Source organism: Canis lupus, chromosome 12 (assembly GCF_003254725.2).
Source record: "Canis lupus dingo isolate Sandy chromosome 12, ASM325472v2, whole genome shotgun sequence".
NCBI lineage: Eukaryota > Metazoa > Chordata > Mammalia > Carnivora > Canidae > Canis > Canis lupus.
Window position 1 is genome coordinate 23,511,806 of NC_064254.1, and position 288,358 is coordinate 23,800,163.

A 288,358-nucleotide genomic window follows, 5' to 3' on the forward strand; every position below is an offset into this window, starting at 1 on the left:
TAACTAAATTGTGGGACTATTTTTGGTCTTTTCCCTTAAAATTATGGGCAGACATTTAATTGGAGTTTCCCTCTGTGCTCCCCATCATACCCCACACTCCTTGGGGACTACTCCCGTAGGCTCTTAATGCTTTACCCACAGAACCGCTAACCTCTTGTGCTGACATTTTAAACAATCCTCTGTGCCAGGATTATAGGATATCTGATTTACTCACTTGTAAACTCTAGATAGTGATAAGGGCAGCTTTCTGCCTGCCCTGGGCATAACAAAGCTAAAACAAAACAAAACAAAACAAAAACAGCCAACTGGCCAGATCTGTAACTGAGGAATACCAGGTCTGAGCTTCAAGCCTCTCCGTTGACAACAGAGTTATCAATCTGAAGATATAATCAAAGCTCCTAGCCAGAGCACTTTAATTAGATGAATGAATCATACAAAGATAAAATAGCCAAGACATCAAAACATAAACAGCTTCATTAACTGTGGTTTAGGTGTCCAACTTACAAAGACGTTACAATTTTTTTTTCTTCTTTGGAATAACATTTTAAGGATATAAATCTGACCATGCTTGAAAACTGAGAAAATTTTTGCATTAAATATGAATAGTGATAGTTTATATGATTACTATAAGGAGAAAAAGATTATCATAGCTTGGTTCTATGTGAGTGGATATATGTATTTTGCTGCCCTCTACTGGGGATCAAAGAGTGATTTTTCAGTTAATCTCAAATGTGTCCAAGGTACAAATAGATTAGGACATAACAATATGCCATGATAAATTACAGAAATATTTCACCTTGAGATACCAATTTTAAAAGTAGGGATACTAAAAGTAATACGGCTTATATTCCACAGGTTTTATTCTCAGAATTCTCCATGCTTTTTCTAGTCCCCCAGGCTTTGCTCATTTTCATTATCTTGACGACTTGGTTATGCTAATGCCTCCTACTCTTTCAAATATGTTTATAATCTTTGCTTTAGATAAGTTTTCCCTATCGTCACATCTGTTCTATAAGCTTGGGCTGCAAATAACAAAATACCACTTTGGCAGTATACACTTATGTGTATACTTACAAAATACACTTATGGCAGTATAAGACTGATGGGCTTAAACAACAGAAATTAGTTTTTGCACAATTCCAGAGGCTAGGCGTTCAAGATCAAGGTAGTCTACCTTCCTGACTTGTTGATAAAGCCCTGTGTGATCACAGGACCTTTCCTCCATGCATGTAGAAAGATTTCTCTCTTCCTTTTCTTTACAAGGTCATCAGTCCTATAGGATTTGTTCCCTATCTTTATGGTCTCATTTAACCTACATTACCACCCATATGCCCTGTCTCAAAATATGGTCACATGGGGGTTAGGGCTTCCACATATGACTTTGGGAGGGACACAATTTAGTCCATAGCATTTTCCCCTTTCTTAGAATGTATTGGAATCACCTGTTTACTTACCTGCACCTCATTACATATACACCTCTATGTTTATTGCAGCATTATTTACAACCATCAAATTATGGAAGTAACTCAAGCATCCACTGATAGATGAATGTATAAACAAGATGTGATGTACATATATACAATGGACTATTACCCAGCCATAAAAAAGAATGAAATCTTGTCATTTGCAACAACAATGGATAGACCTAGAGAATATTATGCTAAGTGAAGTCAGAGAAAGAAAAATACTGTATGATTTCACATATATGTGGAATCTAAAGAAACAAAATGAACAAACAGAAAGCAGAAACATACCCATAGATAGAACAAACAGATAGTTGCCATAGGGGAGATGAATGGTAAGATAGGAAAAATGGGTTAAGGGAAGTAGGAGATACAGGTTTCCAGTTACAGAATGAGTAAATCACAGGGATAAAAGGCACAGCATAAGGAATATAGTCAATGGTATTTTATTTTTAAATATTTTATTATTATTATTATTTATTCATAGAGACAGAGAGAGAGGCAGAGACACAGGCAGAGGGAGAAGCAGACACCATGCAGAGAGCCTGGGACTCGACTCAGGGTCTCCAGGATCATGCCCTAGGCTGCAGGCGGTGCTAAACGGCTGCACCACCGGGGCTACCAGTCAGTGGTATTTTAATAGCATTGTATGTGACAGATAGGAGCTACACTTGTGGTGAGCACAGTATAATATATAGATCTGCTCAAACACTATGCTGTACACCAGAAACTAATATAACACTGTGTGCCAACTACACTTCAATTAAAAAAAGCAAAAACAATAAAAAACAAGCGTTGGGCTGACTCTGCTCTGCTACTGAATGACTTCAGTCCCCTCTAGGGTCCACATCAAAGTTGTAGAATGACATGTCAGTTAAGCTAGAAATTGATCAATAGCCACTCCTGGGCCAGGAAGCAGGTGCTGCACCTATCTATGTGAGTAGCATACTACTGGAATTTCTAAGTTTTTATTTCAGATGGACATGTTTTTAAAGAATAGGGTAAATAATTTAATAAAGTATACCCATTTTATAAATGACCATGTGTTGTGGATATAGTACTCAACAGTTACTATTATGTATAAAAAAGAAACCACTGCAAACAAGCCTGTTGTACAAAACTTTATTGAACTTTGAATAACAAGCATGTAACAAAATTTAGAGCATGATTAGGATGAAATATCTCAAATATGTTCCTTACAAAAGCAGTAAGTACAGTACACAAAGACTGTTCATAATATTTTAAAGTATCTAAAGTGCTAAAAATATCAAGACATACTAGGATCTGTGGAGTTACCTTTCCTTTCAACTAGAGCATTTATTCCCATAAGCTTTGCTACAATAAAAGTTAACATAATAGGAACATACACATATAATAAGTGAAATGGAAAATGAAGGCATACAACAAACATTCCAATTACAAAGCTAATGTGAAGAATGGAGTCTTTTTAGTATTCCTGAACCTGCATTTCCTTTGAACATATTGATGGGGTACAATGAAACTTTCTTCTAACATGTTTTTAATGTTACACAATTATGACCACTCCCAATGTAATCAATACTTTCTTAGCATAATCATTAACCGAATTTGAGAATTTGCTAATGTACTTTAAGAAACACATTCATCTCATTCAGAGGTGATATTCAAAACACTGAACGACCAGCAGTCCACTGTCCCTACCCAATAAGCAGACAATGGAGTAAATGACTGGTATGACAACACTGTCTGTCCCAGCTGAGTATCAACCCTGATGTTATTTCCAACAACACCAGACACATGTTTTGGCTAATGTACAAGCATGTGCTATGAGATATGAAACATGAAATTCACAAAGACATGAAATTGAACTCAAATACTCTGCTGCATGGAGGCTGAATGTGAAATATTTCACAGTGACTGGAATTGACTGGCTAACAGGCAATGGTGGGTTTTTTTTTATATTCAACTTTGATTAAAATAAATGGACTTAGAAGAAACCCTTGAGATTTAGTTAATGCTACTAATCTAAAGGCTCTGAATTACTGCAGAGCCTTTAAAATCAGTATATGTGAACTTTTATATATTTTTCCTTAAGAAAAAAATAATAATAAAAACACCGAGGTACTTTAGTTTCTTTTCAAGGGATTACTGTTGTTATCTTCCTGAGATGCAAAAGACCATAAAAGAAAAGCACCATGCCTAGATTGCTGAATGAGGCATCAGACACTAATAGTTTGGTCCTTTTCTAAATGGATCTCTTCCAACAATTACACTAAAACATAGTGAGGGATCACAGATGCCAGGGGGTCCTGGTTGCCCTTGGATTCCGGGTTTTCCATGATCTCCATCTTTGCCTGGGAGACCTGGATCTCCTGGAGGACCTTCTTTGCTTATTCCAGGAGGGCCCTCTGGACCTAAAATGGGACATGAGCAATATATGAACAGAGGAGTTTGGTTTTTTTTTGATATAGCTGATTCTGTAAGAAACTTAAACTGAAAAAAAATTTTTTTAACATATTTGCACAAATGTGAAAAGAGGAGAGAATCTCTTGCTAATTCTATATACCTTCCACTTGGAAAAAAACTATGCAAAAATAATCCATAATTTTCATAAAGCTGGGCTAAGCTATATCAATACAGCAATCACCATGCTGATGAAGACACTGAGCTAGCATCCTAATATTTTAATTGGTATTGCCTAAATTTCCAGCATATCTTCTGCCAATATTTTTATAAATTAGCAAGTGAATAGATCAGTAAGCTAAAACTCAATTAACATCACTGTTGTGCCATATTTACAGTAAGATGACTATTTTTATTATACACATTTTTAAAGTTTCCACATTTAAATATATAGTCATTACCATGATATAATTGTGATTAATATATACACACAGGTGTTATAGCACTAATTTGTGAACCATTGACTAATTAGTCTAATTAGTTCAATTAGTATGCTCAAAGGAAGGACAGTTAACTTAGGATACTGGTCTTTTAAAGTTGATTAAACAAAATAACAAAATATTCAGGTTTTGAAATGGAGCAGAGCAGTCTGAGGAACTTTCTACTACTAATTATTCCGGTTACTACTACTCAGAAACATTTATTTAACACTTAACTACAACTGTAGATATTGTCTCAAGTATTTTACATAAAAACTGTTGAATTCTTTGATCTACCCAAAAGCTTCATGAGGTAATAACATCTAAAATAATAACAGGGAGTGCCTGAGTGGCTCAGTCAGTTGAGTGTTTCACTTCGGCTCAGGTCATGATCTCAGGGTCCTGGGAGAGAGCCAAAATGGGGCTTCCTGCTTAGTGGGAAGTCTGCTTGTCCCTTTGCCCCCCTCCCCTCATGCTTTCTCTCCCTCTCACATGCTCTTTCTCTCTCTCCCTCAAATAAAATATTTAAAATAAATAAATAATAAATAAAATAATAATAGTACACATTTATTAAAAACATGATTGTTATTTATTCACTGTTCCAAAAGCACTATGTATTAACTCATATCATTTTCTAATAATGTCATGATCCAGGTAATATCTCATCACCATTTCATAACAGAAATGCTGGCATAACCAAGTTAAATAATACAGCTAGCAGGGGGTGACTTAAGAGTCTACCATTACAGTTATTCTGCTTCCTTGAGAATCATAAGACTGAACAGTGATACACGCTAGATAAGCATGGGTCACTAAAACCATTCAATAACTAGTCTACAGAGTAGTCTTCTAAAGCATCTAAATGATAAACAAGAGAAAATCTTGAGTGATTCATGAATATGATAGAGGAAGAAAATTCTAGGAGTTAGAGCTTAATGTGTTGAATGCAACTCATTCAAAAAAGTAAACAAATGTCTTGATTTCAAATTTCTTGACATAGATTTGTGATGATTTTCTTAAAGCCAAATGTGCAGCAACATTTACAAGCATATAGCAAGTCTTACCTGGGGGACCAGGGGGACCCTGTTCTCCGGGGTACCCAAACCCTTGGCTTCCCTTTGCCCCATTTCTTCCTGGTAGGCCTACAGAGTGTCAAAGATGAGAGTAAGCTTACTTTTCCTATAAAATCACTTCCTCCTAGATTGTTTCTTTCAAAGCTGTTAATACACACATTGAAAGAAAAAATAAATCTTTTAAAAATAGCTTGCCATTTATTATTATAATTTTTGAAGCAAAGATTACCAAAATTATCAGTGATCTGGAAATATGTAACAAGATCTAATATTAAAAAGGAAAATGGTTTGGGATTATTAGCCCTTTCTGTTTATTACTTTGAACATCTAAACTGCTCACATAATAGTAAATAAAAAGGAAAGAATTATCAACTGACATTTCACATAAACATTCTAAGAGAAGTAAGTTGTGGGCTATTAGGAAGTTTGGTTGCAAAACATGATTTTTCCTGTAAGAGAAAAAATCTTTCCGATAACACAACACAAGTTACTAAAGTCAAAATAAAGGAAATAGTGTTTGGACTTTCTATTTAAAGACCTTCTTATTAAAGACTCAGGCAAAATCTCCAAGTGCATAGTCAAAATTTCTAACTTATAATTTCACAAGCTTCAAACTTTAACCTTTCTCTACTTTAGAATATTGCTTTAAGAAAATAAAACAATTGCTTTTTAACTAGTTGACAAAGTTTAAAGACTTTGGAAGACAAAAGCTTTTTTTGTCATCATAAAAACAAAGATGAGCTCTTGCCTAATTAAATCAGTTTAGAGTGTAGGTACAAAAAAACTACCCTTTCTTGTTCATTTGCTTATGTATATGAAGTTAAGTACCTTTTAATCCTCTGGCACCTGGACGTCCAGGAGCACCAACTAATCCAGGAACACCATCTCTTCCTGGTAAACCAGGAAATCCTCGAGGACCTTCTGGGCCTATGGGACCAGGTGGCCCAGGTATACCAGGGGAACCATGTTGGGACTGGCAATGATCACAACTTTGAATTCTTCCACTCTGAAGTAAGACTGGTAGCTGAGCTTAAAAACAAATAAGTCCCACCCCTTACGTTTAAATGGTGAATGGGCATTACTAACATTTCTAATCATTTTTCACAATTTACAGAGGCTTATCTGTTGACCAATAATTTCACTTCTAGGAATTTAACTCTGGAAATACTCATTGTTCTGTGTAATCATTTTATTGTAGCAATTGCTTAAAATGGGAGGGAGAGTGAAAGCACCCCCCAAAAAGAAATTGGCAAATTATAGACATCCATATTTATGAATTTAATGACCAGAATTATGTCAGAGAAGAAAATTTAATTCCATGGTGAAATAACGATAAATTGTTTTATTGAAAAGATTATAAAAGAGACATATCATTTCCATCTTCATAAACTACCCATCTAGAGAAAAAACAGATTATAAATGTCCTTTATGTTCTTATCTTAATTATATCTTTTATTATTTCTACCAAGAATCTGTATGATTTTAGTAATTTTAAAAAGTTATAAAATCTGTTTGAGACTTACCTCTTAATACATCGGTGCAAACTTGTCGAATAAACTGTTCCGAAAATTCTCTCCCCTGCATCAAATTATTAGGGGTTATAACATGTACATACTAAGTAAAAAGCAATGAAAACATAAGAACTGAGAAAGAAGCAGAATACGTACGGGCTTCCCATCTAGTCCTGGAGGTCCCTGTGGACCTGCTTCCCCAGGCTGCCCCTGGGGGCCCACAGGCCCCATTAGGCCGTCCACCCCAGACTCTCCTTTTGGTCCAGTGGCACCTCTGACACCAGGCTCCCCCTTCTCACCTCTCTAAAATCAGAATAAATCTTTAAAAGTTCTATTTAAATATTTCAGAAGGTATAATTGCATTGCAAAATTCCTTAAGGATATGAGCATATGAATATATACATGTATATATATAATGTACATTATCCAGGGAACAGCTGCGAAATGCTACTATTGATCAGAAGGGAAATTTCACATCATATTAAACTGTCATTTATTCACCCATCCACCCAACTCCACAAATATCCTCTATTTATTGAGTGTATTGTGTAGGCAATACATTTAATGTGACACAAGCCTGTTCCCAAAGAGCTTAAATTCTAGAGAGACAAATACAGAAACACGATATTCTCTGATGAAATATATGCAGGACAAAAAGGAAAAAACTTAGCTCCTAATCTAGAAGAAGAACCATTAATATTCACAGATATGTAACATTTCATAACTAATTGAATGAATCTACATATTAAGAAAATCACTAAGAAATGAACTTGAAAGGCATTTTCTGTTTGTGATGTCAATAGCTAGATTTATACAGTACTGAAAATGCAAGCAATAAGGACTGAAATAGAGCATAAGACACAAAGAAACATACCTCTCCTTTCATACCATGATGGCCTTGAATTCCCTTAGAAAATTAATAGAAAAAAAAACTATAATCAATGTGCGAGGTACAGTACTAGAAACATGGCATGCACCTTTTACCTGACATTTTATCAAACTTTAGTTTTCAATTTGAAAAGTACTGATAGAATTTTTTTTTTTAAGATTTTATTTATTTATTCATGATAGTCACACAGAGAGAGAGAGGCAGAGACATAGGCAGAGGGAGAAGCAGCCTCCATGCACTGGCAGCCCGACGTGGGATTCGATCCCAGGTCTCCAGGATCGTGCCCTGGGCCAAAGGCAGGCGCCAAACCGCTGCGCCACCCAGGGATCCCTGAAAAGTACTGACAGAATTAGTGAGAGAATTACATGTGATACTGTTTTTGCCTTTTTAAAGGAAACTAATGACAAAGCAATATGCTAACTGGATAATATAAAAATGTTCATTTACATAACTGTTTCATTCCTGAGTACTACTTATAAAAGATGAGTTAAAGCAAAAGATGCCATCAAAAGTGATTAATAGGGAAGAAAATACCTATGTGTCCTATGCCTAAACCACTCATTGCTGATAATTCAGAGGTTAGAAAAGCAGTGTGAGATATGCTCTGGAATTCTTCCCAAGTAATATAGACACTGATGAGCCCACACAGGAAACTCGCTCACTGTTACAAGCACTGAATGCATCTGGATGGCTCTATTAAATTATTTCCTACTCATCTCTCACATATTCATTCATTCATATTCAATGACAAATTACAGAGATAAGGAAGAAATTAAAATTTCAGGAAAGGCATTAAAATTTCCCATTTTTGAAATTCATTCACTCAGGCTATAAAGTTACCCAATATCAGTTGAGGGACAAGGGTAGAGCTTGCACATTCACAGATAGGATTTCATTATTCAACTTTATAATTAAAAATTGGTGTTCCACAATTCAATATAAAATTTAGTGTATAACATTTCACACAATGAATTTTGAGTTTGAATATTTAATTTGCTGCATCTCTAGGTTCCTTGAACATGTTTACCCTGATGAGACCAAAGAGAAGACAAATTAGGTCTGGCAACAGACAGAGGCAGATTCTCAAATTAAAATGAGAGCAAGGGCAGCCCAGGTGGCTCAGCGGTTTAGCACCACCTTCAGCCCAGGGAGTGATCCTGGAGACCTGGGGTCGAGTCCCACGTGGGGTTCCCAGCATGGAGCCTGCTTCTCCCTCTGCCTGTGTCTCTGCCTCTCTCTCTCTGTCTCTCATGAGTAAATAAATAAAATCTTTAAAAAGTAAAAATATAATAAAATGAAAGCAAAAAAACCCCACTAAGTTTTCATATAAAAATAGTGAGTAAAACCCTGCAAGACTATTCTTTAAATATCGAGGTTTCTGAAAAAAAAAACACAGGGGTTTTCCCTACCAGATGTAACCTTAGAACTGGAGCTCATGTAAGAGAAAAGACAGAAGAGATGAGTTCTCAGGACTAGAAATGAATTAGAGTCATCTGAGAATTCACTAGGATGATTTCATGAGCGAAAAACAAAACAGAGGCCAAGAAAGCACACACTGGCAGCACTTGGTAGGAGGACAGGTAACTAGTACTGATTATTTAAAGAGCCTGGGCCAACTATTCACTTGCTGAAAAGCAATAGTTGCTCTGACTCCCAGGTACTCCAGCAGGGCTCAGAGTTCCTGGTGGTGAGAAATGCACCATCCAACAAATTTAGGGCAGAAGCTTTCAGGGGAACTTGATTCCTGCCGAGGGATCAGACCGCTATTTTTCTTGAAAAGTGAGAGAAAAAAAAAAAAAAACATGTTAAGGAAAATGTGGAGAGAGTGTCTTCTGAAAGCCAGGGACCTAGCTAAGTTGTGAGCTCAGACTCCACAGGAAATAGCCTTCTTTTCAGACAGTTATTTTAAGAATTTTTGGTGAAAGGCCTAGATTACAGAGGTTGAATGGAAGAAGAGGTGAAGATTCTCTTTTGAGAACAGCTGTTTATACATATTGTGTGATTAATTTAGGGCAACCAAGGGGATCAGCCTGCATTGCCAATGAGGGGAATGGGGACGTAGATGGTTGTGTCATCAAGAGGATCTGAGTCAAGTGGAGGAGCACTAAAATTAAAAGACACATTTTATTGAACATAGTTGCATGCAGGCAAACTTAGTCCATTCTCCATTTCTCCTCTTAGTTATTTTTGCTCTTGTTAGTTTCTCAATTCTCAACTCTTCTGATTATTAGCACTCACCTTCCATCCTATATTGCAGACAACCTTGTGACCATATGCTTTCAGACCTCTCCCCCATGGTTTCTCAAATTTCTCCAGGTGAGGGACACAGAGACCCCTGTCTTTGAAGACATTACTCAGTTTTATCCTCCTATCTCCAGAACCAGATTAATTAGTGAATCTTTCTGTAATGTCACATTTGAAAGAGGTCTATCCCATGAGGGGACTCATATGTGCAGTTTTCCCTTCCAAGTGTGGCCCAAGTTGGATCTGAACTAAACTACTGGCAGTTCGGCAGCACACAAGCAACATGAAGTACAAATCACTTTTATGTGTCTTTTGGTGCAATTTAAATTGCACTGACTGAACTTGCAGGCCATATGGCAATCTCCCTGAAGCTCTACTTAATGAGGAGAGTTTAGTCAGGGAAGAAGCAAGACAATCTTACTATGTATCTATTCTATAACACAGTCCCTCAAGATAGCATTTTAATACATCTCTAGTGTAGTAAATTATATCTCTGAGCACACAAGCAGGAAACAAATACATTTCTCCACTACTTATAGGCTTCAACTACTCACATTGCAAGAAAGAAAATCAAGACTGAACAGTAGCTATATGGAGATACTACCACTGTATGGCAGTATCCATTGTTTCCATTTGCAAGTAACCCTCTCCCAACACCATCCAGTTATGTGATGTCATTTCATTGTCTATCAGAGAAAACAAAAATACCTGTTGCCCTGGAATTCCCTGTCTTCCATTTTCTCCCTTTTGGCCCTTTAAAATGTAATAAAAATTATTTATTAGCTTGCACACATACAATGCAATAACATATAAGACACAACTATGTATTAAACTGTAGTCAAGAAGAAAGGTCACAAAAGCAGTGATGCAAATATGTAAGATGATGTAAGAGACAGAGGTTAGTCTCTCAGAGGAAGGAAAAAGAGTCAAACCTAACATTAACAACATGAAAATAATTTAAAAATCCAATGGCTGTGGACATTTGATTAATTTCTATGACATAATTATATTCAGTGTTGACTATACACATGCAAAGACAAGAAGACATCTTTAAAATAATTTTTAAAAATTAAAAATACACTACAAGAGTGGACTACTACTCATACATTTTAAAAAATGGAATCTTGCCATTTGTGACAACATGGATGAAACTTGAGGGCATAATGCTAAGTGAAATAAGTCAGACAGAGAAAGACAAATATAGTATGATTTCACTTATATGTCAAATCTAACAAAATAAAACCACCAAACCAAACCAAATCACCCAACCTCATAGATACAGAGAACAGAATAATGATTGCCAGAAGGAAGGGGGGAGGTGAAATAGGTGAAGAGGGTGAAAAGATACAAACTTCCTGTTATAAAACAAAGCTGTCCCGGGGATGGGTGTACAGCATGGTTACTACAGTTAATACCACCAAATTGTATATTTGAAAGTTGCTAAAAGAGTAATTCTTAAGAATTCTCATCAAAAGAAAAAAAATTTCTAATTCTGTATGCCAATAGATGGTAACTCGACTACTGTGATGATGTTTCACAGTGTATCCACATTTTGAATCATTATGTTGTACATCTGCAATATAACTGACCCTTGAACAATGCAGAGGTTGAGGACACCAACCTCCCTCAAAGTTAAAAATTTGTGTATAACTTTTGACTCTCCCTAGATTTAACTACTAATAGTCCACAATTGATGAGAACCCTAACAATAGAATCCAATTAACACATATTTTGTATATGTATTATATTCTATATTCTTATAATTAAGTTAGAGAAAAGCAAATGTTAAGAAAAATCATAAAAGAAATACATTTACGATACTGTACTGTATTTATTGAAAAAAACCTGCATATAAGTGGAAATGGGGATTCAAACCCACATTGTTCAAGGGTCAACTATATACTGTTAAATGTCAGTCATACTTCAACAGAAAAAGTATGTAAAAAACATTTTAAATAAAGGTCTTTAAATCAGGACAAATAAGAAAAGAGGAAAATTAATAGAAACATAAACACATTTGTGCATGTAATAAATACATGGATATCCATTATATACAATGCAGGGTCCTAGCCCAGAAAGTACTACATCATCCTTATGTTAGACAAGATAATCAGCAATTTCTAGGAAAACAAGTACCAAGATAATATCCATCAATGATCTAGTGATTTCAATTTAAAACACTCTTGAATCATGATTTATTCATTTATTTACTTAAGTGAATTCCCAATATTTATCGAATGACACCAATTTGCTGGCCCACAGGGACACCAAAACAAAGATACTATTACCTTCAAGATGCTTACTGTGATGGGAAAGATAAGCCAATATTTCAAGAATGATAAAAAGGCATACTTAAACACGTGGGTTGGATACTCCTGGAACACAGAAGGGCCATCTGACAGAAGGGGCTTTCTACAGGGTAGGGGAAACAACTCAACCCTAAGAGGCCAAAAAGAGTTATTAGTCAAGGAGGTAGCACCCTATGGGACAGACTTTATCCTGAAATGTGTGAGGCACCACAGAAGGATTCTTGAGCAGTGGATGTGTAGCTTAGTTACACATGCTGGTCGGAGCACGGGAGGAAGGAAGGCAACTGCACTCCAGGGGTCCAGTGAGGAGGACATCTTACTTAGATGACAGCAGTCATCTAAGACCCATGACAAGAAAGGATTAGGACAGTGTGGATGGGGAGAAGGGGCTGAGTTCCAAGTAGATTTAGATGTGAAACTGCAGGTGAAGAGAGAGGAGTCTGAGTTTTAAGATAACTTTCAAGATTTCTTCCTTCAGACCATTACCTAGTGCTTCCAATTACCAAGACAAAATACAGAGTAAGAGATGTTTTATGGGGAAAGGTGACAGGTTCTGTTTTGGACATAGTCATGTGCTTGTGAGACATCCAAACTCAGTACCAACAGGGAAAATTGGAATGTGTGTCTAGAGCTCACAGACACTTCCTTAAAATTCACCTAACTCCTAATTTCAAAAGTAACTTAAAGAAATCATAGTACTTGAATATCTCCAGTTAAAGATACTGAATCAACAGTTGAATAACAATTGTTGAGAATGTGACCTTAGTAGATTCTAACTCTACTATTACTTTAATTTGTAATTTCCCTTTATGCCTCCAGAAATTCTAGAGACACCCAAATGAAACATCCTTCTAAATCACTAGATCTCCCCAGCCTGATTTAATTTTTTCATATGATTCTCCTTCCATCTGTTAGTTTGAACTAATGTATTTGTGCCATAAGCCATTTCAAATCATTTCTGGAAACATACATACTTTCTGTAAATAAAGATATTAGAAATATGGAATAAAATCTGTATCTGTTCCGTTGAATCATTTGGCTCCCAAGTTTTCTTCAACAGTGAAGTGGAGATGAATCGTAAAATGAAATCTGATGTTGACAAGTTTAGAATACAAGCAGAAAGCTGGGACTGAATGCTTAGATGCTGATGGTGAAACAGGAAGGAGCTGGAAAAGCTACATAAGAACTAAAAAAACAAAGTCCTGCTTTTATTGCCAAGCAAAAATAAAGTCAGCAACATACCTGAATGCCTTTTTCACCTTGACTTCCTTTGTCCCCCTGAAAAAAGGCAGTTTAATGTCTATCATAATCTAGGATTTTCAGCATCCTTTCAAGTAAACATATTTTTTCCACAGGAAAGAAAAATATATGGCTTCACACAAATTCTGAAAGTGCCTTACATGCAGAAGCTGATTCCAAAACAATATTTGGGAAGAGAGTAAAACCCCATTATGTCAAAATGATGCTCTAAATAAACACTGGCTTGTGCTCTTACATTTGGAAGGAAAATTTACTACAATTTCTATTTTACCAGGTATAAGACAACTTTTCTATGTTGATCACCATCTGAGGTTAAACAAACATAAGACAATTCATTTTGACAATTGTTGTTTTATGAAATCAAATGAAAATCTTCATTAGGCCAGTCATAGCCACACATTATAGGACACAATGAAGTAACACATAATGCTGAAATGGTATTTTAGAAAACATAGGCTTCAAAAATGAATTTTGGGGGGAAAATCCATATTCCAGAATAGAAACACTCCTAGGATTTTTCAGCTAGAGGAGGCATTTGAGACCAGTTAGTTCATTGTCCATGTTCTTACAAGGACATGAATAGGAATGTAATGAATCCACATATCAAGAAAGATAAACACTTGCCCTAAGATGTACTTGGGCACTGTTTCCAAATTTCTCTTCTACCTTACCATGCTTTCTAGAGAGTTTTGTGTTTATAGCAAACAAAATATAGGCAATCTTTTAAAACATAAGTTTTGAACAAGAAATTTCTCTAAACATATATTCATAGTAGGTTTACTTAATATTCACTAAGTTTCTAACATTTAATCACTGTCAGGAGGGTCATCCCTGTCTCCGCAAGTATTGCCAGCTGCTCAGTGGAACAAAAAAGTCAAGGATCATACTGGTTCTAATAACCTAGGGGCCAAGTATATAATACATGAAAAACAGAAAAAATGAAATGGAGAAAAACTAAAACAGGAAGGGATATAAAGATGAAGACATAAGTTTGTATCCTTTCCAAAATAGAAGCCAATATATTTACTTTAAGCCTGAAACATCTACATTCGCAGTGGCATTGACTTTTTGACAAATGGGCAGTCAGTGGTGACTTAAAACTCCCAAATATTATGTATACAGATATAGCTTCAGGGTTCCTTTACTTGAGGAGAAAGAGAGAGACTATGAATCTAAAGTGTTGCTCTCTTATCTCACCAAAACATTTTCTATCAGCATACATGATTTGTAGTTTAAACTCCTTGAATTAATTTTAAGTGAAATTCTATGTAGTGTAATCATTCATAAATAGGAACTTCATGGTCAAACATTAGGGCTGTAATTTTTTTTTAACATTTTTATTTATTTATGATAGTCACAGAGAGAGAGAGAGAGAGAGAGAGAGAGAGAGAGAGGCAGAGACACAGGCAGAGGGAGAAGCAGGCTCCATGCACCGGGAGCCCGACGTGGGATTCGATCCCGGGTCTCCAGGATCGCGCCCTGGGCCAAAGGCAGGCGCTAAACCGCTGCACCACCCAGGGATCCCTAGGGCTGTGATTTTTATCTTTGTAGACTTTGCCCCAGTTTTGGTAAGAGTAATATTCACATTTTGGTAAGAGCCCCTGACATGGAATACTTGTCCTATAAAATTCTTGACTCACCCGGACAGACTGCAAAACCACCTAAATTTATAGGATATTACTTACGGATATGTTTACATTTTCTGACCTATGCGCTGCATCCAAAGCCTTCATCTAAGAGACAACACCTTTGTAGAGACATGAAAGATGCCCCAGCTATGGTCATAGGGTGGATTATATCATACGTATACCAAATATAAAGGTCAGCTTATCATTAAAAGTATGATCACAAAAGGAAGACTTCTATGTTAAAAGGTGATTAAAGTTAATTATATCTCCTAAATAACACATACCTTTTTTCCTTGAATTCCAGGTAAACCCAGGTATCCTGGTTCTCCTGGGGGACCTACTGCTCCTTGTTCTCCCTAGGTAACAGAAATTACATAAAGATTGCAGACCTACTGCTTATGAAAAACCCTATTGTTTTTATCTCTACATATATCTCAAATGTATAATTGATGGTTACAATTTAGATTTATTTACTACATTTAGAGTTATTACTACAGACATAGTAAAGAATGAAAAGTTGTTTTTTTTTAATTATTTTTTTTTTAAAGATTTTATTTATTTATTCATGATAGTTACACAGAGAGAGACAGAGAGGCAGATACACAGGCAGAGGGAGAAGCAGGCTCCATGCAGGGAGCCCGACGTGGGATTCGATCCCAGGCCTCCAGGATCGTGCCCCGAGCCAAAGGCAGGCGCCAAACCGCTGCGCCACCCAGGGATCCCAAGTTGTTTTTTTTTTTAAAGACTTATTTATTCATAAGAGACACAGGGAGAGACAGAAACACAGGGAGAGGGAGAAGCAGGCTTCCTGCAGGGAGCCCAATGTGGGACTTGATCCCAGGATCACGCTGTGAACCAAAGGCAGATGCTCAACCACTGAGCCACCCAGGCGTCCCTGCCACTGTTTTTAAAACGTAATTTTATTTATTTTTATTATTTTTTTTTTTTGGAGAGAAATGGGTAGGAAATATCAGAAAGGGAGACGAACATAAGGACTCCTAACTCTGGGAAACGAACTAGGGGTGGTGGAAGGGAGGAGGGGTGGGGGGTGGGGGTGAATGGGTGACGGGCACTGAGGGGAGCACTTGACGGGATGAGCACTGGGTGTTATTCTGTATGTTGGCAAATTGAATACCAATAAAAAATAAATTTATTATTAAAAAAATAAAATAAAATAAAATAAAACGTAATTTTAATTCTTATTTTTTTTTTTTATGATAGTCTCACAGAGAGAAAGAGAGAGGCAGAGACACAGGCAGAGGGAGAAGCAGGCTCCATGCACCGGGAGCCCGACGTGGGACTCGATTCCGGGTCTCCAGGACCGTGCCCTGGGCCCAAAGGCAGGCGCTAAACCACCGCGCCACCCAGGGATCCCTAAAACGTAATTTTAAATTATAAAATAGTACTTACTGTATTGATTTACCATATTTGTTTAATAAAATGCTAATCATTAAACATTAGTTTTCACAATTTTTATTTTCATAAATATTGATGTGAACATCTTTGTAGCTAAATTGTATATATACTTCTTTTTTTAATTCATACATGTGTAATATTATTTTCTTAGAAGTAAATTCTTGAGCTGTTTCTAGTGTAGATAATGTTCCACAACTTAATTCCTCCACTCTTCATCATCTCATAGGGATTATTTCCTTTATGAAATAAAGATTTCTTAAAAGTCTTACATAAGGAAATTTTCTGAAAGTTAGAATGATGATGCATCAGTGACATTTAGGTAATATCTGTAAGATATGGGATGGATCCTGTACTGGCTTCATGGTTTTTTGGTTTGAGTTTTACCAATAGATTTACCAATAATTCTATCACATTGACAAAGCCTACTCTCTCTTTTGTAGAAACAGTTTTGCCGTCTTTACTTACTATGCCCATTCCTGAGCTGCTGAATATTACTGTAGATTGTTTAAGGCTGGAAGAGAATTGAAAATCCTATTGAAATAAACATTAACCCTTTGGTTTGGAGGAAACTGGTATAAAGCGAGGTGAGTCCCCACTCTAAAGTCCCATCAATCAGCAAACAAAGGAATAGCACCACTTGTGGGAGCCAGACACACTTTCTTTCAGTTGTAGATGAAAGTAATATTCTCTGGACCAAAGAGGAAGTTCACATTAGTATATGGCCTTTACCGTTTCTAGAAAAATGAAGCCAAAGGGTATTTTATGTCTTTATTACCCAAACCATGACAAAGTATCCAAAAGACAAATGAAACTTCACATTGGCCATTTTCTTTCACATTTGTTAATTCTGTAATAAAGATAATCCTTCATATAGTGTAACTTTTCTTAAGGGATACAAAATGGTAATCTCATCAAATAATGAAGGGGATTTATAATTCTTTGAATATATTTCCAAAAGCATCAAATGATAATTACCTTTAGTCCAGAAGCCCCAGGCATCCCTTGAAGTCCAGGTTCACCTTTATTTCCCTGTCAATGCATCAAACCATTTGAATTTTTTTAAAAAGTAGTCACAATATACCTGATATAGACACTTAAGGGAATATACTTAAAATAATTTTTACATTTTCAATTCTCTAACTGTTTGAAACATAGACTATGTTAAGCCTACTTATTTTTTTTAAGCCTACTTATTAAGAAAATTTCTTTTAGGCAAGGAATGAGTCCCCATATTTATAAAGCTTCTAAAAGCATGTTTTAAAGCTAGCAGCTCCAAGTAGTGGACAAGAGTCAAATCCTTAGTGACCAGTGCTAATTAGCTGGATCTCCATACTCCAGAAGCCAGAGCCATGTATTTTAATAACATCCTATACATTGAGAATCTTCATCTTTTCCCTGTTTCAATTTCTCAGGATGACTCACCTTTCAGTATGCAACTGACAGAATATTAGCTTCAACTGTACAGTGGCTTTTTTGAAAAAATATGAACCAGAAAACATTTGCTTTGTGCTCTTTTTCAGGATTTGAGTGTAGTCCTTTCTAACAGAAGCTCAGAAGGCAAGACCAACTTGACAAGGCAGTGAATATAAAAGTATTAAAAAAGAGGTTGGATATATATATATAGAGAGAGAACATGTCTGCTGGTTAAGAAGGAGAGACTGTCAAAGATAGTGCTGGTTTTCAAAAATACTTTGAAAGCTAAAATCTCTACCTTGTCAATGTCTGGCAAAAGCAAAAGCCAAACAGTATACTAATAAGTAAAGGTAACCAACTTCATTTTCAGCTTTTGAAAATTTTCCCAGGTTCCTCAGGTTGAGAAACATATAAACACAATATTTGACTTAATTAAATACATTAATTAAGCCATAGAACATTTCTACCTAAACAACACACAACAGCATTAATTTAGCCATAGAACATTTCTACCTAAACAAGTGATTAAGTGGAAATTCACAGAGGTGACAAGACTTGCTGCAAGTTACAGGGTTTGATTGTTAGCATATCCTAATGTCATTTAGATAATAATATTCAAAACTAGAATATAGTATGGTTTAATGGTTTTTAAAAAATAAGATATTATAAACCAAATGAGTTTTCTAAATTTCTACCACAGAGTTTCAGCCTCATCCTTGCCCCATTTAATACAGCTTTTTTTGTGCCACTCTAAAATTCATACTAATTGACACTGAAGGCATAGTCTACAAACATGTTAGTTGACAAAACAAACAGAAATAAACTAACACAGAGGTAAGTCAACTATGGTCCATACGCTAAATCCAGCCCAGTGCATGGTTTTGTAAATCAAGGTTTGCCAGAACACATAGTAAGCCATGGCTGCTTTTGCAGTACAATAGCAGAGCTGAGTAGCTGTAACAGAAGCTATAAGGCCCTGAAAGACTAAAATATTTACCATCTTGCTATTTGCGGAACACCTGAGCTAACATACTACACGAAAAATAGCTGAAGTATCTCACTGAAAAGATTACATTTAAGAGGTATAATTTTAAGACTCTGAATCTCTTTTTAACAAAATAATTGCATAAGTACAAGATGAGAGAGAAAAGACTTTATAGTAATTCATATAAAAATAAACAAACTGATCCTGGAAAGAGCCACCTGCTTTCCCAGCCTTATCAGCAGAATCTACTCAAGTGGTGGATGCCATAGAGTATTGTTCTAAAATCTTTTATTGAAATTCCAGCAGATTTAATTGTTATCCAGCTCAGTGTGTGTTAACAATGTGAAGTGGCTGATAAAAATAAGCTGATGAAATCCTAGGCTGAATTCTTAAGAATTAGAGCATCCAGAACACCCTGGGGAGTCCACTGTACCCCAGTTACTGAAGAGTATATAACTACTCTGTATCTTCTTAGAAAATGACTTTGAGAAATTATGGATAATCTTCACTTGGCAAGGTTTTTATACCAATTCTGTGCACACTACTGCTAGGACACACAATACTCCAAGGATTCATGAGGGTCCACCACTGGTGAAAGGGCAGCTACTTTCCCCTGATCATTGGGGTCCTATGATATTTTATCCTATTGTATTCTCTAAATAGTTTTAAAATTAAAAGTAGACTAGATTAGCTCATCTACTCATCTTGTTTTATATGCCAGGGTCTATTCCCCGGGACAATGTCTAGTTAAAGGTTTAATTCTTCCAAAAAGCAATTCCATCATTTCCTTTTGGAAGGCTGTCCTACATTCTACTCACTGAATAGTTGAGAATAGTCTGAGTCTAGCCAAATGTACTTGACTTGACCCTTTAATAAACCAAGGGGAAAAAAAAGCTCTCTTAGCACAGGATTCCATATACCTAGAAAATGGTCAAACCATGGTATTCAATTTCAGTTCTATTTTGAGAATAAACCTGACATCCTAAACATATTTGTCAGGTGTGCCTGACATTTTTTATAAAGATGAAAAGTAAAGATAACATACTACCCTACACACGGTCCTGAAGGAGAGAATGCCTAATAAAATGCACAAATCATTTTACAATAAAAATTCCATAAACATTCTACTAAATATAAATATCAAGAAGACAACCTAGAAACTGGTGAAAGGCTATGCTCAATCATAATTTCTAATTGTCTACATTGGTAGGGTTTGGCACCGAATTCCCTGGAACTCCATCTACATAATCCTCACCACCCTTGGGATGACAATAAGAAGAGGAGGAGGTCAAGTGGTGAGAGATTCTGGGCTCTTTCCAGCTTAAACAAGACCTGTTTTACATTAACCTGTTTTAATATGCTTAGTTTTTGTCTAAGATTTCATTTTTACAAATGACTGTTCTAGAATTAAAACCACATTTAAAATAAAATCAGTAAAATTACAAGTTTTAGTGAGTACATAAATGGTCATTTTCCACTAAGTTTTCTGTCTTATTTAGTTTTATTTTATTTACCTTAGATCCTGGTGTTCCAGGCTGACCTGGTGAGCCATCACGTCCCATTAAACCCTATATTTTTAAGTGGAAGATTTGAGAGTAATTTAGGAAACAATATTAAAAAATATTAAATCCATTTCCAAGGTGCACATTCTCATCATATTTAATCTGTTACAATATAATACAATATGGGGAAAATTTCCCCACATATATCCAAATGAAGGATAATAAAAAATCTATACAAGCTAGCATGGAGACCAGCAAAGCCCTCCTACAGCGGTTGCTCAAATAACCTATAAATAGCAAAAATTCCTGGAAAGCTAGTAAAAAAACAAATGTTTATTTTTTTTCCCTACATTCTCACTTTCTTCCTTTTGTCAAGATAGCTAATAATTAGGTTTCTTCATAGATTCATCCTGGTCAATTTTACATTCAATTTCTATTTTCATAAATAATATTTTGAGTTACCATCCAATAAATTCTCTGAATATAACAATCTCTCTTCAAGTTACAAAATGGTCATATTTTAACTAACTATATGATTCAAAATATGACAACAATGATCACTCTAGCAACAAGGAACTAATTTAATTTAGATTCTACTCAAATACCACTACATACATTAAAAATATTTGCTTTCTCTTAAACATAGCCAAGGAAATGTGATGAGCAAAAAACATGCAATTAGTATCATCAGAAAACATAATCTCAATATGATCAAATTGAAAATACCATGTCATCACTACTATGCTTTGCCATCAATTTAGGATATTACTACAACTATAAAATGTAAAATATACTGGTTCATAGCATCGTGTATAAAACATTAGATATGTTATATATACATATTCTCAAAGTTCAGTGAAGTTCTAGCCAATACCTTCACTTTCTGGAAGCTAACTTAGAGACTGGTAAATAACCAAGTTTATTATTTCGATGAACAAATGACTAGGTAGTGATGTTGAAGATAGAGAATTACATTCTAAAGGGAAGAATCTTCTTTTAAACCTCCTCAAAGTTGAATTCACATCTAACACACAGTATTTTTATTTACTCTTATATGCAAAATTCACCAAAGCAATGGACAAAATATCTGTGTTTTTAACTTACATAAAGTCATAAACTGTTAAACACAGAAGAGATCTGTTTTACTTAAACAAAAAGCTATTATAGGCAATTTAATTCATAGGTTAAAATCAACATCGCTTCTAGTAATTTTTATGCAATCCTGCACACGAACAATAGGATTTTCATAATTTCTAATATCAAATGCATATTGCCCTTTCCACTCTCAAAACTGCCAAAATTATTTATTTACTAACTTAGGATATTCCTGTTACCTCTTCTGAACATATTCTCCCTCATTAGTTTAATAAATGTGTAATTTAAAAAAAAAATGAAAAGAGAACATTTATTAAGTTTTAGAATTTTCATGGTACTTAGTCTTTTAATGAATAGATAGAATATTTGTTTTCTGGCTTATCTATATTAAGAGTTCTTGATCTTTATTTGGGGGACCAAATTTGAGAATCTGAGAATTTCTAGAAAAATGGACATAATCATTTTCATACAAAGGGATTTGTGGACTCCTAAAATGTCATTGTTACCCCCCACCCAGCCCCCAGTTTTACAAACTCCAAAAAAATAACTCCTGATACATAGTAACTGTATTTCAAACACCCTGATCACAATGACATTAACATACAGGAATCCCCGGAGCTCCTTTTTTTCCTAGTGGTCCTGGAGGCCCAATTTCTCCCTAAAATCAAATACAGATCAAATTTAAAATTGTAAATTATCAAATCATTTCTAGGAATTTCCTACCAAATCATTATGGAATGAAAGTTCAATACCAATCACCCCAATCAGTCTGCTTCCCCTTTCTCTACTGTAAAACAGAAGCTTACATAGGGTAGAAAATCAGGAACATAACACCTTAAAGATTTGGGCCTAAGGTCTGTGGAATCACGAAGTCAAATATTTTTATGAGAAAATCAGGAGGGATGATGTCATTGTCTCAAAGGAAGACCTGAAAGTTCAACAAATAGTTGGTGAGGTAAGATAACGGGAAAAAAAAGCATGTGAAAAACTATCTTTTCTGTTACAGATTAAGAAACATGATACAAATATAAATTAAGAAAATATAGGATACAGAACAATAGCATTTATACTTTAGTTTCTTGGGTTGTGGCTAACTAGATACTCTAAGGGAGTCTTCAAATCATGAACAAGAATAACAACAAAAACCTGGAAAGAACATCCTTTGTGAGAGAGTAGGAATCTTATAAGAAGTTGGAGAGGTCTTCAAAGATACCTTATTTTAATAAAATATATTCTGGGTTGAGACTATGATAATGAGGATTTGGAACTATGCAGAAATCTTGCCAGAGGTGGAGATGCAAAAGTCAAGAGGGCTGGAGGTGTCTAGAGCACATGGGAAACTGAATGGTGGGCTACACCTTGGGAAGAGGGCAGGAATCTTTAATACCTAAGACCACTCAGGACTCTTAAAGGGGGCTGATGTGATATCCATGACTAGCAGCAGGAGGCAGCTCTCCATGCCCCAGTTAAGCTAACATAGCTCACATCAATTAACATGAAGCAATGAGCTCATATTCATCAAGAAAGAAAAAGGCGGCAGCAAGCCACAAGACTGAGGGTTAACAGAAATAAAAAAACTGCAGATACTGGAATTGTTAGAAACAGAATTTAAAACAATATATTAGATCTTTACAAAATAAAGAATGGAATCATAAAAGACTATTAGGACTGTAAATGGACTATGAGGCTATCAAGAATAAAAAGATGTTATTACAAAGTTGTACTTCTGGAAATGAAAAGTATGATTGTTTTGTTTTAAATCATTGATGGTTTAAACAGCAGAGTAGACACAGTAAAGGGAGAATAAGTACAGTAGGAAATATATCCAAAAAAATTTATCAAAATACAAGAATCAAGGGTATGAAAATAAGAAGCTCTTCAGAAACATGGAGAATGAAATTAGAAGGAATAAAATTCATGTAACTGTAATTCCAAAAAGAGGGAACAAAGATTGGAAGAGATGTCATTTGGAGATCTAATGAGTGATGTCTTCCACAGAGCTAGGAAACAAACTGAATTATCCCTTGGGATGAATAAAAAGAAATGCATATCTAGATAGATTGTAATGAGTTTTAGACCATGAAAGACAAATAAAATATCCTAATGAATCCCAAAGAAAGAGATCACTTACAAAAGAACAATAATTAGAATGAGAGTAGATGTTTCATAGTTAATAATGGAAGCCTGGAGACAACAGAAGAAAATTCTCAATGTGTTAATGCAAAAATAACTGTCAAACTTGAGTCGTATACCCTACAAAATTATTCTTCAAAACCAGGAGTAAAATAAAGATACCTAGATAAAATCTGAAAGCTGGTTCCCAAATATCTGTACTAAAAGAACCGCTAAAGGTATGGTTCAGGAAGTAGTAAAATTATCCTAAAAGGATGGTCTAAGAGCACAAGATATGAAAGTAAACAAAGTAAAATAGACAGCACATGTATAAATCCAAATTATATTTATTATATATATATAATATATATATATTATCTGTATAAAACAAAAAAGTAGTTAAAAAGACAAAATAACTTCTGAAATTATATCATATTTGAACAATTAACTGCTGCCATGATGGTGGTAAGAATGTATTCTATGTGAAGACATCGCCACTTTACCCTTTTAATAAACAGATCCAGCCCCAAATCGTTCAACTTCCATTAGTGCTCACCTTTTGTCCCATTAATCCTTGGTTTCCAGGAAATCCTGGTATTCCCTAAAAAGTAATAAAGTAGAATTTTATTTTAAAAATGTATAGATTATATCATTAAAGATGAGTAAGTCCGAGTTGGATTTTTAATTTGTAAATAATGCATAATTTTAAACTTATATCATCCACTCACATACAGTAGAACACTGTTATTAATAAAAAATCCAATTTTGGAAAAGAGAACATTTATGAGAGTATTATATGAACATCTACTGATATTTAAAGTTTTAAATAAAGGTTTTCAAAAAGAAAAGCTTAAGAGAATATTAATCTTGGCTCTTCTTTTAGATCAACATAAGTGATAAAGTAAGAAAGATACTTCATTTGAACATATTTCTATATTATTTTAAATGAATAATTCAAGAAAAACCATCCAGTCATAGGAATTCAGATTCAGTAACAACAGTTTTAAAGGCCCCCACTGCCTCACAACCATAATTAAAAACTAGTAAGACTAACCAATATCCTCCAAACTGAGCCATTAAACACCCAGGAACTTAATTCCTTGTATAGAATACACCAATCTTTCTCCTAATGATTCCCTTATTGATAAAATCATGAAGAATATGCAGATCACAGTTTGAGGAGAGACAGAAGCATAGAGAACCTAGATGTAAAAGTTCTCCAACAAGATTCAGAGAAAATTAATGTTTATTGTATAAATTTAAGAATAACATTAGCACATTCATTAATGGGAAAGCCAATTCTCATGGTCAGTCATTCAATGCAGTTACCAAAATAATTTTTCACTATCTAAAGGAAACAGCAATAGTATTAATCAGTTTTTATTTTTTTTTCATTTTTCTTAGCTCCTTTCACAATGACACTTCAGTTAAAATAGGTAACATCTGAAATAAGTAACATAGAGGGTAGAAAAAGGAATTTGAAAGACAAAGAAATTGGGTCCCATCAGTATTTCTTTGAAAGCCCTCTGCATTATCCAGGCTTTCAAAAAAAAAAAAAAAAAAAAGTAAAAAAAAAAAAATTAGTACTCCTCAGTAAACCAAGGGAGATGGTAGACAGGCCATTGCCAATGAGACCAAGTTATCTTCTATTACAGAGAGAGAATCAACCATTATTTTGATTTTCACATCTTGACTTTATTAACACAATATTGGTCAATGTATTAGCCACAATTATAATGCAAGACACATGCATATAGTTCTGGTTTTAAAATCTGAACTTGATAAATAAAAAGTATAAGGAAACAAATAAAATCTGAACTTGAATCATAAATTGGAATCCATGTTGATTTTACTTGGCTCCATTCATTTTGCCAGGGCACTACACCCTTTGCAGAAAACACAAGTTGTATGTGAGCAATGACTATAAACAAAGGGCTTATAGTCTACTTGAAAACACAACCTTTTATAAACATACTAACTAGAAAATAACATAAAGCCATATAAATTTTATAGTAACATTATAAAACATAAGCATACTCTAAAACATAAAACAAAATGAAAATAACTTAGTTCTATGTAGAAAGAACATAGAATAATATTAATTATATCCTTCCAAAGCAGAAAATGCATATTTTAAATGCAATCAATTAAGATCCTATTGTTCCAAATAAAGGCTTCCATTTCAATAGACCACAGTTTGGCATGAAACCATCTGTAATCAACTCCCATTCCAATACACATATGTACAAATTCACTATAGGTTTAGATTAAGTTCTGAATTTAAATAAAACCTATCTGTAAAATCTTATCAGATACAAGACGGCCATATATTGTTCTATGCTGAAGCTGTACAGCTGTGGCCATGCAGTGTCCTTTGGCCCCAAGAATCTCTAACAGGGTCATACAATTGCCCATGATACTATCAGACCTGAGAAGCTGAATTTCTTGCTGCACACTGTCCTTTATTGCTCAGAGTTTCATCACTATTCAAGTCTCTATGCCCTCAAACAATCTATGATATTAGTACAAATCAGTTACAGATATACTGCCTCTACTCCTATTTCTGAAGCCAATTCCAGTGCCAGAAAAGCTACATCCTCACTGTGTGGGCAAATGGAGTTATGCCCAGGCACCCAAATCTCCACTTACCAGAAGCCCTTAGGAGAGCCCTCCTCCCCAACCCCAGTTCATTCCCTGGATCTGATCTGACACTCTATTACCTAAATAATACTGATACTGAGCTTGGTCTCTATTAGGACATAGCCCCAAATCTTGTTATTTCAGCATATCACAAAGTATTTGGGGGAAGATTCTAGATTTGGGAAAAAAAATCCTTTCCTATTGCCTTAACATGTTAGTAAAACATTAAAATATATTTCAGAAATATGAAGTCATATATTCTATGTCTAATTATGCCAAAAACTATTGCTTATTTTAAAAATGTCAACCACAAACACATAAAACTACATAATATAAAAAAAAGATGCAAAGCTGATTTATAAAAGTATATCTCGGCAAAACTAATATAATACCATGGGCATGCATGGAATAAAAGACTGTTGATAAAGAAATTAACCAGAACTGAAATCACAGAGAGCTATATTAATTAATAAAATTCTCCTAGATTTTATTTTCCTGGGCTCCCATTTATGAAAGTTTTCATAAACTTTGCTAATTTTACTCTAGCAGAAGTATTATTCAAAACCATTTGAAATTTACCAGTTTGTCAATCCGAAGTATTTAGTGACAATTACTTCATACGGCAAATGTTTTCCAAGCAAACTATTTTATATTTCACTTTTGGTCTGTGTGGTTTTGGATTCAGGCAACTGTGAAAATGTATAAATAAAGACAGTAACAAGCCTTTTATTGGTAAGAGTAAAGGGGTATATTTCCCTCGCTTCTGTGATTTCAGTTTGGATTTGAGAAAGAGCAGAAAGTCAACTGGAAAATCCTGCATAATATTGTGGTGAAAAAAACGTTGACATAAAAAATGTTCTATAATCTTCTCTGTAACCATTAACCATTGATGTGTAACAAAAAGTCATTAAGAATAGAAATACATAATTTAGACTAAAGGGTTTGGCCCCTATTTCCTAAAGACCACGTTGTAATGAAGGAAATGTGTCCAAAGATAAAAAATATCACTTGAAAAAAAAAATCACTTGATACTTTCTCACATCCAATGAATTCGGTTATCTCACCCCTGAAATCAGAGCAACTTTGATCCAATCTGCTTGTAAGTAATGCAATATTTTCGACATTATAAAGACAAATCTAACCCATTAATGGTATTTTTATATCAAAATTTTTAACATTTCCATACAGTGGTAGAGATATTTAATATGCAGTTATCAAAATATCAGATATCAAATATCAGAAGGTTATGTTTTCTATCATATCAGGAAGTGGTTTGTTTGTTCCTAAAGATTCATGAAGAAAAAGCACTGATATGTTGATAGCACTGTTCTTATTAGCTACAAAAATTACAACTATTATTATAATGATCATTAATAAAAAGCCCAGTGGAAGCAGTTACAAATTTAGACACTGAAGTCAGCCAGCCCATATCCAGTGGCTGATGGACTCCAGGCCTGTTATTTAAATTGTAGAATCTCAGTATCCCCATTTTACGCATGGCAAAATAATAGAATCTACCTCACAGAGCTGTTACATTATATCAATTAATTCATAAGTGCATAGCTCAGTGCTGGCACTCTAATGAACAACTTTTCATGACTGTCTTTTCACAGCTCCTCCCTGACCTTTGAAAGTTGTGAAATAGATGAAGTCAATTCTCCTCCATGTCTCAAAACGTGTTCTCTTTCTCCATTTTAAGGATATCTTGGAGGGGTGTGTGTGTGGGGGGGCAGGGTCTTTTCCACCTTGTCTTTTTCTATCTACCCTTGTTTTCAAAATTTCCCATTGTACCCAAGGGCACTCCAGCAATCCAAGGCTTCCTACTAGGCGGTGCCAAGTTAGCAGTACCCCTCATCTTTTACACCTTTGTCTCTTCATGTTTGGCAAACTTTGACTACAATGACTTTTGCTTTTTAAACATTTAAACGTATTTCATCACAATTCTTTAAGAAAAATATAACCCAAAGTTTCAAATATATTTTCAGTTGAACCCAATGTTTTTCAATCCTTTTTAAAAATTCCACACTAAACTGACAGATCATTATGAATGATGTGTAAAAGATTACTGTGGTAAGAGAACACTAAAGAGAAGTAACTCACAACCATAGCTGCCAAACCTAAAACAAACTAATATATAAGTACTTGCAATAAACCCATAATATGGAAATCACCAGCTTTACTATTCTTTTTAATACTTTAACACAGTTTTACTACTCTCTTTAATCTTTAAGAGGGAAAAAGTAATCTGAGTAACATTGGATGAATTTATTTTCTCTAGCCTACAGATCAGTATCCACATGGGCCTGGACCCAAACAAAGTACCAAAAGGTAAGTAATTTCAATAGAAAATGCTTTGGTAAATATTTCTGGACTACTCATGTTTGTACACAACATAAAATATTATGTCAGACATCATAAATTTCAGAAAGAGACCAGGAATATCATCAGAAGGAAAAGCTGTCTTGAAGCCCTTACAAATTTGCTTCATGTTACTGGCATTTCTCTTCAGCATCTAAAAGCATTTCAACATTTTTAAAGGCCAAAAGATATTCTAAACAATTTTACCATGGTAAAAGTATTATTTTTCAAGACAAAACAAAAAAAGACAAATGTTTAGCAAATTAAAATAACATACCTGAAAACCCAGAAGAGGAGAGGGGAGGACAAAGTTTAGTGACCCCGGGATGGTCTCTGCACTACCACATGATGGGAAAGTCATGGAATCACCCTGAACCCAGGAATCCAGACAATAATCTGCCCCTTTCCGTTGGCAAGTGACATCATGCTTGTGAAATATATTAGGGAGTTAAAAGGAATGTATGCATATAGTCACATGTAAAACTGAAAACCAACTCCATTTGAAAGAAGTCCTAAAATGACAACCCTAGGGCTACTCTAAAATGAGTTCTGATCCTCTGAGAACCTAAAAAATACAGACTATACTTTTTGGTGCATAGAATGTCACTGTATAACTCAAAAAAAGCTGTGATGAATTTCTCATGAAAGAGAAAAATGAAAATGAATTTTTCCAAAGACCTTTACAATCAACTGAGTTGATGAGTATAATTTATACACCATTTTCCAGAGAAATCTGAATTACTTTTTAAAAAAATTTTATCTATGATAGAAGTCACCAAAATTTTTTTTAAAACACCAAATCAAAGGTGAAACCAGTCTGATGAAGAAAGCAATGAATTTCTAACCTTAATTACACTGAAAACTAAACTGATTATTTGAAAATTATGCCTAATTTGTTATCTATGTGTCTTTTATTTATAACCTATTTTTTAAACACGTATATACTGTTATATCTAAATCATATTTATTGTGCAACTCAGCCCATTGTGAATTTTTCTGTTTATATAATGTATATCCCCCTTTTCCTATTGAAAACTGATATGATATACTAATAAGCATTCACTAAAAGAAAAAAACTTAAAACCTATGGGGAGCCTGAATGGCTCAGCTGGGTAGGCATCTCTTAATTTTGTCTCAGGTCATGATCTCAGGGTCCTGAGACTGAGCTCCACATCAGGATCCCCCACTCAGTAAGGGGTATGCTTGAGATTCTCTCACTCTGCCCCTACCCCCATTCTCACACACTTGCTCTCTAAAATAAATTTTAAAATCTTTATAAAAATACAAAAAAAAAACTAAAACAAAAAGAAGCATACTGCAACCTCACAGCTATGACCTCAAAGGGTAACACATTTGCTTAATTTTCATGCCTTGTAGGTTAATCTCACAGATAATTTTTCACACATTGTTAAAGATATCCTGTTAGATGAAGGCATCAAGTCGTCCCGTTAGGGAAGAACAATACTGTGTTTAAGAAGCAATTTCTTTGATAAGAAAAAGCACAGGTAGGGGCACGTGAGTGGCTCAGTAGTTGATCAAAATATGAAGGTAGTAGACAAAAGTTACCTACTTGAAAACAATTGATTTTAGTGACATTGATAAATGAAAATGGAATTATCATCTTAATAGCTACCTTATTATTCTTTAAGGCTATATGTGCTTTAATATCTTTCTCTGGCTAAATCAACTAACTTCAATATTGCCACGAGTGATAATAAAAGTTATATTTCCAATTAGATTCAATGTTCTTGGTGTTTTAAAATATTTTATTATTTTTTGACAAATTCGGAAGCAAATCTATCCTGGAAAACTAAAGTACATCTACAAACATTTGAACAAGTTGTTTTATGAAGATTGGTAAGTCCTCACTAACATAGGAATTTGAGCACTTAAACTTGTTTTGTTACATCTAAAATGAAATTTTTAGTTTATTGATTTTCCTAGAAATTTCTTTGAAAATGTATGTATATAGTATTTTAAAAAACAATTTTTAGATGTGATGTATTACTGTTTTTATTTTAGAAAACTTATCTTCTATTACTTCCGTTAAGGAAATGGTAAGGTTAATCTCATCAAATGCCAAATTCCTGGAATTTTTTTTAAGATTTTATTTATTGATTCATGACAGAGGGACAGAGACATAGGCAGATGGAGAAGCAGTCTTCCTGCAAGGAGCCTGATGCAGTACTTGATACCAGGTCCTCAGGATCATGCCCTGATCCAAAGGCAGATAGATGCTCAACTATTGAGCCACCCAGGCATCCCAGGAAAATGAATTTTAATAATCATCTCTGGTGATTATGGTTAAGGTACTCTGGATCAGAGTTGAAGAAATACTGCTCTTTATATAGTAAAAACAAAAATTCTTGAACATTACTTATACTGGGGTGCAAAGCTACGAAAGTCATCAAGAAGCTTTTTATTTATGATTATCTACCAATTAAATTTTCATATAATCCATTTTATGTCTCTTTGCTCTAAAACAACTATACATCATTTTCCCACCAATTTTTAACCCTTCATCAAAAGTCTTAATACTCAGGTTTTTATGATTAACTTCACTTTAATGGCATTTGAGAGTCTTGATCTACCACAGGTTTTTTTTATATAAACCTTTGTAGAGTATGTTTATTGAGTAAATTTTCTACTTCTCCTACCTACAGAGAAACTATTGTATATAAAACCACCTGGTACAATATTGTACCTTCTATGATTGCTCAGCAAATATTAGCACCTAAATCCACATCGCAATAAGAATCTGCAACAATCCTAAAGCTCTCTAATGGTTTCTCTTTTGTGATTAGTCATTCCATCTTAAAATACATTGTTCCGAAGTTCTTCATATTTCACCAAACTCCATCAATTAAGTGTACTCTTTTTATGTAGAATGCAGAAGGAAGAAAATTCTACCACAACAAATATTCATGGTTTTTATAACCAAATCATCATAAAACTCCTTTGCCCTGATTTAATTTTATTATTAGTTCATCAAATCACTTTTTATACTTCACTTGCAAGAAAGAGACTATCACTGAAAATGCCTAGTCCCTATGTCCTAATAAAACTATTAAAGGAAATTTATATTCCAATCTTATTCGATCATTTCCAGTGGATTGAATTCATCATGAACCATTAGAATTACACATGACTTCTAGAATGTATTCATAAATACTAGTCTCTCGATTCATACTCTCTTTCGTTAAAACATACTTGAGTTTTTTTCCCCCTATGACCAAGAAATGTGTATCTATGCCAAAAGATTTTCAAAGCCAGAATCTTTTAAAGAACCAAAATTAAAACAGCAAAGCAGCTATGGCTTAACTAAGCATATCTGTTTGAAACAATAGAATACTTCAGTATTCAAAATTATGAAAATCATTTTTATAAACCATCTGAAAATATTGGCAATCAATTACCTACTTATTAGGTGTTTAACTGATTATCAAAAATAAAAATGCACATTGGTATAAACAAATATTTTTGAGCACTCTTTCTCAGATATCTCCCATATGTATTTTAACAACACCCTAACATATTAAGAACATAAACAGTTTTCTGATGTTCTCAGAGGCATGAAACATTTTTCTAGTGTTCAGTGTGGTAACCACACTCAAGTATTTTTAAAATATTTCTCAAAAATATTAAAAAAAATAAGAGCTCGTTAGAATGAAATAATCTAGTTACCAAAGTGTGCTTTTCCAGATCACATAAAAAATATACTAGTTTCCACACTTGTGAAAATAGAACAAATGGAAAACGTTCTCATTTCATCTGCTAAAAAAATAGCATTTATATGGTGCATGAATCCAGTATTAAAATAAATATGCCTTGTCTTGAATAACACTGTTAATTCTGTATTTTCATGCTTTGCAAATGGAGAATGTATTTGGACTAATTCAAAAGTATCATCTGATACCTTACAACAATGATAAAAAGTACACAAAACAACCCCAGTCCCTGTATGACTAAAGAACATAATTTTAAAGTCAAAGTCTTGGAAGCTTTGAAATCTAGACTAAATATCCTGTATAGATGGTGATGTAAGTTTCCTTTCACCCATTCTCTTCAAAAGAAAGGTGCATGTAATCAATCCCCATGTCAGTGAGAATACTGAGCCTATGTAAGCAACATGAGATTTTATTTACCCACAGATTACGTTACCCATTCTGAGAACTAACCATGCATCATTTCATATGTTGAATTACATTCATCACTCTTGTCATTTCAGAGTTCAATAAAGTCCTTTTTTGAGTTATAAGGACATGAATAAATGAGAAAGACTGAAATAAATGCATTTTAATGCTTATCAATAATTTTACAATGAATATATTCAAGAGATTTCTTCAAAACAACCAGAAAAAAATGATCAGTACCATAGACACAGAGCCTCCAAATATAAAATCTGCAATGTTGTTTTATGAAGTTTTTTGATGGTGGTCTCTTTTACTCTGCCAATGAAATCATTTGTATGGAAAGAATTAAATGGATCCTTTGATAAATCTGGTGGGATTTTATTAACTTATACAGATAATGGGCCAACATTTGCCTTTTATGTTTAAACAAAAAGATATAATAGTTTCATAGTCATTACAAGGCCAAAAGTCATATTTTGGGAAATCAAAATGTTGCAGATATTGCTTACAAATTCAATCATTTCTGCAGACAAATCAGATATGTATATGATTTAATTTAGATAAAGCCTATTTCAAAATGCATTCTAAGAGTTACCCTCAACCAAGTTTTAAAACATAACCCTGGAGTTAGCAGGGAATTATTAAAATAATAAATACAAGTGAATTTCTCAAACATTCTAAGTTGTTTTATGTGAGCTGCCTTCACACTAAGAAATGCCAAGTGAAATTCTTAGGAGACATCAGGTTAAGGTTGTTTCACTCAACACATACCAAGGGTGTGCCACTCCTTGTGCCTGAAAGAAGAGTGGGGGAAAAAATGTCACAAATCTGTAGAAAAGATCTCAAAAAGTTTGCCACTCAATTGCAAATCAAAGAGGAACAATGACAGAATTTGGTTTTTTCCCCCTCTTAACCTTTCTTCTCAATGTAAGTAAAAAGTACAGTCAAGTAGGTAAATAAGGTTACTTCCCCATTACTAGTAAAATAAAGTGAATTATTCCACATGGGAAACCACCATAGTCTTTCAACATTAGCTTTCCTCAAGAATTTCATGGATATCTTTGGCATATAAGCATACAAATGACATGTCAAATAATGACGCCAGAGAGATTGATTAAACAATAGACCTACTTGTCTCTTAAGTACATGATGACTTGGACCAGTTCAGCAGCTAACATTACACCATAGACACAAGCAAAACATGTGGTTTAGCAAGAATTTGAAAGACATGAGGAAAGGAAACAAAAGCCTCTATAAGCCAATGTCCTCAAATATAGTACAGTGATCCCCACATCTTCATTCCTACAAAAATGATACCTCAAACATTTCCAGAATACAAAGGCTTAACACATCCTTATTTAAGAACATGTGCTCACCTCCATAGGTCCAGAAAATGTATCATCCTTTCTCTCATCCTCATGGAGCTTCAGGGATCTTGGCTCAAAGAATGGAATCCAGGCTCTGCCTACACTATCTTCACCATGAGCCACCTGGGGCTGGCTGATCAGGAGAGAACTAGCAACCAAGTGGCTCAGACTGAGCAAAAATGTTACGCTAAATACAGCATGTCATCAGGATTGAGCACCAGGACAAGAATAGCTATGAAGAAGAAGCAGTGGAAACACTGATACTGCAGATAATTTGGCCAGCAATAACTGGCTATGGCAAAATAGCTGGTCAACATGGTAATCTGACCTAAAAGCTCACTTGACCAAATATGCATGCTTCCAGTTTTTATCTTTCAACAAATGGTGAATTTTGGTGTGCTACTGCCCTGTCACCATCCACCTAACTGCTCAAGACAAAATCAGTTATGAGACGTTAGAAAAACATATTTCCAACAACTGAGGATTCCTTGAAGTAATCTGATTGTTCTTTATTCCTTGGCACAAAAACAAAAATATAGTCTGACAAGCTCAAGATCTTTTTTAAAAAAGAAACACTGTAAAACAGTCAAATCCACGCCTTAATTTTTTAAAAATGTGTTACAAAAACAATGGCATGCTCAGGGGAGAAAATAAAATACAGATAAGCAAAAATAGAACATAACAGACATCAGAAACCCACCTGGGGATAAAATAAAGTAACCAAAAGATGATTAAACCATATGTTTACCATGTAGATTATTCCTTTAGATATACACATCCATAAAGTATCACATTTTAAAACAATGTTTAAATATGTACACATTTTATACAGTTTATATACATAATACATTTAGTACAGACATTAAAATTGTTTCAAATTTGCATGATGATGAAGAGTACAGAGAAGACATATGGGCTAGAAGTTACTAAACAGAATGACCCAAAAATGCAGAAAAACGAGAAGTGGAAGAAGTGAGTTTTTAAATACACATGAGAGGATAACAAAATTTATGAATCAGAAAATAGTGGTGGCAGAGGAGCTTGCTTTTAGCCAAATCATCATTTAAACTTATTTACGTGCTTTAATCCCAAATGTTTTTGATCAATACAGGTGCTGCCAAGTGTTTGCTAGGTATCAGTATGTGCTCACATGCCTTTTTACGTGGGTCCATTTCACAAATGATTGTTAAAGGTTATACCGGATGAAAACCCCAGTGTACTAGTTTCCTGTGGCTTCTGTAAAAAATCACCACAAACTTGGTTGTTTAAAAAACCACCATTTTATTATCTCGCGGTTCTGGAGGCCAGAAGTCTGAGGTCTGGATCTTGATAGGGTTGCACTCCCCCATAGAGGCTCCAAGGGAGAATCCATTCCTTGTCTCTTCCAACTCGTAGCTGCTAGCACTCCTTCACTCGGGGCTGCATCGCTCCAATATTGGCCACCATGTTCTCACCACTGCCTCTGAGTAACTTCAGATCTGTTCTTAGGGCCACCCCTCCGATAACCCAGGATAATTTCCTCATTAAAATACCCTAATTTAATCACATCTGCAAAGACCCTTTATTAAAATAGGATAACATTTACAGGTTTCAGGCATTAGAGTCTGATGATCTTGAAGGGGGGGGGGGAGTATTTTTCAACCTACTAGCCCTAGTATTCACAAAATTCTCTTAAAATTTCCTTGAATCTGACCCACTATTTCTTATGAGAATTTTATTAGTCTCCATTTTTATGTGTCTATTCTTCACTAATAACCCAAAGCATAGGCCACCTATATAAATGCCTTTGTTATTAGCTAGTTACGTTCCATTTGAAAATATCTTAGGATCACCCCCAGCCTAAACGGATTCTTCTTGCTCTCTTTCCTGCTTATTGCATGGTTTTCCTGTGTCATCATTCACACGATAGGTCTTTGAAAATCAACTTCTTTCATCTTAAGTGCCACATCCAATTAATCCTCAAGTTCTGCTGGTCCCCCTTCAGTTCATTTCAAATCAGTCCTACTCACCACCACCCCCCTCCACCCCCAACTAATGCTCCTGGCCTCATTGTAACTGCAGGGGATAGAGTTCAGCTAGACGCTGCCAGGCTCTGTTCTCTACCTTGGGCTCACCTTTACCCATTCTCTATTCTGCAGTCACAGTGATCTTTGTAAAACTTTCTGAATCTGATCAACTCACTCACCTACTTGAAACCTTTGTAAAGGTCCATTATTCTCAGATTTAAATTTCAGTGGCCCAGACAGGTGAGGCCCTTTTGAATGTGGTGCTACCTACGCCCACAACCTCATCTTATATTTCTATTCCATTTCTTCCGTGTCTCCTAGGCAGCCTGAACTTGTGTCAGCTTTTTCTAAAGTATCATGATTTCTTTTAATTCTACATTTTGGAACATACTACAGGTTCCTGCCTTGCCAGGCCAAACAACCAGCCAACTCCTATTGATACTCCAGAATTTAGCTAAGAGGGCACCTTGTTTAGGAATGTATCCTTACACACTTTAAACAAGTGAACTGTGCAGTATTTGTACTATATCTCAATAATGCTATCATTAAAAAGTAAAGAAGAGGGATGCCAGGGTGGCTCAGCAGTTGAGCGTCTGCCTTAGGTTCAGGGCATGATCCCAGGTCAGGAGATCGAGTCCCACATCAGGCTCCCCACAGGGAGCCTGTTTCTCTTTCTGCCTATGTCTCTGCCTATGTGTGTGTGTGTGTGTGTGTGTCTTGAATGAATGAATGAATGAATGAATGAATGAATGAAATCTTAAAAAAAAAAAAAAAGGAAAAGAATGAATGGGGCTCAGTGATGGTCCCAAACTCATTTAGTATTATACACATATTCTACAACTTCACCAGATCCCCTGTGCCCACCTCCCTAATACTTCTACTACACGGTAATGTCCTGGCTCATGTGACTGACTGACTGAAGGCAAGACGATGACAAATTCACCTTCACATTCTCCTTGAGTAGTAGCATGTCTGGTGCAGTGCAGACACTCAGTCAAGGTTTGTTGAGTGAATGACAAGATTACATAATCCTTCAACACAGTATTACATGGTTGAAAGCAATTATAGTAAGTCCAGCAAGTGTGGGTTTAAAGTCACCTGGATTGAAGTTAGGTATATATAATTTGAGGCTTAGAAAGTAAATTACTTTTGGGACTAAATTACTATTGGATTGACCAATACTTGCCTTTAAAATTCAAAGTATAGGCACTGGAATACAATTGCACTTTAGACAATATAATCATTTCCCAGTGAAATACAGTGGTTGTCCTCAATTTGAGTTCCAGCAGTTTGTGTTCATATTTATCAATCTGCTTACAGGGATGAATCATCATCCAGCTGTTATAAGCTGTGTTTAGTTAGCTTTAAAGCATTTTTCTAAGAGCTTCTGTCCTTCTAATTTAAGCTCCATTAATTTTTTTGGCTGCCACATTATAGAACAAATAAAGTGAACATGTCCTTTTTAGTGGGGCCAACTCATTCATTATAAATGCTTATAAACAGCATCCACATGCAATGGAAGAGTATTCATTTCTTTGTGTCACTAAATACATAGACTTTCTCTTTTCCTGTTTTCAAAGCTCTTCCACAAATAGTAAAGATCAATCTTCACAGGATGTTACTTCTGACAACCAAGTTTTCACTAATGGCCGAAAGAAGAGAATAATTTGTAATTCTGTTCCTTATTGTAAAAGAATACAGATCAGAAGAACTCTATCCAGATAATGTGGGCCAATTTTAGATGCTCAATCTGTTAAATGCTTTCCTAAGAGAGTATGTCTTCTGGCAGAGGAAACCTGGCTTCCCCTCCAGCGGTTGGCAGGAAAGAGAAACAGGGAGAGAAGAGGCAAGGGTCCCATTCTTGCCTTCCTTGATCTAGTGGGATGGAGTAGGAAAGAGTCTGAAGAGTTTCTCTTGGTAACTCCCAGTTTACTACCTGACTGGTTCAAAAGAGATTATATTCTAAATACCTCCACCATCCCACTACAGTTCTTTGCCCCCCTACCTTGCTTGCCTTTTTTAGAACTCTTGTGATTTAGCTTTTGTTTCTTTATCCTTTTACTGTCTCTCTCCCCGGCGAGGGTTATAAGCCTCCATGGGCAGTCCCTGGTGTTTCTCTCTCATCAAACCCAAAGACTTACACATTCTGGGAATGCAGTGAATGTTGGAAGGGAGCAAAGACAGAAAAGGTTGAAACTGGAAGGGTCACACTGCCTGAGATGGAAATTTATGCTAGAACAAAAGCTCTAGATAGGTCAATCTCGAGTAAAGTGGGAGCAGGAAGAGTAGGAGAAAACACAAATCAGCATCTGCTTCTAGCTGTGGTAAGGAATAGGCAGCCTTAGGAGAGCTAAACAAACCCTGAAGTGGTCCTAATTCACTACTTATTCTATTTGGTTTAATTAACAGGATCGCAAAAATATTATTTTTAAAGTAAATATATGCTGCTCATGTTGCATTATGATGGTTCATGTAGACTTGCTGGTCAGTCTGCCCTTTCTAACATTGTTTCTGTGAGAGAATGAGTCACAAACTCCAAATAACTGACTCACCAAGATTTAGAACATAATCAACTCAAATTATAACCTGGTTTTCATTTCAATTGCCTCTTATTTCCCTCTTCTTTACCTTTTTAACTTCCTCGTTCTCTCACTTCTCCATCTTCCCTCCCTGTCCCTGTGTTCATGTACGTGCACGCACATGTGCTTGCATGCACACACACACCTTATATTCTCTCTGAAGAACATAAACAAACATACCCAGTCTCATATCCAGTAACCAAGTCTTATAATTCTTCCTTAATAATAAAATTTGTGAGTCAGATATACTGAGCTCACACTCCAGTCCAATTCACATCTGAGCTGAGGCCTGATTTGCCCCATCTGTCAAAATAGCCAGCTCATTAGTGTCCTGATTCCAGTCTCTTCTCCTTTCAATCTATCCTGCATATACCAGAAGTTCAAAACTGCCTCTAAAGCACTACTCGGCATCACGTTAATCGTTTTTTTTTTTTTTTCTCATATCACTTCCATGGCAAGTGAATAAAGTAATTTCTGAAAAAATTCCTGAATTCACAGTCCAGGATCTCCATCTTCCCAACTTCACTTCCTATCACTGCAGACTCAGGGCCGCATTCTAATCATTTCAATTATTTCTTAGGCATACACTTAACCATCTGAACCTGTGTATCTTCACTCATATTCCTTTTCCGTCTAGTCTTCCTTTCTTTCCCAGTCACTTTTATGATCAAATCTAGCCCCAAGTCCTTGGTAAAAATTTCTCCATCACCTCATGATACAAGATTCCCTTTCTATATTCCTTCAGTACTTAGGATACCTCCATGCATTTGTGCAATATTTTAACAATTGTTTTTCATATATTTCCTATGTAAGCCTCATAACAACATAGTGAAATGGGTATTATAAGTATGTACACTTTAGAGACCAGGAAAAGGTTTCCAGAGATGTAAATACCCCATTTGGCATTTACCATAAATTGGCTCAGGTTCGTAATTATTTCCATCATTTTTCTGCTGTCTTCCAAACTAGATTATAAACTCCGGGAAGGCACTGGCTATGTAGAGAACTTGCCTCAGTGCATTATAATACACAAAATGAGAACTCAATAAACATTTGATTGAACAATTCTAAGAGTATTTCAAGCTATGCACCCCATTTAAGAAGCTTCAGTGCTTTCTCTCCTTCCTCTTCTGTTCAGTATTTAGATTCTGAATACATACCTGAACACTCTGTGATAAGATGCAATATATCCTGGCTATTTTTAAATTTCTTAACCTAGTCATCCCCCAAACTGAAAATTCCCCTAAAAATAAGTTACTTTGATGACTAAAATGGGACTAGCTGGTATTTCAATGTTGACTAATGTTGGCCAATGTTAGCCATGAGTGGTAGGAATAAAAGGTGGAGAACTCTGTAAGTGAAGTTGAGTCATCTGGCACACTTGTTAAAAACACTTATATCCAGGATTCAGATCCAGTGCTTTCTCAATCATGTTTCCTTACTCCAATTTTTATTGAACACATGACCCCAGAGAGCATACTACAAAACAATGAACCAGTGACAAAGTAACACTGACTGTAGGCTCAGCAACTGACCATACTGTCCATATTAACCATTTGTTTGTGTGGCCATGAGTACTCGTGATTGTAATCCATACTGTATATGACTTTTCCTGCTAGTGACATTCTTCCTGCTTTGTCAACAAAAGGATTAAATAAATATCTCATCGTTTTACAATGTTCCATAAAGAACTGTTACAACATCTAAGTCTGGAAGTCACTGAACAAGAACAGGGCACCTGACAGGAGTATTTAAATAGAGGATTCCAGCACAGGAAAAGAACATCATATTTTAGAACTGAATTCAGAAGGTACTCACAGGCTCTCCCCGTGATCCATCCTGACCTGGAGCACCTGGAGGTCCTGCTTCTCCCTTTTAAAGGTTAAGAAAAGGGGGGGAGAGAGAAAGAGTTCCATTTTCAGGCATGCTTATAAAATAATAACATATAACATTAAATACTAAAGCACATTAGATATAAACATTATTTCTAGATTATTAGTAATGATGTTAAACAGTTACAGGTGGAAACTGTACTTGTGAGTACAGCATAACATACAGAATTGTTGAATCACTGCTGTACACCTGAAATCATCTATAACACTTCAATTAAAAAAATATAACATGTTATGCCAACTATACTTTAATAAAAAATAAATATTAAGTAAATAATAGAAAATAAAATTTTGAGTATCTATGAAAAATTCTAACAAGAGCACAGGATTTTTTTAGGTACAATTATAGATTTCTATTAACCAGTTAGGTTAAAGGCCTAAATAAAAGGAGATCTATATCCTGTTTATGGATAGAAAAACTCAATCATAGTCTTGTAGCTATAAAGTCTTCATAGCACAAAGATGTTAGATGTCACCAAGGTAATCAAAGTTTCAAAAGAAATCCCAAGAAGATTTTTGTTGTTATTTGGCAAAATGATTACAGGATTTAAGTAGAAAAACAAATTACCCAATAGCCAAGATGATCTAAGAGAAAGCCAGGAAGGTGAAATCAATTTGTTCCTAAACACATATGCCTCTGTGAGAGTGAAAGGTGTACACCGCCAACCCCGGGGAGAGAGAAAAGATCAGTGGAATATAAAAGGGAACCCAAAATTGCCTTCAATATATTCAGTATCTGGAAATGAGCTGTAACTGCAGCAAATGGTACTTGGACAATTAAATGTCATTAAAAAAAAAAAAAAAAACTAATAATCACACACATGCATGCATAGAGGAAATGAAGACCAAGGCATGAAAAAGAAAACTTAAAATATTTTAGAAGAAGATATACAAACCATATTTATAATCTGGGAGCAGAGAAAAATTTTTAAAATAAAATGTAATAAAACAAACCATATTTTGGTTATCTGATTACACTAAAAATATAGTGCTTATCAAAAAATACTTTAAAAGTCTAAAGCAGACTGCAGGTTAGAATAATAAACTTGCAGGTGATAACAAAGGGTTAGCAAATTAGTATCTAGAATTTAAAAGCCTTCTAATATTCATAAAAGAAATAAAATATAAAAACAGATTACATTAAATATATATGAAATTTAAAAATTCCTTCTGGATTATTGATTTTAACCCGTCCTGACATCAAGTAACTTATTATAAAATTCATAAAGTGACTATGTCAATATCAAATCTATATATGGCAGCAAATAACTGAGTTAATTCATAAAGTAACTCTGGTACTATGCACTTGGCGGCAGATAACTGAGTTAATTCATAAAGTAACTCTGGTACTATGCACTCACTCTTATGAGAGTAAGACATTACTTATCAACAAAGTAAATGTGACCAAGGTTTATATCAACTCTTTCATATTTATTTTTATTTTCCTTTTTACTTTAAAGTTGATCATTCTGTTGGAATGGAGCCAATAGATTGGATCATTCTTTTGGATCTATTAGAATTGATCATTCTAATTTGACCTTGCCTCCCAACAGTTGCATTTTATTTATTTATTTTTTAAGATTTTACTTTTTTATTTCAGAGAGAGAGAAAGACAGTGAGAGTGAGAGAGAGAGAAAGAGAGATCAGGAGCAGTGGGGAGGGGTAGAAGGAGAAACAGACCCCCTGCTGAGCAGAGAGCCAGCAAGACTCTGGGATCGTGACCTGAGCAAAAGGCAGATGTTTGACTGAGCCACCAAGGTGCCCAAAACAGTTGTATTTTATTTTATCTTATTTTTTTAATATTTTATTTATTTATTTATTCATAGAGACAGAGAGAGAGAGAGAGAGGCAGAGACACAGGCAGAGGGAGAAGTAGGCTCCATGCAGGGAACCCGACGTGGGACTCGATCCAGGGTCTCCAGGATCACACCCCGGGCTGCAGGCAGCGACAAACCGCTGCGCCACCAGGGCTGCCCCAAAATCAAAATAGGGATGCTGGGGTCCTTCAGATCAGGTCGTGATCCTGGAGTCCCAGGATCGAGTCCCAGGTCAGGCTCCCTGCACGGAGCCTGCTTCTCCCTCTGCGTCTCTGCCTCTGTGTCTCTCGTGAATAAATAAATAAAATCTTTTAAAGAATACAATAAAGCTTTCATTAAAAACTGAGTTATTTATGTTATTAAATTATTTGGAATTTTAATTTAGTATCCACCTATTTAAAATAAACACCTAAAGTGCTTATTTTTAGATGGCTATAAAAACTAGCATAGTTTTTAGTTACATGCCTTTCAATTACAATGCTCAAATTATTTAAGCATATTATTTTAAATCCACTCTTAGCATCCTCAAAGCTTTTCTCAAATTGCCAGTGTATATAAAACCATCTGACACTATACTTAATAAATATTAGCTGAATTTATTCCTAAAATATATAATATAGAGTCAACACAGGAGGGCAGGAGGGAGAAGCCTCTTAAGATACACAAATAGGCACATCCTCAGACATTTAGGCTTTTTGAAGCCTAACAGTCATTAGGAGCCATGATTTTGTTTTCTGTTCCGCGAAGTTCATTGCATCACAACAGGTAATGTTCTCTTCAATTATGCCACACTTTGTTTCATACAAGAGAAAACATTTCAGTCTACATGAGAGCAAGAAAGTAAAGCAAAAGCATTTTTCTTGTAAATACTTCAAATGCCTGAGTTGAAATAGGTCTAATGGGTGAAAGAGTCTCAGAATACATATGTACTGATGCATATGCCAACAATGTTTTCCATAGTTTCATATTCTTTTTTTTTTTTTAATTTTTATTTATTTATGATAGTCACACAGAGAGAGAGAGAGAGGCAGAGACATAGGCAGAGGGAGAAGCAGGCTCCATGCACCGGGAGCCCGACGTGGGATTCGATCCAGGGTCTCCCGGATCGCGCCCTGGGCCAAAGGCAGGCGCCAAACCGTGGCGCCACCCAGGGATCCCCATAGTTTCATATTCTAATGAATTTCCCAAAACTGTGGAAAATGAATCACAGAAGTTAGAACCAATACAACCTGCCTAACATAATCAGTATTTAGAAAAAAATTCAGCCATATTACATTATGGAATATGGATATTACATTATGGAAACACGGATTCTCCCATTTTCATGAATTCTTACATTTCATAAGCACAGTGAAATACCAATTCCAGCCAAATAGTTCATCTGTTCCAATTTTATTTACAAACACTAGCTGACAGCTGACAACAGAGGGAGTAAAGAATAACGTTTCTTTAAATTAACCAAATTGGGAAGGGAGGTGCTGCTGGCCTAATGGTTCTACAGAAAAGCTTATGAAAATACCAAAGAGAAACAAAGATATTTTTAGGATCCACTAAGCTTAAAAGCTCTAGGTCAAAAAGTCTGAAAAATTAAAGAAACAGGATATGCTGGGACCTAATAAAGCAAGGAAATACTGCAATGACTATATATATTAACAGTCAGGAGGATTCATCCAAGCCATTGGTTCTCATGTATGGCCCTCACATCAGCCAGCAGAGCTTCACTTCATGTGGGAACTTCAAAGTGCAAAATTCCAGGCTCTCCTGCAAACCTAATCAATCAGAAACTCTGGATGGTGGAGCACAGAAATTAGTTTTAACAGATGATTCTGATGATCTGAGGACCACAGCATATCTAAGTCTTTCGGCCACTTACCTTCCCATACCTCCATGTACTGTCATATGTGACTTGCTAAGCACATGTAGTTTAGCTCTTCTGTATATAAAGGGAAAAGGGCAGTTGTCAAATAGTAAAATCAAATCTGGGATTACATAACTATTTTGGCTGGTAAAAAATTCTCCTTTTACTTCTCCAATGACCCAATCTTTGTTTTTTTTTTTTTTTTTCAATTGGCATGAAGCTTTTTGAAAAGTAACTAATCCTCATCAAGGATTAGCAATAACCAAGTCCCCAAATTATTTGAGGATTTATTTTTATTGCTACTTCTTGTACATAATGATACATAGTTATATGAACAAAGTATCACTTATTCTTTATCATCTACAGCATTGATTCTTATACTAGCTGCATCAAAACTTCCTGGAGAGGGCAGCCTGAGTGGCTCAGCAGTTTGGCACTGCCTTTGGCCCAGGGCATGAATCTGGAGTCCCAGGACTGAGTCCCATGTCGGGCTCCCTGCATGGAGCCTGCTTCTCCCTTTGCCTGTGTCTCTGCGCCTCGCTCTCTCTCTCTCATGAATAAATAAAATCTTAAAAAAAAAAAACTTCCTGGAGAAATTGTGGACTCCACTCCAGAGTTTCTGATTCAACAGGTGTGGGGCAGATGCCAGGAATTAGCATTTCCAACAGGTTCCCAAAAAGTGCTGATATGGTAGCCTTTGCGACCACTGCTCTAGACCATGTCTCAAGATACTTACATAGCCCTTCTTCTCTTGCAACACCTCTCTACAATGACACTGTATAGTTTTACACCTGGCACTGAGTTTTACAACAGCCAGGCTATTCAACAGGTATCTTGTATATATAGGTGTTTTCTGACTTGCACATTCTTTAAAGGCAAGAAATATATACATGAGTTTTCTTTTATTACCTAGAATGCTTAGAATTGTGCTAAACAGAATGTAAAACTATATATAAGGGTATACGTCCCCTTCTTTAAAAACACTAAAGCATATCAAAGGAGGAGGAACGCGATGTTTATTGTTTAATGCTGAATATCAAGGGGATAAAGGAAATGGGGGAAAATACTTATACAGCATTTGCTGTTGTAAAATCATGCATACCAGTTATCACAAGATAGAGGTGAATAATCTCTACCGAGAAAGTCTCCTTTTGACTGACTGAATGATGTTTCATTGGGAGATGAAGGATGATTTCTTTGGGGCTATTTACCAAAAAATAATTAAATGCAAAATACAACTAACCTGTGAAATTCATTATTGTGACCAGAACCTAATATGATCATTTGATTGCTTTCATAACATGGAGAACCTGGTAAATGTCGATTTGTTTAGCTGGTGGAAAAAGGCATATAGCATGCCCCTAACTCTAATTTACCATTTTTGTAATTTATCCTATTATTAATTTCTTTCTTGATATAAAGGAATTGAAAAAATGTCATGCTAAAACATTATTTCTAAATCCAGTTTCTACAGCTAATGTCAAAGATGATTTATTCCACAAAAAGCAGCTATTTTTAAGAAGGAAATTTAACCAAAAACAGACGTGTAAAACTTGCATTGCATGTGTATTTCCTTTCATGCTATGGTCTCTAGTACTCACCCACAAAAAATTAAAAGAATGGAGAGTAATTTAGGTTGTGGTCATAGCAACCCTCAAAATCAGGTGGCTGACCATTAAAATATAACTTAATTTTGAGGAGTTTCCTTACTTTGTCGTTTAATACTTTATTTTGACTTTGAACTTACTACACAGTTTATTCTTAGTTCGTAAACAAATCTTTAGCATGCCAAGGGATATACAGAAAAATGTAAGACTTAGGGAACCTTTTGCCAGCTTACCAAATAAACAGACAAGAAGTTTGGGAGGAATCATACAGAGAGTGGAATCATACAAACTAGGCCTGGAATTCTAGCTCTGCCATGTAACTGACTGCATTTCTGGGTAAATTAATTCACCTGTCTTAATGTGACCTCACTGTCTAAGTGACATTAATACTCCCAACATGACGGATTTTTTTTTTTTTAAGAAAATCAACTAAGAGGCTTTGTGAAAATGCCTTGCCATCTCTCTAGGCACAGAAGGGATGATTCATAAAAGTTAACTGCTCCACTGCCACCAAATTTTGGAGTCTAGGGGCACCTGGGTGGCTGAGCCTCTGCCTTCAGCTCAGGGTGTGATCCCAGGGTCCTAGGATGGAGTCCTGAATTGGGCTCCCTGCAGGGAGCCTGCTTCTCCCTTTGCCTATGCCTTTGCCTATGTGTGTGTCTCTCTCTCTGTGTCTCTCATGAATAAATAAATAAAATCTTCAAAAACAAGTTTAGGTCTTAACAATCCTATGTCTTATGATTTGTTTTAGCCTGCATGATTTTCAAATAATATGGCATTTTTATATATCTACTGCTAGGGCTTAGCATTATTATTTTTAAAAATGAGTATCAAAATGTTACTAAACCTATCAGTGAATTTTATTATAGACTCAATCTTTTAAAAGAGAAAAATTTCAGATTTCTTTTAAAAGAAAAGACTAACTCTATGTCTGAGATAAGAGAAACAGCTAAAAATTACTGAAAAAGAAAGCAAACAATAGAAGAATGTGCAAAAGTTTAGCAAGCAAGTAAGAATAATCAAAAAGAAAAAATGCAATTCTGATACATAAAAAGTAGATTTCCAGCTAAAATTATTAGGGGAGACAAAAAAGTGATAGTTGATAATGTCAAAAGCCACAATCCAAAATTAAGATGTAACATTACAAATATCTATGCAACAGATAAAGACTACATTCATGAAACAGAAGAATAGATGAAAATGACTAGAGGACACAAATACCTCACTTTCTGTCCCAAAAAGGTAAAACAAAACAAAAATTAAGTATGCAGAATATTTAAAGAATATATTCAATAAAGAAAATTTTACAAAAGAATATTGAGTTTCACATTCTCAAAATAGAGATTTACCTTCGTATATGACAGGAAACATTTCTGACAATTGACCATTTATAATAAATCCAAGAAAAATTGTAACAAATCCAATTAAGAAGAAATGATACATAACACTGATATAGTACAGTAAAACCAGAAATTGACAACAGAATCAAAATAAAAGGATTTTAAACCTAAAATTTTTTAGACTTTTAAACAATTTCTAAGAGAAAATCAATATTATAGAATTTCTAAAAAATAATGTTAATGAAAACATTGCACATTAAAATAAAGGGAATAGGGATCCCTGGGTGGCTCAGTGGTTTAGCGCCTGCCTTTGGCCCAGGGCCTGATCCTGGAGACCCGGGATCGAGTGCCGCGTCGGGTTCCTGGCAGGAGCCTGCTTCTTCCTCTGCCTGTGTCTCTGCTCCTCTCTCTCTCTCTCTCTCTCTCTCTCTCTCTATGTCTATCATGAATGAATGAATGAATGAATGAATGAATAAATAAATAAATAAATAAATCTTTAAAAAAATAAAAAATAAAGGGACTACAGTTGAAGCAATAATCAAAAAATATGTATAATTTAAATACTAAAAGCAAAAATTAGGCAAGAAAATAAATGAATTCAATAATCAATTGTAAAATCTAGAAAAAACATGAGAAAAAAGTAGTATAGACAAAAATAAACACACCAAAAGTGGAAAATTAATGATTAAATTACAGTGTTGGATCTTTCAAAAAAAAAAAAAAACATAATAGAGAAGCCAAAATTTCATTTATAATCAAGCAAAAAACAAAAACAAAAAAAAACTAGAATGCAAAAGCATAAATATCCTAAGAAACAACAAAGGGGGATTACTGAAACCAAGAAAACTTCTTAAAAACCAGAAAGGAATTTGCATAATTCTGTACAAGTCATTTGAAAAATCTAGATGAAATGGCTAATTTCCTAAGAGAATGAAAATTTACTATTATGAGAGATAGAGTGCTTAAGCCAATCAATTTCCACATAAGAAATAAGAGAAAGTTACCAAGAAACTATTCAACATAAAGAGCATAAGGCCCAGATGACAACGGAGAAGATGACGGAAAACTCTGCAGTGCGATGAATTCAATCATAACCACCAGTAATACATGATTATTACAAAATATATAATATCAAGAGTGAAAGAACATTAAAAATTCTACATTAAGAGGACAAGAATATGGCACAAAAATAGGCAAATAGATCAATGTAACAGAACAGAAAGCCCAGAAATAAACCCATGTATATAGGGTCAATTAATCTTTGACAAGGCAGAAAAGAATATCCAATGGGAAAAAGTCTCTTCAACAAATGGTGTTGGGAAAACTGGACAGCTACTAGCAAAGAATGAAACTAGACTGCTGACTTATACCAAACACAAAGATAAATTCAAAATGTGATAACTGAAACTATAAAAATCCTAGAAAAGAGCACAGGCAGTAATTTCTCCAACATCAGCCATAAAAACTATTTTTTAGATATGCCTCCTGAGGCAAGGGAAACAAAAGTAAAATAAACTATTGGGACTACATCAAAGTAAAAGGCTTCTGCACAACGAAAAAAACAATCAACAAAACTAAAAGACAACCTCCAAAATGGGAGAATATATTTGCAAGTAATGTTTCTAACAAAGGGTTAGTATCCAAAAAATGTAAAGAATGTATACAACTCCACAACCAAAAAAACCAAGTAATCGAATTTAAAAATGGGCAGAAGACATGAACAGACATTTTCCCAGGAAGACTTACAGACAGCCAACAGATCCATGAAAAGATGCTCATCATCACTTATCATCAGGGAATGCAAATCAAAACTACAATTAGATATCTTCTCATACCTGTCAGAATGGTTAAAATATAAAACACAAGAAACAAGTGTTGGAGAGGATGTGGATAAAAAGGAATCCTTATGCACTTTTGGTGGGAGCACAAACTGGTACAGCCACGGTGGAAAACAGTATGGAGGTTCCTCAAAAGTTTAAAAATGGAACTATCCTATGATCCATAATTGCATTACTAGGTATTTACCCCAAGAATACAAAAACACTAATTAAAAGGGATACATGTACCCCTTTTTATTGTAACATTATTTACAATAGACAAATTAAGAAAGTAGCCCAAGTATCCATCAATAGATGAATGGATAAAGAAGTGATATACACCCCCTACTCACAAAAAATATTATTCAGCCATAAAAAATAATTAAATTTTGCCATTTTCAACAACATGGATGGAGCTACAAAGTACAATGCTAAGTGAAATAGACAAATACCATGTGATTTTACTCATATGTGTAATTTAACAAAGCAAATGAGCAAAGAGAAATAAAAGGGAGAGAAAAACCAAGAAAAAAGACTCTTAACTATAGAGAACTTATGGTTACCAGAGGGAAGGCCCATGAGGGGATGGATGAAATAGGTGATGAGGATTAAAGAGTACACTTTTCATGATGAACACTGAGTAAAGATAGAATTGTTGAATCACTGTACTGTACACCTGAAACTAATGTAACACTGTATGATAACTACACTGGAATTAAAAATTTGAACATAACAAAATAAATAATTTTAAAAGGACAAGAATATTGCAGTGTTATACATAAAATATGCAAACAAACTGAAAATGAAATGAAATTAACTAATTTCTTGAAAGGTACAAATTACCAAAACTTACTCAAGAAGAGAAACTTAAAAAGCCCAATATTTAGTAAAGGGATTTCATCAGTAATTAGAATCTTCTTTACACTTACAAAGCTCAAATCCAGATGATTTCATTGGGAAATTCTACCAAACAAGGAAACGATGATACCATTTCTACACAAACTCTTTCAGAAAGAAAAGCTAGTATTATCCTGATACCAAAGCCATACAAAAAAATCACAAGAAAACTACTGACCACTATCTCATGAAGACAGACATAAAAGTCCATAATAAAGTATTTCCTAATTGAATCCAGTAGTATATAATAATATAAAATAGCCAATTGGCATTTATCCCACTAATGCAAGATTAGTGTAACAAACAAAAATCAATGTTATACATATTAATGAAAAAAGGGAGAAAAATAATACAAATCAATAAATGCAGAAAAATGTTTTTGACAAAATTCAACACCTAATCATAACTAAAGAGAAAAACTCTTAAAAGACTACAAATAAAAAGGAACTTCCTCAAGCTGGTGAAGGGTTTCTACATAAAACCAACCACTAACAGTTACTGGTAAAAGACTACCTAATGAAAAAAAAAAAAAAAAGACTACCTAACATCAGAAAAAGGCAAAAATGTCCACGCTCAGTCCTTCAATACTGTATTGGAGGGCCTGTAGAGTGAAATAAAATTACTAAAATAATTTTAAGTCATATAGATTAGAAGAAGAAAACTGTTTTTATTTCTAAACAATATTATCATTTATCTATGTAAAAAAAATCTAAGGAATTTACAAAATAAGTTGCAGGAATCAATGAGTTTAGCAATATATTGTAAGATATATGATCAACATACCCAACTAATTCTATTTTCATATGCTGGCAACAAAAAATAAATAAATCTTGAAAAATCTATTCACAAGAGTATTTTAAAAATAAAATATTGGGGTGCAAATTTAAAAGATACTTAAGATCTGTACACTGAAAACTACAAAACATTGCTGAGATAAATTAAAGAAAAATTATAATTGTAATGACATACCAGTCATGGATTGGAAGACTTACTGTTACAACCATAACTCTCCTCAAATAAGTGTAAAGATATGTATATACTGTCTTCTAAGAGAGCCTTGCTGCCCCATCTTGAGTAGGAGCTGGACTTGGTAACCCAATTCCAAAAAATGAATGTGGAAGGGAAAAAGCAGTATCTTCATAGTGAAGAAACATGACAAATACTACCATAGCCAAATGATCAAAGTTAATATAATCAATGACTAATCATGTGGATAACAATACCCCCTCATATGAAATGGGCACTTAACCTTTGTGTTATCCTTCTCTCCCCACCAAAACAAAATAAAACAAAAACAAAACCTGTAATTCCAGCCTAACATGAGGAAAACATCTGAAATACCCACATTGAGTAACATTGTACAAAATACCTAACCAAAGCTCTTCAAAACTGTCAAAGTCATGAAAAACACAAAACTGAAATTATCATAGATTGGAAGAGACTAAAGAGGCATAACAAAATAATGCTTTATGGTATATCCTCAATTAGATCATGCAACAGACATTAGTGAAAAACTAATAAAATTCAAATAAACTATGGAGTTCAATTTACAGCAATGTGTTGATACTGATTTCTTGGTTTTAACAAATGTGCCATAGTAATGTAAGGTGTTAACATCAGGAGAAACTGGGTAAACTATGTACAGGAACTCTGTGTACTCTATCTGCAACTTTCCTGTAAATCTAAAATTATTTCAAACAAAAAAGTATACTTCATAGAACTCAGAAGACTTTTCTGTAAAATTTTTCAGGCTGACACTTCGGCTTATGTGGAATTTACATACACCTAGTATATTCATTACAATTTTAAAAAGAAAAACAAATTTAGATACCTACACTGTCAGATTTCAAGACTCTAAAGCTATGATAATCAAGACAGCGTGTTGTTGACAAAAGAAGTACAGATTAGTGGAGAGTCCAAAAATAGTTTCACATGCATCAATCAAATCTTATTTGGCAAAAATGCTCATGTAATTCAATGGGAAATGATAGTCTTTTTAACAAATGATCCTGAAAGAAGTGGGTCTACTAATGAAAAAAAAAAATCAATCTTGACTTTTTCCTCATGTTATACATAGAAATTAAAATCATCAAAATGAATCCTAGGCCTAAATTTAAAGGCTAAGATGATAAAATTTTAGAAAATATAATTTTCTAAGTGTTCAGAAAAATCCAATTCTTTTTCTTTTAGAAGAAAAGAGAAAATCTTGTAACTTTAGGTTAGGTAAATATTCTTAAATATGACACAAAAGGCATGAACCACAAAAAAACAAGAAATTGGACTTCATCCAGATTAAAAACTTTCCCCTATCCAAAGACACAACTAAGAAAGTGAAAAAACAATCCAAAGATGTCAAGGAAGTATTTTCAAACATATATCTGATAAAGGAGTTATATCCAAAATACATAAGGAAGTCTTACAGCTCATTAATAAGAAAATAAAACCCCAAATTTTAATAAATGGTCAAATGTTTATTGAATAGACATCTCACAAAATAAGATCAGACCAACGGGCCAACCAGCCCATAAAAAGATTGCCAGTCATAATGGAAATGTCAACTAAAACTCCACATTCAGAATGGGCTAGTCCACAGATAGAAAGTAGCCAGAATTGATGTTTCAAAAAGATCTAAAATATAGACAAATCCTTAGTTAACTAGACTAAGAAAAAAGAGAGAAGACATTAAAATTGATGCCACAGAAATAAAAAAGATCACATGGAGCTGTTATGAATAACTATATGCCAACAACAGTAAAACAACAGTAAATAAAACATTTTATATTTATTTATTTATTTATTATTAATTTTATTTATTATTTTATACCAATGTCATAATTTTTAAAAATGTCAAAGATCAGCACATTTTTTCCAACATTCACTCACAAGTACAGAAATCTTTCGGTTTTTTTATGTAAATACCTTATAACCAGGGCTACCCATTAATCCATCCTTGCCATGTCTTCCTGGTTCTCCCTAAAAAATAAATACATGAATTTTAATACATTTTTGCACTAATTTTTCTTTCTAAAGGAAGACAGTATAAGGCAATTTTTATTTAAAGTAAAATACTCAAGAACTTTTTCTATCGAACTCACAGCACGTCCAGGGAGGCCAGGAAAACCAGAATTCCCCTTTTCACCTTTTGCACCCTGTATTAAAAACACACACTTAGAAACCAAAAATTTTATGTTTAATTTTTGTTTTTATTACTCAGAGAAGCTTCATTTTTTGTTTGTTTAGCTGACTTTGTGCTTATGCATTCAACACTTCGCACAATGATTTTCTGCTCTTCAATAAAGAAAGCATGTTTGACCTTGGCCTGGCCACATGTAGCACATATGGAACCACCATAGCCCTGCTGACATGTTTTTTCATTTTAGGCAAATTCCTAAGACTTTAGGTCTCACAGCACAAATTCTTTGAAGTTGGCTTGGGCATACATATGCGGATCTTGGTGGTTTCTCAACTTTCTTTGTATAAAGGTAAACAACTCTTTTACCAAGAGTTCTGGACAGCCTAGTTTTGCTTGAGACTGTACTGTAGGTTAGCCTGGGATGGTAGCTGAACTATTCGGAATGCCTCTAGACACCATTTCCCCAGAGGAGGAACAACAGGATTCAAAAAATCCAATACAGGAAAAATGAGAGAGGAAGGCAAACCATGAGAGACTCCTGACTCTGGGAAACAAAGGGCTGCAGAAGGGAAGGTGGGTGGGGGAATGGAGTAACTGGGTGACTGGCATTAAGGAGGGCACCTGATATGATGAGCACTGGGTATTATGCTATATGTTGGCAAATTAATTTAAATTTTTAAAAAATTTTAAAAATAAAAACAAAAATTCCAACTCAAACTTAAGTTAAAAGTAAGTTAACCTCTTTATGTAATGACAGAATTCATAAACTACAGCTTGTGTTAGCTCTACAACTTCTGGCAAAGCATTATTTTACCAGGCCAGTGGACACAACAACATTAAAAATATTGGTGAATTAAAATATATATATATTAGTGAATGCAGGATTATTACAAGCATCTAAACATAGAAACCATATCTTGGCAAAATTAAAAACCAGTGAGTATTTTAAATATAATATACAGAAAATATAATATTCTTTTAATGTGAAGAAATCAGAAGCCCCTAACAGTGATTCTCCATGGACATGCTGTTAAGCAGCTACCATTTACTTCCTCCTAAGGAATCTCTCTCCATAAATTCTTTAAAAACTCAGAATGATCAATAACACAACATAGTCTTATAAAATACCATATACCAGGTATTTTTCTATTTTTTCATTATTTCCAATAAATTTCCTGAGAAAGGTGAACAAAGCTAATTGCTATAATGGTGAGCTGAGACAGGAATACAAGTTTTCTACTTCCATGACATTCCAAAGTTCATTACAGATTCTTTATGTTATAATCCATACTTTCCTTTTTGCCATAAAATCCAGTTGATCCTTTATCTCCTTTGGGGCCCATTTCACCCTAAAAAATAAAATATAAATACTGAATTTTATTTTTATTTAAGTTTTTTATTTTAATTCCAATATTTGTTATGTCTCTCTTTATGTGATTTAACCAGGGGATTTTTTTGTGTGTACTTGAAGAAAATGTGTATTCTATTATTTGTTCTATATATATCTTTTCAAATGATGTATTCTGAAGTATGCTTCAAGTAAAAAATGTTCTTGCTTAAAAAAAAAGTAACTTTAAGGGTACTCGTTTAAAATAAAGCATATCAGAGGAGAGGTGGAGGGTGGGAAAATAGGTGAAGGGGATTAAGAGTAATTAAGAGTAAACTTATGAAGAATACTGAATAATAAGGTATACAGTTGTTGGATCACTCATCACACACATGAAAGTAAGATAACACTGTATGTTTACTAACTGGAATTAAAATACTGAATTTTAGAGAAATATGAAAATGTCTCTTAAAGGATAAAGAAAAAAACATCAATTATAAACAAGGTTTAATATGCCAACATAAAATAAAATAGAAATAAAATAATTTAAGTTTTGTTTACAAAAGCCCTATTTTTGAGGCTTTCTGAAGAAAAACAAGGAAAAATAAGGATGGTTGGTACCATAACAGGGCCTGAAGTACAGGGCTTATAGTTTTTTTTTTTTCTTTCAGGGCTTATAGTTAAAAGAATTTCCATATATTAAAACTTACTCATCAATGTCTAAATACCATAAACTTTGTGACCAGAAATTTTAAAGAAAATTTGTAAAGAGCTTTATGTAAACTATGATAGTAATCCAATCATTTACTTTAATACACCTTATATTTGAGCATTTATCCGTAACACATTTGTAACATAAAATACTTTTAATTTGAAATAAAATGCAATATTGTAGAATATGAGAAGACTAGATTTTTTTCAACCTTTAATCCTGGGATTCCATGAAGCCCTGGAAAACCAGGAAGTCCACGGTCACCCTGAAAATAAAACTAAAATTAATCAAAGGAAATACATTTCAGCCTAAAAAATATCATATACACAACTTCACCCTTGTCAAAATCCACTGGAAAAAAATCTTTGAACAGTTAAACACGTATCTACATCAAAACCCTATCTCTATGAAAAATCAATCCTCATTTATCAGAGTTTCCTTTATAATTAGAAAAGGAAAGTATTTTGAGACTTAGGCGAACTTGTTCCAGTTCTGTGAAAAATGCTGTTGTTTTATATAACATATATATTTTATGGGAGTGTGAGCGGGGGGGAGGGGCTAAAGGAGGTCTGGGAGAGAGAGACAGAGACAGAGACAGAGAGAGAAAGAATCTTAAGCAGGCTCTATGATCAGCCCAATGCAGGGCTCCATCTCATGAGCCTGATCTGAGCCAAAATCAAGATTAGTTACTTAACCAGTTGAGACACCCAGGCATCCCAAATGGTGTTGGTATTCTTATAGGGATTGCACTAAATCTGTAGACTGTTTCAGGTAGTGCGGACATCTTAATTCTTCTAATCCCTGGGTATAAATATCTTTCCATTCTGTCATTTTAAATTTCTTTCATTAGTGTTTTAGTTTTCAGAATAAAGGTCTTTTACCTCCTTGGTTAAATCAAAAAACATGGAGACAAATGAAAATGAAAACACAATGATCCAAAATTTTGGAGATGCAGCAAAAACAAAAACAAAAACAAAAAACTGTTAGTAGTACATGAACACCGTGAAGTTGAAGGATACAAAATTAATACCCAGAAATGAGCAGCATTTCTATGCACTAATAATGAAACAGCAGAAAGAAAAAAAATAAGGAAAGAATCACGTTCACAACTGCATCAAAAAAGAATGAAATACCTAGGGATAAACTTAATCAAGGAAGTAAAAAAACCTATACTTTGAAAACGTAAATTCAATGTAATCCCTATTACAGCACCATCAGTATTTTTTTCAGAACTGGAACAAATAATGCTAAAATTTGTATGGAACCACAAAAGATCTCAAGTAGTCAAAGGAATCTTGAGAAAGAAGAAAAAAGCTGGAGGTATCATACTTCCAGACTTCAAGATACAAAGCTATAGTAATCGAAACTGTATGGTATTTCACAAAGATAAACACAAAGATCAATAAAATAAAATAGAAAGCCCAGAAATAAACCCATGCTTATATGCTCAATTAATCTATAACAGAAAACAAGGACATACAATGGGGAAAAGACAGTTTCTTCAATAAATGGTGCTGGAGAAACTGGACAACTATATGCAAAAAAATGAAACAAACACTTCCTAATACCACACACAAAAATAAGCTCAAGGGGATTAAAGACCTAACTGAGACCTGAAGCCAGAAAAATTCTAGAAGGGAGCACAAGCAAAAATTCTCTGACACTGGCTGTCAAAACATTTTTCTGGATATGTCTGCTAAAGCAAAGGAAACAAAAGCAAAAATAAATTCTTGGGACTGCATACAAATAAAAAGGTTTTGAACAGCAAAGGAATTATCAATAAAACAAAAAGGCAACCTACTGAAGGGGAGAAGATATTTGCAAATGATATATCCAATAAAAGGTTAATATTTTTAAAATATGAAGAACTTATACAACCCAATATTTAAAAATATGATTTTAAAATGAGTAGAGGATGTGAACATACATTTTTCCAAAGACATACTGATAGCCAACATACAATGAAAAGATGCTCAACATCACTCATCATCAGGGAAATTCAAATCAAAACCACAATGAGGTATCACCTCACGCCTGTCTAAATGGCTAAAATCAAAAAGATAAGAAATAACAAGTATTGGCAAGGATATGAAGAAAAAGGAAACTGGTACAGCCACCAGGAAAAACAGTATTGGGTTTCCTCAAAAAATTAAAAATAGAAATATCATATGTTCCAAAATTCCATTACTAGGTATTTGCACAAAGAAAATAAAAATGTTAATTTAAAAAGATATATGAACCCCTACATTTACTGCAGCATTATTTATAATAGCCAAGATAGGGAAACACCCCAAATGTCCATTCATTGATGAACAGATAAAAGAAAATGTGATATGTATACATGTATATATATGATGGAATATTATGCAGCCATAAAAAGAGTATCTTGCCATTACTATAATACAGATAGACCTAGATAGCATTATACTAACTGAAATAAGTCAGACTGAGAAAAACAAATGCCATATGATTTCATTCTTATGTGGAATCTAAAAACAAAACAAATAAACCAAAAGGAGAAGCAGACTTATAAATTACAGAGAAAAAACTGAATGCTGCCAGAAAGAAGAGGAGTGGAAGGATGATCAAAGTGGGTGAAGGGCAGTAGGAGATACAAGCTTCCAGTTATGGAATGAATAAGTCAAAGGTATAAAAGGCACAGCATAGGGAATATAATCAATGATATTGTAGTAACACTATATGGTGACAGATGGGAGCTACACTTGTGGTGACATATAACATAATGTATAGAGACACTAAGTCACTATATTGTACACCTGAAGTTAAAGTAGCATTATGTCAGCTACACTTAAGAAAAATTTTAAACTTAAATCCCTTTTATTTTTTTAAAGATTTATTTATTTATTTATTCATGAGCGACAGACAGAGAGAGGCAGAGACATAGACAGAAAAGCAGGCTCCTCCCACGAGCCTGATATGGGACTCAATTCCCCAGACCTGGGATCATGCCCTGAGCCAAAGGCAGATGCTCAACCACAGAGCCACCCAGGCATCCCACACTTAAATCTTAATTTTTAAAAAAATTATTCACATAAAGAGTGACATAGTTCTTGAAGGGATAAAATTCTCCAAAAGCAGCTTTTTTCATTTTAAGCTTCCATATCTCTATCAGCTCAAATCACCAGACCACACGGTTACACTGCTACTGCATTTTCAGTTTCCAGCATTGTCTACTGACCTCCGACTATGAAAGAGGAGGATCAACTTCTGAAACCACCTAACAACCCTCTCGCCATCTCCACCTCTAGGAAGCACAAATCCCCTTAGCTTTCTATCACAACTTTGATCATCGTTTCTGATATTAAGATTCACAACTAAGCCATAAATATGCTGATTGCTTGCCTCTTCTTGCCCTACAGTTAAAAATTGCCTGTTTTGGTACAGGGCAGGGGGCTGGCTACTTAGTTTCCTAATTAACTTATTACAGAATTGAACTGCAATCTCCAATTGTCAAAACCATTTTAAAATATACTCGTATACATTGAAACTTTGATATCCTTTGTCTTTTCTAGAGCCTTCTCACTTATTTCAGTATATATTTGTTCTCTTCTTTATATGTGTTTATTCCCTTGTTAGGGGAATATATCATCCCATAGTTTCCTGAAGAATTCATGAGAGACAAATTTCTGAAAATATCTTTATTCTATTCACTTACATAATTAATAATTCACATATAGAGATATAATAGTTTAGAATTTTTTTTTCTTTCAGAACTTTGAACACTCTGATCCATTCCCTTCTTGACTTCAGTGTCACCAGTGAGGTGTTTGAAGCCTTTTTGATTCTGATCATTTGTATATGACATATATTTTTTGGTAGTTGTAGGGTTTGTCCCTCTCGGAAAGCTTGTAGGAACTTCTGTTTGCTTATAGAGTCTTACAATGTAAAATTGTACAATAGGCATGGATATGGTCTATAATCATCCATTATGCTAAGCGCTATGGGAGACTTTTCATCTATAATGACCCCATGCTTACTCATGTGCTCTGAGACCACACATCCAAACTCCATCCACATTTCACATAATCAACTTTCCCTTGGCTACATCTAAGCATACTGTATTAGAAGGCACCTAGCAGGACAGAGACAGGAAATAGGCCTGCAGATCCTGGGAATGGAACTGGGGTGTTATATGAAAGGAATGTCAGGATCCAGGATCTGGAATGTGTTCTAAAAGGGAGTCATGTGTTACAAGAGTGCCTCTACACTGGCCCTGAAGACCCATCACTTCCTACCAAGGAACACAGCTGAAGCAGGATCTATCAGGGGTGCTCCCTCCCTAAGGGCACTAATGACAGTTTTTCAAATCTTTTCCTTAGGTCTTTTATCAGTTCTTCTAAGATTTTTTGCTGATCTTTAATTTTCCTAAGATATTCTCTAGTTCCTAATGGTCAGTTTACATGTAAATTGATGATAATCTCTCAGTGAGTACTGTCCATTGACTGAGAATTTCCATCTATGGTGTAGTTGGGACATTTAACTAAACAGCTCTATCGGTGGATTCCCCACAGAAGAATCTTTGCCAACTCCACCTTTTCTTTCCAGTATAGAGATCTTCAGTTTTGTTTCCAGATAATAAATTTATATATCCTGCCAGGGTAGAAGAAGGGAGATTCACTTAACTATACAGAGGTTAGGAAAGGAAAGCAGGATCTCCCTGTTCTTAAAGGAATATTCATGCTTCCATTTTTATCTCTACTTTCAATTCACCTCCATTTTCAGAAATACTTTGTATTATCATTTCCTAAGCTTTTGGGGTATCTGCATGCATGCATACATGTGCACACACACACACACACACACACACACACGCACAAAAGTGATTTTCTCTCACATGACTATTACTTTTTAATCTTAAGATTGAGCTTCCTTGGGTCTTTTCAGATTCCAAAAATGTAGAGCATCTTCTTTTTTCTGTGTGTCATATTAGGTTTTATTACCATAATTATTATTCCAAGGTTGTTGTTTTACGGGAGTTTAGATCTACCTGTATTATGTTTGGTTACTTTATCTATAAGTGTATCTTATATAAAAAGAATGCTAGGCTCATGGTTATAAACAAAAATCTATTCACCTTTTACTACCACAGAGAAGATTTTTATCTGGGCACACAGCTTCCTAAGTAGAGACTATATTTCCTAGGCTCTTTTGCAGTTAAGCATGGCCACTAACAAAGTTCTTGCTAGCAGAATGTGTAAAGGATATGGCCCACAACTTCCACAGAATTTATTAAAAGGGGAGTTACTGCTATGCTTCTCTTTCCCCTTTCCCATCAGATTAGAATGCAGGTCAGTGAATAATGATGTAGCCTAGTCTATGTAGAGGAGAACAACACTCTTAGGGAGACTAGACCAAGAAGAAGGAAAAACATGAGTCTTTGTAGAATATATAATCAACTGTCTACATGAGAAAAATCTTTCTCAATTACACCACTGTATTTTGGGGTTTGTTTCTGGTCTAAAGAGGAATAGTATTTTTTGGCTTGTAAAGGACGTCCTTCTTGTGAGTAATAGCTTTCCCTTGACTGTCTTAATTTTCCACTAAAGATTAAAAACAATCTGTGTATGAGAGAGAGAGAGTGAGAAAGAGAGGAAGACAGAAGATCCACTAAAAGCCCACACATTCTAGAGCTTATTAATCCTAAAATACAACAATTTAATCAAAGAATAAAAGAAAAAGCTAGGATTTAGGGGGAGACCAAGAGCACAACAAGAAAATTAGATAATATTCTGTCCCCTCCATGCAGACTCCTAATGGGAGAACCAAAACTACTTTCTGATTTTTTTTTTCCTTTTTGCTTGGGGCAGGAAGGAGTGGTAACAATTTCTACACAGAGAAAAGATTAAATTAAGAAGTCTACCTGTGCTAACTCTTCAGAAGCTGCATTGAAGTAACCTGTTGATGGCCAGACTAGACTAAGATACACTCTTGATAAAATGGAATTTAGCTGGACAATAAATACTTGATAAAAATACAGAAGAAAGAGGACAAGCCAGGATTCACTATTCAGGCTGAACAAAGTCCCAACTAAGACTTCCGCTCTCTGACTACAAGTTATAGAAGACATAATCTTCATATTTTTATTTACCAGAGGTAACAAACAAATCTCAGATGAAGTGCAGAGACTAGGAGCATTCACCCACATTGAAAAATAAAAATAAAAATCTGTACAAAGTTACCGTCAGGTGCATAAGCAAGATTTTTAAATAGAATAAAAAGCCACAGCATACATGTTAACATAAAGCAGTTAAGCAGGGCAAGGCAAGGAGAGAAACAGAGGAGAGAAATTTAGTGAGCAAATTGTTGAGGAATATTGAAACAATATCTACAAAATACAGAATACAAGAAACTGTTACCCAAACATATTACAGTAAGCCTTTGAACAATGCAGGGATTGAGGGGCTGACCCCCATACAGTTGAAAATCCACATATAACTTCTGACTCTTCAAAAACTTAACTATAGTCTAATAGTCTACTGTTAATTAGAAAACAAAATGTTGGTATCCATAAATTGACCGGTATTGGCTGTTTACAAAAGGCACCGTAAAAGAAAGAAGCTCAGAAAAGAATCAGCTGACTTGCAAGAAGTAATTAAAAGGAATAGACCAAGTCCAAAAATACTGGAATTGGAAGATACAACTTGTTTCTTATCTCTAACAGGTAAATGATGAAACTGGAGAAGACCTTTAAAAGAATTTCAATTAAAGCAGTCTCTGGAAAGAAGCAAACCAAGGATGTAACCATAAAAATTATTCTTAAATCCTCTGAATCAATGAAGATGGGTCCAATAAATCCTTTCAAGGTGGACAGAATGGCTCAAGAAAAACAACTAGTGTAAAGGATGTCTGATAAATTTAAGTCACTTATCATTGATTCTTAGTAGTTAATAAATTAATGTGGAGGGCCATGATTAAAGGACTGTAGTTTCTGCCATTGGCTGAAATCAAAAGGCAAAGATACAAAATCACAAATATGCATCTGCTGTTGAAAGATTTGTACTATCAAGGAAGCCACAAACAAGAACTAAAAGAGACTAAGTTTGAAACTTAAAAGTCACCCAACATCACCACTATTTTTAATGTTTTTCTAGTCAGTCTTGACTAGCCAATAAATTTAGACAAAATAGAAAAATAAGAGGTTAAAAAGCTAGAAGGAAGCAAATTATTTTATGTATGATCATATATCTAATATACCAATATACCTAATACCCTAAATAACTGAATATGCAATTAATTCCTACTTTAAAAAGGTAATATATGGAGCACCTGGGTGGCTCAGTGGTTGAGTGTCTACTCTTGGCTTAGGTCATGATGTCGGGGTCCTGGGATCAAGTCCTGCATCAGGCTCCCCAGAGGGAGCCTGCTTCTCCCTCTGTCTATGTCTCTGCCTCCCTGTGTTTCTCATGTATAAATAAAAACTTTTTAAAAAATAAAAATACACAAGAAGTTTTTATATATAAAAAATAAGCAATATGAAAATATATTAAAGGTTCCATTTATAATAGGAACAAAGAAGATAAAAATGCCAAGATATAGTCTTCAATAATGTTGGAGACCAATATGAAAAAAATTTCAGGGTTATTTCACTGAGTTTCAAGACTAAAATAAAAAGGTGAATAAATCATAATCTTAAAAGAGAAAACTCAGTATTGAAGTTATGTCAATGATTCTATAATTAATATATAAATTCAAAGGAATCCTGGTTAAAATAAGAATAGGAATTTCTAAGAAATTGAAGAAAAGATACTGAGCTTATCTGGAAAAATAAGCACACAAGAATAGCCAGGAAAATTTTGATTATAAAGAATAATGAGGAAGTACTAGGCCTGCCAAGATTAAATCATATTATGAAGTGACAACAATTAAGAACAATTTGGTGTTGGAGAGAATGTAGACAGATAAATGGAACAGAATGGAAAGCCAAAAGCACAGACCCATATGAAAATGGAAATTTAGCAATAGTGAGCAGTTTTCAAATAAATGGAGAAAAAAGTGATATTCCATAAATATTGTTGTGGCAACTGGCTATCCATTTAGGAAAAAAGAGGGAAAAATATGAATGTTCACCTAACTATAAATACCAAAACTACAAAGATTAAAATATAAAATAACAAAAGTCTAAAGATAATAAGTTATCATCACAATGTTGGAATGTGGAATCCTTCTATATAGAAACAAACAACAGAAAAAAGGAAAAAAATCTACATAGATATAAAAATTTTAATTTTATGTATGATTAAAATTCCAAAAGCCAAGTCAAATACACAATATAAACTGGGAAAAAATGTTTTCATACAATCTATGGAATTTCTATAAAAATCAATTTTCAGGGACACCTGTGGCTCAGAGGTTGGGCACCTGCCTTTGGCTCAGGGCATGATCCTGGAGTCCCGGGATCCAGTCCCGCATCGGGCTCCCTGTGAGGAGCCTGCTTTTTCCTCTGCCTATGTCTCTGCCTCTCTCTCTGTGTCTCTCATGAATAAATAAATCTTCAAAAAAATCAATTTTCAAAAAGACCAGCAGCCCAATACAAAGCAAAAAATATAAATATATATGATTAAAAAGCAAATGAAAGAGAATTAACAAAATGCCCAAAAATCATATGACCAGGTACTTTACCTTACTAAGAAATGCAAATCAAACCAATACCATTTTTAACTTGCACTAGTGAAAATTAGAAACTTTAATGAAACTCAGTGCTGATAAGAGTGTGAGGAAAGATATTTTTGCACAGTTGCTGGGTGAATACAAGCTTATTGAAAGTTACATAGGCAATTTGCATCACAGTTTAATTATGCATTGAACTATTTGGCCCTGTAATCAGTTCTAATTCCAGGAAATTTTCCTATGGATATACTCAGAAAAATTTACTGAGAAATACATACACACACAGTGCAAAGCATTAAGAACTACAGCATCCCTAATTTAAAGATTTCTTAAATTGGATAGGGACAGCCCATATAGTATATAGCTGTGATTAACCTGTTTACAGTTTCTATCATGAAGTCTCTGAATTTTCCACTTTCCTATACCGCTTAGAGAATTTTATTCAACTCTCTTTCTTGGCACTTAACAACTGACTTTCTTGACACTTTGTGTTATGTGCTTTATTAGATCCCAACCTCTTGGAGGAAAAACCCATTCTGATTCATTCCAATTTTTCTTTAGTAGATATGACCACCATTTATCAACATCCAGATTCTTGCCACTTGTAAGCATAAGGGAGAATCATACTTTCCTGACTCTTGGAGCTTGGTGTGGTTTTCAAAATTTGCTCTGGCTAATTAAAGATGAACAGAAGTAGAAGTAGTTTAAGAGCCACTCTGATTCTCCACACATCTGCTGCTATAAGTAATTATAATCTAGACAGTGAAACTCCTATCAGCCTAAGTCTCCATGTGAGGGAAAGAGGGACCCCTCACTGCTGCTAATAAATGTGTAGTCTGATGAGCAATAAACTTTTTTTTTAAGCCATTGGCATTTGGGATTTATTTGCTACTGCAGCATATACTACTCTATCCTCAGCTGGTTACTTACTTGTGATTAATGATAATTTGCTGAATATGCAAAATATTTTCATTTTCTAAAATACAGTAAATGCATTTGAGTCTTCCAAAATATTCCAACAGAACAAGTATTTTGAAGAGTCACACTCTTGGTTCCATCTGAGCTTACAAGAGATTAGAACCAAAGGGAATCCAAGATTTAGAGTGAGATGGTTCCATTTCCACAGGATGCCTCCAAAGCTTTCATGACTGATGAGCTTATCCATCCCATTATTTGGTCTAGAATCATAGTCTCTAAAGTAAGGTCAAGTTGGGACACCTGAGTGGATCAGTTTGTTAAGAGACTGACTCTTGGTTTCAGCTCAGGTCATGTTCTCACAGTCATGAGACTGAGCCCCAAGTTGGCCTCCCCACTAAGAAGGGAGTCTGCTTGAAATTCCCCTTCTCCCCCTCCCTTTGCCTCTGCCTGCAACTTACACATGTGCACACACACTCTCTCTCTCTCTCATTAAATCTTTTAAGAAAGAAAAGGGTCAACATTATATATGTGCACAGTAAGAGAATATGAAAACTATTAAAAACTCATTCTTTAAAAATTTCTCAGTGTATGCATGTTTTAAATGCATAAAATGTGTTGTTCAGTAGCACAGGCATATAATTCATACATAAATATGGGACTACATACCTAAAAGTCTTTTACTATAAGATTTTACAATTTAAATTCACCAAACACATCTTGATTGTTCTTTCTCCTCTCAAATAGCAACAAATGTTAAGTCTTTGAGGCTCAGGCAATAATGATTTACTGGGAATTTTTTAAATCTACTAAAACGTTTCCTCTCTTTAACACCAAGATGGGCAATCTCCTTGGGTTTGGAGATCATCGCTGAACTAGTCAGGCCTAGAAAATGCAGATTCCTGAGCTTCCATGATAAGGTTACTCCCATAGATTCTTAATGATCATAGAGAGAGTAACTGAAAGTGAAGATGAGAAACGGGGTTTAGAACCAGTGAAATATGAAGCACTCTGTAAAAATTCAATGAAAGTTTTAAGTTTCTCAGTGATGCCAAGAGAGAAAAAGAAAACAGGCCAGGAAAATGTATAACAGCCAACAAATGAGGCAGGACATGGAATAAATGATTCTTTATAATAAACTGAGATGCCGAATCCATCACTAAGCCTTAAAAGAATTTTAAAGATCAGAAAATGATTAAGACATTGTAAAAGTATTCGCAGAAGTAATAAACACTTGGGCACACATAGGTCAACACCCGATGTACAGAAGAGACACTTAACAATACCTGACTTCAGAGACTATATGTGACTATTTAGGCACATATAGTGCTGCTATGGAAAAAGAGCCTCTGAGAAAAGGGTATGGGAAAGAAGGAAAATGTGGCCACACCCCATCCATAAAAAGTAGAAAGTTCTGAAAATTTCTGGTTTTAACAATTCCGTAGTTTCTTCAGGTTCAGATGAAGCAAGACATTTCATTAGAAAATAGAATGTATATATATGTATGTATATATTTAATATTTTTATTTTATTAACTAACATATTAATATTTTTAAAGATTTATTTATTTGAGAGAGAGCATGTGTGTGCACAAGTATGTGCACAAGCCAGCATAAGGGGAGGGAGGGGCAGAGAGAGAGGATCCCAAGCAGACTCCACGCTGAGCATGAGCCTGACAAGGAGCTAGAAGCAGGGCTCTATCTCAAGACTCTGAGATCATGACCTGAGCTGAAATCAAGAGTCTGATGCTTCACTGACTGAGTCACCCAGGCACTCCTCAATATATTAATATTGATAGTCTTATCAATGATATGTATATTTACATATTCAACATATAAACTTATATTCATTTAAGTTTATATTTTATGATATTTTAATAAAGAGACTCTATTGAGGAAGGAAAAGAAGGGCATACAACTAAACCCTGGACCACTCTGACATTTAGAGAATAGAGAAGATAAGTAAATGGTGAATTCAGAGCCCAGCCAATAACATGTAACTTCATTAAGACTCCTGCCTTGTCCCCCTCAAACCCCAAGCACACCCACACCGGTGTTTGGGCCTTTCAGCTGTGGTGTTATCAAAAACTATACAGGTAGATTACCCTCCCTTTTTGAGAATGAAGAAAAAAGTAATCACTTTACTAAGTCAATTGTAACTATTTCTCCTCATGTCATTCTGGGCTTTAATTTTTTTAAACTTTTTTTTTTTATCTTCAAACACTGCAAGAAGTAAAACCACTAACATACTAAGTTTTAGCATATTCCCTAATAACCTTTTTAGCTTGGTCCTTTATTACTGTTCTCTCAACATATACACTGGAGTTCTCTAATTGTAACTCACTACATAAATCACTGTAATACCACTTAATTTTTTGACTTTGGAAGTAAAATTATGAAAGTAAGGGATTTATTTAAGCAAGGAAGCCTCATTCATCACACCTTACTCTTGTATGGATACTAAGGACAATGGGAAACTGAGGTCTGAAAGGGACAATTTAAATGTTAAATGATCTAATGAGGAAATTAAACAAAATGTATAATTTGCTCCATAATGAGACCTTAGATAATATTTAATATATTTTACTTCTTAACCCCAGAAAAACCAAGTGATGAATTTGTACGAAGTCTGGATAGGTTAAAAAAATAAATTACTGCCTCCATGTGTTCGAAATTGAATTTGCTATAAAAAAAAAGTTTCATGGGCAGCCACCTTCAGTCCAGGGCCTGATCCTGGAGACCTGGGATCAAGTCCCACGTCGGGCTCCCTGCATGGAGCCTGCTTCTCCCTCTGCCTGTGTCTCTGCCTCTCTCCCTCTCTCTGTGTCTCTCATGAATAAATAAATAAAATATTTAAAAAGAAAGTTTCATAATCAACTCAAAAACCCATAAATACATACCAGTTAATCAACAGAAACTACCCTAAGTTTTAACAAAATATATTTCTCTCAATGATTTAAATACGAGTTTCCTTAAAGTTGAAGAAATGTTTGAAGTACTTTTTCTTAAAATCCCAATAGCTTTAAAGCATATTATAAAATGAATTACCAGTTGAAGACCATTTGGTGAATAAGTGCTCCTTTTAATTCTGTAAATTCAGGGAGTGTGGGAAAGAACCCTGCAAAATCTATACACATTTTATTGCCTGATATGTAGGAACAAATGTTGAAGTCAGCAAGAAAGTGCATGTAGTTTTAATTATCTTAAGTGGAAACTCCTACAATGGGAGTTTTCAGAAGAAATCCACAAAATGGAAATGATTCTGGGAAAATATCCTAATGGGAGAACAGTGTCGTGTGGAACAATCTCTGAGAGGCCACTGTGTGATGCCTGGAAAAAATGTCCTGAACAGCCACAAGTCAAAGTCATCTCTGGGGTCTATTTTTCAACCTTCCCATTTCTGAAAATTAAGGAAATATATTCTAGAGGAAGAATTGAGGAGAAGTCTCTTATTCAATTATTACAAATCTAGATAAGGAATGTTCTAAAGACACATAGGATATGAGGAGGAAATTTAGATGGCACAGCACATGGTGATTTCAGGCTCACAGTCACTGTCAAATCAGACTTTATGCCAGACAACAGATTTCAGAAAACAAGCAACTCTGAAATTATTTCTGGACTGAAAACAGAGACCTTCACAGAAACATACATCTTATTTTATTGAGCAAAATGTATGACTTTGTAAATGCATTTCTATTTTGAAGAGAGTAAAATGTCCCCAAACAACAGGGCAGTTAAGGATGTGAGTCATCGAGTTATTGATATTCCTTTATTTTCAAATAGACACTTTACTCCAATTATTTTTAAGATGAATAAAAACCCTCCATCTCTTTTTACATCTGGTCTCTAAAACCCACGTAAAAGGGGAAAATAAATTTATTCATTTATCCATTCATAGATACATTCATTCATATATGCATACTTTTATTAAATCCCTGCCATCCCAAAATCAGGCTGATTGTGAGAAAGTTAAAGAAACAGCACTGATTCTGTAAACTAGTACGTAGGTGAGGCGTCTGACACATGGTCTCCTCAGAACAAATATCTGAACAGATATCCTCATGCTCCCAGTGAAATCCCCAGTTCACCTGGCAGAGGGCAGGCAATCTCTCTCAATGTCCCCACAGCATGAAAATATAAGACCTCTGCCATTTCCTACAAGTATAGCATGCTCCCCATTACCTCTTAAGATATATCTCCATCATTTAAAATAGCCAGAGATTTCTCCATGGCTAAAAAGACCCATTACACAGTAGACAAGAGGAGCTTATACTATTCTTCGAGAATTATATCGACTGGTGCTATTGCTCTACATCCTTTAACTCTCCCCCAGGTTATAAAGCTGCCCTGATTCAGTCATATTTTCTGCCTCTTTTCTGATCACTAAATTTCCAATTTGCTCTGGGGACTGCTTTGACCCATGTCATGCCCATGATATATGCCAGCCCATCCCATGCTACATCCCAACTGCAGCCATGATACTTGAACAAAACAATCACTACTTATTTAAGAGAGATTCTGTACCAGGAACCATACTAAATATTTTTCGTATATTATTTCACTTAATCCTCACAGTAAACTTATGAAGGAATCACACCATTGCGTCAATGAAAAAAAAATAAGACTCAAAGACATTAAGTAAAATGCCCAAGATCAAATAGTTTGAGTGGCAGAAGCATCATTAGATCTGCCAGAGATCCATCCAGAGATGGTATTTTACCAGCTACAATTTTCTGCAACCAACATGAGCAACTATGAAAACATAAAATGGATACAGGTTAGGATCAGAATTTCTCTGATGTGAATGCAGCACACATTTTAAAAAGGTAATATTTTGCAAGGATTGTAGTTAGAAAACGAGTAGAGGCTTTATCAGAAGCAAATACCAGAATGCCTCCACAGACCTTAAAATACAACCGTGCTTTTAGCTAACAAATCAACATGGGACCTGAGCAAACACAAATGGGCTTCTTGGACATGGACCAGCTACCAGAGCCAGTAGGCCTTGATGGATTCAGATCCATGGGGAGGTACTAACATAGAGAACATACTTAAAGAACAGGTACTTCAATAGGAAGCTTACCAAATCTCAGAGTTGTAAAAAAAAAAAAAAAAAAGAGAGTCAGCAGTACAAATGTACTCACTGAAGCCCTAAGGCAGAAGTCCATTAAGACTAAGCCAACAGACCACCTGCCAGATGGGTATCCATTATGGAGAGGGACACGTGAGTATGGGGCTACCTGTGGCTAACACCCATTCCATCCACATAGCTCTCTCCCCTCTAAGAAGATACCGCCCCCCCCCCCCGCCATTGCGTAACCACAGGGAGAGAACACAGCATCAGAGCAATGCCAATACCTGTTCCATCTGACAGTGATCATCCAGGGACAACCAATTTTATCTAGTGATAAAAGCACCTTCCATGAACTTTATTAGCCAATGACCACTGACAAATTTCTGAGCCCACAAATCTTGGAATTCACCAAGGTGAACACTATTGAATAAGAGGCATCATAGGTAACATCCTTGGTCTTTGAATGACTAAAGTAACTGGACACATTTTTGTTTATGTGCATTTACCTTTTCACCATCTCTCCCTGGTTCTCCTTTGTAACCTGGTAGTCCTTGAACTCCCTAAATGAAGCACAGAATAAAATTCTGTTAATTATGTTTTTTGATTCACTAGAAATGGTAATTCTACAATGTGTATTTATAAATCACATACTTGTATTCCCGGGGATCCTGGGACACCTGGTGATCCTGCAATTCCCTGATATCCCTAAAGAAAAATAAACACAAAATAATTAGCATTTCATCATACTCAAAAAGAACAGTCCTCCATTTCAAGATTCACTTTTTGAGTGTCTCACACTTAAGACTTCACTTGGTTACTGTTTAAGAAACAAAAATAACAAAGCTTCAAATGCTGAATATGGAATTAATATCCTTCAGTCTTTAGGGAAAAGGTCTTAAATATCTCTAGATTCATAAGAATATCCAGATATTTCAATTAAAAGGGAGGCTTTGGGATGCAAATACAGAGCCAATGTTCACAGCTCCTAAAAAAATGTTTCGCACAAAGAAACATATCCAATATATTCAAAAGAAAAACACCTAAGACTTGGGGATTACACAAATGTAATACATTTTTAAACAACCTGATTAATGGCCTTTTGAGTTAATCTCTGGAATAAATTAAAACTTGATAAATGCTCTTCTTCAGAGTAAGTCTGTAACAGCTTTTGTTTTGCCCATTTTAGAAAGCTGCTGATGTTAACCCCATGACCATGGCTGTGACATGACTCCCCCACCTCCCAAGGCTGAGCTGTCTGCAGAGGAGAGCGTCTCTTTCATGTCCACGGCTTCTTACACATCCTTCTAGATACTGGACCTTTGGTAAAACAGCCCAACTTCTACAGACAAGGCAAACTATTCTTCACATAGCATATGGCAGTTAAACTCCAAAACAAGCTTGCAGGCCCTGAACTTTTGTCTAGGTTTCTCTAGATCAATGTCAAGTTGACTCGGATACCTGGCACCTGAAAATGCATTTCTCCCTCTTATTTAGATTCCATCTCTCTCGCAATCTTACTGTTTGGATACAGCTTTCTGTTTTCAACAGTATTAAAACAGATCTCATTAGTGTTTCCAATTACATCTTCATTGTTAAATCCAAAAGCTTCATTTCCATGTGGCTATTTATGGCTGGTTTTTGTATTCACCACTTACTTGTCAGCACATTTTAGCTGTAATTTTAGAGATAGCATAACTCCCTGCTTTCCCACTCCCATTTTCAAATATTCCTTTTACTATTCTTTGCTAGCTCTAATAATACCAACAATAATAATGGTTGTCTCAGCAACATCACTCCTAGATTATTGTTTTTCCCCTTTTATATGCACTTGTATTTCTTATTCTATAAAATGCTCTGCTGGTCTCCAAATGATAGACTATGTAATTTCTATCACCAACCACGATCATTTCCTTCATACCCCATTCAGCTCTTAAGAGTGTATCACTCCTCCAGGATATCCCACACAAATTCTGCTACTGAGTTCCTGTTGTCCAATCCTTAAACATTTTGCTTCACAGTGGATGAGTATCATAATGAATTGCTCCACAATCCATACACAACAACCTGTTTCTGGGCAGCCAGTTTCTATGTCCTGGGATGATGTGCCTCCTTGATATGAGAAACCCAGTCCAATCCATTTCTGTATTCCATCATTGAACAGAGCATTCGGCAATTTTTTGTTAACTAAACTTTGGAGAAATTAACCTTCAAGTCATCACACCACAAAGTATGAAAAATCTCTTTCCCTAAGGAATATTGTTATGCTTGTGCTGCTACCAGTAGCAAACTGAAGCTTTTAGTAATGCCATGTGGCTCCTGTTCTTAAGACCAGTCAGAAGAAAGAGGAAAGTCAATCTACACAGTCTAAGTCTTGTATCTCTACTACTCTAATTATCCCTGAATCTCTTTCCTTCAACCACTTTGCAGTCAGATAGGTCTGGAATTAGATTTCAACTCTGTTACCACCGGCACATGCCCAAATGGAGTTAAGTTACTTATAACTGCCACCGCTTAGTATGCCTCCAGGTCCTTCAAAACCTTGTATGCACTCTCTGGATGGTCTGAAAGGATATACAAAAAGGCTACTGTAATTGGGAGAAATAGTAACAGCAATGATTTATACAGTATTTTTCATGTTCCAGACTGAGTGCTTCATATATATTAATTCACTTTACCCTCACAACCACCCTTTAACATAGGTTCTACATTATCCCTATCTGCAGATGAGGAAACCAAGACACATAACATTAAGTAACTTGCCCAAAGATAAATATATATATATATAGCTAGTAAGTTGATAAAGCCAGTGGAAATACCCTCTCTCAGAAAATGCTTTATGGTAGAGCAGATCTTATGATTCTAGAATAATTAATCAGATTCAAAAAAGCACATTTTGCCAGGCTACTTTTAAATTCGGAGTGCCCAAAGAAAAGGAATGTTCATATAATTCCTCAAAAGAAAGTTATCATGGAGATTGGCTATTTATCAAAATGGACGGACATCTACAAAGTTTACTATAATGAATTTTTTTTCACATTTTTTCAAAAGTTAAGCCAAATGTTGTATCTGCTTTACTACTTTTTTCACAAAATGAAATATTTTATAGAGCATCAAAAGCTGTTCTCCTCTTCGAAGAAGTTAATATGATCCATTTGTTAGAGGACACATTGCATTTTAATGGATTAAAGCAATGTGGAGATGCCCCAGACTGTGTTCCCAGCTCACCTCTGACTCATAATGTGACCTCAGGCAGAGTGATCAAATCACCAAATCCTGGGAGGCAATTCAATAAAGTGGAAAGACAATGAATTTTGAAATTGGAAGACCTTGGGCTGAATTTTGCTCCTCCCTCTACTTTCTACAGAATTTTAGCTAAGTAATTTTGCTTAGCTAAGCCTCAGTTTCTTACCATAAACCAGGATAACAGTGCCCACTTCACTTCTGAAAAGAAATAAATGGAGTCCTAGGTCAAAATGCCTGGCAGATGGTAGGAACTCAATGTGAGTTCGTTTTTTTTTTTTCCTTTTCAGATTCAGTGACTTCTGTACAGAACCATGGAAACACTTCTGCAAAGTGTTATTCTGTAGCCTTAATGGGCACCATTAGCACATGAAGAATGGCAGATCCAGTCATCATCATTTCGATTTAACCCTTTTTCAACATTCATATAGATCTAATGGTAAACATATGAACAAGGTCTCAGTGTATTTTACAATGGCCATGTTTGTTTTGTCTTTGGAGAACTGCTATACAGAAATAATAAACGTTTACCATATGAGAACAAGTTTGATGTGTTTTTTTTAACTTACAATGAGATGCATTCTTAAAAACTTAGTTTTATCAAGAAATTCAAAGATGATTTTAGAAGCTAGTAATTAGTAACAAAATAAATAAAAACCAAAACCACATCCAAGCTGGGGGATCCCAGGGCAAATCACCAGGAGAAATTGGATGAAATTCAGAAAAATTTTGAACTAAAAATCAGGAAAATAAAGGTTAATAGGGAGGAATATTACAGCACAGAACAACTTCCAAGAGGTACAAAAACTAAACACTAGTTGATTCATAGCAGGATACAGTTAAACAAACAAACAAAAAAATGCACTGAAACTGTTAAAATGATAAGCTTTCCATATAGCTGAGTTTTTATTTTTCTGAATACACAAGCTTTATTCTTCTGAATACACAAGCTGGTAGGAGTGTCATTTTCATATGATCTTTGACCAATACTGACATTAATTTTGCCATTTTGCAATTATTAGCAGGTCCAAATACCCACCCTACCCCCATGTGCAAGATTTCTGACAGTAAAGTCTTTTCCATGTTCACAGAAAGTCTCTTTGTAAATGAGTCACTTTTTAGGAAAAAAATATTCTCACTGCCAAATTGTAGGGTTGAAGAATACAGAATCAATTTAATTTTCTTCCATGATTCATAGTTATAATGCTCCAGGAAAGATGTATAGCACTGAAATGAAAATTAAGGAAATAAAATCATCAAATGCACAAGGGCCACAATCTCTTCTGAGCCCAATTCTAATCAGACCACAAATTATACTGCCAATCTCAATATGCAGTGCTTAAGTAGTGAGGAGGATAAAGTAATAGATTTCCTTTATGTACTCTAAACTCTAAAAATGACAATAAAAACCAGAGAAATCATTTTAGGTATCACTCTTCTTTTTGAAATGTAAGATTCTGATTCAAAGTTTATTCTATTACATAATTTTCTTCAAAGTTTTCCAAAATCCCCACAGATACCCTTCAGTACACAGCCAGGGTAACTAAGTAACCAAAATCAAATGTATATTTTTAATGTCCACTGGGGATTCTTCTTGCCATCGGCACATTATATAGCTCCATACAATTAAATCCCAAAAATATTCATAAATCTCTGTCTTTTCATGTATAGCTAATATAGAAATCAGTTTGTTTGCCACCTAATTCAACTGCTAGTCAAGTAGTTTACATGCCTGAACTGACTACTCAAATTACTTGACTAACAGATCCCATTAATATATGTAAAATTACACCTGAGCTAAGTTCCAAGAATGGGGATCCTATGGGAGGTAAAAAGTAGACAATCAGGGAAGCTTTCTGAAACAATAAGCTCCAGGGAACACTAAAGGAAGCATAGTGCAGAAGAGGAAGCCCTTCACTGTGCCATGAAGCATAACAGGATGAGCCACATCCACAGAGACAAAAAAAAAAAAAAAAAAAAAAAAATAGAGACAGCACAAGGGAAAGCATGCCGTTAAACAAGACTGGAATGGTAGACAACTGGAGACTGTGTGCACAGTTCGTGGGTCTTGTGAAGGATTTTGATCTTTATCCAAACTACTACTACATCAGAGGGCCACACAAGTGACTTGAGAAGCTCACTTGCTACACTGTGGAGATAAATTAGAAGGGGGCAAGAAGAAGCAGGAAGACCATGTGGGAGGTTCCTGCAAAGGATAGATAACGGTAGGTAGAACCCAAATCTGTTCAAGGTGTATTAAATCCAATCTGATGAGTTACAGGATGTGAGGAATCTGAGATAGTAGAACATGCCTGGGTTTCTAGTTGGCAGGTGGTGGCTAACAGATCACTGACAGAGAGGGACTCTAGAAGACAGTATTGTGTATTTGATTGCAAAATATGTAGTAGCACAAAATTTTTTAATGTATTTTTATGGACTAAGATAAACAATTTACATTTGACAATGGGAAGCTATATGCTTCTGCAGGGGGATAAACAGAATTCCTACTCAAATTAAAGCCAACTACATTTAATACAAATGAAATTTAATCTAGATCTAATTCTCCCTCCCTAAAGTAAAAGTGGACCAATATCATCTGCTTTCCTATGATAATTCACCTTGAGCCAAGCACATGAAAGAAAACCACTGCTTACCTCTGACAAGCAATCTCTACAGATAGAGCTTGGTTCTCAGACTCACAGAATTAAATTAAATTTAGGTAAATTACTTCATTCCCTGAGTAATGCTGCACTTAAAGTTATACTAAGCTTATTTCAAAAGGAGAATGTACAACTTTTTAAGGTAACCAATAGCATTTCTTACTTTTCAACTTAAATCTCTAGTCATTATGCTTTCTGTTCAATGGAAGTGACCAATACCAGCAAACCCCAATCCCTATATCTCACTGTTCTGCTATATTTTTTTCCACAGTACTTTCATAATCTATTATTATTGTCTCTCCCTAGTGGAGTGAGACCTTCAAAATGGCAGTGTTTGTCTCTTTTATTTATTGCTATATTTCCTTAACCTAGAACAGTGGCAGGAACATGATAAATACCCAATCAATACCCGGTATACAAATGTATGAAAGAATGAATAAATCAGCAAACAAACATTTAAATGTTTATGGAGTTGAACCAATCACCACTACTGAGGGCTCTAAAAACTACAGTAGAAACCACCCTACATTCACTCAGATTACAATCAAAACAAGACACAATATAAGCATAAACTTTAAAATCACACATACTAGATGTGTCACCAATTTCTTGAAGAATTGAATATACAAATAATATTACTCTATGTCTACACACTTATGATTGTATATACTACCCATAAGATATAAAAGTAAGTAATCTATTTAAGAGGCCCATGAGGAAAACAGGGAGAGATCCATACATGAGATTTACATAAAGGGAGCACTGGAGAAACATGAATTAGCTAGCTGACTGAGCTTTGTGTAGGAAAGCATTACAGAAAACTTTTAAATCACATTTTGTTAGAGAAAAGGAAGATAAACTGGCCAAGTAGAAGATGATTCATCTGAGGCAAATGGTCCATATTTTAGTCTACTGGTGAGACTCTCATGAGGGATGCGTGTGTGCATTTGTGTGTGTTTTATGGTACTGGGAGACAGACAATAAACGTTTTTGCTAAAGGAATCCAAACTGAGGTGAAGTGAGAGCTCAGGTAGAAGCTGTTTTCTCTAGACAAATGTTTCATACACTTCATCATTAAGCCATCTCTTATAATTCTCTTTTCCAAGCTAAATAACAGCCATTCTTTTGGCTTATAACCTCATGTACCCCATTTTCCAGGTCTTAATCTTCATGGCACTCAGCCCCGAATTCCCCACAGCTCTTAAACTGTTGAGTCCACAACCAGCACCATATCCAGTTCAGAGTCTGAAGGAGGAAAACATAAAAACTTGTCTCATGGGTCCTATTGCTCTACCATTAATTATTCACCTCCTGTCAAGCTGACTCTGCAAGCCTGCTAGATTTCTTCCCTTTCTTCCTATTCTCCACCATCATTCTCAACCATTTTATAACAGCATCTCTTGTTCAGGATTACACCTGAGGTTCAATCAGTTCTCCCCCACAGACCTTCTTATGAGTTCTTACTCTCTCCCCCATTTCTCTCTTCTAAATGAAATCCAAATCCTACAAATCTCTAAAGTATAGTATGCTAAACCAAATCTAACACTTCAGAAGTGGGACTGTCATCTTTCTTAATATAATTGTTATATATTTACTAACAATGCCAAAAATTGCATCAGCTTTTCAGATAGCGCCATTTACAAATGCTGGTCCCTTTTCACCAAAGTTAAATTTAAATAACATGTCCCAGACAACTATGAGCCATACGCTTTGTTGGATTGAATTTCCCTATTTTAGGATAGCCATTCTCCAAGTTCACTAAATCTTTTTGGATCTCCATGCACCCCAAGTGCCAAAATAAATTCCAACAGTGAAATCAAGAATTAAAAATTCTTAAAAATTATAATAAAGTAAATGAACAGAGTAGTGCTAAAAAAAAAAAGAACACTGGAAGAAATAACAAAACATTTAATTGTGAAAAAATTTTACATTGCTAAAAATTAAAAACAAAACTATACACCAAATAAATAACTAGAAGAAACATTTGTAACATATGTGTCAAAAGATTAATTCTCTTAATGCATAGGAAGCTCTTACTAATCATCAACCTGCAAAATACTACCACTCCTAGAGAAAACGCATAAAGGAAAAGAAAGGACACTTTACAAAAAGGGAACTCACTCTGGATGTCGGATTTCTGTATTCAACTATCACTTAAACTTTCTACTTGAACAGGGGCCCCTGACTGGCTCAGTCAGTGAAGTATGTGACCCTTGATCTTGAGGTTGTGGATTCAAGCCCCATATAGGGTGCAGAGATTACTTAAAAATAAAAAGAATCTTTTAAAAAATTCTACTTTTCATCTGACAAAAATTTAACATATATCCTAAAGCAAACTTTTGATTTCCCTTGCCCAAGTTTTTCTTTCCATCCTTTCACATCTCACTAGAGTCTCCTTTGACTTCTCTCCTACAAACTCATGTAGTATATATCATCAAATCCTGTCAGCGATAATTTCAAGATACCCCACCCCCACCCCGAAAGTCAGTAAGCTCTCTTCACCTCACTACTTACCATCCTGATATTAGCTGGCATCATTTTGCTCCTAGGTTATTATTCCAAGAGCCTCCAGACTGATCTTGGTTTTTGCCCTCACTGACCTAAACTCTATTCTAAACTCAGAAGTTAAATTTTTAATTTTTAAAAAAATAAGTTATATCACATTAATCCTTTACTCAAGACCCCTCAGTGGCTCCTGAGTTCACTCCAACTAAAAGCCAAAGTCATCACAATGGCCTAAAGAACTCTACTCAATCTCCCCTCTTTTCTCCCTCCTATCTACACAGCTTCATCTCCTACTAACATGCTCCACCCTCTCTGTTTGTGGTTTGATAAAATCATGTAACTTTGAAATTCCCCATCTGTGCTATCACTTCTGTAAGATTTAACCCTCCTAAGAAGTCTAGGCATGCTCTGGAATCTCTAGACTAGACAGGGGTACACTGAGGAGGGCAGGGACAAAGAGGAGTACTGCATCATGGACTATGGCCCATTGACCAATCTACTCTTCTCTCTATGGGTAGCAGTGTGGTATCAGTCTCCCTAGGTCAACTAAGGCCAATGATACAGAAAACCACCTCCAAAATCTGACAGGTTTAATCTAGCCTATCTTTCTCTTTTAGTAAATACAATAGCTTTCATGGAATCTTAGAAAATTAGCACTGGAGAGAATGTGGGCCTCATCTGGCACCATCTCTCATTTTCCAGACAAAGAAACTGAGACCCACAAAAGCAAAACAACTTTTAAAAGCAATGCTCTGCATGGGCAGAACAACCCCAGTTCTCTCCGACAACCAGCTAGGGTTTTGGTTCCAGTAAAGTACTTCAGTTCATAAAGAGTAATTAAATAATGACAGAAAACAGAAACAAGCACTACAAAAATATAAACTTCTACAAAATCATAAAATAGTCTATTATATGTTTTCATATATGGCCTTCATTTTAAAAAAAAATCAATGTTATAGAGTATGATGCCTTTATTAATAATACTTTTCCAAATTACCTAGTGGGATATATAAATATTTCCCCTGCTTCTCTTTCTATAATGATAGAATAGTGAAACAGTAATACGCTCAGACAGTGCTGATAGAAATCATTTAGCTGATAGACAAATGAGAAAGGAGAGGAAGAATTTGAAAATAGCTCTTTAATTTTGTTTGAAGGCATTTTCCTTATGAAAATTAGTATTTCTCCAGAGTGGAATAATTTCCTATTTAAAGCTTCAGTTGACTTGGCCTGGTTATAATGTGAAAGAGATTCAAACTGCTTATTGAAGGGGATTGCACAGAACCAAATCCAAACAAAGCAGAATTCCCTTCGAATTGTTCCATCCAAGTTTCCTTGGTCCAGATGGCTTCAATCGCCAGCCAGAGACTCCACCCACACCTTCCCACTCCCGCTGTGCACTGGCCCTGGACACATGCTAATGACCCTCAGCTGTTCTGGCTCCTAGACTCACTTTCTCTTCCTGCCTGGCCACCCAACCTCCTATCTCCTACAGAGAGAAAGAAACAGAGGGAAAGAGAGACATTTAGGAAAAGAGTCATACCTTTGGGTAAATAGGATTTGCATTAGTGAATCAGTTTCTTATTGCTGCTGTAACAAACTATCCCAAACATAATGGCTTACAACAATATATACTTATATTCTGGAGGTCAGAAATCCAACCTGCTTTTAGGGACCTAAATTCATGATGTCAGTGGGGCTGCATTCCTTCTAAAGGTTCTAGAGGAAGATGTGTTCCTTCCACTTCCACCAGCTTCTGGATGCTGATAATATGCCTTGGCTCATGGCCACCTCATCCTGATCTCTGCTTCTGTCATCACGCCTCCTCCTCTGACTTGGACACTCCTGCCTCCCTGCTGTAAGGATCCTTGTGATTATGCTGGGCCACTCAGATAAATTTCTGCCTGCATCTCAAGATTCTTGATTTAATCATATACACAAAGTTCCTAATCTAACATATTCACAGGTCTTAAGATTAGGACGTGGACATTATGATGTTTGTTCTTTCTCTCACATCAGATAGTACCCAATATCATCTAACATCTAATATCAGGTACTACAAAGCTATTCCTATGTCTATACATAAAATCACACACACAAACACATATACATGTACGGAATAGGATGAGATAACAAGTCCATTATAGCTGAAATAAGAGTCATAGAGTAATACCCATGATTACTGTATCAGGCTTATTACAACTAATTTATAGTACTTTGTTCATGGCAAAATATTTAAAAAGAAGGAAAAAAAAAAAAAGCAAACTAGAAATGATGGCCTATGAAGGGCTTGCTCACCACTCACCTCCATATACTGCCCAGGACTTTTCACCACAGAAAAAAACAAAAGCCTAATTTAGTAGTACCATCAGAGGAGCTCTATGTCCTTATGGGGTGCCAGCAGATGACATTTCAGTATATCAAGTGTATCTGCTTTGGAGTAGGACAGTCCCCTAGCTGCCAATAACAGACAAAGCAGGTCTCAGGAAAGAAGTCTTCAGGAAGAGGAGGGTACATGGTTATAAAACTCCTCCCACCCACTGTGATCAGGAGAAAACTTACACAGGGCCTGGGGTAGTGTTCAGTAGGAGGAAGGAGGTGCAGTGAGGGAATGCGACCAAGTCACAAGGCACTTTAAAGTAAGAAAAGGATGGGATGTAAGGAACCACAAGGAAAATGTTGGCATGCAACAGGAGTTAAGGATAATAGCAAAGATGTTAGATTTAGAACCTCTTTGCTTCATTCAATTCAAATAGAAGCAGTCTGATAAATTTTTCATCTTTTCTCCCACAAATCACTACCTGGCCACTTCTGTACTTATCGGCTTGGCCTACTCCACATAAAGGTTCAACTGTCCATACTGTACCAATGTCCTCCCATCTACCTAAGGATTTTCTTCCTGCAAATATCCCTTATCTCCCAAATCAGTGATTTTTTTCTCCTTCTGCCTCATTTTCATCATAAAACATGTTGTAACATATCCAATCTTTTAAAAGACCTTTTTATTCCACATCCTAAATATGCAATTGCTCCATTTATCTGATCCTCATTCTACCCTTCTGAAAAAGCTTCTATATTCAGTCATCATTTTATCTCACACTCTCTCTTGAGCCCATTTCAATTCAGCTTTTGTACCCACCCTCCCTAATCCCCATTTATCAAGAGCCTCCCTACCTCCATATAGCAAATCCAATGTTCTAGGCATAGAGCTCACTTTTCTCAACATCTTAGCAACAATGACACAATTGAGCACTCCCTTCTTGAAATGCTTTCTTCACCTGGCTTTCAGGATGCCACTCTCTCCTGGTTTTCCTCCCACTTCACCAGTCTTTCTTTCCCAATTTCCTTGGCTGCATCATTGCCCTTTTTTCCCTCTAAAGACAGCCCAAGGTTTGGTCTACTGCCCCCTTCCTCTCTCCATTTGTCTGTGGTCCACTCTCTAAATGATCTCATCCACTCTGGTGGCTTCGGAAAGATAAATCTACATTGCTAACAAGTCCCAACTGTGTATTTTCATTCTCATACACATCCCTGAACTCAAGATTCCTCTCTCCAGCATCCTAGGAAACAAGACATACTCCCCCCACTGCTGCCTGGCTCAGTGTGCTGTTCACACAAAGATCCTCCAAGTCTTCCCTGATTCACGCCTCACATCTAATTTGACACCAATTCTGACCAGCTTTACATTAAAAAAATAATCCAGAATATGACCACATATCTTCCCTTTTACCATATAGCCCTAGTCCAAGCCATGTTTATTTCTTCTTTAGAACCCTGAAATAGGGATGCCAGGTGGCTCAGTGGTTGAGCATCTGCCTTTGGCTCAGGTCGTGATCCTGGGGTCCTGGGACTGAGTACCACAATGGATTCCCCTCTGCCTGCTTCTCCCTCTAGGTCTCTCATAAATAAATAAAATCTTTAAAAAAAAAAAACCTGAAATAACCTCCCACATGATCTCCTGCTTCCACTTTTGCCCTACATAATCTACTCTCCACTTGGTATTTGTCTTTATCTTTCTAAAATATAACCCAAGTCAAGTCACTTCCTATCTCAAAATTCCCAAATGCATTGCCATGTAGAATGTACATGGAGAATGCAGTCAGGTGGGTCAGTTGAGCAGCACTGCCCCAATCACGCAGCAGCTCCTTAGCTCTCTACAGCTTTGGTCATCATCTTGCAACCTCTGCAGGCTCCCTTCTTTGACAGTCTCTCTCTAGAGAGGTTCATCTGTATATTTAACCCTTTTCCCACACAACACTGGTATAAAAGGCCGCAGCACATCACTACTTCTTCAAAAGTTGGCTGTATTTTCGAATTAAATTTGTCAGCAAACCTCTCTCAGAGACTAACAAGCTCTTGTATTGTGATGGTTGGGGTACTGATGGTTTAACATTGGGCTGTGTTTCCCTCATTCTTTAAACGTTACTGGCTCACAATACAAACCTTCCCATCCTTCACGGCAAGAGATTAATGTCTCATGATAAAGAAAATCTCTTAGAGGCACCTGGGTGATTCAGTCAGTTAAGTATCCAACTCTTGATTTCAGCTCAGATCATGATCCCAGGATTGTGAGATCAAGCCCTGCGTCTGGCTCCATGCTGGGTATGGAGCTTGCTTAAGATTCTCTCCCTCCGTCAGCACCCCTTCACTTTCCCTCTTAAAAAAGGAGTCTCTTAGAAAATACTTTTTTGGTGACAATTATTTAACATTTAAAGTCAAATTCCTAATGTTTATTTACTTTTATGAACATGTTGAGAACTGAACTACCTGAAAATATCTGCCTAGAATGCTTTAAGTGCATTTGCTTTAAGTTTTCTTAATTCAAAAATGTTCCTAAATTTCTCTTGAAACTTAGAGTATATTATTTTTTTCAGATTATAAGTATATTCTAGTGCATATATATCCTTAAGAAATATCTCTTTTGAAAAGATTTTTAACTTGAAAACTTCCACAGATGTGAAGGGAAAAGATAAAAGATTTCTGAACCTAGCTATTCATTGATACTTACTGGACAACTTTTTAAATGTAACAAAGATGCATGCAATTTTCAAGTATTGCACCTATGAAGTGACTAGAATGCTGATTCTGTTGACCAAGCCAGGCTTAACGTTCCTCTCCGCTTAACTAAACTTCAGGCAGGCTTCTTCCTGATTCTCAGCCCCTGTCTGTCTCCCTTTTCTTATTTACTCTAGATAATTTGTAATTATAAATTCTTTCTCTGACCCTTTGAGTGGCAAACCTTTTTAAAAGCTTCTTATCAGTTTTACAACTAGCATGGAATGTCTTTCTCAAGGACCTAGGAGCCATCTCTTTGAAATATAATCATCTAGAAAGTCAAGTACCCAGATCTTCCAGTCTCTGTGGGATGGCAGTACCCTAACTTTGATGATTGCCAACTAGCAAATACAGATGGCCTACTCACAGAGCAAAACATCTGCCAAAGTCAGGGTAACTCAATTTGCTCCATCCCATTTATCAACTGGCTAAAGTCCTCCAGTACTTTTCCACTAGCTCATCCCAACACTCAAGGGCTCTCCCTTTTCTTTGTTACAGTGAGTAGAGTTCAATTTCTCTCCCTATTACAGTAGTCTTAAGTAAAGTCTTCCTTGCCTATTTAACTTTGCCCAGTGCAATTTCTACTTTGACATCATAATCCCAGTACTGGAGATGACTAAGCTTTCAGTACTCACAGGCTTACCATCTTGACCAGATTGTCCAGGGTAGCCAGGGTTCCCAGGCTGTCCAGGTTCACCCTAGAAAGGAAAAGAACTTCTCAATACAAAACCAACCACACTGCAGTTGTCAGAGCCCTTTTAAGTTTCAAGCCAATTCCATTATTTGTAGCTCTTTGTATTTTTTAAAAACAAAACAAAAAACAGACATCCCAAAATAGGGTTAGAAAAATAATTGCATATTTTAAATGCCCACATTACCAAATAAAGGCTTTTTCTTACGTAAAATTTTCAATGATTTATCTCTGTGAGCATACCAGGTATAACAAGTTCTTTTCACCAATGAAAATGTCAGTACAGGATACATTTTTAGAATTCTGAAGAAACTAAAGTGTTACAGCAAATACGGTCTCAGTGATAGCCATCTTTCCTTCATAACTCTATTCTATTTAGATTTAATTCTACTTTAAATGTTAAACTACCAATATCAATGACCTATGATATAATAATTCAATTTTCAATTATCTCTTTAAAAAAAAAAAAAAAGTCCACAGGCTATACGATCTTACACATAGGACTCAAGTTTAAACCTGCATAATGGTCATTTCTTTTAGTCCAATGTGTCTCTTTGACTATATTTATAACCTTATTTTAATGTTAAAAATCTTAAATCTAAATATTTATATGAGAGAGAGGCCCAAACCAAACAACTTTGCCCAACTTCCATAGTCCTTGAACACATGTAATACCTAAGAAATGAACAAATGACCTTTGCCTCCACAAACCAAGGATATCCAAAGAACGTTATTCCATGACATGACAATGAGCCCAGGCACAATCTATGGAATTCTAGTATGTTGCCCAATGGCCAGTACTGACCATTTGGATGGTTACTACCCATGAAAAAAGCAATGAAAGCAACATTATTTGTGAGGTGAGGGTTTTGTATAATTTAATTATAAAACTACTTCACAATTAATATCATATTAATCTATTGCTGAGTCCACGAGAGCCATATGGGACATCTTGCTTAAAAACCTGAAGTCTCAGTGATCAGTATCAGTAAACTTCTGCACAGAGACCAGGCAACTTATTTCAGCTCAATAATTCATCATTTATATCAAGAAATTATTCACACAGGACCCCAAAAATTGTAAGTTAACTGAACACCAATACTAAGTGTACTTTCACAGAGCCAAATTTGCAGGTCTGAAATACTACCTCAGGCGACTGGCTAGAGAGATTAGTTCCTGAAACATAAAATGGAAAATAGAAAGAACTATGTGAACTCCATTAAGTGGCCAATGAAGGAGGGATGGGCTTTTTACTTAGGAGCTGTCCAAGAGACATAGCATGAGGAAAGGCTGAGAAGAATGGAAATGTCATTTTTAAAAGAGATGAAGAATAACTGTAAATCCAGGGAGAAAAATAATGCTGAAACATGTCATGTCTCGCTGAAGATATGGAATTTATAATCTTAACCTAAGAACTTCCACTGTTAGCCTGGCATTAAGGAGTAACATTCTGGTTCTCAAGGCAGAGTTTTTTTGAGAGGATCACTTTAATCTCTAGCCTCTCTGCCATCCTTTATCCATGTTCAAATTAGACTTGCTATCTTTCAACAAATTCTATCACTTTTTTTTCCTCCTGGCAAGAAGTTTTTCTTCCTTTTCCAATAAAGAATCAATTACTCCTTTTTTCCTGGATGCCTTTTTCTCTTGAAAAGCTAGAGCAGCTCCTATCACTGATCTTTTATTAAGTAGAGTTTTCTCAGTTTTGCCTTAATTTATCTTCATTTATCATTTGGACTGAGATTTCCTGAAAACAGGGTCTTTATATTCTCTTTTTTAGGGGATGAGGAAGGCTGACAATGCTGGGTACAAGCAGGGATTCAATAAATATTTGCCAACTGATTTATTTTAAATCAAATTTCCTGCTAGTGACCCCCTTTACTTGCAAAGTATTAATTATCAGCAAAACCTAGGATATCAAAAGGATCTGAGAGGGTTTATCCTCTATTATGATATTATGATTATGAGATGGTTTATCCTCTATTATGCTGGAATTACACCTTTGGTACAAGATACAAGGTTTGTGTTTTAACACTGCATAAAAGTAGGAAATGTTGAGCCGGCGGGATCAGGGGGGATCAGGAGGCACCAACAAAATGGTGGTGGATCCTCCACCTTGTTACCCCCACCTCAGAACTTTCCCACCACCAGCAGACCACCCAAGGACACATCATCAGGGGGAGACAGGACCTATGCTGGAAACCTGAACCACACCTTACCCAGATCCCATATAAGGGCATAAGCAGTTATCACCCCATACAGACACAACCCCTTACCCCTCCCCACTTAAAAAGCTCACAGGTACTCCCTTTGGGGCGACTTCTCTGCCCGACTTCCCACTTTCTCCCTCCCCTGCAGGCCGTAGAACCTCGCCTGAGAGTAAGGGTGCATCCCATTAAAAGCTTGCCTCCACCAATTTTTGCCTGGCCTCTCTATTTCATTTCACTACCAATCAGATTAAACCTGATAGAAAACATATTAACAACATTTTAAATAAATAAAAACTAAGTTTCCAAGACAGAAAAAATCACACACAAGATAAATCCAATGTGACTTCAAAAGGATCGTTACACTGGTGAACAGGCTCAAGAGGGAAAATAATATCTTTTGCAGGTTCTATTATTGCTGGTAGATGTTACTGGTTATTTTGACTATTGTCCTACTAATTTGCAAAAACTCAGGAAGGTTTGATGTTGTTTCCATACAATTGGGAAAATAAAGTAAGACACTAATTTTGGAGAGAAGACCAATCAAAATAAAAATTCAATGTGTATTACTGTGATAAAAGCTAATGCTCATGTCCACAATAGCCAAACTGTGGAAGGAGCCTTGGTGTCCATCGAAAGATGAATGGATAAAGAAGATGTGGTCTGTGTATACAATGGAATATTACTCAGCCATTAGAAATGACAAATACCCACCATTTGCTTCAACGTGGATGGAACTGGAGGGTATTATGCTGAGTGAAGTCATTCATTTGGAGAAGAACAAACATTATATGGTCTCATTCGTTTGGGGAATATAAAAAATAGTGAAAGGGAATAAAGGGGAAAGGAGAAAAAATGAGTGGGAAATATCAGAGAGGGCGACAAAACATGAGAGACTCCTAACTCTGGGAAACGAACAAGGGGTGGTGGAAGGGGAGGTGGGCGGGGGGATGGGGTGACTGGGTGACAGGCACTGAGAGGGGCACTTGACGGGATGAGCACTGGGTGTTATATGTTGGCAAATCAAACTCCAATAAAAAATATACAAAAAAATAAAAAATAAAAAAAAGCTAATGCTCAATCTTTATCGTTTATTGTATGCTAAGCACTGCCATAAAAGATTTACATATGCTAAATTACTTAATTCTCATAATAATCCCAGGCAGAATTTTATTATTCCCATTTTTTTATATAGGAAAAATGAGGCCCCTATATAGGAAAACTGGGGCCCAGAAGGTTAGGTCACTTGCTCAAGGTCCCACAGCAGTAGTGGAGATGGCACTTGAACTCAGCCAATTCAGTTCCAGAGTCCACGCTCCTGCACACTACAACCCTACCCACATTAAAATGCATATACTGATTAGAACCAGACCTGGGGACTGTTAGCAAATTTAACAGAGAAAACAATTTCCAAATACATTAAATGAGACATAGGCCCTATTATTGTACAACTGTGACTAAATTCCCAATCCACTTTCTGCTAATTTAGTTGAAACATTTCCATATTTTGAATTTTAAAAAACTATGTGTTCAGCCGAAAAGCAATACTTACTTATGTTGAATTGAACTCATGCCACAGGATTTTTGAGTTGTTGACAGCAGTGGAAATGTCATGGACTAAGCTGAAACATCTCTGAATATGGCCTCTCAAGTAGTGTAAATATGAATAATCAGAGTAAGAAACATTTGTGCTTGCAAGAGCAAGCTAATATCTGCAATTGCTCATCTGAAACAAATGTCTTTGGAACTCTCCAGCTAAGCCCAATTCCCAAGTGTTCAAGCCCTCTTCTCAAAACTCCTTGTGCTTCATGCTACCCTCTGCAGGAGTAACTGACCTAAAACCTATTCTTAGGTCTTGCCTAAACACAACCTCTTCCCTCCCTCAAAATTCAAACACCCACTCTCTCAGGCTAGAAGGAATCCACTTAGTCTGGGAAAATTAACATAAAAATGTGAATGCCCAGGGGCCCCTGAAATTTTCCAAAGGCTTTTGTATTTAACCAGAGGTTACTTTGATAGCCTGAATGAATCTCTAATGGTAGTATCTTGAGGGTGAAGCAAAGGACATCAACAGAGATACAGTTGCAGAGAGAGTGGCATTTCAGAGAAAAGGATTAGTAAGAAATTGTTCCTTCTGGGACGCCTGTGTGGCTCAGTGGTTAAGCATCTGCCTTCAGCTCAAGACGTGATCCTGGAGTCCCAGAATCCAGTCCCACATCAGGCTCCCTGCATGAAGCCTGCTTCTCCCTCTGCCTATGTATCTGCCTGTCTCTCATTGTACCTCTCATGAATAAATAAAATCTTTAAAAAAATAGAAATTGTTTCTTCCTAAAAAAAGAAAAATGCCTTCTTTCCACTTCTGAAATAAAAGATCTAACACCAAGGTTAGAATAAATGTGAGTAGCTTGTTTCCACAAATGTTCCTAGGATGACTAAAGTGGGGGAAGAAGCTGCCATTTGCCAGCAAAGGTCTTTTGAAAGGGGAGTTGGTAAACTGGGGATTGCCTGGATCTTGCATGTCACAACAAAGGCATCCCATATAGGTTAATTGGAAAGAGAGGTGAATCTTATTTTTTCTATGATTTCATGATTCATTAAATAAAAAAACCATTACCATTAAGCACTGTGTCAGACACTGGAAACCCAAAGGAGAACTTAATTTGTATTAACCTTCATTGTGAAGTGCGTGCATATAAAATTACTCCAACAGATTTATTAATTTGATCACTCCCTCTGTTTGACATTAGGGATACAAAATGAATTAACTATTCTTCAAGGAACTCACAATCCAGGAATTAATTTTTTTTTTCTATGCTTATTGTAGAGTTACAATGCCATGTTAAGTCTATGTATAGGATAACATCATTAACTTGACCTCGTTTTCCCATAGGGTTGTCACATCTTTTGGAAACAGAGAATTTTAAACCAATGATTTTATTTTTGAATAAGCTCTGACCCAACCATCCATAGGAATTTCTCCTGTTTCAGTCTGAGGACTTGACTCTCAGCTCCCAGATCTTTATTTCTGGCTAATAGGAAGACTAGATCTGTTCTTCCCAGGTAACTCTTTTTGATGGACATCCGCAAAACTTTCCAGAGAACGTCTAATAAAAATGGCCAATAAATCTCAGTTGGATCTATAGGAAAATTGCTTCATCTGTTTTAGTTTCAGTTCTGTTAATCTAATTAAAACCCTGTTAATTCCCCAAGCCAGAGATTCTCTAAAGGAAATAAAACTCAGAGGGTTGCTAGGGATTCTGTTTTTCACATAAAGGTCCCTGATGTGGGTAAGGAACCACCTCCAGGGGAAAGAGCACTAAAAAGATGGAAGAGTGTGTGTGTGTTCCTGTCCTCTGGCCAGATTTTCTGAAGAAAATGGAAAGCAGATCAAGAAGGCACGCCAATTTGAAGATTGGTGGAAAACTGCAATTTCACTTAAAGTGGTAGGTGGCAATAGCATGAGATTATGACTAAGAAAAGAAAATGAGGAACACATTAAACTTGGAAATACTGGGTATCAGAAGCCTTAATCAGATAAGACAAAGGGTGTGCTTAAAATCTGCTGTAGGAACATACATGAACATACAAGACACCTAACAGACCACTAATAAAGGTTCAGAAAACATCAGAGGTATCTGATGCCTCACAAAAGTGGACAGCCCTTTAGAGACCCTGGGGTGGCCTGAACTTCCTTGGGAGTCAGAAAAGCACTGGGGCCTTTGAGAGATCAGACATTATGCAAATTTGATTTCTGTATTATATCTCTCACAGATTAAATCATTTTATGTATAATATTCCAAGTTGAATAAGCTATATATATATGTGTGTGTGTGTGTGTGTGCATGTGTGTATATGTTTTAAAAAGAAGTCTGCTGGTAGATCATACCAAGTTGTTTTACAAGGTATATTCTCCTAGGAGTATCCTATCCTAAAGGTATTTCTTCTCCTTTATGTAAAAGCACCCAAAATAACATGTAATTACTTTATAAAGAACAAAGAACACCTGGATTAACTTTCCTAAATGCAATCTAAAAATAGTTTATAAGAGTAAATTGATTATAATATACTAAAGTCAAATTCTAAGCCAAATAGATTTACTGCAAATTAAATAGTGAATGTACACTTTTATTTCTTAAATTACATTTCTTTCTTGATTTTGATGCTAAGTCTGAAACAGGCCATGAGCTATCACATAAAAATGGACAGAAGAAACATGAATGAAAGGTAGGAAGAAATAAATTATCTTAGATGAGCAGTTTAAAAGCTAAAATTTTCATAGTGACTGAAACACTAAGGAAATTCCATCTAAATGAACTTTATAACTCATATTTCAAAATTCATGTTAACAAAAATTAATAATTATTGCACCTCAAGCAATAAATGATTATGTAAAATACTCTTTTTGGTTAGGACATCATACCTGCTTCCAAGTTAGACATTATTTTTATTTAAGTGATATTTTAAGGTAGTATTAAATGAATAAGATTTAGGGGCACCCCAGGTGGCTTGGTCGGTTAAGTGAATGACTTGATTTTGGCTCAGGTCATGATCTCAGGGTCATGAGATCAAGTCCTATGATGGGCTGAGTGCTCTAGCATGGAGCCTGCTTAAGATTTTCTCTCTCCCTCTCCGTTCCCCACCACTATCCTGGCTCATGCGTACTCTCTCTCTCTCTCTCTCAAATAAATCAGTCTTTTTTTAAAAAATGAACAAGATTCATGTATAGTAGACAAATCACTTAACATCTCAGTATCAGGCTGGATCTAAGTGACTCCACAATAAGTATCAATTTAAAAACAGTCATTCATATTTAATGGCATAGAAACATATTCAGACTATTTCATTATATACCAAGTAACTAGTTATAAAATGGTATGCACACCATGGTTCCAATCATATAAAAATGTATACACAAATATGTAAATGTTTATATACACACACCCACAAAATATATACATACAAATTAATCTATGCAACTGGAACATGTACACATATGAACATGACTAACGAGCATACTCCCCAAAGTAATTATTACATGATTAAGTACAATTAAAAAATATATATGCCTTTATCTTTAGAATTAGACTTCAAAAATAACATTGAAGTCAACTTTAATATTTCTACTTTATTTTTCTATCTGAAAATCATTTTGATAAATTAAGGATTTAGAACATATCTCAACAAACACGGTTTCTTCATCTGTTACAAGGTTGTAAGGAAGTATCTTTCTGGGAATCTGGCAGCAATGTTTGGGGGAAAAAACAGACAAACCAGAAAAGGAACTAATAACACTCTCTCACTTTACTGTGGGCCAGGGGTGTCAGTTCTAGGTTCAAAGGCAAGTACAGAATGGAATACACTTTAAAAAAAAATCACTAAAACTCAGCTTTTAAACTATTCTAAGGCATCATGTAGAAATTTCACAACAGGTCAATGACGACTAGGAATTTTGTGCATTTGTTTGGCTTTTGTGTGTTTTTTAAAAAAGAGCATTAGGCATTACTCACCTTGGGACCCTGCAGTCCTGGTTTTCCCGGAGGACAAACACAGGGAGCTGGAGTTGAGCCGACATCACTGGGACCATTAAGGCACTACAGAGAAATAATGGAAATAAACAACAAACACGGAAAGCCACACAAACATGCATGTGTGCACAGGTACGTGTATGTGTCTGCACATACATGTGAAACGATAAGGATATCTCACATCTACTTTCCGATTTGATTTAGCACAATCCAGTAAGACATTCTGAATCACAAAAAAAGCTATGAAAACTAAATATACTCAAACTACATAAAAATGAGTTCTGTTTGTGTAATGTACTTACCAGTTAATGGAAAGAAGCTAAACAGTCCAACAAGACAAATACTACCTTAAGGAGAATAATAGTTTCCAGGCCTACCTCGCCATTCTGAAAGAAAAACAATGAATGTGTTTTAAAAGATGCTTTAAATTTCTAAATTATCTACCTAATTTATAGATATTTCATTGCCCCGGTTCTAGATACATGAAGTATCAAAACCAGCAAGAGCTAACCATTTATGTGCAATTCTCCTAAAAAAAAAAAAAACATTGATACACATTATGACAACATTTACTGTAGGATAAAGGACATGAACAATGATGAAGAGAAGAACAAGGAAATGGAAATGCCAAAGCTGCTTGGTATAATGGCCACACAGGAGCAAAAATAACCCACGGTGAGTTTTGTACACTCTCTTGAACTTTCTGGAAATCTTTTAAAAACCAGGAAAAAAAGCCAAAACACATCTAAGAAAGTCACAAATTTCATGCATTAAATTTTCTGCATATTACTTTAGGAGACCTCCTCACTAAACAATTTGCTTCTTACTAAATACCTGATCTTATATAGGTTAATAATCCAAACAATAACAAATTAGATCATAAAATGAGAACATGGGACTAAAGATGCAAAAGTTAACAAGCTACATGCAGTCACACCTAAGAGTAAGGAAGGAGACATAAAAACACAAAAAAAAGTAATGTGAGAACTCAAACTCTACCATCTAATCCTGTTTTTAGGATGTAGGAGGGTAATGCTCACATAACATCGATGCAGAAATATCAATACATACAGCATACATTAGATGTACATTCTAATACATACAGCATATAAAATGGACTCTCAGAATGTAATAATGTATTAATACTTTTAGGAGTTTAGAGATCTGTATTTCAAGTTATAAGTATCTAAAATAAAAGTTCTAGTGTTTAAACAATTACCTCTCTAAAACACCAAGAATGAATCATCTCTAAAAGGTTCCATGGTTGATATTATTATAGAACCTTTAAATGCATTGCTCTACATCCTCAAGGTTTCAGTACATGTGGATTTGTAGGTTATTCAGTTTGATAGGAAAAAAGATGGTAGTGTGACTTTATAAACTGAAAGAACTATGGCGTGAACTCAAATGTCACTGGGAATTCACACCGCAAAAAGTTTTACGATGTTCTACCCTTTTTGCCTTACAAAAATATACCTTTCTTTTTCTGTCCAAGGGAAAAAGGATCATGATCACACACACACACACCCTGCAAGCACACATATATAATCAGACTCTAACATTTTAGCTTTTAATTTTTTCCTTCTAACATTTTAAGATTCTAACATTTTCCTTCTAACATCTCTAACATTTTAGCTTTTAATTTTATCCTTCTTTGATTAATTAATCAAAATGGCTACATAAATAGAAAGTTTCTTATATCCTAAAAATACAAGAAAATCTTCTTTAGGAAACAAGAACAAAAAGAAACCTATATATTCATAATAGTTTGAGAAAATGTGCTGGTGGACAGGAAAATGAATCATTTCCTGCTCTTTAGAATGGTGCTATGTAGGGTATTCTGTCCACATATTAAATTAAGTAAGTATAGTATTTTACACTCCAGATATTCAAACAAGAATTCTACGTTTCTCTAGAGCAGGTCCAGCCCTGCTTCATTTGAATACAAGAAACATCACACTGAGGTATGAAAACACATTTCCTTGTACTCTTCCATTCACACTTGCACACTGATAACATTATTCTTTTATTTCAATTATGAACCTCAAAATGTCTTAATCATTGTAACTTTATTTGAACTGACAATTAACAAATTAATTCTGCATATCAAATGAAGGCTCACATATTATCTTTTATTTATTGCTCCTAAAGTACTGAAGCAACACTTGAGGAAAAACAATCTATGCTACTCACAAATCCAGGAATCTCGCATGCTGTCTCTCGGTTGTTCTGTTCTGGGTCACAGTAGATTCGCAACTTCTGGACATCAAACTAGGACATAAACCCCATCAAGTTAAAATTGAGGCCCAAGGTAACTGTGTAATAAGAATGACCCAACTACATCAGCAGTCATGTAAGGTTTAAATCATAGCACTTAGCTAAATATTAGCAATACTAAATTTGAATACCTAACATACAGTTTAAAGAGGTGATGCATTCACATAAGGAAATTCATTAGGAAAACCCTAGCACCAAAAACAAACCTCTAATTTCCTTCAGGAACCCATTGGAGCCTTTTTAGCATCTCTGTATCAAGCGCTTAAAGAGCATTTCCTAGAACATTTATAAGCCTTCCCAGGCTTTCTGCATTTATCCTAAATCTCTACATTTCTGATTACAAAAAAAAATTAGTTGCTGGCATGGAGTGTTGTGTGATGAGTAGTCCAAGTACCTATTGCTATTTAAATATTTACTACATTCTGACATGTAACATTAAAATATAGAGACCATGTGTATAATTTGAACATGCAATCTTCCCTTGATAGAAAGTGGTAAAGCACACCTCTTCAAATAACAGATTGTTCAAGAAATGGCTATCTTTTTATAACATATTTCTCAATCCACAGATACTCCAGTTTTTAAAAATATCAAAAAAGTAACAGTTTTAAGAAGTAAATCCTGAAATTCATTAATCTGATTGTAACCTCACAGCTGCAGAGAAATTTTATAGCTCCCAACTCAAAGCTCTAATCACATTCTCTTTTTCAAGTTCATTATTTAATCTATGCTTCTCCTGGGTAATATGAAATTAATGTTTCATAAGAATGTAGAATTCTACCCTGAACCCAGGGGAACATTTTTCTAAGAATTCCTACAAAATCTATTAAGTCTAATTTTGCATTTTCATACACACACTCAAACACACAATTCCACTTATAAACTGACCATTTTTATTATCTTAAAGGAATCAATAATTCAGTTAACTACTTAATTAAATGTGATAAATACTATCACAAAAGACAGCAAAAGCTCACTTTATATAATGAAAAAAGCTAATCATTACTTATCCACCTGAACGGTTTCTTCTTTCCCAGAATACTTTCCAATTTGAGTTTGCCCACTGATGAAGATCCCTAAAACTGGATGTAAGGGCTTGTTTTCAATTTGTTGATCATCAATATACAGAGTTACATCTTGTTCTGTTACTAAGAGACGAATTTGATGCCAGCCTTCATCAAATAATGTCTATAGGAAGAAAGTAGGGAAGATTCATAAAATTCCTAATAATCTTTCATTTTCTTTGTTCCCATTCCTTTGCAGCCAACCATAAATCCACACTACACAGACTGGTTGTGTTATATACTAATTCACCTTGACCCAAGTTGGGTCTCAAATTCTAGCCACCAATTAATTTATGAAGTCTTACTTCGCATTATAGATCCATTATATGTAAGTTTATGTGTCAATTACTGAAGCAATTCTCAAGGTCACAAATAAGTTCTTAACCTCTGAATCTAAATGGCTTTTCCCATTCCTCATCCTATTTACTCCATTGCAACTTTAGATCCTTAACTAGTCCATCTTACTTAGTTTCTTCCTTCAACTCCATGACTCAAACCATCTTGATCATTTCTTCTTCTTCAATTGCTCATTCTCTATTTTTTTGAGGGCTCCTCTTTTTCACCTGCCTTTTTTTTTTTTGTTTTGAGATTTTTATTTATTTATTCATGAGAGACAGAGAGAGAGAGAGAGAGAGGCAGAGACACAGGCAGAGAGAGAAGCAGGCTCCACTCAGGGAGCCTGATGCAGGACTCAATCCCAGGACTCCAGGATCATGCCCTGGGCAAAAGGCAGGCGCTAAATTGCTGAGCCACTGAGGGATTCCCCTTCACCTGCCTTTTGATGAGGTCATAACTGACAGATCTATCACTGACCTTTTTCAATCTCCCTTTTGATTATGTCAACCATTCCTATAGGTCAATCATTACTTCTATGGAATAACTCTCATATCTACAACAGCCTGGACCTCTTTTCTACATATGGGATCTATAATTTTTAATACTGGCTAGTATAGTTTTACCAGGATATTTCACAGTTAGCCTGAGGGAGAGTATAGCAAAATGAACTTGAACTATCCCCAAAGCTTTCTTCCTCTCAGTTTCCCTGGGAAAATAATATCCTCACTTTCTAAATTGCAACAAGTGTCTTTACCTCTTGCCCTTCCCTCAGCTGAAATAATAACCAGATGCAAAGTTCTACCAAATGTCTCTTAAATATGACTCAAATTCACTTCACTATTCCCATTCTCATTACCATAGTTTATGCTCAAGTATATCTTGCTTTATCTGAATAATTTTAAAACATATCTCTAATTCTTCCCTAAGCCATCCTTAATACATCACTATAATTAATCTCTCTCACTACCATTCTGTCAGAGAAGATGCCACATCTTATTAATCTCTAGATTCCCAGGATCTAGCCCATTTCCAGGACAGAGATGAAAGTATTTTTTATGAAATAAAAAGGAGAAGAGAAGAGAGAGCTGCTTTGACCATGACACACCTATGATTCCAAGACTTTTTGATGGAATCCTATCATCCACTGAACAAAGTCCAAAACCCTTTGTATGATTGCCAGGTTCCCACAAATTGAATTCATACTTTGTTAGCTCTTTCTTTCATGCATCTTATACTTCAAACACAGGGGATATCACTTTCTATTTTTTAAATTAAAACCCTGTATTTTACCACACAGGAGTACTCAATACTGAACCACTGACTTACATGTCCTTAGCTTTCTTCATCAAAATTCTATATGTTCTTCAAGGTCTAGTCCAAAATGCATCTCATTATAAGACTTGCCTGCATTTTGTGTTAGAATATACTTTTCCCTTTACATTTCTCTAATATTTTGTACTTCTAGTAGATATCAGAGGTCTTCAATCTTCTATTATAAATAAGTTAGTTCCTTGAAGGTGTGAAACATGCCTTACTCATTTGTGATTTCTTATAGAACCTAGCATATTGACTTTAATAAAAATGGCAGCCAAATTTTTAAAAAATTTAATTTGCTTACAATGAAGAAATTGAACAGATGGCATAATTTCATATATAACCTTGTATACTTCCTAAATTATACAATATACTGTTAGACTATCATGAGTATCAAAACTTAGCTATTTTTATCATTGTATCTGTATTCTGAACACATCTGACTTGGAAAATACACTTTTTTTGGATTATCAATTTTATTAAATAGAGGTTATTTTGGGGAAACAAAACATTTTTCTAATAAATGTGAATTCTGCACTCATTATCTACCTGTATGTAAGGTTCTAACAAATGTCTTTATCTCAGTACTTTGTAGGGCATGGCAGTGTAAGATGGGACCAACATGAGTCTTAGATAGATGAGACTTAACTTCAGTTTCTGATGTCACCATTTAATAGCTGTATTACTTTGAGATGGAACTTAATACCCTTCAAACTTTTTTTTTGGTCTGTACAATGAGAACAGTAGCTTCTTCCTTGGGTGATTATTACAATTAAATGTTCTTGACATCCATCTAGTAGCAAGTACTCAAAAAATGTGAGTTCTCCCACTCCTTAATTCCACCTAAGAAACAATTTTCCTTCATTTGTTGCTCTTATTCAGTAAAGCAACACTAAACTATGAAGTCAGATTCTTTTCAGCCACATTAAAATTATGGCACTCTTCCTCCAACACACAAATCTGGTGGTGATTCCCCATGAATATCATCATAATCATATCCAAGCATCTTTACCTTAACTTGAGGGTCAACGAAGGTGACCACTTGTGAGCCATTAATCATGCTGGTTGTTGTAAATAGTAAAGTTTTATCCACACCATTTAAAGTAACTGCTATTTGTGGCCTTCCATCAATGGTTAAAATTCTCCATAAATCCCACATTTTCTTGACTTTAAATCTCTGAGTGGAGACAAATACATATGATGGAGGAAGACCTTCTGGGAAAACATTGCTAGAAAAAGAAGAATATGCATAAGCTTTAGGAATTCTCAGCATGTCTAGAGACATAACAACAAAAAGGTGTATCAACACATAATGTATACCTTGTGAATTCTGATAAGTCAACTTTTGATGTTACTTCATATCCTTTTATCTTTGTTGGTGAAAGCAGGATTCTTTTCTTAACCTTTTTCTTTACACCCAAGCCTAAAAGAATATCAAACCCTTTCTCATCGCGAGCTGCCACTGGAATTCGTGTTGGACAGACAGATTCTATAAATCCAGAGCAAAAAGCAGTAAACATTGATTAATCATGGATTTCTTCAATAAGAAAATGAGAAATATTAGAGAAAATAATTATAAAAAATATATATGCACACAAATGGATATAAATGCCTTTTCTGAAAAAATGTGCAGGAGTGTCTCTGGCACTTAAAGTCCCAAATGTCATTTTTCCTCCTAACAGCGGATAAAGTAAAACAGAAAGAAATATATATACTTTATATATATAAACAGACTACTTTAAGAATACTATGCTAACGTCTATAAATCACTGTTTGAATGAAGGGCAACCTAATACCTGAGAGGGGGTAGGAGAACACTGGAATGACATTGACAATTCTAATCTAATAGTTGCTATTAATTAGTCACATGACTTTGCATAACTCCTAAATTTCTTGGATCTAAGAGATGAAATCTAAGATTTCTTTCTTGAATTCCCAGCATTTGAGGGGTAAAAAAAAAATTTCTTATTCTTGATATCCTCTCCAGTTTTAGCAGTTGAAAATTCTACAGTTCAAACATCATTGGTTCTATTTACTCTGGGAAAAAACTGTAGGTCTTTTCTGTTCATGAAAGTTCTCAAAATGGCCCTATTATCTATGATTAATTATATCATATTAATCATATTTTCATATTTATAAATAAAGACTATTTCCTTAAGAAGAATTGTTAAGATTTGTATTATACAGTCATCTATATAAATTCTAAAAATATGGTATGCTTTTAACTTGCTGGGAAACTAATACCTGAAATTATGTGGAAAATTTTATATGGTTGAAATGCTATTAAGCTGTTAAATTGCAGAAATGTTGCGATATTTTCAGATTCTTCCAAGGCCCTCATATAAAATAAACATTGAGCATGACTGCTTATATTTTATAGAGCAGCTAACAAAATAAAAAAAGAACAAACTCCACTAACCTTCTTTAAGATAATCACTCTCTTATACAACATTAAGAAGGAAAAGCATCATATTTATAATTCAATAAAAAGTAATGAGATGGATTTTATTAGCCCAACATGTATAGTCATAATTTATACCACAGAATATTAGAAATAAAATAAAGGTCTGATATAATTAAAATTTTTTCTTCAGGTCTTAAATTTTGAAGTGATCCAATAAATTATGTCCTTCTTCCTCTGGTAAGCTTGTTACTAAATGATGAGGAGATACAGGAATGAGGCAAGTAGATGTTGGTTAGATATGTGATTTAGGGAATTTCATGACACTGCACACCATAAAGAATCCCCTCACACCATTCCAGCAGCAGAAAGCTGACTATTCCCTAACCCACCTTAGAAGCAGGGCCTGCCCACTAAGCTCACATATGTTCGAGAGGAAACCAGAACACACTAGCTCCACAGATACACTGATCCAAGGAGAAGAAAGTTAAAGACTCTTTGATAAACATGACCAACTACTTTTTATCAAACTCATTTATTGAAAATTGATCTTCTCATTCAGTGGTAAGGAACTATAAAAGGTTAGGAAAGAGATCAGAAGAGTTAGCCTTGCTGAAGTTTCTTCACATGAAAATAAGAGAAGCAGGGTGTAAGTGATCCTAATAGCACTATATTACAGTTTAAATCATAAAGCAATTAATAAAACTAAATCTTTTCTGTCGTGACGCAGGGTTTCTTTTTTGACAGAGTGGCAGTGAGTGGAGGTATGCAGAATATATGAAGCCTCAAATCAGATACTTTTGATTTAAAACTGCAAAAAAAAAAATTAGCTGAAAAGAAAACATGTTAAACTTTACATCATAAAAATATTCAGGTTTGAATTGCTGCTTTGATTTGCTTTTTAACTAAGAAGTTATAAGATGTTGGGTGAAGATCTCAGGCTTAAGAAAATTAGGTTTAGACTTAAGCCTCTCAACGTCTCCCAAAATTTTGGATTCTCATCTGTGAAGTGAGAATAATGATCTCCTTCACAGAGTTTGTCTGAAGATCAAATGTGATGATGTATGTGAAAGTGCTTTGTAACTGCAAAACGGCATGCAAGTGCAGGGGACAAAGCAAGTCTTGTGTTCATCCTTTTGCTATAACAGTCTTTTACACCATCTTGTAATACCCAAAATTTTATGGGGAAACAGTATGGCACCACTTGTGAAATCAAGAATGTATAAGACAGCCACATTTTCATTACTACCTAACACATCTCATGAAGAAGTATGGATTTAAATAATTATGTTTTCTTGAAGGTAATTTTTCTTCCCAATAGCACATGGGAAGTGAAAAAAGTGTAGTTAAAATGTTCAAAAACAGTTTTTATGTTTGTATATACCTAGTTTTAGGAAACAGGTAAAAGAAGTTTCCATACATAAAATGCTACTTTTCAACCAATTTCTATATAAACTTGAGGGGAAACAGAGGTAAATAGTTAATTTACCCACTGCATAGAAAAAATAAATATATGAAATATATGTTTAAGTATACAAACCACATCCAGACAGAAGTATGGAAACTGGAAATAAAAACTGAAACTTGGAAATTATAATTTTAATACTAGGAAAATCAAATGCTAAGAGAGACTCAGTTGGGAGCTTGTTATAACACCTAAAACAGGTAATTAGAGTATCTAAATAAACCAATTTATTTTAAAGGCATGCATTCAGGAGGAAGGGTAAGCAAAACAGAAGACCTAAATTCACAAATGATTATTTCTACACCAACTACACAGTTTTAATTTCATTTTACTCCAGTATGGATAGAGTATTCAGGATAGGAATGCTTCCTGGGATGAGCAAAGATTACTCTATTTTAAACACTGAGGGCCAGTAATATCTGCTTTTCAGTTTGGGTGATTTATTTTTGTTTTTGTTTCCCTTGCCTTTGGAAACAGATAAGTAATATCTAGAAAAATGTTGCTATGGCTAAAATACCACTGTCTATGTTCTCTTCTAGGATTTTTATGGTTTCAAGTTTCACACTTAGGTCTTTAATCCACTTTGAATTTATTTTAGAATTGAAAAGATATTTGCAAATGATACAAACAGTAAAAGAGCCTAATATCCAAAATATATAAAGAACTTAAAACTCAATACCAAAAAAAAAAAAAAATCCAATTTAAAAGAAGACAGAAAACACGAATAGACATTTCTCCAAAGAAAACATAGACACATGAAAAGACGTTCAGTATCACTAATCATCAGGGAGAAACAAATCAAAACCACAATGAGATATCACCTTACATCTGTCAGAATGGCTAAAATAAAAAAGACAAGAAAAAACAAGTGTTGCCAAGGTTGTAGAGAAAAATGAACCATTGTGCACTGCCTGTATGAATGTAAATTGGTGCAGCCACTGTGGAAAACAGTATGGAGGTTCCTCAAAAAATTAAAAATAAAAATGCTATATGATCCAATAATTGCACTACTAGTTATCCAAAAAAACCAAATACGTACTTCAAAAAAATATATACACCTCTATTTTTGTTGCAGCATTGTTTATAATAACCAGTATATGGAAGCAACCTAAATGTCCACTGATAAACAGGTATACACATACAGATAAACAGGTATACACATACATAAACGATGGAATTGTGTATGAGATTTAAAAAAAAAAAAAAAAAGGATGTTATCGGGTGGCCCGAGTGGCTCAGCGGTTTAGTGCCGCCTTCCGCCCAGGGCGTGATCCTGGAGCCCCTGGATCGAGTCCCATGTCGGGCTTTCTGCATGGAGCCTGCTTCTCCCTCTGCCTGTGTCTTTGCCTCTCTCTCTCTCTCTGTCTCTCATGAATAAATAAATAAAATCTTTAAAAAAAAAAAAAAAAGGATGTGATCATGCCATTTGTAACAATATAGACAGACCCAAAAGGTATGTGCTAAGTGAACTAAGTCAGACATAGAAAGATAAATGCCATATTATTTCACTCACATGTGTAATCCGAAAAAAAAATGAAAAACAAATTAATAAATCTGCAAATTCAAAGGACAAATTGATGATTGCCAGAGGAGAGGGAGGTGAGGAGGTGGGCAATATAAGTGAAGGGGAGAAGAATATAAAGTTAATGATATTTTAATAGTATCATGATGGCAGATGATACATACACTTGTGGTGAACACAGCATAACATACAAACTTGTTGAATTACTATGTTGTGCACCTGAAACTAATGTAACATTGTATGTCAACTATATTCAAGATTTTAAAAAGTTTTTGAGTCATCCATAGAAACCAGAAAAAATATTCATTTTTCTATTAAATCTCAGGGTTTAGTAATATAAGTAATCCAGTATTACCAAGGTCATAAAAGGTGTTTTACTTAAAATTCTGCCATGGACATGGACACAAAAACTGTATAAATCTTTAGTCTAACTAGACCAACCAAATTAGAAACTACATCTTTCTAGCTCTAAGTTAACATCACAGGAACACTAATGAACACACTATTCCAGAACACATCTACCTACTTTTTAAATGCCTATTTAATCCAATTCCACATTGCCACATTGTTCATAGGTCACTCCTCTCCAGAAATCACATATTTTATTCACAACAAGGGAATTTTATCAAGGAGATCTGTGGTCAGAAACCAAAAGTAATTTTATTGATCCAGACCTAATAGTCCAATAAAACAGAGTTGTGTAGAGAGGGTCCCTGGTGCAGATCTGTGCAAGCCAACTTCCTCAGACTTTCCCTGGACTGAACTTCATTTTAATGATAAGGCAAACACAAGTGTATGTCCAACTGATATACACCCCTCAATGGTGTTCAGTGGCATTTTAATATATCTGCCTTTCTGAAGTTCTATTATATCATGTAGTTTAATGTAATGTACAAGTTCATCAAAAGAAGGAACAGTCACCCTTGTTTCAATTTAGTACCAAGGTTGTGATTACTTAGACTTCATCATACTGAAAATACAATAATATAGCAAAACCAAAGTAAATTATGGAAACAGAGATCCTCTTACCAAAGATTAAATAACAAGAAGGTAGCCCCAATTTCACCCAATTCCTTTTCTCATTACAGACTGAATAAGCTCATCTTCCTTTACCAGCACTGTCTTGAAATCTAGATTGATTTAGAGTTAACAGTCCTTCATCTGAGGAAGATGTCTGCCAAATGCATGGCTGACAATGGGACCCAGTAAGAGCAGATGTCAATGGGAACAAGAGACTCCTATTACTAATGAGTACAACTTGTCCACAAATCAGAAACATCACAGTCTTTTGCAACATTCAGTTGCCTCACTGATCACAGAATATTTTGTTTTTTTAACAATAAGAAAAAATATAAGAAATAACTATCATCTTTGGCCTAAGGAATAGTTAAGGAAAATATAATTCTAAAGGCTTATATAATCACAAAAATGACTCATCTGGTTTTGCCATTTTTCATTTTAAAAGCATTGATTATGTAATGAATTTTTTTTTGTTATTCCTGCTCAAGTACTACAAATGGAGAAAAGGTAACATGTTTTGCCTTTATACATATGCAGATAATAGCATGTGTGTAATTCCTGTACCTCATTCTTCACCCCTTTTTACATTTTTTATTTCACAGACCTTTTGTCAGGTATTACAGTTGTGTATCATTTTAACATACAAACTATATATTTTCTTTAACCAGATGTCCAAGCATCTTAACATGTTCCTGTCCTTGACGTTACTCCAGCACACTGATATTAACTTTCATAAAATGTGATTTATATCACTAAAGTTGGAGTCAGTCACTTAGCCCAAGATCACACACTTCAAGAAAGTGATGTTGACAAAATCAAGAATCAAACCTGGATCCTGGTCTGACTCCAGAGACTGGGCTGGGCCTCCTTATCATTATGTAGCCTTGGGTTTATTAGGAAAAAGAATCAGGAGATAGTGCTTCACTTTAACAGGTCTTTGCTGAGTCTTTTAAAACATTTTTATGAAGGTACAACCTACCTTCAACAAAATGCCCTAATTTCAAGTGCACATCAACTGGCACATATTTATAGGTTTATAAGTTAGCACCCAGACAAGATAAAGAACACATCTAACACCTCAGAAAGTTACCTCATGATCCTTCCCAGACAATAACCACTACCACCAGAGGCCACCACTGTTATGATTTCTGTTATCACTGATTTGTGTATTCTTAAACTTAATATAAATGAACCATACAGTATGTTCTTTTACTTGACTCTTCTTGCTCAACATAATATCTGGGGTATCATCCATGCTGTTGTAAATAACAGTGGCTTGTTCTTTTCTGTTGCTAGGTACTATTCCACTATTCAAATTATGTTATGACGTATTTGTCCATTTTATGTGAGCAGTCATTGGAGTTGTATGCAGTTTTGACTATTTTTAATAAACTTGCCATAGACAATCTTGCATATGTCTTTTGGTAAACATATGAACTTATTTCTCATGGTCAACTATCTGAGCGTAGAACTGCTGTTTCATAGGGAATCTGTATACTTTGCCCTAGTAGATAGTGCCAAAAATTTTTTCCCAAGAGGTTGTACCAATTTTCACCTCTACTATCATGTCTGTTGCCACTTGAAAAGGAGGGAGGTGTTATGAAAATATGTAATTAGGTGATAGATATTATACACAATATTTCAGAGAAAGAAAAAAGAGGAGGGTTGGGCTACGCATACAAGCTTTAAACACTCTTAACAAAAATTATTCCAAATATTTTGTTTGTTCCTTTCCTAGACATAATTAACTCATACAACTGCATCTAGATTTAATCATAAACACTGACAGCAACATCTATATGCTGTAATTTGTATATTTTCTAAATTATGCCATAATAATTCTATTTTTCCCATGAATACTCATATATTACTTTTCACATAAAATAAAGCATATTGTGTTTGAAGGGAACATAGCTGTAGCCTAATTAGGTGGAAAATTAATATTTTTAGATATACTACAAGTCCCTGACAATATAAATTGCCTTCAATTCAGATTAGATTCAAAACCTTTTAATCTACAGATAGATTATAAAGTGATTGTCCTGAATGTTTGATGACATTTTATAGAATACTCTACTCAATCCAATCCTATCTACCAAACTTTACCATACTTTCATTTCTCATTTCCCTCTGCCCCACCTCAGTGGGGAAATTCATATATACGTGTACCAACAATAAAGGCAAGAATGGAAAAAATAAGCTTTATAGGAGGACAGAAAAGTTAACCACATATATGTTATGAAATCATGGAAGCTAAAACACTGGCCATCTCCAAAAACATCTCAGTTGTCCTGGCCATGATTGCTGATATGTGTACCCCAACCCTTTGTGACTTTAATGAAATACAGATAGAATTATATGAGTAGGTTAGGGTAAAGCACTGGGTCACTATTATGAAGCATAGTAAAGTTTGAATTAGATAACCAAATTATCCAGCCATCTTTAAACAAGAATAGTATACAAAGTATAAGTGGTTTTTTGATGAGAAGAAACTCAGGAAAAGTCCTAAACATCATTCTAAGTTAAAGTGCATCACTGTAGAAAGCATTGAAAGGAAAAAAGCCTCAAAGTTTAATGTAATGAAAGATACCAAAGTTCCACTCAAGCAGCAGTCTCTCTCAGTCTCTCTCTCTCTCTCTTTCTCTCTCTCTCTCAAATAAGATAAGGCTGAGGATGCATAGCTAATTGCCTTGTGACCTCTAGCCTCTGGCCCCATTTGAGCAAGTCAACATCATATACTATTTTAAAAAACAGATAAATCTCCTGCTTCCTCCAAAAGTCAAGATGGTAGAAAACAGTAAAAATATACAGGCAGTTTTCCAGAGCCTGCTCTTTACCTGCACCTATGCATAAGCAAGCTCAACATACCTGAATTAAAATATGGGTCCTAAAACCCAGTAATTCAAGCCACAGGCTGCTGGAAGCCCTTAAAGACACCTAAGGATGGTAACTTCTAGGGCACAGAGGGAAATTTCTTTCTCTTCCTTTCTCTCCTCTTTGTTGCATCAAGCCCATTCCTGATTTACTCAAAAAAGAAACAGAAGAATAATATCAGCAAGATGGCAGAATAGAAGTCATAGCCCACATTCTCCCACCAAAACACTGATTTAACAATAACATATGGATCAAAATACATTTATGGAAATTCCAGATTTAGGTTAGGAAGTTGAAGTATCCAAGGTGACCACAAAGCCAAGAACAGCATCACTGAAACAAGTAATATTAATAATTTTATTTTACTCACATCATTCCCTCCTCCATGCCTGTAAAGTGCCAAGAGAGAACACCCTAGCTTGTGATAGAGAATGCACTTGAGTGGGAAAAAGAAGAGTGGAGCATGTAACCACAGGGCTGTTCAAGAGACTGGTTTCAGTCCCACCTCATTTAGAGCACTGAAAGAACCGCAATCATTTGGATTCCTAGGAACTGCTGAGAACAAACAGAGTCATGGGGTTAAGGGGAAGGAGCTTGTTGTGGCTCAGCCTGATAAAGAGAAGACACACAACTTGAGCCTTCTCCCTCTGGAGGAAGAGAAAAGAGTGTAGCTTTTATCCAGCATTCTAGCTTTCCCAAGGGCTGTCTGAGGGAATAATATTGATCCTGCCTAAGGATATTAACAGGGAACCAGAATACTTTGGATGCCTAATGCCCACTGAGAACAAGGTGGGGAAGCTTATAGCTATAAAACTAGAGACCTTAAGAAGCTACAGACAGATACTAAAGGGAATAAAAGATTATGAGCTCCTGGGGTTGGGGTGGGGCGGGGAGGGGAAGCAAACCTCTCTAATTAAGAAATTGCTCACTCAGATCCGGAGAAATTATATCCTTCCATAAAAAGGCTTCAAAGCCCCCAAGAATCACTAGATGAACTAGTTAATAAGGGATTTCCCTGTATAAAGCCAATTGGTAAAGAAGGAGAGAGGTAAATTTTTCAAACATGTGGCTCCCAAAACAAAGCTGTAAAATACACAAAGTAACAGGGAAACATGATCCAAAGAACAGAATAACTCTCCAGATACTAACCCTAAGGAAAGGTTTATTATTTGAAAAAAGAATTCAAAACAACCATAATAAAGATGCCCTATGAGCTTAAGAAACAGTGGTATAAACAATATGAGGATACCAATAAAATAGAAAGGAGAACCAAAAAGAAATTTTGGAGCTGAAGAACACAATAACTGAACTGCAAAAAAAAATAAAGGACTGATGGGGTTACAAATCAGACTCAATCAAGCACAATAAAGAATCAGCAAACTTAAAGGTTATTTGAAAATATCTAGGCAGATAAATAAAAATTTAAAAGATGAGAAAGATTGAATAAAACCTAAATGACTTATGAGACACCATGAAGTACACCAATATGCATATCATGGGAGTTTCAGGAGAGAAAAAGACAGAGTTTAGTTAAAGTAATAACTAAAAACTTCTCAAGTCCAGGAAAGGTTATGTACAACCAGATTAAATAATCAAAAGAAATCCACATCAAGAGATTATAATCAAATTGTCAAAAAAAAAAAAAAAGAATTTTGAAAGCAGCAAGAGAAAAGCAGCTCATTATTTACTACTGGCACCCACCATATGATTATTGGCAGATTTCTCAGTAGAAACCTTGCAGGCCACAAGAGAATGGGATGATCTACTCAAAGTGCTAGCTGAGAGAAAAAACTGCCATTGATGGGGCACCAGGGTGGCTCAGTTGGTTAAGTGTCTGCCTTAGGCTCAGATCATGATCCCAGGGTCTTGGGATCAAGCTCCACATCAAGCTCCTTCTTCAATAGAGAACCTACTTCTTTTGCTCCCTCTGCTTGCTGCTCCCCCTGCTTGTGCTCTCTCAATCAAATAAATAAATAAGATGTTTTGAAAAAAATTTAAAAACTATAACTGGCAGAAATATTCTTCAAAAATGAAAGAGAAAAAAAAAAAAACACTTTCCCAGATTAAAAAAGGCTGAGGGAGTTCATCATCCTGCCTTATAAGAAATACAGAGGAAGTCCATTAAGTTGAAATTAAAGAACATTAAACAACAACACAAAAGCATTGCAAACTATAAGACACTGTGGTTATGGACACGGGTAACGCAGTCAGTTAGGCATCTGACTTCTGATTTCAACTCAGGTCATGAGCTAAGCGTTTTGAGATGGAGCACTAACTTGGGCTCCATATTAGACATGGAGTCTGCTTAAGATTCTCTCTCCCTCTCCCTCTGCCCCCGCCCCCTGTGTGTGCCTGCTCTCTCACATTCTTAATCTAAGATAAAAAACAAATCTTAAAAAAAAAAACCTCACCGGTTAAACATACAAATTCAGAATACTATAATATTGTAACAGTGGTATATAAATCACTTTTAATTCTGATATAGAAGTTAAAAAACATATAAACAGTAACTATAACTGTAAAAATATACCAATGAATATTGAACATAAGATGATGTAATTTGTAACATCAATAGTAAAGTGTGAGGGCAGGGAGAAGCAAAAATATAGAGTATTTGTATCTGATGAAAATGAGTTATCAGCTTAAAATAGACTGATATAACTATATGATGCTTTATGAAACCTTTATAGTCACCACAAAGGAAATACCTATACAAAATACACAAAAGAAAATGAGAAAAATATCAAAACATGTCACTACAAAAAAAAAGTGAATGAGGCACAAAGGAAGACAGCAAGAGGGAGTAAAAAAGGCATAAGGCAGGCTGAAAACAAGGAACAAAACAGTGATATTAAAGTCTTCCCTATTGCTATTTAAGATGTAAATGGATTAAACTCCCAAATAAAAAGACACAGAGTGGTTAAATAGACAAAAGAAAAAAAAACAAGATCCAACTACATACTGTCTATAAGACATATACTTTAGGATTACAGACACACATAGGCTAAAAGTAAGGAGGTGGAATAAGACACTGTGCAAATGGTAACCAAAACAGAGCAAAGGTGGCAATACTTAGACAAAATAGACTAAGTCAAAACTCAACTATGACAAAGAAGGACATAATATGATGGTAAAGGGGTCAATTCACCAGCAAGACATAATTTTAAATATACATGAACCCAACATCATGGCACTCAAAAACATGAAGCAAACACTGACAGAAGTGAACGGAGAAATAGCAGACACAGAAACAGAAGATACAATAATAAGAGACTTCAATATTCTATTTCCTATAATGAATAGAACATCCAGACAGAAGACCAAAAAGGGAACACAGAACTTGAACAACAGTATGGACCAAATGGAGCTAACAGACAATGCAGAACATTCTACAACACAGCAGAATACACATTCTTCTTAAGTGCAAATGAAACATTCACTAGGATAGATCACATGCTACTTCAAAAAATACATCTTAACAAAGTTAAGAAGACTGAAGTCATACCAAATATATCTTCAAACCATGACATAATGAAACTAGAAATTAAGGGTAGAAGGAAAAGTGGAAAATTCACAAGTATGTGGAAATTAAACAATGTGCTCTTGAACAACCACTGACTCAAAAAAGAAATCAAAAGAGAAATTAGAAAATATCTTGAGACAAAAACTAAAACACAGCATTACAAAATTTATGGAATGTGGCAAAAACAGTACTAAGAAGAAAATTTATAGCAATACAAATCTACATTAAAAAGGAATAAAGATCTCAAACAATCTAACATTATTCATTTAAAAAAGAAAAACTAGAAAAAAAGGAACACCTGGGTGGCTCAATGGGTTAAGCAATTGCCTTCAGCTCAGGTCATGATCTCAGGGTCCTGGGATGGAGCCCCATATTGGGCTCCCTGCTCAGCAGGAAGTCTGCTTCTCCCTCTCTGCTGCTCCCCTGTCTTGTGCTCGCACTCTCTCTCAAATGAATAAATCTTTTAAAAAATTGGGAAAGAATTGAGCCCAAAATTAACAAGAGCAAGAAAAAAATTGAAATTTTAATCATCTTTAAGATATTTAAGATTAGAACAGAAATAAATGAAAGAATAAAACAAAAAAATCAAAGAAAGAGCTGATTTTTTTTAAAGATCAACAAAACTGACATAACTTTAGCTAGATTAACTAAGAAAAAAAAGAAGATTCAAATAAATAAAACTAGGAATGAAAGAGGAGACATTACAACTAATATCTCAGAAATAAAAGGATCTTAAGAGACTATAATATTCATGTAATGACAATTTTCAGAACTTAGAAGAAATGCATAAATTTCTAAACTATACAACCTACTAAAACTGAATCATGAAGAAATAGAAAATCTAAACAGATGTGTAACTGATAAGGATACTGAATCAGTAATTAAAAACTTCCCAAAAAAGAAAAACCCAGGACCAGGTGTATTCACTGGCAAATTCTACCAAACACTTAAAGAATTAATGTCAATCCTCAAATTGTTACAAAAAAACTGAAGAGGAGGGAATACTTCCAAATTCTTTTTATAAGGCCAACACTTCCCTAACAAAAGCCAGAAAAAACACTACAGGAAAAGAAAACTACCATATTCCTGATAAATATAGATGCAAAGGGACGCCTGGGTGGCTCAGCAGTTGAGTGTCTGCCTTTGGCTCAGGGTGTGATCCCAGTCTGGGGATCAAGTCCCACAACTGGCTTCCTGTGAGGAGCCTGCTTCTCCCTCTGCCTGTGTTTCTGCCTCTCTCTCTCTGTGTCTCTCATGAATAAATAAATAAAATATTTTTAAAAAATATAGATGCAAAAATCCTCCACAAAATACTAACAAATTGAATTCAACAGCAATATAAAAAGGATCCAAAAAAAGCATGCATCATGGCGAAGTGGGATTTATCCATGAGATGCAAAGACAGTTTAACCTATAAAATTAATCAATGTGATACATCTCATTAACAGAATAAAGGATAAAAGTCACAGGATCATCTCAATATATGCAGAGAAAAATTTTGACAAAATTTAACATTCTTTCATGATAAAAACACCAAATTAAGAAAAGAAGGAATTTGCCTCAACATAATTAAAGGTTATATATGAATAGCCCACAGTTAACATCACAATCAATAATGAAAAACCAAAAGCTCTTCCTTTAAGATCAGGAACAAGATAAGGATGCCCACTCTTGCCACTTCTATTCAAGATAATATTGGAAGTACTAGCCAGAGCATCAAAAGTAATAAAATACTAAGGAATAAACCAGGGAGGTAAGACTTGAACGCTGAAAACTACAAAAGATTGCTAAAAGAAACTAGAGAAATCACCAAGAAGTAGAAACATCTCATGTTCATGGACTGAAAAACTTAATAATACAAAAATTTGCCTAACACCAAAGTGATTCAATGCAATCTCTATCAAAATCCCAATGGTCAGTCACAGAAGGACAAATACTGCATGATTCCACCCTTATGAAATACCTAAAGTAGTCAAAATTCATAGCAACATAAAGTAGAATGGTGACTGCCAGAATGGGAGGGAGAAGGAAATGGGAAGTAGCTAGTCAATGGGCACAAAGTTTCTGTTATGCAACATGAAGCAGTTCTAGATATCTACAGTACAACACTGTGCTTGTAGTTAGCAATACTGTTCTATACACTTAAAATTTTTAGGAAGTTAGATCTCATATGTTCTTTACATTTAAAAAAGAATTGAAAAAAATTAAACTCTCAAAGACATTATTTATCAGATAAAGAAATAATTGTCCATTACAAAAAGATCATTCTAAAATAAGGAACTTGTTGAAGAATACACCTTTAAGGAAATGGTAGATCTATGAAGATGAAATAATCCATGTGAGACCAAAGAAGTAAATAATATTTTCTTCACTGTGGGTCATTCACAGCAAGAGTATAAAAGTGAACAGTATTAGGAAATGGTAATCCTATATAATAAGCACCTCAAGGTAGAACTGAACCATTTGTCAAAAAAAAAAAATTCGTCAAAAGTGCAGAAACAAATTACGTGATTTGACGCTTCTGCCATACAATAATGCATTAATAATAATCTAATAGTTTTTAAAAAGTTGAGGGAAAAAAGCCCTTATATTCCAAGAACAATTTCAAAAACTATGTTTTAAAAGATGGCTATTGTACAGCATGTTTGTGAACTGAGTAGACACAGACATTACTTACATTCTTTCTTTGAGTGTGCATGAAGAAATATTTGGCAAGATTACAAATTTAATTTTTCTCTTACAGACTGGACATTTTTGCTAAAAGAATATTTTACTCCTTTTAAGCACAGCTACTCTTCCATGTGTAATTAGAATTTTTTAAATAGAATGCATTTATCAAAATACATATCTACAGAATGTCTCTACAGCAAGTACTGCCCAGACATACTTAATCAAATTTATATTTTAGGATTTAAAAGAATGGTAAGTAAATATCACCATGAAAAGTCTGCTTTAATAATGAAATATACCTAGCTTCAAACCCAAGAATTCTAACGACAAAACCAAAGAATTCTTACAAAGTATTTAAAAATCTATGTATGTCAATTATTTTTCAATAAAACTGGGAAACAAATATAAATTCCTCTGTTCTGTTCAAATGACAAAGGTCAACACAGTCTTACTGTTAGAGCCATAAAAACATAACTGTGATGACTATTTCTACTTGCTATAGTACCTTTTTAAAAGTTTGATTAAAGAAAATGCTTAATTTCTATCACCTTTTTTTTAATTTTTTTAAATTTCTATCACCTCTTAAATAACCAAAATAATCTTAAATGTTTTTCTGTAGTATAGCCCAAAACAAAGATAAAGAAAATAGAGAAATAAATTTGTTTTCTAGACCACAATCACTTAGAAATGTTTCTATCAAATGTGAATCAGCCTATTTTTGAAGCTTTTGGAAAAAAACTTTTTTCCATTTTACATTAATATTACTTTTTAGGTATATTATATATTAAATGCCTATAATATTACAAACAAATTACACTCCCCCAAAATAACATGAACATAAGCATATCCATCTGCTAACAGGATCAGTATATACCAAAAACTGGAGCTTCTCCAGACCATGGACTTATAAACACAAAGTTAGATTTCATGGAATGATATAAAAATAATTGACTAGTAAGTATTAGATTTTTTAATGTTCTCTTACTGATGGTAGTAACTTAATCTCTCTCAAGTGCAATTTTTAACAGTTTTCCAGAGCTTTAACAATGTTAGTAATTTGATCTTTCTTTTTGAAGGAAATGAGATATTCCCATTCAGAATTCTATATATGAATATTATTATTTATAGTAGAAAAACTTAGAAATGAACTAAATACTTCCACTGAAGAATGGATAGAGAAGATGTGGGATGTATATATGTGCATATATACATATTTATTACTCAGTCATCAAAAAGAATGAAATCTTACCATTTACAATAGCATGGATGGAGCTATAGTGTATTATGCTAAGTGAAATAAGTCAGAAAAAGACAAATACCATAGGACTTCACTCAAATGTGGAATTTAAGAAACAAAACAGATGAACATAGGGGAAAAAAGAGGCAACCCTTAAAACAGACTCAACTAGAGAGACCAAATTGAGGGTTGATGGAGGGAAGATGGGTGGTGGATGGGCTAAATGGGTGATGGATATTAAGAAGGTGCTTGTGATGAGCACTAGATGATATGTGTAAGTGATGAATCACTAAATTCTACTCCTGAAACTAATACTACACTATGTTATCTAACTAGAATATAGGTGAAAATATTTTTTAAAAAGAAGAGCATACAAAAAAAGGAAATTATTAAATTATTGTGGGAGACTGAAGTTGTCTGCTATCACGTTAATAGAGGATGAAATTTTACATAAAATAATAGAATATACAATAGTATGAAATTATTTATATAATCTTATCCTTATTTAGGCACAGGAATAAGCTCTCAGACACACAGAAATTTAAAAAAGACTGGGATGAAGAAGAAAAACTCATTAACAAGAATAATGATCATATGTGACTTAGATATACTCTTATTTTTTGTGTGCATTTTCTTTTATCTCCACAATTAGACATGCTGTAAATGAAAAGAAAAAGCAACAGTAAAAGTATGGTACTTTCCAACCATAGATTTTTTAAGTAATTATTTCTAAAAGCAAAATTTATCCAGAATAAATTAAACACAAAAACACATGTCCACCTCAATTCTAACATAATAATTTGACATGAAATATAAATGCACTGGTATAAATAAGCAGGTTATAACAATATGTTAGAAATTTTAATTATTAATTTCCAAATTCTATTAAAGCTTACCTTCACAAAGTTTCTGCTTCATCACCTCCCTTATTTTGGATATTGCAATATAGTCTTCCACATAAAACACGTAAGTAGATGAAGGCTTATTGGCAATAGCTCTAAGTTCTGCATCTTCTGTTTCTGAACCAACGCCAATAGCAAATAATGTTATTTTACTATCTCTTGCTGCTTCTGCTGCATCTTTAACTTCATCTTGGGATTTACCATCTGTAAGTACTACTGCTATCTTAGTCAGAAACCGTGAGGACTTGGCAAAAAGGTAATCAAGTGCAAACTGGATGGCCTTTCCAGTCCTTGTGTTTCCGCCCAGGTAATGTATGGATTCCATTGCTGCCACCAAATTCTTTCCTGAATCATGGCTTCCAAGAGGAATCTCCAATACAGGGTAGTCACTATACTGGACCACTCCAACCTGAATAAACTTCGGTCCTATGTCAAAGTTTTTTGTGATATTGACAAGCCACTTTTTCACTATTTCAAAGTTTTCTGGACCAACACTGTAAGAGCCATCTAGGATGAAAACTAAATCTGTTGGAGCAGTACGACAACCTAAGTGAAAAAGAAAACCATCAGAGCATATTTGTTGTATGAAAAGCAAAACATGGGAGGCTTTTAACTGCATGATCTCTAAGTAACCTGATGTGGGGGGATCCTTTCACAACATACATGTGTATCAAATCACCATGAGGTACACATTAAATATAATACAATTTTATATGTCCATTATACCTCAATAAAGCTGAAATTTTAAAAAGAAAAAATAACCAATTCATAGGAGCTTTGTGAAGATTAAATAAGATATATGGCCTAGCTCAAGAAAACTCTAAATGAGAGCTATTATTTGTGTCAACATTTTTAAATCTTTTGTCTTTAAATTTAAAGATTAATGGTTCAGCTTTAAAAGTAGGGGGAAAAAAAACACACACTGTATATAACAGACAGATCTTTGTAGGGGCAGATATTACCATAATGAAACATTTAATTCCATCTCTCCATTGAATAAATGAAAACACAAAAATAAATAAGTATATGATTTTCAGCTATACACTAACAGTATTCTTTTAAGTTATCAAGGAAATATGGTTAGTTTAATGCAAAGCTGAGGTATTTACAAAAATATAAAACTAGTGATGGGAGGAAGAAATTTAAAAACAAAAATTTTTTTTTGCCAACATCTGGATTCAACTAGCTAGTAAAGATACATATTCTTTGATATAGTTGATAAAAGTTTAGTGATCCAAGGTCACCAATGTAATCTACTCTTGCAATACATGCAAGATGAGTGTTTAAAAATCTGATCTCTCTTTAGCCAATAATCTTGTGTGAAGTGAATCTTTGTTATGAGTACAAAGCTATTTCTTTATCCACACATATATAGACTGTTGTTTCAAGATACCAGGAAACACATGTGATCAGCACACCTTAGAGTTCTACTGGAGAACAAAAAACTATCTTTGGTGTAAGTTACACCTAGACAAGTTCTAAGCATTTGTGGAAAGAAAAAAAAAACTTAACTTCCTTTTCCACAGTATTCAGCATGCCTTCAACCCTATTTCATTATATATATAAAATACATATATATATTATATATATATAAAGTATATATATATATATATATATACACGCTTTAGTGATCAGATGCCCAATATAATGATTTATTTTCTGTAGACATCACAAATAAGATATCTTAATTGCAAAGGAAAGTCCCGGGGAAAAAACAATGTTCAGGGACAACTAGTATTTGTATTTCATTGTATTTCTCCATTTGCTTAGAAGTAAAATCAATCAATCTCTCTCTTTTTCTTTCCCTCTCCTTTCCACTCTTTTCCTCATATTTGTCTACTTCCATATCTGGGATGACAAGGCTCACATGAAGATGCCTCAATTTTAAAGTTAACTCACCTATTACAGTAACCAGCCAAAATAAAACACTATTGTTGAACATGTAGTCCAGAGATTACCAAGAAAAATTTTAACTGCCAAAATATAGGTTTATCTCAAAAATGTAATCATGATTATGATGTCACCCTTAGGGTAGTGGTGCAATCCAAAAAAGCATGAGGGACATTATTCCAACATCCTCTGCCATGGTGAACACTGTCAGAGTTCAGGCCAGGGACAGCAGAAATGGAATTCTGCCCCAGAGGAAAGTTTTCTAACCCAAGGGAATGCAGTTCTTCTGGGGTTTTTTGGAAGCTGGATTGGGATTACAGACATATGCTTTTGTTGGGCTTTTGTGGGAGAGACAAAAGGACAGACAAGTGATGTTTGGAGAGTTCTTCAGGGTTGTTCTTCCTCAATACTATGAGACTCACTGTCTAGACCTGCCAGTGTTTGTATGTCACTTGATTCAGTGTTTATAAACTAGTACAGGGTTATTCTTGGCCCTCCCTATCCCTTTCTAGAGCCATGGACCATATATTTCATAACTGCAAGGTTAGCCAAGAGCATGGGTACAAAAGCAAGCACTTCCATTTATAAAGATTAGACAAAATACCACTCCAAAAGACCTCCTCCTTAGAGAGATGAATCATCAGTGTCAGAAAAAAAAATAGACTGAAGATCAAAAGCATAGTTCAAATACTAGTTACAGCTCTAACCAGCTGTATGGTATTAGGTAGGTTCCTTGAATTTTGTGAATCTCTTTCCCTATTCTAAAAACAGAGAAAAGAATATATACTTGGTTCTGGGTGCATGCTGATCATGTCTTACAACGTATTAATTTCCACCATTGTAGAATACAAATCAAAACCACAATGAGATGCCACCTCACACCAGTGAGAATGGTGGAAAATTAACAAGACAGGAAACAACAAATGGTGGAGAGGATGTGGAGAAAGGGGAACCTTCTTGCACGGTTGGTGGGAATGTGAACTGGTACAGCCACTCTGGAATACTGCGTGGAGGTTCCTCGAAGAGTTAAAAATAGAGCTACCCTATGACCCAGCAATTGCACTACTGGGTATTTACTCCAAAGATACAGATGCAGTGAAAAGCCAAGACACCTGCACCCCAATGTTTATAGCAGCAATGTCCACAATAGTCAAACTGTGGAAGGAGCCTTGTTGTCCATCAAAAGATGAATGGATAAAGAAGATGTGATATGTGTGTGTGTATATATATATACATATATATATACATATATATGTGTGTGTGATATGTGTGTGTATACACAAACACACACACACACACACACACACACAATGGATTATTACTCAGCCATTAGAAACGATGAATTTGCTTCGACATGGATGGAACTGGAGGGTATTATGCTGAGTGAAGTAAGTCAATCGGAGAAGGACAATCATTATATGGTTCCACTCATACGGGGAATATAAAAAATAGTGGAAGGGATTAAAGGGGAAAGGAGAGAAAATGAGTGGGAAATATCAGAGAAGGTGACAAAACATGAGAGACTCCTAACTCTGGGAAACAAACAAGGGGTAGTGGAAGGGGAGGTGGGCAGGGGATGGGGTGACTGGGTGATGGGCACTGAGGGGGACACTTACGGGATGAGCACTATATACTATCCGTTGGTAAATTGAACTTCAATTAAAAAAATACAAAAAAAAATAAAAGAATATCTACTTTGTATAGGCCTTGAGTGGATTAAACTGTGTTATACAAACATTAAATTTCTTATTAATAAATTTTATGCAAGTTGAATCAAGTTGTTAAACCATATATTTTAAGTGCTATAGAATCCATCATTAATTTATAGTAGAATGTTTATGAGTTTTAAAATATGATTATAAGCAAACTTGTTTAAAAGAGGCATGATATCTATAAATAATGGCCTGGGTAGCAGAACTGCAATCAATATAACTCTCCTTCTCTAATGTAAGCTCTTCTATAGGCAATTAGAATAACAGTCACCATCTACTGAGATGTCACTGTGCTAAGCCATTAACATACATTATCCTGTTTACATGGATTATCTCATTATCTCTATGAGAGAAGCTCATAGGATGGTCCTAATAAGCCTATGAGGTAGGTACTTTATCTCTATATCACTAAGCCCTAAATGGCTGAGCATAAACTCAATACCAGATCATTTATTCCAAAGTCTGATGGGTAAAAGAGAACAAACAATTACCACAGAATTTTCTCAAAATTACTTCTGATAAAAGCTTTTATTCTCAGTTAATACATAACGTAGCAATTCATTTCATTTTAGGGAATTCTAGCATTAAAGACAATAAGAGTAAGGCCCTTAAAAGAATTGCTTGATATTCCCTAATTTGATTTCCACAATCAATTTGCTGATAACAAAAATGCTGATAGTTCTTACTTGATCTTATTTCCCCATCTTCAGCTAATACAGAATTCTGAAGAAGCAGGACCAAAACTATCCAAAGAAATGTAATATGGTGAGCCATGTTTCTGTTTTCGTTCTAATATTTTGGTTTTAGGATTCCTAAAGAGAAAAAAAGAAAAGAAGTGAAGTTAAATACATTAGAAAAATAAAAACATATACCTACCCATTATAAGTTTAAATTTTTTCATTGTAATACCCAGTTGGAGTAGTTTTTACTAGCCTTACAATAATTTCTATTGAAAATAGCCATATTTTTAAAAAGAAAGAACAAAAATAGCCATATGATCCTCTTAATTGATGCAGAAAAAGCATTTGACAAAATATATCATCCTTTCTTGATTAAAACTCTCCACTATGTAGGGATAGAGGGAATATACCTCAATATCCTAAAAGCCATATACAAAAAGCCTACAATGAATATCATTCTCAATGCAGAAAAGCTGAGAGCTTTTCCCCTAACATCAGGAACAAGACAGGGATATCCACTCTCACCAGGGTTGTTCAACATAATACTACAAGTCCTACCCTCAGCAATCAGACAACAAAAAAATAATAAAAGACATCCAAATTGGCAAAGGAGGAGTCAAACTCTCTCTCTTCACAGAAGACGATATTTTATGTGGGAAAACCCAAAAGACTCCACCCAAAAATTGCTAGATCTCATACAGGAATTCAGCAGTGTGGCAGGATATAAAATCAATGCAAAGAAATCAGCTGCATTTCTATACAATAACACAGACAGAAGGAGGAGAAAATAAGGAGTCAATCCTATTTACAATTGCCCCCAAAACTGTTCCAAAAACTATGGAACACTCATGAAACAAAGAAATGGAAAAACATTCCACACTCATGGATTAGAAGAACAAATATTAATAAAATGTTTATGCTACCCAGAGCAATCTACATTCAATGCAATCCCTAGCAAAATACCATCAAAATTTTTCACAGAGCTGCAACACATAATCCTAAAATTTGTATGGAACCAGAAAAGACCCCAAGTAACCAGAAGAATGTTGAAAAAGAAAACCAAAGCTGGTGGCATCACAATTCCAGACTTCAAGCTCTATTACAAAGCTGTAATCAAAAAACAGTATGGTACTGGCACAAAAACAGATAGGTCAATGGATCAGAAGAGAGAACCCAGAAGAAGATCCTCATATGGTCAACTAATCTTCAACAAAGCAAGAAAGAATAACCAATGGAAAAAAAGAGAGTCTCTTCAACAAATGGGGTTGGGAAAATTGGACAGCCACATGCAGAAGAATGAAACTGGACCACTTTCTTACACCATACACAAAGATAAACTCAAAATGAATGAAAGACCTAAAGGTAAGACAGGAATCCATCAAAATCCTAGAGAAGAACACAGGCAGCAACCTATTCTACCTTGGCTTCAGCAACTTCTTTCTAGACACGTCTCCAAAGGCAAGGAAAACAAAAGCAAAAATGAGCTATTGGGACATCAGGATAAAAAGCTTCTCACAGCAAAGGAAACTATCAACAAAATTAAAAGGCTACCTATGGAATAGGAGAAGATTTTTGCAAATGACATATCAGATAAAAGGCTAGTATCCAAAATCTATAATGAACCTATCAAACTCCACACCCAAAAAACAAATAACCCAGTCAAGAAATGGGCAGAAGACATGAACAGACATTTCTCCAAAGATGACATACAAATGGCCAACAGACACATAAAAAAAAATGCCCCACGTCACTTGGCCTCAGGGAAATACAAATCAAAACCACAACAAGATACCATCTCACATCAGTCAGAATGACTAAAATTAACAAGTCAGGAAATGACAGATGTTGTGAGGATGCAGAGAAAGAAGAACCTTCTTACACTATTGGTGGGAATGCAAGCTGATACACCTACCCTAGAAAACAATATGAAGTTCCTCAAAAAGTTAAAAATAGAGCTACCCTATGACCCAGCAATTGCACCACTAGGTATCTACCCCAAAGAAACAAATGTAGTGATCCAAAGGGGCACTTGCATCCCAATGTTTATAGCAGCAATATCCACAATAGCCGAACTATGGAAAGAACCCAGATGTCCATTAACAGAGAAATGGATAAACAAAATGTGAGATTATACCACACACAATGCAATATTACTCAGCCATCAGAAAAGATGAAATCTTATAGATTTACATTGCTGTGGATGGAACTGGAAAGTATTATGCTGAGCAAAATAAGTCAATCAGAGAAAGACAATTATGCAGTTTCACTCATATGTGGAATTTAAGAAAACAGGATCAATGGGGAAAGGAGGGAAAAATAAAACAAAATCAGAGAGGGAGACAAACTGTAAGAGACTTAACTATATGAAACAGACTGAGGGTTGCTGAGGAGAAGGGGTGGGGGTAACTGGGTGATGGGCATTAAAGAGAGCACATGATGTAATGAACACTGGATATTATATGCAACTGATGAATTACTGAACTCTACATCTGACACTATGTTAATTTAAATAAAACAAATTTTTTAAAAATTAAAATTATCCTTTATAAGAGAGAAGAGATTCTGGGATGATTTCATCTGTGGCAGAAAGGGAATCCTCCACAAGAGGAGTAGGAATCTGCCACAGCATGGGAGAAACCAGCCAAAGTTGGTATGCAGACTGGAGTCCTGCAGAGTCCTTGCCACAGAGTGAGTATGCTCCCACCCAGTAATTCTTCCCCATGAGCCTTAACAGAGTACACAGAACACACAAGTAATACAAAGAAAATTGAGAGCAAAACAGAACAGCAAGAGAGAGCTTCCACTTTCTTCCACCTGTTGAGGTACCCAGGGAATTACACAATACAAATCTATGGCTTGCTAAAGTCTGGCGGAGAAGCAACAGAACTGAGAGTAAGTCCCTCCAAGGCCCTCTAGTCCTTCACTACAGTGGAGAGAGAGAGATCTCAAAAAGCAGAAAGCCAAAGGAAGTACAAGAGAGAAAAATAAAATTTGGAAATACAAAAAGGTGGAAAACATACTGTCAAGATAAAAGAAATCTCCCAAGGATCTCCCAAGATATGAGAAGAAGCAAGAGAAATCTGATGTCTCATTAGGATTAAAATATTCAGTTTAAGCAGATCTACAAATGACCTAAATATGAGAAATATCAAATAGGAACTGTAAAATTGTTATAAATATGTTAAAGAATCTAATGGACAACAATGAGCAAATAATATGAGAAATTTCAGATGAGAGATGGAAACCTTAAAAAAATGACACAAGCTGAAACGCTTGCCATGAAAAACATATCAAAAAATAACTCATACAATGGGCTTACCTACATATATCTGAGGAAAAGATTAGTAAACTTGAAGAGGTCAACAGAAATTATCTAAAATGAAACCCAAAAGGGGGCTAGGAGAGAATGATAAAAGGAATGAGCATCTGAAATCTATGGAACAATATCAAGTGGTCTTGATTTAGCATACAAGCAATCAGCTTTTCAGATGGAAAGGAGAAAGTGAGTGTTTGAAATATTTGAAAATACAATAGCCAAAAGTTTTCTAAATTGACAAAGGTACCAACAATCAGAGAAAAAAAGTTAAACCCCAAGCAAGATAAAAAGTGAGTCACACCTAAGCACGTCACACTAAATTAGTATCAAAATAAAAGAGAAAATTCTGAAAACCAGCCAGAGGAAAAAGGACATTGCATACAGAGGGACAACAGTTTGAATTTTAGATGGAAATTTCATAGTCACAGAATGGGCAGATCAGAAAGACATAAAAATTCTAAATGTGTAGATATCTAACAATAAAGCTTCAAAATACATGGAACAAAAAAATGGGGAAAAAAACAAAAAATTTCAAATCAAAATGTTTCATTTTAACACCCACTTTTCAATAAGATTGAATTAGACAAAAAAAATTTCTAATGGCATAGGTTTGAAAAACATCAATCAACTTCACCTCATTGACATTTACAGAACACTTCACCTAACAGTAGCCAGAATATATATTCTTTTGTAATGGAAAATGCAATAGTCATATATAGGCTATATGCTGGAGAAAAAAAATAAGCCTCAAATTCCAAACAAATTAAATTACATCAATTATATTTCTTTGACCAAATGGTATTATATTAAAAAAGGAAAATAAAAGGAAAAAGAAGAAAATCCCAAAAGTCTTCGAAATTTAGCAACATATTTCTGTTTAATTCATAAGTAAAAGAGATCAGAAGGGAAATTTTAAAATATTTCAAATCAATTAATAACTTTTTTTAAAAAATCAAAATTTTGTGATGCAGCTAAAGCACTGCTTAGGGGGAAAGTTTAGCTTAAAAGGTATATATTAGAGAAGAATAATTCAAAATATTTAAACTTCCATTTTAAGAGGCTGGGGAATGTAGGGGTTCCTGGCTGGCTCAGTCAGAGGAGAATGCTTAATCTCGGGGTTGTGAGTTCAAGTCCCACACGGAGTGTAGAGATTACTTAAAAATAAATAAAAACTTAAAAATATATATTTTAAAGAATTTAGAGAAAAAAACAAATTAAAGCCAAAAGTAAAAGAACTGATGAAATAGAAAATTGAAAAATAAAAGTTAATTATTTGAACAAATGAAAATTCTTGGAAATCCTAGCAAGGATAACCAAGATATAAAACAGAAAACATAAATTATATGAGTCAATATTGAAATACGGGATGCCACTACAGAGCATACAAACATAAAAAAATAATAGACAGATAAAATAAAAAAAATTCCAGAACACACTACCTATAAAAGGTATTCTAAATTGAAATTCTCTATTAGAGAAATTGAATGTTGAAACAAAAATTTTCCCAACAACACAAAAAAGCAAAACAAAGTAAAAAACTCTCCAGATCTAGTTTCACCAGTAATTTCTACAAACGTTTAAGGAAAAAAAAATAGTAATCAAATTATTTTATGAAATGAAATGAAAATAGAGGCAAAATTAACTCTCCCCAACTTTTTGTATCAGACCAACATAACCCTAATAGAAAATGAGACAAAGATATTACAAGTTATGAAAGCTATAATCCATTATCCCTCGTGAACAAAGATGTAAAAAAATCCATAAAATATTAGCATATCAAATCTAGCAATATATAAAAAAGATCATGACCAAGTAAAGGTTATCCCAGTTATGCAAGATTGGTTTAAGTTTCGAAATTCAACTGATGTGATTTAAGAGACTAAAAAAGAAAAATCACATGAACATCTCAATTTATACAGTAAAGGCATTTAACAAAATTAACACCCATTCATGATAAAATTCTCAGCCAACTAAAAATAGAAGGGAACTTCTTCAACATGATAAATGCCATGTATGAAAAATCATCAGCTAGCATCATAATCAAATGGTGAAAGCTGAACAATTTCTCCCCCAAATCAGTAAGAAGTTAGACATATTCTCACATCACTTCTATTCAAAGATGTACAGTCTCAGCCAATACCATATTCAAAATGAAAAATAAAAGATATAAAGCCTATAAAGAAATAAAATTATAATTATTTATAGACAACATGATTTTCTACATAGAAAACTTTTTGACATCTACCAAAATGTTAGTAAAACTAATATATCAATTTAGCAAGGTCACAAGACACAAGGATAATAGGGTTTTATTTTTTAAAAGCATATCTACATACTAGCAACAAAACTGGGCAGTGAGGGAGAATGTAATACTATATTTAATAGTATCAAAAGCATCATAAACCTAATGAAAAATGTGCAAGACCTCTCTACTAAAACATATAATACATTGTTGAGAGCAATTAAAGAAAGCACTAAATAAAGATCTACATTAATAAATTAAAATACTCAGTAGGGGCACCTGGATAGCTCATTTAAGCAACTAAATCTTAATTTCAGCTCTAGCCATGATCTCAGGATCATGAGATCAAGCCCCAGTTCAGGCTCTGCACTCACCATCAAATCTACTTGGGAGTCTCTCTCTCCACCCCCACTCCCACCCCCACCCAGACCCTCCCCCAGCTTGTGCTCTCTAAATGAATAACCTTAAAAATAAAAAGACTCTGTATTGGTTACATGTCCACTTTTCTTAAATTGATATATAAATTCAACACAACCCAATCAAAATCCTAGCATATTTTAAAAAGAAAGTGATGAACTTATTCTAAAATTATATAAAATGCAAATGATTTTCAATTAGAAAAGCAATCTTAAATGAAAAACAATCTTCAATAACGAACAATCTTGATTAAGAAAAACTAAACTGGAGAATTTACACTACCTGATTCTGGATTATAAAGCTCTAATAATCAAGAAACTATGTCATTGGCATAGGGATAAACACAGAATGGAACACAAGAGAGTTCAGAAATTGACCCACACTTACACAGTCAATAGATTTTCAATACAAGTGTCAAGGTAACTGAACAGGAAAGTCTTTCCAATAATGGTGCTGGACCAACTAGATAAACACAATAAAATGATCCTTGACACCCTATCTCATTCCACATACAAAAAATAGATAAAGTATAGATACAAATGTAAAAGCTAAAACTATAAAGTTTCTAAAAGAAAATTTAGGAGAGTATCTTCATGGCCCTGGGATTAAGCAAATTTTCTTAGGACACAAAAACTACTAGCAATTTTAAACATGGATACATTAGATTTCACCAAAATTAAACATTTGTTCCTCAAAAAAACCATTAAGAATACAAGCCAATATTCACAATACTTACAAAAAAAATGACCCATTCCTAGAATATATAAATTTTTTAAAGTTTTACAATATTACTCAGCCATAAAAAGTAAAATAAAATCTTGCCATTTGTAATGACATGGATGGACCTAGAGGGTTGATAATTGTATAATTTGTTGTATATAATTCAGACCTCAATGAAAAACAGTCAATGCAGTACCATCACAGTCATTTTCCAATTAGGCTATCCCCTCTAGACACAGAGCTATAAAAGGCAAAAATGTCAATGAGAGGCATTTTTGGTGAGTCATTACCAGGATGTGCTGTTTTATGACAACAATATGTGCTAATAAATATTGAGTAACTTCCTCCCCAAAAGCCTCAAAGTTGAGTTATTCTGCTCCTCTACCAAAATCATCTTCATTATTTCTATGTAGTATCTAATTCCTTCAGAATTCTTGGGATAAAGTTAATTGTCTGATTTTATTAAATTCTAGACTGACGACCATTAAAGTAGATGATATGAAAAGAGCATTAAATTAAATATATGTTACTGTCATGTTATTTAACCTTGGAAACATAACTGGTATGTTTTATAAATATATTTTATAACTAGCTCATTTTACATATGCTTAAGGGCAATGTATATAAACTGAAGCATATCAAATTTTAACTCTTACTTCAATCACCTGGGGAGTTTGTTAAACATATGGATGCCATAGTCCTAACCAGTAGCTTCAGATTGTAGAGGAAGGGACCAAACATTTAAAAATAAAAAGCTTCTCATATCCATATGCTAATGTATACCAAAGTTCTAGAAATTTGGTATAAGGTAATCCAAAAATGATAATAAGGAAAAAAGTTTTACAACTCCTATGGTTCCTATTATTCTGGTACAGAAATAAGTTAGCAACCCCAAATAGGAAAGCATTACTCAGAGACTCTCTACAAGCAAAAATGTGTAAAGATTTGCTACTCAAAGAGTGGCTCACATGTCATCTTTAATTAAGATGTTTAATTAAAAGCATATAAATAGCAATAATGCTATATAAATAATTCTTAATGGATAATGAGAAAAGAGGGAATTACTTTTAACAGAATGTTGGAATTTAAACTGTGCTCCTGGGACGCCTGGGTGTCTCAGTGGTTGAGTGTCTGCCTTCAGCCCAGGGTGTGATCCCAGAGTTCCAGGACCGACTCCCACATCGGGCTGCCTGCATGGAGCCTGCTTCTCCCTCTACCTATGTCTCTACCTCTGTGTGTGTGTGTCTCATGAATAAATAAAATCTTTTTTTAGATTTTATTTATTTATTTATTCATGAGAGACATAGAGAAAGAGAAAGAGAGGCAGAGGGAGAAGCAGGTTCCATGCAGGGAGCCTGATGTGGGACTCGATCCCGGGATTCGGGATCAGGCCCTGGGCTGAAGGCAGATGCTCAACCACTGAGCCACCCAAGCATCCCTAAATAAAATCTTTTTAAAAAAAATAAACTATACTCCTCTGTTCATGTAGATACAGCTAAATGCACACCAAGCAATCCAGCTTATAGATTTAACACTATAACTTAGTATCTATTGTCTAATGTTCTCCCCCCAAAAATGAAACTGATGATCTATAATCTTCCTTTCAACTTAGAAATAATGACCCATATTCTCTGACTTCACATTATTGTGATAACGAAAATACAGAGTTGACAATGCTTGAGACAACACTTTGTTTAATCTTGGGAAGTGTTGAAGAAAACAAGACTTGCTTAGGTAACATGGCTTGCCTGTCGCGTGTGCTCCAATAAGCAGCAAACCCAAAGGTTCTGGGAATTCAGAAGTAACCAAAGTAGATAAGGAATCTGTTTTCATGTAGTTCCTGTTCCAGAGACTAAATAAGTAAGATAATTTCATATAATGTTAAGTACTATGAAGAAATACAAACAGTAATGTATGACTTGGGGCCAGGAGAGGAGTGGCTCCTTTAGATTGAGGAGTCAACCTATTCCTCTAAAATGATATATTTGAGCTGACAGTTCAGTAATGTGAAGAAGCCATCCTTGCTCAGAAGTAAGGACAAACTTTCCCTTCTGTGGATGGAGTAAGTTTGGCTAGTTCTATGAACAGAAGGTCAGTGAAGAACAAGAGAAAAAAATGGCAGGAGCTAAAATGAAGTACCAAGAACTACATGTAGTATGTCAACTTTCGAACTGTCTTCCCTAAATGCAAAGTGAATCCAATGGAGGGTTTTAAGCATCATGTTCAGACTTTTCACATTTAGTATATCATCCCACTCCCCAAATCAAAGAGCTCTACAAATTTTAATAGTTGATTCTTCAGAGAAAACAAGAGAGAAATCAATTCTTCAATTATTATCCTTTTTTACTTTTCATAACTCTTCCATTTATTCATCCTTTGTGTTGTGATACAGTCTCTGATATTTTATTAAAATCAAAATAACCAGCGGAAAGCCTGGGTGGCTCAGTTGATTAAGCATCTGATTCTCAGTTTCGGCTCAGGTCATGATCTCTGGGTCATGAGATTGAGGCTATGTTGGGCACCACACTGGGTGTGGGGCCACCTGAAGATTCTCTCTCTCCCTCTCACCCTCCCCCCCTAAAAATAAAACAATAAATCAAAATAACTACTTGTAGTGAATTTCTGAGAGCAGCAGATACAAATGAAAGCAAATTCCTTGTCTCCCGTCTCCTTGCAATTAATGTCTTTTGCAGTGGGTCAGTGGTTAAGGCATGGGAATAAGCATGAGGAGCCATCAGGAATGTAATAAGGACTTTCAAAATAAGGGACTGTCAGGAAAGATGCCATCTCAAAATTTGGTTGCTATGCTTGGCTATAAAACCTTCAAATAAAATTAAAAACTAAAAATAGTGCCCTCCTGAGACACTAACACTCATGCTTATTTATAGGCTCTTTTAACTAAATTGTAAGACAGGAAAAGGTGGAGAAACAAACTCTGGTCCTTGCACTTTCATGCACACAAACAAACACACATCTATTATGTTCTGTATTTCTGACATTATGATAGAAGGAAGCATTAAATGAGACACAAAATTTAGAAGGGCAAAATGCTGGCAAACCAGAAAAAGAATTAAGAAATAATTCCCGTATATGTGTATTAATGTACAGTTGAGTTTTAAGTTAACATTACAACAGCAGAACTAGTTATAACTTTTGGAATTCCACAGGTCCATTCAAGCCCCTCAAAATATATAATTAATCATTGCCACCTTGATTGTGTGTAACAATTTGTGGATATCTAAACAACTGACATTTATTTATTTCTAGAGAAATTTATTATATTTCTCTAAACGACAACCTGGTGTGGGAGGGCAGACAGGTAATTATAAATCCCATCTTATAGACAGGCTAACAGATTCAAAGATGCTATTATTTTATACATTATAAAGTTTATTTTCACACTGCAGAGAGGGTGATTTCTTTTTTGATTCACCTGTAGAGGACATCACAGAGTATTCATTAAAGCCTCACATCACAGAGTATTCATTAAAGCCTCACAAGACAAAGTGAAGGGCAGTAACTTGGTTGTCAGTAGTTTGGTGGAGTGGTTTAAAACCCCATCTGGGGCAGCCCTGGTGGCTCACCACCTTCAGCCCAGGGCATGCATGATCCTGGAGACCTGGAATTAAGTTCCGCATCGGGCTCCCTGCATGGAGCCTGCTTCTCCCTCTGTGTCTCTGCCTCTCTCTCTCTCTCAAGAATAAATTAAAAAAAAAAAAAATCTGGCCATAGCAACTTTCTGAATACAGAAGCAACAAAGTATATAGGTTTGTGTAATCATCCAAAATGAGATCAGTAGGGATCCCTGGGTGGTGCAGTGGTTTAGCGCCTGCCTTTGGCCCAGGGCGCGATCCTGGAGACCCGGGATCAAATCCCACGTCGGGCTCCCGGTGCATGGAGCCTGCTTCTCCCTCTGCCTGTGTCTCTGCCTCTCTCTCTCTCTCTCTCTCTGTGTGTGTGTGACTATCATAAATAAATAAAAATTAAAAAAAAAACAAAAAAAAAACAAAAATGAGATAAAAGATAAGATAAAAGATACCAAGATATCCTTGGTAAAAGATAGCCAAGGAACATGGAGGACAGTGTATTTTATTTGCCCCTGGCAGCAAACCCACTGAAATCAGGCTATGAGATTCTGTCAGTAATTTAAGCTGTGCTTAGAAATGTAGCCCTTTGTTTTTACCCTTAAATTCCTCTTATATTAACATATATTAGCCTAATTTTCACTTTTTCTTAATTCACCTCTAATTTTTAAAACAAAGTATTAGGAAAGTAAAAACAACAACTCCCAAAGATTTAGCTAATATTTTAACATCTAACTCAGGTCAAATTGTTCTCCAGCCACTTGATCTTCCTATTCAACCATAATACACCCAAGAGTGGTATATAACAATTCATGAGGTGTGAGTTCCAGTCCTGGATGTCCCATTTGCCTACTTAGAAAATAAAACAAGAGCACATGCAAAGTTAAATAGCCATACAGGGTAATAAATACAAAATAAATGGCATAGACAAAAAAGGAGCCAGGGTATAGGAAATGGATGGAAATGAGAATTTCATGTTCATCCCAATTGTGGTTTCCAAATACCATTTTGCACTAAAAGAAACCAGGGTTCTTTGGAAATACAGCTGATTCCAAATCTGGCATATCTGAAACTTGAAACAGAAATCTTGTCATTTAAAACAAGGAAGAGTCTCAAAAACTACTAGGATTAGATCAAAAGGACAGGAGAGCTAAACTGAGGGATTCTCTTTGGGTAACAATGAAACCATATGATCACTAAAAATAATAATAACTACAATGGACTGAACAATTTGCTAAACCGAGGAATTCATAACGATATATACAAAAAACACCATGGGTCACCTTTGGAGGTTGCTAGTATGCAAATGAATCAGGTAATTTCTTACTTTTCCTACATGTATGATATTTCATGGTAATACAACAGTTGATAAAGCAACATTAATAAATGCCAGAAGAATAACAGAATTAGAAAATCACATTTTGCAACTCCTATTGAAATTATGGATCTAGGCAAGGATCACCAGGGCTGCTTTTATTATTAGGTGAAAGGTCAGAGAGGAAATTAGGACAGAAGCATGAGGCTTGACTATACCTGAACCCATCCACCTTGGCATCATTACAGAATTAGACATGTTCCTTCCAACATAACAGGAGAAGTACATTTTCATTTGTAAATTATTTATTGGCCAATAAAAAGTAAAAACTGAATCTACTCAACTCTATATACCTCAATTCTAAGAAATATGGGAATATGTTAAATGACATCAACAGGATGGAATCAGCTGTACAATCAAGAAATAAATGATATGAAAATAAAAGTAAGGGGACTTAACAAATACATCAATTAAATGCAGTTGCAGAATTTGCTGGAATCCTGATACAAACAACAAGCTGTATGTAGATATTTTTGATACAGAAAAAATTGAACATGAACTGAATATTAGATGATATTCACCATTTTTAAAAATTCATTGGGTGTGATATTAGCATAGTGGTTACATTTGCTTTATCTTCTAAAATATTCAAAGAAAAAGTATATGTAAAATAAAAGTACAAGCCATGCAGTTGGAAAAAACATTTTTAACACATATAATCAACAAAAAATTTGTATCCAGAACACACATTTAACTAATTTAAAGCTGCCTAGTTAATAAAATACTTCAATCCATGCTTTTATCAAAATCTAATGAAATATTTATGCCTACATCAGCAATTCCAAGTATGATGTTATGAATAGTTTTATGATTTTTCTAACCAAGTTTGAAGTGTTTCAAAGATGACGAAACTGTCAATTGAGCACTGTAAAAAAAAAAAAAATGGCACCAATTCAAATTTCCTGGAGATTTTAAGAGACTTGATCAAACCTGAATAATTACTCCTAAATCAGTATCGATCCTAAGAGAGCAAATAAAATTAGCACTAAGCATTTAATTAACATTTCCTTCATTCAAACTATAGCTATGATATACTAGAGGGTTTCCTAGAAATGCTTTATGATACCCTGGAGCCTCATATAATTGATATGTACTGTATACTTAGGTTCATTTCTAAATGTCTGGATCATTACTTTTTTATTTTGAATTATCACTGAAATAATTATCTCTGATTGCTGTTGAGAGGTAACCACTGATACATTATCTAATGTTAATTGCTAGTCAGGAATACAGTCCCTCCCCAAATAATATTATTCCTACAGTTAATATGAACTTAAGTGATTTTAGCATAGTTTTGCTAAAAATAACTGTTCCTACTCCAAGACATTTTAGGTTTATAGATAAAATTCTAGATTTATTAGACTAATGACACATTGATAAAAATATTTAAGTGAAAGAATGATAATCACTTTCTGAAAGTGTAACTTTTCCCTTTCAAGGAGAACTAATCACACAAAATAAAACTGCATGGTGCTTACATGGAACCCAAGGGAAAACCTAGAGAAATAGTAAAATTTGGAGTCATTGACAAAAAAAAACAAAATATCATCAAGGAAAAGGCACCAAAAAACAGGCAAAGGATAGATGCAAAACATCATCAGATGATAACTGAAGATGATACTTAAAGTTCTCATTGATCTCTAAGAATATTTTGTGCAAAGATGTGAAATGCCTGATTTCCACAGTAAGATGTTTCTATCATAGCTTAGTGAAGCATTAAAAAATTACATATATTCAAAATTATTAGAATTATTTTTATCCATTAATGATGTGTACCTATCTGCTAAAAATCAATGAGTGCAAGCATTATGTGGCTTAGAAAATATTAGACTGGGTTTTGCAAGATTGTATGTCGCCTGATTCTGCTATCATATGAAATTTAAGCAAAAGAAAAAGAAACAAACAGCTGGGACTTAGTTTTCTTTTCCATAAAAAGAAAAGGGTTGACCAGTCAGCCAGTCTGTGAATCTATGATAATCAGCAAAATCAATTTACATGGTCTTCTTTAAAAATAAAAAAAATAAATAAATAAAAATAAAAATAAAAAAATATATATATATAATTACACCTTTGTGTAGCCTGTTGTTAAAAAAAAACAAATCATAGACATTTAAGAAACAAATAACCAAGATATTTTATTTCACTGGATAAAAAAACAAACGTGTAGGGATGACTGGGTAGCTCAGCGTTTGAGTGTCTGCCTTCGACTCAGAGCATAATCCCAAGATTCCGGGATCAACTATAAAAGTGCCTGCTTCTCCTTCTCCCTATGTCTCTGCCTTTCTCTGTGTGTCTCTCATGAATAAATAAATCTTTAAAAAAAAAAGATATAGTGTTGGTTAGATTTACTGTATAGCATTCATCATTTAGTAAATGGCACTTTCATTTACATTATTGCTCTCATCCACATAATTTGTCTGAACTCAAAACCAAAAACATCTACTTCACTACTATTTATGTATAGAAGAATCATCTTCCCAACTATTGAGTGTACTTGTCCACGCAGGACCTGTATTCAAACCTTGATCACGTATCATTAGCCTGGGCAAATTCTCAAACATTGCTGAGCCATAGTTTTTAAGTGAAAAATCAGTATAGTACCACAGTCCTTCTAGGACTATTATGAAGATTAAACAAGAGAGCAAAAGTCTGGCTTATGTGAGATTAAGTAGCAGCAAGCACTTACATTTCACCCTTTACCCCTGCTAGATCCCAAATCACAAACAGGAAAGTAACATGTCTTTTGCATTCCACAGACACTTAATGATGCTAAACCCACAGAAGGCAATGCAATACCGGTGCTATCACTGACTCAATAAACATTTATCAAGACCAGTTTGTATCACACTTTGAGGTAGGCATAGGGAGAAAATAAAAATGAAGAATATCACAGCTCTTTCACTGGAGATTTCTAAATCAGCTTGACATTCAATAATAAGGATGAAGTAATTTTAACATAACTTAGAATAATTGTGACTGGAGGTTGACCAAAGTATTTAAAAATACAAAACAAATAATAAAAATGCATAGTCATTGTCATTGTCTAAACAAGACTTTAGTCTATGGACATTGTTTATTTCTGTAACTGAAAATGTCCCTTGAGGTTAAACTTTAATGGGCAAATATGAATATTTGTCTAATTGGAAACCTGTTTTCTTTTTCTTGGAGCAGGAATCACAGGAAAAACATTGCAGAGATTCAAGTTCCATGATAAAGAAGAAAAAACAAAAATGGGTTTTCATAGATGGGATGAAATCATGTTTCCATGGAAACCTTGAACTGGTTTGTTGCAACCCAACTTAAGTTGGCAATTTTGGCTAATTTCAACTATAAAAATAAATCTGGCAACTTGAAAAATTTACCCATACTATCATAAAGTGATTTTCAAATGATAGCTAAATACATGGAAAGTATCTCACTGGATTAAAGGCGTATTTTTTAATTTGTTTAATCATTACCAACTTCACCTGGCAAAGATATCATTTAAAATGGAAATAAGTCCAATGAACTAAGTTGTGCCAGAATAAACAGAATCTAGAATATGGTTGTCTTTTGATTCTAATGCTGGAGCAAGAACAGGGACAAGTACTTCCTCTATTACAGACTAGCAGAGTCTGTGGGTTTAATAGATTTTACTGAATCATGATAACCAAAATAGACCCAACATCCGATCCCAAACTTGCAGGCAAGGCTACTTTTTCTGCATTTAGATTATCTTATTTTCCAAATTAGAGATCCAGTTGATCATTGGCACATGTTGTCAGGCCAGATAAAACATCAAAGTGCTTATATTTTATCATCATAATCTTTAAAATATTTTTGTACTATGCATTACATTTAATAAAAATTTCATCCTTTTTTAAAGACCTCATTGTTATATGGGGATTAGCTCCAGCCTTTGAATTTGTTTCATATGAATTTCTTTTGCATGATCCCGAGCCTTTGGACACAACAATAAAAGCCAAAAGGCAGGCAAACATAAACCTGATCAACTTTGAATTAGAACTGTCCTTTCGTAAAACCTTGATCTCTGCTTCTCCATATCCAGTAACTATCTCTCAATCAAATTGAAGTAAAGTTTAACCTCCTTTGCCTCATCCATATGAGAGTTCCAACACTGGGAAACTTACAACTAATTCTTAATGGATCATTCTTCTCTTGATTCATCTACTTGCATGTTCTTTTTTCTTCTTCCTTTCATTGCCAGGCTTCATAAGAGAGAGATTTCATTTTTTCCCCTCCAATCTCTCACTTCCTGCTGAAGCTTCCTCCCACTGTAATTTTATGTCTGACTTGCAGTCCTGTTAAAGGCACCAGTGATTTCCTAATTGCCAAATTAATTCTTTTTATTTTATTTTTAAGATTTTATTTATTTATTCATGAAAGACAGAGAGAGAAAGGCAGAGACATAGGCAGAGGGAGAAGCAGGCTCCAGGCAGAGAGTCCAATGTGGGACTAGATCCTGAGACCAGGGATCACACCTGGGCCAGGGGCAGGTGCTCAACCGCTGAGCCATCCAGGCATCCCTCAACTCTTTTTAATCATCTTGCTTAACCTCCATGCATTTGGCTCATATACACAGCTTTATTTTTTTCATTATAACTTTTTCCCTAAGTCTTCCTTGACATCACATTCCCCAGGAGTGATTTATTTTCAGACTTTTCTTAGAGTCCCTCCTATACTATCCTTTATGTGTTTAGGTTCCTGGGATTTAAACAGAGCCTATACTTTGCTAATTCTTCAAACTCTCACTTCATCCTCCCTTACAGCTTTAACTACCATTTTGATATCACTGAATCACAGATTTTTATCTCCAGGGCATACTTAACTTTTGCATTCAAGAGTCCATTTTTAAATAATTATATTCAAAAGTCTGCTGAACATCAACTTTAAGCAACCAAAATACATCATTTCAACAAATCTTGAAGTAAGCTCAAAACCTACTCCTAAAAAATTGCTAGTCTCTTTCTATTCCCTATTCAAGTAATGATTCTACCACTTACCCAGATATTCTAAATCATCATTATGGGTGTTTTTCAAAAGCTATTTTCTGTTGATCCTCTCTCATAACTAACAAGAAAATCCTCAAGATTCTATTTGCTCTATATCCACTGCCATAGTCAAAAGCTGGGGCTTTATAATTTCACATCCATCCATCCATACTATTGAGATACATGCAGAAGAAACATTTGATAATCTCAACATTCATTCATTATTTTGAAATACACAACAACCAGGCAGCCCGGTGGCTCAGCAGTTTAGCGCTGCCTGCAGCCCAGGGCGTGATCCTGGAGACCTAGGATCGAGTCCCACGTAGGGCTCCCTGCATGGAGCCTGCTTCCCCCTCTGCCTGTTGTCTCTGCCTCTCTGTGTGTCTCATGAATAAATAAAATCTTAAAAAAAAAAAAAAAGAAATACACAACAACCATTTACTACTTCAAAGTAAAATGACATGTTTTTTACATGATAAAAACAAAAACCTTTAGTAAACATAAAAAGTAATGGTGAAATATTAGAATTCTCATTGAATAAAGCCAGAAATAAGAATTCTCATTGAATAAAGCCAGAAATAATACCAGGATGCCTACAATAACTTCTATTTAGCACTGTAAGATACACTATCCAAGAAGACAACAAAAACACGTATAAGATTGAGAAAGGAATAAAATTATAAATATTCTTAGGGAAAATATCTAAACCTAAAAATCTACATAAAAAATAATAACAGATTTCAGCGAAGTTGCTGCATACAAAACTATGCTTTTAAAAAAATCAAATATTATTCCTTTACTTTAACAGCAAGAAATTTTAAAAATGAGTTTCCGAGCTATTTGGGTGGCTCAGTTGGTTATACCCCTAACTCTTGATCTCAGCCCAGATCATGATCTCAGGGTTATAAGATGGAGCCCTACATTGGCTCTATGCTCAGTGCAGTCCACTTATCCCTCTCCCTCTACTCCTCTACACACTTGCACATTCTCTAATAAATAAATAAAATCTTTTAAAAAATGAGTTTCTGACTATCATTCACAATGGCAGTAAAAATAATGGCATGTCTAGGATGACTAGAACAAAATTATAATTAAAGGACAAACGTTTCTAAATATATGGAAAATGTGTTCATATGACAGGACATAATATCATCAAGGTAATAGATTTTTTTCCCACAAATTAATCTGTACATTAACGCAATTCTCATCAAAACCCAGGTGCTGGGGCTCCCTGGGTGACTCAGCAGTTTAGCACCTGCCTTCAGCTCAGGTCATGATCCTGGAGACCCGGGATGGAGTTCTGCATCGGGCTCCCTGCATGGAGCCTGCTTCTCCCTCTGCCTGTCTCTCTGCCCCCCTCTCTGTCTCTCATGAATAAATAAATAATATCTTTAAAAAAAGAAAAAAAACAGGTGCTTTGTATTTGAGTTTAGCTATAGAACTTGACAAGCTGATAAAAACTCAAATGAAACAGGTGAAAATTAGCCAAATTTGAGAAAGAAAAATGAAGAGGAGTAGATTTGTACTACCAAATATCAAATCTCATTTTTCAACTACAGTAGTATTAGGAGCACCTGGGTGGTTCAGTTAGGCGTCCAACTCTTGATTGCAGCTCAGGTCATGAGATCAAGCCCCACATCAGGCTCCATACTCAGCGGGGAGTCTGCTTGAGTTTCTCTCTTTCCCTCTCCCTCTGCTCCTCCCTGCTGCACTCCCCTTCTCTCTCTTTCTGTCTCTCTCAAATAAATAAATCTTTAAAACTATGGTAATTATAAAGATTCAGTATTAACAAAGGTTTAATCTGGAACAGTGGGTCTCAATAAAGATCCTAGAAACAAATCCACCTACATAAGTGGAAATTGTCATCAGGAGTGGCATTACAAATGGGTTTTGAAGAGATGGCTATTGAATAAATGTCCTATGATAACTGGTAATCATAGAGGGAGGAGAATTATAGATATATCTTTATTCACACCATATACCAGAGCCAAGTGCTGATGGATTAAAGACTTAAGTGTATAAGGCAAAACTTCAAGACTCTTAGGAGAATATAAAGGATATCTTTTTAACAATGGATAAGGAAGAAATTTATAGTTTCATAACAAAAGACATCATAAATTTAAAAAGACAAACCTAACCTGGAATAAAATATCTGCCATGAGCATTTCTAATAAAGTCTGATTAGATATATAAAGAAGGCCTACATTTGGCAAGAAAAATAGAAATAATACATTTAGACAATAGGTAAAGATTATGAAAAGAAATTCAAATAAGAGGAATCTTAGAGGTCCATTTTGGATATATGAGCAATCTTCATAATAGGAAAAAAAACTAGACCAAAATACTATTGACACCCACGAAAATATATTAACAACAAAAGTTAAAGATGATTTAGGAAAAAAGGAATTCATGCTCCTAAAAATGAGAATACACTGATATAGCACTTTGAAGAGCAATTTACAATGTTTAGTAAAGTTGAAAAAAGCATATGCTATAATCTCATGATCCTATTTCAAGGATTACCCTCTGAAAAATATACCTTTGTACAAAAGGAGACATCAAGGAGATATATCTATCCCTGTAGCATTATGTATAACCAGAAAAAAAAAGGAAGCAGCCTATCAATAAGAAGGTGAATACCTATTTCAAGACAGTAAAAATGGATGTTCTAGAGTTATGTGAACCAAGCAGAAGTCAAAACAATAAGTTCCACAAGGAACTACAATATAATGCCATCTACATAAATTCTAAAAGTTAGGAAACAATCATATGTTGTTTGGGGGTACATATGCATATAGTAAAAATACAAATGTTTACGTTGGAAGAACCCACAGCAAACTTCAAACAGCAATTATTTCTGGGTTTAAATGGATCAAAGTCATGAAGACATCTCTAGCTATTTACCTGCAATTTTGTTACTTGAAAAAAGACAGAACTATCTGAAATAAAGATGGGTGATGAGTTCATTGGTGTTTTGACTTTTTTTTTTTTAAGATTTATTTATGATAGACACAGAGAGAGAGAAAGGCAGAGACATAGGAGGAGAGAGAAGCAGGCCCCATGCTGGGAGCCTGACGCGGGACTCGATCCCGGGACTCCAGAATAGCACCCTGGGCCAAAGGCAGGCGCCAAACCACCGAGCCACCCAGGAATCCCTCATTGGTGTTTTGTATTATTTTTCTATGTTTAAAATATTCTCTAATTTCTATTAATTAAAATCCTTTCATGGCTTCTATTGCTTTCAAGATACAGCTCTAGCCCTCTTCAAAAAAGCCCTCTTAGGATGTGGTCTCCACCTAACATTCAAGAATTATTCACTCCTGCTAGACATCACAATCCGCATGGTACCTTCCACGGTGGTATCTTTCCCAACCTCAGACTTAGGATTTTGTCTCACACTGACACTTCAGAGAAACTTTGATGTAACAACAGCTTGTATACATGCTCATCTTCCTCCACCAAAACATAAATTACTTGAGGACAAGGATATCTGAACTTTCTCTCCCTCCTCTGTGTTTCATAGTGCATTCATATACTAGAAACTCAATAAATGGGAGATGGATAGATTGATATACATAGACATCCATTAGGTCAGCCTTGTTTCCTACCAGCTCTCAGCTCTTAGATGTTCCTTGCCAGTAAAGAACTGGTCATAAACACTTGTCCAACATTAAGTGACTCTAAGAGTTTGGGTGGCCTCTAACTCTGCCTACATGCTCACTTACCCCAGATTTGTAGTTTTCTGTCCTCTCTTTGGTTCCCCCATTCCTGACCCACACTCTCTAGCTGCAGAAGTGTCCACCATCCTTACCTGGCAGTGCAATTACTTACAGATCAAGATGGTATTGTTTTTGAAAATTTGCCCATATCTAGGCACTTCTCTATTTTCCTTCCCATACTGCACAGGGCATAGTTCAAAGACCAGAGGCTTTCAATTAAAACATATTTAAATCCTTAAACTATGATTTACTTATGCCCACTGTGTGACTTAATCTCCCTGAATCTTACTTTCCTCTTCTTTAAAAAGAGGAACAAGCTTCTCCTATCTAACTTGAAGCATTACTGTGAATGTTAAGGAAATGGCATAAAAGCACCTTGTAAAGTCTCTCAGCCATTATAAGAACTCGATAATTTTTTTCATTCTTTCTCCTTAAATTTTTTAACACCACGATTTGAAGAAAAAAAAATATATATATATGAGTGAAAAAACAACTGATTGCACTAGTTGAAGAATTCTCCCTCCTTTCCTGAACACTACAGTGTACTATATGCAAATTTTAAGCAGACATCCATCACTTTCCATAAGGTGATACACAATCATGTGCATGTGCATGTCTCCTAGTTGTCTGACTACTGAGTTCCCAGAAGGCAGAGTTTAAAACCACTAATGCTTTCCACATTACAATCAGTTAGCTATTTTAATGGCTCACCTACCACTGGTAAGATATTTAGTTTTACTTTTTCACAATGGTGATAGGTTTATGCTACTTCATCTTCATTTTCTGAGATAACTTCTTTTTGGGGGGGGGGGTGTCTCACATAGGTGGAATGACTGGCTAGGACAAAGCGTATAGAAGGCTGCTGTAGAACACTGCAATTCAAGTGGCACACAGGACCTACTGCTGCACTAGTGTGTTCCAACCAACCAACTAAGCAAACCAGTTCAGCTACCATCCAACCCCACACAGAAGACCAATATTATTATTTTTGGAGAAGTGTTTATTTGTAGAAAATTCATATTTTAGCTTTGAAATTGTGAACCAAGTAGAGCCAAAAGACAATACAACCAAATATAAAAACAACAAAAACATATCCATCATCCCCTATTCACACACAACATGAATTTCTTTTTGGCTGAGGATGTCTTTTAAAGCCCAGTCCACACAAGGATGACTCAAAGACATGCTGAGAACCCCATCCTCTTACATTCTATTTTGTTATCCAAATAATACCCATTGGAATTATCAACAGACCTCTTGACTACAGTCAACCTCACAGATGTGAGAGGCTCTGTAGTTGTATCTAGCCAATGCTATGTCACCATTATTCAATGCCTCTGGCTCTGGGAAGATTCAAGTTGAATTCCTGTCCCTAACCACCTGTAGAGTCTTAGAGTTATATTTTCTTAACATGTGATGTGTCTTTTTACCCAGGCTAAAATTTAACATGAGGGCTCAGCTGCATTTTTCTGCACATTTACATTTTCTAAAAAGTAAAAAATTTGAGGTCCTCTACCTCAACATCTTTCCTATTTTTTTTTAAGATTTTATTTATTTATTCATGAGGCAAATAGGGAGAGAGAGAGGCAGAGGCATAGTCAGAGGGAGAAGCACCCCCCATGCAGGGAGCCCGATGTGGGACTCTATCCTGAGACCGTGAGATCATGCTGTGAGCCAAAGGCAGACGCCCAACTGCCGAGCCACCCAGGTGTCCCAACATCTTTCCTATTTTTAAAGTGACAAGATAATTAGTCATTTCTTTCTGAAAATTAAGTACATGAGATAGAAAGTGAGTCCTAATTACATTTTTCAAAGCAACTTACAAGTATTTCCCGTATTAAACGTATCAAAGTCACTGATACACATATTCTTCAAATGTGTTCTTACAAAATGACCAGTTCTTATTTTTAAGACACTTTTGAAGGTGTAGAGTTTAGTGCTAATTATAAAATGTATTAAGTTTCAAAATAAGAAATAGCGTTTGAGAGTAATACTCTCAAAAGTGATGAAAGTATGATGTTAGCTTTTCAATCAAAATAAGATTTCTATGAAAGCACATTTTATGAGTTTCACTGAATGGTGTCCTCTGTCTGAATAATTGAGCCAGTATATGGAGAGGATTTCATTTGGTAGAGTCCTACTCCTGGGTCATCTAAAGCTAAAATAATATTAGTTAAGTCAAGGATTTTTCTGTTAATTCAATCACCAGATTAGAACAAAAATCCAGCCCAACTGTGGGCTGCACAGCAGTGACAACTAAGGATTGACTTTTCTCTGAGACTCAAAATAGTGTGCATTAAATACATTTAATGAAAACGAAATTCCCAGTAAGAGAATAATAAATGGAATGGCCCTTAAGAGAAATAAACCAAATGATTGAAAGGTACCAGAAAATCCTTCCAACCCAGTTTCATTGTTCAGCAGATAAGAAGCTGGAGATCAATGAGGTTAAATATTCTAACCAACATCAAATGCAGTAACAGCACCAATATCAGAACCAAGGTCCGTTGTTTCCCAAAACAGTGTTCCCCCAATCTACCATACTGCCTCCCTTACCTGGGAAAAGGTTTAATGGTTTAATGGTCTAAGAAGTAAACCTGCAGATGTCAGCCCATGGCTTAAATACAAAGAAGGCTTTATCCACAGGCAGCATCCCAGGAACCTCAAAACAACTCCACCTGCTCTTCAGCACTTAGCAAAACAATATTCCTCCAGTCCAAGCTCTGCAAAACAACAGATGCATGATTCTCCTCGTCATTGGGCCCCTCTGAGAGCTAGAGGCTGCAATACGTACACAGATGAGAAGCCAATTTTATTCCATCTGTCAGGAGAACTAAATATGATAAGAAAAGCTCAAGAATTTCACAAACTGTGACATACAATACAAAGTATTAAAAATTCTATGTTCCCCCCGCAAAATATTCTATGTCCCCAAATGAGAAGCTAACCTATTCCCTGACCTTTGCTACAGAACTATCTGAATACAATTTACTACTTCTTTCTTTAAAGAGGAATGCATTAAAAATATTGGGATCCCTGGGTGGCGCAGCGGTTTGGCGCCTGCCTTTGGCCCAGGGCACGATCCTGGTAGACCCGGGATCGAATCCCACATCGGGCTCCCAGTGCATGGAGCCTGCTTCTCCCTCTGCCTGTGTCTCTGCGCCTCTCTCTCTCTGTGCCTATCATAAATAAATAAAAAAAATAAAAATAAAAATAAAAAATTTATACAACACTAGCTTCATAAAAAATATTAGGAAAATTCTCAAATTTTTCTAAGGTATCTTTGCTTTCAAAGTAGAGAAAACATACTTGATGAATATGAATATTCAGTAGTCTTATATTCCTATCTGTTCCCTAATATTACTTACGCATAAAGGAGTTCACATTGTAAGAAGAAACTAAGAAAAACATCTTGAGTAACTTTATGAAAGTTGTTAATTATACCATTATTTTGTCTTCAGTATACTTCCCAACACTTCTTAAAATCAAAGGTTTTTCCTTTACTTTGTAATAAAATCACCACTTGGGTTGTCACTGCAGTAGATCTATAGGCAACAGCTCCCTCTTAGATGGAAATAAAACACATCCTTCATTCATCTCAATGATGAGACAATAGCTACACTACTGTATAGTTCCCATCACACGAGCACCACTTTAAAATAGTACCTGTTTTCTTTGTGCATGATGAGGGCTGTTGCACAACTTCTTGAAATGTCTTTTAATTCCTGAAGTTTTAGGTCTCCTCTCTTTATATTGAATATATTATAAAATACTGAATACATCTGTTTGAGGTTTTTTGTTTAAAGATTTTATTTATTTATTCATGAGAGACACAGACAGAAACAGGCAGAGACACAGGCAGAGAGAGAAGCAGGATCCATGCAGGGAGCCCGATGTGGGACTCCAGGATCACGTCCTGGGCCAAAGGGAGGCGCTCAACCGCTGAGCCATCTGGACATCCCTGTTTGAGGTTTTTTGAACTAGTCTTTATTATTTCACACTTTTATATCTTAGGATCATTTTATTTTCAGGAGTAAAATTAAAGGGTGCTATCTCTGTCTCAGATGTAATTTTAGTATTTCTACCTGCCCACAGAAAGCAGGAAGAAAAAAAATTAAACTGGTTAGTATCTATTTTAAGTACTCCAAGTGGCTAAATCAGCTATTAGGTTAATGCCAGGAACAAAAAACTGACACTTGTGGAGAAAAATTATTGTAGAGGAAGGAGGTTGTCTCCATTATAATTCTGCATTGAAAAACCAATTTACATGAGATGAGTAAAGCAAACCCAAAGTACTGAAATCTATTACAAATTCAAATTATTTAAAATAAATCTGATTTGGTTTACAGAAATGTAATTAGCAAAAATTACATCTCTTATAGCTATTGCTTTAGTGAAGTATACCTATATTTTTGGTATCATCAAGATAAATTCCATTTCATTACGTAGTTATGATAGCATTTTGTCACACAGCTGACTTCTGCTACAATGAATATTTTGCTGCTCTATCCACTGAATGTGATCCACTAAAATACTGTCTTTTTAAGCATTTATTAAGACCTTGATTTATTGGATGCCTAATATTTATTCAATGCCTGATAAGCACTGTGGTATTATGAAGATGTAGTAATCATCAAAGCACTTAAGTGTGTAGAAGCAGTTTATTATAAATGTATCTTGTTTCTTCTACAAAACTAAGAGCTTTTACAGGGTAGGTAATTATTGTATTTTTAATAATAACAATATAACTACATAATACATAGTAGAATCATAGTAGAATAGAAGTAATATTGCTTTTATGGTTAATATATTTGTTCATTTATTCATTCAATGAATATTACCTACCTGTCAAATGACATAATACATGCACAGTATACTGCATGGCACCTGGCATATAGGAGGTGCTTAATAAATATCATGTTAGATGGAGAGATAAACAGCTAGCCAGCCATGAATTATATCAGGTAATGGCCACACAACAGACATACAAAGAATTTTGATGCTACAGAAATCCAGAAAATAGCCTAGGGGAATCCAAGCAATTAGCTAATACTGGTTAGCAGAGAGAACTAAAGGAACGTAATGCAAGAAAGAGAAGAAAGAAAGGAAAGAAAGTAAAGAAAAAGAAAAAGAAAGAAAAAGAAAAAGAAAAAGAAAAAGAAAAAGAAAAAGAAAAAGAAAAAGAAAAAGAAAAAGAAAAAGAAAAAGAAAAAGAAAGAAAAGAAAAAGCAATGTCTCGGGGATCCCTGGGTGGCTAAGAGGTTTGGCGCCTGCCTTTGGCCCAGGGTGCGATCCTGGAGTCCCGGGATCAAGGACCACGTCGGGCTCCTGGCATGGAGCCTGCTTCTCTCTCCTCCTGTGTCTCTGCCTCTCTCTATGTCTATCATAAACAAATAAATAAATCTTTAAAAAAAAAAAAAAAGAAAGCAATGTCTCAATATCAAAATTACAAAGAAAGTTTAATATCACTGAAAGATATCAGCACTACCCATCTTTACCTGATGTCAGCCTTATCTAAAATTTCTTAGTCACTAAAGACTCAAGGAAAACCATCACTCATTTTATGTTTTAGGAATTTTTTTATAACTAAGGATGATAGAACACCATTTAAACACTTATTATAGAGTCAGAAGAAAACCAAGATGTCCACACTCTGCTTGAACTCATCAAAGAAAAGGAAATTTGCTACCTAAACACTACAAGGTTCATGCTGATAATACTCTGAATAACAGCTAATTTTTATTGAGATCCTGTATGAATTAGGCAATGGATTAAACAATTACATAACATTATTTCATGTAAGCCTGTGAGCCCGTAAAGTAGCAACTTTATGATTGATTCTACTTTATAATAGCATGGTGAGGTTCAGAGAGATTTAAAGGAAGTTAGTCACACAAAGGCAGAGCCAGAAATCTTTATGAAGTCCCTCTGAGGCCATGTGACCTCTGACTTCTACTACAACTCAATGCTAATCTTGAGGCAAAAATCTATCTCTTATTAAAATTCTGTAGTTCTAGTTCTTTTGCATTAAACAAAAAACTAAATACTACTGTGCATTAAGTGCAGTTTCTCAACTTAGGTTGACATTTGAGACCAGATAAGTCTTCATCTTGGGGTCTATTCTGTGCATTTTAGGATGTTTCCAGTATCCCTGACCCCTATACCACTAGATGTCATTAGTACCCCCTTCCAGCTGTAACAATCAAAAATGTTCCCAGACTTGACTGGGAAACCAAATCAACCCCACTGAAAATCAACCAGTTAGTCAATGAAAGCTTGCCTCAAGGACTAGCAATTAGAAGACTTACTAAAACTGTATTTGAACTTTGTTAAGTCTTAGGTTTCTTTTCCTTTTTTTTTTTAATTTTTTATTTATTTATCCACGAGAGACACACACACACACAGAGAGAGAGAGAGAGAGAGGCAGAGACACAGGCAGAGGGAGAAGCAGGCTCCATGCAGGGAGCCCGACGTGGGACTCGATCCCGGGTCTCCAGGATCACGACCTGGGTTGAAGGCAGCGCTAAACCGCTGAGCCACCCGGGCTGCCTTAAGTCTTAGGTTTCATAGTAGAAATCAACCATCATGTTTATAGTCCTTCACCCAAAGAATAAGGCATTACAGTAAAAAAGTATCGGTTTGTTCAAAATATTAAAAAGACTTGAATTTGTTGGTTGGCCTTTCTGTTCTGGACCTAACATAAGCTCTATTCTCTTACTATCAGTGTTTCTGTGATTTTGCTTCTATTTCAGAATCAAATATTCTTATAATAGAAGATCAGATATTTCCTCAAAAAAAAATTCAGGCAAATAAAGAAACTTACCACACACAATTCATACTTTGCATTTTCTTTTTACTTTTTTTTAAGTAACCTCTACCCTCAACATGGGGAGCAAACTCAGACTCTCATGACAGAGTTGCAGGCTCTACCAACTGAGCCAGCCAGGTGCCCCTGCTTCTTACTTTGGCCATGAATAAAATCCTTTAAAACTGGAAGTGGTTTTTTTTTCTATTTCATTCTGGGTTCACAGACAACTAATTATAAAATACTATAATAAAGATTCTCATGGGCAACATTATTAAACTCTACTCACATGATATAGCAGTTATATTTTTCATGTTTTTCAATCCATACAACTGCAAAGCTCTAAAATTTCATATCTATAATGAAACTGTTATATAATCTGAGTCTTCAATGCATTCAAAGAATATAATACAAAAGAAATACCACTTCTCTAGGGAGTAAAGTTTAAGGTATGTAATCCATCTCTATGATGAAATGCAGATTTCCTACTAGAAGACAAATCATTCATTTAAACCAGTTGAATAGAATAGCACAAAAAGAAAATTCATCTGGTTACATTTAAGGATCAGAAAAAAAAACATGTACAAAAAGATTCTTTGGCTTTCAGCCTAGTGGATTTTCATGTGATTGTCAATTGGATATATTTTCATTCAGTTTAAGCTCATATTCCTCAAAAACAGGGACTCCCCAGGAGGTGTTAAGAGAATTTCAAAGTAGATCACACAGATCAGAACTCCCAGATTCTAAAAAACTATGCCTCCTTGATGACCTTGGCAAAGTTAGGCAAGTGGGCCAATTCTATGTGCTTTATTTTTCCCATCCTTTACATTCTTGCTCACACCAAAGAAATTTCACGAGTGGTTCACATATTTATTATTAAATGCTGAGAAGGTACATTTTGGGAAGAGGAAAAAAAAAAAAAAAAAACTTGGTCTATTCATAATTTTAAAAATTGCAATCCTTGGCTAAACTAAATCACTGGCCTCTCACTTCTGAGATAAAAGGTAGTCCTCCCAATATTACTTTCCATGATCATCAGGCCGTGAATTAGTTGCGTTCATTTGAAGAAAGGCTATAGTGACTGACAGTAGTATCAGTCAAATAGAGTACAGGAATATGTTTTTCCCTATATTCTTTGTTTAATTATTGTCTAGATTTTATCTTTTCATTTTCACTGAATAGTAAAAGTGTCCTTCAGGAAGGTACTATGAAGGAAAAGGTCTGTACTCTCTTATCTCACATTTCTAGTCATGCTTCATTTGGATGCCTAAGCAGTATTTTTCATTCCATAACATGCCTTGCAGAAGCACTAATTTATTTGCTTTTCCAGATAACTAAGTCATGAAATTTTAAAAATAAAAAATATATGAAATTCTTCTAAAAATGTAGCTACTAGGTTTATGTCATTTTCCATATATGGTGAAAAAATACACTAAAATTTCCTGGAGACCAGTAGTAAATAAATGGTTTCTGATAAGTTATTACATTGGTCTTTCACTGTGAAGGAATAATTCTAAGTTCAAAAACTATATACAAATTCTAATCGGTATAAAACTATATTTGCACAATGCATTCATGGTAAACTACCCTTAAATCAAAGATGGTCAGGAATGTGGTATCATTAGCTATTGCCAGAGTATCAAAATACACTATAGGTCCTCTTAACAATCACCAAAAACATTTCCACCCGATAAGAACTAAATTAACTGATACGCAAAAAAATATTAAAATTTTGCATTTTAATTGATTTTTTCCATTTTAAAGTGCTGGAAGACAATTCTGCATGGTATTTCTGCACCTCTTGAATTATCTTTTGTTACGGACTATTTCCAAGGATGGTGAGAGAGATCCCAAACAGCCTTGGGAGAGAGAGTGATAGTGTCTCCATCCTGGGATGAGGCCAGAATTGGTTTCCTGTCTAGTATAATAAGAATTATTTCCCCTCCAGTACAAATGTTGGACAATTTTGCTAGAACCCTTTTTATAACAGGGATTTCTTAAGCTCAGAATTCCTCTGCTGTGACATAAACCACTGTGCCTGCTAGTAACCACCTGAGTCCCCTCCACCCTGCTCTTGTGGGACTTGAGGGGCAAGACGAACCAATGAAGATATGAAGCCCGTGCTGTCTGCTGTAAGTAATAAAGTCCTTTATCTGAACCAAGAGTCTCCTCTCTGTCAACTTAAAACTGTGGCCAACTAAATTAAGACTGTAATTACAGTAAAATGTCAGGCCCTTCACAGTTCTTGACATAAACATAGTAGATGCACAATAATTGTAAATGTTGAATGAAGAGGCCAAATCACGATGTTTAACTGTACTCCATAATTTAGTATGTAGATTTAAAATTTTCTTCAGCAAAAGTGTATATTGCAGTCTATACTCTTCTGTGTTAGACACAATTAATACTGATTATTTTAATATTTCCCATTCTGATACCTATACCTCATTTTAATAGATGACTGTTTCTTAACAAGTCCCAACCTCTTTGGGACATGGTGGACATAAACAAAAAAATCATATTTATATATCAAAAAAATAGTATTGTTTCCAAGAATCAACAGATTTGACCAAATCGGAATACAAAAACAATGACACTACAGGGCTCTTGTTTTCCTGACATTTTATCCCGACTGGAAAAAACACATCAATATGAGCCATTTGATGAAAATAATGACAGATTTCATTTGGACAGCCAGGCTGAAATATTATGGTTGGAGAGTATCCCATTTTATGTTACTCCATTATATAAATGTATTTAACCAAAAGTACTGCTTTAACTATCACAACCAGTGAACCAAATCATACTAACCACTTTTCCTGCCTTTCTCAAAACTGATGATGATGAAGAACAGCGAGGCTCTTGAGTAAGATACCCATGCAAAGTAAATTGCAACATAAAAACACACTTAATAAGCAGGGAAAGAAAGACAAAATTCCAACCCTCCAGGAAAAAAAACAGGAAGAGATTTCCCTTTTCTAAAATTCTAAAAATAAAGTCACTCTAACCACTAAATTAGTCTAAACACCACTGACTCCTTCAAAGCCACAATTTAAATTTCCCCCCATAAAACCCTTAAAATATTCCATTTTCCTTTAACATTATGCAAGTTACAAAAAGGCTTCTATTAAAGCAAACAACTTCCTTTGTATAAAGTGGCCATTTCTTTAAATCTTTAAATTTTGAGACCTTGAGCTCCTGGCAAAACTAAGCACTAGACCAACTGATCATCATTGGTTCAGAACACCTGCTACTGAGTGAGGCAATGACTCAACACTTCTAAAACACTTTACAGAGCTTTACTTAGTGGTTGCCACTGTTTCATAGTAAGGAACCTTGAACATTTTAAGTAGCTAAGTTCTCTGCTCAAGTAAGAGGGAAGCTACAATAATTGGTGCAATGACAGCAACCAAAATCTACCCTGACTGCAGTAACCTGGCATTTGGCTGCCTAGAAGTTGCCACTTGAGTGAATTTTCAGCTTGTTCTTGGCCAAAGGAAGTGGCGTTTTTAGAGATGCAATAAAAAGAAACTATATCATAAAAGAATCTGGTCAGGACCTTGACCCTTGACACAAAAAGATCATTTCAAAGAAAAGGACTCAAAAAAAAAAAAAGAGAGAGAGAGAGAGAGAGAAAGAGCAAAAAGGACTTCAAATGGCAAGGATGTGTCACTGATAATGAATCACAGGCAAAATTTTGAAGTTTCTAAATATATTATGATCTCTACTTTTTCAATTTAATCATTAATAGAGGATTTTATCTTCTTTCATTTTAAATCTCTAAAACATATTTCTAGAAGTTATATTAAGTATTATGCCTATTTTGTGATCTTTTTTCAGCTTATTTTAAAGAGTTTTCCCAAGAATCAACAAAGCACAAATACCAAACAGAACTGCTTATAGAATACAAATACTAAATGGAATTGTTTAAAGAATCATAGGTCTTGAATTTTACCTTTCAAACCCTCCATCAGAAATGTTACCAATGGTTAATTCATTCATGATACTATCAGGCATAGGGGATACCCTAACCTAGTAGCTTTTATAGTCAAGAATGTGCCAAGATAAGTCACTTTGATTTCCTCAGTTAGAATAACAGGAATTTAATATTTCTTTCTAGGAAATAGTAAAAGGTAACTTTTTACCAAATTCCCCCTTATATAGTTTTTCAATTATATTAATATTTTCAAGCTTTTCAAAACAGAATTAATTCAGGATGTTGACCAAATAAATACACCAAAATGTCAGATTTTCTGTCTAACTAGCAAACTTGCTAACTAGCTGGTCTGGTTTGAGTCACATTATATTCAGGAAACCCCATTTTCCTAACTTAATTTAACTTGAATGGTTTTTGTGATGGTGTTCTTTGGTTTGCTTTGCTTTTATGGGACAATATATGCTTAGTAACTGCATTATTGCAGTTTATATGAAAATCAGATGTTCTTCACTTCCACAAAGAACAGAACAAGGTGGCAAAACTAAATTAGGCAAGATTTAAATTAGTTTGAGAATGAAACTTTTGATGAGACTTATCAGGCATGAAAATAGGTCACTGAGAAAAAATGGGGAATGCTTTGTGTAGAGATTTCTTTTTTTTAAGTACACAAGATTCTCAACCCTGTGGGATGACTTCTGTAGGGGGAGCCCACCAACAGTTGAATGGACTTAGAATCACCCAAGTGCTTTTCCAAGCTTTTAATAGTGACATGGAGGGTCTTCAAAGAAACTAAGAGAGTAACTCTTTCTCAATAATTAAAAGAAGAATGCAGTTCCAGACCACCAAAACTCTGCAGTGCTGGTTTGTGACCTTGACTCAGAGTCACTCAGATGCACTAGGAAACCACAATCCTTGGCAGATGCACATTTTATGTGCAAAGGCTTACCAGATGTGAAGTTTGTATGATCTATGCTGTGCAATAGAAACAAAAATGAATTTGCTATGTAATCTGGCATGCCAATTCATTCTGTGAACCAGCAGGTAACAGGTCTGGTCTCTTGTTTAAGCAAAGCCTATGGATTCGAATTTAAGCAGAGAAAACTTTTTAAGCCCTGCACCCTCTCCACCACCACCCCCTCCAACTAAAACCAATCCCATATGCTTGTTAAACCTGAAATCCCCACCAAAACTTTTCTTTAGATTAAGAATTCCATCCCTCTTAAAAGGGAAATTCCCTAGGGAGACACAAACTGTTATTAGTTATTTATACTTCAGTGTAAATGAATTTCAAATCCTATCTTGACAGCTGGTTTTGATAAAAAGAATACATGAAGTTTGGTTGTTTAGACTTTTAGATTCTGGTGAGATCTTGTTCTATAGGTGGGCACCATCTTGCTGGCTATATCTTCACTAGGCCTCTTCTTTGGGGGGGGGGTGAGTTCTCTGGTGTCTCTTCTTATAAGAACACTAGTCCTATCATATCAGGTCCACCCTTAAGACACAATTCAGTCCATAGCAGTAGGAGAGGGAATAAATGACCATGATGGCGAGGGTATTCAGGAAACAAATCGTAAAGGGCCTTTTATATCAAGTAAAGGATCAATTTTGTCTGTTAAGCTCATTCTAGGATTCCCAAGGGATTTTAAGCAGGAAGTGACATATTCCGGTTCACATTTTAGAAAGCTCACTATGGCAGCAAAAGGGAGGATTATGCATTGGAAATCAGAAGGGCCACAGAGTGGCAGTAAGGGCCTAATGCACAATAGAAGGAGAGAGAATAGAGGTGAGAGATATCCAGGCATAAAAACAGTCCAAGTTTGATTGATTATATCAGTGTGGAGAGGAGAAATTAGAATGACCCCAGTCTCTAGTTTATGCATCTAGTAGATTGCAATGTTCTTTCCTGAAAGAACTCAAGAGGAAAACCAAATTTGTTTGCTGGGGGGATATAGGAGAGAAAATTTAAAACTTCTTAGTTTGTTAAAAAAAAATTAAGTATAAGCTTCATACATGGTATGTACATATGGAATTGTTAACTTGGCAGCTGAGTACATGAACTCACCATGTCTCAGGAGTGTAGTAATAGAAGATACAACTAATGCTAGGGACGCCTGGGTGGCTCAGCGGTTGAGCGACTGCCTTTTGCTCAGGGCATGATCCCAGAGTTGGGGATCAAGTCCTGCATCGGGCTCCTTGCAGGGAGCCAGCTTATCCCTCTGCCTATGTCTCTGCCTCTGTGTGTGTCTCTCTCATAAATAAATAAAATCTTAAAAAAAAAAAAAGAGATACAACTGATGCTAAGCAGAGTGAATGGATATGGACCCACTCTAGCTTACTATTTGCTTATAAGTGCAAAGGGCTGAGATCTTTGTCCATTAAAACTCTTTGTGTTGAACAAAACTTAAACATGTAACAGTGCAAGAGTAATTTAAAAAATATTGGCTCATCTGTATGACAGAGCATGACAGAGGCATGAAATTCATTTGTTCCAAGAATTTTGAATGACATAAAAAAGAGAAAAAGCAAAATATAAAACTATATATAGTAAGCTGTATAAAACTACTTTTTACATAGAAATGTCAAAAATTGATACCTCCAGATAGTGGCATTACAAATATGTGATTTTTTCATTGTTTTCCCAATTTTTCTAAAAAGAACATATGTTTTAAAATCAGAAACAACTCACTTTTAACTTGTAGTGTTTCTAGCTAAAGCTAATATTTTTTAAAAGAGGCTCTCTGCCACCACCAGCAGACACATAATTACCCTCTACCAAGCAGGAGAGGTTAGGCTATGTTAAATAGCAAATATTTCCAAAACACTGTAATGCCTTGTAACAATGAAGGTTTATTTTTTGCTCAACATATATGTCCTATGACATATGGGCTGGCTCGGGGCTCTGCTCCACATTCCTCATTTTAGGATCTATTCTGAGCAACATGGTCACTTGCCATGGCAGAGGTAAAGAGCCCTAGAATGTCTCAAACCAGCAATTATATGTCCAGTCCAGAAACACATGTCATTCCACAGAACTCATTTGCCAGAATGAACATGGGGTCAGGAGATATAAACCTACCATGCACTTGAAATACGTATGGCAAACAGAGCTAATAATGATCACATATAATCATAAATTCATCAGCCCCCCCACCCAGAAAAAATTGTGGAGTGATTTTTAGAGTAGTGTTGTTCAAAACTGCAAATCATGACACCCCCCCCCCAAGTAGATTGTGAAATCAATTTAGTAGTCATGAGTAGTGTTTTTTAATAGAATGGAATTTGGGGTCCCTGGGTGGCGCAGCAGTTTAGCGCCTGCCTTTGGCCCAGGGTGCGATCCTGGAGACCCGGGATCCAATCCCACGTTGGGCTCCCGGTGCATGGAGCCTGCTTCTCCCTCTGCCTATGTCTCTGTGTGTGTGTGTGTGTGTGTGTGTGTGACTATAATAAATAAATAAATAAATACATTTAATAGAATGGAATTTATGGAGAAATGTCAGAATATAATGTGTGTAGAAAGGGTATTGACCATGAAACAATATTTTATACACATCAAATAAATACAGATGTGCCACAATATAAAGTATCTTCCTGTTGGTTTTGTGAAAAAAAAATATTGAAAATCATCATTCTGTGGGTGCCCCCAACTCAGCCAGATAGAGATAAACATAATAATTTCCATGCTGAGTGAAAGACTAGGAAAATCTGTTCTTCCACCATGGCATTGGTCTCAAAGAACTAAGTCTAATAATGTTCCCTCAGTAATAAATCAATCAGGAATTATCATAAAGTAACATATTGCTAGCACCTTCTGAGTATTAGTTTCATTATTTTTTTATTTCTTCTAAAATAAAAAATTTCAAGCTTCAAAACATTTCCGTTAACTATACAGATCCTCACTTTATTGGTTAGGAATACACACAATTTTTATATCAATTTATATCGCACGGCATCCTTGACCAAGATGAATGGTAATAAAAATGTTTTTACTTGGTATTGCTATTAACTTATAAAACATTGTCATGAATGATTTTATCAGGTCTACTTATAAGAATGCACATTTCAAAACTACAAAATACCTATTGTATCTAACTCTTGTCAGATTTAATACTCCCAATTTTCAATATCCCACTTTTTTATCTTCAACTAGAAAACACAAATTCAAAATATGCATGCACACTCTATATCTCTATATTTTTATGGGTAAAGTGCAATGTTTACCAATTTAATTTCATAGTTCTCATTTGCAAAATGAATTGTTCTCTTTCTGTCATCCATGTGAAATGTTTATAAGTGCTTACTTAAATCCAAGAGTTTCAACCATTTTCAGTATTTTCAACCTTTCCCCCAAATACCCTCCCATACTTTTTCCTATCTACCCTTCATAGCACTGTGATTTCAAAAGCCAGCCTTTGTTTATACAGGGAAAATACTTATTAAACTGCCAAGAATAACACAATGCCTCATGTGGTACAATCTTCTTTTACCTCCCAGATGGCTCCACTGCCACTTACTAGATATGCCAGAGAGATTTCCTGAGGAAAAAAGGAGTCAATGTGAACTAATACGATCTACCATCCTGACATTCAAGAGTACCAAATAAAACATGACTAAGTGCATTTAAAAGAATGGAAAATGAAAAGACTGTCCTCAAAAATAAACTAGTGTGCAATTTTTTAGCATATAAAAGGAAGTTCTGGTATGGAAAAATGATGAACATCCTGCATTTGTGAATTAAGGAAGCATCATATTCAGTTTAGTAACAGTAATTAGTTTAAAAGTGATGAATCACAATATTCTGTTCCTTCCTGGTCTTATTCAGCTAGGTATGGGGAAAAGAGGACTGTACTGGCAGCTGGACCATGTGTATTCCAACAAGACCTCTAAGACACTGCAAGAATCGGAAAAAGAAAACAAGAATTTCAGTATCTCCTCTAAAACAAACAAGGGGTGAGGAGAGGAGTTGGAGGATTTCTTCGATTTCAAATTTGCTGCAGTTCCATTTTCTTAAATAATTTACCTGATTATTTATTCCATTAAATACAATGTTAACAATTAGCTTCTCTAAACAAACCAAAAAAAAGATCATTTCTTTTCATTATTCTGGATCTACTATTATGGATTTTCTATAAATCAACATCTTGTGAACAAAATTATCACACCTATAACATTTCTGTCACATTCAAAGAGCTCCAAAGATATGCACAGTACCATTTTGGTCATTCTCTTTTCATGGGAGTTTCTCTTTTTATTGCTATCAGACAATAACAATTCCTTCAAAATCTTCCTCCTTGGGATGCCTGGGTGGCTCAGTGGTGGAGCGTCTACCTTCAGCTCAAGGCGTGATCCTGGGATCCAGGACAAGTCCCACATCAGGCTCCTTGCATGGAGCCTGCTTCTCTCTCCACCTGTGTCTCTGCCCCCCCCCCTTCTCTGTCTCTCATGAATAAATAAATTTTTTTTAAAAAATCTTCCTCCTTTTAAACAAATGAAAAGCACTATATAAAACTAACTAAATGCTGATGGTATGGTTTTGAGTCCTAAAATGTGGAATTTATTAAACTATTTTACATTATTCTCCTCAACACACACACACACACACACACACACACAGTCAGCAAAAAAAAATATCAGTCAAATCTGGATTATCTGCCAACTGGATGGCCAGAAATAACTAGCATGGATATTCTTAAATGGTGGAGATTTGGGGGAAATATACAGTTGGGCACTGGAATGTGTTTTATTCTTCTACTTGAATAAAACAATGCCTGGCATTCTGGAAATTGGCAATAATATACTTCAAACTGAGTAAATAATGAAACTTTCCTAGGGAAAAAAATCAACTCGAGAACTAGAAAACATTTCAGTTTATAAATATTTTGGTTCATACCTTGGCAAATGAGAACAGCATGCTTTGTTTAAAACATTATTTTTAAATCCCTGCTATATAAGACTAGTGTGAAAAAGAGAATTAATTATAGGAGGTGACAATGTCATTAAATATTTATAAAAATTCTTACAGAAAAGAGCCCCCAAAAGAATCACAATACACAAACTCAAGATTGTATTATTATTACCAAATTTGCCATCTACAATGCAAGAAATTCATGAGGTAGGAAACTCTCATAACTCACTGCTCACTCCAAAATTCATTGATTCCATTCTTTTATACAGATTTTCAAATTCAATGGTCTAAAGCAGAAACAGCTGCACTGGACTTAGTTCATGCTGGAAAACTGACATCTCTCTAGCAAGTGCCAACTGTAGTCTCAGAATTACAATATGTCAGACTTTATCCAAAAGGAGATGCTCTTATTTTCCTACATCATCCAAACGCTGCACAGAAGAAATTGCAAACAAGATCCCTAAAGCCATATTACCCAGTGACCCAAAGGAACAATTATGGCTTGGTCCAAAATGTTCATTTCATAGCAGAATAAAGCAAGCACCAAAATGACTTCTGCTCCTTTCAACAATTACAGGTGTTTTAGAATATTGTCAGATTAACACTCAACATGATGCCTTCAAAACTCCATGCCCTCTATTTCTGGGAAGGTCAGATAAACCATAATGCTCAGAGCTAGACGAAAAAGTATTCTCAGAGCATGAGTAGGAAAAGCTCTCAGACAGTGGTAAAGTCAGAAGTGGTCTACACAAATAAGGAAGAACAAATGGCCTCTTGGACATAATGCAACTCTTTTCCGTTTGCATCTACAGGAAGCCATGAGTATGGGCTCTTAGACTGGATTGGCAAAGCAGGTTTCAGGCAGGTTTGCCACTGGTAAAACCCAAGAGAAACAGGAAATATCCATGTCCAGAAGACATTAGTACATTGCCCAACTCCATAATCATAATGGGCAAGTTATGGGAAACAGGAAAAAAAATCCATTTGGCAGTAAGCATGAAATTGCAAAAAAGGTGTGAATATTCAATAACAACTATCATCATGGAGGAAGACAAAAATAGCAAATAAGTAACATCCATAGAAACAGAGTTAATACAGTAAAAAGATATCAAGCTTAAATGTACTTAATATATTCAGAGATATATGTGAGAATATTTGAATATGTATATTAACATATTGAGAAATATGTGAAAATAATTGAAGAGGGAAGTAGTGAGATGGAAAATCAGGTTGAAGAGTTCTACCAGATTACAATGCAAAAGGACACCTACTTTACAAAATATTTTTTTAAATTTCAAAAGGAAAACAACTTAAGACATATGAAGAAATAATGGAAGAAAAGCTTTCAGACCTTAATAAAGATTTTTTTAAGATATTTATTTATTTATTTATTTATTTATTCATTCATGAGACATTGGGGGGGTGGGGGGGGCAGAGACACAGAGGGAGAAACAGGCTCCATGCAGGGAGCCTGACATGGGACTTGATCCCAGGTCTCCAGGATCACGCCCTGGGCTTAAGGTGGCGCTAAACCTCTGAGCTACAGGGGCTGCCCCTTAATAAAGATCTTAATCTTTAGACTGAAAATGTCTCATACGTTACAAACTGCTTGAATGTGGGGGGAAAGAAAGACCTCTTTTAGACACATATTGGCAAAAAATCATAATTAAAAGGATAATTTAAAAATCCTAAGTATTTCATGGGGGTAGGGAGAAAGATAAAATAGAAAGGATACCAATTTACTCCGTCCAAAAAGAATTACTGTAAGATTAACAAAACTAAGAGCTAGTTGTGGCATAGAGTTTTTTTTAATTAACAAAATCTTCCACCTATCCCTAACATTCCTCCAACATAAGCTTTTGTCTAAAATTGTTACTGGAGGGTAGCCTGGGTGGCTCCGTGGTTTAGTGCCACCTTCAGCCCACAGTGTGATCCTGGAGACCCAGGATGGAGTCCCACATCAGGCTCCCTGCATGGAGCCTGCTTCTCTCTCTGCCTGTGTCTCTGCCTCTCTCTCTGGGTCTCTCATGAATAAGTAAATAAAATCTTTAAAAAAATAAAATAAAATTGTTGCTGCAAAAAAATAACATTCTAGAAAGAAAATAGAAGCTCTCGGGGATCCCTGGGTGGCTCAGCGGTCTAGCGTCTGCCTTTGGCCCAGGGCATGATCCTGGAGTCCTGGGATCGAGTTCCACCTCAGGCTCCCGGCATGGGCCTGCTTCTCCCTCCTCCTGTGTCTCTGCCTCTCTCTCTCTATCATAAATAAATAAATCTCTAAAAAAAAAAAAAAAAGAAAAAGAAAATAGAAGCTCTCAAACTGGTAGCTGATGGGGAGTGAGAGATGAAGGGTGGTAAGGGTAACGAAATTCATGTAAATAGGACAAATTATCTTGGGAAGGGTAATAGATACCAACTCTAGCTATTAGTAGGAAACTAGGTTTTTAATTTATATATAGAAATATGATGATTATTATTATGTAAACAGGAATATAATTTCCAGGGATAACTGGTGGGAGGAAAAAAGGAAACAAACTTAATACCAAACAAATAGAAAAATGAATATTAATAATGAACAAGAAAGCATGGTAAAAACAAAGTAAAATGCAAAGAGTCCAAATATATTAGCAATCATAATAAAGTTTAATGGGTTAAATTTGGTATTTAGAATTCAGAAATTGCAAATTTCAAAATGAAGATTATTTATTATTTATTTATTTATTTAGAATGTGTGTGTGCAAGCAGCGGGAGGTGCAGAGAGAGAGGGAATCTCAAGCAGACTCCAAGCTGAGTGGAGAGCCTGAAGTGGGGCTTGATCCCATGACCCCAAGACCATGACCTGAGAAGAAACCAAGAGTCTCATACTCAACTGACTGAGCCACCCAGGTGCCCCAGCGTGTAATTTTTTTTTCAGTCCACCTGTATGCTGCTTACATGAAAACTACCTAAAACACTTGTTAAGTACCAAGGACAAATCATGTCAAAATGACCTGGACTTCTCTGATGGAGTATTAAGGTGACATCAGATGAATACTCTGCTCAAGAGACTTCAAATGAGAACAGACAAAATGTCACCTTAATATAAAACTAAATGGCTCCCCAATAGAGCGTAACAACTGAGGCCAACATAGTAGGAAGGGTCTAGTGATGGTTTCTTAGATTTCTGCCACTTGCCCTGTCCAGTTAATTGGTTACTTATAATTTGCATAAGGGCAATGATGACCTGCAAATTATAACTCCACACAAAGCAAAGCTAAGAATGATCTCTAACTGAATGAAAGACTTTATTAAAAGATCACCTGGATAAATTATGGGCCAATTGCCACAAGCCAAAATTCAAAAGAAACGCACAAATGGGGCTGCCCCGATGGCTCAGCGGTTTAGCACCACCTTCAGCCCAGGTTGTGATCCTGGAGACCTGGGATCGAGTCCCACGTCAGGCTCCCTGCATGGAGCCTGCTTCTCCATCTGCCTGTGTCTCTGCCTCTCTCCCTCTCTCTCTCTCTCTGTCTCTCATGAATAAATAAATAAAATCTTAAAAAAAAAAAAAGAAAAAAGAAACACACAAATGTCCTCAGAGCCAAAATCTGGTTGTAGAATGCTCAATACAAATCTGTTGGCTTCACAGCTGGTCTGAACAGACTAAAAGGTCTTAGCTAATGGTAAACTGAAGTCATTATTGTAAACTGGCTGCCAACAATTAGTTCACTCTTGGGCTACACCCTCTCTATTCAGCAACCAATGATCAGAAAGAATCGAACCTCAGTGGGTCTAGAGAAGGTTATCAGACTGGAGATGTAACTGGAAACCACTGCAAAAAAAGAAGTTTTAGAATATGATGTTCCACTTGTCTTCAAATACTGGCAAGACTGCCACGTGGAAGAGAAATTAAACTTCTCCCTGTCACTCCCAGAGTACAAAACTCCAGGAAGGAAGTTTTAATTTTAAAAAGCTTTTAATAAATGGGCATGTCCCTCAAACTGAAAGGTTCCCAACACAGGAGGTGTCTGGAATAGGACAGTATGCTATAGGGATAAGCATTATTGATACCAACAATATTTATACTGTAAGCAACTATTTCTAATATAATTTCCAGCCCTATGATTTATGTTGACTAGAGTGTGTGTCTAAACCAATCATTTGTCCAAACTGAATCATGCTTCAAGAAGCAGGATTAAGCTCCACCTTCTCTACAAAGCACATCATGACAAAAACAGACCACACCTTCCACAGTGCCTACTTTCAGTATTAGACCATTTAGAGCTCCATGACAGTCTTATTTTGTCTTTTTAAAATAATATTTAAAATAGTTCATCTCTCAACAGTATCATAAACAACCTGGGGTCATGACCAACATTAATCTATCAAGCATCTTGGTAGGTACTGAAATTAAACTTGCTAACTCCATTTCTCATTTTTGTTTTTTTCATATAGCACATAGTCAATGTTTTTATAATCACCAACATCTCCTTGTTGTAAATATAATAAAATACAAAGCAATGCCTTCCTTGAGAGTTTCTATATCCCACATTCTGCTTGATATACCAAAATTCCTGCATTTTTTCCATCTAAAACTTCCCAACTCCCTACAGAGAATGTTAGACTGAAACACATTTTTGCAGATTTTGAAGATAATAAAATATGCCTTCATCCTTTCCCCTTTTACCTTAGAATATATCAATAGATGGCTCTGAGAAAACGCGAAATCTCAGGAGAAAATTTTGAAGAAAAAAAGTCAAAATATGAAATTCTGTAAAGTAATAAAGATTAGAAAAGTCTTACTTCTCTAGAAAAGCGAGGCTGCATACATGTCCTCTTTACTGCAGCTTTGAAATACTGTAGCTCTGTATAAGTGGATTCCTTGAGGATACTGGTTTGGGTGAAATAGACTAGCCTTGTCTAAGGATTGGCAATAATAAGACAATGAAAGAAAGGAATAGGAAAAAATTTCTTCTGCAGCTCACTTTATGATATATGCTCATCTTTGAGAATAAACCAGAAGAGAGGATAAAGTAGAACAGATACATTTATTTTTAAATTTAAATTAGTATTCAAGTTTGAAAATGTGAAATTATTATTGCTTCTCTAGGCTTACTTATGCTGCTTTAGGCTTAAAATTCAAAAAGATGGCAGGTTACTAAAAGGGAAATTTCAAATTCAACTTGGCAGCCATATTCAAGATGATGTAGAAACATTTAAAATGCACAAACTCATTGCATTACTCAAACTTAGCATTTAATAATGTAATAAGCCTGGCCAAAAATTGTCCAATGTGAAATTACACTACCCATCTAGAAATTAAAAATATTTAGAGGCATAGTTAAGGAAAAACAGATGCACGAATGGCTCTAACTATCCTATATCGGTAATTGGCCATTCATTTAATTTAGAATGAATCAGAGATCAAAAACATTCACATTTTTTACCAGGGTCTGACATGTGTAGTCTAAAAGTAATAGATTCTGATTTCAGTGCCTCCAAATTTTCCCTCTGTCAAGCCTCAGTCAGTTGAATTCAATTTATATGGGTTTTTTTGTTTGGTTTAGTCTTTTATTTGATAGACTATGTACTAAATCTGAATACTCTGTAGAAACTTACTTATGTACATTATATAAGTGGAAATTACCAGTTTTGAGAAAACAGATCCAACCACAGATGCTAATAATAAACTCTCAGATAGTGAATGTGGGGCAATTAACATGATTACAAACAACAACCTCTTTAAAGCATCCTACCATAAGCAGCGTAAAACCATCTTAGGAGCTTTGTGGTATGACAACTAACCCTGACATCCAGAGCATCCATGCAGAAGTTTGCTAAGAGATTATGAGTCCTTGAGGACAGGGCTCATATCTTATTTATCGTTGCATCGCCAGGATCTAGTTTAAATTACAAAGAATGAAAAAAATATTTGCTGAATGGATAGACAAATGCATATCCTATACAAATGCACCAAAGTCTGGGCTGCAACAGCACAAGGAAACCTAGCTGACAAAGCAAATGAATACTGAAACCCCAGACTGCATCTGCCTATTGACATGGCTATCTTCTAATTTTCACAAGGCTGTGATAATGGGCTATCTGTGTCCCTGACCAAAGAGATCTCTGCAATTGCTAAATCCAGGAACTGGTGACATACCACCTGTAGTTGCAAACAAGACTTGAAGATACCTTCAGTCCCAACAAACCACCACAGTGACCTTCTGGGACTGTGCCAAATGGCAAAGGATGACAGTCTTGCAGACTCCAGATCAACATAAGTATTCCTTGCAAAGGCCACTGTTACTGCCACCTAGTGTACTGTCAGCTTCAGGAGACACCATCCCCTACGTCCATACTTTCCTCTCCTTCAGCCCAACGTAGACAATGGCAAAATTCTGGATATGCCTCTTCAAGACCCAATATACAGAGGATATTCACATCCAAAGTAATAACACAGGGCACCTGGGTGACTCGGTCAGGTAAGCATCTGACTCTTGATTTCAGCTCAGGTCATGATCTCAGGGTTTTGAGATGATGCCCCACATGGGGTTCTACACTCAGCACAGAGTCTGCTTAAGACTCTCTCGCTCCTCCCTCTGCCCCATCCCTGCTCAAACATGTGCACTCTCTCTCTCCCTCTACATAAAATAAATCTAAAAAATAAAGTAGTAATGCATTTTCCAAAAGATAGATATCCCAGTCTCAAGTGTGAAAAAGCTTAAAAGTAGGTAGAATATTATACTTATGATAATAACAAATTTGAGCACTTTTTATCTGCCAGGCACTATGCTGAGATGTTTATTTGAATTATTACAATTAACCTTCCTAACCATACAAGAAGTTGGTCCTATGGTCCTCACTTGACAGATGGACAAATTAAGCTTTAAAAAGTTAAATAAGGGCAGCCTGGGTGGCTCAGCGGTTTAGCGCTGCCTTTAGCCCAGGGTGTGATCCTGGAGACCCGGGATCGAGTCCCAGGTTGGGCTTCCTCCATGGAGCCTGTTTCTCCCTCTGCCTGTGTCTCGGCCTCTCTCTCTCTCTCTCATGAATAAATAATAAAATATTTTTTAAAAAGTTAAATAATATGCACAAATTCACACAGGTGCTAAGTGTCAAGCCCATGCTATACAACACCCATGATCTGAGCTATTATCCTACATGGCCTCAATGTCTTAAGAGTACAGAATATTCTTTTGGCATTCACAAGGAGTAATAAACTGATTTTCTGCTTTTACAAAAATATTTGTGTCACTTTAGCTGTATTTTACTATCTGTAATTAGTATCTAGTATTTAAAAGCACATCTGGCACAATATGTACTTTATGAATTACAAGAACATAAATTAATCACACTATAACATCATTTTCTCTCATTTGTATGAAAATTCAAAATTATAATTTCAAATGTTTCCATCTACATAGCATCTAGTTAGGCATTCATTTTTGCATTATAAAAGTAATATATGTATATTTAAAAACAGACAAAAGGAAAGCAGAAAGAAAATATCTATCATTCTACAAACCAAAGACAACTGTTAACATTTTAAGAAACATGCAATTCAGAGCTCAAAAATATAATTTGATTACTCATATAAACCTCATTTCCCCCACAAAACCCATAACTCAGAATCAGAAATTTTTTTTCAAGCATTGAAAAGAGCAATGATCATTTTTTATATAATTCCCCACATGGAGGCCAGAGAAAATTTTGTTTAGCCATCATGAAAAGATATGTACGATTTTCTTGAAATAAAAAGATGTTCTTTCATTATTCTGCACTCACTATTATCTATCTTTTCAAAAAGCATGTTAATAGGAGTGTGTTCTACATTTCTCAGTAGGGTAATTTCCTAAACTACTCTACTCCACATTGACTTAAACTCTGTATATAGATGCTCTGGGCCGCAATTCTTTACATGTCCCATGATGGCTTCAAACAGTGCTTGCAACCAAGGAAAAGAAAAACAATAGCTAAATGAAAGAAGACCTTCCAATCACACCTGCCTGGCTGTCCCTTCCTGCAGGATTTTCAAAGCTACTAGTTTTCAGTAAGTTGGTGGCAGCTGAGGTTAGAATCCAAGTTTCTCATTTCGTGGTTCAGAGCCTTCTTGGAAACAATGAAAGCATCTATTTATTTATTAAGTATATTACATATAAATATTATTATTACTATTAAAGTGGTATACAGAAATGACATGTAGACAGAAGGTACCTACTTGGTCACACCACATACTTTAGTGGCTTGCTGTCCCTAAATATATACAGAGCTTGAATCAGGCTCCATGTACCTCCACTTCCTGGCAAGAGTATGAACCCTTCTTTTTTCATTCCCACCCCCCTCCTCATTCCAAAGGAACCCAAGTGAGAACTCCACTTAACCCATTCTAGTGAAGACAGTTACCATGTCATTCCTGCTCCCCACAGTTTTTATTTCTCTCTCTCATTTCAAACCTTAGTCTGGAGGTGCTAGCTCACAAGTGATTCGAAGAAGAGAAGTGTAAAAGGAGCTGTAAAATGATGAAAAGGCAGACTGCCCAAAGCAAATAAAGTTTCTCCAGGGAAGTGGTGGAGTTGCCTATCTTGGGCATTTACCTTCTCCACAGTGCTTCTCTCTGGGATAAACTCTCCATTTCTCACCAAGATATGCCTTCAAATCATGCTCAACCCATTCTAAAAACTGATCCATGGTAGTATGTCAAATGAGAGTCAAAAATGGATGGAGAAGGGGCACCTGGGTGGCTCAGTGGTTGAGCGTCTGCCTTTGGCTCAGGTTGTGATCCCGCATCAGGCTTCCCGCAAGGAGCCTGCTTCTCCCTCTGCCTATGTCTCTGCCCCTCTCTCTCTCTCATAAATAAATAAATAAAATCTTTTTTAAAAAATGGATGGAGAAGAAACTAAGTGACATATCAGGCTTTGTTGATTTTTCTAAATTTAAATCAGAACAATTTTTGCCTTATACATTTTTTTAACAAAGATATTTACAGAATGTTATTTTCACATAATAAATTGAAGGGTGTTTTCCATTTAAAAAAAGAAAAAGGAAAGAAAACTGCCAAATGGCTATTAATAGACTTACTAAACTGAATTTAGCAACTTCTTTGAATCCCCCTAGGACAGCCAAGCACGTGGTAGGCACTAAACACTATTTAATGAATGGCTGAACATTACAAAGAATATTCTTGTCTTATCTTTAATATTCTACCTAATTCTGGGTACTATTGGAAAACACAGGCCTAGACTCATTCTGTGAGGTACAAATTCTCTCTCCCTAATAAAGCAGCAAAATACATATATAGCAAGGTTTAGAATTTTTGAAAATATGTATTTCAAAAAGTTGTTTCAACCACTGAATCACCTATGGATTTGAAAATAACCATAAACATGCAATACCTATGTTCTGAGTGTCCCTATAACATTTTAAAACTAAATTTCCAAAGAATATTTTTAAAAGAACAAAATTTCTATAAATCTCAAACTTCACTGCGATTTCTTTTTCCTTTGAATGTTAAAAGAAAATTTTGTTGAGCATTTCTCTTTTCTTCTTGATATCATTAATTGTAAAAACAAATAGTTAACAAATAGCATAACATTGCAATCATGGCTAAATTGACCTAGATCAAAACAACACAACTCAAAATAAAAACTAAACACTGAATAGAACACAAGCAACTGGCAGGCTTCCCAGAAGGTCACTAAACTTGGACATGAAAAAACTGTCCACGTTTCCCGAAATTTTCAAAGATATCTCTTTAAGTTTTTTCATTAGTAAAAACCAAAATGCCAAAGAAACAACAAAACAAAAAACTAAACTGAATCCTTATAAAAGACAAACCTAATAGAAAAAAATATCCCTTTTACAACTGACAGCTATAAATTTATTTTTTTGGCATGATGGGCATGTTGTTTTCAGTGGTTTTTCATTAAGGAAGTCTTCTGAACAGGTAACTCTGAAAGCAAACTGGGTTGAGTGGGTAGATCTGTAGCATCCCAATAACACTCTATCTTGGATTATGTTCCTCTGTCACATTATCTGATTTTTCAGAAGGTAAAGTAGTTGAAAGAAAAATGTACTGAGTAGAACACAGGAACCCTGATTTGTTACCCAGTGCTACAACTAGCTCTCCATAAGCCTTTAGTCAAGAATGATGCCTCTGAGCTTCTGTCTCCTCATTTATACTAAATCAATCATAATATTCCTTAGCACTGAATACATGGGAATCCCACAGATACCAATGTATAATGTTACAGGGCCTCTCTTTATAAAGGACATGATTACCTTACTGCTTTTCACAACAAATTAACCAAACTGGTTAATTTTTCCATCAGCTTGAGTATTAACAGTCTAAAGAACTGTGCTCAGGTGATAGTGATGTTCAGTCAACTTTGGCAACCAGTGGGTTAAAGCAGTGATTCTCAAAGTGTGATCTCTGGCCAGCAGCAGCATCTGGGAACTTTTAGAAAAGTTATTCAAAATGTTGTATTATTTTCTGAGAAACTTGAAGTACTTCACTTATTCTGATACAAATTCTCTCACTATCTAAAACTATCTAAACCATCAAATGAACATAACCTACTTTTTTTTTTTTTAGGATTCAATTTTGAGAGGTGAAAACAGAAAAGAGAGCTTCAGCTTAAACCATGAAGTCCAAGGTAAAATAAGAGCAAATTCTTATTAAGCATTTACTCTGAGTCAGGCACTGTTAAAAGAACCTTGTGGATGTTAACGAATTTACTCCATACAACCACCCTGCTGAGGTAGGTTCTGTTACTCCAATTTTACTACTGAGCAAACAAACAAAAAACATATGCGACTTGCCCAAGTTCAAACAACTAATAAGTGGCAGAGTCAAATACAAGGCTAGGCAGGCTGGCTGAAGAGTGTCCTCAACCGTAAGATGGCGAAGAAAGTTAGGGAACTTGGTCTCCATGACTGTTTTGGCGTGAGACTGGACTAAATGCCACAAATAAACATTTCTACTTTGTTTTTCACAAGAATGATAATGAATCTAGCTAAAGAATTACTATTGCATGCTAAGAAATATGATCCAAAGACAATAAATACAAAATAAAAACATGTATCCGTTTCTACTGATGTGTTTTACTTACAGGACTTCCAAAGATTGGCCTTAATGGTAAAACCATCCACATTGGAACAAAATAGGCGCTCAAAATGAACTAAGTAAATGCCAGGTAACTCTCATCAAAACCTTTCTAAATCAGCCAGGTTATGTAAATCAAGTGCAATTAAGCTAGCTTCTCTAACACCATCTCTGCTCCGGTCCTTATGTGTACAAGTGGAGAATCATAAAATCACTGTGGGGCATTGCAGTATTGATCATTCCTAATTGACCACTCACTGCAAGCAGTGGTGCCACATCCTTTCACTGCAAATTGCAACATCGCGGACTCTCTTAGCTCTTCAGATAAATTATCCAGAACATATACTTTGATTACTGAGAGTTTGCTTCCACATGCCTTCATTTTTCCCATCAAGATATGTATCTCTAATTTTTCCTTTTCACCCCCACAGCTACTCATTTCATGCCTAGTGAGTTAAGCAGAAAACCCATTAAATTGTAATGATAATTTAATAACATTAAATTTTAATTATATTCAATTTAACATTCAATTGTAATGTCAAAAGTATCCTAATAAAGACCTGATTGCCTGAATGAAAGAGTTACTAAGATGCTTATATGCTGGAACCTGTATTACCTTTAGTCTCCAGGAAGTAACAGAAGATTAATAATAGGCTAGCATAACCTCTCGAATTCAAAGATGCAAGATGAGTTATAAAAAGATGCTATAAGTTATAAATCTAATATTCAACTTATCACTAAAATCAAAGGATAATTAAGACTAATTTCAAAGTGCAGAATAATTTGGCATCCTTTTTGGAATTGATACCATATTTTTTCACCAGAACTATTTGGTCCTAAGAGGATCATTCAGATCAGTTCCAGTCCAACAATGTGCAAAGAATTGCTTTTTGTGTATGTGGTTTGAAGCATTTTGAAATTATTGCAGTTAAGGAGAAAAAGGATTCTTAAATTACCTCACCTACCCTTTTTTGCCAGTTTAGGCCTGTCCTTGTTCTGTGTCCTCATTTTGCTTTCTCTTATATTCTCTTGAACAAACCTTCATGTAACTAGATAAGGTTTCATTCTATGCTCACTCTCAAGAACCTAAGAAATACTTCTCAAGTATTCTTGGTACTTCTCAAGTGGTTCTCTTGGCTGCCACAGCATGCCACTTTTAGATGCTCTCTTACCATCTGAATTTTCTTTGATAAGGAAAGATATTGTGGAGAGCCAGATTTTTAGGCTATTTAAATGTGAATGCTAATAGATTATAAAATCTACCAGGTAGTGAATGAAATCCTTCACCACAGAGAGTGAATAAAGCCTAGATGATTTGAAGCTAATCAAGTTGAAAAATAAAATTCTAGAAGGTTCCATATAAAACACGCAATAAAATTATGAAGAGAATTTGAAAATATTCATATGTTCACATTCTGGTAAAAAGCAAAACTGTAGATACTAAGGGTTAGGTTGGCATTTAAATACAAAATCTGACCATGTAACCAACATATTTTTCATTTCAAGGTGTTTAGGGATTAGGTTTTTTTGTTCTTAGTATGAGAGTGGTGTATGTCTATTTCACACTAACAAATATTTAATTTACTACTTTAAACACATTGGAAACATTATTTCACTTAACTCTGACAAAAATGTGAGAATTATGAAGGATGCGTTGTACTACTACAGTCCCCATTTTATAGATGGGAAAAGTGAGGCTCAAAGAAGTTACACAACCCTCCCAGAGCACAGGAAAGCAGAAGAGCACCTTTTGAACCTGAGACTTGAGCCTCAGACAAAGGCTCCCATTCCTAACCACTACCTGTGTTTTCCCCAATTCTCTAAACATAAGCTTAGTACCTGTCCCTTAATAACTCTGTATACCACAATCACAAATTGGCACAGAAAATACCAGCTTGGAAAATTAATGTTCTCTGTACAGAAAGTCTTGCTACGGTTACCACTGTGTTCACCACAGCACACATGTGCTGGGACTGGAGTCATGCCTATTCTAGCTTTTTATCCAACATCAGATTTTCTAACCCATTTAAGCCTGTTTGCAAAGTCATTCTATTTCTGTACTAATGACTTAGAAAGAGCTGGAATTTTTTTTTTTTTTTTTTAGCCAAAATTTTGAAATCTCAAATCTCTAAGAAAAAAAGAAGTCACTTTGGGTAATCCAGAGACCTACAATGCTGAATTCCCTTTCACTATGGAGAACTGGCATGAATCCCTTAAACCTCCAACTGCTTAAAAGGGAGTGGGGGGGCGGTCCTAGTAATGTACACTGATGACAGGGATGATCTGTAATCATCTCACTGGGATCCAAAGATTCATGTTATTACAGCTACAAGACTCCTATGTACATTTCTTCTTTGGCTTCATTTCAGCTCTAAAACAATAAAATTTCTATTCTCTCCTAAAGTATTCAAATTCTACTATGTAATAACTGCTCAAGATGATAGCTAAGTCTCTACTCTTTACAAGATCCTCCAAAGTTCCCAGTGTGTGTGTGGTTTTTTTTTGTTGTTGTTGTTGTTTTTAATATGTGTCAAACCCTACTGATGCATACCTAGGATTTTCTGAAAAGTGTTCCTTTTTCTCCTCCGCGCGGTGAAGGGGAATTTGCAGGTGCTTGCCTTTACCTTAACTGAGATCCAACCCAACACTTCTCAAAGGTGAGTAAACACTAGCATCACCTGGAGGGCTCATGAAAACTCAAGCCTTCCTCCCAGAGTTTCAGCCTGGGCTCCAGATCGTCCCTACAAGTTCCCAGGTGATGCTCATGCTCCTGACCAGAGACCACACTTTGAGAACCACTGCTCTAACCCACGGGTTCCCAAACCATTCCACACGGAAATCACCTGAGAAGAGTGGTTTTTAAATGTGCACGTCCCACTCCTACAAATTCTGATTTAATTAGCCTAGGGGTGCTGCTCAAGCGCTAAGTTTTGTGAAGTTTCCCCAAGCGCGGGCACCGCGCCGCAATCCTAGGGACCCTCTGGGCCGCACGCCCGCCCACTGCCCTGCGCGCTCGCCCACGCTCCCGGCGCGCCACGTGTGGACGCCGCCGCCCCTTCCAAGGGGACGATGGGCTCAGGGGTGTACATCACAGCACCATGTTTATTTTCGGGACCAAACACCCCGAAGCAGAAAAAAAAAAAAAAAACCCAGCACCCCAGCGAACCTCCCAAGAGTCAGTAACACCCAGTAACTTTGCAAGACAAACCGTGCCATCCCAGCCTGCAGCCTGGGCGCGGGGTTGATCTCCCGGTGCACTAACCGCTTCAGCGCGGGAGAGGCTGGAGCCCCAGGACAACCAGGATGTCCAACTGCAGCCCCGAGGGGGACAGCCCTAAGCCCCCTGTCTGTCATTTCTGGCAGGGTGAAGGGAGAAGGCGCTGCCCCCTTACCTGGCGCGGCGTCGGGGTCAGGGTGGCGGTCGCAGCCAGCTGCGGGATGCACCAGGGCTTCGGGGGCGTCCCAGCAGCGGGCAGCCCCAACCCGGCCGAGCGCGCGCCGAGCCCCGTCTCCCGCGGCACTGGCTCTGGAGCTCGCTCTCAGCCCCCTGGAGGCGGAGCCCGGGAGATAAGGTCCGCACTCCCCACCCGCCCCCTTTCCGCTGGGCCAGGCCGGAGGGTGGGTTTTGGATCGCGATCCCAAGTGCGAACTGCTAATTAACCCTGGTGGAGACACGCTCGGTTCCAATCCCGGCGGGACCCGAGAGTGCGCGACGGGAGGGGCGGACGGAGCAGCTACCCGGGAAGCGGGAAAGATCGAGGCACCGCGGAGGATGAAAGGGCGAGCGCCAGGGGCGGCGAGGGCCCGGGGCGGGGGGGGGGGGGGGGGGGGGGCTGCACGGATCAGAGGTGCCTGCCCCCCCAGGCCCGTGAGAACGGCTCCCAGGGGCGCCCCGGGCAGCTACCCCGGGCCGCCCCGCAGCTGACTAGTAGTACCTGCCTTTGATCTAAGGAAACAGTTGCCAGAAAACACGAGTTCACTTTCAAATAGGTAGGCAGTTACCTTTGAGGACCTATAAATTACAGGAAGTTCTGGAACAAGGCGACTGCCTTTATGACAATAAAGGAATAATCTGTTGCTCTGTCCATTACTCGCAGAGCCCCAGAAAGTTGTGATTAGAACTCGTGTCCTGAGCCCCCTTGCCCCCTCACCTGTCACTCTCCCCACTTCTCACTCTGCTTGACCCCCACCCCCGCCATTGTGGCCTGTTTGCCCTTCTTCATACATATCAGTGTGTTCTCTCCCTACTTTATCTACCTCCAAAGTTCTATCCCAGACCCTATCATAGTTGCCTGCTTCTAATCATTCAGGTCTTAAATGCCCCTTCCAGAGAGCCCTTCCTGCACACTCCATCCAAATGGAACTCCCACAATGATTCACATCCCCTAATTCCACTTTATTCCACTCAACAGATTACTTATTACTCTTTGAAATTGTATTAATTGATCCTTTGCTTTGCATCCGTCTCAAGAGAAGCTCCATGAGGACAGAGAATAGGCCTTGTGCCTAGCCTTACCTTCAGCACCTAGAACAATACCTGGAACATTAGTAGGTGCTCAATAAATATGGGCTGAGTGAATATCTGAATCAATTTCTCTCCAGGGGAGAACCTTCACAAAGAAATGCCTGACTTCCTTCCTTCAATAACTGAATCCTACTAAGTTCAGGTCAGACACAGTGATCTTGGGATGATTATCATGTTCTGAATTTCCCCATTCATTTATATATTCATGTTATAGTCCATTCATATACATATATATTTCTTACTAGGTCATATCAATGAAAATATGACAACTTCCCAATATGGAAACATAGATAGCAGCCCCATATATATACAGTAATTTTCTGGGGAGAGGTTCTATGGTTTTTTAGATTCTCAATTCATGACCCTCTGCTTTTCATGTATTAAAAGGTTAAAAGCCTCTCATTTCAGGTATTCCCATGTCTACATCTCCAACCCAAGTCTCTTTCTCTGTAAGCCAGTATCCACTGGGACAGTATCCCAGTGTCCCCCAATGGGACACAGTATCCCAAGTGTCCACTGGACATCTTCACTTATATGAATAACAAGCACTCAAATAAAATGTGGTCAAGACTGAGTTTATCTTTCTGTTCCCCTTTTAAAAAGCCTGCTCCTCCTCACTGTATTCCCCACCTTTCTCAGTCACTACCATTCAAGCAATTGCTCAAGATGGGACTTTGCCTCACTATTTACTCTGAAGTAAATATGACCCTCTCCTGATTAAAACACTAACATGGTTTTCCATTGCTCTTAAAATAAGCTCTGAATTCCTTAAAACATCTCCAAGTCTGTTTCTTCTCCACCCTCAGGAATTGCTACTTCCTCTCCACCTCCTTGCCCCCTTAGTCTCTAAACACTAGCCATACCTCAAATTCTGCTGCCTCAGACCCGCCTCCCCCCCCCCATGCTCAGGCTTCCACCCTGAGCAGCTGAGACATAATTTATTTGTGTCATTTTTAACCTGCTAAGTTTTGGAGAATTTGTTATGCAACAATAGAAGACTAACGCAGAGTCTGTAAGCCCAGATATTCTAGCAAAGTCTGAATTCCCTGGGCTATTTTCTCTAATATCTTCTTAATGTCCAATTAATATTATGTAATTATTATATTCTTCAATAAATACTTTATTAATTATTTAATTTTTATTTAATATTTATTATATTTTTTATTTAAGACTTGCACATAAAACTTTAAATTTAAAGATTAGAAAAGAGAATATGCTTGCCAAGTAAAATTTCCCTACTTTTTTTTTAGAACATTATTGCATTCAAATCTCCCTCCTCAGTAACAGAAATCTAAGTCATAGACCACAAAATCAGAGCAGAAGAGACCAAAAGAATCTTTCATTTCCTTTAGAGTATCTTCTGTCTCTTCTCAGCCCCCACCCAAACCCTGGCTCTGGATATAGAAAGAGCTGTGTTACAAAATGATTGCCTTTAATTGATACACTGCTCCCTTAGAAATGCCTTCTGCCCTGACTATTCAGGGCTCACTCCTGCTCAAGGTAATAATTCTTTCTATTCTCCAGCAGAATCAGTCTATACTATTGTTCTATTATTGCATTTTAAGTCTCAAATTCTCAACAATGAAAGCCAATTTAATCAATCTACCACAGCCAAGCCATACAACTACAGCTGAAACTCAGTATCTTGGGAAACAAATGTCATCTCTGTATTACCCACCATTATATTCCCATGTGAACAATAAATATTTATTGAATGAACAAATTCACTAATGTGACAGACCAAGGGAGAATAGCCTCAGTGTATATGTACTGAATGCACTGATGTGGTTCCGGGCATCAAGCTAGGCCTCTGGGACAGAACTGTAAACAAAACAAGCCCCTTTCCACCCCATCACAAGTAGCTAAAATCACTTTCAAATAATGCCCTATTCGCAAAGCAGGCAGATCTCAAATGCTTTCTCTAGGATTGCAGGCAGGATCATCCCAAGCCAATCTTATTATGCCCTCACACTTTAAATCAAGGGTGAGGAGGAAGTGAGAAGTTTCAAAAGTGCAAAAGGCAGCCTGGGAAAGGAAAGGGTAAATTACCTGGTGGTCTTGAGGCTGCAAATCATAGAAACCAACTCTGGATAAGTCCCATAGCAAAGGAATGTATTAGGAAGTAGTGGCAACAGAAATGATAGGAAGGCTGGAGAACCATGCTTGGACAAAGACTGGGTAGGGCCAGAGTCTGCTCAGCAATTACTGTTCAATAGTCTTGTAAAGGCAATGCAGCTTAAGAAAAAGACTGTATTTTTCCTGTCCTTGCAGCACTCTGCCCAAGACCCAAAGTCCAGAGACAGAGACTCCAATTAGCCTGGTTTGGGTTACATGACTACTCCCTTAGCTAGGGGTCTGATGGACCCAGAGTCGGTGGTCAGGAACATCTAACCCTAGTACACCACCTGACAACCCGGAACTAAGTATTATCTGATCAATCTGACCATAAAATCAGCTCTGCCCCAGTAGTACTCTTTCAAATACCAAGTGGATGTAAGTAGTTCCCAAAGTCACATGGAAATTGCTTGACTAGGGAGCCAACCTTGAAGCAGTTCCCATGTGAGAAATATCCAAGGTGTTGATTGGAGAGGCTTGGATCACATGCTCGCTCCATGGAGCCAGAAGTGGAGCCCCACCCGGAGCCCACAGACTGGCATTTCTTCAGATAGAATCAGGGCTCTTTAACTAAAAAAAGAGGAAACAAACCTGAGAGAAGAGAATACTAAAAAGCAACACAAATATCCACCACATTTACACCTTTTGCTGTCCAGTCTCCAAATACAATTTTTCCCCAAGTGAAGATAGTCCAAACCTCATCATATTACTACATTCAGTGCCAAATCCAAGATGTACAATTTTCTTGGTCAGATTTAGATGGTCCAGCATCCATGACTAAATGATGATCAAATTAACCAATATCATTATTGGAGAGAAAACAAGTAACTACAGTAAAGAGCCCCCATTTGGTAAGGGAGAGAAAAATATATCTCATCCCACCACCATTGTCAATATATCCTGTGAAACAGCAATAGCCAAGACTGTTCCATGGAAGAGAAGCGAGTGTCCTGGTCAGCCCACTGGTAGCCGCTAATTCTGCCCTCTAGAAGGATCTCCTTTGATCACTGATCATAGGACATTGTTGTCAAAGTTGAGGTCTACCTGAGAAGACAACTTCCTTTAAACTCTAGGAGAAGCTTCTGGTCAATTCCAGAAGCTAGAAACTAAAGGTCAGTAACTTGACTAGTCTATGTCCTGAATCTAAACATTTACTGAGGATTCTGGTTCCTGGGCAGTTGCTTCAGTGTTCTGATCATCTCCCTAGCCTCCACCTAAAGCAATTATAAACTGGGAAGTGGGATGGAGAGACTTACCATTATGACCTTTGACTCCAAACTGTAGCCCAACCTCATTTTTATGGTAAATGTCATTATCACCTCTGACAATCAGACACCTCATAACAAGAAGTGCATGCAAGGATCCTCGAGAGTCAGCTTCTCATTTCCTTCTGTAGTTCCTATCTTCATCCTATTGATTATACTAACTTTATCATTAGGCAGAGAACTTGGCTTTTCCAACTATCCAAGGCTCCGGAGCACCAGGCTTTACACCACTTCATTTTGTGGCTGCAATCAGTGTCTATAAAAAGGGTTTCCACCCCCAACTTTTCCTGTTTTTAAAATGGGTTTTAGCTTAAGTGTAAATTTATTCTAGTATACTACTAAATTGTAGCCAAAAGATGTCAATACTTTCACATTTTCCTTCTGTGCTTCTGAAAGATTCAAATGGTCTGAGTCCCAAGTTACTACAGGCTACAGCTTGACAAGCTTTCCCCCTATTGCTTAATAATGGTGCCAACTTCCTAGCCCTGGATAGCATCTTTTCTGCCCTCCATCCTCCCTTGCCTACATAATTTGACATGTTAAGCTCTGTGACTTGTAGCACCCAATTTCTATATCACTTAGGATTCCCTGGCTGCAAGCACTGAAACTCTTTCCAATCTACACAGAAAAATGAATTCTTTGGAAATATATGAGTAGCTCACAGAAGGACTGGAAAGCTACATTTGCAAAAAAGAAGATTCAGATAAAGCTGCAGAGGTAACAGAAACTATTTGGTATTTTTAAAAGGATACCACCAGTGGTAGAAATGAGCTCCAATTTTTCCTATTCATATATAAATCTATGCAATGTATAACAATAGTGAGTTTCATTAGCCTTGCTTGGGTCTTCAACCAACCCCTTAGGTTAGGGGAGAACTAGGCATCTAATTGTACTGGTCTACTAAAACTGCCTACCATGGGGAAGAAGAAATTCTCAAAAGAAATCAGGATGCTAGTTCCACAAAAAGACAAAATGAATGCTGGGTGGAACAAAATAAAATAGCTACTTAGGAGAAAGGGAAGTTATGCCATTTCCTTAGGACTTCTTCAGAACCCACTATTGAGGTTATTTCCTGTTCCCTTCAACACCTACACTCTTGGATTGTAGACACACTGCCAGTTTGATGGTTAGATCCAAAGGGCTAATTTACACTAACTGTTTTCTATCTAAGAAGATATGGCATATAATAGTCCTACTGTGGGTGGGGGGGAAAAAAGGAAAATACTTCACAGCCCAGAGGTCCATGATTTTTCAGTAGTCATTCTAGTGGTCCCTTGTTTGGGCTCCCATGATAACATCCCCGGACCACTCACTCCCCAGAAGGAATCACCCACACGGATTGGTTTAGGGATGGACAAATGACCCAAATTGGGCAATTAGAGATCGGTCTGGAACTTTGGAAGGGAGGGGAAAAGGAGTTTTTGTTGTTGTTTTTTCTCGAATTTTGAATCCTAGGAACCATGTAAGTCTAAATCTTCCTCAAAGAATCTCACTGAGAATGAAGCCAACACAGAGAATGGTAGAACTACAAAAAAATAAATAAATAAATAAATAAATAAATAAATAAATAAATAAATAAACAAACAAACAGAAAACAATCAACAGACAACAGCTGAATATCTATATCTATATATCCAGCCATTACTGAAACTAGGCCTTTGTTTGGATGTCTTTCCCCTGAGTAAATAAATGCCTTTCTTGTTTAAGCTAATTCGAATTCAAAAGCTAATTCAATAAAAAGAATCCTAAATTGAACACGCAAAAGCAATTTCAAAGACAGAAGAGTCTTAAGAAAGCATAATGTCAATATAAAATCATTTTGTGTCTTAAATCCTTCTTAAATTTATAGCTTGAAATGCTGAATAGCAAATCATTGCTTAATATCAGAGCTTTACATCAATAATGAATATTTTTTTTATAAGTCCCCTTAAAAGTCCAAAAGCCCAAGAAAAGGTGACTCATATTCTAATTTGGTTGGATGATCGGCAGTTCTTATTTCTTTTTTTTTTTTATTATTTTTCATTTTTGACAGAGAAAGAGAGAGAGAGAGCACAAACATAGGGAGTAGGAGAGGGAGAAGCAGTCTCCCCATGGAGCAGGGAGCCCAACATGGGACTCAATCCCAAGACCCCGGAATCATGACCTGAGCCAAAAGCAGCCACTTAACCAACTAAGCCACCCAGGCACCCCTGCAGGTCTTATTTCTGAAGGCATGTCTTTAGACCCAAATGTGAGACACCCAAATTAGCAGGTGAAGATGCAAGAAAATACAAATATACACCCAAAAGTGCAGTCAGAAAGAGTTTGGAGATAATTCATCCATTTCACAGCTTTGCTTTTCCTCAGTATCAGAATCCAAGTTCTTCTGGCCAAGAGAATACTAATGAATTCATATTCCCCAAGGTTGGGGTCACATTTCTTACATTTTTTTCTTAGGCCTGAAAGGCAAATTCAACTTTCCTAGTTTTGAACTATAATATAGAAATGAGGAACTACCCTATTTCTAACCAGCTGTGGCAATTTCTTGTTGGACTCCTTCCTACAGAAACTCTTCAAAAGATGCTTCATTAAAAAAAAAAAAAAAAAAAAAAAAAAAAAAGATGCTTCATTATGGTTGCTACAGTGAAGAGGGAAGAGGTAATTGGCCTTTGGGTTGAAGTCATTTCTATACAGGCATCATCAAAAGTAAAAGGAAGTTAAATTCTTTGTTAACTAATTCATTTATGATAGAAATGTTATAAATAAAGTGAAAGCGCATATTCATACTCATTTCCTCTGAGTTACAGTTAAAAATTGGAAATAGAGCCCTAGCAGCAAAGATTCTCTAAGTCCCTGAATTCCTTATAGACATGATTAGTAACGGGCTGGGATAGATTCAAAAAAAAAAAAAAAAAAGTCCAACTCTCATTAGCTTTGAAGTTAACATTGATATATAACAAACTAATTGCTTCAAGTTCCAACGGATATATGTGTATGCAAATGCATATGCATATGCATGTAGGGAAAGAAGGAGAATGAGGAATATTTGAAGATATCAAAGTTATTTAATATAGTCTCCTAAAAACTATAACAATCCCAGTTCCTTAACTTTCTTTAAAAGTCATATTTCATTCCTCTGAGAGTTTTCTTAGCACTCCTCTGAGGTAAGAGCAGCATAGATCCCTGGGTAATTGTTCATACAGGAAATTATCAGTGATGATTATGGAAAAAGACATTCCATAGTGGGCTGCTTGTGTTAAAAAGGAAAAACAGGGACACCTGGGTGGCTCAGCAGTTAAGCGCCTGCCTTCAGCTCAGCACATGATCCTGGAATTCCAGGATCAAGTCCTGGGATCAAGTCCCACATCGGGCTCCTTGCACGGAGCCTGCTTCTCCCTCTCTCTCTCTTTCTCTCTCTCTCTCTCTCTCTCTCTCTCCCTCTCTCCCTCCGTCTCTCTGTGTCTCTCATGAATAAATAAATAAATAAAATCTTTTAAAAAAACAAAAAGGAAAGACAATCCTGTATTTTTGGCTTCCCAATTTACGTTAGTAATCCTAGGTTTTGTCTGTTATAATAAGTCATTTATTATACAAGCTGCATGTTTTCCCCAAGTAAATGATTGAGCACTCATTCCCTTACATTGCAATTTTTTATATAAATTTATTTTTTATTGGTATTCAATTTGCCAACATATAGAATAACACCCAGTGCTCATCCCATCAAGTGCCCCGCTCAGTGCCCGTCACCCAGTCACCCCCACCCCCTGCCCTCCTCCCCTTCTACCACCCCTAGTTCGTCTCCCAGAGTTACCAGTCTCTCATGTTCTGTCTCCCTTTCCAATATTTCCCACTCATTTTTTCTCCTTTCCCCTTTATTCCCTTTCACTATTTTTTATATTCCCCAAATGAATGAGACCATATAATGTTTGTCCTTCTCCGATTGACTTACTTCACTCAGCATAATACCCTCCAGTTCCATCCATGTCGAAGCAAATGGTGGGTATTTGTCGTTTCTAATGGCTGAGTAATATTCCATTGATTCCACACAAATCTTAAAATAATTTGTTCCAACTCTCTGAAGAAAGTCCATGGTATTTTGATAGGGATTGCATTAAACATGTAAATTGTCCTGGGTAACATTGACATTTTCACAATATTAATTCTGCCAATCCATGAGCATGGAATATTTTTCCATCTCTTTGTGTCATCCTCAATTTCTTTCAGAAGTGTTCTGTAGTTTTTAGGGTATAGATCCTTTACCTCTTTGGTTAGGTTTATTCCTACGTATCTTATGCTTTTGGGTGCAATTGTAAATGGGATTGACTCCTTAATTTCTCTTTCTTCAGTCTCATTGTTAGTGTATAGAAATGCCACTGACTTCTGGGCATTGATTTTGTATCCTGCCACACTGCCAAATTGCTGTATGAGTTCTAGCTATCTTGGGGTGGAGTCTTTTGGGTTTTCTATGTAGAGTATCATGTCTCTATGTAGAGTATCATGTCTACATTGCAATTTTGTTTAATTCCCAAAAGTTTGTTCTTATAAAAGTCACTTTGACCAGATTTAAGAGATATTTAATCATATGTCATATGAAAAATTAGGATGGTGACTAAAATAATGTCCATGATTCTTTTCTAGATCTAAAGTGTTTGAACCTCTGTGAGACAGGAAAGCCATAGTTAATATCATTATAACCTGTATTTTGTTTTCTTACTTCTTACTTTCTGTAAATCATAGCTAATTGAATAAGGTGCACTCTAGATTCTTCACCTTCTTTTTCGATTCTGGGTATAAAATCTTTATTTCCTAACATTCTAGATTGATCATTGTTCTTAAATAGGAGAGAGTGTGTGTGTGTACTTAGTGTTTCCTATGGATTTTCCTCTAGTCTAACTGCACAGAGCCCTGTAAAACTAACCTTTTCTTAAGGAATATGTGCCTCTTTTTATTAGATGCTATCTCTAAAGCTTGCCATCATAAATTAGGCCACCTGCCTACATGACATCTTGTTGTAAGGAAGAGAAAGAGAAACATCCCCCTCACTCTGCCAAGGTTTTTCCCTGGCCAAAAGCATACTCGGGAAGCCTCAGTGAAGCAGCACAGGGTGGGGATGAATGCCTTGGCTGGCTGCATGCCAACCTTGCAGAGATGCCAAGTTATTCAAAAGAGCAGTCCCTCTGCTGTAGCAGAATCATCTGCTAGAATCTGTGCACAGGAGAGATGTGGCTTTCCTCTCGGCCCTTTTGGGAACTCACATTTGATAAAGCTTTCAAGCCTGAATTCAAGAACCCCACAATGTACCAGTTTTTTTTAAAAAAAGCATACTAACCCACCTCTCACCATAGCTAGTCTCTGAGAGGAGTACAATCACAGGAAAATCACTGTACACTTCCAAATGTGAACAGTGACAAATCTGGGAGGTCTGCTTGGCTCAGCTGAAAAATCTTCTCCCAAGGTTCTCTTCTAGTGATTGATGAATTCTAAGGATACAAGGATTATAGGGTCTCCCTATTATCTTTTCTGATTTTTTTCCTAAGGAAAAATTAAGACTCTAGAGTATTTTTAGACTTTTTCTTTATTAATTTTATTTTTTAAAGATTTTATTTTTATTTATTTATTCATAGAGATGCAGCGAGAGAGAGAGAGAGAGAGAGGCAGAGACACAGGCAGAGGGAGAAGCAGGCTCCGTGCAGAGAGCCCAAGTGGGACTCGATCCAGGGTCTCCAGGATCATGCCCCAGGCTGCAGGCGGCGCTAAGCCGCTGCGCCACCGGGGCTGCCCTCTTTTTTAATTTTAGAGACAAAAAGAGCACAAGCAGGGGGAGGGGGGCAAAGAGAGAAAGGAACAAGCAGACTCCACACTGAGCATAGAGCCTCACATGTCGCTTGATCCCATAACCCTGAGATCAATTGTCAGAGGCTTAACTGACTGAACCACCCAGACACCCCTAGAGTATTTTTAGGAAGGACTTCAACCCATTAAATAGTTGCTAAATAAAATCATGAAGTTCTCTAGACACCTAGTAGCCTAAGACCAGGCTAAAATTAAAGCTAATTCAATGGTCTCGTATCACTTTTCTGTCCCAATCACTCTTACTCTGTTCTTCTTCAGGGATCTGGAAAGCTTAGTCTAAGGATGACTTACAAGGCTTCAGATCTAGCCCCTTTATTTTTGGTGGTTACTGGAACATGGACAGAGGTGGGAAGTACTCATAAGCAACTATTGTATTTTCTCTTCAAATCCTAATAGAATGAATCTTACTTCCTGCACTTTCATGTTTAGTGTCAGTAAAAATTTTTCACTTAAAAATATATATTTTTTCCCTACAGATAGAAAAAAGAAAAAAAAGATTTAGTGTCAGATTAGATCTCTGAACACTTAAAAAGCCAATAATTAGAATCAGAATCAGAACCAAGACATCGCTTTTGTGCAGCGTCAGAAGTAAAGCTTCAAACAGGAAGAGATTCAAAACTATATCCTCTATAACATAAATTAGCTTCATATTAAAGAAGAGTAAAATCTGGACTTAAGATTTTGAAACCCTAAATGCCTATTTTCCCATTCCACCACCCGAATAACATATTTTAATATTATTTTAGAGGGTTTCAAGGTCTTTTTCAAGGGCAAAGCTATATCCTTTTTAGTCTGACATGGGAGTGAAACCAACAATGCTTCAGCATTCAGGAGGTAAATACATTGATCAGTTGATGGAGAAATGAGTGTGAGCACGTTCAATTAGAATCAGTAATGTTAAGTCTAAAACCAGACATTCAGAATAAAAGTAAATTCATTTAGATGGGCAAAGAAGCCCCAATCTAGGATTTATACAGAATCAAGTACGAACTCTGATGAATCTTATATTTCCCATATTATAGGGAGGTATTTCTTCATTGCCTACTCCTATTTACAATGACTGAGGAGTAAGCAAGTTCTATGAGGTCCCATGAAAGGTTGTATCAAGAACATAAGGGGCAAGAAGCAAGGCCATATTGAAAGGAGAGGTAAAAATTATAGAGCACATGAAACTTAACTCCCCCAGCAAATCCTCACTACTAGCAAGGTTGGACTTGATTAACACTGTTTTATTATTAAATTTAAAATAGTTAAGGCAAGGAAGTATAGAGATTGTATTGCCGAAAAGAAAATCTCTTATATGCTTCTGGTGGAAGTGGAACTCAGTTTGAGCTTTCTGGAAAGAAATTTGGCATTATGTGTCAGAGGCCTTAAAACATTCATACCCTTTGACACCATGATTTTGTTTTTAGGAAAATACCCAAATAGAATAATCCAAAATGTAGACAAAGATTTATAACCAAAGACATCAGTTTAAACATTATTTATAATGGGCAAAAAATAAAAAACAGAAATGTCCCAAAATTGTGTATTGGTTAAATCAGAGGTCAGCAAACATTTTATGTAAAAACTCAAATAGTAAATATTTTAGGCTTTGTAGACCATGCTGTCTCTGTCACAACTATTAATCTGCATTGTTGATATGAAACCAGCATAGAAAATAGTAAGTGGTTGTGGCTGGGTTCCAATAAAACTTTATTAATGGACATTGAAATTTGAATTCATATAATTTTCAAATGTCATGAAATATTGTTTTGATTCTTTTCAAATATTTTAAAATGTAAAAACCACTCTTAGTTCATGAGTTTTACAAAAACAGGTGACAGATTTTTCAATCCCTGATTTAATTATAGCATCCTCATTAAAATTTTATGTTCAGTATTTACTACCAAAATTACAAAATTTGGAAAAAAAATTACACATTTTGGGAAGGGAAGAAGAGAGGAAGGAAGAAGAAAAAGAAGGGGAGACTGGAAGATAATATGCTAAAAGATTTAGAGTAGCTACTTCTAGACTGAGAGATTATGGGCAATACGGATGATTTTTGTTTCATTATTTTGGGATTTTTTTTTATTTTTCACAATAAGTATATGTTATTCCAGGATTAAAATGATATTTTAAGAACAACTTTTTTGGTGAAAAGGATTCATTTCTTTCTCATTCTTTAAACATTACTCAAAAACTTTGGACTTTCTGAAATTTTTGACAAAGCTCATACTGGCTTTCAGCAATAATATTTAAACAGCACCATTTTTGTAAACAGAAGCTCTCAATTCATTTATTAAGAGCATATAGTTTTTCAAATTAAATACTTAGATCTTAGCCTGAAAGTCAGAGTCTGTCTCCCTTACTTTTTCATCCCCCTCCCATCTGCGTGTACCCCTGCCCTCGCTATATTTAGCAAGTGCATGCTGCCCCAGCTTCCCATACTGGTGTGGTAACACTTCCAACCACTTCCTTTTCCCTGCATCTCAAATACACCTCTTCTAACCTCAGAGGCTCACCATTCAAAGTCCACACATATGGACTCCATTCCCTCATCTCTTGCTCACCTGCTATTGGTTCATGGTCAGCTAACAAACAACCAGTCACCTGCTGTCAGTGCTGCAATATATATATACTAGGTAATGGCTCACTCTGTAGGATCTCCAAAAATATCTTTATATCTATTTTTAAAAGGAGGTTAGTATCTTAATATCTCAACTCAATTGAATAATCAGCTGACGGACAAATTTCAGGCATCCCAGTCAGGATTTCCCAGGCGGATTTCACAAACACTTGCCTTTTGAGATATTGCAAGGGGAAAAATAAGATCTGTGTTTGAATCATTTTGAGAGATGCTGCTTTCCATTTATGAGACTCTCAATTCATATTAGCATATATATAAAAGGCTTTGTGAAGTCTAAAAGTAAAGGTAACCCATTTAACTTGTTTAATTCATTGTATCCAAAATTTATCTGCAGCTTCCCTCTCTAGCACCCTCTCCCTTGTCTCTGCACTTTGTTTTAAAGAAACCTATAAATATCAAAAACATTCAGCAGAAGCAATGTTCCCAAGGAACATTTTGGGGATTCCCTGACCTGGCCGATGGAAGAGCTGATTGGAAAAGCGGGAGCAGTGAGAAAAATACACTCTACAAATTATTCTGCATTGGATGCTGATGGTCTCAGATTCTGAATCTGGCCCATTCTGGCCTAGGTTCCACCATATTCTCCCAGCTGCAGTAGCACTGCTACCACGTGCACTTCTACTCAGACTTCTGAGTACCTTCGACTCCCTCCTTCTCTACTTGCTGCTTCTCTATCAATCTCTCTGACTCCACACTACATGCTATCCCTCTGGTGCATTCCCACCATTGCTAAGTGCTCACTCACTCACTGTGTATTTAAATTTAAATTAAAAGCACCGTAGCTTTCCTTGGCTGCTGCCAAAAATTAGCATATGTTTTCAGTATCTATGAAACACACACAGCTGACATTTTTAGAAAATTACATTCCATTTGCAAAAAACATATGTATCCAACTGTGATGAGATTAGATGTTCCCACATTTATTTTTCTAAGAATTGAGCACATTCAATATACAATCTTCTCTGAATTCATCTCATTGTTTCTCTTTTGGCAATATCTTTCAAGTATCCAATCACCAGGGACAGTTATGCATTAACCTTTAGTTCATTTAATAGCTTCTTAGAAAAACATGTACTTTTTCCAAAAGCAAATTTCTATAGCCAGTCTATAAAGGATATAGAATGGAATATTGCTGCTGGTTAGGACAACTTCTATGAAACCTATTTTTTCAGATTGTAGGTATGTGCCCCTTATAACTAGAGCTTAAAGAAATACTTGGCCAGTTCAGCATTTATTGGTTTCCAAGCTATGTTGTGGTATTCTGGATTTGTTCTGGCCATTTTCAGATAAGTCTCTTTATCAATGACGAAAAGCATAACATTCCTTCTCATATTAACATTTGGATTGTAACCCACAGGAGGAGTTACACGCTGCCACTCCACCACACACAGGCACATAGCATGTTTCAAATTCAACACTATGAAGACAGAACCAAATGATGAAGGGCACCTGGATGGCTCAGCAGTTGAGCAGCTGCCTTCAGCTCACAGCATGATCCCAGAGTTCCGGGAGTGAGTCCCACAGTGGGATCTCTGCAAGGAGCCTGCTTCTCCCTCTGCCTATGTCTCTGCCTCTCTCTCTCTCTCTCTCTCTCTCTCTGAGTCTCTCATGAATAAACAAATAAAATCTTAAGAAAAAAATTAAGAATCAAATGAGTCAGGTTTAACAGGAGAATATTATTCAGAAATCTAGGCTTAAGCTGAATTATTTTTTATCCTTCCTCAAGAAATGACTCTAAACCTAATATAGTGGTTCTTCAGTAACCATAGATTTAACTCAAAAGAAAGGCAAGGGTGGCAGGGGAGCTCCTGAGTAGCTCACTCCCTTAAAGCATCTGCTTTTGGCTCCCCACTCGGAGGGAAGTCTGTTTGTTCCTCTCCTTCTGCCCCTCCTTCTGCTTGAGCTCATTTACTCTCTTAAATAAATAAATGAAATTGGGCAGTCCCAGTGGTGCAGCAGTTTAGCACCGCCTGCAGCCCAGGGCATGATCCTGGAGACTCAGGATCGAGTCCCACGTCGGGCTCCTTGCATGGAGCCTGCTTCTCCCTCTGCCTGTGTCTCTCATGAATAAATAAATAAAATCTTTAAGAAAAGAAAATATTAAAAAAGAAAAAAGAAAAGTACTACTCTCTGAGAAGTCCATCCCATCTCCAAAAAGACTAGAAGCAGCCATTCTGTAGGCACTGGGTCTGTTGTAGTTTGTTTTGTTTTGTTTTGTTTTTTGTTTTGTTTTGAATAATAGCTGCAGCCTGGATTCATGCCCAAGAGAAAACATCAAGCTGTTATAAGGACTACTACAGGTAGAAAGCAAAGTAAAGACATGGGTCTGGGGTGGTCTACACCCCAAGCCAAAAACATTTGGTCCAGGTAGTTATGTTTCATTTCTAGCTTTTAGTCAGAGCAATTAATGCACAGAAACATAATGATTAAACAAGATTACACAGCTAGAAAGTAATATATCCAGGATGCAAACCCAAGAAACTGACCCCAGAATATGTGGTCTCAACCACTACACTGCTACAAGAATGCAAACTCCATAAAAGCAAGAAATGCTTTATCCTCAGCACCTATCACAAATACGGAATCTGACACATAATGGACACTCAATAAATATTTATTGAATGAATAAGTTTAGTTTTAAATAGTGGTATTTCAGGAAAAGCTAGTAAATCTGAAGAAAAAGAGATTATATTTTCTTGGGGTGCTGTGGAAGGTTCCATGGCAGACGTGACATCTGAGCTAGATTTTTTAAAAGATTTAGAAAAAATCTGACCCTCTAGCACAACCATATTTGGAGACTGTAGTTTTACTGAAATGGAGTGTCGAAATCAAGTGGAAATAAGGCTTAGAAAGTACATTGGTACCAAATTGTGGAAGCTTCACCATATTCAATCACAAGATGCATAAATCAGAGAGAAATTGAAAACTGTACATTCCAAAAGGCATTTCCACGTGTCACAATGCCCACAGCCAAGGAAGCCAAGACCATGCCCCAGAATATCTCCAGATCATGGTTCACTTAAGCCAGTCTTAGTCTGACTCCAAGAACCTACCATTGTTCATTCTGTTCTAGGCAAAAGTTCCATTTTGTTGTTAACCACATCTCAATGGCTAAAGATGAAGCTGTGTTCTTGTTTTCTATCATGAGAAATGGAAAACAGCTGTCTAACATTCTCTTTATAATATGCCTCAAACAATTCAGGCAGTTATTTAAACATTTTCCTGATATTCGAGCATTAACCCAGTGTATAGCATAAGAGATACTAGAAGAAACCTTAGAAGAAAGAACAGATGATAACATTGGCTATAGAAAGAGAACCACTTGTACACATACACACATACATACTTTTTAAAAACCTATAAGGAATAAAATTATATTCCTCTATGAGAAACTCTTTAGTTTGTAATGTTTTCCTTGTGATACATAAAGCATTGTCTTTATGATAAATGAAGTCTCTCTGGAACTGATTATAACACACATGGGAAGCAAATTGCTGAAATAAATTTTTATTTAGCAACATGAACACCCCAAATAAATCTACAAGAGTTTCATAATGTCTCCATTTGCATTTCCATTTGGTTAATGTCTTTATGCATCAGTAGGAGCAACATAAATAGAATAACCCACAAGTCACCCCTCTGCCACTCACTCCTTTTCTCATCACTTCCCTTTGACTTAAGCATCTTGTGCATTTTGGAAACCATGTCCTGGTTTTCCTTCTACTTCTATGGTTTCTTCTTTTCAGTCTCCTTGGAATGCTTATTCCCATCTACCCAACCATTAAACATTAGAGTTACTCAAAGAGCAACCCTAGACATTTTCTTCTTTTCATCCTCTACCATCTCCTTTGAAGATTTTATTCATAAGATTCACAAATTTATACCTGCTTCATGATCTGTCTGCTAAAGTACAGATGACCCTTGAAACAATGTGGGGGCTTGGGATGCCAACCCCCCCACACAATTGAAAATTTGTTTATAACTCTGCTCCCCAGAAACTTAACTACTTATAGCCTCCTGTTGACCAGAAGCCTTGACAATAATATAGTCACTTAGCATATATCATGTATATGTATTATATACTATATGCTTACAATAAAGTAAACTAGAGGAAAGAAAATCATAAGAAAGAGAAAATACATTTACAGTACTGTATTTACTGGAAAAAAATCCACATATAAGTGGACCCACATAGTTCAAACCCATGTTGTTCAAGGGTCCACTGTACATGTAACTAATTCCCCATGTGACATTGACATCTGAACACCAGCATAGCCCTTAGAACTCATCCAAAACTGAATTTGTGATACATGAACTCCCAATCTAATCCTATTGTTTTCCTCTCTCATCCTCTTCTCCTTTAATCCTTATATCTAATGGACGATAATCAAATCACCAAGTCCTGTAAGTATTTTCTCCTCAATATTTCTAATCTCTCCACTTTTATCCTTCACCATCACCATTTGCTTAGTACAAGATACTGAAACAGGATGTAGAGTTTTTGAGGGACTTTCTTGCTGCCAGGAGCCATCAGTGGTTTTTGATGGAGTCTTTTCTCTTCTCTACACACAGGGAAGGAGAGGTACCTTTCACAATCCAATGAAGGAGAAACTCTAGAAGAATTGCTCAGAGGACTGAGGTGTCTAAACAAAGGGGAGGCTGGTGTCTCAGTCCATAGTGAATATCTGCTTACACAGAGGTCTTGTGGATTTACCCATTGTGCTTATTTGTGCAAGTGAAGAGCACAGTTGGAGTTAGATGTCACAGCTGAGACAGGGCTGGCAGTGAAGCAGTCCATACACTACTTGGAAAAAACAGGAATGTGTGAGTTTGCCATGCATCACATGGATGTCTCACAGCTCTTGATGGGGATCCCAGTCACAAAAGGCTCTGGAGGGCACTGCCAGGGCAGATGCTAAGTGGAAAGTTGAAAGAGATAATAGAATGCATGCAAGTTCTTCATGAAGAGCCAGAATCTGGATGCCTTTCTCATATGTGTCGCCAAAGGTTAGTCAGTGTTAGTCTGTCACAACAAAAAATAGCAGAAACTAGCAGTTCAAGGACTGTAACAGAGCCAAACAAGAAAGAGACACTGTCCTTTTCCCTTCTTCCCTCCCTACCCCACCTACCAGAAGAGCCTGATCCAAGGAAAACAATTATACTCCCCACCCCCAGGGCAAAGGGAGTCTACATTCTACTTCAAAAACACTTGTTACATAAACAAATGCAGGAGGTATCATCACTCCAAAGCCCTGTACTTAAAAAAGACTCTATACTCATGGTTCCCACATATGACACATTACATCTTAATTTAGTGAACGGGAGGCCTGTTTCCATCCGTATCACTTATTTGGGTCTCTTTATTGTGCTTCTCCCAGGCACACAAGGTTGTTTATATTTGCCTTCTACTTGTTGATGACATTTTAGGAAATAATCCTCTCCTAGATAGTTTGAAAACGTTAAAGAAAGTTATGTATGCTAGTCAGGGTCTCATAGTGCAAAGCTTTTGAGGTATAAAAATTAAATTCCATCTACCACTGTGAAGAAAAATCAAGCAAATACACAGAACTAACCTTTCATTAATGATGAAAGCCTTATGAATTCTTTCTTAGCCATCGCTGAAGCCTTTCTCCAAGTGCTTTTAATAAAACAATTTTACTCTGGGTAGCCAATAGCTTTTATAGGCCTGCTCTCTAACAAAATATGCCAACTCAACTATGATTTATCGCTTCATTAATGCTGATGACAAAAGACATAGTGAATTAGTCAATGCTATCTTAGGTCATGGTTATTCTTCTCATCAAAAATCAAACTGAAAGTAAAATTTCTAACTCTGTAGAGAGAAATCAGCTTTATAAATATCACAAACATCTAATATAAAATTAGAAAATGTACCCTTTTTAGAAAGTACTGAACATTCTAGACCAGGAGTCAGAAAAATAGAGGCCATGGACCAAATCCAGACTTCTGCCTATGTTTGTAAACGAAGTTTTATTGAGGACAAGGCCAATGATTTCTTTACATACTGTCAAGGGGCCTCCCCACGGAAAAAGCACAGTTGAGTAGTTGTGACAGAGACTGTATGGCATACAAAGGCTAAAATATTTACTACCTGGCATTTTACAGAAAACATTTGCTAACTCCTGCTCTAGCTGCAATGCATTATGTCTAGTTATGCTAGAATGGCTGCTCTCCTTTGAAAGAAAAGTACCTGAAAAAAAAAGAAAGAAAAGTACCTGAGTACTTGAACCTTATCTGGTAGAGGGAAGGAGGGAGGGAGGGAGGGAGGGAGGGAGAGAGAGAGAGAGAGAGAGAGAGAGAGAGAGAAAGAAGAAAGAAAGAAAGAAAGAAAGAAAGAAAGAAAGAAAGAAAGAAAGAAAGAAAGAAAGAAAGAAAGAAAAGAAAGAAAAGAAAAAAAGAAAAGAAAAAGGAAAAAAGAAAAGAAAAGAAAAGAAAAAAGAAAAGAAAAGAAAAGAAAAAAGAAAAAGAAAAGAAAAGAAAAGAAGCAATAGATAGATGGATAGGGAAGTTTCTACTTATATGTAATATTTTCATCTATAGCTTCTAAAGGAAATGAAAAAAAAAAGGACATTGAAAGTGCTTTATTGACCTTATTTTAGGAATCATTTTTCTCTTTAGAGAATGTTTGACAAAGATTATCTACCTCAAACTATATTAAAGAAAAAGAAATAATTTTGCCATTCTTTTCCTTTGTTCAGTTAACTATTAATAGCACTTACTCACCCAGTCACATCTATATATTTTCCAGAGCATACCACTCAGGCTGAATGTACATAGTTACTTAAAATCCAGTTAATTTAAGCTTGACCTTAGTCTGAGGAACTGAGGATTATAAACATCTTCTTCAATTCCTCTTCTAAATAGGAGTCTAGATTACTAATCTTGAGTCTCGTACAACATGCATTAGCAAAAATAAATAAATAACCTTTCATATCACCTAAAATACAAAGGGGTTATAAGAGCTGTACATTGACTTTCGATATGAGAATATTAATAGCCAATGCTCATAGGGAGCTAACAACGTGCGAGTGTAGCAGAGATTGTCTAGTTCTTCATCAAACGTGCTTCCTCCTCTTCTAGGGACATGATCCGAGGTCTAACTATTGCATGATTCCTGGTCCCTAGAGTTCTTCTGTGCATGGTCCTCCATGCTCTTTCCCTTTCCATTGATTTGAAGGAGATGAGCCCAGCAATTGAAAAATGACTGTTAAAGAGGGGAGAGCCCTAAAACAGAAGAAACATAGGTCCCCAACTGTAGTTCGGAGGAAAGCCTGCTGTCAATCAAGATTCCTTGTTTTGAACTTTGTCTGAATGAGAAATTAGCCTCTATAATCTTTGCTCCATTATACACTTGGAGACTTGTTTGTTACCACAGCTAGCATGATTCTAACAGGCATTGTCATTTAATCAAAAGGTATTTTTATTATCACTACTATGTATGTATAACACCTACCATATGCACTGTATTTTAAGATCAGCACATTAACTCATAAAAATATGCCAAACTATGTAGATATTTTACAAATGCATAGCAGATTCTAAAAATGTCCTGAAACGCCTTGATCTTAGAATTCCACATACAATTTCTTACCACCTTTTAGGTAAGTCATTTTCGATATTAAACATTCTTCTTAAAACCAGAGAATACTGGAGGCACCTGGGTGGTGCAGTCTGTTAAGCACCAAACTCTTGGCTTCAGCTCGGGTCATGATCGCAGGGTCATGAGATTAAGCCCTGAGCTGGGCTCAGTGCCCAGCATGGAGTCTGCTTAAGATTCTCTCTCCCCCTCTGCCCCTCCCACTCATGTGCACATGCTCTCTCTCTGTCTCTAATAAATAAATATCTAAAAAATAAATAAATGAAAACCAGAGAACACTGAATAAGTTACAGATAAGCATGTGGACTATAACAATGAAAATAATGATTTGTGAATTCAGATGAGATATGAAGTGGTTAATAAGGCACAGACTTATATTTATAGTCCTGAAAAAGAAGTGATATTTGCACTAATTATACAAAGGCAATAGACATCCTACTCAAATTATTATTTGTTAATTTCCATAAGTTTTTTAAAATTCTGGTCAAAATTAAAGACCTCTGAGCATCTTTTATTTTTTGGTGCATAAAATAATGGTAATGTTCAAAGTGGCACATCATGTCCTTCAAATCTGGACTTTATTTCAAAACAATTTTGGATATTGTGCGCCACTTACATTGCAATTTTCTTTTGTATATTTTCTACTTGGCAAGCACGGAATTAAACAAGCACCAGAAACTTTCATCTTCCCTTCCCCAATTCCTACCTCCACTATCCTCTCCCTTGAGCATTAGATTGGCCTTATTCAGTTTATGTGAGCAGGCTAAAACAACGGTGGGATGTTTGAAAAACTGTAAAATGACTGCCTGGGGTTTATGCTTAATGATCTCAAAAAGCATTCCTGCTGACACATCCCTACATAAAAGCCAAAAAGGAGCAGGAGGTTTGATAGCAGGGGGTTGGAGATGAAGAGGAAATGCAGCTCATTTTTATAAGAACATCATTCTTTGTCCTCTCATTCTCTCAATATGTGTTGCCTTTGGGGGAGTCCATAATCACTGCACTCCCACCATTCCCCACAATGATCCAAACTCCTGATAATGGCCTGAGAGGCTTTTCTTTCCCCCATTCCCTTTTCCCCTCCCTTCAGATATGCACAATATAAACTACACATTTGTGCATGCATAGAGCATTGTATGTTTTACAAAGCCTGCTCAAATCTGTTTTAGGACTATAAGATCCTCTTTGCTGTGGCCAAATAGGCATGGTCATAATCCAAATGAAGAAACTGAGGCCCAGGAATGGCAGCAATTACATGTCACACCAATGCCTGCTGACTAACAGAACCTGTACTAGAACCTCCCAGACCTCCTTAAACACCTCCCTAAACACCTTCTCTGTCTTTTCTCTTTTTTTCCTTTTGAAATAGTAATAAAATACTTTAATCTCCTAGTTCTTAAATAAATGATGCTCAGGCATGAGAATGAAGTTGCCTGACCCTGAGCTAGAAATTAGTGGCAATAGAATGAGGCTGACATGGATTCAGTAACTTGTTTGTAGACTTGGTGGCTGCTGCCTCATTGCCTGGGCCTTGCTGCAGTTCTTGGAATCTCTGATCACTACAGTAGGGGCCAGCAGGGCCTTTCTCATGGCAATAAAACAGAGGCCAGGGGGATCCCTGGGTGGCTCAGCAGTTCAGTGCCTGCCTTCGGCCTGGGGCATGATCCTGGAGTCCCGGGATCGAGTTCCACTTCGGACTCCTTGCATGGAGCCTGCTTCTCCCTCTGCCTGTGTCTCTGCCTCTCTCTCTCTCTCTCTCTCTCTCTCTCTCTCTCTCATGAATAAATAAATAAAATTAAAAAAAAAAAAACCAGAGGCCACTCCTTTCTGATGTAGCCCTCCTGAGAACCATCCTGTTTCTATTGCCAGATTTGATAACTCTAGGGTTGTGCAGGAAAAATTCTGGAAATACTTAAAGGTGATTCACACACCTCAGGTGCAAAATAAAGCTGTGTTCATTTAATCACTTAAAAAAATCAAAGGAGGTTCTTTTATGAGTTTGTTATCAACTAACATTGACAAAGTTAACAGTTTACAAAGTCATTTATCATTTAATGCACACATGGTAAGTACTATGGGAGTATACTAAGAAACAGGATTTTTTATGTAAATAGTGTGGTATGAGAGTAAGAAAGCAACTTCACCCCCAACCACCACAGTCAGCATCATCAACCTAAAAAAGCACTCATTATGTGAGCTCTAGACTTCAAGAATATTTCCAGAATTTTATAAAAATAAAATGTTCTATTCTGCTAATATTCTTCTTCATCATGGGCCAAGAGAATGTTTTACCATTGCTCTATTAACTTACCTGTCTCCTTATTTATCCCTGTTAACTTCATGCTGCCAGTCTGGAGAAGCACCTCCAGGGCCTGTGAATTGACTGGTTGCCTCCAGCACACAGATTGAAAATTAAGAATTAAAAGTGATATCCAACCCCTATATTAACTGATCATGAACATGTGGGAGACTGAGCACCAATGTGAATTAGATGGCACCTAGACTTAACAGATAAAGCCTATAATTAAATAACTCCAATACTACAAGAAAAAGTCAATTGTCACAAGAAGGATATGGTAAAAAAATAATAATAATAACAACAATCTGGAAGTTCGAAAGGGAGAAATATTGAATTCTAGAAACTCTTAGAAAATCTTTAAAACTGAATAACTTCACTGTTGTTTTGGAAGATGACGTGAGTGGTTTTTTAGAATTGCTGTTTTCTAAGTGGTAAGTTTCCATTCTAAGTATTTTCAGAGGAATTCTAAAAGCCCTGGTGCCTTCAAATTACAGTTCCAGGCGTGCCAAATAAGCAACTGTTGATTGGGGTCACACACACAAAGTCTGTGTTCCCAGATTAGAGAAGCATCTCAGAAAGCCTTAGTATTGGTTACCATCAAAACTGTATTACAATTATAGGTATCAATGAAGATTTTGATGGAACCCTGAAGGAAAGAAAAAAATTTAGAAAATTTTAAGCTGGAAAGGGTAAACAAGCTTAGTTCCTATTGGGAGTTGGTGGTAAATTTCATTTTAAAATAAGATTTTATTGTTTCTTACACACATGGTTTTCCCATAATAAAAGAAAATAATTTTAGAGCAAATATTCCCAGAGAAAAAAAGAAAATTACAAGCAAAGGTACAAAGACTAGAGCCATATTTCTACTGTTCTACTATTATGAAACATGTGCAGAGAGAAGGGCCCTGGATGCCAGATACATGATCTAAATGGTTCAAAGTGTGTCCAGCACAAACTTACGGTGGGAAAGATCCTCTGTGGTCAGACCAGCATGCAGAACATTGCACAGCATGAAGCCTTCTTCCAGATGCATTGATTGTGTGTTGAATTAAATAAACCAATTCCAGAGACTTGTTAACCTCACACAATTTTCAGCATAGAAGGGCTTCCCAAGAAATAAATTGATTTTAATTATTGTGCAAAAGAGGTTATTGTCTGTGCACAGGTTACCGGGATGATATTGTTCCTCCAGCAAAAATGATCGTTCCTTACTCAGTAAATAAGATTCCTTTGCCACCCAAAAACATGTTGCAAACCTACTCTGGGGCCACTGAGTTAATGAACTCAGGTTCTTAAAAATCATTTGTGTCAATGATCCCCTTCATTACTATAAAAAATAAGAATATGCTATATCCACTTAGCAGGCTACATAATAGCCTATTCATGTAAACGTTCTTCTCATGGCCTCCTCGGCAAAGATGTAATTATTTGGATTAATCCTTCTTATTTATAAAATTTTCCATGTAGGTCAGGAGAAACTTCTATTTCAATCAACTATAAAGTTAAATAATGCATTTTAACACTCAATGAAATGTGCTCAAAATTTTTGAAAAATAATTTAGCAATCTGCATAAAAGATCTTCAAAGATAAAAGACATAAACCTAGTAAAATCCCCCTTTTAAGTATTTGTCCCAGGGAGGTCAGAATGAGCATAAAGATTTTGGGGTGAGGGTCTCAGTACTGCATTTTTTATAAAAGTGAAACAAACAAAGTCCATCAAAGGACCACAGTAAAAAGATCATTGTGAACCCATTTGTTGGAACAATACACAGTCATCAGAATGTTTTTTAACTAATATTCAATCATGAGAATAAATTCTCATAATCCAAGGTTACAAGAAAAAAAAATTAAGAGGGAAAATAAAAACCCACTGGCAAGCCATCCCCTAACTTCACAAATAAGTAAGTATAGGCATGAACCAAATGCATACTTGAAATATACCACGATGCTAACAGCGTAAGAGTTTTATTATGAATAATTCTTGTTTTCTTCTTCGGCTTTCCTACATTGTACAGGTATTTACAATGAACACGTACCAAAGACATAGACCAAAATCATTTCTGTCATTGTTGCTCAGTGATAGAAAAACAGGCATGATTGTTGGTGATGTGTGAGGGGACCACAAATAAGGAAAGAAGGCCAGTCTCCAAAAGACGAATGAAAACCATACAGAAATGTGAGTAGCTATCTGTAGCAGGAACCAATGTTTTAAATAAAGAAGCCTTGCTGAAAAATGTGCCATAACGCAAAAATTCCAATAAAAGAGATCTAGTCTCAGGAAGACAGAGCAGGGATACACACACACAAACACACACACACTACCTCCTCAGCTAGGGGCAGAGTGAGAGAAAAAGAGAAAGAGGGCGATATCAAACAGTAAAAACAAGAGTGGCCATAATTCCTTAGCTTTCAATGGCTCATTACTATGGCAGCCCAGGTCTTTCAGGAACTGAACTCCACCAACCTGTTTATATTCTGTCCAGCGGTTTCATCTTCTGGCTAAGATAAGAAGATGAAACTACACTTATCCTTTTCCATAATATGCCTTGCTTTTCCAAGTTCTGGGGTCCATGGACACAATTTTCCCTCCTCCCCTTTCCCTTGCCTTCAAACCATATCAGACTCACTTAGAGTGGCATCTGGCTTTCAGAATTTTTTTAAGGTCCCAGGCAATCTGAATGTGCAGCCAAATGTTGAGAACCACTTATCTCATCTCTGTTCATTTCTATTTTAGTGCCTCTGCCCCTAGCACCACCCCTCACCCTCTCCAACAAATTGAATCAATAAATACCAGGGAGTCATCCATTCATTCATTCCTTCATCCAATAGATATTTACTAAGTGTCTTTTTGTGCCAGGTATTATTAACTTTTTATCTGCCCTCCTTCATCTCCTTCTTCCTGCCCACTCAGCACCCAGCGTATAGCCTGGCACAGGATAAAAACTCAATAAAATTGTGTTCTAGTTCACTGAAATCATCACAAGGGTTTTCCAGCTCTTAATCATGATCTTAAATAGCTTCTTCTTCAAGAGTGTTAATTAACTAAGGTGTCAGGCTTTTAACCTCTTTTTAACATTATACTAACTTTGTATATTTTAGATCTGCAAAGGATCTTAAAATCCTATTGTCTTTAAGATAGAACTCTGAGGATGGAGTTTGTTCTGAACAGTCTACCTCACAACACAAGGAATTCTTAGTTTTAAAATATAAGTACAATTCCTTTACAGAATAATATGTGTGTGTGTGTTTGTATTAAAGGAGAGGTAGAATCTCCTCATTTTTTGTTAGGGCAACAAGAAGGAAACACATGCCCAGAAAATGACATCTATTAAACTAGTGTAAAACCTTCTGAAGTATTCATGTCATGTGGTATGTAACTGAAAACTCCTAAGGCTTCCTGTTCCCTATTGAGCAAATCCAAGTGCTCTTCCCACTCTCTAAACCCTTCCTCCAGGGCCATGCTCCCCACTGACTCCACTCTCATTCTTAGCCCACCTTCTCCCAAAGGCACTATTTGCAATAAAGTTTGCTAATCTCTCAAACACAGTTTCCTAACTCTTTTCTTCCTTTCATACACATTATTCCCTTCTTGACTCTCACATGAAAAGAAAAGAGCAATGCTGATTTTTTTTTTTTTTTTTGCCTTTCCCTAAGGCTTTTATATTGACAGTTAATTAAATCTGGATTTCCACTAGGTCAATCTGTTTCAGGAAACAGAAAAGTCAAAAAGAGCAAAGAACTTAAAGTCTCCCTTGATAAGTCCTAATTAGCTGGCCAATCACAAATCATCCTAGTGTTTAAGCTAATAACTAAGCCAAGGTATGATTTCATGCAAAGTTTTAACAGGACATATTCAAAATAAGACAGAGAAGAGGATATCCATAAAGATGAATTGAGGAAAGGTCAGCTTGATTCAAAGGTGCATCCATTTGAGCACTCCACTACCACTAAAGCTCAGTTACACATACACATGCACACACACTAGCATGTGCACACACAAAAACATGTGCACACATGCATACACATGCCCAAACACCTGGAAGCACAGACACATACTTGCAAAGGCACATACACAGGTATAATACTGATATCTAACTGCACATGCCCATATAAACACACATGACATGCACACACATGCACATGGATGCACACTTCCATCTTACCTCCCAAACAAAATTCTAAGTTTCATAAGGCTAGTACGTGGTCCTCTACTTGTGAATTTCCCCAACACTTGGCACTGGGCTAAGCCCACATTAAGTACTCAACAAATACAAGTTAACTCAAAATGTTTACATAATTTTCTACATTGGTATGTCTAAATTTACTAACCATTTGACCTTCTTTATACAACTTAATATCTTGTTTTTCCCAAATGAAAACTGAATGACCCCTACTTTTCTCATAGAGTTACAGCAGTGGTCAAAGCTGATGATCCTTGAGCTCATGCACTTTTCTAAAGGGAAATGCAAGCTTGACAAATGTTCACAACCTCATAAAATGCTATATATAATAAGACTGGAGACAAAAAGAATGTTCATCAAGAGAGGTGGAACAATCTCTGAAGCAGGAAGTGTAGATTTTCTTTTCTGAAAAGAGTAGGTTCACTTTGTTTCCTTTTTGGCTTTTATGTGTTTAAAGATAATGCTGATTTGACTTTACTATTCCATGTTACAGTATCATACTAATTGCTCTTAAGGAAAGAATAAATAGAAAGTGGCACAGTTATTGCAGACATTTCAAACCTATGAATGGATTTCCATGTTAATAGAAAGCAAAAACAATCCTCAAATTGAGGCTTAAAGACACATGAGACATGACATTAAGCCTGATCCACTAGTACATCTAAGCACTTCAAGGCTACTTGATATATTTGAAGCAGAATGTTTTATCATAAAGCTGTATTTTTCATACTCTTATACATTATGGCCCTGTAGTAGGAAGAATAATGCTCCCCACCAAAATGTCTATACTCTAATAATCAGACCTTGAATACATGAGGCTAAATTCAGGACCCAAAAAAGTAACAAACAAAACATGCATCTTTATCCAACAAGCACATTATAGGACTGTCTTCTCTCTCCTAAGGTTCTCTTAATATTCCCTCTGAGAACATGTGGCTCCCAATTTTTTTTTGTAGTCTTCAACACTGAGATAAGCTCATAGTAGATGCTCAATAAATATATTTACTGAATGAATAAGCAAACAGATAAAGAGATGAACTGGGCTGACCTTGTCACATCTTTTAGATCATGATTTTTTTACCTCAGCACTATTGATATCTTGGGTGGAATAATCCTTTGTTGTAGAGGACTATTTGTGCATTATAGGATGCTTAGTAGCATCCTTGGCTTCTCCTCCCCAGATCCCAGTAGCACCCACCACCAATTGTGAAAATAAAAAAATATATCCTAATGGGGGAGGGGTGTGTGTACAAAATTGTCTCTGGTTAAGAACCACCACTCTAGAACAAAGGTCCCCAACTCTGGTTGCACATTAGAGTAATCTAGAAAGACTTTTAAAAACTCAATAGTTAGGCCACACCTCAAGTTAACTAAGTCATACTCACTCAGGGTGGCATCCAGTCACTGGTAGTTTCCAAAAGCTCTCAGGTGACTTGACTATGCAGCTAAATGTTGCAAATCATTTCTCTAGCTATTCACTATTAAAACTGTGGACTATGGACCAGCAAGTGGGCATTACCTTGAAGCTTATCAGAAATGCAGAATCTTACACTCTATCCCAGACCTACAGCACTGGTCAGAGTCCATGTAGGAGACAGAAACCATATCATATATTTAAACACTGGGAATTTCATGTAAAGATTTGTTACCTAGAGATAAGATGAGGATGGCAGAGTGAGAAGATCCTCACCTCCTCCCACAAACAAACCAGAACTTCAGCTACATATAAAACAATTATCTCTGAAAATTTGAGATTAACAGAAAGGATTTCACACAACTAAAGATATAAAGAAAACACACACTGAAGACCCATACCCCTGGTGTAGCAACCTACAAATGAAAGGGATATCACAATATTGTGATTGTGACAAATAAGGGGTCTGAGCCCAGCATTGGGTTCTCCAGCCCAGGGGAGCTGCACCAGGAAGATGAGACCCCATAATGTCTGTCTTTGAAAACTAGCAGGGCTTATGTCCAGGAGAGCCAGAGAACAGTCAGAAACCAAGACTCTGCTCTTCAAGGGCACATGCACAACTTCACTTACTCCAAGACCCAGTGCAGAGGCAGCAGTCTGAAAAGTACCTGGGTTACACATGAAGGAGAATCACTGACAAATTTTAGGGCACATGCCAAAGGGGCAGGGACCTGTTATAACATTCTCTGGGGATGGAAGGTCTGGCAGGCACTTTTTTTTTTTTTTACATTCCCCTTCCACCCACTTGGCCTGGCACTGGTACACTGGTAGGAGCTGTTTCTGACACTCTTCATGTACTGTACTAGCAGCACTGGCTCAGCCCCAGAGTTCCCCAGCAGACTCACCTGCTCCAGCCCACCTGCTCCAGCCAGAGCCCTTCTCCAGTAGCTCCCTGCCCTATCACACCTAGAAGAAATAAATGAAATAAAGACTACATAAGTAAATAAAAATATAAAGGAAACTAAGAGTTCATTCTTTGAAAAGATAAGCAAAATTTATAAACCTTTAGCCCGATGCATTAAGGAAAAAAAAGGGGCCCAAATAAACAAAATCAGAAATGAAAGAAAACTTACAACTGATACCACAGAAATACAAAGAATCACAAGAGACCACCACATACTTACATACCAACAAATAAGGCACCCCAAAAGAAATGGAAAAATTCCCAAAAACATACAATCTGCTAAGATTGAATCAGGAATAGAAAATCTAAAAAAAAAAAAAATTTTTTAAAGGAATAGAAAATCTAAATAGATCGATCACTATTAGTAAAATTGAATCAGTAATCAAAAACTCCCAACAAAACTGATTAGCACCAGATGGCTTCACAGGTGAATTCTATCAAACATTTAAATAGTTAATATCTATCCTTTGCAAACCATTCCAAAAAAGTGAAAAGGAAGAAATGCTTCCAAAGTCATTCTATGAGGCCAGCATTATTCTGTTATCAAAACCAGACAAAAACACCACAAAAAAAAGAAAATTACAGGCTAATATTCCTGATGAACACAGATGCAAAAATCCTCAACAAAATTTTAGCAAACCAAATTCAACAATACATTAAAAGGATCATACATCACAGTAGAGAGGGGTTTATTCCAGGAACTCAAGGATGGTTCAATATCTGCAAATCAATCAACGTGATGTACCACATTAACAAAAAGAAGGGTGAAAATCATAAATTACATAATCATCTCAGTAGATGCAGAAAAAGTATTTGATAAAATTCAATATTTATGATAAGCACTCATAAATGTCATATATGACAAACCCACAGCTAATATCCTACTCAACTATGAAAAGCTTTCAGCTTTTCCTCTAAAATCTGGAACAGAATAAGGTGTTCGCTGTTAGGGCTGCAGAGGAGAGGTTGTGTACTATGGGAACAGCACCCGGAGAAGCCAAGTTCAGTGGCTGATGCAAAACACCACCTAATGCCTTTGCCAATGGTTGGGTTGAGCTCAGTGTGAACTACCACCACAGTGTGAACCACAGGAGTCCCCAGCAACCACCTGAAACTGGCTGACAGAAACCATGGAAGGAACATGGACATGATGTTAGAGGTGGCATAGCTACTATATAGTGACAAGGATGAAGGCCACACACAAAGTACAAAAGAGCAGAAAGCTAGAAGGATCTGGTCCCTGAGGGCATCATGCGGCTGCATTACCAGCCTTGGACTGCTGACCTCCAGACTTTTTAATGTGAGAAAAATAAAACCAGTCATTTGTTGTTTAAAAAAAAAAAAAAAAAAGTCCACTCTCACCACTTTTATTTAACATAATGTTGGAAGTCCAAGCCAAGCAAGTGGATAAGATGAAAAAACAGGCAACCAAATTGGAAAAAAAGAAGTAAAACTGTCACTAGTTGCAGATGACATGATACTGTATATAGAAAAATCCCCACCAAAAAACTACCTGAATAAATGAATTCAGTAAAATCATAGGATTATAGATACCTCTGGCATTTCTATATACTGATAATTAACTACCAGAAAGAGAAATTAAGAAAATAATCCCATTTACAATCTATTAAAAAATAAAATATCTGAAAATAAATTTAACCGAGGAAGTGAAAGACTTATACTCTAAAAACTACAGTATATTAGTGAAAAAAAATTAAAGACAACACAAATCAATGGAAAGATACACTGTGCTCATGGTTTGGAAGAATTAATATTGTTAAAATGTCCATAAAGCAATCTACAAAATCAATGAAACCCCTATCAAAATACCAGTGGCATGTTTGAGGGCACGTGGCACAATCAGTTAAGTGTCCAACTCTTGGTTTTGGCTCAGGTCATGATCTCAGGGTCATGAGATCAAACCCTGTGTCTGGCTCTGTGTTCAGCATGGAGTCTGCTTAAAACTCTCCCTTTTCCTCTACTCCTCCCCCCTGCACTCCCTCTCTCTCCAAAATAAATAAATAAATCTTAAAAAAAAAAAATACCAGTGGTGTTTTTCACAAAACTAAACCAAATAGTCTAAAAATTTGTATGGAACAAAAAAAAATTTGAATAGCCAAAACAGTCTTGAGAAAGAAGAACAAAAGCTGGAGGTATCACATTCTCTGATCTTAAACTATATTACAAAGCTATAGTAATCAAAACAGCATGGTACTGACTCAAAAACAGACACATAGATCAACAGAATTGAACTGAGAGCACAGAAAGAAACCCATGCTTATATGGTCACCTAATTTTTGACAAAGGAGAGAATATACAATGGGGAAAATAGTCTCTTTAATAAATGATGCTGGGAAATCTGGACAAATACTTGCAAAACAATGAAACTGAACCATTCTCTTACACCAAATGAATTTTGAGTTTATTTTTGTATATGACGTAAGAACAAAATGAAAACACTAATCTGAAAAAGATATTTGCACCTCTATGTTCATCACAGCATTATTTACAATAGCCAAGATATGGAAGCAACTTAAGTACCCACGATAGATGAGTGGATAAAGAAATGACAGCATATATATGAGTGGATAAATATATACATATATATAAATATATACAGCATATATATATATGCTGTCATTTCTTTATCCACTTTACACACATATACATATATGTGTATATATATACACTATATATACATACACACATATGTATAATGAAATATCACTCAGCCATAAAAAAGAATAAAATCTTGCAATTTGTACCAAATGGATGGATCTAGAGGGTATTATGTTAAGTGAAATAAATTAGACAGGAAAAAAATAACATTTGATTTCAGTGAAATGCAGAATCTAAAAAAACAAATGAACAAACAAAGCAAAATAGAAACGACTCATAGATACAAAGAACAATTTAGAGACGGTAGGGGACTATGGGGATGGGCAAAATGGACAAAAAGGAGATTAAAAAGTACAAACTTCCAGTTAGAAAATAATGAAGTCACAGGGATGCAATGTACAGCAGAGGGGATATACTTTTAGTATTGCAGCAACTTTGTATGAGGACAGGCAATAGCTAGATTTAGTGGCGCTCACTTCACAATGTATATAGATGTTGAAGCCCTATCTCGTGTACCGGAAACTAATATAATAGTGTATGTCAACTACACTTTACTTTTTAAAATATATTTTTAATTAGTAACTAAATAAAATCATTAAAGTTATCAACTAGGTAATTGAAAGAGCAGAAATAGGGCTCTAGTATATTGGGGTGATAAGGAACTGGGGAAAGCAGCTACTGCCTTTAGGGTCAGGGAAATAAAGGAAAGAGGTGGAAATCCCTGATGGGGGGGGCGGGTTGCTTGGCCCACGCTGGGGGTCCCTCAAGGGCATAATGAAGTTCACCTCGAGAGTTGCTGCCACAGGAAGGAAGTGGTGCTGACAGATCAGATGGCATCAGCATCTCTAAGGTGATGCCCATGGGGGCAGCAAGCAGCCCCCATTCCTTCTCCCTCTGGCTTTGCAGTCTCCCCCTAGTGACCCAGCTGAAAAAGCCTGGCGTGGAGCCAGCTGGCAATGCACAAGTGTGATGGCAGAGTCCAGCCCCTGCTATGCAAGGCGGAGCTTGAAAGTGTGGGGTTGGAGTGCAGAGCCAGGACTTTACCAGCAGGCCTGGCATATCGACTTAATTCAGAATCTGCATTTTAGCAAGATTCCCAGGGGATTCCCATGCACGTTGTAGTGTAGGAAGTCCTGCTTCAGAGTCTGTCACTTCTTTCATGGGTCTTGACCTCTAGGCAAGCCACCTCAAGTCAAGTCAGGAGCTTGGCAGCAGCGCCTACTTTACCAGAATCACAATGCCACTCCCTAATGCCAATGATACAAACCATTAACTTTCCAGTGGTTTCTCATCGGATAGGTCAAGGGAGAAAGACATGAATTCAGTCTCTGGGTTCTCTTAAAAGTTAAATATTTCCTTGCCTGTTCTTCCCCTTCCATTTCAAAGCATTACAAACAAAAGCAAATTGGCATTCTTTTTGTTCCTTAATCCTCCCTTAAACGGCTATGTAAAAACCCAAAAACTGTGCAATTAAATAGCAACAAAAGCAGGACCCCTCGAGGAGATTCTGGGCCCTGTCACTCACCAGGGGACCAGTAATTCTAAGAACTGAGTATTTCTTTCGGGCACAGCCGCCTCAGCTTCTCTCCGGGAAAGCCCCAGTAGCCGGAGGCTGGAGCGTCTCCCTTGGCCGGGCATCTGGCGAGCGTGCCCTGGTCACCACCAGGGATCCCAGGTGGGGGAGCACGGCTCGGGGCGCCCGGACACAGCCCCAGTAAACAGCTGGTGGGCAACGGGCCGCCGTCAGAGCATCCGCCGGTCTCCTCGCCAGCATCCCCTGGCCCAGGCCGCTCCCTCCCGGGGCTGGGCGCGGGGAGGGCCCGGGGGGCGGGGCGGGGCACGTTCCCGGTGCGCTTCTGCCCCCCAGTGGATGTCCCCAAGCCTTACGCTTAGACTAGGATTGTGAAGTCGGCCACTGTGAATTTATTCAAAGCTTAAGTATAATTATTCCTAAAAACTGCCAATTCTTTTTAATAAATGTATTAGAAACCCATTTAAAATGGAATATATTCACACATGAGTGTGAACTACATAGGTGTACACATTCGATTTTACATAAATGGAAATTTGCTGTATGCTTTGATGAGACTACAGCCCATATGATGGTGTGAACGAAAACAAAATGACCTTTTTTTCAAATGTGGCAAGATTCTTTACAGTTTAAAAATATGCTGAGGGGATCGCCATTCCATATATAGGTATATGTTCAGTTTTTAGTTCCAAACATTGTAAATTCTCTTTCGAGAATTTCACATGAAAAAAAAAAATCAAGTAACACAAAAAGTGCCAATTATCTTGATTTAAAGGTTTACATTTGTGTTACAGGATTGCCAAAACAATTTTATTTTACAAGGCTGCTTTGTTCATGTATAGGGTGATTTTTCTCACAAGCTTTATCAACCATGGATCCTAAGATATTTTAAGTTCTTTGAAACAACCCATGACATTTAGGAATTATTCTATTTAAGTGTGGATGAGTAAATTGATGGGTAAATATGTTGTTAAAAAGATTATGTGACATTCTTCAAAGAACAAAAAGGTATAATTCTTAATAATTATATATATACTATGTAGAAACTAGAAGACCAGTTGTCCTATATTAAAAGGGAAAAAAATCCCAGTGTTCAATCATCTTATGAATGTATTATTTTTACAATTAATGAAATAAAACATGATATCATAAAGACTCTTCTGAAAATCTCATTTCCTTAGGCAGCTCTGACTCAATTGCTAGCAAACAAAGAAATCCTGCTCTTGATTCAAAACTATCACAGAAATCTAAGAATCATTAAGAAAAGTTTAAGAAGACAGAGAAGACACATGAAAGCTAACTAGACGGATTTTAAAATTTCATTAAAATAAATGAGGAGTTACATGACAATTCCCAAACAGTTGGCTAATTATACAAAATCATTCAGGCATTAGAAACTATTATGAAAAAAAAAGAAACTATTCTGAAAAGGTGGAAAGGTTTTCATCGTGTTACGTTTCAACTGAACTTGAGTTGTAACAGCTGAGATGCACCAGCTCCTTTTGGAATTTGTCCTGGTTCATTGCAAAGTGCATATGGCAAAAACTGCATGTGGTGAGTCAAACTCAATTAAAATATGACCAGAAAATTGATTTGAAATGGCAATTTAGTTGAACCAGAACTGGACCCAAATTGCTTGGTTACTCTACCAATCAAAATCATTCCAAACTCCTATCTTCACTTTACTAAACAAGGCTATCATTACAATTGCATTTTGATGTTGAATCATACAAAAAGGCATGATTGAATTAAGTAGCAATTCTCTGCTACCTTTGTGAGTTCACTGAAATGTGTGAGGGCTTAACTTTTTTTTTTTTTTTTGTCATTTCAGTCAAAATGAAAAATCAATCAATAATACACAGAACAAGATTTTGTAAAGGGTCGAGAAACAATGCATATCTGATATATGGTTTGCAAATATTTCTTCCCATTCCATAGGTTCCATTTGGGTTTGTTTTGTTTTGTTTTGTTTTTGCTGTGGAGTTGTATGAATTTCTTATATATTTTGGACATTAAAAGGAATATTGTTAAAAAATAATAAGGGGGAATTGTTCAATGATATAAAGTTTTAGTTACACTAAATGAATAAGTTCCAACAAACTGCTGTACACCATAGTGCCTACAATAGTTAACAATATGGTATTATGCACTTCAAAATGTATTAAGAAGGTAGATGTTCTTACTGTACACAAAAATTTAGGACACAAGGAAGCTTTGGGGATGTTGGATAGGTCTTTTACCTTGACTGTGGTGATGGTATCATGGGTTTTTGATATGTCCAAACTCATCAAATTATACACCTTAAGCATTGTATATCAATTGTACCTCAATAAAGTTGTTCTTTTAAAAAAATACATAATATTCAAAATTTACATAAGGCATCTTCAAATAAAAAGTAATTTCACACTCTCGCTTTTTTGGTTTATAGGAAATTGAGCAGTAAGTAGAGTCTCCCGTTATTAACATCTTCTATTAGTGTGCTACATTTGTTACAATTGATGCTTTATTCATACATCATTGCTAACTAAAGTCCAAAGTTTGCATTAGCATTCACTCTTTGTGTTGTATGTTCTATGGGTTTGGAAAAATGTTTAATGAATAGCATGTACCCACCAATACAGTATCATACAGATAAGTTCCACTGCCCTAAAAATCCTCTGTACTCTCCGTATTTATCCTTCCCTCCCTCTCCTTGAAACCCTAAAATAACATGATACCTGTTCTGTCTCTGAAGCTTTTCCAGAATGTCATACCTCTTCATCATATAGGATGCAACATTTTTAGAATTTTTTTTCTTAGCCATATGCATTTTTGTGTCTTTTTTGTAGCTTGATAGCTCATTTCTTTCTATCACTAAATAATATTCTATTGTCTGAACATACCACAGTTTATATATTCACCCACTAAAGGACACCTTAGTGCTTTTAAGTCTTGGCAACTATGTAAAAAGTTGCTATAAGTATTCATGTGCAGGGATCCCTGGGTGGCGCAGCGGTTTAGCACCTGCCTTTGGCTCAGGGCGTGATCCTGGAGACCCGGGATCGAATCCCACATCGGGCTCCCGGTGCATGGAGCCTGCTTCTCCCTCTGCCTATGTCTCTGCCTCTCTCTCTCTCTCTCTCTGTGTGTGTGTGTGTGTGACTATCATAAATGAATAAAAAATTTTTAAAAAAAGTATTCATGTGCAGGTTTATATGTAGACATAAATTTTCAACTCCTTTGTGTAAATACTGAGCAGCACAATTGCTAAATTGTATGATAAGACTATGTGTAGTTTTCTAAGGAACTGCTAAACTATCTTCCAGGGAGGCTGTATCATTTTGCATTCCCATCACCTATTGCTCCACATACTCACCAGCATTTGATGTTAAGTATTTTGGGTTTCAGCCATTCTGATAGGTATATACTGGTATCTTATTGTTTTGATTTACAATTCCCTACATGATGTCAGTCATATCTCCCTGTTTATCTCTTTGGTAATGCTAATGCAAATGGTACTGTGTTTTCAATTTCAAATTCCAATTGCTCATTGCTGGTGTATAGTATATAGTATTTGCCTTTTGTATATTAACCTTGTATCTTGTAACCTTGCTAAAATTGCTAATTCGTTCTGGGAATTTTTTGTTGTTGTTGTTATCCCTTGAGATTTTCTACATAAACAATCCTGTCATCTGTCAACAAAGACAGTTTTGTTCTTCCTTCCTAAATGGTATACTTTAGATGTCCTTTTTAAATTTTTTTTTATTTTTTATTTTTCTGTTTTATGGGACTAGCAAGGGCTTATAGCACAATGTTGAATAGGAGTAGTGAGAAGGACACTTCTGCCTTGCTCCTGAGCTTAGTGGGAAAGCATCTAATTTCTCACCACCAAATATGATGCTAGCTGTAAATTTTTTAATCAAGTTGAAGATATTCTCTTTTAGTCCCAGTTTGCTGAGATCTTGATTTGTTTTAGTAAATATGAGTATGCTTCAGGATTAAACTAAGTAAAATCCGTCTTAAAGCCTAGTGGGTAATATGTCATCCTTTCTTTTCTAACCTAAAACTTCTAAAATAAGAGTGTATCCAACATAATCACAGTTTTAAATGAAGAAAACAATCAATCCAAATAACTTCCAATGAATATAGGTAAGTAGCAATGGCATTTTCCAGTCTTGAATGAAAACTATATTTAAGCAAAATAACCCATCCAATCCTCTTGGCCAAATCACTTCTTTAAACCATTATGAAAGAAAGAGAGAGAAAAAGAAAATAAACCATTATGTATAGTAATGACTTTACAATTCTGTCTATGACACTTAGCTATGTCTCCAATTACCTCAACACATGTAATGATATTTTAAAACTACTATTATGTTCCCTCTAATTTTCTTGATACAATCATAGGTGCCATATGTAATAAACATCCAAAGGCAATTTTGTAATTTGCTTCATTGGCTCTTGATTGTTTACAGATACACTGTATATCATGCCAAATTTCTCCTTGAGACAATATCTGGACTGTTTCTGTTATGGTAAACCAACATTTGGGAAAGAATATACCAACACATTGATGGCCAGATAGAAAACTTCATGTGAAATTCCCACAATACTAACCACCAAGATGAACTCTCTAAAACAATAAACTACTTTTACATTTTAACCTCACAAAAGTATTCATAAGTATCCATAGAACACTTGAGAAATGCCTTACCACAGGCACTAAATATATGAAACAAATTATAGGAATGGAAATATGGCACATTTTATCAAATTGTGCCAAAATTACTGTCAATAATTAGTATTACTATTACTACGAGGTTCTCGGTTACTGACATGTCTAGAAATCTGAAGAAAGCTCAGTGTAGGCTATTACCATCCATGAGATACCTGAGACCCTTTTGACCATGTACTCACTTCTTGAATTTTCACAGTCAACAGAGCTCTTATTGCAGCTTTGTAATATAAACTACTGCTATGTTAAATTGGTAATCTCCCATAGAGATCCAATATGGAGCCCAGGTATTTTCTAATTTCTAAAAAGAAGGGAGCATTAAAAACAAGCCAAAATGATGATACACATTGATAGACAAATGACTGCATATGGATCAAGTTACAATGAACCTGAATCATGCAGAATAAATAAAACCTTGGACAAATGAAAACTAGTTTCTATCATTCCCTTCAAAGTCATCTGAGTAAATTCCCCCCAAAACCTTCATATCTCAGAATTTCCTTCTACTTATTCATTGTTTTTGTTTATTCTCTTCAGCTTAAATCAAATGAAACTTGAGATTACTTTTCACTGACCTTAAAAATGTGATCAGTAGCCATCTGGGCTTACAAAGATGGGCAGGGCCCTGTATGTGAGCCAACATACATATTTTTACTTTGCTTAATATTCTATCATATTGTGAAATAATTCTAATCTTGGGAAAGAATAGTTAAGATATTTACTGCACTCTTTCATTGACTGTAATTTCTTTTTATTTGACTTCACGGGCAACTGGTTGTTATAACCCCAAAGAATAACTTAGTTTTTTATTTATGGTAACCTGAAAATTAAATTCCTCAAAAAATGAACATGATTTATAATGATAATAAAATTAGATATTGGAAAGTAGGAGCAAGTTACACACAATGAAGTTATGGTTCTCAAAAGGTCACAATGCTGTAGACTGGTGGCCTCTAAATGCCATTATTATGACTCAGAATGTGTCCTTAGAACAGCTGAACATTATGTTACAGTTAGGGTTTAATACCTGAGAGCCTTCTATTATTTTACACTTGCAGAGGCCTCAATTCTGCACCACGTGTTCCTCAGATGTGCACACATCTCCAGACCTGCAGAAGGGGCAACTGGAAGTTAGTGAGACCCTAATAAGGACCCAGAATACCTGGCTCTAATGCTCAAGAGTTGTGTTAATGTTAGCCAATCTTTCCTAAGGTTCAGTTTCTATTATGGAGGCAATATGAATGCTAAAAGAAAAAATTAAAAAAAAAAATAAAAAAAAAAATAAAAAAAATAAAAAATAAAAAAAAAAAAAAAGAAAAAATTACCTTGCACATTGTTGTTATCAAGCACAAACAGACTGGAAGGGGCCAAGTCTAATGGTAAGGGAGGCTGTTGCCACAATTCATGAAAGAGATGATGGTGAGTAGAACTAATGCCAGTCAACAGGTTTGGAGAACAGCAAATACTAGACTGGAGATGTATTTAACCAGTAGTTATGGACAGAAATTGACTTTTAACTGGGTGAGTTATGGAGGGGTCAAATGTTCCCAGGTGTCCATCTTGGGCAGTTGCAAACTTAGGGTGTCTTTTTGTGGGACAGTGAGCATGGAGCATGGAGTAGATTTGACAATGGGGTGATGGAGGAATGGGAGTTAAAAGCAGTTGGTTTTGATATGCCTATTGAAACCCTATGTGCAATCAGGAAGAAGGAGAAGGAGAAATAATCTGAAAACAGTAATAAGGAGTGAGAAGGACATCACTACTCCCTCAGCCCTGAGTCTAGGGGGTTGGTGGGTAGGTGATGTAATTCAAAGTAGAACCAAGTTTTAATCAAGGAAAGGAGGTAAAGGAAGTCTTCAGAGAAGAAGTTGTGGATGTGGGGAGGTTACTGTCATTAGAACTCTTTTGCTTCAGCACAGCTATGAATATAATGTCATCTTCACTAATAACAACAGATACAGAAGCAGTTGCCTAACTCTTTCTTCCTTGCATTTATATTTGTTCTTTTGGAAAATTTTGGCATGGTTTCATAACATTAGTTTATAGAAAAATATACTATTCAATTTAAAGAATGCAAACCAGGGCTTCTTCTTAGAAATTCATCACTGCAGAGCTTGAAGAAACCTCAAAAATCACATAACTCCTTGAAAAAACTTGTATTCAATGTCATATCATTAAAGTCCCAGATTTCTGAGATGCTTGGCAGCTCAGCATATGAGCATCTGCCTTCAGTTGATACCTGGGTGGCTCAGTGGTTGAGTGTCTACCTTTTGTTCAGGGCGTGATCCGAGGTCCAGGGATCAAGTCCCACATCTGCCTCCCTGCAAGAAGCCTGCTTTCTCTCTTTATGTCTCTTCCTCTCTGTGTGTGTCTCTCATAAATAAAGAAATAAAATTCTTAAAAATAAAGTACATATTTCTATACCATCATAAGTAAAAGAATCAAATAATTTTCTTCATTTGTCACCAGAGATTAAAAAAGAAAACCTCATCTTTTGTAATAGCTGTGAGGGCGCCACCAATGTGGGAGATAACAAAGTTGTTTTCTTATCTCTGTACAGGCACTTTTTTTTTAAGGTAACACTTCACAAATTTGTGTCTCATCCTTGTGCAGAAGCCATGCCAGTCTCCTTGTACAGTTCCAATTTCACTATTTGTGCTGAAGTGAGTGCCGAACTGGCACATTTTAGTTGTGTGACCTTTAGCAATTCATTTGATCCACAGACCTCCAGCTCCAAACATGGAACTGAATTAAATCATTTCATAGATTCTATTCAGCTAAAAATAGAACAGGAACACTGAAACTTTCTGCTTTGGAACAGGGGAATAGGGAATTTCAACTTGATAAATTTTAGAATGGTAAATTTGGATTTGAAAAATTAGATATTGATTTTATTTATTCCTCCAAATATTTAATTGATATATTTATGAATAAAGTACTGTGACTCATGTCCATTGAATGAATAAATTAGCTCTGGTTCTTAGTAAAGACAAAGAAAAGGCAGAAAGAAATATATAAATATAGAGGCAACTGTTAATGACATATGACTTTAAAACAATAAAATTCTCGTCCTCCTCCAAGCCAGCCAACACTGACAATGTGTATTTTTGTTAATAAATATAATATATTGAGGAAGGCCACTTAAAATGACTATATACAGACATATGAAAAGATAGTATATTCGTTCCCAAAATAAACATTTCATAGTTTTATAAAACCATATTTTATATGGTTTAGTATTTTCTGATCAGACTTTCATCTTCAACAATATCTTATTTCTCAGTTCTAGTTTGGGCTACACCTAATTATTCCTATGAAAAATATTCCTTCAGAATCTTTTTCCAGAATCCTGGACACTCTCTAAGCTCCTCTCAAACCATGTTATATATGTCTTACCTTAACATCATTTAATATGTCCCTAAAATAATAGGAGTAGAGCTTGGAGGTTTTTAACTCATATTTCCCCTGTGGTTAAGAGCTCCCCTTTATCTCTCTAAAAAAAATGCAAATAGTTTTAATTTTGCTCGCAATCTTATATATTTCCACTTTGTAAGCTATTTTCTAAAATATGAATTGAAGTAATAGGAAAATTAAACAAGTCTGGCAAGCTTAGCATTTTCCATATTTAGTTGTTATATTTTGTCCTTCAGAACAAAATTCCACATAAGGTAAGGAAAAGACAGTAAATGTCAGAAAGATTATGGAGCCCCCAAAGCGTGCAGGAAGCCAACATGAATATGAGGAAATTCATTAACAAACCTGCCCAAGTGTGTTTATAAATGATTAAATTTATGGATAAAATGATATGATTCTAGAAGTTGCTTGAAAATAATCAGCATTGAGGGTGGAGGTGAGGATAGGGAGCGGGTAATAGAGTACAGATTAAAACAATACTACAGGTCAAGGGATGATGTTTAAGCTGGGTGATGAGTACATGGAGTCTGCTATATGATCCTTTCTACTTTTGTGTATGTTTAAATTTTGTAGAATAACATACTATTCTGTTGTACTAAATGCTTAATTTAAAAATAATTAAACGACATTTTCTATCCTGGAATGGCTTTAAAAAAAAAAAAAAAAAACTAGAGTAAATTATTCACTCATCAGATACAAATGCTTGATAAAATAATCATAGATTTTCATATACTACTTCCTTTATCAAACAATGTCTTAGTCGTAAAATATTCCGCTAATGTTTTAGAATGCATTTACCAGACATAAGCCAATAATTGTCATTTTACCTTTTTTTCATTATTTCCTAGAGAATCATGCAAACAGGCTTTGGCTTCCCATTGCTTTCTCATTAGCCCAAAACACATTGAGCCAAGATGAACAGACCAGGGCACAATTATCCAATCTATATTTGATTGGTGCTTGGTAAGTCCTGCTCCAAAATCTATTCGATGGATTGATGGATTAGTGAAAGTTTGATCCATGCAGATGCTCAAAATTAATTTGCTGCATTAGGACTCCCCGTGATGCTTTATTCCCTCAGTCAGCATGTATCAAGTAGTCTCCCTTCTTTTTTTAACCTTAATGATTTTTCCAACAAATATATTTTGAGCACATATAGTGTGAAAGTCAGTTTTAACCTGGTGCTTAAAATTACTGAGACTCATTTGCTGCTCATTGAAAAGCACACGGGAAGCTATAAGACAAGGCAGAGTTAGTACAATAGTAGAATGGTGAATAATGGCTCCCCCCCAAATGCTCACATCTTGATTCCCAGAACATCTTAATAAGTCAACTTACACAATAAAAGGTACTTTGAAGGTGAGATTAAATTAAGGATTTTGAGATAAGGAGATTATCTGGTTCATGCAGGTTAACCCGTTGTAATATAAAAAGTTCATTATAAGTGAAAGAGTGATACAGGAACATCAGAGTCAGAGATTTGAGATGCTATGCTGCTGGCTTTGAGATGGAAAGAGCCACAAGCCAAGGAATGAAGATGACTTTTGGAAGCTGGCAAAGGCAAGAAAACAGATTCATTCCTAGAGCCTCCAGAAGGAATACAGCCTTGCCAAGGCTTTGGTTTTAGCCTGGTACAACCCATTTTGGACTCCTGACCTCCAGAAACTTGAGACCTCCAGAACTTAATTTGTGTTTGTTTAAGTCACTTTGTGTTTTAAACCACTAAGTTTGGGGTTATTTGTCACAACAGCAATAGGAAACATACAGATAGGAACAAGATTAACATCAGGAACAGTTTTCTGGGGGAGATTAAATGGAAATATGACAGAGGTCTCACTTCTGCATCCTTTTGATCTATACTGTCTAGTACAGTAACCACTAAACACATGTGACTAAATTTCAACTAGAACTAAAACCAAAATTTTATATTCAGTTTCTCATTTGCACTACCCACATGTCAAGTGCTCAATAGCCACATGTGGCTAGTGGGTACTCTCTTTGACGGGTAGATATAGAACATTACCCTCATTACAGAGAATTCTATTAGGCAGCCTGGGTTTAGATCCTTAAGAATGGCACTAATTTCTGTCGTTCCCCTGGGGTGATATGCTTTTGATTTTTTATCTTGGCCAGGGTGGAGAACAGAGGGATGGGGCAAATGTAGAGGCTTCCATCTAACCTTCAGTCGGTTATTAATCATGCTTAGTCTTTTATTATCAGTCCTAGCTGCACAATGGAATGCACTGGGGAGCTTTTAAAAATACTAGTTTCCAATCTCATCCAAATCAATTGAGCTAGCATCTCTAGGAGAGTTTGAGGATCAGTACTTTTAATGTTTCCCAGATAACTGTTTAATAGAACTATTACTGAGCAATAACTTTACTTAAATGTAAGCACTGGTATTGCAAAGATCTTTCTTTTTATTCTCATATAAGTTACTTGGAGGCCATTTACAATACATAATTGCTGCCAAAATAACTTGTCTAACTAGTTAAGTAAGTCTTACAACAAAACACTTACCATCTAATGCCAAGGGGAATGTCCCTGAACAAATGCAGAAATGTGTATTAATTAATATATTAATATATTTAAGATTACTAATATTTATTATATTCTAGAATATTTACAATATACTATATAAACAGATTTACATTATATATGCGTTAATTTTGTTTCCTTTCACCAGAAATCTACTTGACTATTTGGTCCATGAGCATACTTTAGGAATAGACATTTAAAGATTTTATTTATTTGTTTGACAGAGCGAGAGAGAGCACAAGCAGGGGGAGCAGCAGGCAGATGGAGAGGGAAAAGTAGGCTCCCTGCTGAGCAAGGAGCCCAATGCATGGCTCAATCCCAGGACCCAGGGATCATGTTCTGAGCTGAAGGCAGATGCTTAACCAATTGAGCCACCCAGGCACCCCAAGGAATAGGCATTTAAAACATGGGTTCTAATATCTGGCACAGATGTTGCAAATTAACTGAGATTTAACTCACAAAAGCCAGGAATAATAAACAACCATCACTTATTTTTTTAATTATAATGTCTTTTAATTCACTGATTAAAAAAAAAAAAATACCACACTCCAAAGCAATATTAGATTGATCACACTACTGTTCCAGGCAAGAGGAGATGAAAGGAATCAAATCCAAATTTAGCTGTTGTGTACCTTTACTAGACTTGGTATTTAGGAGAGAGATCTTAGCCAAATGAGAACTAATGTCCCGTTGCCAGTGTAAAAGTCAAAGGCTCACATTGCTAGACTATATTGCTAGAGAACAAGGGTGCTGGTGATGAACGCAAAAGGTTATTTTTCGAGCATGGCTTTAACCACCAGCCAGCTATCAGTTTTTGAAAGATACAGTGTGGTTTAACAACAACATGCCAATGCATTCTTTTATTTACTGAGATATAACTGACCATAATATTATATTAGCCTCAGGTGTACAATGTTTCAATTCAATATTTGTATACATTGTGAAATGGTCACCACAGTAAGTCTAATTACTGCCTGTTACCCCACATGCTTAATACAGAGGTGTGTCAGTGGCTCAGCCAGTTAAATGTCCTAATTTCAGATCAGATCATGACCTCAGGGCTGTGAGATGGAAACCAGAGTCTGGCTCCATGCCGGATGTGGAATCTGCTTAAGATTTTTCTCTCTCCCTCTGCCCCTATACCCATGTAAAAAAAATAAAACTTAATACAATATTATTGATTATATTTCCAACCAATATATTTTAAAATTAAAAGCACCATTTCCATAAGGGGAAAATTTCCAAAACTCTTAGTGCTAGCTCATCAAACACAAGTTCTACAGAATACAATGCCTCTTTTCCTGGCCAACACAAATGTACAAAGATCCTGAGTAAAAAGAATAAAACAGAGAATACAATTCTTGGATTAGTGAGCAGAGACCAGTTCCAGGATATGAGTTGTTACATTAGAACATTTGTTTGGAAACGTGTGTTCCTGGTATAATGATGGGAGCGGTCCAGATCAGAGCCCCTTAGCAGGGAGTCATTTGAGCCCCTATAGTGCCACCCTATTTATTTTAATGCCTTCTCTAGTACCTTATCAGATAAACAATGAAAAGGAGAAAGAACATCGAGAAGAATGCTGCTAGAATCCTTCATAGTCAGGGCTAAGAACAATCCTATTCTCATGAGAGAGAGCTCAACAAAGTAATTCTCCTTCAACTGCATCTGCGGTATAGCCCTAGAAATTTCTAAGAGAGTTTTACCCTACTTTTGAAGATAAAAGTTAACTAACATGGTTATAGTTATGTAACTACACACATTATACATATATGCATACAGATGTATGCATATATGTATGTATTTAGTCATATTATATAATTGATAATTATAATTAAAATACTACATACATGTGTTTATATATATATGCCTGAAAAATAGTGAACCACAACATATTGAAACTGAAGGCTCTGATTGAAAAAAAAAAATATTTCCCTTAAAAAACTTCAGTTTAAGAAACACTTGTGAGGACTCATTAAACACTGGGCTGACTCCTGACTCCACTCCCACTAACGAGCAAATAAGGAAGACAGACATGTAACTACAGTGGTAGATCCAACAGCAGAGGAATGTTAAGGACTCTATGTGAGCACAGAGAAAAATCAACTAGCCTGATGTGATATCAGGAAGGCTTCTTGGTGGGAGTGACCACTCAACTGTGTCTTGAAACAATGAGTCATGATAGGTATTATTCTTGCTGAATGAGGATAAGGGCTAAGAGGTGGGATGAGTAATGGGTTATGGACAGAGGAAAGAACATAATGAACCAACAGTAAAATTATGTGAAGAGGGAACTATAAAAAATTTAGCAAACCTGGAGTATGACATATGCAGTAAAGGTGGTGGCAGATGAGGCTGGAAGGAAAGGCAGCATTTAGATTATGAGAGCCATATACACCCCATTTTTGAGAAAACTTTCTCTTTTGCAACTGGCCATATTTGCATTTTAGATTATTCAGTCTCGCCATTGTATGAAAGATTTAAGAGGGTAAATAATAGAAACAGAAAAATGAGTTATAAGGTTAATGCAAGCGAGCAATGAACCCTTATGAACTAGCATAATGGCAGTAGGGAAAGAGAGAAGACATGGAGTCCGTGATTATTTCGGTGATAAAATATAGATTTGGTGATTGAGTGGATACAGAAGGGGTAGAAGAAAGAATTCTTGCTTGGTTGACTGGGAAGATGTTGGTATTTGTTAAGGAATAACGAGTTTGAGTAAGTTTTCAATGAATGAAAACTTCTAAGTTCAGATGTATAATTTGTTTTGAAGTATCTATCAGAGATTCAGATAGGAATATCCAGCAGATACTTGATACATGGAACTGAAGTTCAGGAGAGACTTCAGGACCAAAAAGAAAGAAAGAGAAGGTTACTTGGAAGGCCAAAGAATATGAGTAATAGTAAGAAATAAAACAATACATAGGACATGAGATTGCCTCAAAAAACAGTACCATTTGGGGGATCCCTGGGTGGCGCAGCGGTTTGGCGCCTGCCTTTGGCCCAGGGCGCGATCCTGGAGACCCGGGATCGAATCCCACATCAGGCTCCCAGTGCATGGAGCCTGCTTCTCCCTCTGCCTATGTCTCTGCCTCTCTATCTCTCTCTCTCTCTGTGACTATCATAAATAAATAAAAATTAAAAAAAAAAACAGTACCATTTGGGACACATCAATGCCACTAAGGTACATAAGGAGACGAAAGAGTGCCCTTGAGGGACGAAGAAGGAAGAGTTAGATAGGAAAAACAATAGCCAATATAAATTGGTATCAAAGAAACCAAGGGAGGAGAGGTTTACAAGGAAGATATGGTCCACAGTGGCAAAAACATCAGAGGAGTCAGTAAGGATGTTGAATTCACAGTCTCCCATACTAGGAAGACAGGCCACATGGCACATGTCTTTAACTGTTGTGACTACTGAGCCATGTTTGGTAAACCCCATAGATTTCTCAGGATCACTGCAGGTGAGGTGGAAGAGCAGGATGCAGCTTGAAGGCAGCTGGTAAGGCACTAACATGGCCAAAGTGTAGTGGGCTGCAATGATTTGGGGTTTCAGAATTACACAAAACTTGATTTGATTTGTTATTCCACCACTTTAAAAAAATGGTGAGTTACCCTCTGAACCAAATATTTTCCAAAATTTGCAGAATTAAAATTAAATAATAATAGCAAGGTGCCAGCATGGTCAGGTACTAGTGAGAACTCTTCTGGGATTGTAGATAGCATAATTTGGGTGTGTCCTCACATGATGGAAAGACAGATCCCCCTCTCTATCTCTGTCTCTCCCTCTCTCTTTCTCTGTTCATATAAAAAGAGAGTCCTATCAGATTAGAGACCCACTCTGTAATCTCACTTAACCTTGATTACCTCCTTATAGGCCCTATCTCCAAGAGTTAGAGCTTCAAAGTGTGAATTTGGTGGGAGACACAATTCAGTCCATAAGCATAGCCACTCAGATCACTGTCAGCCAAGACACCCACATACCCCTTCTTCAAATAAGAATGAGCACTCGAGGTCAGAAACATGGGTAGAGGCATTCCTGTATACCCTCTCCCACTTGCCTCTGCCTTATCCAGCCTATTTTCTCTTCTTTCCTGCTTTGCACAAAAATAATGCTATGGAATTAGTAAAAAGAATAAAGTTTTAAAATCGTATTCTTTTCCTAAAAGAGAAAGAAGATATATCCCCACTTCAAATAACTCATGCATTGATTTTCCTTTTTAAGATATCACACCCTTTTGGAGGTGCCTGGATCTTGGGCCCTCTCCCCATTGAATAAATGTAACTGTCATATGTGAGTTGTCTAAAAGAAAGATTGCCTGCCTGGGAGGCAGGAAACTTGGATTCCAGGCTCAGTTCTACTGTAAATTATCAGCAGCAACTTGGCTAATATATTTAAATCTTGAAGCTTGTTTTCTTAAAAGTAAAATGACTGGGTTGTATTTAATGGTCTTAAACTTTATTCCATTCCCAACATTACACAATTCTAACAATATCAAAATGTCTCTAAGGTTCAAAACAGCTTCCATAACCTCCAACTCAAGATCTTCTATTAGAGTTTCATGATCCTAGTTTGTGATTTCGCATGGTAAGAAATAGATACTTCAATAGTATGGCTTGCACTCAATGCATTCTCTAAATGGAACAGAAGCAAAGAGTTTCCCTTATAACTTTAAATTAGTGCACAAGGTTACTTTCTACATATGGCAGTACAGTAACTGTAAACCCAAGAGCATTCCACTAGAGGGCAATACAGTAACATAGATTCTTTAGTACCTTGGCATTTTATTCTATAGTGGATCACCTGTAAACAGGATGTAATTCAATCTCTGAGCGCTGCCAGTATTATGGAATATCACTGCAAGTACAGAATACAAACTAAAAAAATTAAAATAAATAAATTCAATGCAACTGGGAACTATTTAATGCCAACATGATAAATGTAGACATTTTGACTGATTATAAACAAGGCAAATGCATGAAGATAAACTCAAACAATGGACTCTTTCCTTTTTTATCCAGATACCAGACTCTACAATACAGGACAACTATATTCTGTTCCTTTTAAAGGATATTGCCTCATAAAGTGGCTGTGACCTATTCCTTGAGCGGGATGCCTGCATCCTCCACCAGTGCCAGCCCTCCCCACTCCCAGGCCTACCTTCCTCCGCTTGACTGGATCCCACAAAAGCCTGACAAGCCAACTATGAGGTAGCTTAATACAAAAAGTTCTACACATATGTGGCCAGGGCTAACTGGTTGCACCAACAATATTCTCTCATTCTGAAATGTAAATGTACACCCATGGAGAGAATTGACTGCAGGAATGTATATGAGAAGAAACTAAAGAGAATTACCTTGGAGGCCTGCTGCTTGGGGCGGGGGTGGGGAGTGGGGAGTAGGCGGCATTGGAAAGGCCTATCTTTAAATCTTAGTCTAATCCTGAATCTTTCCAATTTCCAAACTACAGTTCCAATTTTTTAGAGACTATTCCTAATTTGTTTGAAATTTTTCTCTCCTTTTTTCTCCCTCCCTCTTCTCTCCTCCTCCCTGCTAACCAATTTCCTTTTTGCACCTGGTACTTAAAGCGTTACTATTTTGCAACTGCGTGAGCATACCCTTGAACTACAGAGGAGTCTTAAATTTGTTACTTGCTTGCTAAGAAAAACTTCAATTAAAAATACACATTTTCAAACAGATTATTCTTATTTTAAAGAAAGAATTGCAGTTTTATACAAATACTGAGAGATTGGACAGTAAAAATTTGGAGCAGCACACTGTGTTGCTGGGTATCCAAATTGAAAGCCATTGGGTATCCAAATTCTAGTCATTGAGGCACAAGATTTCTCCAGAAGGGTCATGTGGGATTTGAAGACTGCAGCCCCCTGGAGTTTCTCAGTGTCATGCTAGTCCACACTCACCCTCCAGCAATTCATCAAAATTATCATCCAAGTGCTTCTACCTACCTGTTCATGGCTCTAGTGGCTTCTGTTCCAGTTAAGCCAATCTCAGCTGTGACTGTCTGAATCCACCACTCTCCACATCTCAGGGTGGCAGTTTGCCCCACAAGCCCAGTTCTCTGATGAATCAAGAAAAGTCATTGATCTTCAGTTCGTTCAGCTTTTTCTTCTTGTAAGGATGGGAATGATGACTTCCAAGCTCTTTCTGCGTCAGAACTAAAACTAAAGTTCAAAGACGATTTACCAAGCTTCACCATGACCCTGACACCATGCAAACTCTTTTATAAGCATCTAATTCTCCCAATAACACTATGGCTTTCTGCTACAACCCCTACAATGCCTCCTTGTTGCAACCAGCTGCAAACCCCTGGGTGAGTCCTCCTCATTGTGTGATGATTTTAATTCCTTGTACCTCCATTTCTCCTGTCATAACTTCTAGAAATTTCAAAATCCATGTAGATGACTCTTCCAATATTCCAGACTCTCAATTCCTCAACCTCCCTTCTCTCCTTGGTTGACCATGCCCTCCATGCCATCCCAGTTCCCTACCTCTATGGTCATATCAATGGCATATTTGCCATCACAGATAGGAATCTCTCCATGACCTGAATTTCAAAGTTCCATCTTTGGACCACTGTCTCTTATCTCTCCAGCTCAATCGCTCTAGTTCTTCTGCCCCCATAAAACACTTCAATGACAACAGATATATACTCCCTTAATTCCACTTTTCACTGTTCCTTGCTGCTTTCAACACCTACTTTCTTCTATATCCGTGGTCCATCATGATAATTACACCTTTGTGTAGAACCTCAAGTCTAATGCCCTCTTCATCATACTCTCTTTATACAACTGTCACTGTGGTTAAATCTAGCTCCGCCTAATCCTAACCCCGTACTTCTGAAGCTAAATGAGACTAAAGACAAATATTAACCACCCTGACTGGTCTTAAGTTAAATGTCCACAAGTACTTAATAATACCTGGAAATCCAAATATACTTGCTAGTACATTTTCCTTCCCATTCCCCTAAATGTTTGGTGCTCATACCTTCAACATTTTCACCTGCCTCCTTATTCTCAGCTGATGACCATACTCACAATTTCTATTTCAGGGGAAAAAAGAAACTGTCAGGAGAAAACTTCCATGCTCTCTCACAACTACTGCCACCCACTTATCCTGAACCTGTGCCCACAATCTTTACCTTCATTCCTGATACAATCAATCTTGTATCAAATTAAGGCCAACCTTTCCATGTGAACACCAGATCCTTTCATTCTTTCTCGACCATTCTTTTCCTGACATCATTGATTTTTCCTTCTCTAATGGATTAGAGAAGATAAGCATAAACAAGCTGTAAATGATCCTATCTTTAAAAAGTATATATTTAGTATTGACCCCAATAGTAACTATCACATTTCTTGGGTCTATTTTTCATTTTTTTAAAGATTTTATTTATTCATGAGAAACACAGAAAGAGAGAGAGAGGCAGAGACAGAGAGAGAAGACAGAGACAGACAGAGGCAGAGAGAAGTAGGCTCCCTGAGAGGAGCCTGATGTGGGACTCGATCCCAGAACCCTGGGATCACAGCCTGAGCCAAAGACAGATACTCAAATGCTGAGCCACCCAGGTATCCTTCTTGGGTCAATTTTTCAATAAAACTTCTTGAAATTGTCTGTACTTGTCTGAAGTTACACACACACACACACACACACACACACACAACTACTCTCTAACACTATTGCTGCTTCTTCCTCTCTCCCCCTCCACTCTAGCCACACGGCCTTTTTTGCTATTTCTACACCTCGCCAGTAAGGACCCATCTCAGGATCTCCTTTACCTGGAAATCTCTTTCCTTTAATATTCACATGTCCTATACCTTCACTCCTTCTAGACTTCTGTTCAATTGTCACTTATCAGAAAAGCCTAATAAACTTTTCTTAAATAGTAATGCACTCTCTCCCATCACTCTACCCAGGATTCTTTTTCTTCCTTCTCTGCTTTGTTTTATTATTTTCCCAGAGTATTAGCATCTTCTGAATTTTTAAAATTATTACTCTACACCAGATAAGGTAAACTTCTTAGAAGAGGAACTTTCATCTGCTTTATTTACTGATTTCTTCCATGTATCTAGAACAGTCCCTGAACATAGAGAGCATTCAACATATTAGCTGAATGAATACTAAATTTTGCAGACAAGGAAACCAAATTTTACAGACAGTATGTTAAATGGCTCATCCACTAGAGGTACAGAAATTATATAAATTGCAAAAATTCTAATTAAACATGATTTTCAGGGTACCTGGTTGGCTTAGTCAGTGGAGCATGAAACTCTTGATCTCAGGGTTGCGGGTTTGAATCCCATGTTTGGTATCAAGATTACTTTTAAAACAAAATCTTAAGAAAACATACACACTCAGAGAAAAATACCATCTTCATTACATTATAGTTAGGAATCAATTCTCCATGGGTCTCTCATGTTTCTGCTCATCTTACAAGCAATGGCACTGCCTAACTTTGCTCCAGACTATATTTTCATAGATATTTATATACTGATCAGTTCCAGAAATTAGACATGGTACCACCCTCAAGAACAAAAGGCAAGCATGCTTGCTGCCCATTTTTCAAAAATTAGATTCCCTAAATTCAGGGTTTTTCTCCTATAATGAAACCTACCACATGTATAGTCACCACTCTGGACCCAACACATTGGCCCAGGGGAATTTGGGGCAGAGAGAACTAACACAAACATGCTTTGAGTAATAAAGTCCTTTCTGTCTCTCTTACCTGTAAGTGCCTTCTGCCATCATCAAATCTGTGGCAGGCTAACTTGTGAGCTTGAAGGAGATAAGATCTCAGAACCTTCATAGTTCTTCACATACACTCTACTACTGTTCCCAAGTGCACCAAGTGAATTCTGGTAGTATCTTTTTTTAAAAAAGATTTTATTTATTTATTCATGAGAGACACACAGAGAGAGGCAGAGACACAGGCAGAGGGAGAAGCAGGCTCTCTGTGGAGAGCCTGATGCAGGATTTGATCTCAGGGCCCTGGGGATCATACCTGAGCCAAAGGCAGATGCTCAACAACTGAGCCACCCAGGTGTCCCAATTCTAGCAGTTTCTATCTCTGATTCTTAGAATCCCTAAATTTACTGGAGATATTCTATTTAGTTATTCCTTAATCCTCTGTACAACTTAAGTAGTTGGCAACCGATGAAAGACTTAATCCTTTGATCATGTTTATATTCAACCCAAGGTGCCAGGTAAATCTCAATGTGTTGAGGCACGGGTAAGTGCAATTCCTACTGGACAAACCAAGGCAATACTCAGGCTGCTCACTGATCTATAGTGAAGAGGATAACTAGGCACTGATTTAATGCTTGTGCTTGTAGTGGCTAAAGACCTCTTGTCCTCACTCTTCTCCGGTCTAGGTGGCTTCTCCCCTCTACTAGCCTGTGATCTATTTTATGAGGTCTAGGGACAGGAAAAGCTTACTTTGCCAGTTTGAAGCTGAGTCCCTCTACCATATGATGCTTAGAACTCAAGAAGTTACCACCTTTGTTTGCTGTTTTACACTTTCCTCAAACCAGTGTGGACTGAACATTAGACTGGGTTGAAGAGAAACCCTCGGAGATCAAATAATCCTGGACTTAGGGCTGTCTCCGTTAGTCCAAACAGCGTCCATTTCCTAGGGCTAACACATCACTTAGTACTCCCCTAGGAGGACAATCTCTCCATTACTGGCCCTGAACATAACATGGCCCTAGACACCTGGACAGGAAAATGACAGAAAATGGAAGACAGATCTACCCTTACACTTGATCAGAGGAACATGAGACAGAATCAGATGTCCTACCACATCTGGACAGCCATGGAACTGTACCCCACCCACTTCTATCATATTAATATGATAATTGAGATATTCTATATGACTGTGTCATTCTCTCAACAAATGTTTAATTAATATTCGTTGTGATAACTAAGAATTTTAACACAAGGCAAGGGGAAATCCAGGGAAACACATGCTTATATTTTAATGTCATATTTGGTTAGATGTGTTATTTTTTATTGTCAAAGTTCTTCACACATTTTAATTAAGTGCATATATATATAAATGAAAAGATAATTAAGTTTGGAAACTCTTTTGGTCTTTCTGAAAGTAATCAATGGCAGTATTTTACATAACTAGTTCTTCAGATAGCTTAACCTTATTACATTAAAAATATAATTTATAATTCATATATATTAATTCAAACCTGGGAAATTATAAAAATGTAAAGAGTCAGAAGCAACAGGATAATCATAATTCCTTATCTCAGGAAGTAGCTGTAACACGGGCTCTAGCATACCAAATGTTTTTCCCCTACATAAAAATACCTTCTTCCTCATTTCACTAGGCTCTCAAATCTTGCCAGAGGAAAGACTGTAAAAACTAATCTAACTACAATTTAGTGATATTAGATCACAAAGCAAAATGACAACACTGTCTTTCTCTCTGGTTGACCAACTTACATTTTGATCAGTTGAAACAAGTCTTCAAAACATGAATTGGTTAGCAAAGTACAATTTTGATTAAGTTAGGCAGGAAATTCTGAAAAATCTTTCATAAAATATTAATGTAATTCATCTGAGGCATCTGGGTGGCTCAGTAAGTTAAGCATCTGCCTTTGGCTCAGGTCATGATCTCAGAGTCTTGAGATCAAGTCCCACAGGGGCATTGGCATTGGGTTCCCCACTGAGCAGGGAGCCTGCTTCTCCTTCTCCCTCTGCTGCTCCCTCTGCTCCCTTTGTGATTTCTCTCTGTCTCTCAAGTAAATAAAATCTTTTTTTAAAAATGCAACTCATCCATTCAGTTAAAAACACATGTTTCTCTATTGACTTGATCAAGAATAGTGGTAATCAATACAGGAGTGATTTAGTTTTAACTGAGATTAGTAGGCACATCTAAAACAATCCCCAAAAGTTACCTCCACTGGACACTTGGGCTTGATAGAGGAAAATCTTAACAGAAAATGGGAAATTCCTCCATTCTAATTACGTATTTAGGAAATGGTTTGTAGACACACATGTGTCTTCAGAATGGACTTTTTTTTCTTTTTGTATAAACCAATATGATCAAGTTAAACATTCTAATTTGTAATAGATGCTACAAAACTTCATTACTTTGATTTTATTTTTGTGAACCTCTTAATATTACATATTTTCTTCAAAAGTTCTAAAACTCTATACATGTTTTAAAACTCCAACAACTTTAGATGACCTCTGGATTTCAGAAATTTGGGTGTACATATGAGGAAGAATAAAAAATTATCATCTCATTTTATTAAAAGTACTTTAAAAAAGTAGGTAAAAATGTGAATCTCATGCAATATGCTCTGCAGTGAATTTCAACAACAGAATAAAACAGTTTGGCTTAAGAATGGAACTAGAGTAATGGATTCAAAAACAAGGAAAGCTTACCCATGGTGAAGAAAAACTATCAGGCAACAGGTCAGCAGCTAAAGCCCCCACATACAGGAGTCCTAGGCAAGACAGGGGTGGTCTGAGGTCAATGAGGCACTTGGAAAATAATGGTTGAGGGTGTGAACTCAACAACAGGCCCACACTCAGATCCTAGCTTCACTAGTTAGTAACTAGATACTCTTGGGTCAGTTACTGTCCTAAGAACATCAGTTTCTTCAAAATGGAAATGGAAATGATGACAGTACTTATCTCATAGGGCCTTTGTGAGGAACAATGAGCAACCATCCATATAATACACTTAGCACAAGGTCTGGCCACCAGTCTAGCAGCTGAGTTGTGTTGAAAAGAGGGAAGTTAATAATCAGGAACCAACTTGCTATCTTATGGAATATAAAGAAGACAGAGAACAAACCCATATATGTGGGGTCAGGCTGCCTACTGAGCAGTTGGGAATTGGGTCATTTGCTACCTGCATTCAAATTAAAAAACACATTTTCCTATTTTATAGGCAAAAGTGACTTGGAAATGCAACCCAGTGGTTGTTACAATATGTAAATATGTCCAACCCATTTTCTGTTTATATTCACACCACTACTTCAATAATTCATTTTCTATGACCATCACATGGTTTCTAGAAAATGAGTGAAGAATTAATGAGTCATCTTTTTTAACAGCCCTAACTATATAATGTCTTTAAATCCTGCTTTGTCTAAGTTAAGCAAACTTGCTTTCCAAAGGTCACAACCTCTTTCTTTGCCAAAGGCCTGAATATTTTCTCATTACATCCTTAATTCTCTGTGAACTGCCCAACATGACCACAAGGTTTAGTAATTTCTCATCTCGAAAGACAACTGAATGCCTTTCTCAACACAGATTCAGTTCAGCTGAGTATTGCACTTTGCAAAACGCTCCTCTTTATCTTCTACCAGTGAAAACTACCCTTTACTCTCTTATCCTCCTACTTTCAACATCAATATGGAAAATAATTAATTGAGTTAATTAGCTGCAGACACTTGACATTCTGATGAGAAGTGTAGCTCATGTTTCCCCTTTAGGAATATTTTTAATGTTTGTCTTTTAAGAGGCTCCCATTTTACTCCCTCCTCGCCCCCACATTCTTTAATTATTTTTCAGATCTTTAATTATTTGAGTCAAAATAAATTGATAGTTATATAAACTAAGTATATAAACTAGTTTTCACAGTGACAGTTTCAAATACTTTTAAGGTCAACTATTTTTAAGATACAAGTTCTTTTCAGTTAAAAACTTAAATATTTTAAAATCTATCCCACTTCAAATTTGATATCATACTATGCATACTGAATTCTAGGTACAACACAGAATAGCTTTTGTACTACGAAAGCCAGTATATAATTGTCTCTTCATTTGTCGTTAATTTTAAGACATATTCTCAATCTCCAAAGTGATAATTGCCCTGGAAAAAAAATCAAGTAGAGACTCTACTTGTCATGTTTTCCACAAAATCCCCAAAGCTCAGGAAATGTTGTTGAATTAATAAGTCACTAGTGCAGCTCTAATGTGAGTCACAGAAAGACCAAACCTCTTTCAATTTGATGAAAGCTACACATTTGCAATGTCAAAGGCAGAAACACTTTAGATCCTATCTAAGAAAATCACCTTGCAGAACTGATAACCATAAAGGTTTAGAATTATTTCCTAAAAATTCTCTAATTCTTTTAAGAACTTCTCTGTAATTCTTTGTAAATATTGAACTCTACCATTCCCGTAGAGTTTTTCCCACCTACTATTTTACAATATATAACTGAAAAGCATACCATCAAATGGTAAATAGAAAAGTACCAACCAGCAAACTGTTAACTGAGCTCACAGTCTGCTACTCAGTGATTACCTGACCAGATGAATCCAAATCCTCCACCAGCAGCAAGACTCCTGCTTTATGGACACAGTTCTGAAAAGGAAAGGCCATTATAGTTCAGAGTCTGTGTTTAAGACCAGAATGAACCTGGGTTCAAATCCCAGCTTGGGCACCTACTAGCTATATGACCTAGAACAAGTGATGTAACCTCCCTAATCTTAGCTGTCTCATCTTTAAAATGACAAAAGCAATATCTATTTACAAATTTCTTATAATAGCATGAGACACTACTAAAGGCTCAAAAAAATAGCTATTGTCATGACATTTATTACATGACATGTATCAACTGCCATTTCAAGTTTAAGGATTCTTTGACCGTACGGACTAAATTCTTAATAGAGTATATCATATACACACACACTCACACATCTGATAATTATGAGCACCATCCTTCCCAGTTCCCTGATTCTGTGAGGTCTACCGGAGTTGTAAAGCTGTAGGGGAGGAGACAGGGGAATGAAGGAAGTCAGCGTGGAGGAAGTCAGGAAATGTCCTTCACATTAGAAACTAGTCAAAAGCCAAATCTGTATAACACATTGGACCATTTCCTATCTTGATTTTTATATTACTGCCTGAATAATATAGGGCAGTAGATTTTTTTTCTCTATCTTTACAACAGTTTAGTTCAGAGGTGAGAGGAAATGAAAAGGGTTGTTTGTCAGGAAATAAGTTCTCTTTACGCAGCTGAGAACATGAACCCAACAAAAGTTGTGCCTAACTAGTTCCACAAACTTAAGTCACAGGTATAGGCAATGCTGTTATAAACTCGGAACACATGAAACACTTGAATGAATCTCAAATATTCTCCTTCTGTCTTATCACAGATGCGGCAGGTGGTCCCAGATTCCTGAGCTAAGTTTAATAAAAGTTGCACATATTGGCCAGTGATTCTTTTTTTTTTAAGATTTTTATTATTTATTTTGGAGAGAGAGTACAAGCGAGATGAGGGTCAGAGTGGGAAGCAGACTCACTGCTGAGCAGTGAGCCCAAAGCGAGGCTCGATCCTGGATCTCTGGGATCATGACCTGAACCAAAGGCACTTAAGCAACTGAGCCACCCAGGTGCCCCTTGCCCACTGATTCTTAGGAGAGTCAGACCACTGTCATTTCAGCATGGCATAGACACCACAAAGTTAGTTTTCTTCAAGAATAGAACCTTTAAAGATCTTATTCATGAAGCTTTTCTATAGGTCATTTGAACATCGAACACCACAGAGCAAAATAATTTCATAAAAATAAAAATTATGATCTGTCTTTTTAAAAGTTTTCTCTTCAATACAACCTATTATGTCTTAAAAACCAGTAGAAGTCAATAAGGATATTTGATTTGCTATATTGTAAAAAGAAAGTGAATTCTCTGAATATAAGCATATATTGATATCAAAATATACTATTCATATTTAAGAAAATATAACTCACTGATTTAAATTTAAAATGTAAACATTAAAACTTAAAATTATTTGGAAATAACTTGGAATTATTTGAAATTATTCCAAGTAAATTTGGAAATTATTAAGCTAGATTTTTTAATCAAATTAACTGCTACATTGTGGAAATAAAACTATTTGCAAATGGACACAGAGAAAATACAGTATTAACATTTCTAAAACACTAAAAAAGCATCAGTTAATAGTAAATATATTCTTTATCTAACTATGTAAAATCCTCAAGAAAAATAACATTTGGATAGCAATTGTTCCTTAAGTTTTAGAATACAAGCTCTTAGCTGAGAAGAGCTATCTCAGACAATCAACAATGTGGTAGGATATTCAGAAGAATGTTCAAAACATCATTTAGTTATTGAACCTAGCTGTGAATTGGGTAAAATATTTTTTCTCTATTGGGATACAGGAATATCCCTCTATTGGGATATATTTCTTTGGATATATTACTAGTGTGGAATTTTTAGTGCAAAAGATCGGGGCTTCTAATACCTGCCACCAAACTGCCCTCCAAAGGCCTGCCTGTTTGCCCTGCCATTAGTGTGACTGTGTGAGTTGTCTTTTTCTCTATCACCATTCTCATCAGTTTTTAAAAGTTTCATGTTAATTTACTATGTAGAGAGTGACATCATCACCCTGCTCAATTTTAATTTACACTTATGGGATTAGTAAAACATTTCTAGATGTTTCTTAACCAATTGCATTTCTCCTTTTATAAATTGCTTATTCATATCCTTTGCTCATTAATTGATATTTTCTCAGTTCTTTAATATCTCTGTAAAAATTATCTATACTTTAAAAATTTTAAGAACATATGTCTGGACATATTGGCCAATATTTTAGCAATTTGTCATTTGACCTTTAATTTCTTTTCTGTCATATTTTCCCTAGTGGGTTTTAAATTTTCATGTATAGAAGCCTTTTAAACTTTTCTTCATCTTATGGTATTTTTCTTTTTGCACTCATGTTTAAGAAGGTATTCCTGCTCTGAGATCAGAAATTGTCATTTTTTTTCCTCTAATGGTTTCATTTTTTAAATTTTTCAAGAGTTTTACGGAGGCATAATTGACATATGATCAGCTGTACGTTTCAAGTGTGCAATTTAATAAATTTTGATAAACACATAAGCCTATGAAGCCATCACCCCATCAAGATAATGAACTTATCACAGAGACAGTGATTGGCTGAGTTGGTTAAGCATCTCAGCTTAGGTCTTGATCTCAGGTCATGTGTTGGACTCCATGCTGGGTGTGGAGCCTACTTACAAAAAAAAAAAAAAAAAAAAATGGAACGTATCTATCACCCACTCTATTGTGGCATTGCAATTTGCTTGGTCTTTTACCCCATTTGGCACAGAGCTCGTAAAATCCTTGGAATTTCCCAAGTGATAAGAGAGCTATAGATGTCTTTTGTTACATTAATAAGATAGCTTTTGGAAAGCACCTAAGGAGGGAACTGGTTGCCAGGAGAACCAACCACATGATTATAGGGTTGGAACTTTCAATTCCACTCCTCTGAGTTTCAGGGAATACAAAGGGGCTGGAGATTGAATCAATTGCCAATGGCCAATGATTTAATCAACCATGCCTATGTAATAAGGCCTCCATAAAAACTCAGAATGAGGATGTTTGAAGAGCTTTCAGGATGATGAACATATGGAGATTCTTGGGAGCAGTGAGTTCAGAAGGGACATGAGAGTCTGTGCTCCTTCCCCTTACCTCATCCTATGCATCTCTTCCATCTGGCTGTTCCTGAGTTACATCCTTTTTTTAATAAACCAGTGGTCTAGTAAGTAAAATATTTCTCTGAGTTCTGTGAGCTGTTTTAGCACATAAATAGAACCCAAGGAGGGAGTCTTGATTTGTTAATATGCCAAGAGCCAACACTAACTAGTCTCCCAAGTAACTGATGTAGAAGTAAATCAGTGTGTGAGTTGTAGTAAAGATTTTAAGTGCCACATGTGTTGGATCTCTAGTCAATGCAGTCAGAACTTCCTCTCCCTGTAGATTATCCTTGTGCTATGAGAGAGTGAATGTAAAAATAGACAATAGCCAGACTACATACAAAAATTGAACTTTGACCTACAACATGCAGTAATCTACCCAGGAAACGGATCTCCTTATCTGTAATAAACAACCCAGGAAGCCAGACTGCTATAAGTCAAATGTGCAGGAAGCCAGATTGCTATCTCTGGTCACAATCCAGGAAGCTGAACAATAACTATAACAATCAGCCCCAAACAATCAGGACTTGATTAATAACTAATAGCTTCAAACTTAGGACCAACCAGAGCCAAAAACGCACCCTCACCAATTACCCAGAATGCCTCACTTCTACTTCACTTGCCTACAGCTTTCCCCCACCAAGGGCCTCCAATCAGGGCATACCTGAAGCCTTTCTTTTTTTTTCCTTTTTGCCTTGGAGTCTGCCAATACACAAGTGGTGGTTGACTCACTTGCTATACCAAGGTCAGAATAAACAGACTTTGTTTTTCTCATCTGATTGATCTTGGTTTATTTCCATAGCTATATGGGTAAGCCAGGCTGAGCTTCCCACAGGGAGACCTACCATAGATACTGGTTTAGTTTCTTCCTGGGTAATTGCTCAGAAATGCTGAAAACACCTCCATTTTTGTAAATTTTATTATTTTACCTGGGAGAGTTTGGCGACTACCTTGCTCTAGACTCTATCATAGGACTATCATCTATTTGATAATAATGGTAATGAGGACAATGATGGTGATGAGGACAAGAAGACAAAAGGAATAATAGCAACTATCATTTATTGAATACTTGCATTGTTCCAGGTCCTTTGATGAGCACTTTAATTACAAAATTAACTCCTGGAATACCCTCAGAGTTCTTAGAGTACATCAGCCTTACCTGAGGACTTCTAGAACTGCAAATTCTCTGTCCCTTCCCCCCCTCTGCTGACTCACCCTCTGGGTGATTCTGATGCCACTAAAGTTTGAGAGCCCCTGGAATATCCATGAATTCATTTTAATTCATATCATTTTAAGATAAGAACATCGAGGCACAGGACAGCTAAGTAGCTTGGGTTCAAATCTGGGCAGTCTGATTCTCTGCACTGCATCCCTAGTTATGAGGGAAGATGTGAAAAGTTTCCAAAGGAGTACCTGTGCAGTGCAGTTGGTTAAGTACAAACCAAAACTCTTGGTTTTGGCCCAGGTCGTGCCCTCAGGGTTCTGGGATCAGGGTTCTGGGATCAAGTCTTACATTGGGCTCTGTGCTCAGCATGGAGCCTGACTGAGATTCTCTTCTCCCTTTGCCCCTCCCCACTATGCTCTCTCTCTCTCTCTTTAAAATAAGTAAATAAAATCTTTAAAAAAAAGTTTTTTGGGATGCCTGAGTGGCTTGGTGGTTGAGCCTCTGCCTTAGGCTCAGGGCATGATCCCGGAGTCCCAGGATTGTGTCCCACATTGGGCTCCCTGCAAGGAGCCTGTTTCTCCCTCTGCCTGTGTCTCTGTGTGTGTCTCTCATGAATAAATAAAATCTTTTAAAAAAAAGTTTTCCAACTTTCATTATCTAATTAGTCTATGTAGACACTATTCCCTTTGTGAAATTTTAAGTAACTAAAATGGCACAAGGACAAACAGATGAGAAGAAAATATTCTGATATTAAAGATTTTCCCCTCAGAGCCTGAAGAAAGGCCAGACTTAGGGACTGAATAAATTTCCAAGACCAACTATTTTTCCCAGTAACCACTTTCTCCTTAAGGCTATATAACAGTGAATTACCAAAAACACACAAACAGATCAATCTCAAACAAATGAGATCACTTATGTGAAAATACTTTTTAAAGAATTATACGAATTTATTATTCTTAGCTAAAATCAATAACAGTATCTGTAAAGTGATCTCCCTGGCACTTCTCCCTGCTCTGTGATTTAAGTTGTGACTACTCAATGCCAAAATTTTGGTCACTGTAGTGGGTGAAAGATATCTATCAAACCAGTTATTTGGTTCTGTCTAGTCCAAAACAATGGGTAGATCATTTTCCATCCAGCTATTTTGGCAAAACCAGTACAGCCTTAGCTGCTTTGTTTTGACTAAGTAAATACTTTCTTTGCCTTTTTCCACATTTAAGTCTCCATGAATCCTCCTTTGCCACCCTTGTTTCATGGAATTGTTCTTAGCTAGACCTTAGCTTACTCTTCCAAATTATGTCTCATTTCTTTCTCTCTTTCAAACATGCTCTGCAAACTCACTTTTCCTGGATGTTTTTCTCTATCTACCAAGATAACAACCATGAGTGGACGTGACAATATTGTATGACCTGAGTTTTAAAAATTCCCTGCACAATGAACCTCTTTGTTATTTACAACAGGTTTCTCAAGGGCTACACTACATAACAATAAAAATAACAATATCAATAACAACTACTACTTTTAATGAAGGTCTGTGATGGCCCTCACTTCCATCCTCACTTCAGATGAAAGGATTTTTCCTCTGATAATAAATAATTTCTGGAAGGGGTCCTGCCCATAAACAGCTCTTGGCTTATGTGAAAGTGTTACACCACACTAAAAACCTTTACCTTTGTGATTCTTAATTCTTGCCTTCAACTATCAATCCAGGTTTCTGAGTAAGGCCTCAGGAGAATCACACATTCCAATCCCTACCATGTAACCTTAAGCCTCTTGGGCTTCAGCTTTAATGTCTGTGAAATGTGGTGAGGATAAATGCACGTGTAACCAGCTTATTGATGTGTCTAAACTCAGTGGAATATAAACATCAAAGGGTTTTCCTTTTCTCCATGTGCTGCCTTCATAATGTGTTACAGCAAACCTCTTTAACTTCATTTTGGAGCTATCCTATTGTCCCATCTAAAAAGATATTTGCGGGCAGCCCCGGTGGTGCAGCGGTTTAGCGCCGCCTGCAGCCCAGGGTGTGATCCTGGGGACCTGGGATCAAGTCCCGCATCGGGCTCCTTGCATGGAGCCTGCTTCTCCCTCTGCCTGTGTCTCTGCCTCTCTCTTTCTCTCTGTGTGTGTGTGTGTGTGTGTTTCTCATGAATAAATAAATAAATATTTTAAAAAAATAAAAAATAAAAAGATATTTGCAAATGACATATCCAGTAAAGGATCAGTATTCAAAATACATAAAGAACTTCTATAATTCAAAACCAAAAAACCCACAAATAATCCAATTAAAAATGGGCAGAAGACATGAACAGACATTTCTCCAAAGAAGACATATAGATGGTCAACAGACATACAGAAAGATGCTTACATCACTAACAATCAGGGAAATGCAAATCAAAACCACAATGAGACATCACCTCACACGTGTCAGAATGTCTAAAATCAAAAACATAAGAAACAAGTGTTGTTCTCCACGATATGAAGAAAAAGAAACCCTCATACACAGGCTGGGGAATACAAACTGGCACAGTCACTGTGGAAAACAATATGGAGGTTCCTCAAAAAAAAAAAAAAAATAGAATGACCAGGATCCGTGGGTGGCTCAGCAGTTTAGCGCTTGCCTTCAGCCGAGGGCATGATCCTGGGGACCCAGGATCGAGTTCCACGTCGGGCTCCCTGCATGTAGTCTGCTTCTCTCTTTGCCTGAGTCTCTGCCTCTCTCCCTCTCTGTGTCTCTCATGAATAAATAAATAAAATCTTTAAAAAAAAATAGAATGACCATATGATTCAGTAGTTCCACTACTGAATGTTTCCTCAAATAATACAAAAATACAAATTTGAAAAGATATATGCACCCCTACATTTATTGCAGCATTATTTACAATAGCCAAATTATGGAAGCAATCTGAGTATCCACCAACAAATGAATGAATAAAGAAAATGTGGTGTATATATATATATATATATATATATACACACACACACACACAATGGAATGTTATTCAGCTATAAAAATGAATGAAATCTTGCCATTTGTAATAACATGTATGGATCCATAGGGAATAATGCTAAATAAAATAAGTAAGAGAAAGACAAATACCATATGATTTCATTCCTATGTAGAACTTAGGAAACAAAACAAAGAAAGAAAAAGTGACAAACAAAAGAACAGATTCTTAAGTATAGAACAAACTGAAGGTTACCAGAGGGGAGGAGAGGAGAGGAGATGAGTGAAATAGGTGAAGGGGATTAAAAGCACACTTGTGATGAACATTGAAATGAATAGAATTCTTGAATTACTATATCGTATGCCTGAAACTAATGTAATGCTGTATGTTAATTACAATGGAATTTTTTAAAATTCTATCTAGTCCAGACTAATATAAAATTAGGGGGTGCCTAGGTGGCTCAATCAGTTAAGCATCTGCCTTCAGTTCGGGTCATGATCTGGGGATCCTGGAATCAAGCCCTGCAACAAGCTCCCTACTCACCAGAGAGCCTGCTTCTTCCTCTCCCTCTGCTACTCTCCCTAATTGCACTCTCTCTCTCTACCAAATAAATAAATCTAAATAAATAAATAAAATTAGCTTTATATTCACTTTAATGCTCATTTCTTCCCCTGAAGTGTCATTAACAGTCACTCACTTTTAAAATGGTTTTATATGGGATGCCTGGGTGGCTCAGTGTTGCGCATCTATCTTTGGCTCACATCATGATCCCAGGGTCCTGAGATTGAGTTCCGCATTAGGCTCCCTGTAGGGAGCCTGCTTCTCCCTCTGCCTATGTCTCTGCCTCTCTCTGTGTCTCTCGTGAATAAATAAATAAAATCGTTAAAAAATAAAAAATAAAATAAAATGGTCATTTTTCCTTTCCTGTTCCAAATACTACAGGATTGAGTTCCAAACACTAAATGATTACGCATATTTAATGTTAAACAAGGTTAGGCTGGACTCTGGTTTAGAAGTTCTGCATGTACATTGTAATCTATGGTTCTAGTTTTTGAAAATAAGGAAAGGAGTAACAGTTTTTGCTGTACCTTGGGGGAGGAGAGAATAAGTTAGGAGTGGGCAAACTTTAGGAAAAATAAATATTTGATTCCAGACATTCATATACAGAGTTTGTGTTAGAAAACTATGCCATAAACATCCTAGATTTATTATTAGGGCATAATTGAATTCCATCTAGATCACCCAAGCCTTCATTATTTTACTTCAGCTCATTCTCACATCCATATTATAGCTTCTTGCCCAAATCCTATTGACCCAGCAGGAAATTCAGTCATCTGCACAATGGCTAACTCCAGCTCCACAGGAGTGAGCTACGGAATTCCCTAGGAAGAAGGCAGCTGACCTGTGCTGACCGCCTAGATGTTACATTGACAACACAAAATCAACATGTGCACCTTGCTTTATACTATGTAACATGCTGTCACATGTGGTAGAATTTTGCCATCAGGCTTATATGTCATTTCTACTTCCATTTTACAGATGGGAAAACACTCAAATGTATTCTACCCATGGTGGCTTGGCTTTGGGTACATAGTGGAACTGGAAAACGGAAATTTAAAATTAACATTTTCTCCTTTTAATGGAAAGAGAAATGGAGACACAGAAACTGTAAAACTCAAGTCACTGGGCAAATTAACAAGACTAGTAGAAGCAAAATCTGAACCTCCTTTCTTGCACATGCATACTTTTGCCAACATACCATCCTCAAGTTTTGTGCTGATGGGGTCTTCCGTTTTCAGTTATCAGTGCTTTGAGGGTAGGAATCCTACAGAACGTGTCTAATCATAACTTCCCCGGAGCCCCAGTGGAAGAGACTCCCCTTTAGCTCAGCACTGTCAGACCCACGGCTAACAACCCAAAGCTGATAGAGTCAAATGAAATTTTAAGGTGGAAATTACTAACAGAGGGACTCCATTACCTGTATATGAACGGAACTTTGGGATGTTTCCCAAGATAGTCCCAGGAAATTGATATTTCCAAATTCCTATGGACCCATCCATGAAACATCCCCAAAGCTGAAAGGAAGGATTTCCTTTAAAAGTAATCACCACTGGAGCCACCCGAGAAACAAGGCAGTCCTTCTGATAAGCAATTAAATGTCTGTGATGTTTGAGAAGATCCACAGTATATTTTGCTTTCTGCCTTAAGGAGCAGCTAGCTGTCCACCAGCCCAAGTTAAGACTTGCCACTCTAGTCTCATTTTTTCCTGAGGAGTTACCCCCCTACCTTCCTAGCCTGTCATTATAATAACCTCCAGAACCTCTAAACATAATTCATGCCAAGCTTTTTAAAATGCATTTTTTCTTGCATATGGAAGTGAAAACTGTCAGCTTCTATCATGACTTAAATACTGAAACTTAACTCTACTTTTGACATGTTGTTTTCTGATTAGGGGAGCATTGTTTATCTGCTTCTGCCCATAGCTCCTTACACATTTGCTGGAATGGAGGCGGGGGTTACTTCAGCCTGTCTCAAATACCTCCCTCCCTCTTTTTTAGGAGCAAAGTCACCTTCACAGTAACAACTAATAGTAAACCGGTGGAAAGTTGAGAGAATGGTGGATAATGATATTTGACTGTTGATTTCAGCTAGTTTTTATTGTGAAGAGCAACTCTAATTTCAGAGTCAAATTTACCTTCAAAGTTCTCCTCCATTCTAGTTTTGTGGCTAGTTCTTCAAATAAAATACATTTCTCAATACCATAGAGATCCAAGGAAAAATATTTTTCCTATGGCCATTGACAGATACGGAGCAACTGAATTCATTACCTTATGTATTTCACCAAGGACATTTTCCCAATGTGCCTGCCATCATACAATCATTTAAAATTTATTATTATAATCAAAATACAAAACTTGATTTCCAGAATTAATGTTTCCAATAGAATACAATTTCCCTATTATTTCTCTATTTCCCTTCATGATGATATACAAATAAAAAGAAAAGAGATGTTTCAGAAGAAAATACATATAAACTAATTTTATAAAACTAAATTTTTCAGATATTTAAGTAAAAATTTAAGTAACACTCATCTAACTACAAAATGATCTTTCCTGAACATTAATGATTAATAATGTCTTATCATATATATATTTATGTAACAGACTAAGTTCCTGCACAGTTGTTTATAATAAGTTGTACTAGAGATCAATTATTTTTTTAAGATTTATTTATTTTAGAGAGAGAGAAAGAGCATGCAGGGGATGTGACGGACAAAAGAAGAGGGAGAGGATCTCAAGCCCCATCTGACACCCACTAAGCATGAAGCCCAACACAAGGCTCAATCTCAAGACCCTGAGATCATGACCTGAGCTGAAATTAAGAGTCCATGCTTAACCCACTGAGCCACCTAGGTGCCCTAAGAGGTCAATTATTAAACAGATTTCAAACTCATATATTTATCCTAATATACAAAAATGTTTATTTTGGGGGCATCAATCATATGGCACTATTCTGACTCAGGATATAGCTGTGAACAAGTAGAAAAAAATTCTCCTTCAGGAAGCTTACTCCATTGGTGAGTATTTTCTAATGTTATCCTTTGCTTTTCAAATTTCTAGTCCCCTTATTCTAAGCCAAAACTCTCTCCAAAGCTGGCCTTCTAAAGGATCCTCCAGTGGGCTGCTTTCCTGCATAACTCAAGAATGCACACATACTCAAATGCCAACAAAAACTCCATATCTGCACAACATAGCAGTCCTGTGAGTGGAGTCAAATGTAGTACAACCCAGTCAAATGTTGTCCTGCAAGAAGCATATGGAATCTGGCACTAATCTCTAGTGCCACAATGTGGTTTCTACTTCCAAAGTGGCTCCAGTAATCCTCACCTCATGGTATTTGTGACCTTGCTTCGTCTGCTTTCACAGTGAATCAGGGTAGGTTTGTGTGACCAACAGAATATGACAGAAGTCGCATTGTATGACTTCCAAGGCTGAGTCACAAAGGCATTGCAAAGTTGGTCTTCTACATGGTCTCTTGAATTACACACTCCAGGTAGTCAGTGGCCATGCTGTAAGGACATTAAGCATCCCTGAGAGAGGCCCACATGGAGAAGAACTGAGGTCTCCCACCAACATCCACGACTAACTTGACAGCCATGAGCATCTTGAAGTAGAACCTTCAGCCCCAGTCACGCCTTCAAATGACTGTAGCTCCATCTGACACCTATGTATAATTTCATGGGGAACTTCAAGTCAGAATCACTCAGCCAACCTGCTCATAAATTCTTGACTCTCATATCTGTGAAAGATAATAAATGATTTCTTGTTGTGTTAAGCCACTGAATATTGAGGAGATTTTTACACAGCAATAGATAACTGATACACAGGGTTAGTATCAGCCAAACTCTTGAAAGTGCCGAGAACTTCTCATCCCATAAAGTTCTTATTATAATATCCTCTTCCTAACCTCAGGAAATGCTCTCTGGAGTTCATAAGCAGTAGATATGATAAACTGATAGAGGTTAATGTGTAAAACAATGCAAATATGTCAATAGTATATATTTTCTCTGCTAAAACTTTTATATTTTTAACATGTCCTTCAGGTCAACAAATATTAGATGTTTTCCTATATAAATAATTGTGTTGGCTCCTCTGTGATGTACACCAATGAAGAGAGAAGAGACTCTTCCTTTAAGCACCTTATAAGGTAACAAAAGAGACAACAAGCAGAATATGAATTGAGACATATAACATTTGAGTTGAAGTTAGGAAGAGGAAGAGAATTCAAAAAGAATACAAGTGTGTGAACTAAGGTCCATGACTGATGAGGATGATGTCAGGGTAGGTGACTTTTGGCAATTCTATTATAACAATAATCATGAGTACTCATTTGTTGAGAGCCTATCTTATGCCAAGCACCGATACATGATCGAATTTAATCTTCATAGCACAATCTGTGAAGGAGCTATATTTTCTCCTTTTTACAGGTGAAGAAACAAAGATTCTCAAAGATCAAGCCACTTTCCCAAGATCATCCAAATGTAAAATGATGAAGTTGAGTGCTGACCTCACTTCTTTTTCATGTCAAAACCAGCACAAAGTCTCCCCATTACACCACAATGATAACAAGCAACCTTCGTAAAGACTCAACATTCGCATGCATGATTCCTGTGTCTTCCAGGACCACTTACACCACCAGTCTTCCCTCCAAAAAAATGCCATGAGGATGTGTTGACAGCTTAGTTTTGAATATAAAGAAGCCAGTGTGTCTTTAAACAAATCAATTCCAGAAGGAGAGTTTTGGAAAAATGCTGTGGTAATATAATGCATCTAAAAATTTCCAAGAGAGAGAAAGAAGCTGTCAGAGGCAGCCCAGGGGATTTTTGGTGAAAACACATTTTCCTCCTTGCTCATGTCTAAACCTTCTGTCTTCTCTCTACTCTTCCAGGAGCCTGACTGAGTCAACCTCTGGCAAATTTAAGCACCACATATATTTTTATATGGCACCATTCACTTTTCAACACTTGGCTTTGTATTCTGACAACTTAGCTCAAGTATTTGGATGAAAAATGAGTAGAACTTTTTTCTTCATTCACCCCCTACCTTTTTTAGTACTTGTTAATTTATAATTTACATACAATAAAATACACAACTCTCATGTGGACAACTCAAAGGCATTTTACATATGTATACATATATAAGTCTAACACCCAGATCAAAATGTAGAACAAACCCATCCCCAAAAGTTACCACATGCCCTTCAAGTCAGTAACCACTATTACCACTACTCTGACTTTTATCACCATTAATTGTGTTTCCCATTCCTCGAATTCGTATTAATGGATTGATATGTACTGTTTTGGGTCTGGCTCCTTTTGTTCACCTTTTTTGCATTTCATTCATATTGCTGCATGTATCAGCAGTTTCTTTGTTATTGCTATTCCATTATACTTTATTTGAAGTAGTGCTGAGAAATTATTAGATCTACTTGATCAATATCTGAGTTCATCCCTTATATTTTTTGTGTCATCTCAAAAATGTAGATACAACCCAGACATACAAGATACATAATGTTATTATCCATAACCATTCTTATCTTGCTCTGCCATTCCTACTTTCTCTGGTAGCAGAAGAAAGTAGGAACACACATATGATAATTAAAAATAACTTAATATCTTCTGGCTTAATACAATGTATATTGGTCTAAATTTACTTGGAGTGAATATTAATTCAACTCAAAGTTCGAACCCCCCAATGAGGTCTATTTCTGTCTTTCCAGAGTCATGGCTGGAGGAAGGGAAGATATTTCTACCTTCAGGGCAACAGGAGGTGGAGTTTCAGACAAGAACCACCCTCAAGGACTTTGCTAGTCTATTGCACACTGAGAATCTAATCCCTTGGGTATTAGGATGCCACTCAGTGTAGCACACACTGGTCCCCACCAGAACCTCTTGCAGGAAGTTCCTAAACTCAGCAATATCCCCCACCTCAATCAGTTCTGTCAACCAGTTGTCACCACATCTGCATCACCCTTTGGGTCCCCAAAATTTTCAGCTGCCTTTGCCTCAGCAAACTGGAGGATGATAGGCTCTAGAAGACTTCCTTCTGACCCACCAATTTAGATTCCTCAGATATTCCTAAAATATTACCTGAGCACTCCCACACTCAGCACCATGATTAACACAAGACCTATCTCATGGCTTAGGATTCTCCTGTGAAACATTTGAAAAGCTATGACTAAGTCCCATACCACGCATTTCCCAACCTTTCTGTGTGTTCTGTTCCCTGCTATGCCTTACTCACCCCCATGCCAGGGTTTGGCCCTCAGAAGGAAGCCAAATCATTCCTGTCTAAACTCTTTGCCCCATTCTCCTACTCTCTCTCTTTTGTGATGGAGTCTTGTCATAGTCCTTCCATCTGCCTTCAAATACTATGGTTTACAGAAGTGTTCTCAACTAGAGCTGCACATTAGAATCACTAGGAAATATTTTTTAAAAACAGTAGTACCTGACTTTATCTTAGACCAAATAATTGAATCAGAGTCCCAGGAATAGGGCTTAGGCATTAGTATTTTTTTAAGGCTCCCCAAGTGATACTGATAAGTCTCCAGAAATAGGGCTTAGGCATTAGTATTTTTTAAGGCTCCCCAAGTGATACTGATAAGAACCCACTCATTACAATAAACCTCTGATTTGAGTCAGGCAGGCTTAACTCTTGATAGGTAAAGTTTTGGGATTTAGAAAATCTCTTTTTGATAAGACAGTGTACTGCTAAAGACTCAAGAATGTCAGCTCTGAGAACCAAAACCAACAAATGACTTCTTGGCTCTGGATTTAGAGTACCTATTATTTCCCTTAAATAACAAAACCCGTCAATCCCATGTATGGAGAAATGAGGGATGCTATCAATTCAGGGAATTTTTTTAAATTAGCTTAATATTTTTAAAAATCACCCCCATATTCTTTTCATTTTTTTTTTAATTTATCCATTCATTCACTTACTACGGCCCACATCAGTTCATAAAGGAGTGGTCATGACCAGCACTGTAGCACTCTAGAGAGAAGGAATAAACAGTCACTTGCATGTCAAGACCAGAGTAGCAAGAGAGGATTTTCTTCATTTATTGAACAAATATTTACTGAGTACTTACTTGAGGTCATTAGCATATAAGAAGGGTAGATGGAGAAACCTGCTCTCTTCTTGAGTCCAGAAAAGAAGGCAGTCATATTGAGCCAGGGACCTAGGACACATAACTGTGAGGGACAAGGTGAAGAAGGACACTCTGCGAGAGTTCTAAGATGAGAAGTGTGGTCCAGGTCAGGGCACACTCCGCCTTCTGTCTCCCTCATTAATATTTCACTTTCCCCAATATCCCCACTCCTGCCCCCACAAACACTTTTTACATGACCATGAATGGGAGCTGTTGCCTCAGTCATGGGATATTCTTCCAGTCAAAGAAAGATCTGAGGAAGAAGAAGAATGAAGATAAGGAGGGAAAGGTTAGTTTGTAGTCTGGGCAGGTGAGCTGGGTGGAACCCCGGGGTGGTAAGAGAGGCCAGTAAGGAAGGACAAGTTGCTAGGAGACCAGAAAGAATTGAGCATTGAAAATGGGATGAGCACTGGGTGTTATACTATATGTTGGCAAATCAAACTCCAATAAAAAAATACCAAAAAAAAAAAAAAAAAGCATAAAAGAAAGAAAAGACAATAGCCAAGAATCTCAGTCAGAAAAGTGAGGGGGGTGGCAACCAGTTGGCTCAGTTGGTTAAGCGTCTGCCTTCGGCTCAGGTCACAATCCTGGGCTCAAGTCCTACGAGTCCAATGATGGGCTCCCTGCTCAGTGGAGAGTCTGCTTCTCCATCTCCTTCTGCCTCTCCCTCTGCTTGTACACTCACTCTCAATCTCTCTCAAATAAAATAAATATAATCTTTTTAAAAGGGGAAAGAAAGAAAGAAAAAGAAAGAAAAAAGAAAGAAAGAAAGAAAGAAAGAAAGAAAGAAAGAAAGAAAGAAAGAAAGAAAGGGAGGCAGAGAAAACCTATTTGTTCTTTTAAATTCAGATGGGGCCAGCCTACCTACACACACAGACTTTGAGATTAGAAAACAGGGAAATCACTGTCCTTTGGGAAGATGGAGGAGTGATCCTTTACAGTCCTGTATTTTCTCCTGTTATGGATTCTTCTGTTGTTGTCGTTGTCGTTGTTGTTGATGATGATGATGATAATGATGATGTGGACTTTTCTTACTAGAATTTACTACAAAAATTCTCACATCACCTATGAAATTCAGAAAGACAAAAGGGTTGGGTGTTTTGATTTAACTTGCAGTAGCTAGAATAAAGTGAGGAATAAAAATTCAATGTGAAAGTTTAAACTGGCTAAGTCAGAAGGTAAAGATGGTACATATGTCCCCCACTTAAAGAGGAAAGGAAAATGGACTTCCCCTTTACAGAATGTCCCCTTGGGGCGGGGGGGGAAATGAGAGAAAAAAGTGGAGAATCAATTCTGATAAGGAAAAATTTAAAAGCCCACTTTTAATCCTCACTAAGAGAGTGAGCCTTGAAAATAATCCACTACACTGATAATTACCAGTTAAACGAGGCATGCTTTCTTGTCTGGCCCCTTCATACCAAACCCCTAAGAGAGAGCTAAATGGATTGAAGTAAGAACCGAAACTCGAGTTCCTTAAATTTCACGCTACTTGCAGGCAGAGTTTGGGAATCCATGAAGGCCCCTTCCCCATCCCCAAAAAGTTAACCACACAGACTGAGGGGTTGAGTCACCATAAATCAAAATAACCTTGAGAAAACAAACTCAACAAAGCCATAATTATCTCAAGTTGCATCCTTGCCAACAAGTGGTTTTTGACCAAAGAAACTGGAGATGCTAAGGCTATCACTGAAGTGATAAACTTCTAAAAATCATCAATCAGAAATAAAATAATTCAAAATTTCAGGGCACTGATTTAAACTTTTATTCTTAGACATGTGGCACAGGGAGTATAGCAATAGTTTTGAGAAGATATGAAACAATATATCCATCTTTTGAATTAACCAGCCAGAAGTATTTGCTATTTCTTCTTTTCCCTTATTGTTTGCTATTTAGCTTGTGTTTCATTTTGTTGTTGTTTTTTTTTAATTCTAATCAAAAAATATGTTGTTAAAAGAAAACCATCCAGAGATCCACTCCAGTTGATACTAAAAGGAGTTTTATCCTAAGAAATCTGGCATCTTCTGGAATCCAAGGGCAGAAATACAGCTAGTCTGCAGGGGAGCCAGGAATACCATTTAAAACCAAGTAGGATCCTGTCTCCATGTCTTTCAGGCACTGATATGGATTCATTGGTCAGAACCTCTTTATGCTCCCCTTTTCCTTCAATGGCATAGATCAATATACTTCCTTACTGTTTGGTCACATGGCCCAAAAGTTTGCTCAAAATGACAGTTTCCATCTGATTCCACATCAGCACATAAGCCTAGCCAATTCAAAACTTGGTCCCAATTCAAAATTACCAGGAGAAGGAATCTAACTGGCCAGCTAAGATCAAGTATGCACTTTGGGGCTGCTCCAAACTGGGAGTGTGGAGTGTGTACTGAGGATCACATGACCTGCCACCAGCTCATCAGGGACAAGACTGCCTGAGATGAAAGCCTGGGCAGGAAGAAAGAACAATCTGAAGGAGAGGCAGGGATGACCCAGGAAGGGTTAGCCACCTCTCAGAGCACTTGTGCTACAACCAGGGTTTAGATGTTTTATACTCCAGGAGAATGTTACCTGTTAGGGAGAGGAGAGACAGAGTAATGCCTTTTTAGCTTTTGATTGATTGATTGATTGATTGAGATTGAGTGTGAGTGTGAGGCGGGGGGTGGGGGGGTGGGGGGGTGGTAGAGGGAGAGGGAAGATCTTTAGCAGTCTCCACCCTAAGTCAAGCCTAAGATTGACTTTGGGCTCCATCTCAGGACCCTGAGATCACCACCTGAGCAGAAATCAAGAATCCAAGGCTGAATCAACTGAGCCACCCAGGCACCTTTTTAGGTTTTTAAATAAGCGCTTCCTTTTATCCCTCAAATGGTGTTATATGTTGTCTCTCAGAGGAGTAGTCATTAAGCAATGGATAATGAATAAACAAAAGGGAAGCTAAAATACATGTCAGGGAAATATTATCCAAGAATATCAGTGATTTTTCAGTTTAGTTTTGGTTTTCCAATCTGCATCAAAGGGCTTGAGGTTCTAATAGCTCTCCTCAAGATGACTTAATTTAACTAGTAATTGAGAAGTGGAGGATCTAAATATTGCTAGGTATATACCAGAACTGTATTCTAGGACTCATGACCAGTTGGGTTTGCTTTCTACGAGTTAGTAACCTAGGGCTAAAGACTAGAGAGGGACACTGCAGAGCCCAGATGGGAGTTCTTGCTGAATCCCCACACCCAGGGACCCACCCTGGCCTCAGCTCAATCTGGTCCTTTAGCAGTCTAGCCACAGAGATCCTAGCCTTCTGTCTTTGACCATAGAGACATTTTCCTAATGTGATTGGCTCATTCATTATTTTAAAACTTTGGAAATATAATTTTCTGTAGTCAAACTTCAAATGGTTATGATGAAGTCTGTCACAGGAACATTTAATCAGTATTTATTTAATAACTACTCTGCACCCAGCCCTGTGCCATGTGTTAAGAGACACAGTCGTGCCAGGCGTGAAGCTTACAAGCTAGCAGGGACAGGAAGTATGGATTTTTACACAGTAGAACCTATAACGTATGCTCTATATGACTTTGGTAGCTCTGCTAAATTCCCTTTGGGTTCTTTATTATATTCCCTGGAGGCCACTGTAGAAGAAAGTGGTAGACATAAGTATTTTTGCCACACATTGGTTGATACTAAGAAAGATAAAGGGAAAGGGGTCCTTATTATGAAAAGAGAATGGGAGAAATGCATATTATTTTTCCCTTTCTCTTGTCTCTTGCAGGTTCTTCTGAGGGCAGACTCATTCACCTGTACCTGCACAATCCACAGGAGGCTAAAACTCAAAGGAAACCTCATCTTTCTGTACAGAGGAACCAGTAACCAAGACCTGGAGCTGGGGAGTATGGTCAAAATCTCAGAAAGGGGTCCCCTCATTCTGTATAGGAGCTGACATAGGTCCTGAGATCTCCCTCAAGCTGCACATGTATTTGTTACACCCAAGGAGCAGAGCAAAGGCCTTGAGAACTGAGCTATGACAATAGGCCATGACCCAGTCCCAGACAAACCCTGGGCGGCCAGGCAAGGACCCCACAGCATGGGAAAGCCTTCGAAGTCTGCACCACTGAAAGAAGGTGAGACAGAACTGGCAGTCTGAACCTCATGGGCTGATGCCTGGTAAAACAGAATAAAGAAGAAAACATCATCATTCTCCAGATGGTTTTAACAGGACATATAGTCTTGCCACAGAATATTCTGAAAGGGATGAGTGGGACTAAGATGAGGCAAATGAAACATTTGCTTTGGCTGCAAAATTTAAAGGAGAGGGGGACCAAAAGTCTCAGTAATCAAAATAAGTGATATTTTAACACAGTGTCTTAAAGGGTCAGAATTGATGCAAAAATTCCATGATGAACAAAATATCAAAATTATAAACTGGCTTTCCCCAGCAAGAGACCAGAACTTCTAGAGAACTTGAATTTAAAAAATGAGGCTAAGGAAAATAATACAGTTGCTGAAGGAGTGTGTTAAATGAAAATCTGCACACGGAACCAGGGACATTCTCACCAGCAAACTGCAACCTCCTTTCTTTCTGCACCCTGGTCTAAGAATAAAGACAGAGAGGCTTATCCACTACTGACATATCTCCCATCCTTACCAGTAGACTAGATAACTCATCTTGTGAAGAACCCAAGAATCCTAAAGAAAAGACCTGCAGATATTAACTGCAGTGATTGTAAAATATGTCTACAAATTATTTAGCATTTATCCCATCAAGAAGTGGAATCTAATTGCCCTCCCTGTGACTGTAGACTACCTTGGTGGCTTACTCACAGTAACTATAATGCTACAGGAGTGACACTGCATGATTTCCCAGGATGGGTCAGAAGAGGCCACTCCTACAGCTTTCATCTCACTCTATATCTTGAGATACGTGCCTTTGGAACCCCAAGATGCCATGTAAAATGTCCAGCTATTGTGGTCTCAACTGGAGAGACCACAGTAAAATAGAGAAATGTCCGAAGAGCCCCAGGAGTTCCAGCCTCCAGGTGTATGTCTTCCTGGTCCAGGAGCCAGATATGTGAGTGCAGAAGCTTCCAGATGATCCCAACTCCACAAGTGCTGCAGAAACCTTATGAAAGCCCCTGGATGAGAACCACCTATTTGAGTCCTCTCAACACCCAGAATCATGAGAGACAATATAATACATGTTGCTGTTTTTTGCCACTAAGTTTGGAATGGTTTGTTATGAAGCAATTAAGTCATCAGAACCTGGACATTTGGAGTTCTCCCAAATAAAACGTAGACTTCCATCTAGTTAACCCACATTTGATTCCAAATGGCACAGAAGCTGAAGAAGAGAAAGGGTGCATGGGGTTCTGCGAAATGGTCCATCTCCCTCCTCTCCTGACCTATTAGTACCAGGAGCCATTATCTTGAAAAAGTATGTCAGAGCCAAAGCTATTGGCAATTAAAAGTGTGAGACTAAGTATTTACTAACTAAAATGTCTACAATTTTATTGTTATTATTCATATTTAGTAAGCAGTCTTCATTTTTATGTTAATAAGTAATAGACTCAGATTTATTAGGTTTCCTTTTCCAAAGTCATGTGAATAAAAAGCAATAGAGTACTGCAGTGAACTGTGATAGTTGTATCTTTGTTTTTCTATCATGGCTTCTAGCACCTTTAAGAAACTCCTCCTTGACTCCATGTGGCTACTGGTGGGCTGTCATTCTACAAACTCAGTCTATATTATACGTGTGGTCATGAGATGCAGATTCACCAGTCAGATGTCCCCATGCACCTAACCATAAGAATTGACCAATATTGGGCCTAAACTCCAATAGAATCTTTTCAGATATTGGAATCTTTTCAGATATTGACATATGAGAAAATTCTCTTATTCATGGCTAAACAGAGTCTAGGGCTTCCTGTGGCCCTCTTTTCCAAAATATGGAGAGAATCTACACACAGAATTAGGCTAAGCAAAGAGAGAAGATAGATTGAGATCCTGAATCTCATCATGCCTATAACTTGATCTATCCCTAGACTTCAGAGTTGCATGAGGCAAAATGTTTCTGGTATGGGTAAGCTAATGGAAGTCAGGTTTTAGGCATTTGGTAGCAAAGAACACCAACTAAGCAACCATGCCACCTCTTATCAGAAATTTCATTTCCTATCAAGATTAGAGGTCCCTGGAGGTTATTCTAAGCAGATTGGTACATGTTATATTCCTCTGTGCTTTTTAATTGTCAATCACTGAACAAATAATCACTGAGTACTACCATGTTCCAGTGTAGTAGATACCTATGTTTTGTCTGCCCAACAGTCCTCCTTTTCTAGAAACTGCTCCTGCTCTTGGTTTGATCCATGATTGAATAGTTCGGGGTGGATAACTGACCCAAGGTAGCCAATGAAGGAAACCTAGAAAATTCCTCAGGTTTTTTCAACTAGGAATCCAAAAAGATAGCCCTATTCCTCTTTAAGGAAGACAGCCATAAGACTAAAAACTCAGTAACTGGGGCACCTGGGTGGCTCAGTGGTTGAGCATCTGCCTTTGGCTCAGGTCATGATCTTGGGGTTCTTGGGGTCCTGTGATTGAGTCCCACATTAGGCTCCCCACACGGAGTCTGCTTCTCCCTGTGCCTATGTCTCTGCCTCTCTCTGTGTGTCTCCTCATGAATAAAAAATTTAAAAAATAAATAAAAACTCAGTATCTATCCATGGCCACGTTTCCCCATGTGGGGAACTAAAGATCACATAGGGAGTGGAACAGAGACCAGAGACAGGGTGAGAGCCTTGCCAACTTTTGTTGTTTCTGAACTCCACCCATGTCACTGACCTTGCTAAAGTTGGGTTTTTCAACTTTTCTTGCAGTCTTTATTTTGTGTAACATAGCTCTGATTGATATCTGTCATTCATTTGTAACAATTTAATATATTCATGCATAATGCCATTGTCTAAGGACATGACATAACCAAACCACAGTCCCCACCCTCAAGGAGCTTAAAGTATAATGTGAAGACAGGTACAAAAATGTAGCTGATTTCAGAATAGAGTGATAAGCTCTGTAAAGGTAGTGAGCACGGGGCACTGTGCAGCCCATGGAAGAGGCACCCAGAAAAGCTTCCCAGAAGACCTGCTACTTGTGGGAACTGAAGGACTATGAGAGGCTAGACCAGGGCATCTCAACCTCAGCACTGTTGACATTTGTGGGCTGATAATTCTTGGGGGTAGAGGGGGGTGGGGAACTGCCTTGTGACTTGTAGGATATTTAGCAGCATCCCTGGCTTCTACCCACTAGATGCCAGTTGCACTACCACCACTACCACCAGTCATGCAAGTCAAAAATGTCCACAGACACTGCCAATGTCCCCCGGGGGGGCAATAAATGATCACGTCTACCCAAAGTCTTCATAACAACAATACGGTGGTGTGCTGCCTGAAATGCAGCCAACATAAAATAATGACTGCCTTATGAAATAACAATGTGATTTCCTCATAAAAGGTATCCTTCGTGGCCAAATGTTGACAGCTTGCTAGCAACTTAAATACCTCAAGCAGTGCCTGGAGTCCGCCTTGGGAGATATGTTGACACATTCTTGTTTCAGTAGGATGAATCCCTTGGCCACCAAGTCCCTCTGTGAACCACTTCCTTCTGAACAGGCTTTTGTGTCTTCACTGTAGATGATTAAAATATCTCCACGGAGGAGTCTTGCTGCCCATTTACAAAAATAATGTCAACAGCCCAATTTTCATGATCCTGAAGTAATCATGGCAGCGTTCATGATTTGGTTTGGGATATGGTGCAAAAATATTATGGAATGCCTCTTTATTTATTTCTCAGAAGTCACAAGCAAAGGCCACTTACTACAAATTCTGCAGTATGCTATGAAACCTTTTCTGGGTTCTCTGAACACACCATACATAATAAATTTGTTTCACAAATACAGCACCTGAAACAATACATCTGAGACTATATAATGTATTATGTGTTGGCTAATAAAATTTAAATTTCTAAAAATGACCCAAAAAAGAAGAAAAAAAAAATAGGATACCTGATGCCAGATAATGTGAGCTGCTATAATCACTTTTCATTTCTTCCAGTTGTTTATGAAAGGACTAACCATACTTCTCATGAAGTCCATTTTCTGTATTCTTGAATCTTTCTTCAGTGCTATAGTTCCACTAAATGATCTGTAAATCAAAGAAAACAAACCTCCCTCATCCAGTAATGATAAAGATTAAAGGGTAACATACCATACCTCTCTGATTTGAAAAAGCACGGTTCCCCCACATCTGAGCATCTGCAAAATGGGTATATATCTTGCAATCTTCGGCATCTGAACCCTCCACCAGCAAGGGATCAGTCCAGTCCTGCTGCCATCGCCTGTCCACTCACTAACCTGCTGTTGACCCTGGAGGCATGACTGGCGACTCCTCCTTAACTTTCAGTGAACAGACCATTTCAGAACATCTGAGGAAGGAGCGTGGGTCTGGGCGATTGTCTAAAAGCCTTCTGCTGACACTCCAAAAAAGAAATCACCTTGCAGATTAGGTATCAGCAGTGTGGAAAGAGATCCCAAACGTCACAAGGGAGCACCTTCAAAGAAATGCTGACTCACCTCCAGTCTCATAGGTAAAGAAGAAAATGTTGAGTAGAGAAACAAGAACCCCAAAAACCCTGAGTCAAAAAATGATTCAAAAGAGTGAATGCAAAACAAACAAAAGACAAACAACAGCAACAAAAAATCTTTCAGGAATTCCTTAGCCCATTGAATTTGCTTGTATTTCTCTTTCTATATGCACAAGAGTGATATATGGTGAAAAAACTCAACATTTAGCTATATCCAAAACAGCCCTTTCAATAAATATACAACAAAAAATCCTATGATTAAGTACACATTTTTTCTTCCTTAGTGATACATAAAGTGATGGCATTCATTTGTTTTAAATTTGAGGGAATATAATACAATACAGAGAAGGCTGATACCCTGGTTCTTACCTAGCTGGTTATCAACAAACTGCAGATGTTGTTGCTAGGACTTCATAGTTGTCAAATCTGGCCCAATCAAGAGGCAATATCTGAGGAGAAACCACAAATTTATTCTGTAAAAAAAACAAAAACAAAAACAAAAAAACCCAAATCAGGTGTATACAGATGATGCTATACAATAGCTTAAAAATCGAAGTCCTCTCTAAGCTATCAATTTCATTGGTAAATTTACATCCTCAAATAATAACTGCAAAGTATAATTTCAATCCTATTCTCCCTTATACTCTTTCCTTAGTTATCTTGTCTGTGTGGCAGAGAATCCAACAGCATCAGGAGGCAGGAAAACTAGAAATTAAAGCCATGCTTACCTGATGGCTTGCACCCTATAGCAATTCTGTACCTTGTTAAGCTTCTAGTTCTTTTGATTAAATTTCATGGGAATTTAAAGGAATTAAAGAAAGGAATAGCTTCGGAGTATGGAATTCCCCCAAACATGGCCCCAGGAAAGATACTCAAAGAATATAAATTAAGAAAAGATCTAAAATCTCCAAATAGTCTGGGAAAATAAGTCACATTTGTTAATATTTTTAGTTGTATGAAAATACCTGTTATGGGCAAATGGATAAACAAAGGTAGAGAGATGTATGCGGAAGCTTTGTTTTATACAAACAGTAAAATGTGAAATATTTTCCCTTCCAAATGACAAGACTTCCATTTAATAGATGTCTACCTAAAGCAAAGCACAATTTCATTAAGTTTTCTACCTATAATACACTAAATAATTTTTCTTAAAACTTTCATAGAATTTAATTAGAATTTTGATTATTGGGACACCTGAGTGGCTCAGTGGTTGAGCGTCTGCCTTCTGTTCTGGTGGTGATCCCAAGGTCCTGGGATCCAGCCCCACATCAGGTTCTCCACAGGGAGCCTGCTTCTCCCTCTGCCTATGTTTCTGCCTCTCAGTCTCTGTGTCTTTCATGAATAAATAAATAAAACCTTAAAAAAAAAAAGAATTTTGATGATTAATTCAAACCCAGAATGTAACTTCCCGTCAAGAGTTATAGAATATACCACCTCATTCTGCATCAAAATTATTCTGTAGAAGAATTTTTCTGGTAATAGGTATTTTCCAAAAACTCGTTCAAATGCATGAATATATATATATGTAAAAATAATACCATGCCATTTAACAATGTGTTATTACAATATATGTATAAAAACATCCAGTAACCTTAACACAAATGCTTCTAAATGGTCACCTGCGGGATTTCGTTCCCTGTAGTCTGGAGTACAGGACCCCACAGGCTCAGTTTCCTGTCCTATAAAGCTTGCGGATTGGCCTCTTCAAAACGAATCTTGATGGGATGAGCACTGGGTGTTATGCTATATGTTGGCAAATTGAACTCCAATTAAAAAAAAAAAAAAAAAAAAAAAGAATCTGAGCCATGACTGCGTTGTTGAGATGGTTAACCACCGGAGGGCAGCAAAGCACCTCATAATACCTTTTTTTTTTTTTTTTTCCAGTTTTTAGTTCACCAAGTCGGATCATGGAATTAGGGTGTTGAATTTTCTATCTTGTAAGTCTTTCATTATATTAATTAATGAAGCTCATTTTTAAAACCTGAAAGCAAGAGCTATTAGGACATTTGTCATTGATTTTCCTAAAAGATATGTCTGGGCAGCCACCCCCCAAATTTCTCCTTATGAATAATATTCCCATTTTTTTAGTAGTGCTTAGGATTGACATATTAATGCAAGACGAAAGATAAAGACTTCCAGTCTTAACCAAGTAGCATATTAAATTAAACTGAGTGATTTTGGCAGAAGGATTCTTTGCAAGATTGATGGTCTATTATGTGAGTCTGAAAAGCAAGACAAAGGAGAATTGCTGGCGCCTCTGAAGTCTCATCCGAGTCTTACATCAAAGGAAATGAAATGTATTCCTTAATCTAATTTGTGACTCTCTTTAAGTATAAAGTCACTGCAAACTGAGGAACAATAAAGTAGCCGAAATATGATGTGTCCGGAACACCGCTGAATAATGATTTTATTTGCACTGCAAATAAATAACCACAAAATAAAGAATGCCTATTGATTATCCTAAAAAGAATGACAGACAGTGGTATTGTAGCACTGATTCTTTTTCATAGGGTTTTAAATCATTCTCCTGGAATTAGAAGTCCCTCTAAATACAATGGTGATGAGAAAGCAGACGGCAGAGACTAATAAAAGCGACACGGGAGAGCTAGGAAGGGTGTGTGTTACATGCACAAAAAAAGAATGAAGCCGGTTGCATTGTGCCGCAGCATCTGTTTGGGCTTCACACTGGTGTGGTGATGAGGATCACTTTGAAGGTCACAATAGCAGAATTTAAAATTGCAACGCCAGGAAGAAACAGACGCTGCAGACTAGAGATGTGCATAAGATTATAGCAAACCTGATGAAAGACAGGACAAGGTCCTTTTATTTAAAAAAAAAAAATGATAATAAATCTCTGCCACAGTAAGAGTTTGTGAACTAGTGGAGGTGATGTGGAGGCAAGAGTTCACAGAAATCGAAACTAAAATAGCAGATGAAATCACACAATAGCAACAGGTAAAGATGGCTTGGCAAAAAGTTGACAGCATGAACTTAAAAGGCATTGAAAATGTTTAAAATAAAAATGGTGTCAGTAGAAGAGAGCAAACACCCATGGTACCTTTATCAGGGCACCATTCCTGGGAGTAAATGGAAATACATTTGGATAACAAAAACATACTTCTAGAAGCTTCAGGTAGGTAGAATGCTGGAATTATTAGCAGCAACCCCCACCTTTTTCTTTGCGTATTTAATTTTTAGTTCTAAGAATATGAATTTAGGGGAGCCGGGTGGTTCAGTGGATTGAGCGTCTGCCTTCAGCTCAGGTCAGGATCTTAGGGTTCTGGGATTGAGCCCAGTGTCTGCTTCTCCCTCTCCCTCTGGCCCCCCAGCCCCTACTCATGGTCTCTCTCAAATAAATAAATAAAATATTTAAAAGAAAGAAACAATGAAAGAAACAAAGAAAGCAGCAAAGAAAATGAACTTAAATCTTAGCCAGATAAAAGATACAAGACAAGGCTAAACCTGTAGTTTCTATTATTTGCCTGTCCTGTGATTGAGACAGGTAGTTTGGCTTTGCTGAATCACAGTTCCCACGGTGTTAGACTACACTTCATCCTTCAAAAACAGAAGGCGGATGTCCACTTCATGCTCTGTCTCCTATATGAATAACCAGAGCATTGATTAGTCATGATTCTGATTGCAGGGTGCACAATTATTTGCTCAACTTTATTTTTAATATGACAAACGTTATGTGAAAACAAGTCTAAAGTTGGAAATTAGGCTAACTGCTCCTTGATAGGATATTATTTTTCATTATTTATGATATATCCATGGACTGTGAGGTATCCATTTGGAATGATGTAGATCATCCAGCGGCTTGGGGGAAATGCTCAGACTAGTTTATCTTGGGGAGATAAAGGAAGCTGCAAAACAGACTGATCACAGTTAAAAAAAAAAAAAAGTGACACCTGAGTGTTGACAATGTTCATCTCTGACTGGCAGTATTCCTTTACATTAAGAACAGAAGACTAAAATGCAAAAAAAAAAAAAAAAAAAAAAATCTGACAGCAGTTGCAGATTTGTAGAATTGAGATTTTTATGACGTGTGTGTATGTGTATATATGTTTTCTACAACAGAAACAACACAAAGATAACCGATATCTTTCTGAAGACTCCAAAAGTCCTAGTTCTACTGAAGCCCATGCAAGGAAGCAAAGCTCAGAGCACCCTCGGGTCATTTACAAGGATATTGGGCATTGTTTTCAAGCAGACGTAACCTTTTCCTTTGGCTCACTGGCCATTTGGCCTCCCAGCAAGAACAACCACCTTCCTTGTCACTGAGAGGATATGAATCAGGTCTCCAGGTTAATGGAATACAATGGCTCCTTGCCCCTGGAAACCCTGGCCAACCTGTCCCCCTGACCTGTCCACCACCTCACACACCACAGAGGCCCCATCTGATTTTACCAGATGAGGAAACAGGGACAAGTAGCAAATTCAGCAAAACTAGAAAAAAGCTGGTCTTACAAGTGAATAAAGTATAAAATGTGTGATCTCAGTTTTTTATTTTTAAAAAACTACAACAGTAATAACACATGAAGGAAATTCACCAAAATGTTAATCAGGATTATCTCTGTGTGGTGAGGCTACAAGTGTCTGAAGTTTTCTTATTTTGCTGATCACTGTTTCCTAAATATTTTATAATAAGTTAGTATTATTTTGCAATTTTAAATAAAACGATTAAGTTATTTTGTCAGGGCAGCCAGAGTGGCTCAATGGTTTAGCACCGCCTTCAGCCCAGGGCCTTGCTCCTGGAGACCCAGGATCGAGTCCCACATCATGCTCCCTGCATGGAGCCTGCTTCTCCCTCTGCCTGTGTCTCTGCCTCTCTCTCTCCGTGTCTCTCATGAATAAATAAATAAAATCTTAAATAAAATCTTTAAAAAAGAAAAAAGTTATTTTGTCAATTTAATCAAGCCAATAATTTGGGATCCCATAGCTATAAATAAACTCATATCAGAAGTCATATTTTTAAGTATTTATAAACAAGCATAAATGTATATTTATATTTATGAAATATAAGTAATAGCTTTCTAAAGAATTTCAAAGGATTGAATGGTAAAAAAATATTTGGGATTTTTGCTGAATTTACTCAAGTGGTCCGGTGAGGTTTTTTCCTTTCTTTTTTAGAAAGAGCGACTGTGAGAGAGTACACTCACTAGCAGGGGTGGAAGGGGCAGAGGGAGAGAGAGACTCTCAAGCAGGTTCCACACCGACTCAGGGCTCATTCCCACAACCAGGAGATCATGACCTGAGCCAAAACCAAGAGTTAGATGCTTAACCAACTGAGCCACCCAGGTACCCTCGAGTGGCCTGTGTTTAATGGTGGTCAGGTTTGGTGCTCACTCCCCTGGCATCCCATCTAGGGTCTTTCCTTGAAGGAATGTTCTTCCTCCCAGCACCTGCTACCAAGACACTTTCCTCTACTTCCCATTTGGGGCCCTGCCTCTTGCATTCCTGCTGACTTTGATAAGCAAGGATGCACCCTCACCGTATCTTCTCCTCAGCTCCCCCAGCTTCCTAGCCCCTCTATGAAAGATGCAGGAGCCTTCCCTGATTTCTGTGCAAGTCTCCAGGGGTTTCTATGTTTGCACAAAGCTCCCAGATCAGTGCCTCCTTTATGATTTTTCCACAAGACAGAATAGGCTTGAACCTCACCCTGCCCTGTATCGCCCCTTGAGTCCCAAGGGCTCATTGCAGCTATGCCTTTCTCTCAACTTCTTTGAAATGTTTCTACTCTGAATCTCCATCAAGGCCAGGGCTGGCCAAGGGCAAAATGAGACTAGGAGTGGCTCAGTAACTTCCTTGAGACATTCTTTCATGAAATATGAATGGCTGACACCTATTAAACATTCCCCTGAATGGAAAAACAAATCATCATCCCTAAACCAATAAATGAGTGCATGCTGTAGGGGACCCTTTCTTGACCTTCTGGGAACAAGGCATAAGCTTCTTTTTCCTAAGTCAGTGTCCCAGACAGCAGGAGCACCAGACCACAGAGACACAATAGATACCTTGTGATCACGCACTCACCATCTATTTTAATGCTCATAGCTGTGCGATGTAGGTTTTTAGACCTTCATTTTACTGATATAGAAACTGAGGCTTGCAGAAGTTAAGATATTCAGCACCAGTCACATCACTGGCAAACGTTAGAGAGAAACTTAAATACAAGTCATTTGACTCTGTACCAGATAGTTTCTTCTGCATCACAGTTCACTATGGGAGTCACTTTGAGTGTGGTCACCTGTGGCATTACCAGCTTGTTGTGTGTTTCAGGAGATTTGTTGCAGATGGAAATAAGTGAATCCTAGGAGAATCCAACCTGGGTCTGAGAGGTAGATATCAGGCAGTATTTCTCAATTTTTACTCACCTTGCACATTTTGGGTGTGGCAGTCCTGTATGTTTCAGAGTGTTTAGCATTCTTGATTCCTGCCCACTAAAATCTGATTGAGATGATCCAAAATGCCTCCACACATTGTCAAACACTCCTGGATAGACTCTACCTTCCCAGAATGAGAACTATTGCAGGAGTCTGAGAACCTCTAATTTAAAAGCAGTGCCTATATTGCTAATTGGTGACAACTGGGGACAATAATTACATCAAAAGGGAAATAATTACTAGACAGAGCAGATAATGGGAACTTTGCTGACCTGGACTAAGTCGGAATTTGTACTGAACATCAGATTTGATGGCTGATGTAATCAACAAGCACTTAATAGGTTGGCTGCCAAGATAAATGCATTATGAGAATAATGAGTGTTGTGTGATTGTATTAGAATGGAAAAAAAAACAAATATCTACATCTTTGACAGAGTACGTGTCTCTCAGTCATTCCTTGAATTGGTGATGATGAGTTCTTTAGTGTCCCAGACCCTCATTAATGTTAAATTCTTTCTAATTGGTGAAGGGAGCCATCGAGACAGTACTAATGGACCCTGGCAGAAGTAGCAGTGTCAGGTGCTGTAAATGAGAAAATCTAAGCAGCGACCTTTAAGAAAAGAGGCAGAGAAGAATTAAAAGCTTCAGTGATTCCCCCACCTCCATGGAAACAAGTAGTTTCTTTTACTAACACAGAATGCTTTTACACAGATACCATCTTCAAGGGCCATTTTCTCCTGGATGTTGTTAACAGATGAATGAGCCTTCCTGTTTGACTAGGAGAGGAGATTGTGTGCTAGACCCTTTGGAGAGACCCCTCCCATAAATCCAACTTATCTCCACCCATAGCGAACCATCTGAATCACACAAGCAGCTGGTGAAAAGGGCTTTGTGCAGCGCTGTTTTTCCCATCACAAGCCTTGCCTGGTTCTCAGATGGCTGAAGTAGGTGCATTTCATTTTCTCTTGGATGGCTTTAGGGCTACAATTTGCTTTGCCCTGAGTAAAGATTACATGGCAAAAGCAGCTCTGATCTTATTCTACCCAATTTGCTAGATGCTATCTCACTCTTTAAAGAGCCCAGAAAAAAAAGATTCAGAAATTCAAGCAGTCTGCTCTCTCTCACAGAGGGCACAATCATTTACCATAGCTATGACTGGGCACTTTCAGGCTTATAGTATACAGGTTTCAAAAAAGTATTTTGAAAAAAAAAAAAAAAAAAGTATTTTGGTTCAAAAAGTTTCTGAGTCACTGGAGAATTGAATTCTCTAAAAGCCCTGTGGTATTGTGTAAAATTTTTTGCCCAAGAGAGGATGCTCATATTATCTCTCTAGAACCTTGTTTAATAGGTAATGATTCTAGAAAACATATTATTGAGGTACCTAAGATAGATTCATCTATTTCCTTTAAATCTCAGGAATCTTAGATAGTCAAGAGTCAAATTTATCAGGAAAAAAAAATTACAGCTCATCAAAACCTTTCCCCAACCCTCTCAAATCTCTAATAATTATAAATAGGGATCCCTGGGTGACTCAGCAGTTTAGCACCTGCCTTCAGCCTAGGGTGTGATCCTGGTGTCCCGGGATCAAGTCCTGCATTGGGCTCCCTGCATGGAACCTGCTTCTCCCTCTGCCTGTGTCTCTGCCTCTCATGAATAAATAAATAAAATATTTAAAAATAATAATTATTATTATTATAAATAGTTGTCTAACCTGACCAAAATGACTCACCAGTAATAAATCATCTAATCTTCTTTATTGATCAATGTTCCCCATATAAAAACCTACATGATAGTTTCCTTCCTGAGTTGAGGGCTAGGACTTTTTTTCTCTCTTACTGGATGGCCAAGGAAGATACTGAGACCTGGTACCCCTCAACTGTCTCTTGAGTCTAAGGTCAGTGCTAACTTTTATGCTCCAAAGAACAGTTTAATATTAAAATAAATATATTAATATTAAAACCACTCTTGCCTTTTAACTTCTTGGTTCTTGAATCTTTTTTTTCCTCTTGTTTTAATAATTTTACTAGTTTATTGCTTGAGATGTGTTTATGTAAGCTGCCTCTCTGCCTTTTTTTTTTTTTTTGGTACAATATATACATAATGTCTGAGATTTTCTAAAATATTCCTGATCTCATGTTTGTTCCCAATAGTCTATCTAGTTCACTGAAGCCAGAAAATCACCTGAGGTCATAAAACCAGGAGTTTCAATGTGATAGTAAAATGTTCTCACAATCCTCATATGCCAAAGCCTCATAGATGGAGAGGGTAGTGAGCTGCTTAGCAAATTGAACAGTTCACTCATCTGATGAATTTGACTCTGAAATTCTACATCCTCTGGAACAATTATTTCTTTTGAGGTCTCTTTTCATTTCACTACATTCTTCTCTTAAAGTAGGAAGCCGCCCCAGTACATGAGTGGATTTTAAAATTCCTAGGAAGAATTCCAGCGGCCCCTCCCAAAACAGAAAACTGGAATAGAAGAGAACTTTTCTTACTGGCTTTTATTGGAGACTGAAATGTCACAATTAGAGATGCATCCTTTGACTCAGAGATTTGTCTTACTTGAAAATTCAAGGAAAAGATGAATGCAAATGCGTTTTTATCCTTATGGCATTTACCTTTGTATATTATTGAACTTTTTGGATTCTTCTTCTGAGATCATATTTTGATAGAAGAAAAGGATTTTTAAAAAGGGTGCAGATACAAAAGCTGCAGCAAGAGGGAACATGGACGTGCAAACAAGACTCAAAGGTGAGAGATGGTATGAGACAAAACCTTGGTGATGGCATAGCCTTGCCAAGGATGAGCCTGTGCAGTGCTCACACTCCTCCTGTGACATATCTCTCTGCAAATCAGGGAGACCACTGGACCTATATGGGGGCAGGCTTTTAGCTTTGATGGCCAAATCTTACAACAGGAAAATCTTACGAGTGTCTGGTTGAGATCATGTCAATTCTCAGAAGCTGAGTATCAGGAATGGGAATGGGCTGCTCTCATTTGAAAAGAAGTATTTTATTTTTAAATGCAGCAATATCCAAATGTATAACCAAGCAGTGCCAAAAAAGCAACTAACCAGGAGGAGGATGTCATGTAAAGTCATATTTCTTTATTTTCTTGCAAGCAATATATTTTGTGGAACTCTGCCCCTCTGTCAGGTTGTGGACAAAGGGAGAATTCTTTACTCCTGAGGCCGTATGGCAGGAGCAATTAGGTTGATGGGATTTGGTTTGAACTCTAGGCCAACACCTCTCAAAAGGACAAATGCAGGTTTCTTCCAGATGAGTGTTCTCACAGTACCACAAGTGGAAAATTGTTTTATGGCAAGAAAAAGCACAGTGATTTTAGCAACTGATGAAGCAATAGCTTGTAAGAGATTCAATACCCACTGGGCCAATTTGTGTTTAGACGAAGAACTGGTCAACCATGGAAGACAAATGGCATGTGTAAGGTTTTGAGGTATTCTTTTTCCTACTAAGAACACACCTGTATACACTACACCTTCATTTACTTGACAAAAATATAATCTCCTCAATTACATCTAGATCAGAAGTTTAAAATTTCAAGAATATACAAAAGTCTTTGTGAGATTACAAATAAATACAAAGTTTAATGGTATGTCACAAATACCTAAATTTAGTAGCTTTTCCCTTTTAGTTGAATTAATATTAAAATATTTGGAACAGATTAAAAAGCCATTATTCAAAGATTATATGTATGATAGATGGGAATATCAGTTTCTAATATGCCTCCTTCTTTCTTCTTGCTGATAGAATCCCAATTTTGTTTGTTTGTTCATCCCTTCCCCACATGACTTAGAGTGTAAATCTGATCAGTCTAAACTCACAATGGTCATTTCATTTATCTTGCAGTGTTTAGTTTACGAGTAGGCATGTGGTCCAGATCTGGCCAATGAAATGTGAAGGGAAGTCTTCTGAAGACTTCTAAAAAAAAAGGTCCTCCCTCAAAAAAGAAAGAAAGAAAAAAAGAAAGAAAGAAAGAAAGAAAGAAAGAAAGAAAGAAAGAAAGAAAGAAAGAAAGAAAGAAAGAAAGAAAGAAAGGGCAGCCCAGGTGGCTCAGTGGTTTGGCGCCACCTTCAGCCCAGGATGTGATCCTGGAGTCCCAGGATGGAGTCTCGCGTCGGGCTCCCTGCATGGAGCCTGCTTCTCCCTCCGCCTGTGTCTCTGCCTCTCTCTCTGTGTCTCTCATGAATAAATACAAATAAAGTCTTAAAAAAAAAAGAGAGAGAGAGAGAGGGAAAGAAATTGGTCAAATTTTCCACAGGATAATTTGTGGAATGGAAATGATTCTTTGAGATAAGGAGGGGAGGCAGTCTCTCACAATACCCTGAGAATAATAGAGCAGAAAGAAAAAATCTAGATAATGGAACCAATGAATTAGCCTACTCTAGAGCATCTACTTCCGCACTTCCTATTATATGAAATAATAAATATTGTTTAAGCCCATTTATCGTGCTCTCTATTACTTGGAAGTGAAATTATTTTTTAAAATTCATCATAAATACTCATAAGTGTTTGAGTACAATTGCTTTCATTAAAAAACTATGCAATGAAATCAAGTATTTCAGATTTATACTAATATCAACACGTTACTTAGGAATTATTCAGCAATCTCTCCTCTGACTCAATAAGGCGGGAACCAGGAATGGTATTTGCAGTGTATTTGTATTTCTATACTATACAAATGATTCTAAAAGTTAAGATAAATAAATCATTCTAGAAGAACCTTGCCTTTTTCAATTATTCCCTCACTTGTTGATCTATGATCTATGATTCATGGAGTAGACAAAAATAAAATTTTAAAGCTCTCTATCTCTAGACTTTAAAGGTATATGGATTAATCATGGAGTGATAAAATGACATTTTTTTTCATAGTGATTTTAGATGAATGAGGACATACACAATCTGACTCTTTGCTGTGGAAAAAAATGAAATATTGAATGGTTTGATTTCTCTGTCACTGAAAGGAAGCTTGGTGAATAATGCAAAAGTGGACAGGCAGGGCAGTGAACATTTTGTGGCTTGATGCACATTCCGGTTCATCATAGTTGGAAACTGGTCCTCACTCCACACTCTCTTCTTCTCCCTCCCATTAAAATTCATTTACACTTCCCTTGTTTCAGAATTATCTGCTTTCAGCTGCCAGGGAAAGTCTGTTTATATTTCTGGGGAGCAAAGCTTCAAGGTCATTTCCTACCATTAATTCCCTGTCAGCAAGTGTCACTTGGGTCATTTCCTGTTCCTATTCTCCATAGTGCTGAGGAAGAGATATTCTCATAGTCATATAGTTTTCAAATATGTATCAGTATACCATTCATTTCATTTAACCATGGACTATTTTGGTAGAAAAATGTCAACATGATTTCTCTAGTATGAATCTAGTATGCTCCTTGTTGAAACTGTTTGTAGAATGGGCAGCATGGTATTTTCTTATATCTTTGGAAACAATCTAGGAGTACAGATTGCTTAGAAGTCATTGCAAATATGTACTAGGTATGAATCCAGAATATGTACCTTTAGCTGAATATCGAAATACAGCTGCTCTGGTCATCTTTATTAACTAAAATCAATAGACCCTTGGTTCAACTGAAAACATTCAATTAAGTAAAAAAGTCTTTTTAATCATCAATGACTTTGTAAAGAAGGAATTATCAGTTAATAGAATAATTATTTTCACTTTCTGATTAGATATGCAAGATCACAAAGTAAAAATTTATTGAAATTTTTCAGTGAAGACAAATTACAGAATGCTTGGGGCACCTGGGTGGCTCAGTAAGTTGAGTGTCTTCCTTTGGCTCTGGTCATGATCCCGGAGTCTTGGGATCGAGCCCTGCGTCAGGTTCCCTGCTCAGTGGGAAGTCTGCTTTTTTCTCTCCCTCTGTCCCTCCCCACTGCTCTTTCTCTCACACAAATAAATAAATCATAAAAAAATTATGGAATGCTTTAAGTAGCTGATCTTATTGAACATATTTTACAAAGGGAAAAATCTTTTAAAACTTCTGAGTTGATATTAATCAGATGTTAAAAAATAATTCTTCTACAAGTGCTCAGAATATCTCAAAATGTATGAGTGGCCTGCTGAACAGGAAATTATCAGTCAGTGTGTTTTGTTTTCATCCAAAGTTGATTTTTTTTAAACACTAAATTGATTTTTTCCCACAGACTACCTGTGTCAAGACTCAGATGAGGAAAATGACAAAATATCAAGGAAAAATATAAAAGGCTATTTAAGTAAATGGAGAGAAATGTTACACTCTCGAACGGGAACATTTTCCAAAGGTAATTTGACAAAATAATTCTAAGATTTATCAAAAAAGTAAAAAACTAAACAGGCACAAATAGCTAAGCAAATTCTGAAGCAATAGTGAAAAAGAAGGAAGTCTTGCCCTCACATCTGAAGTTATATGATGAAGTTACAATAGTTGAATCACTATGGTAATGGTATGAGGAGAGACAAATGAATTTAAAACAGAAAAGACAATTCAACAAATGCAAACACCATCAAAAATCATCCTGCAAAAAAAAAAAAAGAAAGAAACAAAAAAACAAAACAAAAGAAACCATCCTGCACATCACACAGCAAAAGAAATTCCAGTCATAAGAGGGAGTTAAATGAAAAATTTCATCCATGAAAGAACTGGAAGGAAACATGGGTGAAAAGTATTTGATCTTGGGGCCCAGAGGCTTTTCGTATATAAATCTTTCCATTAAAAAAAAAATCCAGAACAAAGTAAGAAGGCAAACAACTGAAAGCTTTTTGCAATGTTTAATAAAAGGAGTTACAGGGGGTATTCCAAGATCCCCACTGGATGTCTGAATCCATGGATAGTACTAAAATGTTTACATCCTACACCTTTTCCTATACATCCATACCTGTGATAACGTTTAATTATAAATTGGAAAGAGATTAACAACAATAACTGATAATAAAAAAGAAGTATAACAATATAGTGCAATAAGAGTTATGTGAACGGGGTCTCTCTCAAAATATTTTACAGTGTGGCGCTCACTTACCCCTCTGGTGATGATGTAAGAGAATAACACGCCCCCGTGGAGTGAATCACATGGGCCTTGGGATGTGGCAGGTAGTTGGAACCATGGAAAGTGAAGCTTCAGAGAAGAGGGGCAGGAAAGCCCTCAAATATATATGCTTATGTGTAAATAGATGCATAGAAAATGACTTGAAGGCTCACAGGATTTTACCCGTAAGTTAAGGGGTCCTAGGTTATTTTAAATTTCTCTTTCTGCTTTTCTGTATTTGTCTTTTACTTTTTACTTAAAAAAAAAAAAGATTTTATTTATTTATTCATGAGAGACACAGAGAGAGGCAGAGACACAGGCAGAGGGAGAAGCAGGCTCCTCACAGGGAGCCCGACGCAGGACTCGATCCCAAGACCCCGCGATCAGGACCTGAGCCAAGGCAGACACTCAACCACTGAGCCACTCAGGCGTCCCTGTCTTTTACTTTATTAATTGAAAGCCCGAAACCACAAATGCCTCCCATTTCCCCCGTGGAGTCTGATTTCACTCTCAGGAGCGGCCACTTGAGGATACTTCTGCTCAGAACTGCCTGATTGAGACCCAGATCTGGAAAAAAAAAAAAAAAAAGAAAATGTCTCGTTCCCAGCCTCCCTTACAGGGTTCCAGTTCCCCTGGCTTTAGGGCCCTCCCTGAGCACATACTAGGTCCCTCCCTGAGCACATACAGTGAGAACTAATCAGAGCCTTGGGGTAAGATGTGAGATTTGTCAAATCTATGAAAACTAAGCGGTAAGATTTGACACAGCAGCTAAATATAGGGAGTGCTAACATCCAGTTTAAAATAGCTTTGGTCCCTAGGACGAGGGCACTGCACATGATTAACACAGGACTTTACCCGATGGCTGATGTTATTCCTACATTTTTCAGATGCTTTTACTTGGACCTTTTCAAAATAACCCGTAGATTTGGGCTTTATGTGCTTATATGGCAAGGTTGCTCCCTGTGATACCGTCACAAGGCTCAAGCATAAAATCAAGTTAAGAGTTCTTGCCAAAACATGAATCAGTTCAGCAGAATATTCTGAGCTCTGTCTTCTTTTTTTCCATTCTCTAATATTTCTTCACATCGTAGCCCAAACAATCGCTCATAATTAAACTGAGTGAAGGAGCAGCCCTGGCAGGAAATGTACTTGGCGAGGATCCCACAGCTCCTCATTGTCTTCCACACAGAACAATTACATCAGTTCCTTCCATTTCCAGAGGAAGAATGGATTTTGCAGAGCAATAGATGAAAATAAGAGGAAGGAGGTGGCTTATTTACATATTCCAAATCAGGTTAATGTATAATTTTTTTATGGGAAAAGGAAATGCCTGAAATAATTAAATAGTAATTTTTTAAAAACCTGCTTTCACTTCCTTCGGCATCTCTACGGCCTGCTGACCACAACCTCTGCTCACCAGTTACTCATGTCTGCCGAAAACCCCCAGGTTCAAAGGGAAATCCAGCCAACAAGTATGATATATTCCAGGGTCTGGAAACTTCAAGAGAAGTTAAATGCCAACTGTGTTTGAAAAGTTAAAAATGTCTCACCATCGAGTTCTTCAGCATCTGCTATTTACTCAATAGATTCACTGTAAATCCTAATGCAGAAGGGGATTTAGAGTCCAAATGTGCACTCCAAGATGGTGTAACGTGAGGGATGTCTTAAGAGTTGTTTGGCATCAGCTCAAGTGGATGACAAGGCATTGTGGTCAACCTGCTGCCTCCTGGGGATGAATGCCTTCTCTGCTCACAGGCACATCAGGGGCCAGGCGCTCCATCCATTTAGGGAACTACGGGGTGAAGAGATCAGCTTTGACTTAGACCTACCTACCCACCCTGATCATTCTTTCCTCTCCTACTTTTCTGCTCCTCACCCCCATCCCCACCCCTGGCAGCCTGGAATCCTTCATGGTTCACTAGGAAAGGACAGATGGGTTGAGGGGCCAGTTCTCACAAAACCCAGAAGTGCTGGAGACACACAAAATCTACAGTTCAGCCTCCCAGTAAGGTCAGCTGAGAGAACCACACTCTCCAAAGGAATGTCCCAGCCATTTAAAAGCAATGAGCACCTTTTTGGATGCCAAGAAGACATCAAATTTCCCTTTTTTCCATTTCTTAGTTCCTGACCTCTCACTTATTTCTGCTGGGTGAAGGCCCAGAAGGTTTCAGCCCCCTGCACAATCAGAGAAGGAGAGATAGCAGGCAGGCAGGAAAGAGTGTCCGGCACCCATCCCTAAGCCCCTGCTCTGTGAAGCTGAGGTGAGTCCCCTCATGGTCAGGTTGAGGCCACGAAATAGGAAAGCCAGAGAGTGAAGGGGGGTAAGGCTACAGGTGTTCTGTTCTGAGGACTGAAGGGAGAGCCCCAGACCATTCATTCCCCTGCAGGATAAATCCTACATAGAAAACAAATTCCATGGGGCCCCAGAATTGCCAGTTTCTGGAAGGGAAAGATTCAACCCTTGATCATGTGCTTACACATAGATCCCTGTACAAAGCCACAAATCATAGAGAGCTTCAAAGTAGACACCTGGACCCTACTATTGGACACTGGCTCTTACAGTCTCTCCAGCTGCAGACAATTTTTTTTTTAGTATAGAAGACTGACGTAAAATTAGAAAAAAGCTGGGGAATTAGAAAAAAAAAGATCTTATTTGTTTGAGAAAGAGAGAGAGTGTGAGTGGAGGGAGGGGCTGAGGGAGAAGCAGACTCCCCACTGAGCAGGTACCCCCCCCTCCTCCCCCCACCACCACCACCGACAGACAAAGGGCTTGATCCCAGGACCCTGAGATCATGGCAGGCACTTAACGGACTGAGCCACCCATGTGCCCCTAAGCTTGGGAATTTTATCTGAGGTTGCATATAGACAGAAGAAGGCCATCTATAAGGTTGGCTGGCAGGCATGGTGGTTCTGCCTGTCCTCACCCCAGTTTGTCCATGTGCCAATGCGCCAAGAGTATTCAGAGAGTACTGGCAGAGGAAACTCAGTAAGAAAAAAAAAAGCCCCAATAAAGAAACAAGAATATGGTTTCAACATTAATAATGAAAGCAGCACCATAAAAGGCAGAAGTCTCTTGTTTACAAGTGACAGATGCTCAACTAAAAGGGAGTTTGCAACCTGAGCCAAAAAGGAGAATTTATCAGCTTACATAAATACACCAGCGTCGCTTTTCCCCCCCCCCCCCCCCTTTTAAAGGCTCAGGCACATCTACATTCAGAGGCCTCAATATTCATCTGGGTTTTGTCTGTTTCTTCATTTCTTGGCTCTTCTTCCTTCTCCACCTTGGCTTACTCCTGCAGACCTGTTCTCCCATGACTAGCAAAGGTGGTTATTGTAATGGTGTTGGTCATTCTTCTGTTCCACAGCATCTGGAACGCTTCTCCCTGCTTAGGGAACTTCCCACCTCATAAATCTTGGTGGGGCACGTGCTCTCCCACTGCGGAAGCTACAAATGTCAAATGCTTGTCTTCCCAAACTGCTTTGCAGCTGGAGTTCAGGCGTGTAACCCAGACGACAACAATCAAACACAGCTATCTTAAATTTGGAACTAGACACAGATAAAACAAAGAAAGAGCAAAGGGAAAAAAGAAAAGGGAGAGAGAGCAAAAACTATAAGGCCTCCCTGACAATCTCGTGTTCCTGGGACAGTGGTGGCCACACTGTGGTGGTTTCCAGGGTCCTGTCCTGACAATGTCAGCTCCAGAGCCTGGAGGGTATTGCATTCAGCTGTGATGGCAAAGCCATCCTCACTGGACTCATCCTGAGGCATGGTTTAGGGCCCTGTTTGCGGTTGTTGAACATAGTACCTGATTCTCTAGCCATCCCAAGGATTCCTTCTGCTACCCAGGACCTATATTTATTTAAATCAGCCAGAATTGGTTTGTATTGCTTGCATATAAGAACTGGACTCCAAACAGCTGCCCCAAATTCTCACCGCCTCAGTTTAACAACTTCAGTTGAAAAGGATCTTCTCTTTGTGTGTATATCAATCCAGGCAGGGATTCCTATCAATCTTATGCGAAGCACATACCCACCTCTACCTCAATCATGTTGCTAGAGAAATGGGATTCTATGACTGGCCAAACCTGTGTCAAATGTCCATTTCTGTGGCCAAGGACTATATGGCCACATATTGAAAGACAATCTCACAAGGATCTTACAGAATGGAAAAGGTGACATTCTCCAAAAAAAGGTAGATGTCCATGATAAACACTTTCCTATTATGTAGAATTTTCTCTATTTGTTCATCAGTCTTTTAAAACTCACAAATACAGGGGGGCATTTGAGTGGCTCAGTAGGTTAACCGCCAAACTTCGGTTTTGGCCCAGGTCACGATCTCAGGGTTGTGAGATGGAGCCCCACATCGGGCTCCATGCTGAGTGTGAAGCCTGCTTAAGATTCTTTCTCTCCCTCTGCTCTTCTCTCCATCTCTAAAACAAACAAACTCGAAAATTCCAAACTACAAAGAATTAAGAGAGCAATTCTGAGAATTACCTCCTCAGAAGAATAAAGTGGACTATCTTAAAGTAAAACAGCCAAAGAATAAAATAAGTAGGAAGGATCTTGTGGTGGATTTTCTCAAGATATACTATGTTTTCTTCTCTCCAAACCTTAGAAAATTCTTAGAAAAGATTTTCAGTAACATCTAAACAATATTAGGAAATTACTTCTTCTAAACAAAATTCCCATCCCACCCTCTTTGAATTATCCACCCCATTTCTGATCACCTGGAACATGGTGAGATTCTTCAGTCTATGGGAAGATGATTTTCCTGGTGGCAGTTTGCCAGGAAACCAGTCTTTGGTGAGGGAAAAAAAAAAAAACAAAACAGTTTCAATCATTACATAGTGTCACTGCACCCCAGAGAGCAGGAACCCCACCACATGCTGAGTAGAGTATTACATATTGCCAAAACTCTTGGGAAGTAGGGCTCAGCCGGAGGCAGAATGCCAGTGTAGAAGAAAAGTGAGAAAAAAGTAGTGCCAGAAGGAACAGGATAGAAAGAATGTTAGGGAATGAAAGGGAGAACATGTATGAAATTGCATCAAGGTCAGCAAAACCCTAGTATAAATAGTAACAGCTGTATGCTGAGTCCTTGCAGAAAGAGTCTGTGTGGGATATTTTCCATTTGGCTTTCCAGATCCACTCGCCATGCTTCTCCTCTTTGCTCACTGACTGAGAAGGCTGAGCTGTGTGTAGTGTATCTATGGCTCTCTGTCTGCTTGCTTCCTGTTGGGTTCAGCCAGTAGGAGGCACCAGCAGAAGATAGAGAAGTAGGAAGAAAGTGAGGTCTGAAATTTTACTTTCCTGTTTCTCTCCCTGCAGGACCACAGCCTGCATCAAGCAGTCTTCTCTATATGGCTACTCACCCCTACCCCAGGCCCTCTCAGGTATCCAGATGGGAAGTACTCTCTTCTGTTCTACCCCAGTGCACTGTTCCATCCCTTGTATCCCTTGTTGGTTTCCCTAAACCAACCCCCACATTGTAAATGGTCCCTTTACACAGTGGTTTTCACACCTCTTAGTCACATCTGATGAGTATGCCATCGGTTTCCTGATGAGACTATGCCCAATGCAAAATCGAAACATTCTTTGAAAGACCACAGCAGTCTGGGGTAGGTGGTAGGGAGAGAAGATAGGTAAATTCAAAGGCAGGAAGAGTACAAGAAGAATGAGGGTAGTATTGTGTTGCTTTTAGTTCAAACATGTTCCTACACTGCACCCAAGTGAAGGTGTCAAATATGTGAATAAGGGTGGAGGATTCATTTTTGGAGACCTAGGTTTAAGAATTATTCACATGTAGGTGGTTAATAAAGTTATGAAAGTGCATGAAGTGGTTCAGAAAACAACAGGGTAAGAGATGATTGTCACTTTAAAAAATTAATGGAAGTCCCGAAGAGCTAAATTTCAAATGGAGAAGTAGAAAACCCTACCTTTCCTTTATCAACTTTTATAACTGAAATCCCTGTAAATATTATGTACTGTTTCTTTGAACCAAGGAAATGCTTTGTCAGACTTCTGTTCCACTTACATATGTGTCAGCATATATTTCTACACAGATGGCATCATTGCTGACAACAAAGTGGCAAAATGGCCCACAGATAAAAGTGACCTCTGGAGGAAAAGTCTACATTCTTGACTAGAAGCAATTTCCTTTGGAAAAGAAATCATTAAGAACTCAAAACTTTGGGGCACCTGAGTGATTCAGGGCTTGAGCATCTGTCTGCCTTTGGCTCAGGTCATGATCCCGGGATCCTGGGATCGAGTCCTGCATCAGGCTCCCACAGGGAGCCTGCTTCTCCCTCTGCCTGTGTCTCAGGCCTCTCCCTGTGTGTCTCTCATGGATAAATAAAATCCTTAAAAAAAACCCTAAAAACTTTAAAAAACTCTAAATAAGTCCACTTACATATACATGTCCTTTATAAACTTTCTATCATATATTGGTTTTTTTGTAATGTATAAAGAAACGCTATATCCATGTAGCATATAAATGACAAAACAATGAAATTTAGGTCAAGGACATGAAACAATTAGCAGGTGGCACTAAGAACAAATTTGTTGCAAAAACATCAAAATACAGTTTGGAAAACATGAATGGAGGAACAAAATATGATCTATCCACACAACAAAGTAGTTCACTGCAATAAAAAGAAACCAACTACTGATACACTCAAAAACATTATGAATCAAAACATTATGCTGAGTGAAAGTAACCAGAAACAAAAGAGCTCATAGTGTATGATGCTATTTATATAAAATTCTAGAAATGGCAAACTAATCTGTAGTGACAAAACAAAGATTTCATTGGTTGCTGGAGTCAGGAATCAGATGAAGGAATAGACAAAAAGGGAAACTTTGGGTACGATGCAATTATTCTGCATCTGCATTGTAGTAGTGGATTCATGAGTGTATATATTTGTCAAAATTCATTGAATTGGGTGCTTTAAGAGGACATTACTTACTGTACAAAACTTATACCTCCACAAAGATGATTAAGGGGAAAAAATGATGAGAAATGCTATGGACAGCTGATGCATTCCCCAGCACTTAAGTGTTTAATGGAGAAGAGGGAGAACAGTGGTCGGACACACCGTTCCAGTCAGGAAGGGGGAATAAGCCAGCAGAGTGATGTCACTCAAGTATGGGAGTAGTGCTTTTAAGAGAAAATTGCTGATGGGTTATCGGTGAGATTCTAAGACCTGCAGGATGATGACTGAAACACATATCCTTTGGCTGCAACATTTGAGGAGTCTGTTATCAGCTTTGTCAGAGCGATTTCCAGAGTGGGACTGTGGACACCAGCTGCCTGGGAATCCACCGTGAAGAGGAAAAAGAGGACATGGTGGCAGAGCATAGAGACTTGTGTTCAGGGACCTTGGATGAGAAAAGAAAGTAGAGTAAGATATGACAGTAACCAGAGAGGAAAAAGGGTGAGGGAGAATTTTTTTTTTTTAATGAGAGAAACATGAGAATCTTTATCTGTAGTGGGAAATAAATCAGGAAAGAGGGAGGGTTTCACCCGACAAGGCGCCAAGGAGAGGCAGCTGAACTTGAATACGAGGGCCTTCATCTCTCATGTAGAACTGATAGGATGAGGGGATGTGTAGATAAATCCCTTAGAGAGGGAGAACAAGTTGAGACATTTTATGCTTTATGGCCTCAGTTTTCCCAATAAGTTAAAAGGCATAGAAATTTGATGTGAGACACTGAAAGAAGGTAGGGGTCTTAGGAGATTTTGCATTGTCAGAGACACAAAATGAAGGGGTCCACAGAAATGCTCTGAGGCCAGAGAGGGGATGATGTATCACCTAAATTTTTTATAATTAAAGACCTGTGGGAGGAGTGTGTGATGTCCACCAGCAGGAAGAAAATTAAATATAGATAAGATATAGATGAAGTTAGATAATATATAGATAAGTAGGCTAAGGCAAGATAATGTGTACTCATCAGTCTCCTACCTTCTCCCCACCTACTTTCCTCCCTAGAAATTTATATTCATTAAAAAACTATTAACTTTAGGGGAAGAGGGGATGGAGGCAAAAGTACTCCAGTATCCTCAAGTACCCAGATGTGATCAAATAACATTATATACGATGATCTTGGCTAAAATAAAATAAACTGGAAGTTAGAAGAAAGCTAAACTTTGAATGCCATTTGGATGGTAGAAACACACACACACACAGTGGTAAATGTACTATATACCTTTTTAATTCAATTTATCTCACTGAGCTGTCTCATTCCTTTTTTTTTTTTTTTAAGATTTTATTCATTTATTCACAAGACACACACACACACAGAGGCAGAGACACAGGCAGAGGGAGAAGCAGGCTCCCTGGGGGAGCCCAATGTGGGACTCATTCCCAGGACCTCAGGATCATCCTGAGCCAAAGGCAGACGCTCAACCACTGAGCCACCCAGGTGTCCTAAGCTCATTCTTTTGTAAAGTTGTATAATATTTCATGGTCTTCATGTATCATTATTTCTTTAACCAGAGAGTTATAATGGACACTAAGCTTCTTATCAAGACTCATGCATTTATAAACAATGCTGCAGTAAACAACATTGTACAGGGGATCCCTGGGTGGCGCAGCGGTTTGGCGCCTGCCTTTGGCCCAGGGCGCGATCCTGGAGACCCGGGATCGAATCCCACGTCAGGCTCCCGGTGCATGGAGCCTGCTTCTCCCTCTGCCTGTGTCTCTGCCTCTCTCTCTCTCTCTCTCTGTGACTATCATAAATAAATAAAAAAATTAAAAAAAAAAAAAAAAAAAAAACAACATTGTACGAAGGTCATTTTGCATAGAGATGGATATATCTATAGAATGAATTTCTGGAAGTGGAGTTGTTAAGTGAAAGGGCATGTGACAGTATTTAATATCATTTCATGTTACATCCCCACAGGCAAAATAAGAGTGTCTATTTCCTCAGAACCTCACCAACACAGCACTTTAACAAAATTTTCTATCTTCACTAATCTGACAGGTTTTAAAATGACATTTCAATATAATTTTTAATTAATTTGCATTTCTCTTAATATAAGAGAGACTGAGCATCTTTGTACACATTCGGGAGTCATTTTTGTTTCCTGTTCTGAGATCTATGCCTTTGAGCATTCATTTTTCACCAGGGAAGTTGTCCTTTTCCTACTGATTTTAATAAACTCTTTTTACATATATACATTAGACTTCCATAATTCATGAATTCCATATTTGAAAATTCACCCATTTACTAAAATTTATTTGTAATCCCCAAATCAATACTCACAGCGCTTTCATGGTCATTCACAGATAAGCAGAGAGAGGCAAAAATTTTGAGTCGTCGAACATGCGTGTTCCCAGCATAGGTCAAATAAGGTTGTGCTCTGCCGCCTTCTTTCAGCTCCTATTCTGTAAACAAGTGTCTTTTTCATGGTCTACTTCATGCCACATTTTTCACATTCTTGAGTTTTTTTTTTTTTTTTTTTTTTTTTTTCATTCTTGAGTTTTTATTGGTCATTTACTTTCTTTTTTTTTTAAGTTTTTAAAAATTTACTTAAGTGATCACTAGACCCATCATGGGGCTAAAACTCACCACCCGGAGATCACAACCTACTAAGCCAGCCAGGCACCCGTATTTGGCTACTTTAAACAACCCCCAGCTAAAGTGCTACATAGTATTCCTAAGAGCAAGAAGGCTGGAATGTGCTTTATTGAGAAAATTTGTGTTTGATAAGCTTTGTTCAGTCCTATTATGGTGCCGCTGGTTGTATTATGTAAGGTGTCTTTAAACAGAAACATGCATAAAATATCCTTATGAATGGATTGGTAGGAAAAATGTTGTGACCAAAGTTAAGAGGAAACTACTCCTGTATTTCCCCTAGAAGCAAGGGTTCTGTATATGCTAATGCAGTGTTCACAATGAATTTATAGAACATAACTAATGCAAATAATGACAACTGTTTGGGAAATTAACCTGTTTGTGATGCAAGTTGCCATTATGGTGCCCAGCTTGTACTTGTCTTTTCATTTTCATTTTTTATCAAGGATATATTATTTTTAAATTTTTTATGTAGTCGTATTTATGAAGTGATGTTTACTATACATCTCTGGTTATTGTGATTTAGTTAGAAAGGAGGGGAAAAAATGAATGGAATAAACACCTAAATCCAAGTGTTGACCTGCCATCTGGTCTGTGGAGCTCTGCTCAAGCAGAAACAAGCTATCTCTCCATCCACTCAAATAATGCCTACCTGATAGGAAAAGAGAGATCATGTCTGTTCCTTCAAAGAGAAGCAATTAGATTCCCAGGGGTGCTTATTTCATGGTATCCTTGAAATATTTATTTGGGGATGGCATGAGCCCATGGCTTCAGTTACAAAGAAATGCATGAGAATGGTCACTTGCATTTCTACAAAACTTGCAGTAAGAATATTATTATACTCCTGGTGTCACATTAACCTTCACCCAACAGAAGCTGTAAAAGTTGCTTTGGGCAATTATAATAAAACTTTCCCTTTTAATCAATTTTGACTGAGATCATCTCCATAAGAATCGAGACCTACCTTTTAGCAAATTGAGGAATATTTGGTCGATTATCAGCTAAGAGAGTCCTCAAGTTGTATTTAAATGGAGCTGAAAGTGACAAACTGATTCCAAATTGGAAGCCACACTTCTAGCACCTCAGCTTGTCAAATCTCAGGTGATGGCTGATTTTCAGACTCTGATAGCAACACTCTTCCACAACGGCAACATGCAAAAGCTTCTTCTTGCCTACAGCCCTCTCTGCCAGTAATTTGGCTTCAGCCACAGATATGAATCTATGACCTACATGCATATTATTCCTGGTGACATGCATACAGAACTGCGAAAAGGAGACCAGCAAAGTCATCTGATTTGATAAATGGTCAAGTTTACCATCACTAGGGCAGTAAGCTGACCATACCGATCAGAGTTGGTGAGCTTTATCATGCATGACCTGCACAGTAGCACCATTAAATTTTTAATATGTTGGTGATTAATCCTGCATGTGTAATTTTAGTGCCCTGGAACTGTATTGGGAATGCTCAAGTCTTCTCTTCCAATTAACCATTCTTTATTCCAAAGTACACTTGTCTTTCATGCAAAACAAACAAAAAAACTGTATTGTCTCCACAGCCCCATAATTCTATAGAAAAATCAAGTGAATTTTGTTGTTTTCTCTTAAAGAAGACCACTTTATGAAGAAGCAGGCATCACCAGAAATGAAGCAGAAGAGTTTTCTCTCTGCTCCCCCACCCCCTCTCTCTCTTCCTGCAATAGAATGAACTGTCTACTTTTCCTTTCCACCTGACACAAAATCCACATATTGAGGCCCTAACCCCCAGTGTGACTATATTTAGACATAAGGCTTTCAGGAGGTAATTAAGGGTAAATAAGGTCATAAGGATGGGGTCCTAATCCAATAGGATTGGTGGCCTTATAAGAAGAGAAAAAGTTCTTTCACTTTGGCTCTCTCCACTTACACACGCTTCAAAAAGGCCACATATTCCACATGGAGATGGTGGCCATCCACAAGCCAGGAGAAGTCTCACCAGAACCTGACCATACTGGCACCCTGATCTTGGACTTCCTTCCTCCAGAACTATGAGAATATAAATGTCTGTTGTTTAAATCTGAGATATTTTGTTATGCCAGCCCAAGCTAAGACACTCCCTGTCTTTGACTTGAGGCCTGCTGCTTCCATGTTGGTTCTGAACAGCCTGTGTACAGCTACACATTTCCCCACATTGTCCTCCACCCCCACCTAATGGCACCCACGTTCCTAACCTTTCCAGCATTTTCCTCCTGCTCCCAGTTAAAACCTTGCCTCTGACTTCTGTTCCCTTGGAACCCTGTCTTTGTAAGTAACTGGATGATCCAATAAACTATTGCATGCTATAGTGTCAATGTCCGATAATGATTTGATGTCACATTCATTTCTCCCTTAGGTTCCTAGAGGCAGAGCATGTTTGCTGAAACCTGTCCACATCTCCCTCACAGATTTTGATAAGGGTAGAACAAACTTGACAATCCTGAGCTTAACCTGGATCTGAACAGAAGAAGGGGGCCAAAAAAGCATCCTCCCCAATGGTTAACATTGAAGGCAATCTGCCTCCTTAATAATCTCAGCCGGTACTCTCCAGAAACAGCCTCAGTCTTTGGCTTCCTTATTACAGAATCTTTCCAACATAACCCTGTTGCTCCACCCATAACTTTGACAATAAGAATTTTTTAAAAGCTAAAATGTGATCATTACAGCCACTGAAGCAGTTTGCCAGAAGAGGTTTTAGAGTGTAAGGGAATCTTTTAGACTACTTCCCTGTAGCTTGGCACTTTATTCCATTTATCCAGTTTCAAATGAGTATGAATGTAAGAAATACCGACTTTAAAATATTTTTCCTTTTATTAAACTAAATACAACACCTAGCTCCTTCCCTGCTAATCTGTGTGGCATCCATCTCTCCAAAGCTCCTTCTCAGCTGCACTCACACCAGAATCCAAAAGGCTAAGTAGTGCTTGGAGATAGGAGGAAAGTTCCCTAATTGTCAGCTTCCCCCGGGGGTGCCTGGATGTCTTCAAGGTTGGGTCCACACTCTCTCCCAGAACAGGGATCTCTGCTTCTGCACCATGAGCTTGTAGTGCCACTTGTATCCCACTTCTCTTTTTTGACCTTTTGACTTGATCTAAGAGCTAAAAAAAAAAAACCTCTCCTCCTCTAATTGTCCTTAAAAGAGTTTAGCGTAAACTTGTCAGAGCTAAGGCTTTAGGAAAACAAAAGCCAGGAAGAGAACTATCTCACTGACATCCTCTGCTTCCGGCCCAGTAACAAAAACTTTCTCTAAGCCAAAAGAACATCAAAAAGCTAGGTTACACTTGCGGAAATGGGAAAGGGAAAAGAGAAAAAGTAATATTTGGCTAAATTATCCTGGTCCCCAAACAACAGGTCCTGAAATAGAAGTATCAGGTGCAATTACAGACAAGTTCTCCTTTGCTGAATATTATCAGGCAGCTCCTAACAGCACCAGCCTGGGAAAAAGACTTACTCCCTACTCTTGTTAATAATTTCCTTTAAGCCACTTCACCTCTCTGGAAATAATTTTGGGCATTTATGCATTCCACTAACTTTTATAGGCCTACTCTCTGCAGGAATTTGGGGACAGTGTGGTATAAGTCTTGGGGCTTAAAAATATGCCTTGAACTCGGGTTGCATATAGCACATAAGCCAAAAAAAAAAAAAAAAAGCAATTGCAAGGACAGGGATGTGCCCGAGATGCGAGGGGAACACCCAGAAAGGGAACCTGCCATGGCCTGGAGGGGAGCAGTCTGAGCTGAGTCCAGCAGGAGTAGATGATATGCATGCTGAGGGTGCCTAAAGGACCGCACTAAAGAGATGGGAATGAGGTGTGAGGATCATGGAAAAGTTGACAGGAATCAAATCCCAGTGCCCACTGTGGTTTGTATTATCTCCTAATAGCCATGAAGTATCCTGGGAAGATTTTGGGGCAGAGGTTGAATGCTAGGGTTTGGTTGTGTTTTTGTTTTTTTGTTTTTTTTTTAAGCAACTTAGCATAAATTTATTGCCTTACAGTTCTACAGGTCAGAGACACAGGTCTTACTGGGCTAAATTCAAGGCGTGGGCAGGCATGAGTTCTCTCTGGAAGCTCTGGAGGAGAATCCATTTCCTTGCCTTCTTCTGCTTCTAGAAGCTGGAAAAATTCTCTAGTTTATGACCTCCATCCTCCATCTTCAAAGCTAGCAAAAGCAAGCCGAGCCTAGCTCCTGGCAGCCACTCATCTACTTTCTATGTCTATAGATTTACCTATTCTGGATATTTCATACAAATGGAATTGTAAGATATGTGACCCTGTGTTCTTTCACTCAGCAGGTTTTCCAGGCAGGTTCATCCATGCTGTGGCATATATCAGTATTTATTCCTTTTTATGGCCCAATAAAATTCCATTATATGAATAAGCCACATTTCTGTCTAGCCATTCACCCTTTGGTGAACATTTGGGTGGTTGACACTTTTAGCTAATATGAATAGTGCTGCTACCAACATTTGTGTTACAGGCATTTGTTTGAGGCCTGTTTTCATTTCTTTTGCATACGTAGTTAGGAGTGGAACTGCCGGGTCACTTGGTAACCCCAGGCTTAACTTTTAAGAAACCACCACCTGTTTTCCACAGTAGCTTCACCATGTCATTCCCACCAACAACATATGAGGGTTCCCATCTCTCCACATCCTTGCCAACGCTTGTGATTTTCTGTTTCTGTTGTTTGTGTGTATTGCCCCCACACATATAGCTAACCTAGCAGGGAGGTGAGGTGGTGTTATTATGCTTTTGATTTGCATTTCCTTAATGGCTGCTAATGCTTAGTATCTTTTCAAGATTTGCTTTTCAAATAACAGAATTGGGAAGTTACGAGAAAGGCAGATTTAAAAGAAAGTGAAAAGAAGTTAGGAAAATCAGTTTTCCAGATTAAATCTGGTGAGGCTAGGAATTAAAAAAATAAGAGTAAGGAAGGGAAAGAAAAATAAGTTGGAGAAATATTTAGAAAGTACAATTGTCCGAGTTTAGGGACCAGTTAAGTGGAGATTCAAGGGCAGGAAGAAGTCAAAGTGCCCCATCATCCTTATCCATAAAATGAAAGGGTGGGCCATATGACCCAAGGTGCTTGCCAGCACAAGCATTCTTTCTCAGAGTGACTTTACTTTGCAAATATCAAAGAGGCTTATAAGGTAAAATTTATTCAGGGCTTCTAAAAATTGATGTTGCACACATATATCAACTGCTTATAAAAATAAGCCCTTCTCCATTGCAGGGACAGATGAGAAAGGATAAAATTTAAATGGAAACAATTTAATTATTTTAAAATCATTCATTAATTAGAGTATCTAAACCAATGTAGCCTATAAATATCGGTCAATGTGTTTAACATTAGATCCCACAAGTGCCAAGGGCTTGTTACTCTGATTAAGGCTCTTGTCCTGTCAAAGGGGACTATGGATTCTAATGAAAATAATTTTTTAAGATCTACACAATGGAAATAAGTCAATGCTCCAGGCCCCAATTAAAGGCATAAAACTTTTACTTTAAAATAGAATAATTCCCTGATAAGAAGGGCAGGTTACATTATGATTAACTGATTTTATAATTTACAATTCTCTTAATTTGGGATCTGGCTTTCTCTGTTCTTACAGAAAAATACCAAAGTTGGCACATTTTAAAATTTAGACCTGATTTGAGTAAATCCAAAACAGTTTTATTAAGAAGACTTCTTCAAAGCTATGAAGAAATCAAAAGAAAATTTTTCATTATATAAGTCTTCTCTTAAAAATTTAGGAATGCATCTAATTCATAAATAAATTTAAGTGGTAGGGATCCCTGGGTGGCGCAGCGGTTTAGCGCCTGCCTTTGGCCCAGGGCGCGATCCTGGAGACCCGGGATCGAATCCCACATCGGGCTCCCGGTGCATGGAGCCTGTTTCTCCCTCTGCCTGTGTCTCTGCCTCTCTCGCTCTCTCTGTGTGACTATCATAAATAAATAAAAATTTAAAAAAAAAAAAAATAAAAAAATAAATTTAAGTGGTATAATCCCAAGAAGCAAGAATTGTATCCACTTGTAAAAGATAAAAGTAATAATTTTATCACCTGTGTTAATACTAAACAAAAACAATTTGTGCTATGATGGCCACGTGAAATAACTTGCTATAACCCACCCAATCACTGTAAAACTGTCTTTTTTAAAAGATGGATGAATCCTTGGCTTTTATTATCACTAGGTCATTAAAATAGCAAAAGAATGGAAGAATTTTGCCCTTCATAAGCTATATTAAAACATCTTTCATTTTCTCAAGTGCTTTTCTCCCATTTGTTCACAATTATTCATCATTTCTTTCTCTTAGCTTAGTCACCTTCGAGGCACACATTTCATTCAACCATTAAATTGAATTACCATCCTACCAAATAATTTATATTCTCTCAGTCTTACTCCTAATAGGGTATAAAATGTACATTTTTCTAGGACTCAACTTGATTGTTAAATCATTTCCACTGAGGGTTCGTAGAGAGGCCATGACCAAAGTTAAAGGCTAAACTGTGAGGTTTGTGAGGAAAGGAATTAGAGAAAATGTCTTCTTGGCCTGATCTCATCTTGCACAGCTCATATACCTGGAACTTTTTTACCCTAATGGGCCCCATTCACATTAAGACCCACCACTGCTCCCAAACTTATCCTACAGGGATAAGCAAGCATTATAACTTCTGATCCTCCTTTTCTTCCCATCCACCAGTTCCTCTTTGCAGGATATTGGGAAATTATAAAATGTTCCTCTTTAGCAATATTTTTCATCTTCAAGTTTATTTTGTCTTATCTTAATATAGATACTCCAATTCTCTTATGGTTGCTGTTTGCATGGAATATATTTTTCCATCTGTGGTGTAATAAAATATAACTATTTCCTTTGGGCCCCAGGTCCCTGACATTGGAGCTCCTAAAACCCTTGGAATTTACTGTCTTTTGTATGTTAACGAGATGATGATTCAGGTGGGAAGGGGGGCATAATAGCTTCAGAATGAGGCCTATTTGCCAGAAAAATCACCATTGATTAGAATGTTGAGGGATCCCTGGGTGGCGCAGCGGTTTGGCGCCTGCCTTTGGCCCAGGGCGCGATCCTGGAGACCCAGGATTGAATCCCACATCGGGCTCCCGGTGCATGGAGCCTGCCTCTCCCTCTGCCTGTGTCTCTGCCTCTCTCTCTCTCTCTCTCTCTCTCTCTCTGTGACTATCATAAATAAATAAAAAAATTTAAAAATAAAATAAAATAAAATAAAATAAAATAAAATAAAATAAAATAAAATAGAATGTTGAAACTTTCAAGCCCTAACCCCCAACTTCTGGGGAGGACAGAGGAGCTGGAAACTGAGTTCAGTTATCTGACAACCTTATTTAATCTGATTAAGCTGATTTAATCAGCTGTGCCTATATAATGAAATCTCCATTAAAAACCCCTTAATGATGGTGTTTGGAGAGGTTCTGAGTTGGTATGGACATCCATGTGCCACTACAGTGGCACACTCTGCCTGATGGGGGACAGAGGCTCCTGTGCTTGGGACTTTTCCAGACCCTACTACATACCTTTTCATCCAGCAGTTCACTTGTATCCTTTATAATAAACTTACCGTAAGTAGAGCTGCTTCTTGTGGGATGCCCGGATGGCTCAGCTGTTGTCTGCCTTTGGCTCAGGGCATGATCCCGGGTCCCTGCACAGAGCCTGCTTCTCCCTCTGCCTGAGTCTCTGCCTCTCTCTCTCTCTCTCTCTCTCTCTCATGAATAAAATCTTTAAAAAAAAACAAAAAAACAAAAACGAAAACAAAAAACTCTTTCATTCTTGAGTTGTTTTAGTGAATTGGCAAAACTGAGAGTGTGCTGGTCATGGAACCCCCAAATTTGTTGTCATCTGGGAAGAAGTGTGGGTTGCCTGGGAATCCCACTTGCAGTTGGCGTAGAGGTGGAGATAGCCTTGTGGAACTAAGTCCTTTAAATCGTTAGGTCTGATGTGAACACCAGTAGATAGTGTCAGAATTGGATTGAATTATTGTACACCCAGTTGATGTGAGAGGACTGGTATGGTGTGGGAAAACAACACAGATTTTGTGTCCAAAAGATGCACACCACTTTTTTATTTCAACCTAGTTAGATCTTTGACACTAAAGTATGACTCTGGTAGATGGCAGATAGTTGGATCTTATTTTTTTTTTTAAGATTTTATTTATTTATTCATGAGAGAGAGAGACACAGAGACATAGGCAGAGGGAGAAGCATTGCCCGATGTAGGACTCGATCCCAGGTCTCCAGGATTGTGCCCTGGGCCAAAGGCAGACGCTAAACCGCTGAGCCACCCAGGGATCCCCTGGATCTTATTCTGTATGGGTCTGACAGTCACTACCTTTTTTTTTTTTTTTTATTGGAGTTCAATTTGCCAACATATAGCATAATACCCAGTGCTTATCCTGCCAAGTGCCCCCCCTCAATGCCCATCACCCAATCACCCCAATCCCCTGCCCACCTCCCTTTCCACTACCCCTTGTTCATTTCCCAGAGTTAGGTGTCTCTCATGTTTTGTCACCCTCACTGATATTTTCACTCCTTTCCCCTTTATTCCCTTTCACTAATTTTTATATTCCCCAAATGAATGAGACCATATAATGTTTGTCCTTCTCCGATTGACTTATTTCACTCAGCATAATACCCTCCAGTTCCATCCACAGCAAAGCAAATGGTAGGTATTTGTCATTTCTAATGGCTCAGTAATATTCCATTGTATACATATACCACATCTAGTCACTTCCTTTTAATTGGATTATTTTATCCCTTCACATTTAATATTATTATTATTGATATTGTTTAATTTATGTCTCATTTTACTTTATAGTTTCTATATGTCTGTCGTTTTTGGATTATTTTTGAATTATTTTATTAGTGTTTACTCTAGGGTCAGTAATAACTTATTAGAATCTGCTTCAGATTTATATAACTTAATTCCTATAAGATAAAAAAAACTTTGCTTTACTATAGCCCCATTCCCATCCCCTATTTTTTGTGTTACTATAGTCAGGTATACTAAAGCTATATATATTACAAACCCAAAGAATACAGTGCTATAATTATTACTTTATATAATTTTATGTCTAAGAGATAGAAGGGGAAAAATCTATCTATAGGGTTTTTATATTAATTGTCTGTTTTACGATTTCTGATTCCTTTATGACTTCCTGGGTATTTGAGTTACCATCAGATTTCATTTTCTTACTCTAGTGCAGTGTCATTTTCCCTCATGCTCTTTTGTACTGTTCTTGTCAAATATGTTACACCTATATGTTATAGGTCCACCAGTATAATTTCATAGATATCATTCTATGTAGTTTTTAAATCAGTTAAACAATATGTAATTATACTTTCTTTTGTAGCTGCCTGCATAATTACCTTTACCAGCACACCTTGTTTTTCTATATGAATACAAATTACTTTCTGGTTTTAATTTCTTTTCAGCCTCAAGAACTTGCATTAGTATTTCTTTTTTTTTTTTTTAATTTTATTTATTTATTAGAGAAAGAGAGAGAGAGGCAGAGACTCAGGCACAGGGAGAAGCAGGCTCCATGCAGGGAGCCTGACGTGGGACTCGATCCCAGGTCTCCAGGATCACGTCTTGGGCTGAAGGCGGCACTAAACCGCTAAGCCACTGGGGATGCCCGCTTTAGTATTACTTATAAGCTAAGTCTGCTAGCAATGAATTATTGCAATCTTTGTTTATCTGGAAATTCTTTATTTTGCCTTCAGTTTTTAAAGATAGTATCCCTGGTTATAGGCCTCTTGACTAAAATTTTTTTTCTTTCAGTACATTAACATGTTATCCCACTGTCTTCTGGACTCCACTGTTTCTGCAAAAGATTAGCTGTTAACATTACTGGGATTCACTTGTACATATAGCATGATTTTTCTCTTGCTGCTTTCAAAATTTTCTTTCTCTTTGACTATGATTTATCGGAGTGTGGTTATCTTTGCATTTAACTTTCTTGAAGTTCACTGAGCTTTTTGAAGAATTAAGCTAATTCTTTGTTTTATTTTGCTTTATCAAATTTGGGACATTTCAGCCATTATTTCTTTCAATGTTTTACCTGCCTCTTCTCACTTCTTTCCTTCTAGTATCCCCATTACATTAATCCCATAATTAAGCATTAATTATGCAACTAATGCTATCTCACTTTTTCTGAGACTTTTCATTTTTCATCATTTCTTTCTGTTCTTCAGATTGCATAATCTCTATTGATCTAGATTCAAGTCTGCTGATTTATTCTCCTACCAGCAAAAAATATACTGTTGAATCCCTCTAGTGGATTTCTATAAGAATAGTTCTTAAACCAATTCCTGCTCCTGCTATCTTCTTTTCCTAAATCCAGTAATTCAGTTCTGCCTTTCAGAGGTGACCCAAAACCTGAGTCCCAATTACTTCATCCTGAGAGATTTCTGGACTTTGTCTCTACCAACATTCATGGAAGTTTAGTGAGCATCCTTGGATTCATGCTACAACTGTCTACTATCTGTAAGGCAAATGCCCTTATTCCTGTTTTAAATAAACAAGATAACTTAAAGCCAGAATTGAGCAGTAATTTATCTAGAAAATGAAGGACTAGAAGGCAGTTCTTCAGAATCTTAACCAAACCAGTTATTGAGTCTGCATAAGAGTCACCTAGCGTTTTTTTTGTTTGTTTGTTTGTTTGTTTTAATTCAGATTCCTGGCTCCAGTCATTCTGATTTGAAAAAATTGAGGTAAAACTCAAGAATTTGAATTGTTAACAGCACTTCAGATGATTCTAGTATATGGAATCTGAGAATGGTAATATAATAGACAACCAATATCATGTTCAAAAGCAGTAGGGAGAGAACAACCACCTAGTCAGGCAAATTTAAGCATGGGAAAGAGAAAGCATCCTAATTTTCTAATAGATTATCTTCGTCTGAAATTAAGAGCAATGACTCCAAGCTGGGACTTAGTGGCCAAATAGTTTTTATCCTTAATAAGAACAAGGAAGAACATTATCTTAGTAAAAACATTAATCTCAATATGACTAACTTTCCCAACTCCAAATAATTTTAAAGAATATTCTAACATTTCCAACATTTTAAGCCTTTAGAAGAAATGAGAGTTTCAAAGCAGTATCTACAGATCACATCTGGAGTTGGATGATTTCCCAGATTATTAGCTTTTTAAAATATTATACCCCCTCTTATTCCAATAAGGTTTGAGATTATTTCTGTAATTTATTTTGATACATAAATTTACTCAGTGTCTATTATAACAGGCTTTTTTATATAAGTAAATAGAACAAGGCCCTGCCCTCAATGACTCAAACAGAAAGATGAATACATTGATTCAGACATAATCTGTGGAATATTAGGCAGCCTTCTGTCTATGTCTCAGCTATTTTCCTTAATAAGGTAATTATCTGGGATCCCTGGGTGGCTCAGTGGTTTAGCACCTGCCTTTGGCCGAGGGCGTGATCCTGGAGACCCAGGATCGAGTCCCACATCGGGCTCCCTGCATGGAGCCTGCTTCTCCCTCTGCCTGTGTCTCTGCCTCTCTCTCTCTGTGTGTATCCCTCATGAATAAATACATAAAATCTTAAAAAAAAAAAAAAAAGGTAATTATCTTGGACTGATTATTTGATTTCCTCCCTTCTCAGGTTCTTTGTATAACAGAGAAAATAACATTGTCTACTTCATTGGATGCTGTGGGAGTTAAACAGTATAATTCTCAAAACATTAAAGACATAACTATCCTCCAAACTTATAGCGAACCTTAGAGAAAGAGTTATGTAACTCATTAATGAGCAAGTCAGAATGACAAAACTGATTCAGAGGAGTATGGGAGAAGCTGGTACACATAATAAAATGGAACAAAGTTTTGGAAATAGCTTTGTTAAATTATTTATAAAACTTTTAACATCTTATAGTATCTTAAGTGATCTTTTCCATAGAAATTAATTGCGTCTCTAACATTTAAAAATTATTTGCAATGTAACAATCTGTTAGAAATTATCATCTAATTCCATCTGGACCCGAATCAAGAGTAAACAGAAAGTCAAACAAAGATGTATTCCTAGACAATTAGATAATGCTTGAATTGTCCTGTCAAATAATATTCCAGCATGGTAAGACATGCAGTCATCATTTTGCCTTATTTCCAAGTTTTGGATAATTTTTCTTAATACACATAAAGGGTTTAGCACAGAGCCTGCTACATAATTAGTACTGAAAATCTGATAGCATATTTATTATTTCTATCTTTATAATCCCAGCTCTGCTGTATACTAGCTGACTGATCTTGGGCAGTGTTCTCTTTCCTTTAGTTTTGTCAACAACAAAATGAGAATAATACCTCACAGGACTATCACAAGGATTAAGTAAGGATTTAATAGGTGCGAAACACTTAGTGTCTGGCACATACTAATCACTAAATAAGTGAAAGTGAATGCTTTTATTCCCCAAGGCATTTGATGTCACACTATACCCAACATTTTCACAATATAAGGAAATAAAAGGGGGAAAAAACATTGCAGTGATGTCAAGAGGGTAGGCACAGCTGGTCAGAGGATGCCCAAAGACCTTTTGCAGCTTGAACTTGGACTAAAGAGCAAGCTATTTATAGCTGGCCTGGGAAACCAGCTCACCCTTACCTCAAACATTATTAAAATGAACACATTCCAGAGTTCTGAAAGCAAAGATAAGTTTTATACTCTTGTCTAGTTTTTGCTCTCATCCTGACACAGTAATAAGACACAACACACTGTCACAGGTTACTATATGAACTAACTGATGTTTAGACTAAACGTAGGCCTACGTGTCCATGGTATCTTTCCCTGGGGATAAAATGTTAGTTATTTTTTACAAAAAGCAGCTTCTCCAACATGTTTGACAGTCGCATTTGATGTGGTAATAGAAAGCAAATGTCATCACCCATCAAACAACACAATCACAGCCTGAAGAACAGTTCTCTTATTTTCCCCTCTATGCAAGGAACATCTGAAATTTGTATAAGGAAGACTAATTATTATCTTCCCAGCAATCTTCTCCTGCCATTGGTACATTGAGGAACACACATTCGACCAATGATCAGCTTATGCTGGTGTAAATATGACATGAATCTGAGCTTTGTGGCCTTCTTCTCCATGAGTTGCTACATGAAGGATATACCCAGAAAACCAGAGACATTTGACCAAGAATGAAAATAGGACTGATGGTACAAATCACTGGGTAGCCACCTGAAGTTGTGTCTCTCTCATCCCTGGTCATATTTCCTAAGTTGTGAATGCAGCATCTATGAAGCCAGATGGCCCAGCACAGAGACTGTCACAAAGGATGTGCATTTTATTTTATTTTATTTTTTTTAAAGATTAATTTTTTTTAAATTTTTATTTATTTATGATAGTCACAGAAAGAGAGAGAGAGGCAGAGAGAGAAGCAGGCTCCATGCACTGGGAGCCCGACGTGGGATTCGATCCCGGGTCTCCAGGATCACGCCCTGGGCCAAAGGCAGGCGCTAAACCGCTGCGAGACCCAGGGATCCCAAAGATGTGCATTTTAATAAGCATGTAACAAGAATGAGATAGGATATGAAGTGTCATCCTATAGCCAATGATTTGTTTTAAAAAAAAAAAGTTGTCATGGCCTTTCCAGAAGCAATTTGTTCTTCCCTACATATTTATTTAACTATTCATTTATTGATTTACTCTCTAATGATAGAGGTAATAACTATGTTACCAATTTCAGATAATCTGCATACTATAGGAGAGAACAAAGGAATAACCAAAAGCTCAGTATAATTTCACCACCTGAATATTATCCTACCAACATGTTTTTGGTTTATGTACCTCTGGGTATCTTTTCATGAGGGAGGGAGAAAAAAACCAAACCTGTGGATATTTGTACATCCACCTGGAACTTGGCTGGCAGATAAGGCTTTGTTCCAGTATTCTAAGTCTGCATAGCAAACCACCACTCAACTTAGTGGCTATAAAAACAGCAACATTGGGATGCCTGGGTGGATCAGTGGTTGAGCATCTGCCTTTGGCTCAGGGTGTGATCCCAGGGTCCTGGGAT

General features: G+C 36.6%; 1 protein-coding gene, 1 long non-coding RNA gene and 1 other non-coding gene across 4 annotated transcripts; all 3 read right to left on the bottom strand.

Moving 5' to 3' along the window:
- Window positions 1-2,571: 2,571 nt before the first annotated feature.
- Window positions 2,572-243,006, bottom strand: COL21A1 (collagen type XXI alpha 1 chain). 2 transcript variants are annotated; one of them, XM_049092201.1, is made up of 35 exons: window positions 242,616-243,006; window positions 227,665-227,724; window positions 225,792-225,853; window positions 220,340-220,555; window positions 209,450-209,531; window positions 199,500-199,560; window positions 118,637-118,762; window positions 114,343-114,894; window positions 98,055-98,223; window positions 97,747-97,963; window positions 95,035-95,208; window positions 93,937-94,014; window positions 92,121-92,129; window positions 91,726-91,809; window positions 83,959-84,021; window positions 70,515-70,568; window positions 70,370-70,423; window positions 55,456-55,509; window positions 54,500-54,554; window positions 53,168-53,220; window positions 52,992-53,045; window positions 40,663-40,716; window positions 24,318-24,362; window positions 22,254-22,307; window positions 20,567-20,620; window positions 17,630-17,683; window positions 15,523-15,594; window positions 13,593-13,628; window positions 10,750-10,794; window positions 7,783-7,815; window positions 7,065-7,211; window positions 6,921-6,975; window positions 6,226-6,426; window positions 5,389-5,466; window positions 2,572-3,856 (listed from the first exon to the last, which is right to left on the bottom strand). In XM_049092201.1, the coding sequence occupies exons 7-35, from the start codon at window positions 118,722-118,724 to the stop codon at window positions 3,669-3,671; spliced, it is 2,874 nt and encodes a 957-aa protein (XP_048948158.1). In that variant the 5' UTR covers window positions 118,725-118,762; window positions 199,500-199,560; window positions 209,450-209,531; window positions 220,340-220,555; window positions 225,792-225,853; window positions 227,665-227,724; window positions 242,616-243,006; the 3' UTR covers window positions 2,572-3,668. The 2 variants fall into 2 exon arrangements, with proteins under 2 accessions (XP_048948158.1, XP_048948157.1); XM_049092200.1 differs by lacking the exons at window positions 92,121-92,129; window positions 93,937-94,014; window positions 95,035-95,208; ... (8 more) ...; window positions 227,665-227,724; window positions 242,616-243,006 and having other exon boundaries at window positions 83,967-84,021; window positions 91,726-92,022.
- Window positions 210,991-211,093, bottom strand: LOC112641901 (U6 spliceosomal RNA). The gene has a single exon (XR_003124884.1). It is a non-coding gene; the product is annotated as a U6 spliceosomal RNA (small nuclear RNA).
- A 20,995-nt stretch (window positions 243,007-264,001) lies between the features above and the next one.
- Window positions 264,002-274,125, bottom strand: LOC112641219 (uncharacterized). The gene is made up of 4 exons (XR_003124556.3): window positions 273,967-274,125; window positions 269,433-269,503; window positions 266,256-266,497; window positions 264,002-265,272 (listed from the first exon to the last, which is right to left on the bottom strand). It is a non-coding gene; the product is annotated as an uncharacterized LOC112641219 (long non-coding RNA).
- Between the last annotated feature and the right edge of the window lie 14,233 nt (window positions 274,126-288,358).

Bases quoted from the DNA above. Each gene is read 5' to 3' on its own strand.
- COL21A1 (XM_049092201.1), bottom strand. From the start codon at position 118,724: ATGGCTCACCATATTACATTTCTTTGGATAGTTTTGGTCCTGCTTCTT. The intron at 55,510-70,369 runs GTAAATGCACAT...TTTTATTTTCAG, and splicing joins CAGGGAGAGATGGTGAAAAG to GGTGACCGTGGACTTCCTGG. The intron at 15,595-17,629 runs GTAATTATCATT...TCTGTTACCTAG, and splicing joins CTGGGGCTTCTGGACTAAAG to GGAGAACAAGGAGCAGTAGG.